The sequence below is a fragment of the Kogia breviceps genome, chromosome 19, assembly GCF_026419965.1.
Source record: "Kogia breviceps isolate mKogBre1 chromosome 19, mKogBre1 haplotype 1, whole genome shotgun sequence".
Classification (NCBI taxonomy): Eukaryota; Metazoa; Chordata; class Mammalia; order Artiodactyla; family Physeteridae; genus Kogia; species Kogia breviceps.
The window spans coordinates 4,449,331-4,737,688 of NC_081328.1; the positions used below are offsets into that span (position 1 = coordinate 4,449,331).

Here is a 288,358-nt window from a genome sequence, read left to right on the forward strand (position 1 = left end):
GTGGCCTCTCCCTTTGAGGAGCACAAGCTCCGGACGCGCAGGCTCAGCGGCCATGGCTCACGGGCCCAGCCGCTCCGCAGCATGTGGGATCTTCCCGGACCGGGGCACGAACCCGCGTCCCCTGCATCGGCAGGCGGACTCTCAACCACTGCGCCACCAGGGAAGCCCTCTCTTAACTTTTTGATAATAACCATTCTGACGAGTGTGAGGTGATATCCCATTGTGGTTTTATTTTCATTTCCCTAATGATTAGTGATATTGAGCACCTGTCCATGTACCTGATGGGCATTTGTATGTCTTCTTTGGGAAGATATCTATTCAGACACTCATTTTAAAATCGTATTATTTGGCTTTTTGCTATGAAGTTGTATGAGTTCCTTATGTATGTTGGATATTAACTCCTTATCAGATGATTTGCACATATATTCTCTCATTCCGTAGGCTGCCTTTTCATTTTGTTGGTCAAATATTTATTTTGAATATTTATGGGGATGGCAGTATCATCATCGTTTCGGGGCTTAAGCCCATGAAAGGTGTAAAGTCACAGAAATGCAGTTTTCCTGATCCTTTTGGGGAAGGTTACGTCAAGTGCAAAATATGCTTTTTATGCAGTTGGGAGGTAATCTTCCACAGAACCAGTTTCATATTTGAGTGAAACTTCCAAGTAAAGGATCATCCCCACTTAAGGAAGCTCCCTGTATTTCTAGTGGTTTAATTGAGATCTCTCAGGGACAAATCCTCATTTGCTTTGTAAGGGGATAGTAGGTCTTTTTCTGGTTTTCAAAAGGCCTGTATTGGGCCATCTACCCCAGGACGTCCCTGGTCAACATTTCTTTAACCACCGTAGCTTATTTAAATATATTTTATGGGCTTCCCTGGTGGCGCAGTGGTTGAGAATCCGCCTGCGGATGCAGGAGACACGGGTTCGTGCCCTGGTCCGGGAAGATCCCACATGCCGCGGAGCAACTAAGCCCGTGAGCCATGGCCGCGGAGCCTGTGCTCCGCAACGGGAGAGGCCACAACAGTGAGAGGCCCGCATACTACAAAAAAAAATATATATATATATATATATATATATTTTATGCGGGTTGAAACATTTTATTTCCTTTTCAATTTTACTACCATTTATTGAGCGGCTGTTCCGTGGCAGTGCCACTCAAAGAGCTGTCAGTAGGCGATTTACAAAAAATGGGCAGAAGACCTAAATAGACATTTCTCCAAAGAAGACATGCAGATGGCCAAAAAGCACATGAAAAGCTGCTCAACGTCACTAATTATTAGAGAAATGCAAATCAAAACTACGAGGTATCACCTCACACTGGACAGAATGGGCATCATCAGAAAATCTGCAAACAACAAATGCTGGAGAGGGTGTGGAGAAAAGGGAACCCTCTTGCACTGTTGGTGGGAATGTAAATTGATAACAGCCACTATGGAGGTTCCTTAAACTAAAAAACAGAATTACCATACGACCCAGCAGTCCCACTACTGGGCATATACCCAGAGAAAACCATAATTCAAAAAGACACATGCACCACAATGTTCATTGCAGCACTATTTACAATAGCCAGGTCATGGAAGCAACCTAAATGCCCATCGAAAGATGAGTGGATAAAGAAGATGTGGTACATATATACAATGGAATATTACTCAGCCATAAAAAGTAACAAAATTGGGTTATTGTAGAGACGTGGATGGACCTAGAGACTGTCATACAGAGTGAAGTAAGTCAGAAAGAGAAAAACAAATATATTAACACATATATTTGGAATCTAGAAAAATGATACAAATGAACACATTTGCAAGTCAAAAACAGAGACACAGATGTACAGAACAAACGTATGGACACCAAGGGGGGAAGGGGGGATGGGCTGAATTGGGAGATTGGGATTGACACATATACACTAATTTATATAAAATAGATAAGTAATGAGAACCTGCTGTACAGCACAGGGAACTCCACTTTGCTGTCCAGCAGAAACTAACACTGTAAAACAACTATACCCCAATTTAAAAAAAAATTAAAGGAGGATGTTCAGCTTATAAATCATTAAAATAATTTTGATAATAAAAAATATATTATTAGGTGATTTAATTCTAAAAAACCTTATGAAGTGAATACTGTGACTATCCGCACTTGACAGATAAGGAAACCAAGCTCAGAGAGGTCAAGATCACTCAACTAATAAGAGACCCAGGACTCCCTTGTTCCAGAGCTGCTTCTCTTAACCCCTATTCTTGCTTTTCTTTCCACAAGCCAGTAAAAACATCTGAAACGTGTATTCACGCGAATTACAATGGAAATAAAATTAGCAACACTTCTGTGGTAAAGCTCTAGTTTATCTCCTCACATTTAATCCTAAAAACAACCACAAAGGGGTAACTTGTCTAAGGGGACACCTCGGAGTCGGTGGGTACGGGTCGATCACCCCTCAACCAACTCCACTCCGAGGACCTGGTCTCCGGCTGGCATTGCCTTTTCCGGTCCTGCGCTCCCAGAAGTCCCGCCCAGGCGAGGGAAGATTTCCGGAAAGAATTGACGCGGGGAAGCCGGAAAGAGACCAGGGGCGGAGCCTTCAGGGCGCTCTAGCATTCCTCCTCTCTATGGCCACCGCCAATCGACCCGTCCGGAGCGGCGAGGCTCTTCCCTATTGGACGCGCGGCCTCGCGTAGGCGGGCGGCCCGGCTGGCGGCGCGCTGACTGGCTGGGGCGCCACGCGGGCGGAGGGGCGGGGCTTGGGGCACGCGGACCTTGGCCGCCGGTTGCGCCCAGGAGCGGGCGCATGTGGGCTCTCCGCTCGCTGCTAGGGCTGCGGTGCGCGGCCCGGCGCGCCATGTCGCAGGGGCCGACTCGCCGGCCGCGGCCGCCCAAGGACCCGCTGCGGCACCTGCGCACGCGGGAGAAGCGTGGCCCGTCGTGGGGGCCCGGGGGCCCGAACACCGTGTACCTGCAGGTGGTGGCGGCCGGCGGCCGGGATGCAGGCGCTGCGCTCTACGTCTTCTCCGAGTTCAACCGGTCAGTGCGCCGCGCCGGGGTCCGGCCGGCCCAGCGGGTCCCCTGGCCAAGCCCCGCCCCGCAGGCCGCAGTGCTGAGCGCCCAGAGCATCGGGGCCCCTTCCTGGGCTTGGTACCCCGCCCATTTCCCCCTTTCCCAGGGTGGATGCGAGAGCCTAGATCCCTTACATCCCCGTCCGTGTGGCTCCGGGAGGCCCCGCTGACCTGTAGACAGACTTGGGTATAAGCGTTCCTTTCCCAAGCGTCAGCCCTGAGCCCCCTCCCGTGCACCCCAGGACCAGGGCCCCCTAGTCCGTGTTGGGGGTGGGCAGGTCTGCGGAGGAGGTGAGAGGGAAAGGACGCATCTCGCCCCAGTTCGAGCCTACTCAGGCCCCAGATCCCTCCCTGCCTCTGCTGAGGAGGGTTCAAACCCCAGCGTCCCAACAGCAGAAATGCGGTTGGTAGCACAGCATGTGTTTTTAGTTGTTTTCCCCTGTGGTGTACAACAAAGCATATAAACGGTGGCAGAGGTTTTACAGAACCGAATCTAATGACTCTCTGGTGTAATGTTCGTCCTCTAGGTATCTCTTCAACTGCGGGGAAGGCATCCAGCGACTCATGCAGGAGCACAAGTGAGCCAGCCATTTTCCTGCGGGATGGGGAATGACTCTGCGGCTTTGAGGCAGGAGGGAATGTTACAGCAGGAGAATGGGTCCCTGGTCCTTCTGTTTTGTCCTGCTCCAGCGCTTTCTTTTTCTTAGGCTGAAGGTGTCTCGTTTGGACAACATATTCCTGACCCGAATGCACTGGTCTAATGTTGGAGGGCTGTGTGGTGAGTATATTCTTTCCCAGGTCAGGGGCTGGGGGCAGGTGTCTGGGATTTTAACCTGCCTGGCCCTTTTTTTGCCCGACTTCGGAGTCCGGGGGCTCTGGAATTCTCTTTATGCCGGCCCCCTCAGCTGCAGCAGGGAGAATCAAAAGCTGACTCAGAAGAGTAGGTTTTAACGTAGACGCTGCCTGCAGGTGTTAACCATCTACTTCATTTACTGAGTTGCTGGACTGGAGGTATGGGACAAACTGGAGAGTGTGGTGATGGTGATTATAGTCAATATATCAATATTCACCATTGAGACCGTCCACTCGCTACACACAGATGCCCAGTGTCCAGAGTACCCCCTTGTTTATGCCCATCAATTAGAAGGGTCGAGATTGTTTTGCCGCCAGATTCTGTAAGGTTCGTGGAGCGGGTAGGAGGGAGTGGAGGCTGAACCAGTCTCATTCCCAGCGCTGAGACTCAGGTGAGGCCAGGAAGCACCCAGGGTGCAGAATCTGTGGCCTGCCTCTGACTTGGCATGATTTTGCACCCGAGGTGCCTCACCCTAGTGTCAAGTCCTGCCTGTTCTAGAGGCATTTGAGTGATGGTCGGTGTCTCTCGTAGGTGTAGCCAGTGTCACTTCTGCTCTGCACGTGCACAACAAGCAGAAAACTAGCAACCTGAGCAAGGAGTGCGCCTCCTGGCCGCAACTGCGGGTCAGGGTGATGAGAGATCTGATTTTATTCCTCCCTTTTAGGAATGATTCTTACCTTAAAGGAAACCGGGGTTCCTAAGTGTGTCCTCTCTGGACCTCCACAACTGGTGAGTCTCTCCTGACTCAGCTGTCAAAGCTAAGCCCTCCATTTCAATGTGAGTAACAAGGGTTTCCAATTTTACCAATCAGCCTTCTGCCCTCCACAGTTAATTGACAGCGGCATAAACACTTTGCCTTTCGAGTTAAAGACACCTGAGTCCGTAAACCTTATTAACTCTATGACTTGATTGAGTTACTTCCTTTCTGGAGCCTCAGTGTCTTCATCTGTGAAATGGTTTGCAGTTGTTAAGGATTAAACGAGGTAACACGCAGAACACTCATTCTTTATCAGGTGTTGCACGCCATATGGACACAACAGATGTCGGCTTTTATCCTTATGTATTAAACTTCAGACGTCTTCGTCCCTTCCCAGCCAGCTTAGGACACTGTCGAGAGGTTGTGTACACACTGTTAGCATAAGGGTTCACTTCCTAGGTGCTAGGGTAAAAGGCCAGCCCTGCAAAGCCTGTCCCCAGAATAATGCTGCATGGCCGTCCCTCTGTCTTCTTCTCGTTGGTCTGTCCCTACACCTTCTACTGCCATTGCTTCCCATGTCCAATCCCGCCCCCCCCCCCCCCCCCCCCGTGACCGTCCAGCGCCGCGGCCAGAGGGACCCCTCCCAAGCGGAACCGCAGGCGGGTCACTTCATCCTAAAACCCTTCAAGGGTCTTCATTGTAAACAGCCCAAACACCTTCACGTGGCCCACAGGTCCTGCCGGCCCCAGCATCTGTGCCCTGGTCACCAGGCGGGGGCTGCGGGCCGGCTTTTAGCTCTTCACGGAAGCCCCTTCCTGTCTCGGGCCTTCATCCACGCACCAGTTCCCCTCTTGCCCCGCCTGTGTCCTTCCTTCAGGGATCACCTCAAAGGGCGTTTGCTCAGGAGCTGCCCCTGACGCTGCAGATGGGTCGGATCCCAGCTCCCCGCGTTTTTCGTATCTGCAGGTCCCTCAGCACCACGGCTGCTGGTTGTCATTTGTATTGTTTTTGTCTCCTCCCCTGGATTCTAAGTTCCGTGAGGGCAGGGACCCCATCTTTTCACTGCTGACCCCTTGGCATCTAACATATGGTGGACACTCAGTAAATACTTGTGTGAAGGAAGTTCAAAATACTGAACTGGGTTTTATGTCGGTACCTTTGATGCCTCTCGTGTACTTGAACGTTGCTGTGTCCTCTATCTGTGCAGCCATAACTGCTCACTTCCTTATTTTTCTTTCTTAGGAAAAGTATCTGGAAGCTATCAAAATATTTTCTGGTCCACTGAAAGGAATAGACCTGGGTATGTCCTTGATTATGACTCATTGCCATTTCTGCCTCATGTGTCCCCATCTCTCAAATCAGAATCCATAAAAGCTGACGAAATTACACCTTAAAATCAAATGCTTCCTCTACGCGAGATGAATTTTTGAAATATTGCTTGCTGCACTTTCTGTGCCCTCACTTCCCGCTCCTCCCCAAACGCGGGCAGGGGAGGCAGGAGAGAGTGAATGTGTGCCGCTGCGTGCGGGTCTCCGGGTCTCCCTTGGGGCCCCGGGGCTCCGCCCCGGCCCTACAGGTGGTTCTCGTCATCGAATGGCCTTGGGCCCCCTGTAGGGAGAAGGGCTGTGAGCAGCTGACTGGGCCCGGAGGCGCGTGGCCGCTCGATGGGAGGAGGCCTGGCCGATGTGCCGGCAGAGCCCGGTGCGTCTCTGGCTTGTTCTTCTGTAGAAACACGAGTATTTTCTTTCAGAGTGTGTCCCGGGTCTCCGAGTTGACAGGCTCGGCTCTGGCCTCGCGATGCTGAGCGTTTGCCTGTGTCTCTCGCGTTTAAGTCTCGCTCGGCTCTGTGTTTATTTTAGCGGGTTATCGCCTGTGGTCGTCGTGTGGCTGACCTGAATATTAGTGGCTGATGAGAATAGGTTTTCGCCGTTTTCCTAAACGCTTTCGTTTGCTCGGACGTTCTGGCTTTAGCGCAGACTCCCGCCAGAATTCCAGAGCAGGTTGGTGCCTGCGGGCAGCGATGCGGACTTGGTCCTCACGCGTCGTGCGCTGCCGCAGTCACCGTCCTGTGGTCTTCTCCCCGCAGCGGTGCGCCCCCACTCCGCGCCGGAATACCAGGACGAGACCATGACGGTCTTCCAGATCCCCATCCACAGTGAGTGTGACGCCGCGATTCCTGGGAGTGGAGCACGTGGGTCCGGGGTCAGGAAGGCAGGTGGCAACAGAAACTGCCCGATCGCTGGCCTGTGTACCCGGGTCTGTGTTCTGAGCATGATTAGGAAGTTTAGCCGAGGAGTTCCTGCCCTTGAGGAGCTTATGACCTTGAGGACAGACGCGTTGACCTCGTATGTAACGATCGTGATTGCACTCTGGGGTGTCAGGTAATCGGGCTCTGCCCTCAGATGTGCCCGTTGATTCCCGGGGGTCATTGCCACGGGTGTGGGTGCCCTCCTGGGATGCAAGGATTTGGAGAGGTGGGCACAGGCGAGCCTTGTTTATGAGCAGCAGCGGCAGCCCGGCGGGAGTGCGGGTGGGGGTCAGAAGGGCTCGAGGTGCGGTCCTGACGTGGAGACGGGCAGTCTGCACGTGAGTCACTGCCGCGTCCGTGCCGCCCTGGGGTCTGGTTCACGCTCTGTGTCGGTCTCCCGACTGTGAGCGACGTGCAGGGCCGGCCCCTCGACCGTCACCTGGTCTGAGCTTGCCGCGTGCAGAGGGGGGCAGACGAGCGCCCACCCCCGCCGGAGGATCGAGGGGCCCGCGCCGGCCCGGCCCGGCTCACTCTCCCCGCGTGTCCTCCCCCGGCCGCGCCCCCAGCCTGGTGGGCCCCCGCCCGGTTCCCGCTCCAGCACGTGGCCCCGCCCCCTCCGACAGGTGCGAGGGATCAGTGCTGAGCCCGCCCGGCGAGCCCGGAAGAGCAGGCAGCTCAGAGAGCCGGGTGGGGCGGGGGTCGCTGAGACCAGCAGCCGTGTGCCCGCCTCCTGGGGCAGGGATTTCTTCCGTGCGCCGCACCGCGGCCTGTGGGATCTTAGTTCCCCAACCAGGAATCGAACCCGGGGCCCCTGTAGTGAAAGCATGCAGCCCTAACCGCTGGACAGCCAGGGAAGTGTTTTTTGACCTTGAGACTGACCTGACTGCCCAGTTAATGGCGCTGCTCGTGGCGGCGGGGAACCTTGGGCCAGGGTCTGCACGGAGCGCGGTGGCGGTGCACAAACCAGCTGAGTGCGCGGGTGCTTTCTGCTCAGCACGCACTCTCGAGTCCGCGCTGCAGTCGGGCTGGGCCCCGGGCCGGAACCTCAAGAGGAGCAGGAGGGGCCTGCAGCCCAGAGCCAGGCGGGGAGGTGGCCAGTAGGGGACAGGTGGGCGTAGTGGGCGACCTGGCTGTGAGCTGGCCCTCGGCGTGTGCCACTTGCTTGTTTCCCTTCCCGACCAGGTGAACAGGAGAATGGGAAGCACCAGCCAGCGCAGAGTCCAGAGGGGCTGAGTCCAGAGCCGTCTCCCGACTCGGGACCAGCGGAAGGGGAGCAGCACCCGGCGGATGCGGATGGTAATGGCGCTTGGACAGCAGGCGCTGCTGGGGGTGGGGGTCTGTCCTAATCCGCCGGCCCCCTCCGCCCTACGTTCGAATCTTTGTCATAAGAAAGGTCAGCGTGCAAAACAGATGCTTTTTCTTACCGCGTTAGGATTCAGCTGTGGGGCAGGTGAGAGGTTGTCTTTAAAAGCGGCCACACGAAGCTGTGGGGGCCAATCCGCAGCCCTGGGGAGCCCTAAGCTTTGGCTTCAGTTTAACCAGACGAAGAGCAGGACCTGGCAAGTGATTGATTGGGAGGCTTTGTGTTTCTCCTTTTTTTTTGGTATAAAGTTACATTGTTTATTTCATCATACAGTACAGATCATTAAGTCTTTACAGTTCGTTACAGTCTTTGGATTTTTTTCTTTGAGTTCCTATTTCACTGTAGCAAGTGAGTGTCATCCCTCAATCAAAATCACTTCTTTATATGTGCGCCCATCATACCTGCAGAACCCCCCCCCCCCCCCCCCCCCCCGCCACGAAGAAGGTGTTACAGCACAGTGTCGGCAGAGCAGAGAAGGCACGGTGAACTTTTTGTCTCTCGTTAAGGCAGCAGTAACGCAAGTTAATTTTTCCTGAGTGCAAAACCTAACAGCTAAGCAGACAAAACAGTCATATCAACGAGTGGATTTGCACCTTTTCTTCCAGAATGACAGCCTACTGGGAAACTGGATTAAAATTCCAGGATGAGACGAATCAAACGAATTGGGCTGCTCGAGGATGCTGTTGTCCAGGGCTGGGCAGGGTTGATACGTTCCTGTCTCTGCCCCGAGGCCGTGTCTGTCTGAGGACTGACAAGGGGCTGACCTGACCCTCTGTGCTGTCCCTTTTGGGTGGCTCGGGTGAGGGCTGACACCCACGTCATTTCTGCAGGCCTTGTAGCTTTTGTGTTATTTCCAATATTTTTACACTTATTTGTAAAGCACGTTACAACTTATTTTTCCCCCTCATCTCCACTTCTAAGTAAAATGTGTCTTTTTTTTTTTTTTTTCCCTGTGGTACGCGGACCTCTCACCGCTGTGGCCTCTCCCGCTGCGGAGCACAGGCTCCAGACGTGCAGGCGCAGTGGCCATGGCTCACGGGCCCAGCCGCTCCGCGGCACGTGGGATCTTCCCGGACCGGGGCACAAACCCGCGTCCCCTGCATCGGCAGGCGGACTCTCAACCACTGCGCCACCAGGGGAGCGCTGTGTCATTTTTTAAAACATTTCACTTGCCATTTTCTAGTTGTCATTTTGCATTTTTGTTTACTCAGGTCTCAACACGAGTAGGAGAAAGAAAAGATCTGCTTGAGAAAAAATACCAGTGTATCTTTGACCCTTGTATCCGAACAGTTCCATCCATTTAAGTTTGTGTGAAGTCAGATTAGGTATCCGATGATCCCTGATCTGTGGCACCTGGAGACATTGCTATTTACCTTGTGTGGTCGGATTTGTTTCTCCTCAGGTGTTGGCCAGAAAATGCATGGCAGGGACCCCTCCTTGGTCGTAGCTTTTGTCTGTAAGGTAAGCACCTTGCTGGTCCCTCCACATGAACATGTGTCTGGTGGCCTAAGGGTTTCCGGTAATTTAAAGGTAGCAGCTCCTACCGTCACTTGTGTTCAGAGGAAACAGTTGCCCTGGTTCCCAGTAAACCACCGATGCTAGTATGTGCTTTCAGATTCTCTTCCAGCCAGAGTCAGTCTATAGAGATGTGTTTCATATTTGGCTGTGAGCCTCCCTCTTGAACTTCAGAAATAATTGATAAATTTCTGAAGTTAAAGACTATTTTTTTTTTTTTAGGAATTTTTTTGTTTGTTTGAAGTGTAGTTGATTTACAGTGTTGTGTTAATTACTGCTGTACAGCAAAGTGACTGTTGTTATACACATATATACATTTTTTTTTTGTATTCTTTTCTACTATGGTTTATCACAGGATATTGAAGACAGTTCCCTGTGCTATGCAGTAGGACCTTGCTGTGTATCCATTCTATATATAGTAGTTTGCATCTGCTAATCCCAACCTCCCACGCCATCCCCCCCCCTCCCCTCTCCCCCGTGGCAACCACAAGTCTGTTGTCTACGTCTCTGAGTCTGTTTCATAGATAAGTTCATTTGTGTCATATTTTAGATTCCATCTATTAGTGGTAGCGTATGGTATTTGTCTTTCTCTTTCTGACTTACTTCACTTAGTATGATAATCTCTAGTTGGCATCCAAGTTACTACAAATGGCATTATTTCATTTTTTTTTTTAATGGCTGAGGAGTATTCCATTGTATGTATGTACCACATCTTTATTCATTCCTCTGTTGATGGACATTTAGGTGGTTTCTATGTGTTGGCTGTTGTGAATAGTGCTGCTATGATCATAGGGGTGCATGTATCTTTTTGAATTAGACTTTTTTCTGGATATATGCCCAGCAGTGGCATTGCTGGATTGTATGGTCATTCTATTTTTGGTTTTCTGAGGAACCTCCATACTGTTCTCCACAGTGGCTGCACCAATTTACATTCCCACCAACAGTGTAGGAGGGTTCCCTTTTCTCCACACCCTCTCCAACATTTATTTGTAGACTTTTGAATGATGGCCACTCTGACCGGTGTGAGGTGGTAGCTCATTGTAGTTTTAATTTGCATTTCTCTAATCATTAGCGATGTTGAGTGTCTTTTCCTGTGCCTATTGGCCATCTGTATGTCTTCTTTGGGGAAATATCTGTTTAGGTCTTCTGCCCATTTTTGGATTGGGTTGTTTGTTTTTTCTGGTGTTGAGTTGTATGAGTGGTTTGTATATTTTGGAAATTAGCCCTTGTTAGTTGCATTGTTTGCAAATATTTTCTTCCATCCTGCAGGTTGTCTTTTCATTTTGTTTATGGTTTCCTTTGCTGTGCAAAAGCTTGTAAGTTTGATCAAGTCCCATTTGTTTGTTTTTACTTCTGTTGCCTTGGGAGACTGACCAAGAAAACATTGGTAGGGTTTATGTCAGAGAATGTTTTGACTATGTTCTCTTCTAGGAGTTTTATGGTGTCATGTCTTATGTTTAATTCTTTACGCCATTTTGAGTTTACTTTTGTGTGTGGTGAGAAGGTGTGTTCTAACTTCATTGATTTACATGTGGCTGTCCAACTTTGCCAACACCACTTGCTGAAGAGACTGTTTTTCCTGTTGTATATTCTTGCCACCTTTGTGGAAGATTAATTGGCGGTAGGTGTGTGGGTTTATTTCTGGGCTGTCTGTTTGGGTCCATTGATCCATTTGTCTGTTTTTGTGGCAGTGCCATGCTGTTACGCTTGCTGTAGCTTTGTAGTATTGTCTGAAGTCTGGGGGCAGGTTATGTTTCCTGCTTTGTTTTTTGGTGGTACGCTGGCCTCTCACTGCTGTGGCCTCTCCCGTTGCAGAGCACAGGCCCAGCGGCCACGGCTCACGGGCCCAGCCGCTCCGCGGCATGTGGGATCTTCCCGGACCGGGGCACGAACCCGTGTCCCCTGCATCGGCAGGCGGACTCTCAACCGCTGCGCCACCAGGGAAGCCCTCCTGCTTTGTTCTTTTTCTTCAGGATTGCTTTGGCAATTCTGGATCTTTTGTGGTTCCATATGAATTTTAGTATTGGTCTACTTCTTTGAAAAATGTCATGGGTAATTTGATAGGTATCACATTAAATCTGTAGATTGCTTTGGGTAGTATGGCCATTTTAACAATATTAATTCCTCCTATTCAAGAGCGTGGCATATCTTTCCATTTCTTTAAATCATCTTCAACTTCGTTTACTAATGTTTTATAGTTCTCAGCATATATCTTTCACCTCCTTGGCAAGGTTTATTCCTAAGTATTTTATTCTTTGGGTTGTGATTTTAAAAGGTATTATTTTTTTACATTCCTTTTCTGATATTTCATTGTTGATGTAAAGAAATGCAACTGATTTCTGTATGTTCATCTTGTATCCTGCTACCTTGCTGAATTGGTTTTATCAGTTCTGGTAGTTTCTGTGTATAGTCTTTAGGGTTTTCTATATATAATCTCATATTATTTGTAAATAATGACAGTTTTGCCTCTTCCCTTCCAATTTGGATACCTTTAATTTCTTCTTCTTCTCTGATTACTGTGGCTAGGACTTCCAGTACTATATTGAATAGAAGAGGTGAGAGTGGGACATCCTTGTTCCAGATTTTAGCAGGAAGGCTTTCAGCTTTTCACCGTTTGAGTATTATGTTGGCTGTGGGTTTGTCATAAATAGCTTTTATTATCTTGAGACATGGTCCCTCTATACGTACTTTGATAAGAGTTTTTATCATGAATGGATGTTGAATTTTGTCGAATGCTTTTTCTGTATCTGTTGAGATGATCATGTGTTTTTTGTCTTTTGTTGACGTGGTGTATCACATTGATTTGAGTATGTTGAACCATCCTTGTGAACTTGGGATGAATCCCACTTGGTCGTGGTGTGTGATCTTTTTTGTGTATTGTTGGGTTCAGTTTGCTAATATTTTGTTGAATTTTTGCATCTATATTCATCAAAGACATTGGCCTGTAATTTTCTTTTTTGGTGTTGTCTTTGTCTGGTTTTGGTATCAAGGTGATGATGGCTTCATAGAATGTCTTGGGGAGTGTTCCCTCCTCTTCAATTTTTTGGAAAAGTTTGAGGATTAAAGAACTACTTTTTCACAAAAAGCTTTGTTTCCCTTCAAATGAATCAGGCCTTTATTGAGGCTCCTTCACCTCTTTTAGTTTATATCATCTTACTACAGTTGTTACACTGCTGATGTACTAATTTTTGTTTTTTTTTTTGGTGGTATGCGGGCCTCTCACTGTTGTGGCCTCTCCCTTTGCAGAGCACAGGCTCTGGACGCGCAGGCTCAGCGGCCACGGCTCACGGGCCCAGCCGCTCCGCGGCACGTGGGATCTTCCCAGACCGGGGCACGAACCCGTGTCCCCTGCATCCGCAGGCGGATTCTCAACCACTGCGCCACCAGGGAAGCCCTGTACTAATTTTTTTATTGGAGTATAGTTGCTTTACAATATTGTGTTTCTACTGTACAGCAAAGTGAATCAACTGTATGTATACATATATCCCGTTTTTTTGGATTTCCTTCTGAGTTACATCACCACAGAATTGAGTAGAGTTCCCTGAGCTATACAATAGGTTCTCATTAGTTATCTATTTTATACATAGTATCAATAGTGTATACATGTCAATCTCAATCTCCCAATTCACCCCCCCCCCACTTGGTAGCCATACATTTCTTCTCTACATCTGTGTGTCTATTTCTGCTTTGTAAATAAAATTGTGGACACCAACTTTTTCAGATTCCACATGTATGCTTTAATATATGATATTTGTTTGTCTCTTTCTGACTTACTTCACTCTGTTTGACAGTTTTCCAGATCCATCCATATCTCTACAGATGACCCAATTTTGTTCCTTTTTATGGCTGAGTAATATTCCATTGTATATATGCACCACATCTTCTTTATCCATTCATCTGTTGATGGACACGTAAGTTGCTTCCATGACCTGGCTATTGTAATTAGGGCTGCAATGAACACTGTGGTACCTGACTCTTTTTGAATTATGGTTTTCTCTGGGTATATGCCCAGAAGTGGGATTGCTGGGTCATATGGTAGTTCTGTCTTTAGTTTTTTAAGGAACCTCCATACTGTTCTCCATAGTGTATTTTACATTCCCACCAACAGTGCAGGAGGGTTCCCTTTTCTCCACACCCTCTCCAGCCTTCATCATTTGTCAACTGTTTGACAGTGGCCATTCTGACCAGTGTAAGGTGATAAACCTTGTTGTTTTGGTTTGCATTTCGCTAATATTTCGCGATGTTGGACATCTTTTCATGTGGTTTTTTTTTTGGTAAACGGGGTAAGTAAAATGCACCTCTTGAAATTGGCTTCTCAAGTGTCTGCCCTCTTCTGAATTCTTTTGCGATGCCCTACCTGGGGCATTTCTGGAGGACAGGTGTCTTTCCTTGACAGCCCCACAGGCCTTGTGAGTATTCAGTGCCCATCAGCACGGGTTTCAAAGTTGTTGTTACAGGAAAGAGCCACAAGGCGGCAGCACTTCTTCATGCCCCACTCTTGTTTTTTCTTTTAATTTTTATTTCATATTGGAGTAGAGTTGATTTCCAAGGTTGTGTTTGTTTTAGGCGTACAGCAACTTGATTTCGTTATACACTGACATATTCTCGGTTTCTCTTCCCAATATAAGTTCTTACAGTGTGTTCAGTAGCGTTCCCTGTGCTACTCAGTAGGTCCTTTTTGAACATGGACTGAATATAACCAACCTCCTAAATTATCCCCCCATCTTTCCTTTACAATAACCATAAGTTTGTTTTCTTAGTCTGAGTCTGTTTCTCTTTTGTAACTTAGTTGGAGTGTATGAATGTATAGACTGCACCTGTAATTGATATAATATTTGTCTTTCTGTCTCTGACTTACTTCACTGAGTATGATAATCTCTCAGTCCATCCTTGTTGCTGGAAATGGCATTAGTTCGTTCTTTTTTTTATGGCTGAGTGGTATTCCAGTGCATATATGTACCACATACGCTTCAGGTATCTGTCGTTGGATGATTCGGGTGCTTCTACGTGTTGGCTACTGTAAATAGTGCTGCCCTGAAAACAGGGGTGCTCGTGTCCTTTCGAATTAGGATTTTCTCCAGATCTAAGCCCGGGACTGGGATTGCTGGATCATATGCTAACTCTACGTTTAGTTTTTTAAGGAACCTCCATACTGTTCTCCATAGCGGCTGTACCAATTTATATCCCCACCAACGGTGTAGGAGGGTTCCCTTTTCCCCATGCCCTCTCCAGCATTTATTCTTTGTAGACTTTTTTTTTTTTGACTATGACACCATTCTGACCCGTGTGAGGTGATATCTCATTGTAATTTTGATTTGCTTTAATACTGAGTGATGTTGAGTATCTTTCCATGTGCTTTTTTTTAATGCAGTGTGTGCGTAATTTACTTCTTGAAATTGGCCTGCTGAAAGTCAGCCCTGTTTTGAATTCTTTTCCGATGATTTACCCCAGGGCATTTCTTGAGGGCAGGTGTCATTCACAGCCCCGCAGGCCTTGTGAAGATCAAGTGCCCCTCAGCACTGGTTTTAAAGTTGTTGTTACGGGAAACGGCCACAAGGGGGCAGCATTTCTCCGCGACCGGCTCTGGGTCCCCGGCAACCAGAGCCCGAGGCAAAGTGCTGTTCCTGGGTTGCCAGTTAGAGGGGACCGGGCCAGAAGAAACGCCCCAGGCTTGTGTCCCGTGACTTCTTGCCCTGCCCCCTCACGGCCCGGCCCGCCTTCAGCCAGTCCCCACTCGGGCGTCACCGCTCTCCCGAGGGTGCTGTCTTCTGTGGGTAGGTGGGGCGACCCTAGGGAGGTGTGGAGCCCAGGGGACTCTCGGAGCTCTTCCAGCCCATGGGCTCCCCCATCCTTTGGGCGCACCCTGCTTGGCTGCACTGTAGGAGGGCCCGCCTGGGTCTGGAGAGAGTGCGGGGCCCATTTGCTGGCATGGCCTCCCGGGCTCCCTTAGCCCTTGACGGTCCAGCCTTGGGCCCCAAGCCTGCTCGGGCTCCAGGGATGTGACACCAGCTCAGGGCACCAAGGCCCGAGGGGCACAGATTTGACATTTCCTTTTTCTCTTTTTTTCGATTTTAAATTTTATTTTTTATTGGAGCGTAGCTGATTTACAGTGTTGCGGGTTTTGTTATCGCTGCTGTTTTTTCCTCCGTGTGCAGGAACTTGATTTCCTTACACGTAGACCTATGTGTGTGCTTTTTTGGGTTCTCTTCCCATATCGGTTATTCCAGCGTGTTGAGTAGGGTTCCTTGTGCTGGAGCCTGGGTCCTTGTTGATTACTTTATAAATAGTAGTGTGTATATGTTGACCTCACCCTGCTCATGTCTCCCTGCCCACCACCTTTCCCTTTCGGTAACCACAGGTTTCTCTTCTAAGTCCGTGGGGTTGTGTCTGTTTTGTAACGTTCACGTGTATCCACTTTTAGATTCCACCCGTGAGTGGCGTCATGACACTTGTCTTTCCCTGTCTCACGACCTTCACTTAGTACGATCACCTCTGCCTCCTTCCCTGTGGCTGGAAACGGCATTATTTCATTTTTTTTCTTTTTTAATGGCTGAGTAATACTCCATTATGTCTATGGACCCCGTGGGTTTTTTTGTTTTTTAAATTACAGCAGAATTATTTCTGAGGATTTGGGGATTGCTTTTTAAAATTAATTTTTTTGTTTTATTTTGTTTGTGTGTGTGTGTGTGTGTGTGTGTGTGTGGTACGCAGGCCTCTCACTGCTGTGGTCTCTCCCATTGCGGAGCGCAGGCTCCGGACGCGCAGGCTCAGCGGCCGTGGCTCACGGGCCCAGCCGCTCCGCGGCATGTGGGATCCTCCCGGACCAGGGCACAAGCCCGTGTCCCCTGCATCGGCAGGCGGACTTTCAACCACTGCGCCACCAAGGAAGCCCTAAATTAATTTTTTTTTTTTTTTTTGTGGTATGCGGGCCTCTCACTGTTGTGGCCTCTCCCGTTGCGGAGCACAGGCTCCGGACGCACAGGCCCAGCGGCCATGGCTCACGGGCTTAGCCGCTCCGCGGCATGTGGGATCCTCCCGGACCGGGGCACGGACCCGTGTCTCCTGCATCGGCAGGCGGACTCTCAACCACTACGCCACCAGGGAAGCCCCCTAAATTAATTTTTATTGGAGTATGTTTGCTTTCCAATGTGTGTCAGCCTCCAGTGCACAACGAAGTGAATCAGCCATACACGTACAGATATCCCCTCCTTTTTGGACTTCCCTTCCATTTAGGTTACCACAGTGCATTACGTAGAGTTCCCTGTGCTATATGGTATGTTCCCAAGAGGTGTCTATTTTATAAGTAGTATCAATGATGTGTATATGTCAATCCAGGTCTCCCAATTCCTCCCACCCCACCCGCTTTCCCCTTAATATCCATACATTTGTTCTCTACATCTGTGTCTCTATTTTGGCTTTGCAGATAAGATAACCTATACCTTTTTTCTAGATTCCACATATATGCGTTATTATACAACATTTGCTTTTCTCTTTCAGCCTTATTTCACTGTGTATGCCATTCTGTAGGTCTATCCACATCCCTACAAATTACCCAATTTCATTCCTTTTTATGGCTGAGTAATGTTCCATTGTATATATGTACCACATCTTCTTTATCCATTCCTCTCTTGTGGACATTTAGGTTGCTACCATGTCTTAGCTATTGTAAATAGAGCTGCTATGAGCATTGGGGTGCATGTATTTTTTTGAATTATGGTTTTCTCTGGGTATATGCCCAGTAATGGGTAGTCTATTTTTAGTTTTTTAAGGAAACTCCATGCTGTTTTCCATCGTGGCTGAATCAATTTGCCTTCCCACCAATAGTGTATTGAAGGTTCCCTTTTCTCCACACCCTCTCCAGCATTTATTGTTTGTAGATGTTTTGATGATGGCCATTCTAACCGGTATAAGGTGATACCTCACTGTAGTTTTGATTTGCATTATTCTGATAATTAGTGACGTTGAGCAGCTTTTCCCGTGCTCATTGGCCATCTGTATGTCTTCTTTGGAGAAATGTCTATTTAGGTCTTCTGCCCATTTTTTGATTGGGTTGTTTGTTTTTTTGATATTGAGCTGTTTGAGCTGCTTGTGTATTTTGGAGATGAATCCTTTGTCACTTTGTCTGCAAATATTTTCTCCCATCCTGAGTGTTGTCCCTTCGTGTTGTTGATGGTTTCCTTTGCTGTGCAAAAGCTTTTAAGTGTCATTAGGTTCCATTTGTTTATTTTTGTTTTAATTTTCTTTAGGGGATGGGTCGAAAAAGATGTCGTGATTTATGTCAAAGAGCCTTCTGTCTGTGTCTTTGTCTAAGAGTTTTACAGTGTCTGGCCCTATATTTAGGTCTTTAATCCATTTTGAGTTCATTTTTGTGTATGGTGTTAGGGAGTGTTCCAATTTCATTCTTTTACATGTAACAGTCCAGTTTTCCCAGCACCACTTATTGAAGAGGCTGTCTTTTCTCCATTGTATATATATTTTTTTAATTTTTAAAAATTTATTTATGTTTGGCTGGGTTGGGTCTTCATTCCTGCTCCCGGGCTTTCTCTAGTTGTGGCGAGTAGGGGCTATTCCTTGTCACGGTCCACAGGCTTCTCATTGTGGTGGCTTCTCTTGCTGCGGAGCACAGGCTCTAGGCATGCAGGCTTCAGTAGTTGCAGCTCGCGGGCTCTAGAGCACAGGCTCGGTAGTTGTGGCACATGGGCTTAGTTGCTCCGCGGCATGTGGGATCTTCCCAGACCCGGGTTCAAACCTGTGTCCCCTGCATTGGCAGGTGGATTCTTAACCACTGCGCCACCAGGGAAGCCCTGTCCATTGTATGTTTTTGCCTGATTCATCATAGATAAGGTGACCGTATATGCGTGGGTTTATCTCTGGGCTTTCTATCCTGTTCCATTGATCTATATATATAAATATATATATCTGTTTTTGTGCCAGTACCATACTGTCTTGATTACTGTGGCGTTGTAGTATAGTCTGAAGTCAGGGAGGCTGATTCCTACAGTTCTGTTTTTCTTTCTGAAGATTGCTTTGGCTATTGGCGGTCTTTTGTGTTTCCATACAAATTGTAAAATTTTTTGTTCTAGTTCTGTGAAAAATGCCATTGGTAGTTTGATAGGGACTGCATTGAATCTGTAGATCGCTTTGGGTAGTAGAGTCATTTTCACAATATTGATTCTTCCAAGCACATGGTATATCTCTATTTGTTTGTGTCATCTTTGATTTCTTTCATCAGTATCTTAAGGTTTTCTGCATACAGATGTTTCGCCTCCTTAGGTAGGTTTATTCCTAGGTATTTTATTCGTTTTGTTACAGTGGTAAGTGGGATTGTTTCCTTAGTTTCTCTTTCTGGTCTTTTGTTGTTAGTGTGTAGGATTGCAAGAGATTTATTTCTGTGTATTAATTTGTATCCTGCAACTTTACTAAATTCATTGATTAGCTTTAGTAGTTTGCTGGTGGCCTCTTTAGGATTTTCTATGTATAGTATGTCACTTGCAAACAGTGACAGTTTTACTTCTTCTCTGCCAGTTTGGATTCCTTTTCTTTCTTTTTCTTCTCTGAATGACGTGGCTGGGACTTGCAGCGCTATGTTGAATACTAATGATGAGAGTGGGCACCCTTGTCTTGTTCCTGATTTTAGAGGAAATCGTTGCAGTTTTTTCACCACTGAGAGTAATGTGTGCTGTGGGTTTGTCACATACGGCCTTTATTATGTTGAGGTAGGTTCCCTCTCTGCCCACCGTTTGGAGAGTTTTTATTATACATGGGTGTTGAATTTTGTTGAAAGCTTTTTCTGCATCTATTGAGATGATCGTATGGTTTTTATCCTTCAATTTGTTAATATGGTGTATTACATTGATTGATTTGCATCCCTGGGATAAATCCCACTTGATTGTGGTGTATGATCTTTTTTGTGTGTTGTTGGATTCAGTTTGCTAATACTTTGTTGAGAATTTTTGCATCTATATTCATCAAAGATACTGGCCTGTCATTTTCTTTTTTGGTGTTGTCTTTGTCTGGTTTTGGTATCGGGTGATGGTGGCTTCATAGAATGTCTTGGGGAGTGTTCCCTCCTCTTTGATTTTTTGGAAGAGTTTGAGAAGGATCAAAAGACTACTTTTTCACAAAAAGGTTCATTTCCCTTCAAATGAATCAGGCCTTTATTTAGGCTCTTTCAATTCTGTTTTAGTTTATATCATCTTACTATAGTCATTAAGCTGCTGACATTGGACTAATTTTTTTTCTCTCTCATTTTATAACAACAAAGTTTAATAGTCCAGAAGAGTCACATGACCTTGGTGGGTTGACACTGGACTAATTTTAATATTGGCTAGCATTCACAGAGGCCTAGATTGGTAAACTGAAGTTGGTCAAATTCTATGAAAATGTTATTACAGTCAAGTGTTTTTCAGATCTAATTGCCTACTTTCAGTAGGACTTTGCATTAAAATTTTATTATACTAGAACCTGCAGCAAACAGTGGTCTGATCTCTGGTAAGACTGCATAGCTTTTTTGTGAGCTTTGATTTTTTTTTTTTTTTAAGCAATATATTTGATTTAAAGTCGACTTGGTAAAGTTGATTTTTTTTTTTTTTTTTTTTTTTTTGGTAAAGTTGATTTTATAAAATACATTTGTAATTTTCATCCGTTTGTAAAAACTTTTAACACCAGCAAGTGAACACAGTTATGAAAGGTTAGTAGTAATATTAGTTGTTAGTTGTAAGATTGTTGCCAGTATGACTTCCATCATCTTACTTAGATAGTAAAAAGTAATATCTATATCTATAAAAATAGATTATATCTATTTTACTTAGATATAAAAAGTACTTAACTTTTATAAAAGTTAAGTACTGTTGCCCGTAGGCTTGTTACTTCTGTGTGTCTGAATTTTTAGGCAGCAGAATGATTTTTTAGAGCCGTTTACGTGGTAATCTTTTGAGTGGCGTTGCATCCGTCCTTCCTGAACAGGTCCTGTCGAGCATGGTGTGTTCTGTGTGATCAGGGCGCTGTTTGGGGGCGGCTCTCCTGGGAGCCAGGTCGCCACAGGCTGTGTCCTGGCCTCTGGCTCCTCCTCCCATCTGTTGCTGTTGCCCCCCCTGTGTCAACTTGCAGCCCCTTTCCCCTTTCCTGAAAATTGGCTGCTTCTCGGCTAAGGCTTCAGAAGGCGGTAAAGCAAAGCTAGTTCAAGTTCTGGGAGGTGGGAGAAATAGCTCTGGGTGTGAGGGTCTGAGAAGCTCTTGTCCGATAGGAGCCTGGGCTTAGGGCAGCCATCTGCTGCCCGGGGGCCTGTGAGCTGGCGTTCGGTTTTCAGACGGGAGCAGCTTTCTCCGCGGGTTGAATTAAGCTTGTAGCGGAGGCACGGGTTTGGGCGGCCTTGGGCCTGACGTTCCTGTGAAACATCGGAAACGTTTTGCTTCCATCCGGTTCCATCTGGGTCTGTGGCCACCACAGTGCTTGTTAATGTCGTCACCTGAAGGTGTCATTTGAGTTCTGTCATCTTTGTATTATGTGCTCACATTAAGCTGTCATCATTCCTCTAGGATAATGTTTTCCAAGATAGAAAATCCTAGAGTCCTAACAAGGCTTTTGGATCCAAACTGGAGACTTGGCCCTAAGAGTAGTTTCCTACATTGAGGAAGTTAAAAGGAAATGCAAATAGCTTCTAAAGATCTAAGGAAGAAAATGAAATTCAAATATAAGTCAACCCTGAAAGATTTATTAACATTTTATGCCATTTCTGACTTTTTCCTGTTACTAGGTATGAAATATGTGGATTTCTAAAATATTGGGACGTGAGTTTTTCAGTACAGAACGATCGTGAGGTTTGGTGTTAGGAGTATTGGTTTCCCTTTTAACATAATAAGAGAATACTGGGAACTTTTTATTGTAACTTTGTATAAAAGCAACAGCACAGTTTTGCCGAATACGTGAAAAGTAGAGGAGAAAAACCATCCACGCGCTCTACCCTGTCCTTGTCACTGGAATGCCGTGTCACGTGGTGGTTACGTGATCATTTCTGCTAGAACGTGTTCTGGTGACGCTCCTTTGGCTGTTACTTGAGCCATGCAGGATGATACAAGCAAGTGTTTCCCCCTCCAGGTACTTGGAGCACGCGTCTTATTTGATATGGAAATGGATTGCATTTTATTAGATGTGTAAGGAGTTAATGGGAAATAGAACACCTTGGTTTTAAACCATTCAGCTTTGAGTGCTAAACTCAACTGATTTCAAAACGAATGATGAAAACCAAGCTTCTTCATCAGTCACTGGAATTACATGGAGATCTCTTCCTTACAGCTCCACATGAAGAAGGGAAACTTCTTAGTACTCAAAGCGAAGGAGCTGGGCCTCCCAGTGTGAGTGGCGGGGACAGCCGGGGGGCCTCGCCGGGCGCGCTGAGCTCCCAGAGCCCCGCCCTCACCGCGGCCTCGCCTCTCGTTTCAGCGGAACAGCTGCCATTGCACCCATCATTGCTGCTGTCAAGGACGGGAAGAGCATCACGTTCGAAGGAAGAGAGGTGAGGTGCCCTGTTGCTGCGGTCTCAGCAGTGGCGGGCAGGGGCCGGGGCGCTGGACAGAGTCACCGCCTGGGTCAGGCCCTGCACACATCACTTTGGAGAGCACTGAGCAGCCTGGATTTCAGCACTTAGCTGAGCGATAAAATAGGGTCTCTTGTCTAGGCCTGTCCTGCACATCAGCGCTGGCCATGTCGGGCCGTTTCTGGAGGTTGTCTCTTTAGGATTTGGGGGTCTCCTTATAGGATGGATGCTTTCCCTTGTACTTGAGCTCAGGGTGGACCCCATAAGGGTGGAATGCGGATGCGTGGCCTCAGGGAATGATGTTGTCACAAGATGTGAGGACGTCAGGACCACACGACCTGAGAGAACCGTGCGTGCCATGCCGGGCCGTCTGGCCGCTTCAGGTGTGACATGCCCTCTGCCAGCCGGTGGCCGCCTGCCTGCATGTCAGCGGAGAGGGCGAGAAGGGTGCAGCTGGTGGTCTTATGTCGGCTCTTCTCTGGAGGGTGATGCAGCGTTAGCAGGTGACTCCAGGGTGTGTCCTGGGAGCACATCCTGACCTCAGCGACTTCACAGATTTTGCCTGAAGAGATCTGCACCGCCCCAGACCCCAGGGTCGCTTTTGTTGTGGTAGAATGTCCAGATGAAGGATTCATTCAGCCCCTCTGTGAGAATGCCACCTTCAGGAGGTAAGGAGGGGCCTCCGGGCGGAGCGGTGAGAGCCACCACTGCTCGGGAAGGCCGGCCTGGCACTGGCCTGTGGCTGCCCCGGCCGAGGCCTGGGCCACCACGGCTCCGCGCAGCGCCCTCCCCGGCTGCCCGGCCCCGGATCCGTGTGTCGTGAGTTTGCACCACTTGACCCAGCAGAGCCCCCTGCTTCCTTCCTCCCAGTTTCCAAGGAAGAGCCGAAGCCCCCGTGGCCCTGGTGGTCCACATGACCCCGGAGCACGTGCTCCTGGACAGCAGATACCAGCAGTGGATGGAGAGGTAGGAGCCCCGGCGCGCGCCAGCCGCGGTTCCACCGCCTCCCCTGCCCCCCGCCTGAGCTCTCCCTGGGGTTCCCGCCTTTCCTGGATCCTGGGGGCGTCCCCACGTGCCTGGGGCTGGTTTCCTCAGCTCTGAACAAATCCTGCCCCTGGACCATCCCGTGCGTGTTTCCTAAAGAAGAGTCTTGCAAGGATAAAGCCGCAGCTTCAGTTTATTGAACGTCTGCCACACGTCAGGCGGTGTGTTTAACACACTGCATTTCCCTCTCCCGATCTTGCCGACAACCCACATTCAGTGACGGGGAGGACGGGTCCCACTCTCCTGGTTTCGGTGGCCGAGGCCGGCGCCGGGCGGAAGGACTTGCTGGGGTTGGACCTGGGCGCGTGGTGACACGCGGTGACACCGCCCTCCCCCGCTGGCCCCGGCAGTCCCTCCTCGGCGCCCGGGTCCTCTGCCCCCCGGGGTCTGAGTGCCGGCACCCATTCCCGTTTTCCTCTCCCCCCACCCCCCCGCCCGTGCTCCCTGTGTTTCCAAGTCCCCAGCGCCGTGCCTGCTGCTGCTTTTCCTGGCGCTCTTCCCCACGCCCAGGGCCTCTGACTTTGCAGAGACGCCGGGCTCGGAGGAGGAAGAGCAGGGCTGTGTCTGGCCACGTAGGGTGACCTCGGTGGACAGGTCGCTCACCCCCTTGCACGCTCCCGGTGCCTGGCCGCCCCGCCCCGTGGGTGGGAGTCTTCCCAGGAGGCCCCCGTGCTGACTGTGCGCATCTGCCCTAGGTTCGGGCCTGACACCCAGCACCTGGTTCTGAACGAGCGGTGCGAGTCGGTCCACAACCTCCGCAGCCACAAGATCCAGACGCAGCTCGGCCTCATCCACCCCGGCATCTTCCCCCCGCTCGCCAGCCTCCGCCCCCAGGTAGCAGCCCGGCTTGGCCCGTCACCCCGCCCCCCAGGCAGCTGCCCCCCGCAGACCACGGCTCCCTCTCTTGCAGGAAGGAGGGCTCGCCCCCCGCTTGCCCCTGGTCCGCGGCCAGTGTCTCCTCAAGTACCAGCTCCGGCCCCGGCGCGAGTGGCAGAGGTCGGTGCCGTCTCAGCGGGCGGGGCGCGGGGCGCGTCAGGCTCGCTCTGGGGGGGCCGGGGGTCAGTGGTGCAGGCTGCTCGGCCGCGTGGGCCCCGCGTCGGACCCGGGAAGAGCCACAGACGATGGGGGGCGGACTGTGGCCGCTGATCTGGGGAGGCGAGGGCTGACGGCCATCCTTTCCCGGAAGCTGCCTCTGCCGGCAGCCGGGTGTGGGCGTCGTTTTGGAACGTGGAAAATGAGCGAGCGCAGGATGAACAAAGTCAGCCCCGATCCCATCACCTGACACGGCGATGGTTAACATTTTGTGTTCATCTTTGAGTACGTGGGGATGTGTTAAAATACACGTCTACACCGTGGGTTTAGGGCCTGAGGCGCTGCCAAGGACGCTGTCGCCGGTATTCCAGATACGGGTGTTGGTGCGTTGGAGGCATTTCCAGCTTTTTGCTGTTGTAACGAAACAAGTGCTTTATATAAAAGTCCTTGAGGAGAACCGTGTTCCCTTAGAGCGACGCTGAGAGGGGGATAGGCAGGTCGGGGGCGGCAGTGCCCGCGGCACCTGGTCAACGGCACTGCCGCATTCACGCCAGCCAGTCCCTGGAGAGGCGCCTCCTGCCCTGTGTCTTTAACTGTTACAGCCTCACCCTTGAATAACTGGAAGCGCCCTGTGCACGCCGTGGTGTCTGTGTCCGGGCAGAGCCCATTCTGGGCCACTGCTGGACACTGGGCACGGTCGCGGTAATAGTTGGGGCCCTGAGGGGCTCCCTTCCCTCCCCTCCCCCCGCCGCGGGGGGTGCGCGACGCTAGCGGGTGTAGCGAGCAGAGGTTGGGAGGCTGCGTAGAGTGCCCGCACCGGTCCGCCCGCGAATGTCAGGAGTGCCAGGGCTGCCCCGTCCTGCTTTGAGCTGAGAGGTTTTGGGCGGCCTGAGCTGGGAGAAGGTCTGCCGGGCAGGAGAGCGGAGCGGCCCCAGGCACTTAGATTTGAAAGCACTTTCTGCAGGAGGTCCCCAGGGATTGAGCTGGATGGGCAGGGTGCTTGCCTGGGGCCACACGCTCCCCTGATGCCCCGAGATGCCTCCTTCCTGCAGGGATGCCATCGTGACCTGCGACCCTGAGGAATTCATTGCCGAGGCCCTGGAGCTGCCCAATTTCCAGGAGAGCGTGCAGGATTACAGGAAGACGGTGCAGGACGGCCCGGCCCCGGCAGGTGAGCCAGCCCGGGACCAGCCCCCATGTCTCCTGGCCTCTGCCCTCCTGCAGCTGTTCGCACAGCACTGAGTGCAGGGTCAGCGTGGCCCCGTGTACCTGCTGAAGCCATTGTTTCTCTGGTCTCCGCTGAAGACCACCAGCGCCGGCCCCCGCCCGGACCGGTTAGGTTGGAGGCCAGGTGACGGTGCCCAGGCTCTCCTGGCGAGGCCCACGCTGAGCTGAGCGCAGCGGCTCTGGGGCCTCCTGTGAGGCCCTGGGCAGGGCTGGCAGTCTAGTCCTGGCTTTGCCGGGAAGGATCCAGGGAAGGTTCCCGGCACGGCACTCACCTTGCTGGGCTCTCGCCGCCCTGACAGAAGAGCAGTCGGGGGAACTCCGCGACCTCTGTCCAGGGCTTGGTTTTCCCAGTGTCGTGTTCAGCTCACGATTGAGGCGGAGAGGCAAGGCTGGCCGGAGGGCGGGTTCAGGTTGAACGCAGCTGGCGCCAGGCCGGTATTGCGGGAAGATGACCTCCTGGCTGCACGTGCCGTGGGCTCGAGATGGGTTTCTGGTTTGCACGTTAAAGGTCCATTTAGATCACACGTAAACGTGCACCCGGGGCCCATCTTCAGAATCTAGGCGGCTCTGCCTCTTCTCCGGGGAGCTGGCCCCCCTCAGAGCCCCTGCGAAGTGCAGCAGGGCCTGTGCCGGGGGGCCCCAGCCCCGGGAGATAAATGCTGACTTGTAGCATGAAAAGGTGGCCCTAGCTGTTTAACACTTAGAGCAACTTTGCTGAAGAAAGGCCCGTGGAATTCCTTCGCTCCGCGCCCCAGGCCCGTGTGTAAGGAGGTCAGAGCACCGGCCCCTCCTGGGGAGCTGGACGTAACTCCAGTGCCAGCTCACTTCTGACCCGAAGAAGTGAGCAGCTTGCCGTGTGTCTTTCCACAGAGGCCAGAGGCCGGTATCCGGAAGTGGTCTTCCTCGGAACGGGGTCCGCGATCCCCATGAAGCTCCGGAACGTCAGCTCCACTCTCATCAACATCAGGTACTAATCCTCGCGCGGGAGGCGCCCGGGGTTTTCTCAGCAGGTCCTGCTCCACCCGCCGGGCTAACCTGGAGGTGCAAGCCTGTACGTCCCTGGAGGCCGTCTTGGCTGGGGGCCCGGGGGGTGGGGTGGGGGGTCAGGCGGTTTTCGGCCTCCGTAGCTAGCTGAACTGGAGGGAGTCACCGAAGTTGGCCACCCGTTACGTCTTCAGATAAAAACCGCTGACGTGTATGCTGTCACTCTGCCGAGAGGCGGCCTCGCTAAGCTTCCACGTCCCTCCTGTGAACCAGTGACTGGCCACCTCCCGCACCCCTGTCATCGGTGCACCTGCCCCGGGCTGCTGACGGCCGACGGCGGGGCGGACCCAGGCCAGGACTCGCGTCCACCTCTGTGTCGCAGGGCCCCTCACTGGTGCCGCTGGGGTGCGGAGCGGCTTTGGGGCTCTTGCGTCTGCTTTGTGAGTCTCCTGGATTTGCCTGGTGGTGTGTTGGTCGGCAGGGAGGTGGACCAGCGCCGTCTCTGGGAAGCCAGCCTCGTTTTTAAGTTTTGCTTTGTCATCCGGGTGCTGGTGGTGGATGGCTAACAGCCGAATAACGTGTTAAACGTACTTGGCAGTTGTAAGGGGCACCCCGACAGCAGAAGCGCACGGGTCTGCGACGTGTTTCTCTTGTGACGGAGGAGCTGGCGGGAAGCGGCCCCGGCGTTGGTGCGGCCGCTGTCCCCGGGCCGCGCCAGCTAAAGCAGCGCCTCCGGCTCTCCTGGCGGCCACAGCAGCTGCCGCCGCGTTCCTTCTAAGTAGAGTCTTGTGGATTTCATGCCCTCACCCTCTCCTTCCGCAGAAACTCTTGGCTGCCCAGCATCTGTGTAGCTCTAGGTACGCTCCGTACACTATAGAGTGTCGCGACGGTGTTTCATGTCACGAGGACGGACGTGTGCGACCACCATCCCCTTGACAGCAGCTCCCGCGGGAGGAGCCGAGCTGTCCAGGGAGACGGGCACTCAGCCTTGTCCTGCCCTCCTCCCTGAGGGCAAACCATCTCCCGTAGCTCCGACGCATCCCTGCTGCTGGACTGCGGGGAGGGCACCTTCGGGCAGCTGTGCCGCCACTACGGGGACGAAGTAGACCGGCTCCTGGGCACCCTCGCCGCCGTGTTCGTGTCCCACCTGCACGCGGACCACCACACGGTGAGCGGGCCGCCTCCCTCTTCCTGGCCGCGCACCTCCGCCCGGGCCTGGGCTCGTCCGCAAGCCGGGCGCCACGTGCGTCTCCCCTCGCCACGCGGCCTTTCGGAGCTGCCCTCGCCCGGAGGCGGGCGGCCGGGGGCAGCGGGGTGGTGGCCGCCATTGCGCCGGGCACCCAGGGCCCCCAATGCGGGAAGGAGGGCGGGTGTGGACCTGGCTGATCCGTGACTCCTCCTTCCCAGGGCTTGTTGAACATCTTGCTGCAGAGGGAGCGGGCTCTGGTGAGTGGCGCAGGACTGGACTCCGCCCTTTTGCCTTTCTTTGAAATGGGCGTGCGCGCAGATGCGCACGCACAGCCATACCTCGGGCCGCAGCACGCCGCTTTCCCTGCAACGCGCGCCGTGCGCTCGGCGCTCTGATCTCCCTGTTCCAGGTGTCGCTGGGGAAGCCGTGCCACCCGCTGCTCGTAGTGGCCCCCACCCAGCTCCGGGCCTGGCTCCAGCAGTATCACAACCAGTGCCAGCCGCTGCTGCACCACGTCAGGTGAGTGCCCGGCCCGGGCCCTGGACGGTGAGCGCACGAGGCAGGCTCAGATCGTGGGGAGACGGTTCCCACCTCTAAACGCTCCTCTGCCTCGACACGGTTCTCCTCGGCCCCCCTCACTTCTGTTCCTGATCCTAGATCTTTGCCAGCACTTCGCCCAGAAACGGTTCCGGGGCCGAGCGCCCTTGCTCCGTGCCTCAATGACAGAATTAAATTGTTTCTTTATCATAGCGATTTGGGGGTCCTCTCCAGTCAGTGACTTGAACTTCAGATTAAATGTTTTTTTTTTAAATCTTCTCACAGTATTATTCCTGCCAAATGCCTTCAGAAAGGAGCTGAGGTCTCCAACCCCAAAGTGGAAAGGTTGATCAGTTTGCTGCTGGAAACCTGTGGCTTGGAGGAGGTTAGGGGAGGGCCTGGGCGCGGGAGGGCAGGTTCGGGGACAGGGGCGTGTGACGTGGCGAGGAGGGGGCGAGGCGTTAGCTGGGCCACGAGCCCATCACCGGCTTCCTCAGTTTCAGACCTGCCTGGTCCGGCACTGCAAGCACGCCTTCGGTTGTGCGCTGGTCCACACGTCCGGCTGGAAGGTGGTCTATTCTGGGGACACCATGCCCTGTGAGGCTCTGGTCCAGATGGGTGAGTAGGGGCAGCCGCCTCTGGCACCCCCGACGATTCTGGCCTCCTCCCAGGGCCCGGGGGCGAGTGCTGTGGGCACCCCAGGCGGAGCGGTGTTCTCAGAGCACCCGTGCTTACGCTCTAGGGAAGGACGCCACTCTCCTGATCCACGAGGCCACCTTGGAAGATGGGCTGGAAGAGGAAGCCGCGGAAAAGACACACAGGTAGCGGAGCCCCCCGAGCCTGCGCCAGCAGCCCCTCCTGCTCCTCGCTGCCGATGCCGGGCTGCTCTGCTTCCCTCCAGGGGCCCTGGGGGCTTCTGACCCCAGGCAGTTGTCTCCCGAGACTCTGCCTTTACTTCTGCAGCGCCCTCCAGGCAAGGTTCTGGGGGAGGTGCGGCTCGGGAAAGAACTGGAAATAACGCTGAGTAAGTGGGAGGCCGGGGGCGGACCTTGCGCTATTTAAGGGAAGAGCGCGTTGGCCCAGGTCGGCAGCCCCTGCTTTTCTCAGAGGTGCTCACTGGCGGGGGGTCTGAGCGCACAGAGCCTGGGCTTCCCTGGTGCCGAGGGGCAGACCGGCTCCGGGAGGGGGCTTGCTGTTGGCAGCAGGAAGCCCCGTCCCCGGGTGCCCGAGCGGGCGGAGTCTGGGGGGCGGGTCTGCGTGGCGCGCCCCCTGCAGCCTCGTGTCGCCCCGTCTCCGCAGCACCACCTCCCAGGCCATCGGCGTGGGGATGCGGATGAACGCGGGGTTTGTCATGCTGAACCACTTCAGCCAGCGCTACGCCAAGATCCCGCTCTTCAGCCCCGACTTCAACGAGAAAGTCGGCATCGCCTTCGACCACATGAAGGTCTGGGACCGGCGGGGCGGGGCGGGGCCCAGACGCCCTCCATCCACGCGCAAATGGCCAGGCTCGGGCCACTGCCCAGCACGACCGGCACGGGGCCTTCCGGACACAGTCCCTTGAGAGCCTCTTGGAGGCCCAGTCGGTCCCCAGAGTGACATCATTTGAGCTTCTGCACAAACCTGGGAGGCGGTGTTCTCCTCTTGAGCGGTCAAGCTGGGCCTGTCCCCACCACTGGGCATTGGGGTGCCTGGGTTCTGCCCGCTGGGCCTGACATGAGGGCTGCGTCTGCTGACGGGTGTGGCCGGTGCCTGGGAGCCGTGACAGCCTCACCCCGGCCTCTGTTTCGTCTCGCTTCGTAGGTCAGCCTGGGGGACCTCCCGACCGTGCCCAAGCTGCTGACGCCGCTGAAGGCCCTGTTCGCCGGGGAGCTGGAGGAGATGGAGGGGCGCAGGGAGCGGCGCGAGCTGCGGCAGGTGCGGGCAGCGCTGCTCGCCGGGGGCGACGCGGAGCCCCCGCGGAAACGGGCCCCCGCCGCGCAGCCCGCAAGCCCGCAGAGCAAGAAGGTCAGGGTCCAGTAGCGACACGGGGCCTGCGGAGCCGCTGCGCGGAGGAGGAGTAGGCCGACGTCGGCTCCGTGCACGCCGCGTCTTCGGTCTGTCACGTGGAGTCAGGGCGCACCCCCTCTGCCGCGGCCCCAGGAGCGCGGGGCTGTGGACGCGAAGCCTCCAGGAAAAGCGTCTCCGAGGACGGAACACGGTGAAGGACACGTTTGGAACCCGAGTGCTTTATCCCTGTGCCGCCGGAAACAGCCTGATCGTGGTGAGGCCCTTTGGGACCTGGCCCCAAGGAGTCACCACGCCTCAGCAGCCTGTTTTTTTGGCGGAAGTCAAGTTGTGCAGACTCACAGCCGTGGTCGGCCGGGCCCGGCCGTGCAGGGGCTCCGGGGAAATGCAAGCCTTCCCGTTGTTCCCGGCTTGCCCCGTGACGAGAACCACTCACCGCCCTACAGAGTGCTGAAAAATACCGCGTGGGGTGCCCTCCTGGCTGAACAACACTGAGGTTAGTGTTTGTTTGAAAAGTGAGAATTTTCAAAGAAAGATGCCTCTAGTATTTGCATATTCTTCCCTCCCGGGAGACTAGAGAAGGAGCTTTAAGGTTTCAGGTGCTAGGAGAGGCAGACCAAGGACTGGCCGTGACCTCGGGGTCCCTCCCGAGGCAGCACCTGGCATCACCTCCCGTGGCCCCTTGAGCTTGTTATTAAAACAAGATAGGCCACGCTCAGGGATAATAAATCTATTTTAATAACATTACCATTGACGACTATTTGTACATGTATTTAAAGGTAACTAACTTTCAACCCCCCGGGCCTCATGACAAATTGGGTACTGAACTGCCCTGCTAGCAAGCGAGCAAAGCCGTTAACGTCAAAAGTTTGCAACTCCCACTGTCGGAGGAGGGTTATTTTACACTTTTTGTTGGGAAAAATAACTAAGCATTTAAGTTTCTCATTGTACACCTGTACATGGGTTTGGATTGAATGGCTCAAATTAAACAAATATAGATTTCATATATACAAATATTATATCCTGTATAGGTATGTCTATTTTAAAAGGATAAAACTGTAAGGTAGGGCTTTGCATGCATGACCCGAATCTATTTCTCACTCCCTTCATCCCAGCTGTGACCAGGCTCCCCGGGTCTCCTGCCCGAGGGCAGGTGGGGCTTCGTGGGGAGGGTGAGCAAAGCTCTCCACGCCGCAGGCCTGGGGTCTCCGTGGGCTGGTTTCCCCTTCCTGTCTGAGCTTTGGGTAACAGGATTATTGCTATTCGCTTGGGACCTCCAGAAAGAGGCGACCCCACATCTTCGTGCCCTGGCTGCCCCAGTGCTCCTGGGCGGCTGCTCTTAGCGACACCTAGTGTTGGCAGGGGGGAAGGGGGGGTGGCCTGGGGAGCTACCTTTGGGAGCTTCAGTCCACGGCGTGGAGAAGTAAAACTGTCAGATGTCATCTTTAGCCATTTCCTGTAAAGCCCACGGATGGCGGTTCGCCCTGGCCGGCCCTCCCCTGCAAAGCAGCAGGCCGGCCAGGGCCCCGGGCTGCTCGGCTCCTGTGAGTGAGCCCCCCACCCCATCCCCGCTCTGTACCATCAGGCTGGCGACAGGCAGCCAGGGCGGACCGGCCGCTGGGCCCTCCACGCCCCACCCCGCGGGTCTGAGACACAGGCCCTTGGGTGGACGGGGCCGTCGCTTGGCGTGGAGGCTGAAAGGGGGTCAAAATAGGCACAAAGTCGAAAGGCAAAGATCAAACAGAAGGCCAGAGTCGCCACCCGGAGGGAACGCACAAAAGCCGCGCGCCGGCACCTGCCACACGGGTGTCCGCCACGCTCCAACCTCGCGGCAGCCGTGACGGCGCGGAGCCGCAGGAACCCGCTCAGAGGGCCGTGCTCTCCGACTCCTCCGCGTCCCTCTTCTCGGCCACCGAGTGCTGTCGCATGTGCTCCCGGGGGCCGAGGCGCAGCGCCGAGCCCAGCTCCACGTGGAGGGAAGGGACGTCGAAGTGGACCAGATCTGGAAGGCGGCAGAGAGAGGCGCTGAGGGGCGGCCCGCCCGCGAGGCGCGGCTGGCAGGCAGGACGGCGCGAGGAGCGGGAGGGGTTCGGTCACGGAAGGGCCAGCGCGTCTGGGGGCCGCCGCGGCATCCACCGCATTGCAGGGGCGGGGCAGGGCCGGCCTGCTTTGCCTGTGGACCCAGACGTCCCGATCCTGCCCGTGGGCCAGCTTGCCAATGAGCTTGACTCCACAAAAAAAGGATGATTGTGGCCGGGTCTCGGTGACACCTTCCGGGGAATTTCAGGACTGCCCTTAGTTCCCCAAAGTCTGCGGGGCTGGGGTGACAGGCTGGGGACACAGCCTTCCCCCAAGTGCGTGAATGAGTGGGGGGGGACCTCGCTCAAGACCACGAATGGTACCCTTGGCGGGGGGGTGGAGACAGGGTGGGGTCCCCCTCAGGACCCCCAGAAGTAAGGGGAGCAAACTACTCCCTGACTGTGGGCACCCCGCCACCCCGGCACTAGGGAAACCACTCACCTCCAGTTACACCCCTACTGGGGGCACTGAAGGGTCACTTCCCGGGAGGCGCTCAGGAGGAAGGTCCCTGAGGCAACAGGCATCTGTCCGGACCTCAGCTGGCAGCTCAGTGCAGGCCAGACCACGGGGCTGCGGGGCCTGGAGGGGTGGCTGCCCCCAGGCGGGCACCAGACAGCTGCTCCCCGACTCCTTCGGGGCCGCAGGGGCTAAGGGGACCCTGGCATCCTTGGCTCAGGCCTGTTCCTCCCTCCCAGGGCTGCTCGGCCTCTGGCCTCCACACAGCCGCGCTGTCCCCGGGCAGAGGACCGAGGACATGCAGCTGGACGGGGGGCAGCCCTGGGCCAGACGGCGGGGGGCAGCCCGTGTTTCTGTAAAGCAAACATTCCGCCCAAGGAGGACCACCGCAAGTGGACAGACAGACGTTCAGACACTGTCCTCAAAGACACACAAACACGGAAGCTCTGGAACAAAGGTCCTTCTCTCTCCACCCACCCCCCAGAAGGTCTCCCTGCCTGACCGAGCAGAGCGCGGGGGTCGGCCGGTGCCTCAGCACGGGCCTGGACTGTAGGGCGGCACAAGCCCTAGGGCTTGGGTTTTGGATTCAGAGTTCCGTCCCCGTCGTCAGGGGGGCGTAACCCCGGGCGGTTTCCTACCCTGCCTGGGCCTCAGCACTCGCTGAGGGGATACCGGCGGGAAGGTGCCTGTAGGCGAAGCAGGTGAAGGACGTGCAGCCCCGAGGCGAGCTGCCCAGCTGCCATCCTGGCCGCTCCCTGGGACACCTGAGCCAGAAGGCAACTCGAGTAGCCTAAGCTTGGGGCGGGGAGCAGGCCCGCTGGCCGCCGGGAAAGGGGAGGCCTGTCTCTGTGTCAGAGGCCCCAGAAGGGCCTGTCCTGGGGCCCGTGTGGGCACCGGACGCCCTGGAGGTGTGTCTGTCAGGGGTCTGCAGTCCTCAGCTCAGCAGCTTCCCTGGGGGAACTGGGGGGGGGGACCCTCCCCTGCTTTGCTCTGGCTGGCCCTTTCTGACTGAGGCCAAGACACTTGCTGCCTCCGGCTTCCTTGCTGTTCTTGCCTGCGTTTTCCTTTTGAGCATCTACTCCTTACGGGAGGAGGAGACCAGGCAGAAACTGGTAACAAAGGCTCTCAGAGTACTTCACTGAGTTGGACAGAAAGGCCCCAGCTGGCTCTACACACTGGGGAAAAACTGAGCTCAGGATAAATTCTAGAACGAACACTACAGACTCTTCAGGATTTGCCAACCGTCCTAGCCGGAGCTCAGGCTCCAGGCCCCGCGGTGGAGGATGCGGCCATGGCAGCGGGCGGGTCCTCTCCCCGGGCCCTTCCCTGAACCAGGGGTGGGTGCACATGCATCTCCCCGACATAGGGCATCTGTCTGTAGCAGGTCAGCCAGTGACACAAGGACACACGGGGTTGTCACCCCCTCAATCTAACCCAAAACGGGCAGGGGAAGCAGCTGGGATTAGGTGACTCTGGCCAGAGAAGGGGAGGGAGGCCTGTTTCTCCCCCATCTCCTCCTCAGGAAAGGAGGAGGCCAGTGAGCCCCAAGGCCGTGGAGGCTGCCGTGCAGGTCGGGGCGCATGCAGAGCGCGGGGCTGCGGCCTGGCTGCGAGCGGAGGGGCGAGGCCGGGGCCGCTTACCCTGGAATCCCCCTCACGTATCCACAGCTGCGTCCCCCGTGTCACACAGCTGCGAGGACACAGCGACAGGATTCGGAGAAAGGAATAAATACGATGAGACGAACGGAACACGGACCACGCCCAGCATCACGGTCAGACGGACCACAGTAAACCATCACCGACCACGCGGCTCAGACCCCCGCCCGCCCTGCGGGACGACGGGCCAGGATGCCGCCGCCACCGCCGCTGGAGGACATCGGGACAGGACAGACGGGGCACGAGATGACTGCTAAAGGGCGGCAGCTGAGCCGGGCAGGAGGGAAGGGGACCGTCACAGCGCCCCAGGGCAGCGGCCTGGGCCCCTCCCGTCCATCAAGGGCCCCTCTAGAACCACCAGCGGGAAGTGGTGCTCGCTGGTTCGAACTTTTCCTAGCTCTTTATAAGCTCAGGGTGGATGGCGCAGCTGGACCTGCCCCGCTCATCACAGCACGGATAAAGCGGCCGCGTCACCGGCCCGCCGCTCCGCTCAGCGCGCACCTCTGCCCCACCGCGCACGCGCGCCGGGGGGCCCTTCCCGCGCAGCGAGGCGCTCAGCCGGCGGGCTCCGCTCCGCCCGACCGCGGGGAGGACGGCCCGCCTGGCGAGGGGCGTGGCGGCGAAAGCACCACCCGTTACGAGTCCCAGGGCCAAACTTCTCGCGTGTGTGTGTGTGTGTGTGTGTGTGTGTGTGTGGTGGGTGTGTATGTGGTTTGTGTGTGTGTGGTGGGTGTGTATGTGGTTTGTGTGTGTATGTGGTTTGTATGTGGTTTCTATGTGGTGTGTGTGGTGTATGTGGGGTGTGATGTGCATGTGTGTGTGTGGTGGGTGTGTATGTGGTGTTTGTGTGTGTATGTGTGTTACGCTTACACACTTTCCTGGAGGAAAATAGCTCGGCTTTGACTTTAAATTTAAAGTAAAACTAAATTTAGCCCTCGTGGGCTTCTCCAACCAGAGGGCAGCATCTTTTCTGAAACTGACCCCTTTCTAAATACGTATTGCTAGAAAAACAGCTTTCTAACGACAGTTTTCTGTGGCGGAGAGGGAAAAATCAGCCTCTGCTCCGCCGTCACAGTCCGGCCCCTCCCGCAGCGGCCCCTCCAGGGATGCAGCGCGCTCAGCCCCCAGATGAAGAGCAGGCTCAGGGCCCTGGGCTGGCGGGTGTTCAACTGGGGGAAATCCCCCAGGGAGCCCCCTCCCCGCAGGACAGCCGGCCACCGGCGCTTTCCACGGCCCCACGGGGGCCTCCGAGGAGACCAGCCCAGATGCCACGCGCGGGGCACGCAGGGTCCGCCCCCTGCAGAGTCCCCGGAGGCGGCTCTGCACGGCCGGCGCCCTAAAGCTCACGGCGACGCTGCACGCGCGGCGCTTACCTGTGGACATGCTCTCCCCGGGGGACACAGCGTCCAGCGCGGGATGCTCCGCGGGCTGCGGGCTGGGGGCTGCGAGGCTGGCGGCGGGCGGCTCGGGCGGCGGGAGCGTGGGCCTCTGCCGGGGCTTCGGGGTGGGCCGCGACTTGCCGAGAGCGCCCACCAAGCCGGAGGGGGAGGCCAGCGGGGGCGCTGCGGCTGCCGGGGAGAGCTGGCCCGAGGCCAGGGAGTACCCCGGGGGGCAGCTCAGTCCGTAGGGTGAGGGGGTGCTGGGGGGCGTGGGGGATAGGCTGAGTGGGGACGGCTGGCCGGCAGGCGGCTCGGGCAGGGGCCCCGGCTGGCCAAAGGGGACCTTGGGCGGAATGGGTGCCAGCTTCTTGGAAACTGAAAGAGAAAGCACAGAACACGGGGTTCAGTGACACCCCCCATCCCTGTGGCTGTCAGCCAGCCCCCGCCCCCCTCGCCTCCACCCCCAGCTCCTGCCACGCTGGCAGCAGCCAACACCATTTCTTAAAATTCACCTAGAACTGCATATCTGCCCATCTGTTCACTAATCTCTCCTCCTCTCCCCCAGATTCCTGCTATGATCAGCAGCCCCCCACCCCCGGCCACGGCCAAACGGGAGAACACATTTCCCATGCCCAGGCCGTGGCTGAGTTCCCAGGGCCCTCCCATCACTTCAAAGTGGTGCACCTATCGGGGGGCCCCCGGGGAGGGAGGGGTCTGGGACGCAGTGTCCAGGACGGGCGGCTAGAGATCGGCCGGCGGCAGCGGGCGCTGGACAGAGCAACCGTCCTCGGGGCGGGACGCTCTGCTTCTGGCTGAACCCGCCCAGTGGCTCTGGGATCCCCTAACGGTAACCTATGAGCAAGTCCTCTGGCCACAGAGGCCCAGAGCCTCCGTGGCGCTGCCTGTCTTTCCCTGTGCTTCCCCTCAGTCCTGTGGACTTGCCTCAGAGGTGTTTTCCCTTCCAGAGCCCCGGGCGTAGCCATGCACAGACCTGCATTGTTTGTTCTAAGTGCATCACTGCCCCACCCCCTCGGCACTGCCTGCATCCCCCTCTTTTTATTTACTTAGTCATATGCTAAACAATGACAAACACATTACACCTTTAAACGGAAAGGAGCTGGCAAGGATGACAGACTTTGATATTTAGAAGATCCCTTGGTGGACGGACGTCTCGAGAAAGCGATCGCTCATCTCTCAGGTTGGGGGCTGCCTGTGGGTAGCACTTACTCTCGAGGAAACTGACTTTTTAAGCCCTCCAGGAGGCATCGTGCTTCCCCCTACTCCCCCCCACCCCACGGAACAGAATCTATTCCAACGATGCCGTGTGCACCTCCCTGGCTCCTTGGTTCGCGGTGCGGAAAAGTAAGGGTCCCGCTCTCCTGAGTCCCATCAACTTGGGTTCAAATTCCTATCCCTTCTCACCTGCTGCAAGCTGGGGGATTTTATTTAAACCTCTTGTATGGGGCTTCCCTGGGGGCTCAGTGGTTGAGAATCTGTTTGCCAATTCAGGGGACACGGGTTCGAGCCCTGGTCCGGGAAGATCCCGCATGTGGCCCGTGCGCCACAACCACTGAGCCTGCGCTCTAGAGCCCACGAGCCACAACTACTGAGTCTGCGTTCCACAACTACTGAAGCCCGCACGCCTAGAGCCCGTGCTCCACAACAAGAGAACCCACCGCAAGGAGAAGCCCGCGCACCACAACGAAGAGTAGCCCCCGCTCGCCGCAACTAGAGAAAGCCCGTGCGCAGCAGAGAAGACCCAACGCAGCCACGATAAATTTTTTAAAATAAATAAATAAAATAAACCTTTTGTATGCACTGGAAAGAATCACATTTGCTCCACAGTACTGTAATAATTACATGGGATCATGTATGTCAAGCAGCACACAGTCATGACGTAAAACCACTTTTCAGCCCTACTGGCTGATGCAGGCATTAGGTGCTTCTCATCCAGTGGAGACTCTGGGGGTCAGTGCTTGAACGCGTCTTCCCCCGAGGGAGCCGGAAGACGGAGGATGCAGTGGCATCACCGTGACGCCTGTGGCGACATTTACCGCCCCAGGTAGGGACAGGCCTAGGTCATGATGTAAGACGGTAGGCACGTCGCCAAAAGACTGAGGGGGTACAAGACAACACTTAGTGTGCCATTTGTGGGTAATGGCGCGCCTTTCAAATGATGGTTCTGAGCTGCTGAATATCCCCTGGGAAACCCCTGCCTGGGCCCAATGGGCTGTGAAGAACGAGAGGGCCAATGTCCCACTGGCTTTGGGAAGCCGCGTGGCCTGGAACAGGAGCCCCGAGCCCACTGGACAGAAGAACCGCTTAGCCATCACCCTGCCCTGCGTGGCTGGGGGAGGGTTACAAGCCGTGTAAACTGAAGACAGCCAGAGAATTCTATCAGGACCGCAAGGGAAACGTGTTGCCGCTGGATAAAGCCCTGGCGTGCTCAAATTCCTCCACTGCCACTTTGGCCAACCTGTGTTGCCAGGTGCCCTCACATGACCCTCGGTGTCCTGAGCTCACCACAGGTGGTCCAGCGGCAACACCCTTGTACCACGGTTCCACGTTCACCCGTCTGTAGAGGCTACGTCGGCTGCTCTGTTAGAGCCTCGGGGCTCTCTACACATAGCAGAGGCTCAACAAACATTTGTAGGGCGTGTAAGGGATGAGTGGGGATGAGGAGGACGGAAGGGCTGGGTGAGGGCAGGCTCGGATGATGGGCTCACACAGCAGCCCGCAGCCAGGATGGCCGGGAGGGGCCCTGTCTGAGGATAAGGAGAACCAGCCTGGTCCCACGTCCCGGAGCTAAAGGCACACCTAGAAGCCAGACAGGCCTGAACTGAGAACAAAGCAGACAACGTGCTGTTTTAAGCACCTTACAGACTTCGTGATGACAGAAGGTGAAAAAAAAAGGTGGTTCTCATTAACACACGTTCCATGCAGCCCCCATTTATGAAATATCACCACGGAGCACGCCTCGGCTTTGGGGAATCATTTCAGGGAGAATAACGGGGCCTTTTGCAGTGGGTTTCATGGCAGAAATCTGGGGTGGGCAGCTCACGGGCCAGTGGACAGATGCTCAGGCCTCCACTAAAAAAATATCAAAGGGCAGGCCTCCTGCAGAAACAGTCTCAGTTCCGCCCCTGTGTCCCCTTCTACAAATAATCCAGGGGTAGGCAGCCGGGCTGGACCCCAGCTGGGGCAGGGGGCTCCTGCGAAGACTCCAACACTGCACGTTAAATGGTGGCGGGAAGCCTGGCAGAGTCGACGAAGACACGTGCCACCCTGGGCGACGATTCTGCAGAAAAAGGTCCTGGTGGACGGGAAGCGGTGCCCCGTGTCTGCCCCCCCACACCCGCGAGCCCGCTGTTCAAATGAGTAAACCGAGGAATAACGACGCAACGGCCCCTCTTGGGCTTGGCTAACTTCCCCAAGCTCTCACGCGCAGTAGCTCTTCATGAAACCAGTTTCTACGTCTCCGTGAGGATGGAGGGAAATGCTTCCAGGCGGTGTGACAGCTCTCTGGCCCGAACCCCCCAGGCCCCCCCGAGCCCGGCGGCAGTGACGTACCTTTCCGGAGGGTGTGAGGACTCTGGTCTGCGGGCAGCTGGCTGGGGCTGGCGCCCGGCTGCATCCCGGGCTGCACCCCTGCACTGGGCGTCCCCTGGCTGGAACCTGGACTTCCTTTCTGCCCAGATCCTGGAGAAAGTTCCTTGCTTTTAGAAGTGCTGAAACACAAGCACACGGGACAAAAGAAAGCCCCTGAACTCAGGTAACTTCAGCATCAGCACTGTGAACTGAATACGTGTTCCTCTAGGCAGGTGCGGTCCTCTCAGCCCTTCTGAAACCCTTCAGAGATGCCCACGGAGGCGACCGTCCTCTCTTGGGGCTCTGAGGGCCTGGGTTCCACCCTCATCCCCGTGTGGCACCCGTGGCCAGCTCCCTCTCCTGGCCTCTGCCCTCCCTCCAGCAGGAGACCGTCCCAGCAAATCTCCTATTTGTCCATTTCCTCTGCCGGCCGTCAGCCGCTGCTCCCTGCTGAACTCCCTCTCCGCTCCCACATCCCTCAAACGAAACTGAAGCCCACGAGTCCACGGCCAGAGCTGGCGACCCCTCGTCCTCTCCAGTGGAGCCATCAGCAACCACGCCATCCAGGGTCACTACCCACCCCCAACTCTGACTGTCACTCCCCCATTTCTCAGGGAAAATACCTTCCACGCGCTAAAAAAAACCCAACAAAACCCTGCAATCCCTTCACTTAGGGGGTTGGTATTTGTGTGTGTATATATGTGTGTGTGTGTGTGTGTGTGTATGTGCATGTGTGTGTGTGCGTACGCATACATGCAAAGACTGGGTTGAGAGGTTTGGCTTCCCAGAGTCTCCAAAGTTTTTCCAGCGGTGGCCATGGAGGAATACTGCACACCCTACCAGAAAGCACAGTGCCTCCGAGTGAAGGAGCTTTCCTGCTTCTCTGAACTGCTGCTTTAGGACAGACAGAAACGAACGGCAAAGCAGTCTCCTGTGCGAGCCCCACTCCTAGAATCTCCTCTGACCACGTCCCGTCCCAAGAAGGGCCAGGGATGGCCTCCTTCCCCTGCGCCCCTGGGTATCAAGGACCACATGCCGTGAACGTGTGCCTTGACGGCTCAGATTGCATTTTTCATCTTTGGAGCGACAAGGGCTGCCCTGCGTAACCGTTCGTGGAACTAGCGCTGGAGTGGGCATGCTCCCCGTCTTTTTTCTTCCTCTGCGAGAATGACATGCAGTCACACCACAGGCTGCAAAGGTCACCAGGCCCAGCGTGACCACAGCACCTCCTTTCTTCACCTGATTTGCACCCATTTGAGCAGTAAAATGGTCCCTATGCGTCTAAAGGTAGAGGAGAGGAAGGGAGAAACACTGAAATTCTAAATCTCAAAATAGGGAAGCTGTAATAGCAGAGGAGGGGGACCCAGGGAGCTGGGGACTCAGATTCCTCGCCTGGCCTTAGCTGCAACCTTACACGTGTGCCTGGGGTGCTGTTCCTGGAAAGCCTGGGCTCCACCTCATAATCCAGGGGTCCGTGAATGACTTACCTGCTGCAGAAGCCAAACCAGGATGCTTAGAAAAGGGGGAAACGACCAACGCCAAGAGGCTCTGAGTGGACGCAGCCCACCCAGACCGGTCCCCCCCCAGCGTGCACCGCAGGCCAGACTGACCCAGGCCGGGGGGTGGGTGGGGGGAGGACGACAGCGCCCTGCTTACCTGACCCGCTCCGCCCCGGGCTGCAGGCTGAGGCCGGATGGAGAGAGCGCGGGCACCGCGGGGCCGTCGGGGGGCTGCTCCGCGAGGGGCGACGGCAAGGGCGGGGTGAGCTCCGCGGACGGGGCTGGGGGCTGCATGGTGGGCGGGGCGCAGGACGCCTTCCGGCCGGCCGAGGAGCCTCTTCGAGCCACCCACGACGTGTCCATGACCCTCACGCCCATGCTGGCCGGGGACAGCGAGACCCAGGCTCAGCCGCGCGCGCCGGGCGCCGGGCGCCCCTCCCCCACCAAGCGCCCCGCAGCGCAGCCCGAGCACCTCCTGGACCAGGAAAGCGAGGCAGCTGCCAGCCGTGCTCCGCGGACAGCAGTGCTTGAGCGTCCGGCAGCTCCGGGCGGGGCTCCCACCAGCGGCCCGGGCGCCGCCGGCCTTAGGACCGACGCCCGCCCAACAAGCTCCCCAGAATCCAAGCTTCCCTCAGAGCAGACAGCGGCCTCACGGGCGGGGGCACCCACTCCTCCCAGGTGGGGTGGAGGCGGGCGGGGCGGCACCTCGGACCACAACAGGGCACCGGCCAGTAGGGGGACCGCTAGACATCCATCTCTCTTCTTTTGGTCCCTTGGGGGTAGAGAGCGCGGGCAGACTCGGGATTCCTGTGCCAGCCCCAGGCTGCTGGCTGAGCTACAACCTCCGCGGGGCCCACACGGCGGGGAAGGGCTGATCACGCCCCTGTCCCCACCCCGACTCCACTGTAACGAGGGGAAGACAGCTCTGAGTCAATCGGCCAAAGCAGCCAGCCACACGCATTCACCCCCTTGCAGAGCTCCCTAAGGCATAGCTCGCTTCGTGGTCAGAGACTGAGCGTGACCTCGTAGCTACCCAGCGATACCGTACCTTTGGATTTTCCTAAGGCTGCAGGGACAGAAACATACAGATATTAGTGTCGAGAAAACTGCGCCCTCCTTGGGACACACAGCTCGTCCCTGTCAAGGTCTGTCTTGTCTCTTGTGTCTGTCAAGGCTGAGCCTGGGCCTCTTACTGTGCCATGAAATCGTTTCACTTGAGCTGGTCGCTCTCGCTAAAGTGACTTTTCTGTTTGTACGGCTGAAAACCGTCCTACCAAGCTTGCAGGCGAATAAAGAGAGACGCCGAAGAGCTGACAGCGGTCAGGAATAAGGGAGGAAAAACATCCGTGGAAGCAGCAGTCCGCTGTCTTCTCAGTTAAAGATTTAGAAGGTGGTCTGGGAGGTAACTGCTTCCACGGTACGCAGTCGAGGCCTCCATCGACTAAGGCCAGAGCCGCTGCTTCCAGGGTGAAGGGAGCCACGCGCCTCGGCGCAGGGAGAGCACCAGCCGGCGCCCGCCTCCCGCGCGTATGCGCACAGGGGGTCGTCTCCACGCTGCTCAGCAGCAAAGAGCTATCACACCCTGACTCTCTAGCCACCTCACAGAAGGGCAGCAAGAGTCAAAGAAAAGGTCCACGTTTGGGGATCGGTTGCAGCGGGTGGGATGCGGGTCCTTTAAGGAAATGGGCGGGGACGGACCCTCCGGGAGGCGCACAGAGGAGAAGATGCTACAGCCGAGCACACAGGGGACGGCTTCTGACACATTTTCCCCTGGGGGCGGGGACCCAGAGACCCCTTCCTGTCGAGTGTCACTGTTAGTATTTCTCATCTGCAAGGCACCTTGGGGGCGGTCAGTCCCTCTCCAGGACCCACCTTGCAAGTCATCTGGCCTCTGAGGACCCTCCACCAATAAACAAGCACCTTCTGTACGAGATCCAATCACCACCCCTGGAGGCCACTCAAAACTCTGGGACGGGGTCCAATTGCGTCCCCCGGTATTTAAAGCGGGCTGCAGGGGAGTATCAAACTATGCCCCTTGGGCTTCCAAGTTTATCGGGCTGAAAGAGAGCAAAAAGCTTAATATTCCACCTGGGGAAGCAAACTGATACCACTTAGTTGCAATGTTGGCGGGGAGGGCGGGATTTCCTCCCCCCCCACCCCCCGGGGTGAGATCAACAGAAGCCCTGGAGGATGGAGGTCTCACGCTGTGCTCTCTTCCTGACCCTATTCTCTCTCACTTAGAAAGACGCATGGGCTCCGGAATCAGGGCTGGTGGGGGACACCTTCTATTTCCAAACACACCTTCCAGCACTGCGGACCCCAGACACCAGGCTCCCTGGGATCTTCTCCTGGTTTACCCAGGGGCGGACACGGCTCGGGGGGAGGACCGACGAGACCCGCTATATATCATGGGCAAAGCATCAGCAACCAAGAGTCGAGAGGTGAAACGCACAGCCCTGCTTTTATAAAGAGACAGCTGTGCCATTATCACCACTCTCCCAGCTGAAGTGACTCTCATATGGGAAGCGGCGTCCTCTGTGTCCAGGAAACACACATCAAAGGTTCACTGATAGTTTCAAAAGGCAATAAAAATCTTTCTTTTTTCAAGTCTGTGTATAGACAGACATACGCTTTCATTTCACTTGGGTAAATATCTAGGGATAGAATGGCTGGATCACATGGTGGTTAATGTTTAACTTTTGCAGAAACTGCCAGACTGTTTTCCAGAGCGGTTGTTCTCTTTTACACTCCCGCCAGTATTCTGTGAGCGTTCTAATTCCTTCATATAAAAGGCAATAAAAATCTTCACAGAGCGAATCGATCACAGTGGCAACAGCAATACTCTCAGAGGCCTCAAAGCATCCTACCTGCAGAAGCAGATGAAGATTTGCTTGCAAGATTGGTAGACTTAAGTGTCCGAGCGTCTAGCTAGAACTCCACCCAGAGACACAAATTACAAAATTGCTTGGCACGCTGCTGAGAGAGGGGAGCTTTTCAGAGGTGGAAGAATACAACCAGGTTACGTAAGCAGGTCTCAAGTTTCAGCTCATTGTTTTATCACAGAAAGAAGCAACAGTCACCAGAATCAAAGAACTGCGTGTTATTTAAAAATAACCGGGGCTTCCCTGGCGGCGCAGTGGTTGAGAGCCCGCCTGCCAATGCAGGGGACGCGGGTTCGAGCCCCGGTCCGGGAAGATCCCACATGCCGCGGAGCAGCTAAGCCCGTGCGCCACAACTAGTGAGCCCACGAGCCACAACCAGTGAGCCCACGAGCCTAGAGCCCGTGCTCTGCAACAAAGAGAAGCCACCGCGGTGAGAAGCCCGCGCCCCGCAACGGAGAGTAGCCCCCGCTCGCCACAACTAGAGAAAGCCCGCGCTCAGCAACGAAGACCCAGCACAGCCTAAATAAATAAATAAATAAATAATAAAATAAAATAAAAATGACCAAGTTCAATCAATCAGAAACAACCAACTCCCTGAGAAGTCACTGCACAGATACCCACATCTCGTATGGATGTCAAAGATTTCCCATGGCCACTGCTTCCAGTGAAAAACGAGAGGAACTTGGTTTTCGGATCCCTTTATGGCTGAACCAAGGGAGAAGTGAGAAACCAGAGGCCAGGAAGAACCTCCGAGAAGCAAAGGGTTTGGAAATCAATAAGCAGAAGACAGGGGCACGTGGCAGAGTCCAGGAGGGGACCTGGGAAGAGCCTCCCTTCTGGACTTCCTGGGTCTTCTAAAGAGGGAGCAAGGTGATGGGAGGCGAGGGCCTGCAGCGTCTGGGAAGCCGACCCCGAGACACGTGGCTCCCGTTCCTCCTTTAAGGTAAGGTGACAAGGGGCAGCGAATTCAGGCTTCTCACACCCGCTCACCGTCAGGATTTACGCAGGGCAGGGCAGCTGGCAAATCCTCACCTTGGCAAGGCGGCCCCGCTGAAGTCTACTTTACCCTGCCTGACTCCTCCCAATCTACAGGGACCTCGTGTTTGCAGGGAACTTAGCCTAAGCTACACTTCGTATTTTCCATGAGAGGCTGTATCAGGCAACAGGTCTCCCTGACTCAGGAAACGGAGTGGCATTCCTGTTCTAAAGTCTGTAACCTGGCAGAGGCCACACGGGGAAAAGATAAGATCTAGGACCTTAAAAGTTAGGAGACGAAGGCCTGCCCCAGGGGGGGAAAAAAACCCTGAAAGTTGGAGAACCCAGCATAAGAACAGGTGTCTACAGAGAGAACACATGTATTACTACTGAGAACAGAGGTCTGCTGTGGACCATTCCAGGTGATGAGCTGTCAGGGGTTAGTGGCTGTTTTTTGTTTTTCTTTTGGCCTCCGTAGGGTAGACATCTGTCATGCTGTTATCTTATTCATTTTGGGCTGTGCTATGCGGCACGTGGGATCCTAGTTCCCCGACCAGGGATCGAACCCGCGCCCCCTGCAGTGGAAGTGCGGAGTCCTAACCACTGGACCGCCAGGGAAGTCCCCTGTCACGCTGTTTTTGAATCCTTCAGGAACAGTCCTAACCAGAGATGTCAGCCAACGTATGGCTTTGAGGTATTCAAGTCTACAGAGATCGGAAAGGTTTAGATTTTTGTTCTAGAGATCAGTTACACTTGGGAAAGACCCACCAAGAGAAAGGAGGAAAGAAAACCTGGTATCTCCCCAAAAACCCACAGAAGCTTTGGGAGTTCCCGCACCGTTTAAGGTGAACTTGGAGGTCGAGCAGCAGTGTTAGGGCGGAGGGGGGCCAAGGTGAATGATGAACATGAAGGATCCTAAAAATCCTGGCTGAGCCTTGTCTGCAGTCCCCCAGGAAGGCCAAAATCCGGTATTTCCAGCTCCTCTAGGGATAACTCCTCTCCGAAATGCATAACAACAAAGTTTCTTCACCTCCCCAGTACAAATAAAACCTGGAGTCACCTGGCAACATTTCACAGACCTGGTCTCAGCATCCACAGATGTGTAAATCCTGGAAATGTGGAAGCAGAGGCCGGGCCTGGGCCAAGAATGCACCTCCCAAAGGCCCAGCTGACCAATCCAACCCCCAAACATGAGTCAGAGTTTCCCCTGGTACCCAGAACTTTCTAGGTAAGCTTGTTTTTACCCCAGGTTCGGGCTCTCTCTGAAGTACAATTCCCGCACCCCCCATACACGACATAACCCCTTTCAGGGTGGCTGTCTTTTGGAGGCTCTCCGTCCTTCCACTAGGCCTGCAGAGGACCTCAATATCCACAACTGCAAAAAAACAAGTCCCTTGGAACACGGGTTCTGACTGTCTCATGACAACAGGCTTTATGATCTAATAAATTAGGGAAACGATGCCACAGCCCCTCGTGAAGACTCACGGCACGTCACAGCGTGTAAAAGACCCTAAAAGTCATACACTCAAGAAAGGGGTTTCGACGTGTTGAATCCTGTGTTTCGGGAACACATGAGACCCCAGATTTCCCTCTCCTCGCCCCCTGCCCCAACATAACCTAGCATCAGTGGAACTAGTGTTCCACAGAGCACTGTTCATTTCGCTCCCGAACTTCTCAAGTACACGTGCTTGTTCCAAATTACAGAAGGTCCAGGCTAAGGCCCGGGGGCAGGGGTGCTGGTGAGACAAGACCCCCACATAGCAGTTTCAAGCACAGGCTGAGGATGAGTCACGCACGAAACTGAGCTCTGAGGGAGGCCGCCAGCCTTGGTGTAAATATCCGCGCCGATTCGGGGCTGCTGTCGGCTGGCCCTGCTGGAGGCCCCTACGGATCAGAGCGCGAGCGGACTGGCTATGGGCACATCAGGTTTCAGGGCTGGATAAGAGCAGCTGCACCGAGCTGCACGGGCGCAGAACATTGGTCTCCTTTTTTTTTTTTTTTTTTTAAAGCTTGTTCTGATTATCTTTAGTTGCATAACAAACCACCCTCGAAATTTAGTAGCTTATTGATCCGGGCCACAAATCCACAATTTTGGGAGAGTTTGGCAGGGAGAGCTTGACTAGTCCGCACAGCACCAGCTGAGGTGGTTTGCCTTGCGTAGTTCGAGCCTCTGAATACCCCTAAAACCCCTCTGGCGGTAAGGCCCCGGCAGCATCTGTAAAGCTGCCTGCAGCCCCCGGGGATGCAGTGGGATGTGGGATGGCGGTCTGTCCACGGAAATCCCAAGGACCTTGGCGCTTCATACTCAGAAGACCGTACTGTAGGGGCCAGTGGACGCTGAACGCCCTGAGATCCCACAGTGGTAACTTTCTCATAGAGGGCATCTGGATGGCTTTTCGGAGGCGACTGGGGATCCGACGAGGTCTGGCAGGGCGCGGCCCACCTCCGATGCAGAAGCACTTGGGACCGAAGGACCAGAACCGCCCCTTGAGGGCATCCCCCCCGCCCCGCAAGAGACACTTCACACAGGAACTGAGGCGCTTAAAACTGAGTTTTAAGAACAAATTGCAATGCATTTGCCAGCTCTCTCGCTCTCTCTCTGCATCTCTGTCTCTCTCCCCCACGAGGCAAAGATCAGATTCTAAGTATGCTCTTTTTTTTTTAAAATAGGTTGGTGACATCTCCCCCTACTCCCTTTAACTTCTTAGACTTTCCAGCTTTTCTTTCCCCACCAGACAGAATACAATGAACAACAGAGCAGAGCAGAGCAACACCCTGCACCCGCCTCTCCCGGGAAGGGTCTCTGGTGGGGAAGGGGACAAGCAGGGGGTCGTTGCGAGCACTCCCCATCAGCACAGGACACAGGGGTGGGTCTCCAAGGTCGACTCCCACTCAGAAGAGAAGAGGGGCGGAAAGTAAGACGCACGTACCTCCACAGTTCTGGGTTTCTCAACCTTTCCTCTGGAGGACACATTAGCCGATGACTCAAGCCCACGTATGTGGGTGCCAGGGCTGAGCTGACACCTCCCATGAATCAGCTGTGCTCGTTGGGAAACCTGTTTATGCCCGTTTGACGTCTTATGGGGATCCCATCGTGCAGTTACAGATTATGTGAGCTGATTTAATATGGGCGCGAGCGGGTCACTCCTATGCGAATCAAGCTGGGCGCATTTACGAGTCTCACAACAACTGCATCAAAGTAGGTGTAGGTGTCAATCATCAAAGACGGGAAAACGACTCTTAGAAATTTACAAGGATTTTACACTCAGATTGCTTCAATGTTTAGGTTTTCAATCTGTTTTAAAGAGACTGAAACTGGGAATGTTAAACTACACGCTGCAGCTGTTACTGACGCAAGAATGGTGCTGAGGGGTGCAGACGAGCAGACCCATCATCAGAATAAAACCGCTGAAGATTTGAGAATTGATGCACGTTTGTAAATTTTGAGTCAAAATAAAGTGTTTAGTATCTTTTCTTTTTTTTCAGTTTCCCCTTTTGACCCACTTTTTTTTTCTTTGGATGAGAACTAGTCAATACTGATCACAACTGTCAGCTCGGAAGGCTGCACTTACTTCCGGCCGAAGGGTGGGAAGCTAGCCCAGCGCCCCGCATAGCACAGACGGAAGCATCGAGAATGAACTGACGTGCTAACAGACACAACCCACTTAAACTGCTGCTGGTAAGTGCGGCCCTCCTGTCGTCCCATCCGAATCAACCCCTCCATCCCACAACCCCCAACACTGAGAAAGGGGTGTAGCTCATACCCATCCTTTTTGTAAAACTCCAGCATCATGTTATCCGTGGCAACGCTGAGGGGCCGGCGGGCCTGCTCGGGCTGGCGCCGCTCGGCAGGGTCCATGTCTGGGGACGGCATTGAGCTGTAGTTGGCGTTGTGGTTCACGTGCACCGGACTCCCGTAATTGCCCGTGATGTTGAACTCTATCTCTGCGGGGAAGACAGAATGGGTGCACATGGTCTGTGGGTCGGCCATACCCTCCCTGGGCAGGAGGGAGATAGCAGAGATGGCCACTTCTTTATGTGTCACCCCTGAAAATCTTGTCCCATGGTTCAGTGTTAGATCATCTATTGATATTAATTCATCTTAATATAATTCATCCTATTACCAGGTGGACACATGTGCTCACCTAGCGTGTCATACGATGGGCATTTAATAAAGCATTTTTCGTTTGTGACTCACAAACAAATTTAGCCAAATAGGAACAGATGGGTACTTTCTTTTTGAAAAAGGCAAAATAATCTATCTCAAACCTTATGTTTAAAAGTGAAATGCCAGAGCGGTCTAAATCATATCAGGAAAAAGAGCAATGCCCACTCTCAACACTGTTATTTGACACTACTGAAGAAGTGCTAGCCAATGGAATTAGTCAAGAAAAGAAAATAACAGGCAATATTATTATCTGTAGGAGACGATGATGTCTTTCTGAAAAACCAAAGAGAAAAAGAAATTTTAAAGGATTAGAAAGAGATCTCACTAAGATTGTGGGCTATCAAATGGATTCTAGTCTCATCCTTTCCTGGTCACAGCCTATTTATGTGCAATGACAATGAATGAGCACAGAACTTACAGAATTATGCCTTTAACTCCTACCTCCTGTACTTCTTTATCCTGATTTCCTATCCTTACCCGACTGTGTCATCAACTGAACTCTAACTTCAGAGCTGTCACGGTCAAAACACATGAAAGCCAAAGGATATTCAAACTTCTTTAATGTTACTTCTGATGAACAGAGCAGAGGCTTATTAATATTATATCCCCACATGAGTTAATAGTTTGTTGTTGCACAGCCGAAAGTATACCCTTAATATTTACTAAACGTAAGGCACAGTACTTTTCTAAAAAGCAAACACTGAACTTGATGTAACAAACTGCTGTCTGTCTCTTCAAAGCTGTCACCACTGCGAGTCATTCCCTTATCCAGTGGTGCTTCTACGCTAAGAACATTTATGAAACTCCATCTTAGGGAGCTGTCTTGAGAGCTTCATTTTGAACGAGGTACAAAAAAGAATCTTGTTGCCTCTGAGCCCCATCTTTACATGCCGAGGGCAACTCCAAGGACACAGCCTAGCGCAACGAATGGATGGCACCCAGGTGGTCCCTAAGCCCGGAATGAAAGTTCATGTTCATCTCCAAGCCACTCTCTCACTCACTTTGCCCCAGCTTACCCTTCCCCCTCCCCGTGTCCTCAAGTCCATTCTCTAGTACTACCAAGTGTAAAATAGAGAGCTAGTGGGAAGCAGCCGCATAGCACAGGGAGATCAGCTCGGTGCTGTGTGACCACCTAGAGGGGTGGGATAGGGAGGGAGACGCAAGTGGGAGGAGATGTGGGACCATATGTGTATGTACAACTGATTCACTTTGTTGTACAGCAGAAACTAACACACCCTTGTAAAGCAATTATACTCCAATAAAGATGTTAAAAAATATATATATGGAAAGGAGGCATGACTATTGCCAAAAAAAAAAAAAAAAAAAAGTTCATGTTCACCTCAAATCCAGGTTCATCCTCTGCATCTACAGAGCATAACATCTCACTCTTTTTTATTTTCTGCTTCAGCATTTCATGATTGACAGATTTAAAGAAACTACGGTGTAGATGTTAGACCAATAAAATCTGAGGGCATGGTTAGCACAGCACCTTCAGGCCAGAATTTCCCTTGACCGGGGATGACAGTATGAAGCTGCCATGACTTGACCCCGTTCCTGAGTGGTGTATGTGTGTGCGTGTGCGCGTGTGCGTGTGCGCACGTGTGCTTGTGTGCAGGAGGATTAAAAACAAACCAAATATACACACACCTTTGGCCAGTGGTACTCAAAGGTTTCAGAGGTTCGGAAGTCACAGCGACACTCGCATTTTCCACAGAAGCCCACTCCCACACCCGGACGCTGCCACGTACCCCCGGGGAAGAACCAGTCTGCGTGCTGGATGATGGGCTCAACGATAGCGACGATCTGCAGCGAGACCGTGGTCATCATTTCCGTGATGTTCCTGTGAGCGCAGGACAGAGCAGGGCAGGGCGAGGTGAGTGGCCAAGGCAGGGACGGGGCCCTGGACCAGAAGTCTGAGAGCAAAAGCATCCTCTCAGGACGGACACCTCACCTTTCTGAACCTCTCTCCCCCTCTACGGAATGCAGAGACCCCAGAAGTCCTCCTTACGGGAGACGGGCAAGTAACATACTCAAAGTCGCCAAGTATGAGGCACCTTTCGGTGTGAGGTAGGATTCCCATAACTGCCAGATTCATCCTTTTCCCAGCTCTGTTCTCCCTTTTGAGACGGCCCTCTGTCCCTCAGGTGCTGGGATGTGTGCTGTTCACAGGGGGCCAGGGAGGCCTGGAAGAGCTTGCCGTGCCTGGTGCTGGCTCAGATGAGCTCAGAGAGGACCCTGACTGCAGGCCTAGCTCTGAGACTCCCAATGGGAAAGATCTGAAGGATGCCGGGTCTCCTCCTGAGTCTAAAGAAGGAGCAGGCCAACACAGACATATGACCTGACACATACTCGAGGCTGGTGGTTATCCGGGGCCCTGGCCATCCGGCCCAGGCCCCAGCAGCACCCTGCCCCCAACGCGACCCACACGCCCCTTCCTCCCTGGACTCACCCTTCCGCTTGTGGCCACAGCAAGTTGGGTCCTAACACGATTGCCATGTTACTGGGAGTCATCTTGTTGACGTCTTGATATTCTGAGAGCTTGGATAAAAACTTGATCAAGTATCTGCAAGGAAGTGAGAAGGGCCAGGTTTAACAAGGGCTCAAAACCAGCCGTGGTCCCCCAGCACCAGGTGGAAACTTCTCTTACTGATAACAAGATTCATACACCCTAAAATATAATCGAGACGTGTCACGCGTCACGACACGAGACTGCTCCCAAGACAGACGGACTCAGCTCTCACTCGGCTAGCTGTCAACATGTGCTTCGATTAACCCTGGCCAGGAAAATTCTCCATCTTTCCCTCTCACCCACTGCACGATGACTGAAAGTCCTTCCTTCTTTTCAAACCTCTGTCACCTGCCATCCTCCCCGTGTGCACAGGTGAGAAGCAGTGTGTAGGTGTCACTGGTGGGGACATTTACACGCTAGGGGTGGCGTCCCCTGGGGTTAACCTCAGTGGGGCTCTGAGAGCCAATGAAGAAAAAGTTAAACCTAGACTTAGCACGTGGCCCAGCAATTCCACTCCTAGAGAAAGACGTCCACACGCAAATGTGGACACAAATGTTCTCAGCAGCATTATTCATCACAGCCAAAAAGGGGAGACCACCCACATGTCCATCGAGGGGTGAGCAGATGAATCAGACGCAGTCCATCCAGACAACAGAATACTGTTCAGTCCTAAGAAGGAAGGAAATACTGACACATGCTACCACGCGCATAAAGCTCAGAAGCAGACTCAGAGAAAGTGAAAGAAGCCACCCTCGGAGACCCCGCGTTGAATGGTTCCATCTCTAGGAAGTGCCTGGCGCAGGCCAACAGACCCACAATGTAGATGAGTGTCTGCCAAGGACCGGCTGGGCAGAAACAGGGAATGACTGCTGCTGGGCACAGAGTTTCTCTCTGGGGTGATGAAAACGTTCTAAAATTAGACAGTGGTGATAGCTGCACAGCTCTACAGATTTACAAAAAGCCACTCGATGGCACACTTTAAAAGGGTACAAGGGTATATGAATTGTATCTCAATAAAGCTATTATTTTTAAAAAAAATCAGTAAGCGAGCTGTGCACAAATGAAGCACAAAAAGAGCTCTCAGAGACCACACCAGACCTGCCAGGCTGCACAGAGGCCCCGGACTCAGGTACACAGGCGGCGGGTCCAGCCCCATTCTGCCTGGGCGACAGTGAAGTAGCTCCTTCAGGAACTGCTGACCTGCCTCCTGCCCGTGGAGCAGCAAGACCACAGAGGCCCCTAAAGCTGCCGGGGGCCTCCTCTACCCACAGCCTCGCCCGCCACGCCACACCCTCCAAGAGGCCACACATGCCTGGGCCAGGACGTGGGACCTGAGCTGAGTCAATCCATGGGCGGGCCGGTGGCCTAGCAACACCTGAAGAGTCATACCGATCTGATTCCTGCTCTTGGGATTTTGTTTTTCAATTTTATATATATAAACTGACCAATTTAAGCATTTTGTTTGTTTGTTTGCTTTTGCGGTACGCGGGCCTCTCACTGTTGTGGCCTCTCCCGTTGCGGAGCACAGGCTCCGGACGCACAGGCGCAGCGGCCACGGCTCACGGGCCCAGCCGCTCCGCGGCACGTGGGATCTTCCCGGACCGCGGCACGAACCCGTGTCCCCTGCACCGGCAGGCGGATGCTCAACTACTGCGCCACCAGGGAAGCCCTAAGTATTTTAAAATGCATAATTCAGTAGCGTTTAATACTTTCACACTGGGATGCAACCATCACCACTATCCATCTCCAGCATTTTTCATCACCCCAAACTAAAACTCTGCACGCATTAAATGACAGACCCCCTCAAAGCCCCTGGCTTCTACTTTCTGTCTCTATGCATTGACCACTCTATGGGCCTCTTATGAGTAGAACTGTTTGGTATCTGTCCTTTTGTGTTTGGCTTCCCTCAGCGCAAAGCCTTCAAGGTTCATCCACGCCGTAGCAAGCATCAGAATGTCTTTCCTTCTGCAGGCTGAACACTGCGCTGCACGGGTACTTTGTTTACGCGTTTATCCGTCGCTGGACATTTGCGCTGTTCCCACCTCCTGGCTACTGTGAATCACGCTGCCACTAACATAGGTGTACAAAATCAAGTCCCTACTTTCAAAATTTTGGGGGGAATACATCCAGAAGTGGAATTGCTGGGCCGTACAGTAATTCTACGTTCAAGTCATGAAAAGTCGCCCCTGGGATTTTTAACGGGAAAACAGAAATAATCAGGCAGGTGGCAGCAGCGGAGGCTGAAAATCTGCATCTACGGAAGTGCCCAGGAGAGGGGGAGGACCGGGGCCAATGCTGGCACAGACAGGGTGCTGGGGAAGCAGACAGTGGGAAGGGGCAGAAGCCCGGGAGGGAAAAGATCTGCAGGGGCGGCAGGAAGTGAAATCCTGGTGGTAGCCAGAAAAGTAAGAGACAGACTCGTGGAAAATTGCTGGTGAAAGGTGGAAACCGCGGAATACCCTCCCAGCCTCTCCTTCCTGCAGCCTAGCTCCGGGACACACCTGCCAAGTCCAGCTCAGGGTCTGGTCAGCTTCTCCGCAGTGTCCACGGGCACCCACCTTTACAATAAACCCCCGATATCTGGAATAACAGCCTGCATTCATGTCTGCTCCTTGCAAATCAAAGAACTTAACTGCACTAGCCAACAGCTGGTCTGGTAGCCTGGAAAGTCTCACGGCCCCTTTTAGTCTGTTTCCTCATGTGCAAAATGGTGATTCACAGCCTCCCAGGGCTGCTTGAGGTTGAAAAGAGACCCTGCGTGTTAACCACACTTTGCACACCATATATAACACCATGCCTGCCAGTGACCATGCCTTCTGGCCCGGAAACACGTGTCTGAGGCTTAAATAACCTTGACCCAGTGTCTCCAGGGTCCACTCACCGGATGTTGTTGTAATTGGCCTTGGGCAATTTTTCACAAGCATTCCACAGAGCCTGGAGCCTCTTGTCCTGCTCCTGGATGCTGGGAAATTAACAGGAAAGGCCATTGGTTGAACACCAATCGATGAAGCCCCACCAGGGTTCATATTCACCAGCCACCGAAATATTTGAGAAAAAGGAACCAGCCGTGGTTAGTGATCGTATCAGTGAACTATTACCATTCAAATGCTTGGTTCTTATTATTTCCCCCCCTAAGGTCTCTTTCTGTCTTGCCTGGGCTATTTGAACAAAACTTCCCCTACACAGGTCACACGGCCCAGGTGAACGGGTGCTGGGGCAGCAGGTAAGGGAGGAGGGCAGAGGCCAGACACCTGCTCTGGAGTGGGCGGGGCTGTGGTGTCATCAGGAGGGCGGTTCTGTCACAGCAACAGGACACCAGAAACAGGTCAACCCCACTTTCACAGCACGGTGGCGGCTGACTGGCCTGCTCCTCGGGTATTAGTTAATGCACATGAAGTGTCTGTCGTCCGGCACATAACAGATGCTCAATAAACACCTTCGGAACAAGTACATTACGTGAACTCATACAGACATAAGGACATCTGACCCTTGAAGACATAACTCAGAGATGGATAATTTCCAGGACCAAAGGATTCTCTACTCTACAAAAAGATTTGCTCTAAGGGTTTCTTTATTGATAAACCCTGTAAGGATTAAAAGAAATTACTTACAGGACTACATTTTTTAATTTACTCTTCATGAAAACCTACATCAAGGCTGACACGGTTAGGAAGGCCTTACGTTCAAAGAACCTTTTCTCGAGAAAAACTAAAAAGCAAACGCCAACCGGGAGGCCCAGCTCTGACCCCTTGACCCGGAGCCCAAGGCAGGTCAGTGGCTATCGCTGGGGCCCCAGAAGTCCTCCCCCCCATCCTGACCCAGGCAAGGAAATCTCCCTTTTTCCACAACCCTCAACCCTTGAAAGGACAGATACAGCCAAGACCTTCCCTTCAATAAAAATCAGCAGCCACGTACCGAGGGGCTCCCGTGTGTCAGGCAGTGTCCCAAGGGCTGGGAGGCAGGATGCAATCAGAGGAGACCGTTGCCCCCCCGGCCCTGCCCCACCAGCCCAGCTCACAATCTAACCAGCTACACAAACCCAGCCTCGAACCCGCACATCAGCTCTCCGCAGAGAAGGAACGCCGGGGATAGGGGACGGGTCCTGACTGCCAGCTGCTTGACAGCCGGGTGCCAGGAAGGCGGGCCCAAAGGGTCAGAAGGAGCCCACCGGGCAAAGGTTTCGGGGGAACCGTCGCATGGGAGGGGACGGCCAGCACGAAGAGGGACAAGTCCTGGCGGCGGCGGGAGCCTCGGGCCTTCCTGCCGCCTCTGGCAGGCACGGCTCAGCCTCCGGGCCGCTCGGCGCGGGTCCCGCTTGCAAACGCTCAGCACACGTGGCCAGCAAAGTCCCAGAGGCCACCTGGCCCGGCAGGTCCCTCACTGCCGCTTCCGGCCAGCCCCCAGCCCGACTCCTGGGTGGCCCAGCCCGTGGCAGGGCGTCCCTGAAGGCCAGTCCCCCCTTAGGGTGCGTGGGGCTCTTTGGTGAGATTCAGCTTCACCACAGGGTCAATGGTTAACAGCCCTGTAGCCCTGGGAGCTTTGAAACAAAGAGGATTAAACCAGAACCTCTGAAAAGGAAGTCCAGGCACTGAAGCTGGGTATCTTTGAAAGCTTCGCAGGAGGCTGATACACACGGAGGGTTAAAGGTGGCTGTCCTGGACACAGTCACCTCCGCTAGACACTGTGGCCTCGGTGGCCGCCACCACCAAGCCCAGAATCTTCACGCAACATGCCTCTCCTCCAGGGGCAGAAAGAAGCCTTTGCTTCCCCTCGGTTCAAAGGGCTGAGCTCTTCGAGGCATCCGCTCACCCCTGTTTCCTAATGGAGACCAGCTTTGTGAGTCACCGGGAACGGTCGCCCTCTCCTCCCAAAGCACCCGGCTGCCCTCGCCGCCTCCCGCTGGGTGTTATCAAGACCACCCACTCGCTGAGTAAACAAAAGGGGCCGCGTCCATCCAACGACACGTGCTCACGCACCATCACCCCCAGGGCCCCCGTGTCACTCTAGAGAGGCGTGGGGTGCCGTTAAGCACGTGGGTCCCGGAGCCGGACTCCTTGGAATCAAACCCTCATCCTGTCATTTATGAGACGGCAAGGAACCGGCCACGAACACCTGCTCTGTGACTCGACTTCCTCATCTGTAAAATAGGGAAAACGGCACAACCCCTTTCATAGGGTTGCCGTGAAAATCAGATGAGTTAAAAACAGATAATGAGCTTAGAACCATGACAAGCCTCTAATAAACACTCAACGAATGGCATCACCTGTGATTATCAGTATCATCGCGGGCTCTAAAACTCACTTTCCACCGTGAGATGTAGGAATAGCAGGCAGTCAGCCAGCCTTTGAAAATGCATCACCTCTATTCTACCTTGGATAAAAAAACCCAGAGGTGTGCACGGTAACCGGAGCGAGCTTCTTCTAACTCTGCACACGCCAGCCTGGCTTCACTTCCAGGTCAGCTGGGTTCTCTTGCAGCCCCAGTTCTTACAGAAGCACATACACACTCCAGCATCCTTTTGGAGCAGCTCAGCTGGCTGCTTTTCACTACTAAATCCCATGACTAGAGACCCCCAGAAATCATCCTTTCATGGGCACCGAGCTCAGTCCTCTCATGAAATGTTCCTCTCCCTCCTGTATCTTTTTCTCCTGGACCATCTCCACCCTCATCTCTCCCAGCCTCTCTCTGGTGCCCATTCTCCTGTGTCCTCCCCTAGACATGTCCATTTACGCAGTAAAAACCGATTCCTCCAAACAGTAGCATGTACTAAAGTCAGCTCTTACTTAGGGCCAAAGAAAATACATAATACAATCCTAATCACGAATCAAGTGAGGAAGGAAGCCAGGAGTCCCACGCTTCGGAGCTACACAGGTGACATGGCTGGGGCGTCACCTGCTGGGCACCAGCCCCCCGATCTCCACACCCCCATCTTCCCGATGCACGACCAGGGTCTGGGCCTCGTTCCTGCCACCTCCCTGCCGAGGCCCCCCCTCCAGGCTCACCTTCAGGAAAGCGGGATGGTGTCCACTGCCCGGACGTTGTATTTTGATGTTAGTTATTCGTTAGTAATTGTTAATAATTTTTACCTATTACAGATGAGGGTAAAGACCCCTGTCACCACTCCCTTGTCCTGCTTTTCTCTCCAGAAGGAATCACCGCCACCCACCAGCGTAAGCCTTTCCAGAACCTTCTTTCATGCAGTTACACATTTACAGAGGCACTCCTAAAACTGTATCGTTTTGAGTGTTTTTTGTATTTCTTCTTTTTAAAATACCAGACTATCCTGTAGGTCCCTTGTTAACTTTAGTTCACTCAAAATTAAATCTTCGTATCTTTACACGCGAGCAGGAATAGCTCAACCCATTTTTCAAAGTGCTGCCGGGCGTGTGAGCGTGTAGCTAGACCGTATTTTATTCAGTCATCCCCTTCTGTTATTCAAGGTGACCGTGCGATCGACACCCTGGTACACGCCTCTCCGGGCACACGTACGAGCCTCTCCCCGCGACACATACCAAGAAAGGGATCTGCTGGATCCCAGGCGGCATGCTTTCACAATTTCAATGAAGACTTCCAGATACACCACAACCCAGAAGGCGCCCCGAAACGTGCTGTACTCACTTGGAAGCCTGAATCCACTCATCGTAGAGCTCAAAAGTCATCAGAGGTTCTGGCAGCTCCCGGAGGTAAGATTTCAAAGCTCCTGGACGTGAACACCATACGGTCCGTGAGCCACTGGGGCACGGCAGAGACACATGCTACCAGCCAGCGTCACCGTGGGGGCCACGGCTGGGGATGGCGCCCCCACCCATGTGACCAGGTCACAGAGTGGCTGCCGCGTGACCGGATCCGAGGCTCCGGCGCGGCCGTGGGCCCCGGGCTGGTGATCACACTGGCCTCCTCCCTCATGTTTCCCACCCTTGCCCCTTCCCCTGGCAGGTGGGGGCTGGGAAGGCCTCCTTTCAAGGGCCACAGCCATCGGGGCTCAAGCGGGGTCCTGAGTGGACATGCCCGGAGCATGCTGGGAAGCCCGTGGCTCGAGTGGCCCTGACACGTGGTCACACACCCTCCACGCCCGCCCCTTCCCCCGGAGCCCCTCCCGTTGGGAGGCCCACCTGCAATGGCGTGGGGATCTGCTGAGCACTCCTGCACATCCACCACGCAGCAGTCCAGGGCAGCCTTGAGCTTCTTTAGCTTGGAGGCAGACGGGGCGACTCGGAAGAGGCCCTGCCGACAGGACACAGGGTCACAGGACAGCCTGAACCTCAGAGGCACAAAAGCAAAACGGACAGGCAGGGATTTCCCTGGTGGCCCAGGGGTTAGGAATCCGCCTGCCAATGCACGGGGACACGGGTTCGAGCCCTGGTCCGGGAGGATCCCACATGCCGCGGAGCAACTAAGCCCGTGCGCCACAACGACCGAGCCTGTGCTCTAGAGCCCGCGAGCCGCGACTACTGAAGCCCGCGCACCTAGAGCCCGTGCTCCGCAACAGAGAGAAGCCACCACAACGAGAAGCCCGCACATCACAACCAGCAGCAGCTCCCGCTCGACGCAAGTAGAAAAAGCCCACACACGGCAACAAAGACCCGAAGCCGTCAACTAAAAAATAAATAAATAAATAAATTTAATTAATTAATTAAAAAAAACCTGACAGGCAGTCTACCCACCCCGTTCCTCCACGATCAACTAGGTGCACCCTTCCCATCACCATTTGTCAATACTGGAGGAGCAGGAGCCAAGCCTCGCCCCCAGCTGTGTCCCCAGCGCCCACTACGGAGTGACTCAGCGTTCTGGTTCAGTACGTATTTGTTGGATAAATGAACCCTGGGCACTTTGACTTCCCGTTCTTGTGTATTTAAGATGCATTTTGGAAAAACAAAAACACTGATTTGAAAAGATACATGCACCCCCCATGTCCACAGCAGCGTTATTTACAATTGCCAAGATAGGGAAGCAGATGAAGTGTCCATCAAGAGATGGACGGATAAAGACGATGTGGTGTCTATATACCACGGAATATTACTCAGCTGTAAAAAGGAATGAAACTGTGTCATTTGCAGCAACACAGATGGACTTGGAGGATATTATGCTAAGTGAAATAAGTCAGACAGAGAAAGACAAATACTGTATAATATCACTTATATGTGAGATCTAAAAAATACAACAAACTAGTGAAGATTATAAAAAAGAAGCAGACTCAACACATACAGAGAACAAACGAGTAGTTACCAATGGGGAGGGGCAATATAGGGGTAGAGGATTGAGAGGTACAAACTATTAGGTATAAAATAAGCTACAGGGACACACTGTACAACACAGGGCAGACAGCCCATATTTTATAAAGAGTCTCAATGGAGTATAACCTTTAAAAATTGTGAATCACTATATTATATACATGTAATTTATATAATATTGTACGGCAACTATACTTCAATTTTTAAAAAAGGATATATTTTGGAGAAAACTTTGACAGAGACCTGATCAGAGTTGGAGGTCTAGGAGGTGGATGCATGCGCAAAGGTCTACAGTGTGTGTGTGCACCTGTGTCTCTGTGTGTGTCTGTGTCTGTGTCTTTGTGTGTGTGTGTCTTTGTGTCTGTGTCTTTGTGTGTGTGTCTGTGTCTTTGCATGTATGTGTGTCTGTGTCTTTGTGTGCCTGTGTGTCCATTTGTGTCTGTGTCTTTGTGTGTGTCTCTGTGTCTGTCTTTGTATGTCCGTGTCTTTGTGTGTGTATATCTTTGTGTCTGCGTATCTCAGGAGGCACAGGGCTACACCTGGAGGAACTCATCAAGGCCATGCCCTCAGGGAATGGGCAGACTGGGGGTGGTTAGGAGGGAGCAACGCCTCCGCCTCGTGCAGCCCCTTCGTGTTTTATTCTTAAAGTTACTTTCGAGTCATTGTCAGCCTCTTCCACGTGAACCGCTGCAAAAGTGAGCTACTGCCGTATAAAGGGAGAAGGAAGCCAGGGGCGTGTGGAAGGAGAGATGCGAGCAGGTCAGAGTTTGAGGGGAGCCTCAAGTCACAGGGAAGGTAGACGCAGGTGGAAGACCCGTTGGTTTGTTTCACCTGCTCAGCTCCTTGAACTCTATGATGCAGCCCAGACACCGAAACACTGGCAGGATCCCCCTTGCTCCTTTAACTGTTTATGGCCACTCAGATTTCCAAGTTCCTTCAGAAGAAAACATGCCTCATCCGGAACACTGAGTTTTCTGCCTGCTAAGACTGCTAGCCCCCTTCTCAGGAGAGGGTACGTCAGATAAATCGATGACCAAAGCTCTATGGCACCCCCGTGAGGAAGCCTCACGAGCACGTTTGGACCAGTGCCTACGTCAGGCTGCTACAGCCCCAAAGCAGGCTGCACATGCATTGAAGGAGCGGGCGAGACCCTCGTCAAGCCACGCCACGGCCCTGGCGGGGAGAGCCACCACACCCGGCGACGGACGGGGTCAAAGCGGAGCGGGCAGAGCTTTCAAAGAGAAGCTTTTAGATTTCTGACCGTGTCACTGAGACGCCTGCTTCATGCAGTGACAGACACCGGGGGTGCAGGGGTGGGAGGGCTGTTAAAATAGCTTGTGGGTCCAGTTTGGGGGGCGTGAGAGGAAAATCTGCATGGAAATGTTGAAGACATGGCAGAAAACTCAGGAGTGGAGCCCCACAGGAGGACAAGAACCCCGAGTCCTCCCTAAGGGCAGGCGAAGCTCTCAGAGAGGGTGACGGCACTGCAGCAAAGATGAGAGTGGGCAGAGGGCGGGGCCGGGCGGGGCGGATTCCCCCTGACGCTGCCAGCAGGGGCGGGGCGGGGGGGGCGCGCGGGCAGGAGTCCAGGGAAGAGCTGGTTCCAAGGACGACTATTTTAGCGACTTCACAGGCAGTGATGGCCAAGGTGGCTGGACTAAGTCATGGGAAGTAGCAGCGGGGATCCCTGGGGACCACTGACAGCAGCTTCAGCCCAGTCGTGGGGGCAGAAGGGACCAAAAAAAGAAGAGTGAGTGAGTGGTGGTGAGGAAGCAGGAGCAACAGACGATGAGAGCTACTTTAAGAAACGGAGTAGCCCAAGCCACTACGGAGAACAGGATGGAGGTTCCTTAAAAGACTCAGAATAGAGTTGCCATATGATCCAGCAATGCCAGTCCTGGGCATATATCCAGAGGAAACTCTAACTAGCAAAGATACATGACCCCCTATGTTCACAGCAGCACTATTCACGACAGCCAGGACATGGAAGCAACCTAAGTGTCCATCAACAGATGAATGGATAAGAAGATGTGGTCTATATATACAATGGAATATTACTCAGCCATAAAAAAAGAATGAAATAATGACATTCGCAGCAACGTGGATGGACCTAGAGATGATCATTCTAAGCGAAGTAAGTCAGACAGAGAAAGACAACTATCATAGGATGTCACTTACAGGTGGAATCTAAAAAAATGATACAAATGAACTTATTTACAAAACAGAAACAGACTCACAGACAAAGAAAACAAACTTATGGTTACCAAAGGGGAACGGGGGTGGGGGAGGGATAAATTAGGAGTTTGGGATTAGCAGATGCAAACTACAGTACATAAAAGAGATAAACAACAAGGTCTACCGTATAGCACAGGGGACTATATTCAATATCCTGCAGTACATCATAATGGAAAATAATATGAAAAATATATACGTGTAACTGAATCACTTTGCTGTACACATGAAACTAACACAACGTGGTATAAATCAGTGATACTTCAATAAAAAATAAGTAAAATAAAAAATTTTTAAAAAGAAATTGGGTAGCATAAAACACAAAACCAAAGTGCAAGGCAAGGAATACGAGGCCGTGGTTGGATTGAGAGATTCTTCTAGGCTCGGGGCAACCTGAGCCTACTTGTTATTCAAGGAGAAGGGCTGAACCAAAGCTGGAGGGTGGGGCGGGCAATGCAAGTGAGAGAGAGGCCTGGTGAGAGGCGGAAAGGTCCGGAAAGAGCAGGTGGGAGAGTTGGGAGACAACACGGGAGAAGTCAGAGGACCTGATCTCCCAGACCTTGTTCACACCGATTAGGCATGTGAAGGCAGCAATGCATTCTTTTCGCTTTTTTATAGAATAATATTGTGCAGTTACGTTTAGAAACATTCCTTATCTTTCAGAGACACACACACTGAAGTCCTGCAGATGCAACGACAGAAAGTCTGGGATAGGCTTCAAAACGCCCAGGCAGGGGCTGGGGTGGAAGGTGAAGGTAGAGACGGACCTGACTGATCGTAAGCCAGGCGATGAGGTGCAGTATCTTCTCTTCTGTCTTTCAGTTTTTCCATAATTAAAAACAAACGATGGGGAAAGAATAAGCCAAGTTCACCTCCCTCCGTGAAACCATCCCTCAGGGGCTGAAAAGACCTTACCATCTTTTCATTGGTAATAGACGTGAAAATGCCGGGCACTTAAAATGGGGTCAAAAAACCCATTTATTCCCACCCATTCCAAATAGCTGAATCTAAAACACGCCTGGCTTATAGGGGGCGGCAGACATACAGCTTCATCGTTCGTCAGCGTCCTCCCCTTCTGCCCCCTCCCTCTCTGCACCCCCGGACCTAGCGATACTTAGAGTGCTTATTGACTGTTTTGAATGAATCAGGTTCATGTGACAGATGCTAGACTCCTCGCCCCTCATAAGTTCATAAGCCCCCATCTCACTCTTTTATACTCTGCTCAGTAATAAATGCCCTAAATAAATACTGATTGGCTGATCAGATTAAATGAAGATGGAGTAACGATTTTTAAATTGCCTGTATAAGAAGCCAAAGATCAGGTCTATCTTCCAGGAAAACATTTACACAACAAGAAAAACAAAAGTCACCAATGTCTCTTTACATGTGGCTCATATGAAATGCTTTCTAATGTCTGTATCAATCATATTCTCAGGATCTCTATAAAAAGGTTATGATCAAAAATGTTAAAAGGTCTATTTTTTCAGTTAGAGAAAGAGGAGGCAGAGGATCAGAGGGGGAAGGAGCTGGAGGAGGAGGAGGGGGAGGAGGGGGAGGAGGAGGAGGAGGAGGAGGACAGGGAGGAGGGGAGGAGGAGGGGAGGAGAGGAGGAGGACAGGGAGGAGGGGGAGGAGGAGGGGAGGAGAGGAGGAGGAGGACAGGGAGGAGGGGGGAGGAGGGGGGAGGGGGAGAAGGAGAGGAGGAGGAGGAGGACAGGGAGGAGGAGAGGAGAGGAGGACAGGGAGGAGGGGGAGGAGGAGAGGAGGGGAGGAGGAGGACAGGGAGGAGGGGGAGGAGGAGGGGAGGAGAGGGAGGAGGGGGGGGAGGAGGGGGTGGAGAATGCCCCAATCACGTTAAAAATGCAGAAAAAGGGGCCAGGGCGGGGCTGTAAGATCCTCAGGGCCAGTGGCATCATGTCCCGCAATCCTCCACTGTCCCGAGAGCGAAGGCTCATGGGAGAAAGCCGGACCGGTTTGAGGAGGGGCAGCTGTACCGCGTCTTCACGGGTTTGGGTTTGTGGGGCTGGGCGAGGACGGTAACAGAGGAGGAGACCCCAGAGGCTCCACCTCGCGGACGAGGAGACCCGCTCAAGGCAGAGCTCGGCTGTGCCCGGACCCACCTCCTCCTGCATGCCACACTCCAGCAGCATCGTCACGCATGCCTCGATGGGGAAGGCAATCTCCCGGCCGCTGATCAGGAGGTGCTCTTCCAGGGGCTTCCCGAAGGAAGGTTTCTCCACCCAGGCCTCTGTCGGGGGGAAGCAGAGCAAGAGAGGGGTCAGTGAAAGGGGTCAGTGGAGGCCACCCACGTGGGCATCTTCCCCTCCTCTGCTCACACTGATTCTCCTAAGTCTACCGAAGACACGGGGCCCAGCGGAGTCTCCATTCTTGTGGTTTTGGGGGATGGTGGGGGGAGCGGGTAGAACGGATGGCCAGCCCACGTGAGCAGAGCTGGTGGGCCTCCTGTCACCCGCGCACCTCCACGCACACCCGGCTCATCCCCGTGGGGCGGTGTGTGTGAGCGTGCTTGGCTTCGCCGCCGCTGGGGCAAGGCCCCTGCTGGGGGAGGTCCTGGGGCTCATCTAAACGGGGCCCCGCCCGGGAAGCAGCAGGTGACCCAAGCACAGGGCACCAGGCGTCTCTGGGAAGCAGGTCCCCAGCCTCCCTGGCCCAGGCAGGGTCTGCACTCACCCTGCTGTGCTTTTATCTGAGGCAGCACGGCCTGCAGGAGCGTCAGTGACTTCCTGTGGTACTCGGCCTGCACTTCTATGAGCTGAGGAAACACAAGGGCGAGCATCACCCTTTGCTGAAGGGTGGGGGGCACCGGCTGCCGCGCCACGGGGGTGCCCTGCACGGTGCCCCGCTCTCTCCTCCGTCCACCCGCGATGATGGGCACGTGTCTCCTCAGCCTCTGTGGCAGGGGAGTGACCACACATGGAAGTCTGGAAAGCAGGGGAATCGGGGAGGAAGACGGGACACCCCAGAGCTGAGCCTGCCCTCACCGTCGCCCCACCTAGCGAGCACCCCGCCCCCAGTTCTCCCGGCAAAAGGCCGACCGAAGAGGTGCAACAAGGAAAGACTATACATGGAGAACACCTTCAGAAATCCGTGTGCCAATGAGATGGCGCTAAATGCCATGAGCCTCTCTATGTATCTTGATTTCTGCCAAAACACTTCAAGATATAACTGGTCGGAAAACATGTGCTTGCTCCACGATCCTCTTCAAGTATCTTGGGAGGTAAAATTGCTTTGGTTATCGTGATGCAGGCCAAAGTCCTTCAAGATGTTCTACTTTGCCCATCTCGCTACTAAAAAAGCTGCTGAAATGGTGATAAGAGCAGAGGAAAACCTGTGAACAATAGTCACTTCATTTATTTTCTGAAGCTCTTCCTCCTCCTCCTCCAAAAAAAAAAAAAATGGCGCATGTGTGAGGGAAAAGGTGGGAGTCACTCTGCTGAGAAGTCTGGTGTGAAGAGTAGCTACTGTTATCCCCAAGCAAAACGAAAAGGGAATTAAAAAAAAATCACAATGTTGCAATAAATGGTATCCACATGGCAACTAGGTAAGCTAATAATGCCTGGAATGTCAACAGTGTCATTCGTTTTAGAAACTCTAAAATGAAATATTATCTTTGCAAATAAAACTGATGGGATATACTTGAAAATTACTGCGCGCGGGCTTTCTCTAGTTGCGGCGAGCGGGGGCTACTCCTCGTTGCGGTGCGCGGGCTTCTCATTGCGGTGGCTTCTCTTGTCGCGGAGCACGGGCTCTAGGCCTGGGGGCTTCAGTAGTTGCGGCTCGCGGGCTCTAGAGCGCAGGCTCAGTAGTTGCGGCTCAAGGGCTTAGTTGTTCCGCGGCATGTGGGATCTTCCCGGACCAGGGCTTGAACCAGTGTCCCCTGCATTAGCAGGCGATTCTTTTTTTTTTTTTTTTTTTTATTTTATTTTATTTTTTTTAACATCTTTATTGGAGTATAACTGTTTTACAATAGCGTGTTAGTTTTTCCTTTACAACAAAGTGAATCAGTTATACATATACATATGTTAGCAGGCGATTCTTAACCACTGCGCCACCAGGGAAGCCCAATCCCACTATTTAAAAATAAACTTTCCAAGTTGGAAGAAATGCCTATCAGCTCTCTCTCAGGGCAGAAGAAACTCGCCTTCTCTGCCCCTGGCGCCCATGCAGGGCGAGTGCTGACCGCCCACAGCTCCGTCTCACGCTTATCAACACATTTAAACTTCTCAGAATTCCTCCTCCTCTTTCTTCCCTTTACCTTCCTTCCTTTTCTGTTACTTCCTTGATGCTTTGAGTTTCATTCCCAACTTTAAAAGCAAGTGAGCTTAACTGGATTTTTCATTTGTATTTTTTCTTCTCGAGTTTCGTTTTGTTTTGTTTTGTTTTTCCAGCTGCTTTGTATTTTCCCTGGTAAATAGCCAGGGTCCTAATTATTTGGGCCCGATCATTCAAGTATGGATGACTCAGACCCTGTTTCTCTACTCTCTAAATCTGCTCTCATGGAAGAAAGACAGGCAAACAGGCTGTATCAATCCTCCTTTAGCTACTTGCCACCGTCTTGGGCAAAAATCTAGATTAAAAAACAAATACGCTCCAGGTGGGGTTTTCTTCTTCTTCTTCTTCTTCTTCTTCTTCTTCCCAAGTTCCTTACTGATGATAGATTCAGGTTTCTCAACCTTGGCTCTGCTGACATTTGGGGGCTGGATTATCCTCTGTTGTGAGAGTCGTCCTGTGCCTTGCAGGATATTTAGCAACAAATTTGACCTCCACCTCCTGGATGCCTGTAACGCCTCCCCCTCAATGGTGACAGCCAAAATGTCTCCAGACATGGCCAAACCTCTGCTGCAAGAGGAGACGGAGTCACCGCTGGTTGGGAACCACTGCCACAGATCACTGAGTTGCAGTGATCTTCATGGATGAAGCTGAATTTTATTCTTGGGCTTTTGGAGAAATCCATACAAGGAGAACTAGAAGGCAGGATTTACTCACAGGTAGAACAGTCAAAGCCCCATCTATTCTCAGGACATGCTCGATCTAGGGGTCCTCAGTTCGAGGCCGGCGTTCCTCCCTGTCCGCACCGGGATGCCTGTAAACGGACTTCAAGCGGCCTCACCTCTCTGGACCCTTACCATTTGAAAGTAGTTTGCATAGTCAAGTTCTTTGGCCACAAAACTGTACATGTCAGCCGACAGCTGGTCCTGTAGGGGGTAAAACACAAGACAGAGAGTGGGTCATGCAGGAGTCTAAGCATCACGGAAGAAAGAGCCTTAACCGTGGTTGATCTCATTTTTCGTAATACTTGACAGATTACAAACTTTGCCCGTGGACATTCCCACGTTTCCCAACCACGGCTCTAGAGGATGAATAAGCGGGAAAAGAACACCTGTGCCAGTGTTTTCCCAGGGCGTTTATTTAACACGTGGGCTACGTCAAGAGTTAGGAAAGCTGGTATGGGGGAGTGACGTGCAAATTACTTCTTCCCTACATCTCTGTGGCAGGCGCCCCATCTGAGGCAGCCCCGCCAGGTACAAACTGTGCTTCTGCTTTCCTCGTCTTGCCTTGTTTCTTCCCTTTGATGATGCTACCTGCCTTGCTCTCCTTCATTCTCAATTCTGATTGGTTGATCGCCAGCATATGGGAAAGGAACAGAAACACACCAAGTCGTGGGAAGCTGGGTAAGACAGGTGGGCAGGGGAAGGACTGCTGATTCCAAACTTGGCAAAACCTGGACTCATCCAACATCACACACAAATCTCATAGTGTGAACAGTCCTCCACCACGGAGCTTCCCATGAGACCGAGAACAATGGCTGAATGCTGCGTCCGGTTCTGGAAAGTGTTCGCTCTAAGGAGGACAGTTGTCTGTTTCACAGAAACACTCCCTGCAAGGTGCGATAAAAGTGCATCTTGAGCGGATGTAGACTCTGTCAATAACCGTATCTTTGGACATGTCACATCTCTAAACTTGTGTGTGCAAGTCATGTGATCTCTGACATCCCTCCCTGTTTGGTAGCCTTGAGGTAGATCTTCAGAAGAGATGCTTAGTTAAGGAGAAAAGAGTCTATAATGTTCAAGTTGAAGAAACATGAAAATATCACCCCAATGCTTATAGCAGCACTATTTCCAATTGCCAAGATACAGAAGCAACCTAAGTGTCCATTGATAGACCAATGGATAAAGAAGATGTGGTGTATATACAATGGAATACTACCCAGCCATAAAAAAAGAATGAAATCTGGCCATTTGTAACAATGGACAGACCTAGAGGGCATTATGCTAAGTGAAATAAGTCAGACAGAGAAAGACAAACACTGCATGATCTCATAGGTGGAATCTAAAAAACAGAACGAAACAAAAACAGACTCACAGATAGAGAACAAACAGTAGTTGCCAGAAGGGAAGGGGTTGGGGGGGGTGGGAAAAATAGGTGAGGGGGATTCAGAGGTGCAAACTTCCAGTTACATAATAAATAAGCCATGGGATGTAACATACAGCACAAGGAAGACGGTCAATAACATTGCAACAACTTTGTTCGGGGACAGATGGTTACTGGACTTATGGTGGTGATCATTTCATAATGCATGCAAATGTCACATCATCATGTAACACACCTGAAACGAACATGACATTGTATGTCAACTATATCTCAGTAAAAAGGAAGAAAAAAACAAACAGCCCAAGAAAGCTGACCCAGATGCTGAAGGAATTAGAGCAGGCAAACTGCATGATTCAGGAAGGGCCTTCTACCCCAACTGCAATAACCTCAGCAGCTTCTGCAGCTGCCGATTAAGCTGTGCTCAGTGAGCACGGGGATGGGGGGAGTGATCTGCTTCCTTTTCCAGTATCCTCGACAGGCAAACATCCTTAACGCATTCTTGTACACAGGACACTAGAACCAAGATCCCAATTTCGGATGGGGAGCTACCAAGAGTTCAAGGTAACTTTCCCAAAGAATGAAAGGGGCTCTAGGACCACCCACCTCAGCTCCCTCCCACAAGAGCATCCCTTACCATGAATGCCTAACCTGTCAAAGGTGCAAGAGCAAGTGGTTTTGTTGGAACTCAACCTTGTCTGCCATCCCCCCAGCAGCCTGGGTCTGGAAACTTCCATCGCCAGCCCGACTGGCCTAAGGGAGATATTTCAAGTCGGGGAAAGACAAAGAGTGGAGTGATAAAAATGGCTCGGCAGACAGAGGAAAGGAAGGGAGCCTCGGAAGGGACTAAATGCCATATCAAATCACCTTCAACGACTCAGCAGATGATCTTAGAAAAGCCGGGCCAACTGTGTGTGCCCTCAGGAACACGACAGGATTTTCTAAAGGTACAATAACATTACCGCCTTAGGAAGTTAACAATATAGACTCCAAGTAAGCAACACAAGTCAGAAATAAAAGTGGAAACTCGAAATCAAATTTCTATTCATCTAAATAAATAAAATAAATATTGGGACTTCCCTGGCGGTCCAATGGTTAAGACTCTGCGCTTCCAATGCAGGGGGCCCGGGTTCGATCCCTGGTGGGGGAACTGAGAATCCACCTGCTGTGCGGCGCGGCCAAGAAATAAAAATAAATAAATATTAATCTAAATTATTTATAATTATTAATGAATGTTATTAATTTATTTATTCATAAATATCAATAGAATAATATTTTTAAAAATAAATTCCCCGGGCTTCCCTGGTGGCGCAGTGGTTGAGAGTCCGCCTGCCGAGTCAGGGGACACGGGTTCGTGCCCCGGTCCGGGAAGATCCCACGTGCCGCGGAGCGGCTGGGCCCGTGAGCCATGGCCACTGAGCCTGCGCTTCCGGAGCCTGTGCTCCGCAACGGGAGAGGCCACAACAGTGAGAGGCCCGCGTACCGGAAAAAAAAAAAAAAAAAAAAAAAAAAAAAAAAAATTCCCATTAATCTAAATCATTAGTGAACTTTCTTTATAAAGGGAAAAAAACCTTCCATTAATAATCACCAGAATTTTATGTATTTAAAAAATCATTTGTTTTCTGATTTTGCAACGGATCCATACTCAAAAAAATACGAAGTAAAAAAACAAATTCGCCTGTAATCCCACCACGCAGAGATAACCGTGCAGAGATAACCACTATAAATACTGACATTTGCCCATTTTGTACTTATTTTAATCGGTCATATGATTGCCTGGTTTACAAAAAATGGGATCAGACTAGACTGCTTGGTAGCACATTACCCCCCCCCCCCCCCGAGAAACATGCTTTCTATTGGTCGCGACATTTACTGCATCGAAGGACTCTGTTTCTGTTGCTGGTTACTGTGTTTCTAATTTATCACTATTATAACAACACTTGAAAAAGCATCTGTTTATACAGTTTTCCACCCATCTCTTGATTATTTCTTTGGATAAACTCTGCAGTGATTGTATAATTCCTTAAAGTTAACTTAAAAAATATTAGAAATATAATTATGAGTTGGGAAATTAGACCTTATGCATTATACTGCTGAAAGATCAGAAAGATCAGCATTTATACGAGGAGGAGTAATCCATGAGTTTTGTTTGTTTTCTATAATAACCATTTAATTCTGTTTAATCACAATCAAATTTACAGAGGAAAATTAAATAATGTTTTTGTTTGTTTGTTTGTTTTGCGGTACGCGGGCCTCTCACTGTCGCGGCCTCTCCCGTTGCGGAGCACAGGCTCCGGATGCGCAGGCGCAGCGGCCACGGCTCACGGGCCCAGCCGCTCCGCGGCACGTGGGATCTTCCCGGACCGGGGCACGAACCCGTGTCCCCCGCATCGGCAGGCGGACTCTCAACCACTGTGCCACCAGGGAAGCCCTAAATAATGTTTTTAACTTATATTTTTTGATCAAGAGCTTAACTTTCTTCTACCTTTATTACCTATTTGTGTCATCCATTGTCAATTCCTTGTGACCTTGAGGACCTATTTTCCTACCAGACTTTTCATCTGTATCTTATTTGTAAGATTTCTAAGAGTTTTTTAGATTGATGAGACCATCAGTTTTATCAAATACTTCTAATATCTTCCCCAATTTCCTGTTTGAAACTAACTTTTTTTTTTTTTGGTACTGCATTTTTTTAGGGCTTCTGTAAATAGTAGTATGTATGAAATTTTTCTCTTTACAACTTCCTCCTTTGGTAATCTGCTTGGTGCTTCTCAACCAACAATATAAATATCTCTCTATATATATCAGTAGAGAATATGACATTTAAATTTTTAATAAATTGGGAATTTATTTTGGTACTTGTATCAGATACAGATTTCTTTTTTCAAAGAACTAACCAAATGTCTGAGAATTATTCGTGAATAGATTGTCCCTATGGATTAGAAATCTCACAGATGAAACTTCTCATATACTTGGATTTTGGATTTTCTTCTGGCTGGGAGGCCTTTCTTTTTTTTTTTCCACTGATGTATTTATTTTTTAGATAGTACCTATTTTAACTATGTAATTCTATAATAAATTTTAGGAGATAATAATTCAAAGCTCCAATAATTCTCCCACCATAACTTTAGAAACCTTTTACTACCCTTTGAAACATTTATTGCAATTTACCACAATCAAAATACTACACTTGTAATCAAAATAATTTGGGGAAATTCAATTTGTATAGTATTACCTCTCCTCATCTAAAAATACCTCTCAGTTTTATAAAGCCTTCTTTGATTTCCTTAGTAATAGTTTATAATTACCCTATATTACAAAATGTCATGGTAGGATTTTAGATATTTCTGTTGTTAAAAAAAATCCCCAAGATATTTGTAAGTTACCGGTCTCTTAAGTACTTTTTCTTGGTAAAAAGTGAAACCTTGATTTTTACTGTTGACTTCCGGTTTCCTATTTGGCACGTGGAAGCTCAGTCGTAACAAACGTAAAGAGCTGCAAAAAACTAAAAAATCAACAACTCTTTTTCGATCCATCAGAGAAGTGAGGTGAGTAGAGGGAAAACCACTGCCCCCAAACCAGAGAGGTAGACAGGTGAATACGAGAATCACAACTTACTGGGGAAGAAATCCCGGAGCAGAAACCTCCGTAGCTTCAGGAAACCCTGAACTGTAATTGACAAACCGCAGGAGGCTCAGGGCGGAGAAGTCTGACAATTAAAAACTCCAGGGGATGGGGGAGCCCTCACACCTTTGCTGAGTTAAGTTCTCCCAGTGGACATCAGAGAAAAACCCTCTTTGGCTTTTGCCAAGGGGAAGAGGAAAAGTACCATTTTGAAATGTACTAGAGCATTCTACTCTTAATAAGACCTACCCTTAGAAGAAACTTTTTTTTTTTTTTTTTTTGGCCGCACCTTGCAGCTTGTGGGATCTTAGCTCCCCAACCAGGGGTTGAACCCGGTTCAACCCCATCTCCCTGTTCACCCAAATCACAGGGCTACAGAATGCTTCCCCGGCTCCCACACCTGACTTCTACATCACTAAAGGCCTACTTACCTCCGTTCCCTTTACCCAGTACACATTGTGTCCACCTTTTGATAAAACTTGCAAGGCACACTAAAAGGCAAAAACACAGTTTGGAGAAACTGAACAAGCATCGGAACCAGAGTCAGATGTGTCAAGAACGTTGGGAGTTATTAGGCTAGGAGTTTTTTAAAATATGATTAACGTGCTAAGGGCTTTAACGGAAAAAGTAGGCAGCACACAAGAACAGATGGATCGTGTAAGTAGAGACACGGAAGTTCTAAGAAGGAATAAAAAAAGAAACGCTGCACCTGCCCACATGCCCCAGGTACCAGCAGGTTCCGTCTTATGGAACCCACCTTGACTTGGTTTTCCTGGATCTAAAGTTCTCTGGGTCTAAAGACAAATATCGTATATTAACACATATATGTGGAATCTAAAAAAAAAATGATACAGATGATCTTATTCGCAAAGCAGAAATAGAGACACAGATGTAGAGAACAAGAGTTCTGATACCAAGGGGGAGGGGACAGTGGGATGAACTGGGAGACGGGGATTGACATATATACACGATCGATACTATGTATAAAATAGAAAACTAATGAAAACCTACTGTAAAGCACAGGGAACTCTACTCAATGCTCTGCATTGACCTAAATGGGAAGGAAATCCAAAAAAGCTATACGCATCTATGTATATGTATAGCTGATTTGCTTTGCTGTACAGCAGAAACTAACACAACACTGTAAAGCAACTACACTCTGATAAAAATTTAAAAAAAAAAAAAAAAAAAAAAGCTCTCTGGGTCTAAAGATCTGGGGAGCTCTGCTTGGGTCTCACTGTGCCTAAACACAGGGAAACCAGAGTGCCACCTTGCTCATCTTCAGCCCACAAACTTTGCTTTTGCTGGGCTGCCACAGTGTAGGAAATCCAGCTGAGAGAATGCAAAACCATGAAGATAGAAGGGGAAATGACCCAGTTAGGGCAACCCAGAAAGGGAAGGGAGGAGGACCACAGTGGATGTTTAGAACAGCTGGCAGCCAATGAAGAAGAAGTAAAAGAGTAGTCAGAAGACAACTTTAAAGAAAACGTCAGTGCCTGCTCTCAAGGGGATCTGCTCAGCACACAAATAAAGCTGCTGAGAGCACAATGCGTGGTTTTATCCACTGGATACGATCATTCTGCAGTTCATATAGTGAAACAGAGGCCACAGACCAGCCAGGATAGCTGTGAAAGAGAGTGGGAGTTATTTTACTGAATACCATAATCGCTATGAAGTCATTAGAAGAGACGTTGCACAGTATTATCCCAGGAACAGACAAGCAAGTGAATGGAATACAGAGCCCAGAAATAAATCTGAGGAATCAGATGATAGGATTTCACTTCAGGGGGAGGTGGCTTATCTAATAAATGAATTACCTCTTCATACGGGGGGGAAAAAACCGAATCTCTCCTGCACACCACATACAAAAATAAATTTCAGGTATATTAACGTGCACAAAACAGGTGTATAAGATGCATTAAAGACATTAAAACAAAATTAAAGAAGAAAAATTTCTTAACCTTGAGGTGGAAGGTGCCTGATGGACCACTGGGGTCTTCTCCCATACAAAGGAAGTACAGGTACATGATCAAGTTCTTAATGTTAGACATCCATATAAACAAAAATCAAAAGACAATGGCAGACTGGAAAAAGTATCCGCAGCACAGCACATAGAAGAAAGTTTAATATCTCTAATTATACAGAGAACGTACACAAATTGCTATTAAAAACAACAGAGGGCTTCCCTGGTGGAGCAGTGGTTGGGAGTCCGCCTGCCGATGCAGGGGACGCGGGTTCGTGCCCCGGTCCGGGAGGATCCCACGTGCCGCGGAGCGGCTGGGCCCGTGAGCCGTGGCCGCTGAGCCTGCGCGTCCGGAGCCTGTGCTGCGCAACGGGAGGGGCCACAGCAGTGAGCGGCCCGCGTACCGCAAAAAAAAAACAAAAAAACAAAAAACAAACAAACAACACAAAAAAACAATAGAAATACTGGTCCGACTGCCAATACGAACAGACAATTTGACAAACTAAGAAAGTCTAGAAATACAGGAAGAATGTCCAATAAATACACAAAGATATACTTAGGACCGCTAACACCCTGGGAAAGTAAAATTACAATAACATAGAGATAGCTTTCTTCCCCTCACTAGATGGGCAAAAACTGAAAACAGGAAAAACATACATTACAGAGAAAGATAAAGTGAAATGTCCAATTCTGTATATTAGTGGTGGGAATATGAATCGCAGTTTCCTTTTAAGAGAGGTAAACTGGAGCTTCCCTGGTGGCGCAGTGGTTAAGAATCCACCTGCCAACGCAGGGGACACGGGTTCGAGCCCCGGTCCGGGAAGATCCCACATGCCGCGGAGCAACTAAGCCCGTGCGCCACAACTACTCAGCCTGCGCTCTAGAGCCCGCGAGCCACAACTACTGAAACCTGCATGCCCAGAGCCCATGCTCCGCAACAAGAGAAGCCACGGCAATGAGAAGCCCGCACACCACAAGGAAGAGTAGCCCCTGCTCGCCGCAACTAGAGAAAGCCTGCGTGCAGCAACGAAGACCCAATGCAGCCAAAGATAAATAAATAAAATAAATTTTTTAAAAAAGAGAGAGAGAAGTAAACTCAATATCTATTAAACCTTTCAAGTATACGTAGTCTTTACCTAAAAATATCACTTTTCGGGATCTATCCTATAGGGGAAAAAAGTTACCAGTGTATAAGAATATACATAAAACGATGTTGATTATATCATTTTTGTTGATGGCAAAAAACAAAGAAACAAAACACATTAGTTTGAATATCTATCACTAGGAAAAATAGCTAAATATATCATGGTAGATACCTCCCTACTAAGGAATATTGTGCACACTATCAAGACTAAGTTGGATCTACAGCTACTATAACCTGGAGAAACGTCCAGGATGTACTGTTAATTGAGAAAAGTAATAGACCAATACAAACAACATGACTGTTTTATAAACACACACATACACACAAACACAAAACAAGTACCTAGAAAAATGCTATATATGAGAGCATATTTGTATGATTATAAAAAAGAAAAAAGGGTGGGAGGCTATGTAACAGGTCCTAACACTTACTTCCTTATCCGTATAACTTTTATGGCCTGGCCACTTGGCACGTCACAGAGCACATTGTTCACAACAAATCTCAATAAATATTGTTGAGAAAGGCAAACTGGTCACCTCCTTTGCAAACGGAGAGGTTGGCTGGTTGGTTGCTGGGTAGAAAGGGAAAGAATTATTGGTGTTTTCTTAATATACTTTCAAATTTTTTCCACTGGTTTTGGTGAACATGCAATATTTTTGTAATCTCTGAAAAGGAATTTGAATATATTTTTTGGTAAAAACAGCCTATGTAAGAAGCTACCCAAGACTGAGTGAAGCTATTAAACTTTTACTCTGATGCGTTCAGATATTTGCATTCAGCAGCTCCCCTCACCACTTTTTTTTTTTTTCCTCCATTTCTGGCCACTCCGTGAAGCTTGTGGGATCCCAGTTCCCCAACCAGGGATTGAACTCAGGCCACAGCAGTGAAAGCCTGGAATCCTAAAGACTAGGCTACCAGGGAACTCCCCAGCAGCCCCTCTTAACATCATCCTGCTGTGTCTAGTGAAGAAGGAATTTTGTAAGAAACAAGATTTAACTGAAGGACATGAACCCATGGTGAATGGGTAGAGAAGACACAGAATAAAAGGGAAATCAACATGAGAGAAGAGTGATTCTTCACGAATAGCACCGGCTAGATTTCTGCCATAGACACAGGAATTCAAATGAGAAACCAGCTTTACTCACAATGAGTCTTGGGTCTGAAGTATTGGTCTAATTTTGCTTGGCTCTATAGAACTGGAGGCTGAGAGATAACAAATTCTTTTGAGATATTTTTGATGTTTCTAACTCCAGAGAGAAACTCTATCTGACTCTGAATGTCACCTGAATGCAAGGTCTGAATCACCTGTACAGGGTGGTCATAACAGCAGAAGCCGATGGACAAGGTAAGACTTGATAAAGCCACAAAGAACAAAGATGTATGCATGCAAAGTGGCCGCCCTCCTGTAAAACTGTATGTTAGGAAGACAACAGATACCAGCATAATTCCAGAAATGTGGTATTTTTGTTCCTTAGATCCAAACCCAAACTGGCATATCTGCACGTATACAGATGTACATATACACAGAGCATCAAGAATGGGTACTGCTGACAAAGCCCCATAAAACATTTGTTGGGAAAGTAGATGAGAAACATTTGAACATGGGTGATGGGTGATGAGGGACGCCTATCACTCCCGAGGGCAGAGGCACACTTTGCAGAACGAGGTCCTCCTCTCCTGACAAGTGGAAGGTTTTCTTTGCTGCAAGTGTCTCCTTGGCTAGCATTTCAACTTCATAGATACATGTATGTCTCCCGCGAAGCAAAGGGCTGATAAAGTGACTCAGGAAGCAGTAAAAGGAAAACAAGAAAATAATGTAATATCAACAGGGAGTCAAGGCTCATCTATTGTCTAAACTCTCAACTGTTCTGGGTGGCCTAGAATCTATGCTTTGGGGCTCAGATGACTTACAAAATCTTCGTGGAGAAACCGAGGCCATTTCCTCTTTGCCTACCACGCAGGAATATCAGTGATCACCCACTGCTGTCCCCCCCGCCTCCAGGTCACCATGAAAGCCCCAACTCTTAGGGCTCATGCAGGACTCTTTGGAGGTGTCAGCAGGCAAGCTTGGGGACACTGATTCAACCAGAGGCTCACTATTAGGGCTTTCATAGACCTCCAGCCAACAAAAAGGGACCCCCTTGGGGCTTCCCCATCTTTCTCAGTGGAGAGGACCAAAGAGCTGGGTACCCTGCAAATCTCCACTCTGTTGGCAGACTCCTCCATCTCCTCCCTGAGGGCATCCGCTTTGGCACCTGCAGGTTGTAAGCTGCTGGACAAGCCCGAAGACTTGGAAGTCTGCTGCCACCTGACGGGAAAGAGGAGACAAAGAGGAAAGGTGTGAGACAGGTGGAGAAAGCCCTGGGGACACTGTGGGAAGCAGAGAAATAGCTGGTTACGAGTGTCACTCAGGGAACGACACAGCCTCTCTCCAAAGGAGAGATAATGAGAAGGTGCCCAGTACCAGACCAGGAGAAAGGGGGCTCCAATGTCCAAGTGGCAGGACTGAAGGAGGCTGAAGACAGCAGCCACTTCAGACGGAGCAAGGATTCCCCAATTTGCCATCCTCCTCCTTTTACTGTCTTTTGAACACCCAGGCCAAGTGACTTCACCACTGCTGCCTCTGAAGCACGGTCCACACCATTCCTACTAGCTTGCTGCCTATCCTGCGGGCTGCGAGTTTCGACACATTCACCTACTTGGCTGAAGCCAATCATGGGGGCTAAGTGAGAGGCCAAGTGGGTAAGATTAAACCAAATGTGGAAGCAAAAGTCTCCACTGGTAAGCACTAAGCAACCTCTGATCAACGCTGCGGCACCTCATTTGTATTTTCTTAAACATTTATCTCTCTGCAGAGAATACTGGCCTTCTGAGGGAGCCCCTTGGGAAGCACAAACATTTCTGGTTGCTAAGTCACGATCAAGGAATTACCAAAAGCAGGCCCTGAAAGAAGGTTCTAATTATGCTAAAATGCTAGTAGCTATAGCAGGGAACAGCGGGCCTCTCCCCCTGAGGCTGTAAACTCAACAGCCTATAGGGCTCAGCAAGTAGGAAAAATAAGTCAAATGGGTCATTATCTTAAAATCTGGTCCACCCAATCCTTTACTTCTTACTTGTGACAGGGACATGAGATACAAAGCTGTTCCTCAGCTCTAAGAAAAACAATCCCATAAGCAGGAGGACAAAGGCTGCCAATGCCTGGCTGCCGTCTTGGGAAGTCAGGAGGAACAGGGAGGGGATGGGGACCTGGCGGGGGTTCACTGGAGGGTGGGTGATCAGGGCTGATGGGGCCCAGGCAGGAGGGGTGTGGCCCAGAGGTGGCTGGATGTTTCAACCGACAAGCTGCGAACTGTCACGTGAGCTCATCACATGAAACGTGACAACAGATTAAATAGCAACCCTCTAAAACCATGCAGGCCAGCAGCGTACGGACCAAACCAAAGAGCCCTGCGGGCTCCATCTGGCTCTTGAACTGTCCATCCGATGTAGAGGCAAAAAGTGCAATTTCACCCTCATTTTGAGAATCAAGAATTGAATCACTAAGTGTCTTCTCTGTACAATTCTTCTTTCCTCTTGTGTTATGTGCAGGAAAAAAATCAGAGAGTGGGTTATTATAATACCAAAAAAGGGGACATTAGTTCTCTTTGCTATTAGCAAAAAGTAGCAAAATGAAGGATTCTCTGTCACTTAAAAAGCGCACCCATGTGAAAAATCACTTAAAAAAGGCTTTAGGGCATTAAGCTGGCTTGAAGCGCCAGAGATGGACACACGTGTCCTGAGAAAGATTCCTCCTCCAAGATAAGAATTCAAGGCAAATTAGAAAGGATATATTCTATTCCAAAATGTTAAAAAAAAAAAAAAAAAATCTAAGCTAACAGATAAGGATTAGTAAAAATTCCTGGGCAATTCTTTCTTATAATGGTTTGCCCTACAGAAATATTTAATTAATACCTCCCAGGCTTAGTCAAATAAAATATGAAATGTCATGGCTGTCATTTAGATCTCAGATAATTAATACACTTCCATGGTTGATTATGGTGGATTATGGAGCTACAACCACCATCCCATTCATGCTACCTGAAGGAAAATAAAACTAACCAATATATAAGTGTAAAAAATAAACCAAGTGGCCACAAACACTAAGCTGATTTTCAGGGTCTTATAGATCTGGATTAGATTTGTTTTTTAAAAAAAATCCAAATTACGTTTAATATATATATATTAAAATGAAGACATTCTTCAAAGTTATCTCTTCTTCCCTATCCCCCTTTATTCCCCTCCACCCCCAATTCTGTCCTGGTAGTTTAAAAACATACACCTATCCCCTCCATTTATAAGGAATTTTGCTTGTGATGGATAAGAAATCTACTCTGATATTACACAAGAGTGATAAAATGCCCCCCAAATGGTCCCTTTGTGGAGACTGAATAGCAAAATATCAAGGGAAACTTGGAAACATTTGTATAGGTAGCAACTAATTGGGAAAAGTGCCACTAATCATGAATTTCGACAAACAATAAACGCTGGAGAGGGTGCGGAGACAAGGGAACCCTTGCACGCTATTGGTGGGAATGTAAATTGGTGTAACCACTATGGAGAACAGTATGGAGGTTCCTTAAAACACTTAAAATAGAGCTGCCACATGACCCAGCAATCCCCCTCCCGGGCATAGATCCAGAGAACCATAGTCTGAAAGGACACATGCGCCCCAGTGTTCACGGCAGCACTATTTACAATAGCCAAGACGTGGAAGCCACCTAAATGCCCATCGACAGAGGAACGGACAAAGCAGATGTGGTACATATATATATATAATGGAATACTACTCAGCCATAAAAAAGAATGAAATAATGCCACCTGCAGCAACATGGATGGACCTAGAGATTATCCTACTAAGTGAAGTAAGTCTGACAGAGAAAGACAGATATCATGTGATGTCACTCATATGTGGAATCTAATTTTTAAAAAAGATACAAATGAACTTATTTACAAAAAGGAAACAGACTTACAGGTATCAAAAACAAATTTATGGTTACCAAAGGGGAAACATGGTGGGGAGGGACAAATCAGGAGCTTGAGATGAAAACACACACTACTATATATAAGATAGATAAGCAGCAAAGACCTGCTGTATAGCACAGGGGACTCTGCCCAATATTCTGTGATAGGGGTTTCCCCGGTGGCGCAGTGGTTGGGGGTCCGCCTGCTGATGCAGGGGACACGGGTTCGTGCCCCGGTCCGGGAGGATCCCACGTGCCGCGGAGCGGCTGGGCCCGTGAGCCACGGCCGCTGAGTCTGCGCGTCCGGAGCCTGTGCTCCGCAGCGGGAGAGGCCACAACAGTGAGAGGCCCGCGTACCGCAAAAAAAAAAAAAAAAAAAAAAAAAAATTCTGTGATAACCTATATGAAAAAAGAATCTAAAAAACAATGAATATATGTGTATGTATAACTGAATCTCTTTGTTGTACACCTGAAACTAACACAACATTGGAAATCAAGTATACGCCAATAAAATTAAAATATTTTTAAAAATCATGAATTTCGAGGAAGGATGATCTTCTCATTCAGAAGCTCTTACAAGTAAACTCAACAATTGTTCTGGTCTGTTAAGAGAAGAAATAAGGCTTCTTGTCCAAGAAGAGTTTGAAGTTTGAAGAGAAGAAAGTTCATTTCTTCCCACTAGGGTAGCTGAGGTGACCCCATCATTCTCTGGGAAAGATGCCATCAGTCTACGACTTGGGGATGGTGAAGACAGAATACAAGCTTTAGGGAAAGGTTAATGGAAAGGAAAAGGCCAGAAATAAGGGTAAGATGTTTCAGAGACCAGGAGAAGGGTATAGAAGGCAAACTCAAGATCAGTTCAGGGCGACAGGAAGTCCGGAAGAAGTTTTGGAAGGAAACAGGAAAGTTGCTTTAGTGGGACATTTATTGTTTCATCTGCCCAGTCTTCTCCGCTCCTCTGCCTTTGGCATCCTCCACTTTTTGAGGTCCAGGCTCAGAAGGGGGGTGCCACAAGGAATAGACCCTCAGGTCTGCAGACTGACCAAAGGGGGAAGTGGGGTGGCCTAGAGGTGGGGGCAGTGAGAACCCAACTGCTCCTCCAAGAGTAGCTGGTGACGTTTGCATTTCAGTAGCACAGTATCTGGTCTTACGCTCACTGCTTCATCTTGGGAAACAGTGCTCATGCTGACTCAGGGGAACGGTTAGAGGAAAAGGCAAGAAGTTGGGGTGAGCTGGCTTCGGAAACAACCAAAGTTGTCAAGGGTCTAAGTTGAAGGTTAGAAGCATGAAAATTTGGAGGGGGTAGTAGATTATTTCCTTACCAAATCCCAATCCACAAGAGAGGATGAGCTGAAGACATGAAGAAGTTTGTTAAATCATGGAACAGAGGTCCCTGATGACACTTCTCTGTGGTTTCAGAATCTACACACCACTTGGTGTCACCATGAAAAACCTCAGACAAAACTAGCTTGACCACGGCTGTCACCGGGGAGAAACTCTCTCTCCCCTAAGGGGGCTGAATGAAAATACGTAAGTGGACAAGGCAATGACAAGCTTTGATGCTAACATCCAGCCCTCTGAGCAGAAGCTCTGGGCTGGGAACGCAGGTGTTCCTTAGAGAAGCAGAGGAGAGATCTCAGAGCTAAAACCCAGGTCCTCACAGAAGGAAATGACTCTGCAAACACAGGAGCCCAGTGTCGACCGTCACCGGGACGGTGGGACAAGCGGCATACCCGCCATCATCTTGTGCGACTCTGGGGTGTGGGACTTGAACACTGTGGCCACAGGACGCATTGTACATGGTGCACGGACACTGTAGGAAGTCATACCACACCGATATGCCGGATGCAACCTTCTCTCGGTTCCTCCAAGGGCCCTAGGGGGAGGGCCTCAGATCTGGGTCAGAGTAACTTCAACCACTTTCTAATTCCTCCTCCCCTTCCCTTTCCAGCAACTGCAGACAAGCTTCAGGACCACAGCCCTCCACAGGCAACAGGACCTAAAATGTAACAGCACGGGGACTGCTGTCATCCTGTCCACTTGTACATTTACCTGAGACTTGTAGCTAAGGGCACTGCCTTTCACTTTATGGTAGCGCTGTTAAGATTTCTCTTTTGAATAGACTCATTTTGAAAAAATGTATCGACATTTCACAAGGTGTGCTGGCACGGATGTCAAAGATCATTCAGGTGGACTGAAGTTTGGGAAACACTAAGTGAATTAAAGAAACGCTGACGGATACACACTACCATATGCACGGTGGATAAACAACATGGACCTACTGTAGAGCACAGGGAACTATGTTCAGTATCTTGTAATGAACTATAATGGAAAAGGATCTGAAAAAGACAGATAGATAGTTAGATATAAATGCATAATTGAATTAGTTTGCTGTACACCCCAAACACTGTAAATCAACCATACTGCAATAAAAAAAATAATAAGAAGAAAGAAACTGTTTCTCTGCTAATCTAGCCTGATTTATTTCTGGTCTTGGGGGACTGTGCTATACTTTCTGTTAATCCAAATGCAGGATTCTGGTGCCTCAACTAGTGATAGTAGCAGCTTCCTTTTGGAAAGCTCTTGGGAAGTGCTGTGACAAACAGAATCTCATCTGACACTCCAAACAACCTCCCAGGTCGGCCCACAAATACTGCAAATGTTGCTACTGTCTGTGCACAGGTGAGGAGACTACTATTCTGGAAGGTTCAGTGACTTGACCAAGGTCGCAGGTCTAGAGAAGAGGCAACCTGGATCTTGGACCTCACCACTCACTCCTGGTTTCGGACTCGTTATCCTATAGCTCACAGCCAAAGTCCTTCCAGTCTTGTCTTTGTTTCTTTTTCTCAAGAAAGTTAAAATAAGATGCGGACATTCTTAAACTTGACCTACCGAGGACCAAACGTGGAACCAAAATGTTCCTTCCGTGTTATTATTCACGAGTCTGCACTGTTTCAACATGCACACGTACGCACACATGCCGTTGTAAGAAATAAAAAGGCATTTACACACAACCATGACTTATGACGGCCACAGTCAAAGCCACTGCAGGGCCACGGCACGCCCGATGGAATGGGAATTTCCTGGTAGATTCTGGGGAGCAGGGGAAGAACAGCACTGTCGGAACTGCACTTCTCCCATAATGGCCTCAGGGTTACAGAATGGCTGCAGAAGAGACAGTCACACCATCGACCGCAGGAAAAGGAGACCAGGTCCCCAGAATCAGAAATACTCCTCTCGTGGTAAACAGGACGACACATCACGCTACCTGCCTCTCTGATCTCTGCCCCTGCCACTCCCCACTTTGTCCCTTCCACCTCTGCCATGCTGATCTTCATTCTGTGTCCTGAATACATCAACCTCATTCCCATCGCAGGACCTTTGCACCTGCTGTTCCTGCTGTCATGGGCAGTTCTGCACCAGATCTTTGCGTGGTTGCCTCCTTCTTACGAGATCAAGTGTCATCTCCTCAGAAAAGCCTTCTCTCATTCACCCTATCTAATGCTGCAGCCCGCTTCTCCACATCTCCTGCCAAAATTACACTCTGCTCTCTTCTTGATAGGACTTATGCCTTCTGAAACAGCCTCACGTGTGTGTTCTCTTGCCTTGATCTAACTCCCAAACCAGGCTGTAGCCTCCATGAGAGCATGGTCCCAGGACCTCCAGAGCCTGACACACGGTGGGTATAAGAAACGCTCGATGAATGAAAATGCTCACACACAAAACCCTACCCCTCAAACATGATCAGAGCTCCTTCATAGAAGCAGAAATGAAAGCAAAGAAATTGCACCACACCTCGTTCGTGAAGAGTCCATGTCCAGCACCAGCTTTGCTAAATGTTTCCTCTGTTTTTGGATATTTGGAATTTCCACCTGTGGGTACACGAGAAAAAAAACACAGTTGATTTGAAGCCCAAGACAGATTCTTTTTAAAAAAATTTTTTTAAATTGTAGTTGATTTAAAATGTTTCAGGTGTACAGCAAACTGATTCAGTTATATATATATATATATATTCTTTTTCAGGTTCTTTTCCATTAATAGGTTATTACGAGATATTGAAATATAGTTCCCTGTGCTGTGCAGCAGGTCCTTCTTGGTTATCTATCTTATATATGGTAGTGTGTACCTGCTAATTCTCAACTCCTAATTTATCCCTCCCTTCCCTTTCCTCTTGGGTAACCATAAGTTTGTTTTCTATGTCTGTGACAAAAGACAGATTCTTCAAGAATTAATGATATCTTCCCAACAAGTTTGCTCGAGGTCTCCCAATCCTCATTTTCAGAGGAAATTCTTGGTCCCCTTGCCTGAGCTAAACTCTGCCCTTTCTTCACTGGAATCTGTCAGGTCCCGAGTCAACCCAGACCATCTCAGAGGCCCTGGGTCTCCCTGCTCACTTCTGTCCCCCTCTCCTGTTCTCACCCAGCCGGCAAAAACAGCTCTCTGCTTGTGTAAGGGCCAGACACGGGAAGAAAGGCAGGTAGATCTCACACACAGACCTAATTCAACACAGACAGCAGGAGGAGGAGAACTGGCCTCAGGAGGCCTGAGATGCTATGGGGAATGCAATTAGGAGATATTCCTATAGAAGTGAATTTGTTTTTTCCAAAGTAAATAATGAATAAACATCGCCACGGCTTCACTGAGTGATAAGTTCTCCCACGGTGGCGGTGTGTGGATGCTCTTTTATTTCTAAAGGTGACTTAAGTGAATATTCCAGTGTGGGGTGTTGCTTGCAGGCCCAGCAAAAGTGGGGCAGGATGTGAGAATTTAAAAGGAAAAAATGTGAGGACGGTCCAGTGTTGCACGAGGCGCTCCGTATTCACTCTTCGAGGCATAGATGAGTAGGGCACTGACTTCCAGTAGGAAGACAGACAATTGTCCCCAGGCACCTGGGTCAGCACGGAGCCCGGACGCAAGGCGAGTCTCAGCACCCAGCTCAGACCTGCCCCCCTTGAGTTCGCCTGCGGCTTCGGCTGGGACCCCAGGGCACCTTTATAAAGAGCAAGAGGGCCTCTCAGGAACGGTCTAGGCTGTACCAGGATGGCGTCTGAGAAGTCGAGGGCTGGTCCATATCAAAGCACCGTATCTAGAACGTTCTCCTTGAATACTTCTAAGCACTTCGGTAATTATTCACCCATTCATCTGGCCCAGAAATTGCACCAGGGGATGGGGAGGTGCTGGGAGTGGTCTAGAAAGGAAACCAGACACGGTCCAGGGCAAGGCTGCCTGACACGGTAGGTAGCCTTGAGCCACCCGTGGCTATGCCATTTCAAATACGAGGGAACGTGGACTTCCCTGGCAGTCCCGTGGTTAAGACTCCACACTTCCACTGCAGGGGGGTGCGGGTTCAATCCCCAGTGGGGGAACCAAGATCCCACATGCCGCTGGGCGCAGCCAAAAATAAATACATAAATAAATTCAAGGGAACACAAATTAAACAGAATTAAAAAGGTAGTTCCTTCGTTGCACTCAACACATTTCAAGAGCTCTGTAGTCACGGGCGGTTAGTGGCCACCAAACAGTGCAGACGTGGGACATCTCCATCACTACGGCACCGTGGAGGCTTGTACGGTCAATTAAAGGGTACTGGGAGGAGGTCCAGGCTTCAGGACAAATGACATCCCCCAATGATCTTCTTTCTTGATAAAATTTCACTTGGTTGAAGCTGGCAAAACTGTCACATAGGCATTAAGGCTTCTTTTTAAGAAAACAGTTTTCTTTAGTGTCCTTTAAAGTAGAAAGAGAAGGGCCCTATGTAAACAGAAACAGTGAGGGGGCCTTAGAGAGTCTCTTGGACATGGGTCCCCAGCCCTTGTGAGTAGGGGCTGCTGTTCATTTTTTTTTTAAGTTTTTAATTGAAGTCTAGTTGATTTACAGTGTTGTGTGAGTTTCTGCTGTACAGCAAAGTGATTCAGTTATACATATACATACATTCTTTACTTTTTATATTCTTTTCCAGTATGGTTTATCACAGGATACTGAATATAGTTCCCTGTGCTGTAGAGTAGGACCCTGTTGTTTACCCATGCTATATGTAATAGTTTGCATCTGCTGATCCCAAACTCCCGATCCATCCCTCCCCCTCCCCCTCGGCAACCGCAAGTCTGTTCTCTATGTCTGGGAGTCTGTTCCTGTTTTGTAGCTATGTTCATTTGTGTCCTATTTCAGATTCCACTGCTCATTTCACCGAAGACTTGAGATGGGTGGAGGGCAGGGGTGGAGATGGGGCGGAGACCCTGCTGGAGACGCGGTGATGCCGCCGGCCTCGCGGCTTCACCCATGGGGATGCCGGCAGAGGAGAGGGTGGGTGGGAGAAGGGGGCAGCCCGCAGCTCAAAGGGCTACCGGGCTGGGGAACCCCGGGCAGTCGGGTAGGAACGATCCCCGGTGAAACACTGTGCCACAGAGTGGGGTGAGGGGTAGAAACAGCCGTGAGGCCGAGGCAGAGGGACCCCAGAGCCCACCGCTCCGCCCCCCGCCCCACCCCCTCCCCGCTCACGCGGGCCCAGCCTCACTCCTGCCTCGGACCTCGGCCAGCAGGAACAGCGGCTCGATCACATCTCTCTCGACTTGCAATTCAAAATGAATCAGCTCCTGGGCCAGCTTGTCCTCTGCCTCGCCACAGAGTTTCAGCATCTTCCTGTGACAGAAGGGAATAAAAACCGTCCTGAGCACCCTGTAGAGAAAGATGTGACCCATCACCCCCCCGCCCCGGCCAGGTAAACACTCACGAGACGGTGTTAATAAAGCAGTTGACTGCTGTGCCGTCCCACTGACCAACTGGCTGCATGTGGTTTCATTTCTCACGCTGTCTACTTTCTAAAGGACGCTGAGTACCTACTGCATGCCTGGGCTACAAGGGGATTTGTGGGGAAAGTAAGAGAGACGTGGAGAGAACAGATTCACACATGCCCAATCCACAGGCCTAGAAAGAGCCAGATGCTTCTCCCTCCTGAGACCACTGGAGAAAACAGCTAAAGTCGGTGTGCCAACAAACCAACATACCTTCAAACACATACCAAAACCTCAATGTCAGTAGGCTCTAACAGAAAGAAAACTCCTTCTCCCAAGCCATGAAAACTTATTTAATATAGGGTGAGCAGACGATTTTCCAATGAAAAACTGGAATGGAAAACCATGTAAAAGTGTATTAATAATGAGCGAATTACATAAGACCTGAATGAGGAGAAAGTTATGTCACATTCCTAGATGGGAGAATACAATATTTCAAAGATGTTCATTTCCCCTGAAGGGCATACAAGCAGCCCTCCCGTTTCACGGTACCATGTTACCTGAAACTCATGTAAAAAGTTTTTACAAATTAACAAAAGTATGGAAAGAGGTAATACTATTCTAAAGTTAGAATGTACTTTTCCTGTCCATATATATATTTTAAAATTAATTAATGAATTAATTTTAATTTTTGGCTGCGTTGGGTCTTCGTTGCTGCGCGCGGGCTTTCTCTAGTTGCGGCGAGCGGGGGCTACTCTTCGTTGTAGTGCACTGGTTTCTCATTGTGGTGGCTTCTCTTGTTTCAGAGCACGGGCTCTAGGCACGCAGGCTTCAGTAGTTGTGGCACGTGGGCTCGGTAGTTGTGGCTCACAGGCTCTAGAGTGCAGGCTCAGTAGTTGTGGCGCACGGGTTTAGTTGCTCCGCGGCATGTGGGATCTTCCCGGACCAGGGCTCAATCCCGTGTCCCCTGCATTGGCAGGCGGATTCTTAACCACTGTGCTACCAGGGAAGTCCCCCTGTCCATACTTTTACACTTTTATTACATGTGTATGTGTTCACATGCAAATACATAATAACAGCCGCTTCAGCCAGCTAAACTGCTTGCTTTTTACATTCATCATTAGGTTTCATCTAATTCTGCATGTATATCAAGATGGATAAGCCCCAAACATAATGATGAATGTAAAAAGCAAGTAATAGAAGAATAGGTTCAGTGTCAAAGCATGGACGTAAATGTTTTTAACTGGGTCATTTAGGGTCCCTCATCCATGAAGTGTCTATTCGTAGTTTTTGGTGATTTTTGTATTACGATCTTTTTATTTGTAGGAGTTCTTTATATACTTACAGGTATGTGTGTGGGTGTAGAGTAGATTTAAATTCTTTTTCAGATCTGCTGCAAATGTCAATTCCCAGGTTGTGGGTTTACCTCTGTATCTTTTTTTTTTTTTTTTTTTTTTTGTGGTACGCAGTCCTCTCACTGTTGTGGCCTCTCCCGTTGCGGAGCACAGGCTCCGGACGCGCAGGCTCAGCGGCCACGGCTCACGGGCCCAGCCGCTCCGCGGCACGTGGGATCCTCCCGGACCGGGGCACGAACCCGCGTCCCCTGCATCGGCAGGCGGCCTCTCAACCACCGCGCCACCAGGGAAGCCCTATCTCTGTATCTTTTTAATGGTGTCTTTTCTCTGATTTTTCTGGTTCTTAGCTCCCTATTTCAACTGCTGCTTCTTTTTAGAATTGTTATGCATTCACCACTGACTCTCAACCATGGGAAATGAGAATTAGCTCTATTTACATTCCCCCTTCCTCCATTTATTTCTATCACTAGATATTCAGGATTGACACCACCTTTTGACTCCGTCTGATATTTGCAGCAAAGCTGGCCTGTGGACTGATGACTGGTCCTTCCTGCACATTGATTTGTTCTCTTGGGAGTTAATCACGGCCTTACTTCGGCTTGTTTAGTTTTCTGTGTACCTGACTGCACCCCAAATCCTCTGCCACTCCCCTTATTTGTCTCCTAAGCTACTGAACCACCCCTATGTGAATTCGTATTTCAGCTCCTTGAATCAGTCTCTCCCAGACCCGTGTCCACCTGCACTGAGCTTTCCTTCTCTCTCCAGGCACGGCGGTCTTCCTGAAATCTCCCTTCACCATTTGCTGGATTTTCTCTCTCTCTCCCTGTCCTGGGCTGGAGATCCTGTTTCCTACTCCCCGACCCCTTCCTGTCTCGGTCACTGCCTCACTGTGGACCCACCATGCTTCGGCTTTCTGAGAAGGTGTGTGGGAAGTCCATTTTTTGAGACCCTGCGTGTCACAACTTCTCTTTACCTTCAGGTTGAATGAAAGTTAGACAGGAGACTATATGCTACGCTTCATATTCCCCCAGAATTTTGAAGGCATTGTTCAATAATCTTCTAGCTTTGGGCTTCCCAGATGGCTCAGGGGTTGAGAACCCACCTGCCAATGCAGGGGACATGGGTTCGATCCCTGGTCCGGCAAGATCCCACCTGCTGTGGAGCAACTAAGCCCGTGCGCCACAACTACTGGAGCCTGCGCGTCTAGAGCCCATGCTCCGCAACAAGAGAAGCCACCGCAATGAGAAGCCCGCGCACCGCAAGGAAGAGTAGCCCGCGCTCGCCACAACTAGAGAAAGCCTGTGAGCAGCAACGAAGACCCAACACAGCCAATCAATCAATCAATCAATTTATTTAAAAAATAATAATAATCTTCTGGCTTCCACTATTGCTTTTGGTAAGGCCAGAAGAATTCAGATTCCTGACCCCTCATATATGACAATGTTTTCTCGAGCAGGTGTAGAATCTTCAATTTGTCACTAGTACTCACTACTGGTGAGTCCTGGCATAGGTTTAATTTTTCCTATTGTATTAGGAGATCGGTGGGCCCTTTCAATATAGAAACTCACATCCTTCACTTCTGGAAAAAATCTTTGGATTATTTTTTACACTATAATTATGATTTCTTCCTCTCCTCTTCTTGCAGTTCCTGTTATTCAGGCCTAAGACTTCCTGGGTTGGCCCTCTATTCTTCTAACTTCTCTATTTTCCATGTTCTTGTCTTTTGCTCTCTTTTCTGGATGATTTCAACTTTATCTTCCAAACCTTCTACTGAGAAGGTCATATTTTTCACTTCTATGAGTTTGCTTTTGATCGCTGAATATTTCTTTCTTGTATTTCTTAATTAACGTCCTGTTTTTTATTTCACGGACACATCATCTTCTCGTATCTCTCGAAAATCTAAGTACCTTACCGACTATGCCCGGTGCCCCCAGTCGCAGGATGCTGTGTTTTACCCGCCCCAGAGATAAAGCTCCAGACTTTTGCTGGGCTTGGGGGCAAGGGGCTGAGGGTCTCCCAGCGGTGTGGATAAGAGCTGGGTCTGAGTGATCCAAACAGCACCTGACTAGCTTTCAACCCCCATTTGTAATTTTCGTCACCCCCCCCCCCCCACGAACGACCCACTGTTCCTGAGATCCCTGGGGCTGCCAATTCCTCCGCCTGGTCAGCATTTCATGGTATAAACATCTCAGCTCTCTGCACACCCTACTTCTGGCTTGGGAGTCAGCTTTCTGAGACTTGCTAAGTCAGGTCCCAGTCAATCATATGCTTTACAGCTCACAAAACCCTCTTGTCTTCTCTCCTGTTTTTTCCTGCCTTTGTGGGTTTATGTCTTTTCAGAAAAAAACAAAAAAAACTGGATTATAGTCCGTTTTGGAAGGGAACAAAAATTAGATGTGTGTGTTCACTCTGGCATCTCTACCTGGTGTCCTCCATCCTTTACTTTCAACCTTGCTGTGTCACTACGTTTCAGGCAAGTCTCGCAGAAAGAACACGGTGATACAGCGGGATGCCACGTTCACCCACCTGAGGGTCTGTATATTATAAACAGTCGACTTTATTCCATTTGCTCTGTAAGATTTACAGGTATAGAGGCAGTAATTGCTATGACCGTCATTTTTCTGTTTTCTATTTGTTACGCTTTTCTTTGCTGACCTTTTTTTCTCTTTTAGTCCGTTCTGTGGGCTTTTTTTTTCTGTTTTGTTTATTCCTCTCTCCATCCTCCACCTAATTTTGAAGTTACACGTTCTATTGCTTTTCTTCTTGTGGTCGTTCTTACCTTTCTAACACTTCACTTTAAATTTAAATGTAATATCTTTATCCTCCTTTTATACAAGAGCTTGAAACACTGATGCCCTTTCCAAAGCTCCCTATTATTATTTTCCAGTATTTTAGTTTTTCTTTGCTTTAACTGCCCCCCGCCCCCTAGATTATTATTATATTGCTATTTCTTAATTCAGTGTTTATTTATACTTCTTTACACTGAAGGGTAGCAGGATACACCTCCCGGAAGTATGCCACTCTGGCATAAGGATTAGTTTGAACTGAAGGCAATGGAGAAGAAGCAGACGCAAAAAAAGCTCTCCACCCTTCCCCCTATTTGCCTAAAAGCAGGACATGAATTTGTAAAGGTGTTCCCCCTCCCCTCTCTACCAGGAAAGATAGATGTTAATCACCAGAGATAATTCTACACCCTTATCAGCCCAGAGACGGCACCAGTGGACTCTACATTACAAACCTTACCAACTAACCCTTATCTTCTACTAGTCTCTCATACACTTACCTTCCTACAATTCGTTGCCATAGAAACTAACAATTTTTTTTTCCTCTGTCTTGTTTGTCACTTCTCTAAAAATCACTGTTCTTTGGTTTAAAATGCTATATAAGCCCAAGTTCCAACCACCCCTTTGAGTTACTCATCACCGAGTTCTGCCATGTGTATGCACTGCACGTTAATCAAATGTGTATGCTATTCTCTTATTAATCTGTCTTTTGTCAATTTAATTTGCAGGGCCCTGTGAAGGAACCTAAGATGGGAAGAGAGAAAAAGTCCCTTACACCATATTCACTTTTTTTTTTTTTTTTTTTTTACAGCCACACTGCACAGCTTGCGGGATCTTAGTTCCCCCACCAGGGACTGAACCCGGGCCCTCAGAGTAAAAGCGCTGACTCCTAACCAATGGACCGCCAGGGAATTCCCACACTACTTTTTTTTTTCACACTTTTTTTTTTAAGATTTTTTTTTTTTTTTTTTTTAATGTGGACCATGTTTAAAGTCTTTATTGAATCTGTTACAATATTGCTTCTGTTTTATGTTTTGGTCTCTTGGCCGTGAGGCATGTGGGATCTTAGCTCCCTGACCAGGGATCGAACCCACGCCCCCTGCACTGGAAGGTGGAGTCTTAACCACTGGACCACCAGGGAAGTCCTACTACTTTTTTTTTTTTTTTTAATGCTATCATGTTACCTGCATTTCATTCTTTTCTTCTGGACATAATCTACTCACACATCCTTAACTAGTTTTTCAGTGAGAACATGCAAGTAGTAACTTCTCTAAATCTGTGCCTGAAAATATGTTTATTTTCCCCTTATTCCTGAATAAAGATTTAGTCTATCACTGAACCTAGATATCTTATATTTTCACTCACTACTTGAAGATACTCCTCCATTATTTTCCGGCATTTACTGTGGCTCCTGAATAGTCTGTTATCAGTCTAATTGCTGTTTTATACACAATTATCTCTTTCTCTGGTTGACTTTAAATTTCTTTTTTATTAATAGTGTGTAGTTTTATGACGATGTGTCCAGGGATGGATTTCTTTTGGTTGATCTCAATCAGGACTTTTGGTGCTTCTTAAATCTAAAGACTCATGTTTGTATTCAAATCTAGAAAAGGAAAATTCAACCATAAACTTCCCCTTCTATTTTCTTCTTCAGGAGCGACTGCTACACATAATGCTGGATCTTTACATCCTGCCACCTGAGCCTCTCCATTTAATGCTGCCTGTATCCTTACCTCTTGTACTTTATTCTGTAAATTCGAAACTCCAGATCTCTTTAAGTTCACCAGTTTCCCTATCTGTGTGCAACTTCCGGTTTCTCTCAAGTCAGTTTTTAAATTATAATATATATAATTTGAATTCTTACAAGTTCTATTTGGTTTTTCTTTGATTCTGCCTCTTCTTTTTTCACCCCATTGGGTTTTGTCTTTATTAAATTTTTAAATTTCATTTTAAACATAATTACTGTCCATTTCCTTTCAGGTTGTCCATTATTTTTAGTTTTTAGCATCTGACTCTCCCACCGACTATGCCTGCTGACCATCTCTCATGATGATTCTATATTTAGTTTCTTTTTATTGTGAGCTCGAAATCAGCAAGCGTTGTTCTTCTGGGAATCCTATAAGTTCTGACATCTGACGCGAGAGATTTCATATTTGCTTCTGCTGGAGCCCAAGGGATTTCAAGTGTCCTTCAACAGCCTTCCCCGCCCCCCACCGGCATGCGGGATGCAGGATCTCAGTTCCCCTACCGGGGAAGGAACCCGTGTCCCCTGCGGTGGAAGTGCAGAGTCCTGACCACTGGACCACCGGGGAAGTCCCAACAGTTTCATGTTAATTTCTCCCCGCGGGAGCTGCCGCCTGCACAGACACTGTGACTCCTGGACCTGGAGGCTCAATTGATCACTGGCGACCTTTCCTTCTTCCCCGTCCAGTCTCCAGCCAGACCACAGGTGTCCTCACTATCTCCGTGAGGCCCGTTAGTCCCCTTGTAAGGATGGGGACTCGCCTAGATTTAGCACCAGCCCATACATGGAACTGCCTTACCCAAGAAGCGTGTCCTCTCCCAGGACAGCTGATCCTTCTGCTAGACACTGAGCCAGCGTGGCCAAAGGCAACTTTTTCTGAAAAGGAAGAAAACGTGGTAATGTAAACTACTTCAACAGTCACCCACTGACACTAAAATAGCAAGAAGTCAAATACCTGCCTAGATATTACATTAGCTAAGAAACAAAACTGACTTTAAAATATGAATAAAACCTAAAAATTCAGAGGATACAATGGTGGGTTAGCCTCAGAGATGTCAAAATTCAGAAAATTAAAACGATTAAATTTGCTAAGTTGGAAAATAAGGCTAAGGTCTACATGCTGCATTTTTAATTTAATTTAATTTAATTTTAATTTTGCTTCATTTCATTTCATTTTTTTGGCTGTGCTGTGCAGCTTGCGGGAATTTAGTTCCCCAGCCAGGGATTGAACCTGGACCATGGCAGTGAAAGCGTGAAGTCCTAACCAGTGGACTGTCAGGGAATTCCCTACATGCTGCATTTTAAAATAAAGTAGAATAGCAGCAGGCAAAAAAGAGAAGATTTCAAACTTATGCTAAAGATTTGAGCCATGCCTTAATTTCTAAAAATCATCTCTCTCAAGAAGTATATTAGCCCCATTCTATAAATAAGGCAGCTTATGGTCAAGGGAGAGAAAAATGTTCACAAAGAATTACAATGCAAACAAAATGATCATCAAAACAAGGCATACTCCAAAGAAGATATAAAATGGCCAATAAGCACATGAAAATATGCTTAACATCATTAGTCATTAAGGAAACCCAAATCAAAGCTGCAATGAGATACCACCTCACACCCACTAGGATGGCTATCATAATATTAATAATATATCTTTTTAATACAAAAAATCAATATTGGTGAGCATGTGGAGATATTGGAACCTTCATGCTTTGCCAGCAGTGATGTAAAATGGTCCAGCACTGCAGAAAAGTTTGGCAGCATTTCAAGAAGTTAAACAAATTACCATATGGCCCAGCGATTCCACTCTTGGGTATGTACTCAAAATAATTGGAAACAGATGGCTGAACAAAAACATGTGCATGGTGCCAAGAGCAGCGTAATTCACAATAGCCAAAAGGCGGAAACAGCAAGAACGTCCATCAACAGATGAGTGAATAAAAACACAACGTGGTCTATCCAGGCAACGGAATATTATGCAGCCGTAAAAAGGGAATGAACTCCTGACACAGATTACAACATGGGTGAACCTCGAAGGCATCACAGTAAGTGAGATAAGCCAGGCACAAATGGGCACATAAAGTACAGTTCTATTTATATAAGATATCCAGAATAAACAAATCCATAGGGACAGAAGGTAGGTTCCTGGTTGCCAAGAGCTGGGGGGAGGGGGGAAGGGGAATGACTGATTGCTCGATATTGTGACTGTACCAAACGTCACTGAATTGCACTCTTTAAAATAGCTAAAGCGGTAAGCTTTATGTTATGCGGGAAGAGAGGGAGGGCGGGCTCTTAAGTGTCAACAAAGCCCTCTCTTTCCTGAGCTGAAACCACCCAGCACACATGGAGAACAACCAGGTAAGAACAGCTAGGTATCTGGGACTTCCCTGTCGGTCCAGTGGTTAAGACTCCACGCTTCTACTCCAGGGGACACGGGTTCGAGCCCTGGTCCCACATGCTGCACAGCGGGGCCAAAAAATTTTTTAAAAAGAGCAGCTAGCTACATCCTCGGGTCTTCCAGTTCACGCTGCCCCCACAGACAGCTCTTCAAACAGAAAGTGATGGAGCCCCTCCCAGCCCAGAATCTCCTGTCTTAGCACCCAGAGACCCTCGGCTGTAACTCGCTTACTCCACAGCATGAGTGGGGTGCCTACCTGGGTACCCCACCCATGGTGACCGAGACCAGACACTGTTCTCCTGGAACTTACATCCCAGGGCAGGGAGACAGACACTTTGAAGGAGACCCTTTCGAGAGCTGGAAGTGCCATGGGAACAGCAGAGAGCAGGATGACGGGTGGCTGTGGGGAGGGGGCGGTGAGGAGAAAAGACTGCCCCCACCCCCCGAGGGGGGAACATTTAAGAAGCAACCTGAAGGGAGAGGAAGTCAGCCATGCCTCCAGATGACCTGGCAAAGAACATTCCGGGCAGAGGAACTGCAGGTGCAAAGGCCCGGAGGTGGGCTACCTAGCCAGCTCAGCCGGCTCAGCCTCCCCAGCCGACCAGCGCGGCTGGAGCAGAGTGTGTGACGGGGGAGAGGTTGGGGGAGAGGTTGGGGGAGGGGGCGGAGGCGGGAGGGGGCGGGGCCTCGTCAGGCAGAGGCAGGCACTGGGGTTTCATTCTAGGGGCACTTGGGGACCACTGAGGGCTTGTTTAAGAACAACATGATCGGATTAAAACACCTCAATCCTGAGACAGGCAACTGGATGACTTGAGAGCGGTGCCAAGCTGGAGGTGGAGCTCTAGGAATCTGGTCTGAACATTCCCAGGAGGCCCATGGGCTCTAGGTGTCTCCGGGGAAGGTCACAGGAGGTAGACCAACACTCAAGAGTGGCATGGGAGTTCCTAGGGTTCCTGGGGTTAGTCCAGGTGGAGGGGGAGCCCAGGACACCAGGTGACCTCAACGGGTCTAAGATATAACCCCCCTCCCCGCCCTTAGACACGTCCACTTCACAGAGGTCAGATCCCTTTCACTCGAGGAATAATCTTGCTACCCCATCGTTCCACACAAAATGGGACATTGTTCTTGGTGAAAACGAGACCAGGCAACTAAGTACTAATACATCCAAACTTAAACACTGCTTTCTAGTTCTCCTACAAAGCTATTAGGTCCGGGTTTCCAGAGACTCAATTAAAGGCAGAAGAACAGTATCTTCGGAGAGCGTGTGCTCCCATCCTCACCTTTCAAAAAAAAAGGTACTCAAAGCATATTTTAGAAAAATGTATAAAATGGTTAAAAAAGAAAAGGAGTTGTGCAGGTATAACATTTGTTACGCCCAGAGAAAAAGGATGGATTAAGGTATTAGAGTTCGTGACCGGGGGTAATTTTTTGTCCCCCCGGGACGTTTGGCAAAGTCTGGAGATGTATGTGATTGTCACGATGTGGCGAACATCCCTGGTATCTAGTGGGTAGAGGCCAGGGGGGCTGCTACGCATCCTACAGTGCATGAGAAAGCCCCCTGAAACAAAGAATTATCCAGTCCAAAACATCAAGAGTGCTGAGGTTTGGGTTTAAAGAAAGCTGTTCAATCTGCAGTTCCTAAAATACCTGAATAACCAATCACTGAAAACGCCCCCCCCCACCCCGGGAATGTCTGATAGTACAGCCACACGAGACCGTTTCGTTTATGCTGAGGACCCAGAGACCCATGACCCACCTGCCTTTCGGGCAGGACTGAAGCCTTTCTGAGTCCTTCTTCAGAATTTGACAAGGAAGCAAGGCAAGGGAGGATCTTGCCTACAGCAGATGACAGGCAAATTCTAATGGCCTGGAAGTTGACATCCTTTGGAGAAATATATCTACCAGCCAGTGGAGTCTTTCCAAACGAAAGAGATCAGCCCCACGAGTCCTGTCAGTGAGTGGAGCAGAAAACCATGCTTGGGTTGCCTATCAGGCTGAAGGTCAAGAACAAGAACAGCACTGAGGACCACGAAGCCATCGGTCTTGGAGGCAGGTGGCGAGGGGACAGCCAGGCGTCTGGTTTCCAGATTCACACAGGAAAAACCAGCTGGAAATGGTATGACTGGAGGGGCCCTTCTCCTAAGCAGGGGGCCAACTTTATCTTCTAGTCATTTCCAGCCACTCAACATCCCCACTGATGATTTTGAGATGCTTTTAGGTGGAAAAGAGAGCCACTCTAAGTGACGAAGGACCACAGAACGAGAAACTTATTCCTGTTTCAACTGCACGTTAATTCCTAAGATTTTAACATGGAGAATAAGCTTTCTCTCTTTCTCTATCTCAAATGAATTCATTTTTGAAAAGCGAATGGTACAAAACTCTCAAGAGGTGCTGGAGGGTTTACAGCAGAAAGTCTTCTCCCATCCTTAACCCTCAGCCACTGGGTTCCCCTCTCCAGAAATCGTATCCTTCCATAAATAGTCTAAGGAGATCCAATTGTATATGTGAGTGTGTGTCCATTTTTTAAAAAAATATTTATTTATTTATTTGGCTGCGCTGGGTCTTATTTGCAGCACACGGGATCTTCAGTTGCGGCATGTGGGATCTCGTTCCCCGACCAGGGATGGAACCTGAGCCCTCTGCATTGGGAGCTCGGAGTTTTAACCACCGGACCACCAGGGAAGCCCCATGTGTCCATTTTTGATGGACACATTTTCCCTCACAACTGTTAACACATGATATAACCCCCTCTACACTTTGCTTTCCTTTTCATGCAGAGGTATCATTCACGTAATTTCCTATCAAGACATAGAGAGCTGCCTCATCCTTTCCTTTTTTTAAATGGCTACACAGATCATTGAATGAAGATGACAACATCCTGTAGTGATGGTGTAAGGGGATAGGCCACAAGCTAGGGCCTGTGCTTGTGGCCCAGGTGAGGCTCCTAAGAAAGCATTCACTGCAGGGGAGACAGAGGGTGATGTGAGCACTTCGATTCCAAGGGCACAGGTGTTAATGGGGTAACACCTCAATTAGTGGTGAGTCTTTGCTTGTGTAGATGCTTTAAGAGTCAAGAAATTAAGAAAAGGAAAAGAAAAGAAAAAAAAGAAAGAATCAAGCGATTAGAAAGAAGCTCTACCAAAAGAAAAACAGGAATGAAGAAGTGGATTAAGGTGACATACTTTCATGTCAAAAGGGATAGTGGGGGCTTCCCTGGTGGCGTAGTGGTTGGGAGTCCGCCTGCCGATGCAGGGGACGTGGGTTCGTGCCCCGGTCCAGGAAGATCCCACGTGCCGCGGAGCGGCTGGGCCCGTGAGCCGTGGCCGCTGAGCCTGCGTGTCCGGAGCCTGTGCTCCGCAACGGGAGAGGCCACGACAGTGAGAGGCCCGCGTACCAAAAAAAAAAAAAAAAAAAAAAAAAAATCAACAACTTTCCTATATGTCAGCAATATCGTTAGAAAATAAAATGAGTTAGGAGGGCTTCCCTGGTGGCGCAGTGGTTGAGGGTCCACCCGCCGACGCAGGGGACGCGGGTTCGTGCCCCGGTCCGGGAAGATCCCACGTGCCGCGGGGCGGCTGGGCCCGTGAGCCGTGGCCGCTGCGCCTGCGCGTCCGGAGCCTGTGCTCCGCAACGGGAGAGGCCGCAGCAGTGAGAGTCCCGCGTACCGGAAAAAAAATAAAGGGGGGAGGGGATAGTGAAAATCTATAATCAAAGGCGGGCGAATAGAAGAAGTTAATGGACTGCAACTCACTACAGACTACAAATTATTTCTATTTCTAAAGAAATGCTCTGAGACAAAGGAAAAGCTGAGGGCTCGGCGGACGCAGGGTACTGTGCTGATTTATTTAACCTAATGCTACCCGCGACTGCGATATTATCTGCTCTCTCCTCCACACTCTGCTAAACCCCCACTTGACGTAGAAGGATACTGAATCTCTGAAGGATTCAATTGCCCACACGTCCAGAAAAGCTGCCAAGATGTGCTTCTCTTGCAGACGAGGGTCTAGGCTGAGAGAATCACCCACTATTCCAGGGACCATTAGCGCCCAGGTAAAGAGACCTTCCTTATTAGCAAGCTTCACCCGGACCAGTGGTTTTCCGGGTCAAAGAGAAGCTATTAAAATACACTTTTCCCTGATTCTAGTGTGCCGAGAGATCCTTAAGAGTTGAGGGGAGGGGAGACAGAACGTTCCAGGGTTTGGAAGTAGTCGATCTGACTTGTCTGAGATGAGTGTTCTCTCTAAAATTATCTTAGGCATCAGCAGCAGTTTGTAGGATGACTCAGAGACAAAAAGTCTTATTCTAATATCCACTGTGTTTCCTAAACATACACACACGCACACACGCCCCTCCATCTCCGAAAACTGCTGTCTACTGTCCGCTAATCCAGGCAGACTTGCTCCACGGGGCTCAGCAGTTGTCAGTGGTGATTTTGGACTAACGCCCGGGCCCTAATAACAGCAGCAGTTTCTATTTCTTTACTATGTATTCATGTCAAGCACTGTGCTAGGCATTTACATGCATTACCTCACTAACCCTCAAACCCTACTGGGTAGGAATTCATTGTTATTACTATTTTCCAAGGGAAGAAACCAAAGCATATAGAGGTAACTGACTTGCCCACTGTCAGGCAAAATTAGGAAGCAGCAGAGCTGGGCTTCCACCTTGCAGAGTCAGACCCCAGCACTCAGACTCAGAGCCATCAGGCTGAATTGCTTCTGTAAAGAATAGGAACGAGTCAAACTGGCACGGTGTACTAGGCAGGTTCTGTGCCTAAAATAGGCGTGGGCCATCCAGTCGTGACACGTCTATTTTTAGCGCTGCCTACGTGTGGCAGGTCCCGTTCTAGGCATTGAGAACGCAGCCGTGACGGGAAGACGAGATCCCTGCTCCTGCGTAGCTCACATGTTGGTGGCGGGGGACAGACACAGGAACAAATGAACGAGCAGGATGATTTCAGAGGACAACACGTGCTATGAAGAACATGAAATAGGGGGACGTGACTGGGGGAGGGAGGGGGCACACACATCAGGTGGTAAGGGAAGCTGCATCGCGACGGTGACATCTGAACTGAGGATCAAACAGTAAGAAGTTGCTGGTGGGACTATTCACAACAGCGAAGACATGGAAACAACCTAAGTGTCCATCCACAGACGCATGGATAAAGAAGGTCTGGTGTGTACACGTACACACACACACACACACACACACACACACACACACACACACTGGAATACTACGCAGCCATAAAAAAGAAGGAAATCACGCCATTCCCAGCAACACGGATGGACCTAGAGATTGTCATACTAAGTGAAGTAAGTCAGACAGAGAAAGACAAATACCATATGATACCACTTATATGTGGAATCCAAAATATGACACAAATGAACTTATCTATGAAACAGAAACAGACTCATACAGAGAACAGACTTGTGGTTGCCAAGGGGGAGGGATGGAGTGGGAGTTTGGGGTCAGCAGATACAAACTATTATATACAGGATGGATAGACGACAAGGTCCTAAGGTAGAGCACAGGGAGCTATATTCAATATCCTGGGATAAACCATAATGGAAAAGAATATGAAGAAGAATATATATACGTGTATAACTAAATCACTCTGCTGTACAGCAGAAATCAATACATCATAAGTCAACTATACTTGAATAAAATTAAAATAAAATAAAAGGAAGTTGCTGGCCTGAAATGCTGCGTAACAACGTTCCACGTGGAGGGTAGATCCCCCATGAAGGCTCCGCGTGGATATGAACAAGGCAAGCTCAATCACAGGTCAGTGCGGTTGGAGGATGATGCTGGGGACAGAGGCGGACGGTGGGCGGGGCCGAGAGCCGAGTTCAGAGAGGCAGGCGGAAGATATACCATTTTAGGGACCAAGGGCCAAGCTAAGAAGCTGGGATTTTGTGCTACCCTGGGAACCCTTTGGTGGGACTGAAGCACCTGATTTCATGTTAAACACTCACTCAGGCAGCTGTAGAGACCAGATGATGAAGGGGCTGGGGGGGTCGGGGTGGAGAGCAGAGCCCCCGATGGGAACACTGCTGTGTTCAGGCAACAGATGACTGTTGCGTGTGGGCCGGGCCGATGAACGTCAAAGCAGATGGAGATCCTTTGGAGGACTTACTGAAATGCACGTGGGGAAAGAATGAAAAGTAAGGATGAAGGATGATGCCTGGGGTGTAGATCTCAGCAAGTGGGTGGATTAACAGTACCATCCCTTCTCTGCTAGGTCCTCCTCCTGTTAGAGCTTCAAATGCTGTAGTTCCTGGGGGGGTCTTGATTCAAGGCCCCTTGTCTTCTCACCTGTATTTTCTCCCTGGGTGATCTATCTCATCAACTCCCATGGATTCACCAAATCCTCAAGCCAGGGACCTGGAAACCCCTCTCCCTTCCTCATACCTCCACATCCATTCAATTGCCCAGTTCTGGTACCCTACGTCCAACATGCATCACATCTCCGACCTCTCTCCATCTTCAATGACCCCATCGCGTCCCACCTTGACTGCGCCCCTACCTGCCTAACTGGTTCCTGACTTCCACCAGAGCCCCACCCCATTTACCCATTCATCACACAACCACCAACAAATCTCATCATGCTACTTCTGATTAACACACTGGCCTCCCACGGATCTCGGGGTGAAAGACCGGGTCCCCCGCCATCCCGTCTCACACCCTCTCCTTGTCATTCCCTAACCTCTAGTCACTCGGGCCACGTTCATGTTGCTCAAAAACGCCAGACGCCTCCCCGTCTCTGGAAAATCCACACATCGTGCACCCCAACCTAAAAGCACTTGTATCAGTGTCACTGCTGCCACCTTTAAGCTTGTCCTTAAAGGTCACTTTGAATTTCTTTTCAGTTTGGTCATTTATACAGTCAGATGAGAATAAGGAAAGACCGCTCAGCTCAAGAAATCATGGGCAGGGACTTCCCTGGCGGTCCAGTGGTTAAGACTTCGCCTTCCAATGCAGGGGGTTTGGTCCCTGGTCGGGGAGCTAGGATCCCACGTGCCTCGCGGCCAAAAACACCAAAACGTAAAACAGAAGCAACAGTGTAACGTATTCAATGAAGACTTTAAAAACGGTCCGCATCAGAAAAATCTTAAACAGAAAAAGAAATCTTGGACAAAATCAAGCACCTGTCATCTGTGCAGTGAAATCACTGATCTGCACATGCCTGAGCTTATTTCCACTGCTGACTTCTTCCAGCTCCACTGAATAGCTGTCCAGTTCATATGGTGATCACTGCACCAGGGTGGCCCGCGCCTCCTGACATCCTGATGCTCCCCGCGTGGCCCACGCGCCCCCCTCCTCTAGGGAAGTGTGAGTAACCGACTGCCTTTTCAGTACCAGTCAGCCTGACCTGTCGGCCTTGCCATATCCCAAATTTGCTATTGATTCATGATATTTGAGAAAACCTGGAGAGCCAAAAGCCTCCTCTGTAATTCGCAAGATCCTCAATCCAATTAAAAGCTTATAAATCTGGGTAACTTGACCTTATCCTCTAGAAATAACGCTAGGAGTAATCAGCCTACCAACACCAAAGGTCAGTTTCAAGACTCTGATGCCAACAGACAGATGCTACTCTTGATACCAAAATATACATTCCTGTCGACCAGTTATTTTATTTTATCTTTGGCCGAGAGACATGTGGGATCTTAGTTCCCTGACCAGGGACCAAAGCTGTGCTCCCTGCAGCGGAAGCGTGGTGTCTTAACCACTGGACCGCCAGGGAAGTCCCCTGACCGCTTGTTTTAAAAACAGTGCTTTCTGGAACAAAAGGACGGAAGTGGGTCGCAGGCAGGCCTGTCTACAGGCCCCACACACGGACCAGCTTCTGGAGTCGCACATACGTGTTTGTTTGACGAAAGGGTTTCATGCCGAAAGCAGTACTGCAAACTCTGCCTTTAGACTGTCAGGCTCGCCTTGCTGAAAGTCCTGATACACACAGAATTATTTCCACGGACACTTTCCAAAGCTGTAAACATTTTATTTCTACCACACGTGAGTGATTTCCTGCTGGGAATATTAAGAAAGAAGAAACCAGGGCTGGGCAGAGAAAATGGAACGACTGATAGGGCAAGAAGAGCCGTTCTGGTCCTGCAGCGTGAGATGGTGGAAGTATCAGGGCACATATGCCATGATAACTAACACAAGTGAGGCCAAGAGAACCTGGGCGGCTCGGGGCGACCACCAGGAGGAGAAGTCAACCAGAACTCCAGGTCAGAGAAAATCAGACAGACACCAAACACGTCGATCATAAACTCAAGGAGGAAAGAAACCCCCTAGACTGCATCGCCCCTGTAACAAAGCTGAGTGAACAGCTAAGAATAGCTTCTCATCTCTGGTGGACTTGAGGGGGGTGGAGGGGTCAAGGGGAAGTGAATCTTCACGACTGTTCACCCCAAGGACTCTGCTCATTCGACGGAGTCACACGATGCAATGCCTTTAGTACTAATGCCCTTCTAGACAAAGACCCTGGAGCCCTTTCATGTGGCAGCTTCTCTTTAGTGCTTCATTACAGCAAAAACAATTTTCATAAGAGCCTTTATAGGCCACCTGTAACCTCCAAAACCACGGCGTAGTTTTCTTCCATATGCTCTTAAGATACTATGGAGGCAAACGGAAGTGATGAGCAAAACAGCAGGGGTAAGAGAAAGGTGACGGCCTCCCTAACGGTGGGATCTCAGCACGCGCCCCTGCTCTCCTCAGGCGTTGCCCCTGTCTGGGGAGGACAAGGACGGGAACCGAATCTTGCCTGGTGAGGGTAGGGGATGCATCAGGCAGGTTAAAGGGCACGGAGAGGTGGGAGGCACTGCCACACCCCAAGACAATTCTCAGATACCGCCTGGTCCATCAGCAGGCAAGTTTCACATCCCCCAGAGCTGGGAGGGCACTTACCGAGCGCTTGTCCGCCTCCGCCCCTTGCTGGCCCTGCAGGCATGCCGTGAGCTTCTTGTGTGTGCTGTGGGAGACCTGCTTCACCAGCTCCAGCCGCTTCTCCACCTGCGGACAGAGCAGTGGGTGGGGCTCCTGGGTGAGGGGAGGTCAGAGGTGGGGTCACGGGTCTGGACAATCAAGGGACAAGACGGACCCATGTTTCTGCAGAGACAACATCCAATGCAGGAGAAAAGGAGGGGGTCACAGACTCAGGGACTCTCTGCTAACCGTGCAATCAAATGCCTTCAGATGTCTCCTGAAAAACCTCACCCAGACTGGTGTTCACAATGCAAGGGGCTATCATAAAGGATAAAAGCTGTGTCTCTAAATAGACCGGATGAGGAGAGGTGGAGCAGCTTGAACAGCATTGGGAAGGGCTCGGCTGTAAAAAGGGAATATGTCTTTGGCATCTATGAGCTACAGGTCAGCGATAACCTTACCTGAAGAAGGTCTTCGCTCAGAACTTCAGTCTTCTCTGCCCTAAAGAGAAAATGGAGACACATATTGGTTAAAAAAACAACAACAAAAAAAACTAGGAATATAGTCTCATAATTACTCTCCACTCTCTCCCCACTTACAGAGAGATTAGAAAAACAGAGACATTTATAGCAGCTATTTTAAAAACATTTTATTGAAGTATAGTTGATTTACAATGTTGTGTTAATTCCTGCTGTACAGCAAAGTGACTCAGTTATACATATATATTCAATATATTCTTTTTCATCTTCTTTTCCATTATGGTTTATCCCAGGATATTGAACATAGTTCCCTGTGCTATAAAGTAGGACCTTGTTCTTTATCCATCCTATATACACAAGTTTGCATCAACAACAGCTATTTCTAACAAGAGAAAATACAGACAGTACTGGAATTTACTAGGAACCTCATGACACCACCATTCCAGCAAAAACATGGTAAACAAGATGGTCTGAGGAGTCTCCTGCTACAGCATGGAAACTGGATGAAGCACAACAAACACATTTCTTCTGTCTCCAGATTTTTCTTTTCCAAGTAATAGAATTAAGTAGGTTCCCCCACCCATCCCCCTTGGTCTCCCCCAAACAAACAAGCAAAAGTAGCTTGAAAATCTGAGCAGAGATCGATCAACAGCAAACATGGAGACAGCATTGAGTCCTGGTAACAAATGCAAATGCCACCACTGAGATCTGGTCACCAGTGTGAGCCACCCTACCCCACCCAGAAAGTGGGGAGCTGGAACCAGGGGTTAACACATTCAGGGAAAGAACTTGGATGCCGGCTGGAGTGTCCCAACCTGTTAGCAACCCCTGTCTCACATCACAGGAGAATGCAAATCTTCTTGGAGCAAAGCGCAAAGAGATACACTAAAAAACACAACAGATAAATCAAAATATAAACTAACCCACAGAGAGGAAAGAAAAAGGACACAAGGGACTTCCCTGGGTGGCACAGTGGTTAAGAATCCACCTGCCAATGCAGGGGACGGGTTCGATCCCTGGTCTGGGAAGATCCCACATGCCGTGGAGCAACTAAGCCCGTGTGCCACAACCACTGAGCCTACGCTCTAGAGCCGGAGAGCCACAACTACTGAGCTAGCAACAGAGAAGCCACTGCAATGAGAAGCCTGTGCACCACAACAAAGAGTAGCCTCCGCTCACCGCAATTAGAGAAAAGCCCGCGCAGCAACAAAGACCCAATGCAGCCAAAAATAAATAAATAAATTTAATTAATTAATTTTTTAAAAGAACACAAAGCAATAAAAAAACAAAGAACAAACAAAAAATTAAATGGAAGACTTAAGCCTTAACAGTCATAATTATATTAAATGTAAATGGCCTAAATATGCCAATTAAAAGATAGATTGACAGAGTGAATTGAAAACACACAATCTATGAGAATCTCACTTCAAATATGACATAGGCGGGCTGAAGGTAAAAGGGTAGGAAAAGATATCACACAAACATTTACCAAAAGAAAGCAAAAGTGGCTATATTAATGTTAGGTAAAGTAGATTCAGAATAAAGGAAATGACCAGAAACATAGAGGAGCATAATATAATGATAAAAGGATCAATCCACCAAGAAGATGTAGCAATCTTAAATGTGTATGCACTAAACAAAGCTGCAAAAATATGTGAAGCAAAAACTGACAGAACTGCAAGGAAAAACAGACAAATCCACATAAAGACTTCAATATCCCCTCTCTCAACAACTGACAGACCAGCTAGATAAAAAACACATCAGCAAGGATAAGTAAGAATACAACAATTCAATTAACCCACAGAATTTAACTGACATTTACAGAACACTCCAACCAACATCAGCAGTATACACATTCTTTCCCAGTACATATACCAAGATGGGCAACGTCTGGGTCCATAAAATAATTAATTTGATGTTGTTGTAGTTGGTGGTTTTTTGCCGCAATGCGCGGCTTGCAGGATCTCAGTTCCCCAACCAGGGATCAAACTCGTGCCCCCTGCAGTGGAAACGCAGAGTCCTAACCACTGGACTGCCAGGGAATTCCCTAAAATGACTAATTTGAAAGAACTGAAATCATATACAGTGTATTCTCTTATCACTAACAGAAAGATAAGAAGAAAACATCCAAACACGCGGACACCAAACAGCATGCTTCTATTTATTTATTTATTTATTTATTTATTTATTTTATTTTTGGCTGTGCCGGGTCTTAGTTGCGGCACGCAGGATCTTCGTTGAGGCACGCGGAATCTTTTGTTGTGGCTCTCGGGCTTCTCTCTAGTTGTGGCACACAGGTTTTCTCTCCTCTAGTTGAGGCGCGCAAGCTCAGTAGTTGTGGTGCGCATGGGCTTTGTTGCCACACAGCATGTGGGATCTCAGTTCCCTGACCAGGGACCGAACCCACATCCCCTGCATTGTCAGGCAGATTCTTTACCACTGGACAACCAGGAAAGTGCCAAATGCTTCTAAATAATCCATGAACAGAGGAACTCTCAAGGGAAAAAAAATGAACTGAACAAAAATGAAAATGCAATATATCAAAATGGTGGACACAGCCAAAGCAGTGCTGGGAAGAAATATTATAGCACTAAAACCATATATTAGAAAAGAGAAACATTTTCAAATGAGAATCTTAGCTTCTGTTGTGGCAACCTATAAAAAGAAGACCAAGAATAAGCCCAAAGCAAGCAGAAGGAAAGCAAGCACAAAAGGGCATAATAAATTTAAAACAAAAATAATAACGGAGAAAAGTAATGAGACAAAGAGCTGATTCTTTGAGAAGATAAATACAATTGATAAAACCTCTAGCACAATTGAAAAGAAGGAAAAAGAGAAGACAAATTACCAAGAATAGGAAAGAGGAAGTATCACTACACAATCCTGTAGATTTCAAAAGAACATCTTTGAACAACTAATACACATATGTACATTTGACAATTTACATGAAATGGACTACTGTACTTAAAAACCATAAATTAAAATACACTCAATATGAAACAAATAATTGGAATAGCCCTGTAACTGTTAAGAAATTGAACCTGTACTATTAAAAGTCTCAAAAAAAATATTCAGACCCAGAAGGCGTCACAAGAGAATTCTACCAAATGTTTAAAGAAGAATTAGCCCCAATTCTACATAATCTCTTCCGGAATACAGAAGAGGAGGAAACACTTCCCAATTCATTTTATGAAGCTAGCATTCCTTTGATACCAAAACCAGACAAAGAACAGTAACAAAGAAAGCTAACTATAGACCAATATTCCTCATGATATAGATGCAAAAATCCTTAACAAAATATTACCAAATATAATTCAACAACTTATAAAAAGAATTTTTCACCATGACCAAGTTAGGTTTAGTCCAGGGATACTATTCCAGGGTTTTTTTAATCAATCAATGTAATTTACCATATTAATAGATCAAAGAAAACTACATGATCATATTAATCGACGTAGAAAGAGCATTTGACAAAATTCAACACCCATTCTTGGTAAAAACTCTCAGAACACACAGAAGAGACAGAAGAGAACTTCCTCAAATTGATAAATAACATCTGCAAAAAACAAACCCTGTAATTAACATTATGCGTAATGGTGAAAGACTAGATGCTTTCCCCCCTAAGACTGGGATCAAGGCAAGTATGTCTGTACTCAACAATCATTCAACATAGTGCTGGAAGTTTGAATCAGTTCAATAAGGCAAGAAAAGGAAATAAAAAACATAGATACGAAAGGAACAAATAAAAACGTCCCTATTTCCAGATGACATGCTTGTCTATGTAGAAAATGCCAAGGAATCTACAAAGAAAAAAAATTCCTAGAGCTAATAAATGAGTTCAGCAAGGTTGCAGGACATAAGGTAAACATACAAAAATAAATTTTATTTCTATACACTAGTAATGAATACATTAATACTGAGACTAAAAATAAAATACTATTAACAACTGCTTTAAAAAATAAAATACTTAGGTATCAATTTATAAATATATGCAAAGAATGTGTCTGTTGAAAACCACAAAATAATAAAAGAAATCAAAGATCTAAATAAAGGGAGAAATACTGTGTCTGTGGATTGGAAAACTCAACCTAATAAAGATGTCAATACTCAGAAAATTAGTCATGATTAAATGCAATCCCAATCAAAATTTCAACAGGATTTGTTGTAGATACAAACTGATTCTAAAATTGATATGAAACTGCAAAGGAAGTAGAAAACCTAAAACAATTTTTAGAAAGAATAAATTTGTAGTACTCACTACCCAGTTTTAAGACTTACTATAACACTAAGTAATCAAAAGAATATGGTAGTGAGGGCTTCCCTGGTGGTGCAGTGGTTGAGAGTCCGCCTGCCGATACAGGGGACGTGGGTTCGTGCCCCGGTCCGGGAAGATCCCACGTGCCGCGGAGCGGCTGGGCCCGTGAGCCATGGCCGCTGAGCCTGCGCGTCCGGAGCCTGTGCTCCGCAACGGGAGAGGCCACAACGGTGAGAGGCCCGCGTACCACAAAAAAAATAAATAAATTTTTAAAAAAGAATATGGTACTGAAAGAGCAGAAAAACAGATCGGTGGGATAGAATAAGGAAAATGGACCTAGACAGATGTAGGCAACTGATTTCCGACAAAGATGCAAAGGAGGAAGAAGAGTCTTTCTAACAAATTGTGCTGGTACATTTGGATATTCATATGCAAAACTATGAACTTTGACCCATGCTTCACATGAGGTACAAAAATTCACTCATAATGGTTCACGGACCTAAATACAAAACATGAGACTATACAACTTTTGAAGAGAAAAGTTGAGAAAATATCTTTGACCTTAGGTGAGGCGATGAGTTCTTAGAAATAACATCAAAAGGATGATCCACAAAACAAACAAAAAAAGGGATACATTAGACTTCATCTTAATTAAAAGCTTCGGGGCTTCTCTGGTGGCACAGTGGTTAAGAATCCGCCTGCCAATGCAGGGGACACGGGTTTGAGCCCTGGTCCGGGAAGATCCCACATGCCGCGGAGCAACTAAGCCTGTGCACCACAACTACTGAGCCTGTGCTCTAGAGCTTGCGAGCCACAACTGCTGAGCTCGCGTGCCACAACTAGTGAAGCCTGTGCGCCTAGAGCCTGTGCTCCACAACAAGAGAAGCCACCGCCATGAGAAGCCTGTGCACCGCAACGAAGACTAAGTAGCCCCCGCTCGCCGCAACTAGAGAAAGCCCGCACGCAGCAACGAAGACCCAATGCAGCCAAAAATAAAAAATAAAAAATAAATAAAATTTTAAAAAATAAAATAAAATAAAAATGACTGACCCGAGGAAGGAGGCGGGCTAACAGGTGACGCTAATTTTAGGAAGCCTGGTATTTGGGGCCTCATCTTTGTAAATGAAAGAGCATTGTTCCCTATCAAGACAATGAACACTACTATTTTCAGAAGATGAGTCATTCTACAGGATGATAGGCACCCTGTAGGTGACATCTGGGTACAAGTTATGTCTTTTCATTTTATTTTTTACACCAACAGACGAAAGCAAAACAGAGCCTTGGCAAATGGATCTAAAAATTGTGCACTGTTCTCCTGACGGGCTTTAGAAGAACAATCACTGCCGCCCACAAAAATCTTGATTGTCACCGGTGTCACACATTAGCTTGTCAGGTCACGGCAGCATTTCCCAGAATGTGTTCCATGAAAAAATAGACTCGTTAGACACCCTGAAGCAAAAGGTTCTGTGGACAAATAAGTTAGGAAACACTGAAGGCTATATTCTCCATTAACAGAGTTTCATTAAAATATTAAACGCTCTGAGAAGTCCTGCAGGGAATGTAAATGGCTTCATTTTGGCTAACCCGTCATCTCCCAAATCTATAAAAATATATCTCACATAACACCAGTTAACGACTACACCCTGAGTGCTGAATATAGTTTAGAAACATGAAGATGAAGGTACTATTCCCTACAGGACATCTTGGAGACCTTCCCTGACATGCTACCTTGGAGTTCGTTTAGAAACATGAAGATGAAGGTACTATTCCCTACAGGACATCTTGGAGACCTTCCCTGACATGCTACCTTGGTTAGACTGAGCGCCAAACAATGAGGACTTTCAGCTATCCTTACGTTCAGAAGTCACGGAAGGAGACGGTGAGGCTGCCTTTAACGCAGAGATAGTCTCATTACAAAACATTTCAGACGGCAAGTCACCAAGTTACAACACCCAAGGAGTTGTCGAATGCTCTCAGTTTGTCTATCACTAGCATTTCCAGCACCTGTTGCTCTCTTTCTATCTGCAGAGTCTCGGGCTGGGTCCCAGGGAACAGCCGCGAGATCCTTCTAACCGATGTCCCCGTCTCCAGCATCTTTCCATTCATCACTCACACCGCCTTTAGATACTCTTCCTAAAACGGCCCTTTTACCTAATACCAAAGAGGTGCTCTGCTAAGTGCTTTACAAGCTTTATGCCACTGTTTAAAAATGTACCTGAGATTTGTTTCAGTCAGGTAGGTAAGACATGCAGACGTGGAAGTGTCATGAAGAAACTCACACTTACAGGTTCCTAGAAGCAGGCGGCACGCCATGCAGGGACACACACAGGGACACGGCAGGGCGGGAGGCAGAGAGCGCTAGGGGACAGTGGGCAACGGTCTTTACTGTGGTTTCCACAAGAAGGATGGGTGGACAGAGCAAGCAAGCTGAGCAGGTTTGGTGGGCTCTGGGCTATGGGGGGAGGGCCCTAATCACTCCAGTACTTGGCCCTGGAGTGATTTAGGGGCAGGAGGATACTGTCCAGACTACAGGAGCCAATACACCCAAAATATAGTCCTGGAGCTACGTCAGCGTCACTTTCAAACTTATTAGAAATGTAAATTCTCCAGCCCCAACCAGACCTACTGAGTCAGAAATTCTGGGAGGGAGCTCCAAAATCTATTTTAAGATGCCCTCCAGGTGACTCCAATGCATGTTAAGAAACACTGGTGTATGGAATAAAATCTAAAAACCTCTGCTTTGGAAACTCCTACTGGTCAACAAATTTCTCTCTTCAAGGTCCTCCAAACGGTCCCCACTGTTCTATGCCCTGGCATCTCCCACTCTTCATTCTGGCCCCTTCCAAGAGGAGGAAGCTGTCAAGCTGCAACAACCAGACCAGCAGCAGAATTTATCAGCAATAATTGAGGCTAGACTATAACGGAGCAATCCCAAAGTTCTGAGTGAAAATTCATTTCAATCCAAGAAAAAAATTATGGTAACTTACCAGTCAAGTATAGAAGCAAAATAAGATCATTTTTAGAAATAGAAAAGGATGTTACCTCTCTTTCTGAGAAAACCCCTTGAGGATGCACTCCAGAAAAAATAAGGATAAAACTTTAATCCACTGAGAAATGACAGAAATAAACCTGAGACCAGCCAACAGGAAATCCCAGGATGTCAGACCCACAGGAGGCTCAGAGAGCAATAAATACAAATTGGAACTCAGTGGCCTCTAAGATGAAGAGAGCAAACAAAATAATAGATGAAATGAGTAAGTTGGAAGGTATGAAGGCATATGATTCTCCCAATAGAAAAAAACAAGATAATTCCAAAGAAATTCCAGGAAAAGTGCCCAAGAAAGATAGGATTCAAATATGAATCAAAAAACAAACAAACAAATATGAATCAAAGTAAAGTGATGCATGATTGAATCATCTGTAGAATGTAAGAAAAGAGTATTTATTTATTTAACCTTGACACTAGGCAAAGTCTCCTTTATCTGGGCAGATATCTTTATGTTGGAACCACAGAGCATGAAATATTATTGACATATTACTTGGCTCTGCAATGAACAACATTTAAGTAGCTATAAAAGAAGTACTTAGTTGACTGTTGAACTTTTAGAATCAACCCATGAACAAAACACAGAAGACATAATTATGATGATTACAGGAGAGGATGAATGTAAATTTTATCAATCTTCAAGATGTGAAAAAGAGAAAGAGGAAGGAAAAATGGGAAAGAAAGAGGGAGAAGCAAACAGTTGAGAAAGAGAGGTGAATAATGCTCACTAAAGCCAGCCAAGAGGAACTGTACCATCTATGGTACCTGCAGAGAGGTTTAAACATAAAAAGTAAAATGCTCTTTGTTACAACAATTGAAAAAATAGGTGTGGAGGGGAAGGCAAGTGGTATAATAGAATCAAAACCCCGTCTCCCCAACAGGAAGTAAATTGTGTGTTTGTGGGTATATGAGAGAGAACCAACAGGACAAGCATATTATTTAAAGACGGAGACCTAAATTACAGAGGAATTGAATACACAAGTCATTAACTGTAATTGTCTCCAGAGAGCAGGGCTGGGAGTGGAATCAGGGTAAGACGGCTGATACCTGTTCATTATAAGTCCTTCTCTACAACTTGATTTTTTAAAAAACCACGTCCACCTATTATTTTGATTATTAAGGCACAAGGTTGCCGAAGGCATGGAAAAGAGGGGTGCCCACCACAGCTGTCGGAAGCATGAAATGGTACGATCTTTCTTGAAGGCCATTCGGCAAATATATTTTAAAAGCCTGAATATATAGAAAACCTTTCTCAAAGTAACTTAAATGGAGGAACTCGTCCTGAAGAAATAACTGAGGATGTAGATGAAGATTTAACTGTAAGAAAGGTCATCAGAGCATTGCCCTATGGAGGTCTACGTTTATACTTAATCTTTTGTTTCCGGCCCTTCAGTATATGGATATGTTGGAAAAAATCCAAAGATCTTCCCTCAAATCCAAAGGGATTGTTTAAATGGATGGACTTTCATATAAGTATTAAAAATGCTGGCATATATTTGACATGTAAAGGTATTGCTAAATTAAGCGAGGAGGAACAAGCTATAAAGCAGTACGCACAGTAAAAAACATACATATATGGAGCCTCAGAAGCAAAAAAAATATGCTAAGGTATGGGTCAAAGTGTTGTCAGCCCTCTGTTCTTCCCTTGTGTTGAACGTTCTAATTCTTCATTCGATACAAGAGACGGTGTAAGTATTATAAAATGTATTGCAAAGGTGTTTACCAGGGGCTGGTGGGGAATTACTGTTTCATGGGTACAGTTTCAGCTTTGCAAGGTGAGGAATTCTATGGCTGGATGGTGGTGATGGTAGCACACAAATGTGAATGTGATTAATTTCACTGAATTGCATACATAGGAATGGTTAAGATGGTAAATTTATGTTGTATTTTTACTACATTTAAAAAACAAAAGTAAACTTAAAAAATATTTAAGGCAGTGAAAATATGTTGTGTGATACTATAATGATGGATATGTTTATATATACATTTGTCCAAATCCACAGAATGGACAGCGCCAAGAGGGAACCCAAGGTAAGCTATGAACTTTGGGTGATTGTGATGTGTCAGTGTAGGTTCATCCTTGGTAACAAATGTAACATTCTGGTGAGTGATGTTGATAATGAGGGAGGATATCCATGTGTAGCAGGGAGGGGGTTTATGGGAAATCTCTGCACCTTTCTCTCAATTCTGTTGTAAACCTAAAAGTGCTCTAAAAACAAAGTCTTTAAAAAACAAAATAATTGTATTACAAAATAATGTAAACTGGAATATTTTATGTCACATGTGATAAATTTATGAACACAGCAAGTTATAAACACCATATTTTAATATTGCAAAGGTTAACCAAATGCGTACATTTCTAAGAGGAGTTTTAAAGATATTGCAAAGATTTTAGATTCTCTCCCATGTTACTTTTTCCCTAGTCCCCAAACAGAAATGTTCCTGCTGGTTCCAAAATATCCAGGCTTTTTTTTTTTTTTTTTTTTTTTTTTTTTTTTTTTTTTTTTTTCCGGTACGCGGGCCTCTCACTGTTGTGGCCTCTCCCGTTGCGGAGCACAGGCTCCGGACGCGCAGGCGCAGCGGCCATGGCTCACGGGCCCAGCTGCTCCGCGGCACGTGGGATCCTCCCGGACCGGGGCACGAACCCGCGACCCCTGCATCGGCAGGCGGACTCTCAATCACTGCGCCACCAGGGAAGCCCCAGGCATTATTTTTTAATCTCTAATAAAAACGCTACCAATTCCTCATTGCTCTCTTTGAGTCTTTCCAACAGTATCAATCGTTTCCAAGGATGTTTTCGAGCCCCACGGTTAATTAGTACTTCCCTCTCGAAAATAAGATGTTTAAATCTCAAATGTCTTGATACTTACTGTACTAAATCTTTAAATATGTATTTCTCGTGCCCTCCAAATAATTTTATGCTGGTTTAAGGTAAGAATATATACTTTAAAAATAATGCACAGATGTGCATAAGACTATACATAATATATTAATATGATTATTCATATTTAAATTAGTAATGTTAATAATATATATTATAATATATAATATATAATAATGTTATATAATATTCCTGTAATACATAATATTCTTATGCATTTTTATGTATTATTTTAAATGTCTTTTTTATTTTTAATTTCTCACAATTTTTCGAACATGGACCAGGGTTGTGAAGAATGGGCTTTCCGCATGATTTTGGAAGTGATTTTAGGATGCACATACAGTGGTCTCGGTGATATCTGATCTCTGGAGCTGTTATGGGCTAAATTATGTTCCCCCCCCAAATTCCTATGTGGAAGTCCTAACCTCCCTTACCCTAGAATGTGACCGTATTTAGAGACAGGGCCTTTAGAGAGGTGATGAAGTTAAAATGAGGTCATTAGGGTGGGTCCTTATCCAGTATGATTGGGGACCTCATAAGAAGAGGAGATCAAGACCAGACACACAAAGAGACGACCACGTGAGGACACAGGGAGAAGACAGCCATCTGAAAGCCAAAGAGAGAGGCCTCAGAAGGAACCAACCCCGTGGACACCTTGATCTCAGACTTCCAGCCTCTGAAATTGTGAGAAAATAAATTTCCATTGTTAAGCCCCCCGGCTTGTCAGAGACCAGGGTCTGACCAGCAGAACAGGACCTGATGTGTTTCCTGAAAGTGAAGGGATAAAACGGCTCAGGATGAGCAGATTCCAAGCCATCCTTGGGAGCAATTTTCATGGAATCTGTCACTGCAGAAGGGTTCTCTGGGGTGGAGTTTAAGTGTGATTCTCTCTGAAGTTAAGGCCTGGACTCCATGACTTGCCGAGGTCCTTTTCTGGTCTATGGTTTGGGCACAGTTTTAAGAATACACCTGTGATCCCAGACCAATGGAAAGTGGCTTGGAAGTCCAGGTCTGTGAGGGGCAAGTCTGTGACACTGAAAATGACAGAAGACCCTGGTGCCCAGCCCCAGTGTGACGTGCAGATTTTACCCGGGGAGGCTGGCCCCAGGGTCCAGCAGGCAGGATTCTGGACACAGCTCACTGTGGCGAGAGGACCAGGACCACGAACATGATACTTGCTACTAGCCTGCCGACCTTGGCAGTTCTGGCAGGACAGGGCTCAGAGAGACCAACAAAACGTTCTCTTGCTAAGATAGGTGCTATTCCAGAAGTGTCCCCATCCAGACTAAACACCGATGTCAGGGCTTCTGGCCAGGCACCCCCTCTCCACCATGTCTCAGTTCTGTCTTAGAACTGTCACACCTGTCATACTCCCTAGTGGGCGAGAGGAACACATTTTAGACCCCGTCTCCACAATCTTTCTCAAGCGCGGCTCAATTCACCTCCAAGCCACACTGTGAAGGCTCCCAGGTAGGGATGCAGCCCTAAACGAAGCCAGGCAGACCGCAGTCCAGGCTGATGCTGTGGGCTGCAGAAGCGAGGGGGGGTTCACATGATGCTCTCAAGGTTAGGGTTTTGGGGGAAAACTTTTCCAAGCAAAGTAGTCCAAACTTCAGTTTGTCTGGCATCAAAAATATCAAGGCGGGCTTCCCTGCTGGCGCAGTGGTTGAGAGTCCGCCTGCCGATGCGGGGGGACGCGGGTTCGTGTCCCGGTCCGGGAAGATCCCACGTGCCGCGGAGCAGCTGGGCCCGTGAGCCGTGGCCGCTGGGCCTGCGCGTCCGGAGCCTGTGCTCCGCAGCGGGAGGGGCCGCAGCAGTGAGAGGTCCGCGTACCGCAGGAAAAAAAAAAAAAAAATTAAGGTAAACAATGAAATGCAGATGTTAAAAATCAGCTTTCTCCCCGTGGTAGGGCAAGGACCCAGGAGAGGAGAGGAGAACCCTGATTTGATTTATAAAGGAACTTCCTTCCCCTGAAATCATAACTGAACCTAATCTCCTCTACACATCAGTAGAAGATAATTATTTGGCCCCACTAAGCTGTTTCTCCCCTGATCCACGAGAAGAAACACTTAGAACATGTTTACTTTGCCAATGACCTTCTCCACCGCCAACTCTCATCCCCACTCCTGAGTTCGGTCCCAGTTTGACCTGAGGCTATTATTAGCTTTTTCCTTTAGAGCTTGTCTGTTTTGTTGCGATAATCACTACTTAGCCTACACAAAAGATTCCTGGCAAAAATCATCTCATCTGTTTAGGCTAAACTACCTACTGGTCGCAGGATTCACTGCTCACCACTCTTCTCTGTCCTCTTCTAGTTTCTGGAGCGCCCCATCAGATCGGCCATTTTGCCAGTTTTCTCCTGCTAAATTATACAAATAAGTAAATAAATGAATAACCTCTAAGGCCTCCATGCCCTTAAAAAGTGATGTTACATGAGTAAGAAACAGATGTTACAGGAGTATAACTCCAAAGCCTTTATGTGTTAACTTTACAAATTGGGTAACTGGGTTTGATATAAGATTTTTGATCATAACCTTTTTGTCCATAAGTCTATGGATATTGTTTAATGGTCTTCTTCTTTCTGGAGCTGCTGATAAGAAGTCTGATATTAGCCTAGTTCTTCTGGTTCTGCCTGTCCAGATGTGCAAAATCTCTCTTTATCTGTAAAATTCGAGAATTTCGCCAGGAAACGTCTATACACATAGCTTGAAACATTCATCCACCCTGCCTGACTTGTCAACTCAGAGAACTTTCCTTCTACTTTTACTTAACAGTTGCTCTTCTGTCTGGTTCCTTTTCTCCTCCGGGTTCATGTTAAGTCTCTAGAATCTGACCTCCAAGTTTCTTATCTTTTCCCTCATGTTTTTCACCTCTAAATGCCTTTGCTCTGTGGCCTGAGAAATCGGTTTCTCTTGATCTTCTAGAATAGAGTCATTATATTCTTAGCAGTGACTATTTTTTACACACATCTGGAAAACAGTTCCTTATAATGTGGAAACGTTTTCAGTTCCATGAAGTCTGTTATTTATCTATTTTATTTACTACACTGGTATTTTCTTGAGAGTTCACTGCATTTTGTTAAAGTCCTCTTCCATCTGTTTCTTCAGCTCTACCTCGACAGGAGCTATTTCTTCTAGTTTCGAGTTTGCGCTCCTAACTTCCTGTTACCATGACCTTGGAAGTGAGCTGTGATGGTTCCCCTCCTACTCACAGGTACGTGTCCCTCAGCCCCTGCACACGTTGGGCTACTGGTGTTGAGTCGGTAGGACAAAAGCAGATGGGGGGAGATACAGCTCCCTGCAGGCTGGTGTTGGAAGGGTTAGAAGGAGGTACCACAATGGTACTGGATGGCAATGCTCATCGTTTCCGAATCACAAAGTTAAGAAGTAATTCAGCCTCCCAAGTCAGTCCTCGCTGAACCTTTTGCGGTCAAAAGCATCAAATAGGAAACTCAAATCAAAACTACAATGAAGTACCACCTCACACAAGTCAGAAGGGCCATCATTAAAAAGTCTACAAACAACAAATGCTGGAGAGGGTGTGGAGAAAAGGGAACACTCCTACACTGTCGGTGGGAATGTAAGTTGGTGCAGCCACTATGGAGAACAGTAAGGAGGTTCCTCAGAAAATTAAAAATAGAATGACCATACAATCCAGCAATGCCACTGCTGGGCATATATCCAGACAAAACTATAATTCAAAAGGAAACATACACCCCTATGTTCATAGTAGCACTATTCACAATAGCCAAGACATGGAAACAACCTAAATGTCCACCAACAGGTGAATGGATAAAGAAGATGTGGTACATATATACAATGGAATACTACTCAGGCATAAAAAAGAATTAAATAAGGCCATTTGCAGCACCAGGAATGCAACCCGAGATGATCATACTAAGCGAAATAAGTCAGACAGAAAGACAAATACCATATGATAACACTTATATGTGGAATCTAAAATATGACACAAATAAACCTAACTATGAAACAGAATCATGGACATAGAGGACAGACTGGTGGCTGCCAAGGGGAAGGGAGGCTGGGGGATGGATGGAGTGGGAGGTTGGGGTGAGCACATGCCAACTAGTATATACGGGATGGATAGACAACAAGGCCCTACTGTAGAGCACAGGGAACCATATTCAATATCCTACGATAAACCATCATGGAAAAGAACATGTTAAAATGTATATATACGTAAACTGAATCATTTGGTTGTACAGCAGTAATTAACACAACATTGTAAACCAACTATACCTCAACTAAAAAAAATTTTTTTTTAAGTATCAAATAGCTCCTGCAAGACAAACAAGTGCTTACACCAAGGATTGAGAAGGGATCAGCCTACACCACTCTGGCCTCTCAATTCACAGCAGTTCCCCCGACTCCCCCCAAAAAACCACCCAGATGCACACACAAAAAATTGAGGCCAGCACTGTCTCTCATCTCTGGATATCCTAGGTAAATTCTTGGCTTCAGACTCAGCCTCTGAAGCTTTGCCACTGTAGCAGGAAGTGGTTTTCAAAACGGCAGGATTTCCAGTCCTACGTGCCCTGCCAGGGCACTTCCACTGCTCCATCAGGAGGTGAAGTTTATTTCCATCCTCTTGAACCTGGGAGGGTTGCACAGAAATAACCTCCCAGGCTAGGTCATAAGGATGCTCCGTCCGAAAACCCAGCCACTGTGTTGCGAGAAGCCCACGCCACACAGAGCGGCCATGTGTGGGTACTGGGCCAACAGCTCCAGCTAAGGTCCCAGTTGATGGTCAGCAAAGACCTCCAGACAGGTGAGCAAGCCTTCAGATGACACCGGCCTCAGCCTCTGACCCATCACAGCCAACATCGAGCGCAGGAGAAATGAGCTGTCCCCTCTGAGCCCCGCCCAAGGGCAGATTCATGAGGAAAGCGTCACTGTTACTCAGGCCACTAGTTTCGGGGGTGGTGTGTGTTCCACCACGTTACTAGATATCAGAACGGTCACCATGGTCCAGCATGCTATTCCACACAAGAAATCAAGGACCTGGGCTCAGACCAGCTTCTCCCTAGAATCCTCCAGCATTTATATTTTGATGCAGAATTTCCATCGTTCTCAGCAAGGATTCACGTTATCTCCAGCTTTCTTGGTCTTAGGGATGGCTTTGAGAAGATTCTAGAACCATCCACTTCTTTGGTACTACAATGACTGTCAGTGAGAGGTAAAACGGGAGGAAACTGGCATAAAATAATAATTCTATTTTATGCATGTATAGCAGAGGAAGACATGTAAATGTTATGTCAGTTCTCGGGTTGAGATGCAAATATTTTGAGTTGGCTCAGTGATCGACATTAGATTTTACAAATTTATGGGGAAACTACCCGTACATGACAAGCATGAATTCACTTAACTAGGTCAAGGAGTTTTAGAGACGTGGGGTAACGGCATCCTCGCTCCTCTCTGGGCTGTTGGTCCTCCAGGGAAGCTTCTTAGCCTCTCCAAGTTCCCTCATCTGTCATGCAAGGAAACTGGACTCAGTGATCTTTAAGAAGATTCCTGTGATCTCGGCCATTCTGCGGACATTTAATGAATATTCTTATGTCGATACCAAGAACATGCTGTCCACCCAACGCCATCATTTCACATATGGAAGAACTGAAGACAGCCTGAGAGGTTAGCAAGCAAGTGAGAGATTAAGAGACAAGAGAGCAAGAAACAGAATCCCCACCATCGGAACAATACGCTACCATGAAACTCTGCTCGTGGGTATCGACCCAGATGTTCTCAGTATATAGCTGCACCCTATGCTCCAAAGAGCAGTAACACAGGGACTCATTCATGTCCTGCCCGTGGGATCTCGGCTCCCAACCTCACACGGAGAAGCCACGCAAGGATGCGGCAGAGAAATGTTTGACCACCAACATTATTCCAACTACCCAATCAGAGGACTGGGCCACCTGCCTCCCATGCTTCGCCGGCTCCGCCCACTTCAGCTGAACCGAGCTGCTTCCCCGCGTGGCCCTGAGGGGCCGGCCATGACTCCTGCTTCTAAGGAACTGTGAATAATAAAAAACTTCTTGCTTCCCGGCAATCATTTGCACGTCTATGTGTCTCACTCCACCTCCTCAAAACAAGTCCCAGGTACATTTTCGAGCAGAAGGTAGCTGACGGGACTCCACAAGAACAGGGGAACATCTCAGGAAGTATTGAGAGAGAAGAACAGAGGAGAGTCAGGAGACGATCTTTCAGGTTCTGGCTGCCAGCCCAACATGTGGGCAGTAAAGCAGCCTGGAAAGCTTCCGAGATGATGAGAACAGGTGTCTCCTGGGTCCAAGCAGACCCCCTGGGGTAAGAGCTTCAGGCCAGGAAGAGGAGGGCAGATCCCTTCCTGTAGAACGTATGAAAAGCTCCCGTACACGTCTCCAAGGGCTGAGATAACAAAGTGCCACAGAGGGGCGGCTTCCACCACAGAAGTGTATGGCCAGAAATCTGCATGCAAGGGCCTGGCTGGGGGGTTCCTTCCCAGGGAGAGGGATACTCTCTTCTAGGCTGTGGTTGCCTCGGGCATTCCTCAGCTCGTAGATGATGTTCCTTGTGTGTGGATGTCTATACAAATTTTCCCTTCTTATAAGGACACACACAGGCCCACTGGATTAGGACCCACCCTAATGACCTCATCTTAACTCGATCATCCGTAAAGACTATTTCTATGTAAGATCACCTTTCCAGGTGCTGGGGGTTAGGACTTCAACACCTTCTGGGGGAAACACAGTTCAACCCATAAGAGGTCCGCATCCATTTCATTGGTGTCCTTTTTCTTTAGTTCATCCAATTCACCCCTCTTTGCTACTTTCAAAGTAAAACTCAGAAGGCCAATAAAAGGGTTCAGATCACCAATTCTGATCAACCATTTCCTCTGTGTGTGTGTGTGTGTGTGTGTGTGTGTTGTGTGTGGTCACCATAACACCAATTTTCAGACAGTAGCTGGGTGTCCTACAGTTCAATTCAGTTCTGACACCATCTAACTGAAGACAGTGTCCGATCCCACAGCTTAAGGGCTCAGTCTCACAAGACTGTCCTCCCTCCCTGACACATACATATCAGATGCCAGTCTCAAGTCCTGGTTGTCACCTGGCCTTCTGATTGGCTATAGATCGAAGGTTCCAAAGAACCCCCTCCTTGGGTTCAATTAATTTGCTAGAGTGGCTCACAGAACTCAAACATTTCCCTTACTAGATTACCCGTTTACTATAAAAGGATATAACTCAGGATCAGCCTCTAAACACAGGGTTGGTTTCCCTGACCACCAACCCCCATCCTCAGGTGCCATCCAAAAGTCACCTCATTAACATAACTAAAAAGCTAAAAAGACACCATTAGAGCTCTCACCACTTCGGAAATTCCAAGCGTTGTAAAGGTTCTGTGCCAGAAAGAGGACCAAGACCAAATACATCCTTCTTGTTATAAATCACAACATCACAGGCTGAGAGCTTCAACTATGGAAAAGGGGTCTAGGAGGGTTGCTCTATCTGGCCTGATGCTAGAGCCATGAAAGGAATCCTTGTTCACCTGCAGGATCCCCGCGGAAAGAGTCACACCCCCCGCCAGCGACCCGCTGACTCTCCTCGTCCTCCCTCCTGGGCACCAAAGTGGAGGTGAGTGAGGGGCTCTGGCTGGGGGTACTTCACAGCTCATCACAGCTGCCAGAGGGCAGGGGAGGTCAAGGAAGGGGATGAGATATGGCCGCTGTACACACAGCTCCCCTACTTGGCTGACCCGGGTGATTTTAGAATAGCAGACGTGGTCAGCACTTTCCATTCATACGATTCCTGTGTCCACACACTGTGGGCTAATACACAGCCGCAGGCTTACTACACACTTGGCATAAGTCTTACTCCTGTGCCTCCTTCCAAGCTCGAGCAAATGCTGGCTTCTCAAAATATACAGACGTGAGAACCTATGGGGTCCTGAACACAGGTAACACCCGTGGCTCAACGACAAACAGGGCAAGTGACAGCAACCTTCCAACCCACTAGCACTGACTAAATGCGTCTTCCTTATCAGCAACCCTAGCCTGAAAAGCAGATCTGCCCCCAATCGGACATATTCTTTAGCAACAGCTGATGATATCTGATGAATAAATTTACAAGTCCCTTTTGACATGAGGCAGGATATAAACAAATAAATAACATGAACAGCCAATGCAAGTAAAGCTTGTTAGTAGAGAGAGAATCCCTTCACAGGAAACATGGTCTCGCATGAGTCATTTCCTAGAAAACGCAGCTAGCTCCAAGCCATTCCGCCATTATAGAATATCCTCCAGGACAGTTGCATTGGAAAGCCTATTTTTTTTTTTTTTTTCCTCCGCAAGAATATAAATCCACTCGTACTCAAAGAGCAGACACTCAATGGCAAATACCCGTTTCCCACCTGTCTTAGTCTGTTCAGGTGACTATAACAAAATAGACAGATAGCGTGGCTTACAGAGAACAGAAATTCATTTCTCACGGTTCTGGAGACCGAGAAGTCCACGATCAAGGCACCAGCAGATACGCAGTCTGGAGAGGACCCGCTTTCTGGTTGACAGCCCATGTTTTCTCCCTGTGTCTTCATGTGGTGGAAGGAACAGGGGAGGTTTCTGGGGTCTCTCTTATAAGGGTACTCCCATTCACAAGGGCTCCACCCTCATGACATCATCACCTCCAAATACCCTCACAATGGGGGATTAGGATTGTTAAAAAGAAGCAGGCTAAAAGTGGAGTCACTTGTGCTCAATCCCACGTCAGCAAACCGAGACTCAACACCTAACCACAGTTTTGGCCTCTCGCAGGAAAATGACTTTTAACTAGTGACCAGCACTAGTGAGATTCTGCCTGATAGAACCCCTACCTTCCCCAAAAGGAAGACAACCTTGCCTGAAACAATCCACTCTAGGCTAGAAACTTCCTTTGTCCATCCCCTTTGGCCTATAAAAGTCTTTCACTTTGCACAGCTTCCTTGGCGCTCCTTTCTATGTGCTAAGATGGGATGCTGCCCAATTCATGAATCATTAAGCAGATTAGATCTTCAAATTTACCCAGCTGAATTTTGTTTTTTTAACAGGATTTACTGTATGAATTATATGTGTGGAGGGACACAAATATTCAGTCTCCAGCACCACGTGTGTAAGAGGAGAGGGGGACAATTATTCTATCTTATCTGGGCCGTGGCCAATTTCAACACTTCCTGGTTCCCCAGTGGACACATGGGGCTGTGGATCAGTCACGGCCAGATTTTGGCCGAATTACAGACGGCCTTGAGCTCTGGTTGGAAGGAACACCGTGAGCTGGGGCATTCACTGAACGGCATGTGTCTGGCTTTTTGACAAAACATTCCTTTTTAACTCTCTAATCTGAATATTAATATTTAATCTGTCCTGAACTGTCGGTTCTCCAAATCCTCCTCAAATCATCAGCAGCTCATGAACCCAAGTGGTCTATTTAGGGTCTGATCAGTGCAGAACCTAGTAAAAGGATAAACTTTCCTTTTCAGACGGCGGCTAGATTCACATTTAATTAAGCTCCTGAGTCCCATGTGAGGTGACTTAGTATTTCAAGGTAGTTCATTCCTTATCCTTTCACATGCGGGGGGAGTGATGTCTAAAATACCGCAATGAAGCATCCAATCCTTTGGTGGCTTAAGACGCCATCCTCTATTAGATGTCATTAGTCACTGCCAGCCTCCTCAGGGAGGATTTAACCAGGTCCTCGCCTAAGAGCAAGCTGCCAGAGGAAGCTGCAGCAAGTGGGAAAGAAGGCCTCCTCTAGGACTCAGAAATAGCTTTGCCATTAATTAGCTGCAGAGCAATGAGGTTCAGAGAAGTGAGGCGACTTTTTTTTTTTTTTTTTTTTTCAATAAAGTCTGGCAAGAGGTGGGAGAAGAGTCTTCTTGGAAAAAAGTATCATCATTATACTTCTAGTGACATGTTATTTTCAGAATACGGATTACAGAAAGTAAATCTCAAAGTTGGGGAAGGCACAGAGAAAACGCAGAAAATGCACAGAGAATGCAGTTGTGGGCAGTGCCTTTATTCATTAAAAAGCACCAAAACAAACATTTATTAAGTCCCCACTAAGTACCCCGCAGTATGTTAAAACCTGACATTCATTTAACGTTCCCAATAACCCCCTGAGGTCGGGATTATTAAGAACATCATTTTATTGACGGGGAAATTGAGGTTTAGCAAGTGTACATATGCGCCCAAGGTCACAAAGCTTGGAGAAGCATCTTATGAATATAGCCTGAGCTCAGAGCCCACTTCCGCAACCTTTTAAAAAAGTTTAGAGATCCTGGCAATCCCTAAAATGCCTTCCAGATAAAAACTCCGATTATGGGAGACAGGGAGGAAGGGAAGGCAAAAATAAACGTTGCCTATTTCACAACTGCTTAGGGCTTAGCTTTCGACAGAGTTCTAAATATAGTCTTACTGCTTTTCAAAAAACAGCAGAAAACCATCGCTCGTCAGGCTACCTATAGGGAAGCAGAGACGAAGGACATTCCCCCCCCCCCCCCCCCCCCCCGCCAGGCCCAGCAGGCTTCCGGTTTCCTCTGCCCTAACACCTCTGAAAGCAGGCACCCCAGGGAACAATGCGACAACTCCCATCCCTGCAGCCAGAAATGACTGGGCTGGGGGAGGCCGTGGAGCAAAGAGACAGCTAATTAGATGCTCCTGGGATTTCACAATAAGTGAGGACAGACAGCTGGGGCTGAACCTGTCAGGGCCAGCGGCTCGGATGGGCTGCCTATGAGGAAACTTGCAGGAACAGAACTCGTGAGGGCAGAGAAAGACAGGACAGCCTGGGGGACGTGGCCCCTTGGCTCCCAGGGGCGGCACGTCTCTCGCTGCCGTGACGGCTAGTTATCCTTCAGGGGCAGCGTCACGAGGGTGCTCGCTGCTGGGTGCTTATAATCAACTGCCCTTTCCTTAATGCAGCTTGAGGGTTTCCTGTCTCGTGTTTTGCATTTTGCAATCTAGGGCTTTGCCCCAACACAAACAAGTGGGGCCTCTTCATCCACACACCCCAGCCCAGGCATCCCACTACTCCTTCTGTTATTACATTTTTTTGTGTTTTTTTTTTTTTTGCGGTACGCGGGCTTCTCACCGCTGTGGCCTCTCCCGTTGCGGAGCACAGGCTCCGGACGCGCAGGCGCAGCGGCCACGGCTCACGGGCCCAGCCGCTCCGCGGCACGTGGGATCTTCCCGGACCGGGGCACGAACCCGCATCCCCCGCATCGGCAGGCGGACTCGCAACCACTGCACCGCCAGGGAAGCCCAATTACGTTTCTTTTTTTTTTTTTTTTTTTCCAATTACGCTTCTTTAAGAGCAGCTTTCCCTTAGTGCCAGGGCCCCACTGGACACTTCATCACACAGGGTTGCTCAACCCTTCAACATCGATGGACCACTTAACTGCTGTAGACAAAGAGACCCCCAACTTTAGACAAATCTTAATAAGGAGTCCAAGTATGTGTGGGAACTTAGAAGGCACAAAGTCAGATTGGCCGATTGTCCAATCAACGGTGTGGGAGCAACTGGATATCCACGTGGAAGTGTTCCATTCCTTGGACCACATAGGAAAATACACAGGACGTGTATGACATCGTTCATGGTAAAAAAAAAAAAAAAAAAAAAAAAAAAAAGTAAGACGATGAAAAAAATCAAGATCGTGTATCTAATCTTAAGGCGAGAAAGGCCCTCCCAGGCAGGATTCTAAAGTCAGAAGCCATAATGTCAAAAGATTCTGTGACCAATTTCTTAAACCGCTATGGGAGAAAAGTCGTAATAATAAATGACAAACGACAGCCTAGAAGAAGGCACCTGCAATATACATAACAAGGCACCCACTGCTCTCTGCAAAGGTTTCCAGGGCATTTACAAAGCATAGGGTGAAACATGAAGCCTTCCTCCCATCTACCTGTAGCCTGAATTTTCCCTCCAGAGGAAACCCTGAAACATACCCTTTTTATCCTTATTCTACACACTTAGCGTTCCACACTGTGGATTCAAAATAATCGGGAAAAATAAATTCCAGAAAGTAAACTTGAATTGACCGCACACAGGAAACGATCTACATAGTATTTACGACTATTTACATAGCTTTTACATTGTATTCGGTATTATAATCTACAGATGATTTAAAGTATGTGGGGACTTCCCTGGTGGCGCAGTGGTTGAGAGTCCGCCTGCCGATGCAGGGGACACGGGTTCGTGCCCCGGTCCGGGAAGATCCCACATGCCGCGGAGCAGCTGGGCCCGTGAGCCATGGCCGCTGAGCCTGCGCGTCCGGAGCCTGTGCTCCGCAATGGGAGAGGCCACAACAGTGAGAAGCCCGCGTACCGAAAAAATAAATAAATAAATAAATAAAAAATAAAATAAAATAAAATAAAAATAAAGTATGTGGGAGGGGACTTCCCTGGCAGTCCAGTGGTTAAGACTTCACCTTCCAGTGGAGGGGGTGTGGGTTCGATCCCTGGTCAGGGAGCTAAGATCCCACATGCCTCGCGGCCAAAAAACCAAAACATAAAACAGAAGCAATATTGTAACAAAAATTCAATAAAGACTTCTTAAAAAAATATAAAGTATGTGGGAGGATGTATGTAGGTTATAAGCAAATACTGTGCCATTTCATAAAGGGGACTTGAGCATCCATAGATTTTGGTACATGAAGGGTCGTGGGACCCACTCCCCCTGGAAATCAAGGGACAACTATACATATATACACATGTAAGTTCACAGACACCCTTTTTCTTTTTTACATAATTGGGTTCATATTGTCTGCACTGTGCGTGATTTGATGTTTTCCACGTAACACGTCTTAGAGATCTTTCTACGTATCCACATATACGTCTACCCAACTTCATCAGCTGTGTTAGGTACCACTCACTGTATCAGCATTTATTTAACGCTTCTCCAACCGAGAGATATTTGTTCCCGGTGATTCTGTTATAAATGTGCCCATCGACATCCTGTACATTCATCTTTGTGCGTATGTGTCATAACACTGTCAAATGGGAAAAAGTTTACAAAACTATATACAGTATTACCCTAACTTGGTTTTAAAAACAGCCACACACATATGTACAGAGAAAGCAAATCAGAACAAACATACCACAAGTAGGACTAGTGGACACAACCTGACAACTGGACTGAGTGACATAGTTTGTTTAGACTGCTCTGTAGTCGATCATCTTTCTGTGGCGAACACTACACTTTAATCATCAGAGAAAGTAAGTTTGGGGATGAGTTCCTGGATTCTGAAGGTAAGGCTCTCGATTTCAATCACCGACAATGACTTCAATCACTCAGATGCCTTTCCCCACTTAACTTGTGGGTTTTCAGCTGTGTTCTAGAGGGTGGATGCCACTAAAGAATGGTCTCTGGGTGAGAACAGGATTCTTGTGCGTTTTTACACGTCGTGAACGTGAAGGATAGAAGAGCTCTGATGGATCACCTGGTATTAGTGTACCTGTTACAGGAAGTCGAAACGTGGGAAGCATGGCTGCTTTTACAAGTGGGGACCAGGAGGCTGTGGTTTGGGGGCAAAGTCAGTGATTACAGCTGAGGGTCCTCGGGGAGCCAGAAGGGAGGTCCACGAGCCAGCCTGCGATACCCGGAGATGTCGCCACAAGCAGCCTCAGCACTGGTCTCCCAGGAACCACGCCCCTCACCCCAGAGGAAAATAAGATCATCAGGAAGTAGCTGTATTGGGTAAGCCCGTGGAGTCCTTAAGGGCCATTATGCTAGTCATGTGGACATAATTAAACGAGCAACTGATGGAACAAATATACCGACCTCGGGAGTGAACAATCAGAGCTGCCTTCCAACGCTGGTCCTTCACCTCCAAACTCAACGTCCATCCTCCCACTCACGTTTCTCTATAAACGTCCAGCCTCCCCGGCCCCTCCCGGGCTTTGCAGATGACGAACTGGGCTCACATGCTGGGAGGTACCGACTGCAGCGTGACCGCGACCGGTCACCCCTGAACTTGTAGCCGATAACGCAAGATGGCGGTCATGTCACAGTAAGACATTGTACCTATAGCATCTCAAAAACCAGGTTCCGGTGATGTGGCTTGTCAATGACAGCATATGCACGGGCCATTTTGCTGGCGTGTAACGTGGCTGGGGTCTCGGAGGTCAGGAAGCCCCGCTTTGGGGCTCCTGCAAGCAGGCTGGGCCCTGCTTGGATAAGGCAAAGAGGACCCTGGAGTCCTGAGATGCACAAGCCTGCCTTACCACCCGCCAGCCCCCCAGCCACTGGCTGACTAAATTCCCGTTCAGGGATACCCCGTGCTCTGGGGAGAGACCACTGCAGACCAGACCGCTATCAACACGCGCCAACTTCACCCACATCCCCGCTCACAAGGAGCTAACCCACCTCATTCCCTTGCTTGCTGGGGCTGCGCAATCCATTTACAACCTCCGCCTCTGGTTGGAGACCGCATGGTGCCGGCGCCTGCCTGTCTGCTCACCAACGTGCTGTGCAGCGTTTGTTTCTGAACGCAGCCTCTCATCCTTGCTGCCCTCCACCCTGCCCCCCGGCAGGCCAAGTCAGAGGGCAGCCCTGAGAAGCCCCAAAGGCAGAGGTACAGACCCGACAGAATCAGGGTAAAAGGAACCAGAAGTCAGAGTCGGGGGGACGGCATGTGCTGGGGTCACTGATGGGCTAAGAGGTGGGTGAGAAGCCAGGCAGAGACAGAGGACAAGTCCACCAGGAGAGACAGGCAAGCCGGCAGGATGCTCGGGCAGTTGAGTCGGGAACCTGGAAATGTGCAGGGACCGAGGGCTCCTAACAGGTGCAACGGAGCCACCTGAGAGCGGGAACCCCAGGCGATGCCCTGCTCATCGCGGGGGACCTTCTACACAGTGCATTCGGGGAATTGGAACCGCTGACACGAGGGACTGCAGGGTCCGGGGTAAAGCAATTCCCGGGGCGGGGGGCATCCTGCTCTTGCCCTGGGGCTTCCAGCTCCCTTGTCCCCTGCACCCCCCTTCCTCACATTCACATTTCTGTCCTCTGTAACTGCCAGACGTTTCTCACGAACGGCTCACCTCCACTTTCTTTCCCGTCCTCCCCTCCAGCAGCCTGTGTTTTAACTCCTCCCCCTCCCCTGGGCAGATCCACTGTTTTATCTTAGGCCCTTTGATGCTTAATACACTGCCATGAACATAGGTGGTGCCTCGAAATACCCACTGAATGAAATGACGTGCCCCACACCGAGAATGTCCTTCCCTGTGTGCTACACATTTATTTTTCCCTTAAAAAGGACCCCAAGGGGCTTCCCTGGCGGTCCAGTGGGTAAGACTTCGTGCTTCCCCTGCAGGGGGCGCGGGTTCGATTACTGGTCGGGGAACTAAGATCCGGAATGCCGAGCGGCCAAAAAAAGAGAAAGACCCCAATTTCTGTAATTATAAACGGTGGCAGATGTTAACTATACTTTTAACTATATATTGTGGTGATCATTTCGCAATATATACAAATATCAAATCATTACATTGTACACCTGAAACTCAATGCTATCTGGTAATTACACCTCAATAAAAAATAAAGGAAATCACAATGGAAATTATTAAATATTTAGAACTAAATGATAATTAAAGTATAAGTTATCAGTGTTGTGGGGTGGAGGTAAATTTTCCTTAGAAATATTTGATAATTATTAAATATATAAGAAATATTCCTTAGAGAGCACTGACTACATTTATTTCAAGCAAAATGCCATTAGAAGAAAAGAGATAAATGTTTAACTTGAGGCTAGGAAAGAGAGTAAACCCAAAGGAAAAAAAAAAGGAAAAAATAAAATGCTAAGGACAGAAATGAGTATATAAGAATAGAAAACAGAATTGATCAATAAAACAAAACATGGAATATGCAAGCATCTTCCAAGACAGTTAAGCAGTAGAGGTTTAGCAAATTCAAAACATTTACAGCAAAAAAAAAAAAAAGAGGCAATATGACTACATATACTGTAGAGTTTTTTTTAACTCTTTAGAATGTTAAAACAAACATCGATGTAATGAGATATTTAATCACCAAAACTGCCTGAGAAATGAACCAAAAAACCTCACCTGACCATATCCAATCAATTAAAAAAAAACAGCAGAATGAGACCAAATAGCATAGACAAAATATACATATAAATGCATCATATATAAATGTATATATAAACATATATAAATGTACTACTTATAAATATATACGTATATTAAGAAAAAAAGATAATATAAGCTATAGAGGGAATTAACCAACGCTAATATGGGGTCTTTAAACAGACGTGAAACAGACAAGCCCCGGGGAAAACTAATCAAGAAAAACCAAGCAAAGGCACAAATGACAAATACCGTGAATGAAAAAGAAGCGTTTTTACACCCATGCCACTCTCACTTCGTCCCAGCTGACCCTCTACCAAGTGTAAAACAGACAGCCAGCGGGAAGCAGCCACATAGCACAGGGAGATCAGCTCGGTGCTCTGTGACCGCCTAGAGGGGTGGGATAGGAGGGTGGGAGGGAGGGAGACGCAAGAAGGAGGGGATATGGGGATATATGTGTACGTAGAGCTGATTCACTTTGTTATAAAGCAGAAACTGACACACCATTGTAAAGCAATTATATTCCAATAAAGATGTTTTAAAAAAAAGTTTTTTTTTAAATTTCCAGTAACCTATAAACTGCACAAAGTGACAAAAAAAAAAAAAAAAAAAAAAAAGTCTCTATAAGTAAGGACTTACTGGTGAAATAAATTTAACCAGAATTTAAAACCTATTCTCCACATGATCTCCGCCCCCTAAGATAGAGCAAACAATTCACACGTTTCAGATGATCTTGCAGGCAAAGCTGAACACCCAGTCAGGGAACAGGTTCTTTCCATCGTATCTCCTCAAACTACTGCAGAGAACAGGGGAATCGGGGTCAATGCCTTCTGCACCCTCGACACCGGAATCAAATGCAGACAGCAACAAGGAAACGGATGAGACAAGCTCATTTTTACAACCACGGATTTTCAGCAGGGCGGAGTCCACTCCTAACAGATTGCCTCCCTCTGACTTAGACGGTCCCTATTCCGAGCCAACGAAACGCGGACAAAAGCGTGCGCAGCCTGGTTTCTGGAAAGTTTTCTCCCACAGACTTCGTCTATTTAGAAAGTAACTCCCTTCTTCTGTTCAAAACAGCGGTCCCCCACCTTTTTAGCACCAGGGACCAGTTTCGTGGAAGACAATTTTTCCACGGATGCGAGGACGGTTGAGGCTGCAGCGGGGGGTTGAGGACCCCCGGTTCAGAATGTAAGAAGAGTCACCTGGGCGGGAGAGACGTGGCGAAGAGAGTTCTGGGGTGCAACCTCAGGTCCTCCCTACCTTCTAGCCCTCTCTGTAAGAGATAAGTAAGCTTCCGCCTTTGTCTAGGCTTCTGTTTTGGTTAAAGCTCCGCCTTCTAGGACTTTTCTGTTACACGCACCCCAAGCTGATTCCAAAAGCCAGTTGAGCGGGAGGGACCCGGGAGGTGGGGAAGCTGCCAGCCTTGCCCCCGGAGCTGAGAAAACCCCTGACAGGAGGGAGCTGAGGACTAGAGGGCTTTGCTTCCTGTGATGCTGGCGGAGCTGCTCAAGATCTCCCTGTGTGGATGCTGGAGCACAGAAGCCAGACAGCTGGGAGGGGACCCTACAAATGGACACAGCCAACCCTCTGTTACCCGTGAGCACGGTGGAAATGACTCACAAAACTGACGCACTGGTACAAGTCCGATTCCAGGTCCCACGTGTTGGGGGGGGGGCTCTTTTCACCCCGCCAAGCGACTTTCTGCAATACCGGCCGCTCTTCCTACAGTTCGACTCAACTCGGACACTATCTACCTGGAGATGGCGTCAGATCGCCCAGGTTCGGGGCTCAGTCCCAGGAGACTGCACCGCCTCTCTCCCACCCCCCACTTCAGACGCCAGTGACGAGTCCGGGTTGTCACCTGGGCTTCTCACTGACCTGCTACAGGTCTGAGGTTCCCACGACCCCCTCCTCAGGTCCGATTCATTGGCTGGGGGCGCGGGGGGGGTGTGCTTGCAGAATTCAGAGAAACATTATACAGCTGACCCTTGAACGATGCAGCAGATTGGGTCCAGGATCCGCCCAAGACCAGCATCTGAGGATGCTCAAGTCCCACAGTCGGCCTTCCCACCTGCAGCTCTGCACCCAAGCCTTCAACCAATCACAGGTGCAGATCATGTAATACTAGAGTATTTATTGAAAAATGTCCACATGAAAGTGGACCCGCACAGTTCAAACTCATGCTGTTCAAGGGTCAGCTGAACGTAACGAGATGACTGGTTTAGAGTCTATAACTCGGGAACAGCGGGGTGGAAGCGATGCACAGGGACGGGGATGGGGAAAGGGCCCAGAGCTTCCTCCGTCATCTCTCCAAGGGCACCATCTTCCCAGCACCTCCAAGTGTTCACCACCCCGGAAGCTCTCCAAACCCAATCCTTCTGGGGCTTAGTAGAGGCTTTGTTACATGGTCACGACTAGTTAAGTCACTGGCCGTAGGTAATCCATTCAATCTCCCCCCCCACTCCTCTCCCTGGAGGTCAAGGGGATGGGATTGAAAGTTCTAACCCTCCGGCCAGCCCCACGCTTTGGCGCTTTGCCAAAGTCTTCTCATTTATGTAAGCTCAGGTGTGGTTGAAACAGGTTTGTTCTAAATATCCAGACACCTTTACTGCTCTTATCACTTGGGAAATGCCAAGAGTTTTAGGAGTTCTAACTATATATTTAGGAGCTCTAGGGACAAAGACTAAATATATATATATCTCCTATTACAAATCAAAACTCACAAGTGTTCAAAGCCAAAGTGGGAAGTAAAATCCAGTTCTTCTGATTTCCACCCAGGTCCCAAGCTGTCTGTTATATGCAGGATTCTCAAAGATTAGAAGCTGCTAATAACTTCAGCCAAATGTTCATTCATTCACCAAATGCTTACTGAGCAAAAATGCTATGGACCAGGAACTGGCCTGGGCCCTAGGAACACAAGGATAAGTCCCCATGTCTCCAGGCAGACAGCAGGTGGAGGTGAGGCCGATGGGATTAAGGCAGGTAAATGAGGTGAGACATTCTGGAGCCCCTGGGCCCCCCCTCCACTCCTACCCAGGGTTGAAGCCAGCAAAGGGACGATCCTCAGAGCCCAGGAAAGCCCCTCACATTCTTGGACCCCTGTCCACGGACACGTGGGCTCAGACAATGGTAGTCTTACCCTCCACAAATGCGAAGGCAAAGGATCCTGTACAGGTCAGTGAAACTGAGTAAGGCAATTGCAATTTCTAAAAAATGGAAAACGGTGCTCTACTCCTTGCCTCTGGCTTATTTTAAAAAGTTAGATCCCATCAACGTGTAACACACGCAGTGAAAAGCAACTGGCTACGATAATTTTGTCGGTATGAAAGCCTGACCCGGGCCAGGCTCCTTATCTATCAGCTCTGCATTGGGTCTTCGGCAACTCACTTCAACCATCTAAGCCTTCATCATGTCCTTGACTTTAAAACGGAGCTGGTTGGAACGTGCTCTCTTGAGCTTTCTTGACTCCAAAATTGGATCATTTTATATTTATAGTTGATTTCTCCCTTGACAGGTCATTATATGTCTGTGACATTCCACTTTGGCAATGCTTACCAACTTGCCTCCCAGCAGGCAAAAGTGAATCTGGTACCTTGAACGAAGCATAAGGACAATCTGAATGCTCTCTTATGGGCAATGTTTTCCGGTCTTGAATGAAATGAACATTTCGGTGACAGACAAACTGACTCATCACAGAGTCATACGCTCACACCAACCTATCATGGACAAGCTTGACGTCCTCAATCACACAGCACCAAATGCTGCCTGAAAAAAGGAAGCAAAGGTATACAGGAGAAGATGCTATGTATAGTTTATAACAAGTGCCATCATATTTTTGGACATGGCAGGAATTAATATTTTCAAAAGCCAATAATTAGCAGATATTGTTAAATGTTTATCATCAGACCATTTTAGGGCCTGGGTTTGGGCAATTCTTTTTTTTTTTAACTGAAGTATAGTTGATTTATAATGTGTTTAATTTCTGCTGTACGGTAAAGTGAGTCAGTTATACACATATATATTCTTTTTCATATTCCTTTCCATGATGGTTTATCACAGGTTATTGAATATAGATAGTTTCCTGTGCTCTACAGTAGGACCCTGTTGTTTATTCCTTCTGTATATAATAGTTTGCATCTACTAACCCCCAACTCCCTAACCATCTCTCTCCCTCACCCCCAGCAACCACAGTCTGTTCTCTATGTCTGTGACTTTGTTTCTTAATGATGAGCAAACACAAGGTTCATTGGGGCCAGAAAAGGTGAAAACACAAGGGCCTAAAAACAAACAAAAAAACCCACCAAAATCAGGAGAGACTAAGTTACTTAACAAACATCAGAAGCCAGAGAGATCAGGTTCCAGGTATAGCAACCAGAATTCAAAGCAGAAACAGAAAATCAGATTCATGTGAACAAGCCAAGCCAGGGTTAGAAACAGGACACAGAGCGTCAAGCATCGTGGCACCAAAGCACAGACACAGACCAGTACGTGGTCAGGGTGGGAAGGCAGGCGATGAAGAGACCAGAGAGGAAGGCACAGGGGCAGGGGAACTGCCAGGTCACACAGCTCTGTTCACCCAAACGCTTTTGAAAGGACTCTGTGAAGCGCATGAGACAGACTGAAAAGTCCACGCACAGAAACCTCAGGAAAAGTTCTCTCTGACCTGCAAACCCTAGAAACAACTCATTCTCATGACAACAGAAAAGCTATATTTTTAATGCTCTCTGCAGGGAGACTCTGATTGTTCTTTTATGGGCTAGCATCTGAATGGAGAATGTAGCCAACATTTATCTTGATAAAACAGCATGCATTTTGTGTTCCTTCTAGAAACACAGGATACTGCCCGGTAAGAACTGTCTCTGCCCTCATGGATCTTAGAATCTAGCAGAGATGGTGCAGCTAATCAGGATTTCAGAGGCATCTAAGTGCCCTGATATAGGTTTGACGAACATTCCCAGAAGACCTGTAATCAATTTCCAGAAGTGGCTTCTGACTTTAAGAAAAAAAAGGGGGGACGGGGAGGCTTTGGTAGAATCATAGGAAAAATGTATCAGCAAGAATACTTGAAAGATATTCATGTTTCATACCCAACCAAGAAATTCAATAAGAAGTGAGAAATGAGTGCGTTGATGTTGACAAGGTGACTGAAGCAGCACAGAGCATTTCCATGCGGTGGTGACAAATGGTTTCAAAGGCTAGAAATCGACGCCCCAAAAAAAGGAAGTACAGGAAGCCCCTGGGAAGATGGCCACTTGAAAAATGGCACTTCTACCCTTTGATTCAAAGTTACTATTAATGTAACATTTAACAGAAAGATTTCTAGGCTATGCTTCACCAAAGAACATGAAGAAGAGTTTCCCCATTTTCCATTCTATTCTTACTGCAAATAGCAGGGAACAAGAAGCGGGCTGATATCATCTCACTTTATTCAAGATCACCTTCTGCCCTAAAAAAGAACGAAATCATGCCATTTGTGGGAACATGGATGGACCCAGAGATGATCATATTAAGTAAAGTAAGTCAGACAGAGACAAACGTCATAGAATATCACCTGTAAGTGGAATCTTCAAAAAAAGATACAAATACACTTATTTACAGAATAGAAATAGACTCACAGACATAGAAAACAAAGTTATGGTTACCAAAGGGGAAAGAGGGGGGAGATAAATTAGCAGTTTGGGATTAACATATACACGCTACTATGTATAAAACGGGTAGACAACAAAGACTTACTTATAGAACAGGGAACTATATTCAGCATTTCGTAATAACCCGTAAGGGAAAAGAATCTGAAAAAATATACACACACACATATATATAACTATATATATATACAACTATATATATGTATAATTGAATCACTTTGCTGTACACCTTAAACTAATATGATATTGTAAATCAACTATACTTCAGTAAAAAATAGATAAAAAATAAAAATAACAACATGCTGGGCAAACTGCCTTTGGAACAATGCAACGTCCACATTCTATGGACATCATCCCTCAACGCAGCAATCGTTGTCTAATTCACGTTCGTTTTTCCTAGTGTGTCCAAACGTACTTTGTATCAAATCAGTCTGTACTGTTTCCCTAAGCATTATTGTAAAGAACTTTACGTATCCAATGGGATAAATCAAATCGTGCCGTGGTGTGCTGAGCTAAAGCTGCATAAGAAAGGTGTAGTTCAGGACGGGGTAAAGCCCAGGTAACACAGCAGAAGCCACTTCAACGAGGACTTCACCAACTCGGTATTACTTGGCGGGTAAACCTGCAACCACCTACAAAGACTGCGACAGAGAATTCTCAGCTCCATTCTAGCACCATACAAGTTCTCCCCCCAAGGAGAGAAGACCCTGTGAAATTACTCTGTAGCACAAGCAAAACACCATGATGAATTTCACCCGCACAGCTAAAGGAACTACAGAAACAAACCATGAAAGTGTTCCCCACTTGAAATCATTTGAAGTAGTCTACCGTCGAGCCCTTTCGCTCATTCTATCGCTGTCTCTTTTACTCATATATGTACCTCCAAGAATAGCATTAGGAGAGATGCCACGGCATTTGAAGGTGTCTCCGGTTTGTCAAGGTAACCAGAAACACTGCAAAAAGAATTTTTGTCATATCGTTCTAAATCTACTCTAAGGCCTTGCTCTCTTTTCCCGTCCTCCGGGATGGATTAGTCAAGGTCACATGCTACCCATACTGGCTACACCTGTGGTTCTCAAAGTATGGGCCCAGCGCTGCAGCATTAGCAGCACCTGGAAACTTGCTGGATGCATTTTATTGAGTCCCACTCTAGACCTCTGGAATCAGAAACTCTGGAGGTGGAGACCAGCTTTAACAAGCCCTCCAGGCGATTCTGATGCACGCGTGAGCTGGCGTGCTACGAACCAGGAACCAATCAGTGTTCTCAACCTCAGCAGTGTATCTGAGTCACTTGGGGAGATTTAAAACTCCCAGTGGCCAGGCTGCACCACATACCAATGACATCTCAGGCCTTTGGGGGCGGGAGGTGGGCATCAGTATCTGCAGGTCCGCATATGATTTCATCCACGTTCAGCCAAAGCTGAGCATCGCGTTACCTCAGAGACCCTGCAGAGTTACTTTTATTTCCCTGCAGTGGTTATGCTCTTTCGAACTTCTTTCATTTGTTCACACTACAATCAGACGTTCCTCTGCATCCATGGGGGATCGGTTCCAGGACCCCCGTGTGCACCAGAATCCGCGGAGGCTCAAGCCCCTTATATGAAATGGCCTATTACAGTCAGCCCTTCGCATCTGTAGATCAAAAGGCGATTGGCTGAATTGGCGGGTGCAGAACAGAGGATGCGGACGGCCGGCTGTATTCTGGGTCCCTGGGAGGTTCCTTCTCCAAGGTGTTCACACAGCTGTAAGCGCTCGTAAAATTCGCCAAAGAAAATTTGAAACTTTTTTTTTTAAAAGAAGCCCCCACCCCAAATCATGTGAGCTTCATAGATAAAGTAGCTCTACCTCAACTGTCTCCATGTTACAAATGAAAACATTGCAGCTCGGAGAGGGTAATTAGCATGGCCGAGATCCCATGAGCTTGGGAGTGGCAGTGAAAACAGAGCCCAAGGGGTGCCTGCGAAGACACCACGTTTTGAAGAACCTCAAGTCACCTGCAATCCCATTCCCTGGTTCTGGGCCCTCACTCCCAAGGTGAATTACCTCCCAGCTGTGCTTTCTTTCCTACCCTCAAGCCAGACTGCGGCTGCCTCAGGAGGTGCCTTTGTGCAAACTGGAGAGGGCCCCCCTTCCTCAGGGAAAAACTAGCCAAGGCTGCTCTGTATCTGCACAGTGTGGAGAATTCTGCCTGGAGGGCCTCGGGGACCCGGCTGAACAGCAGCTGCGGGACACCCACCACCCACACGCTTGCAGGGGACCCGCGCCAGGGTCGGAGTCCTGCTCGGGCTCCGGCCAGGTCTGGGCACCGCCAGGCACCAAGGTGATCCCCTCCCCCGACGCCCCTTGGGCAGGTGACACCAGTTGCCTTCACAGTGGCCCCCAAGGGTCCCTAGTCTTCTCCCCGGGGGAAGAGCCCCTCTTTTCTGCCTCCTCGACCCAGATCAGCCACCCAGTACCAGCCGTCACTCACCTTGCCGTGCTCTCCCGGGCCAGACACGGCTTTTGCTCCTATCCTCACGGAAGGGGGAGAGGTGGCCTCGGACACAAGTTGGTACCCCGGGAAACGGGGCGAGGGGTCAAAGAAAGCAACTACAGGACGGTTGAGGTGAAAGCATGGCCAACGAGTGAGCGAGAAAAGCGCCTTCTTGGACCCTGGCTCCCTAGGTCAGCCTCCAGAGATGCAGAAGGTCATTGGTACATTGGTCGTGTACCTAATTTGCCATTCCTTTGAAATCCAAGATGAAGATAAAAACCAAGACGTGGCAGAGCCACTCTGACAGAGCTAAGAACACAGCCCGAAGACGTTCTGGCCACAATAAACGGCCTGCCCAGTATAACCACGTGCACACCACTGGGCTGAAAAGGTGAGGGGCATTTGCACCAGGTTTGCACAAAACAAAGAGGTAGATTAGGAAAGCGGACCCATCTTCCAAGACTGGGATATAGAATACAATATGTTTCCTATTAGTAAACTTCCCGATGACAGAAACAGCTCACTACTGAAAATCTAAATCATAAAAGAATGATTAAGAAATCTAGTGTTAGTGCATACATCCACAGCACGTGACAAGAAGGCAAAATGCATGCTGGTCTTTCACTCAAGAATAAACACTGGGGAGATATACTGGGAACCGGAGTTGGGTATATCTGAAATTTTTACAATTGAGAAAAATCAGTGTTTGAGGGTGAACGCTGGTTGTTATTTCCTGCCCTTTTAAATTAAGTTAGCCTTGATCTGGATCACAGAACAAAACTAACGTATTATTTACCTGTAAGTGTGAGTGCTTGACCTCTGTTTTCTTTTGGGGTTAACCTCTTAACTGTATTTGGAAATAAATATGACCTGTGTGAAGATGAGTTATAATTTGGAAACAGAAGAGGAGCCAGGAGGAAAGTAAAAAATAATATCCTCTCAATTTCAAGTACTGAATTCTTCCTTCTTGAACAAAAAAACACTTTAAGCCTAGGGTCATTGATAAAATACCTCTACTAAGTCTTTGCAGGTTTCCATTCATCTGGTTTGAAAAACTCTAAAATGAAACATAATCCAGCCCAGAATCTACAAATAATTCCAAGCAAGTTGAGACATGGAAATCAGAAGCGTCTAGGACCAAACTTCATCAGTGTAAGTAAAAGCATGTGGTCAACCACTGCACTTCATTTTGTTAAGAACGAGTGTTGTTTGTACTAACTCAAGGAGAAAAAGTGTTTTCCATAAAGGTCACAGGACATGGTAAAGAAGGATTCAAAGGGTGATGAGGAGGAAACCAGATCTGGCTCAAAGACGCAGGAACACGCAAGAACAACTGTCATCAATTTCAAGATAGGAAGATCCCGCTTTTACAAAGGTGAGCCCTTGGCAAGAAACAAGATACACTGGGACAAGACCATGACGCCTGGCGAAGTGTGAACTGACATGCCAACTTTTCAACCACTGAATAAACAGCCTAGCAGGGGATCTTTTCAACCACTGAATAAACAGCCTAGCAGGGGATCTTTTTGCTGCTGTCTCTCCACTAGTAAAATTCTCATAGAACACGATCAAAGAAGGTTTGCTAGGGATGAAATCAGGAACCTGGTGCATATAAAACTAGTTAAAACAGATAAACAATAATGTTCTACTGTACAGCACAGGGGACTATATTCAATATCCTGTGATGGAAAAGAATCTGAAGAAGAATGTATGTATATGTATAACTGAATCACGTTGCTGTACACCTGAAACTAACACATCGTAAAAAATAAAAAAGTTAAAGTTAAAAAATTGGAGTTGGGAAGGAGATGGCTACATTTCCCATTCCCTCCTGGGCCCAAACCACAAACTCAGAAGGAATTTTCCCAGTGAGGCTACCTCACCCCCAATATAGGACTAATTCACTTTACAATAAGGAGAGCTTGAGTCCTATTAAACCTGGAGACCAGCGATTTCCAGCACAGGAAGGACACAATAGTCAACCGCTGATATATTCAAAAGAAAGCTGGCCACTTGGAAAATACAGGAAATTGCTAAAAGAAAAAACAACATCTGAAATATTCAAAACGTTCCCTAACTTTTAGATGTATTTTCTTTCAGACTTTTGATACATATACACAGGTATTTTTAAGAGGACTGTAAACATACAAACACCAATGTGTATCCTACTTTTTTGCTCACTTAATATTTTCCAGGGAAACACATCTTTCCAGGTCTTGAGAAATTCTGTAAACACATCACTTTTAAAGACAGTGATACCTCTAGGAATTACTCTTAAATAAGGCATACAAAAGGATCCTTTTTTTTTTTCTGGCTGTGTTGGGTCTTCGTTGCTGCGCACGGGCTTTCTCTAGTTGCGGCGAGCGGGGGCTACTCTTCGTTGCGGTGCGCGGTCTTCTCATTGCGGTGGCTTCTCTCGTTGCGGAGCATGGGCTCTAGGCGCGTGGGCTTCAGTAGTTGCGGCACGTGGGCTCAGTAATTGTGGCACGCAGGCTCAGCAGTTGTGGCTCGCGGGCTCAGTAGCTATGGCGCACGGGCTTAACTGCTCCGCGATGTGGGATCTTCCCGGACCAGGGCTCGAACGCGTGTCCCCTGCGCTGGCAGGCGGATGCTTCACCACTGCGCCACCGGGGAAGTCCCAAGGATCCATCTGCTTTTTACAAGCTGGTATTTACATATTTATTATGATGAGGAAAGGAACAATAAAGAAATAATTCACGGGTTTACCTATTACAAAAGAGAGATGGAAAGGGAGGAAAACTGACGAAGGAGAGCCAAAAGCAGACAGCCGTGAGGCGATGGAGAAGTGGAAAAGTCTGCGAGTGGGAGAAGGACACCGGGCATCCGCAAGGAGGGATTCTGGATGCGGCAAATTCATCATCTTCAAGTACAAGATTATACACCCGATTACTCACAGCAGCCATCAACAGGGCAGGGCCCACAGAGCACAACGCTATAAAGCACCTCTCTACCCCTCCCCTCGACAGGTGCCCTCAATATATATAATAAGTGATGTATCCAGGTACCACTCATCCTACCAGTGCCAGCATCCCACACATCTCGTATTACCCAGTCACTGTCCGCCTTGCCTAAGTCACTTACATCCGTCAGCTCTGCCATCGGCCCACATCTATAGGACCAGGGACCTGGTTAAAGAAAGAGAGTGACTCGCCTCTCAGTCTGACCCTTGTTCTGACTCTTCTTAGGCCAGTGACCACTGCTTCCTTTGCCAAATCTCTACAAGTCAACTCAGTCATCATTTATCCTAGCATCCTGCTTGGGATTTGAGTCAGACACACCCAGCAACTCTACTTACAAATCAACACTCTTTCCTTAAAGAAAACAGAACAAAACACCCTGGCATGACTTTGTTCAGCTCTGTTGTTCAAGCATGTCTGTCCTGATCCACAAGTTCTTAAAAGATACTGGCCATTCCCACTTCTGGTTTTATACTCAAGAGGACAGAAACCAGGATCTCGAAGAGGTTATTTGCACACCCCTGCTCACAGCAGCATTATTCACAATAGCCAAGTGGTGGAAACAAGCCAAGTGTCCATCCATAGATCAAAAGAGAGACAAAATGTGGTCTATACATAAAATAGTATCCAGCCTTGAAAAGGAAATCCTGTCACACGCTACAACATGGAGGAACTTTGAGGGAATTATGGTACATGAAACGTTAGGCCCGACACCAAAAGGCAAATACTGTATGACTGCATGGATACGAGGTAACTAAAGTAGTTAAGTTCATAGAGACAGAAAGCAAGATGGTGGTTACCATGGGTTGGGGGAGAGGAAAATGGGAGGTGTTGAATGGGAACAGAGTTTCGGTTCTGTAAAATGAAAAAAATCTGCAGATCGCTTGCAAAATAAAATATACTAAACATTATTGAACTATATGCTTAAAAATGGTTAATATGGTAAAGTCTATGTTATGTGGGGTTTATTTTACAATTAAATTTTTTTTCAATTATTTTAAAAATAAATTAACCTGTCAGTGTTTGGCAACTGGACCAGGCCAGGTGGCAACGATAAAAAAAAAAAGAGGTAATGTTCTCTTATAATATCTGAGGCTTGAACCAAATCACTAAAGCTCATTTTACCCTTTTAAATCAGAAGATCACTCTTTTCAGGGGATGGCAGACAAAAAGTAATTGAGAAGTCTAGTTTTCTCCTTTTTATTCACCAACTTATATCATCAAGCCCAAGGAGCTGGCTTATGTTCTCTATACTTTATTATGAAGCCCAGAAACTGATATTTCTTGTTCTTCATCATGTTTGAACGTGACCGAAAATATCCTACACACACACGCACGCACGCACACACCCCTTTCTTTTCTTGTTCTTAAGGGTTTTGGTAAGCCTCTACCAAGAGGTTTATTTTTCCTTCCAGTTTTATTGAGCTATAATTGACATACAGTACTGTACAAGTTTAAGGTGCACAGCATAATGATTTGACATACATACATCATGAAGTGATTACGGTAAGTTTAGTGAACATATTATCTCAGGTACAAAATAAAAGAAAAAAATTTTCCCCTGTGATGAGAACTCTTAGGGTTTAACGCTCTGAACAATTCACATGAAACAGACAGCTGGGGCTTCCCTGGTGGCGCAGTGGTTAAGAATCCGCCTGCCAATGCAGGGGACACGGGTTCGAGCCCGGGTCCGGGAAGATCCCACATGCGGCGGAGCAACTGAGCCCATGCACCACAACTACTGAGCCTGCGCTCTACAGCCCGCAAGCCGCAACTACTGAGCCCGTGTGCTGCAACTACTGAGCCCACGTGCCACAGCTACTGAAGCCCACGCACCTAGAGCCTGCGCTCCCAACAAGGGAAGCCACTGCATTGAGAAGCCCACGCACCACAATGAAGAGTAGCCCCCGCTCGCCGCAACTAGAGAAACCCCATGCGCAGCAACGAAGACCCAACACAGCTCCCCCCCGCCGAAAAACATAATAAAATAAAATAAAATTGAGCTGTGTTAATTATCTTTATCATGTTGGACATTGCATCCCTAGTACGTATGCACCTTATAACTGGAAGTTTGTGTCTTTTGACCATCTTTGTTTAATTCCCCCTCCCCTGCTCCCGCCTCTGGTAACCACAAATCCGATCTCTTTTTCTATGACTTTGGTTTTGGAGTTAAATGACCTACAACACTTTGTTAATTCCTGGTGCACAATAGAGCAATTCGGTATTTCTATACATTACAATATGATCACCACTCATTTCAGCTTTTCCAATTTTTTCATACTGATTGGCACCATTTGGTCATTTACAGGTTAGCTGAAAACCTTCCCCTGGTTTGATAAGTCCTTTCTAAATTAAACTTGTCAAAAGACTAGAGCCTGAAGCCACAAGGGTTTCTATGGGATATTCTCTTTTCTCCGGATCACGCTGAATCAATCTCTCTCTCTCTCTCACACACATACAAGATTATCTGGGATGAAGAAAAATGCATTTAATATTTCAGACCTTTCCAACCCTCTTAGCAAGCCTGGCTTTCAGGCGCCTTAGTAATCAAAAACTTGAAATAATTAAAAGCAATTAAACCTTCAACAATCAGAATAAACTATATTTATAAAACCCAATACACTAAATATTATGATAGGAAAAAACAAAATTATATATCATGTATTTATATGATTATTTTTAAAGGGACACTATAGCATTATAAAAGAAACAAGCAAACAAGAATGTATTTGAAGTTTTCCCAAATTGTCTATTTCCCACTGATTTCACCTGGTTCTCCAACACCCAAATGTTATACCTCTTCTGAGAAAATCATTTTTACTAGAAAACAAATTCCGTGAGGGAAAAGACTATATTCTATCCTCAACACCAATCCAGCGATGGAGACAGCAGACATTTTACTAGTTGGATGAATCAGTGAAATTCACAATCTGGTGCAGAGTTTGTTTCACACAACTAGCTGTCCAATGCTGCAGAATTTCACAGCAGCTCTATCCCTCGCCCAGAGAATGTGAACCTAATCGCTACATTTGGTATGGTTTGTAGGAGCACACTGTCAATTAGACATTTGGAAGAACAGGTGAGGAAGAGATCAAGGTAAGGAAGTGAGTAGCTGAGAGGCGGGAACAAGCAGAGCAGCAGTGGCGAGGGGATGGAACAGCCCCCGGCATTTAGTAAGTGCTTCCGATTTTTAAAAGGAGGTGGGGAGGATGAGAATTCCAAGAAGAGGATGAACAGGACCAGGTGATGATTCAAAGGCCCAGGAGGCCACTGAGAAAGTATGACTTATGTACATCTCAGCCCAGATGGAATCTCAACTGTGACACTTCTTTCTTTTTTTTCTTTTTTTTTTTTTTTTTTTGCGGTACGCGGGCCTCTCACCGCTGTGGCCTCTCCCGTTGCAGAGCACAGGCTCCGGACGCGCAGGCTCGGCGGCCACGGCTCACGGGCCCAGCCGCTCCGCGGCATGTAGGATCCTCCTGGACCAGGGCTCGAACCCGTGTCCCCTGCATCGGCAGGCGGATTCCCAACCACTGCGCCACCAGGGAAGCCCCACTTCTTTCTTAATGCAGGCATCCAGAACATCTGCCCAATGTCCCAGAAACTCAAGATACATATTAGACCCTTATCCTAAAGTTAACTCCCGACAGTCTACCCCTTAAGGACACATATTCCCTTTCTTCCCCCAGCTTCAATCACAGTTCTTAAACAACCTCGTAGCTTTTGTCTTTATAAGCCCCTGATTCTTTCTCTTCCCCGGAATACTCTTTTTTTAATCCAAATCTGTGTCCCCTGAATTGCAATTCTTAAGACCCCAGATAAAGCTCTTGGTTCTCCGAAGCCTTGATACTGATTACTGTTCGACTTTACCGATTAAAATTTGTCCTTATCGCTTTACCTTAGGGAAATTAAGGAATAAATGACAGCAGGAAGTGAACAGGCAGCCCAGGCTCTGACCACTGGGCTCGGTCACCGACTGACTGTGACCTCAAGATGCTTTCCTGAACCTGTAAAAGGAGACACCAGCCCCTACGTCACAAGATTTGCTGAAGCATGAAGTAAGACGTGGCAATGAATGTAGGCCATGTCTGGAATATCAGAAGTGCTGAACAAGTAGTGCCTAAAAAAGCAAACAGAAATAAACCTCTGGAAGGACTCTCATTAAAACTGGACAAGAGGAAAGAAAACCAAAGCCAGGGGAACGTAACACACACTGAAAGAAAAATAACTGCAAAGTCAGAAGATGTGTCCCCAAACGAAATCAACTTTACCCTCACTTCTTTTCTCTGATACATGGGATAATGTCCCTTTAAACAACCCGGCCAAACCTCTTTCCTAAAGCAGGCGTTGCTAAGTGTTGCCAAGGGACACAGGCTAAGCTTGTGTGAAATTAATCATTGTGTGTAAATTAAGCAAAACACCAGATGAGAGCTGTCTGGAATCGGTCCCTATTCAAAGGAAGAAAATATAACAAATTTCATAGATTTTTTTTTCTTGTTTAGCTGCTGGAAAAAAGAATTTACAGGACACCTAATTTGATTCCTCCGTTACACAGGAGGGAAGTCTTAAGCCTCCAGAGGCAAAGTGACTTGCCCAAGTTCCTAAGGCAATCAGTGATGAGACTGGACCTAGAAGGTAATCTAAGCACACCCTGTCACAATTTCTCATAGTAACAGGATAAAAGAAAATGTAACATCGACCCAGGAAATATCCCCAATAAGGACAAGAAATCTGAGTTGCAAGACATTAAGTTCAAAAACAATCTGAAATGTAAAGATTTAAGAATCTGAGAAATCAATCTTCGCCCACCCCCTAAATGAATCAAGAGAGACAGAGAAGAGAGTCTGTGACCAGAGCAGTAAGAATCAGGGAAAGGGAAAGCATCTCTCATCACTAGCACCAGACAGCGTATAAGATGATCTTCTGGACAGAGCATCTCAAGACAGAAAATAAGTGCCTTGGCCAAAGAGAACTCAGCAATCAGAGCAAAAAGAATCATCACTGTCTTAGGCAAAGAAGGAAAACATTCAAATAAATACCTACGCAAAGACTTCCGTCTCCTTGAAATCCCAAAGCCCCAGGGCTCACACAACCAGTACTTCTTTGCTGCCATGTAGTGGCAGGAGGCCTAAACTGCAGGGCAAGTTCTTAATTGAAGGCTGGCATATTTGACTTGATTCATTTATTGTAATATTTACTGAGTGCCAACTATGGTACAGGCACACTTTTAGACACCAAGATAGTCAGTGAACAAACAGACCAAAATCTCTGCCTTTGGGGATCTTACATTACAGTGGAGAGGAGAAAGAAAATAAACATAATATCTGTATGTGTACAGTAAGTAGGTGGCGAGCGCTAAGGGGAAGGATCGTGAATGCTAAGGCACGGGGAGTGCGATTTTAGGTATGTGGTCAAGAGAGGCTCTATCAGGAAAGTGACATTTGGGCAAAGACTGAGTAAAGGTAGGGAAATGCCTTAATTAAGGTGAAAATACGTTTGGTATGATTATTACAGGAAAAGGCCAGTTTGATCAAAGGTGAGTGGGAGCTAAGCAAATGATCACCATCGACAATTAGAGCTTATGGGCTTCCCTGGTGGCGCGGTGGTTAGGAATCCGCCTGCCAATGCAGGGGGCATGGGTTCGATCCCTGGTCCGCGAAGATCCCATATGTCGCGGAGCAACTAAGCCTGTGCGCCACAACTACTGAGCCTGCGCTCTAGAGCCCGTGAACCACAACTATTGAACCCACGTGCCACAACTACCGAAGCCCGTGTGCCTAGAGCCCGTGCTCTGCAACCAGAGAAGCCACCGCAATGAGAAGCCCTCGCACTGCAACGAAGAGTAGCCCCTGCTCGCCGCAACTAGGGAAAGCCCGCGCGCAGCAACGAAGACCCAACACAGCCAAAAATAAATAAATAAAATCAATTTATAAAGATAAAACAAAAGAAAAACAATTAGAGCTTATAATAACACCGAGGCACTATGTTTGAGGCTGAAAATCCAGGTTTGGGAGAGGTGACCCAGAGGGGGTCCTAGACACATATACACGTGGGGAAAAGTAACGGTGCAATGTAGCTTGTGCTAAGGGTCAAAAAAGTGAAACAGACAATAAATGCCACAGAAAGGCAAACCTAGGAGGGCTGCTGGAAGGCTGGGAGCATCAGAGAGGATTTCAGGAGTGATTTGGGGTGTACTGTGGGTTTTAGAGGATAAAGTTCAGATAAGCAGAGGAAAAGAAAGTTGGTCAATCAAGAACAGTGAGAGGAAACTCTCTCAGGTGGAAAGAGGAACGAGGGACCAGCCTGATTAGCTGAGCAGGGTGACAGGTTAGGATGCACAGGTAGTTTGGGCCCCAAGAACCAACAGCTTTCATGCGAGTTCTGCCTTCCAAGGAGCACTTGATACCTGCCTTACAGAAAGTGTTCCAGAAAACAGAAATAAAAGTTGCCCAACTTATTTAATGAGACTAAACTTTGTGAACTGAATTCCTAAGGCACACAAGAACTATAAGAAAAGAGAGTTCCTGCCAATTTCCTATGAATGTGATACAAAAATCCAAAATAAAATACTGGCTAAACAAGTCCAACTGTACATATTAAAAATACATAGGGCTTCCCTGGTGGCGCAGTGGTTGAGAGTCCGCCTGCCGATGCAGGGGACGCGGGTTCGTGCCCCGGTCCGGGAAGATCCCACAATGCCGCGGGGCAGCTGGGCCCGTGAGCCGTGGCCGCTGCGCCTGCGCGTCCGGAGCCTGTGCTCCGCAACGGGAGAGGCCGCAGCAGTGAGAGGCCCGCGTACCGCAAAAACAACACAAAAAACATAATTAAGTAGTGTTTATCCCAGTGATGATTCAACATAAAAATAGTTTATTGATTTCATGTACATTTATATATAGTCAAGGAGAAAACTTATGATTATCTCAATGGATGCAGAAGGAGCATTTAATACAATTCAACTTCTATTTGTGATTTTAAATAAATAAATAAATAAAAATACCTCATTGCAAATGAGGATAAGAAGGACCCTGATTAGCTAGAGCGCCTATCCGTGAAACAAAAACCTAGAACAAAATGATAAACAGGAAACCTGTATGATACTATCAGCGCTATTTAACATGGTCTGGAATTTCTGAAACACTTAGGAAAAGAAAAAATAAGTATAAAAAAAATTTTAAAGCTATCATTATTTGTAGATAATATGATGCTCTATTAGGTTAAACTGTTTGAAATTACAGTTTTTACTGGCAAAAATGGTCAAACATCAGTGATGTCGTATGGTTCCATGTCAGTTTAGCAACTTGGTTCAAAGTAAGGTTAGTAGGTAACCAACTATGAGAACTAATAAGAGACTTCATCAAGGTTGCCGATATAGCATAACTTGCCTCCCCAATCAATCTCATTACAGCAGCAAAATCCAACTATAAAATATAGGATAATAATATATCAATCACAAGAGCATTATGAACCATGAAATTTAAAGAAATCAACCAATACATTCTCTACAGTGAAAAAAATTAAACTCTAATAAATACAGATTATGATGTGATTAAAAGAAAAACAGTAATTAGAAGCACTAGCCTATATGTTCACATTGCATCATGCATCGATCTGAAAAGCGGTGCTATATACAGAACAAAATGAGATCTAGAGTACAATTCATGTAAATAAAATACCCAAAATTACAATACAGATTTTATAAGAACGCTCACAGACGAAAGACAATACATTCAAACTGTTTTTATGGGGAAAGAGGAAAAAAAAAAAAGAAAACATTTTAAAAACAACAGGCTTACACAGACCAGAGGATGTGTGCCATGATCTAAGAAGCTAACTTAACCCTCTGTGCTGAAGGCCCAATAAAGAAAAGGAATAAAGTCTGAATCACATGGTATGTAAGGAGGACTAGTAAACAAGTTTGAAGGTAGTGACTGGGTGTCAACAGCTGGGGAGAAGAGAATGTTCTCAAGATGACACTTCGGAAGGCTCACCTAACACTGGTGGCTACAGTGGGTTGAGGCTGGGAGAAGACAGTGGTATAGGAACACCGGCGATCAATCTATTCGCACGGCAGGGGCCCTTGAGTCCTCTTTGGAAGAAATGGAAACATGAAAGGATCAACTTGGAGGGACCACATCAAGAAAGAATCAGGAGAATCTGGGAACTGAACAGGGATTGTGGGCGTGGAAAAGACAAGGATGACTCCAAGCTTTCTCGTCTTGGTGTCTGGCACCAAGGACGGAAACAGAAAACTCTGGAGACGGAGCCAGGAGGATAAGTTGGATTTTAGAAATAGAAAATTCAGCACAATGTGCTGCTGTAGCCAAAATGGCCAATAAAATGTAAGGGCACTGGGACATTGAAATGAAGTGACCTCCTTAGGTGAAGTCACGGTCCAAGGACACTGGCAACAAAGCTGGCTCTGGTTACTGTACCCCCCAAAACAGGAAAAAGACACAAAGAGGAAGAAAGAAGCCCAGAGAAGAGGAAATCAAATGATTAAGTCAAATGGCTGAGATGGCTTCCTTACCAGACTCCTTCAAAGAGCTGGTAAAGAAACAATCTAAGAGGGATTATAAATGAATTACAAAGAAGCAGATTTGTCAAAAATAAGAGAGATCTGTTGACCCAGAAAAGTGTTTATCAATAATATACTTTAGGACTTCCCTGGTGACGCAGTGGTTAAAAATCCGCCTGCCAGGACAGGAATAAAGATGCAGACGTAGAGAATGGACTTGAGGACACGGGGAGGGGGAAGGGTAAGCTGGGACGAAGTGAGAGAGTGGCATGGACATATATACACTACCAAATGTAAAACAGACAGCTAGTGGGAAGCAGCCACATCACACGGGAGATCAACTCGGTGCTGTGTGACCATCTAGAGGGGTGGGATAGGGAGGGCGGGAGGGAGACGCAAGAGGGAGGGGATATGGGAACATATGTATGTGTATAACTGATCCACTTTGTTATAAAGCAGAAACTAACACACCACTGTAAAGCAATTATACTCCAATAAAGATGTTAAAAGAAAAAAAAAGTCCGCCTGCCAATGCAGAGGACACGGGTTCGAGCCCTGGTCCGGGAAGATCCCACATGCCGCGGAGCAGCTAAGCCCGTGCGCCACAACTACTGAGCCTGCGCTCTGGAGCCCACGAGCCACAACTACTGAGGCCCGCGTGCCACAACTACTGAAACCTGCGTGCCTAGAGCTAGCCTGTGCTCTGCAACGAGAAGCCAGCGCAATGAGAAGCCCGCGCACCACGGCGAGGAGTAGCCCCCGCTCGCTGCAGCTACAGAAAAGCCCGCGTGCGGCAACGAAGACCCACCGCAGCCAAAAATAAATAAATAAATAATTTTTTAAAAATAATAATATACTTTAGAATGAACACAAAGAATGATGCTAAAGAACAGTGCATGCAGCTGCAAGATGCATTACTACCGCTGGCGTTGGCTGCAGGTAGAAAATCTAGAAACCGAATACTCCCAAAGCCACGTAACCAATATGTATTGAGTACCTTCTACCTATCACGCACTGTAATAGACACTGAGGATGCAATGATGGGCTCAAACAGACATGGTCCCTGTGATGGTTAATTTTATGTGGCTCCCTGGCTCGGCTCTAGCACCAAGTCTAGATGTTGCTGTGAAGGTACTGTTTAGATGTGAATAACATTTAAATCAGTGGACTTGAAGCGGAGCAGATGACCCTCTAAGTCCGTTTGGGCAGCTGTAGCAGAACAGCAGGAACTAGGTGGCTTATAAACAACGGAAATTTCTCTCTCAAAGTTCTGGAGGCTGGGAAGTCGAAGGTCAAGGTGTTGGTATAGTCCACGTCTGGTGAGGGCCCACCTCCTGGTTCAGCTGCCTTGTCGCCGTGTCCTCACACGGCAGAAGGGGAGAAGGATCTCTCTGGGGTCTCTTTTTATAAAAGGGCACCTCGTCCCATTTGTGAGGGCTCCACCCTCATGACTTAATCACCTCCCAAAGGCCCCAATTTCAGAGACCACCACATTGGAAAATAGGTTTCAACCAAAGAACTCTGGGAGGACGCAAACATCCAGTCCCCAGCACCCTCCACAGCGCGACTGGACCACCTCCAATCAGTTGAGGGCCTTTACAGAAAACACTGAGGCCCTCCGAGAAAGAATGAACTCTGCCCCCAGACCGTCTTCAGACTCCAGATGGCAACATCGACTTTTCCCTGGTCCTCCAGCCTACCTGCCCGCCCCACAGATTGCAGACGTATCAGGTCCCATAATCACATGAGCCAATTCCTTAAAATAAATCTCTCTCTTGTCTACATATATCCATCCTATTGGTTTTGTTTCTCTGGAGAACTCCGATGAACACAGTTCCTCAGGTCATGAAAAAATAGTGATCAAAAGACTCTATCCGTGAACATATGTTTTAAAACTAAGTTAGCCTACCAAAGGGAAAGACATCCGATTCTATAGGAACATGAAATCAGAGAATCTGACCTGACCTGGGGTCAAGCGCTCTGAGAAATCTTCACCAAAAGGGATACTTCAGCCAAGATTCTGGAAGAAGAGGAGACACGCAGGCAACGGCAGACAGGGTGGTAGAGAGTGACTCAGGCAGAAGACAGAGCAGCGCAGAAGCCAAAGGAGGCAGGCAGGAAGGGAGGTCAGGTAGGTACATCAAGGCCAGACCGCGAAGAACCTTACGCGGCGCTCGTCATCCTCAGAGCAATGGGAAAGCGCTGAAAGGAATCAGTTCGGGGGGTAACATCAGATCTGCCTTGTGAAGACTCAAGCTACTATGTAAGAAACAGAACAGAAGAGAGCCAGAGTGCCTAACTGAACTGGGGGGAAAAGGTGACGCTAGGGTCTGAATGTCTGCGTCCTCCTAAAGTTCATAAGTTGAGACCCGAACTCTCAAAGGGGATGATATTAGGAGGTGGAGCCTTCATGCATGACATCAATGTTCTTATAAAAGAAGCTCCAGAGAGACCCCCTAGCTCCTTCCACTATGTGAGGGCACAGCGAGAAGGTGCCAGCTCTGAACCAGGAGGAGGGCTCCCACCAGAACCAGAACACGATGCTACCTTGATCTTGGACTTCCAGCCTCCATAACTACGAGAAATAAATTTCTATGGTTTGTAAGATCTCCAGTCTCTGGTATTTTGTTACAGTGGTCAGAACAGACTAAGACAGGTTGGGGGGTGGGGGTCAGTGCTTCTAACTCATCCAACTGGGTGGGTGTCAACCGCAGACAGAATAAGGAAGCCTGGGTAGAAGATCTTGATTAGGCCTTGGAAATGGTGAGTTGGAGGCACAGCTGAACATCTAACTGGAGGCCCCCATGGCTTCTTCTCTGGATATTAGCCTCCTAAGAGGTTTCCCTGCTTCCACTCTTGCCCCTCGACTATGTACTGTACAAACAGCAGGAGGAGTCATCTTTTTAAAATGTCATTAAAACCATATTACTTTTCCACAGAAAACTTCCAACTCTTCTCCATGGTGTATTAAGGAGCTGGGGCTCTACCAAAGGCAGCTCCAAGAGGGCTTATGGGCATTCAGACATCTGCACAGAGCGGTCACAGAAGCCAAGGGCATGAAGGAAATCGCATAGGCAGGGACTGTAGAGCGATGCGTGAGGAAATCCATTATTTCCTGCAATGGAGACAGATAAGGAATGACCAGAAAAACAGGAAGAATCCCAGCAGGATACAGTATCACTGAGGCCAAGGGAGAGAAAAAAGCACTTCAAGAAAAGGTGATCAGGGACTTCCCTGGTGGCGCAGTGGTTAAGAATCCGCCTGCCAATGCAGGGGACACGGGTTCGAGCCCTGCTCCGGGAAGATGCCGCGGAGCAGCTAAGCCCGTGCGCCACAACTACTGAGCCTGTGGTCCGCAACAAGAGAAGCCACCGCAATGAGAAGCCCACTCACTGCAGCGAAGAGTAGCCCCCACTCGCCGCAACTAGAGGAAGCCCGCACACAGCAACGAAGACCCAGTACAGCCAAAAATAAACAAACAAATTAAAAAAAAAAAAAAAAAAGAAAAGTTGATCAACCAAGGCTGCTGAAAGGTTCAAGACTCAGAGATGTCCAGTGGATTCAGCAATATGGAGACTGGTACCTTTTTTGGTACCTTGCTGAGTTCAGGCAGAGTGACATGGGTGAGGAATAGGACCAGAAGCCAGGCAGGCGGGAATACGGGGTGAAGAGGAGGCAACGCCACTGGCAGCAGCATGGATGCAACCAGAGAGGATCATGCTGAGTGAAATAAGTGAGAAAGAGAAAGACAAGTACCATGTAATACCACTTATAGGTGGGATCTACAATGTGGCACAAAGGAACCTACCAACAAAACGGAAACAGACTCAGAGACGTAGAGAACAGACTTGTGGTTGCCAAGGGGGCGGGGGGGAAGGGGAGGGATGGACGGGGAGTTTGGGGTCGGCAGATGCAAACTATTACATGTAGGATGGATAAACAACAAGCTCCTACCGTAGAGCCCAGGGAACTCTATCCAATGTCCTGTGACAAACCATAATGGAAAAGAATATGAAAAAATAACATATATATGTGTATAACTGAGTCACTGCTGTACAGCAGAAATTAACACAACGTTGTAAATCAGCTACACTTCAATTAAAAAAAATTACAAAAAAAAAAAGAGGAGGCAAAGAAATGGAGGCTGTGAATAGACACCTTTCCAAAAAGTCTGGCTATAAAAGAGGAGAGGTAACTCAGGGTGTGGGAGTGTCAAGGGAGGTTTTGTTGCCGAGATGGAAAGGACTGAACACCTTCACATCTCGATGGAACGAACTGTTTGAAAAAGTAGTTGAATGTACATGAGAAAGAAGGGAGACCGGATAACATAACAAGGTTCGGGAGGAGATGAGACCCACAGCACAGATGGAAGGATAGAAAGAAGAGAAAAAGGATTCCTCCTCTCTTGGAAAAGGTGAGAAGGAAGAGAGAATATGGGGAGGTGGTCTCTGGACTTCACAGTGGAAAGTTAAGGCCATCCCATCCATCTGGCAGAGCGTCCGTTTTCTACAGGAAGTAGAAGGTGAGGTTAGTCGTGGTGAGGGAAAGGGCTGGCGATGAGGAAGTTTGAGGAAAGTAGGAAAGGGAAGTACTATTGTTTTGGTGAAGGACAGAACAAGCTGATCTGACAAAACGGTAGAATTCAGAGGCAGCAAAGGGGGCCCATTCAAGTTGGATGGTAAAGAATTCATAAGAGTACCAACCCGCCCTGTTGAGTCATTTCCAACGGCAGGGTTTACACCTCAGATACAGGCACAAAGATCACGGGGAGGGACTTCCCTGGTGGCGCAGTGGTTAAGAATCCACCTGCCAGTGCAGGGGACACGGGTCCGAGCCCTGGTCCGGGAAGATCCCACACACCGCGGAGCAACTAAGCCCGTGCACCACAACTACTGAGCCTGCGCTCTAGAGCCCGCGAGCCGCAACTACTGAAGCCCGCGCGCCTAGAGCCCGTGCTCCGCAACAAGAGAAGCCACCGCGGTGAGAAGCCCACGTACCGCAACGAAGAGTAGACCCCGCTCGCCGCAACTAGAGAAAGCCCACGCGCAGCAACGAAGACCCAACGCAGCCAAAAATAAATTAAAAAAAAAAGATCTCATGGAGAAATACTTGAAGAGGGTTCAATGGTTTTCAAGGTGATTAGAAGTATTCAAGGAACCTGAGATTCTTGTGCCCTCCCAAGAGACCGGCTGTTGCTGATCTCCCATGTCAAGAGTGCCAGACAGAACATTACCCTATAATTAGAGAGTCTACACGAAGTTGGTATTTAACCACAGCAGATTTCTGAGTTACGAAACTACGTGGATGAAAGCAGCTAGAAAAGCAGAATCTATCTGTGCAGCGCAGCAGAGAAGGAAAAAGGTCTCCCCGGTACTATCACCATCTTGCTATTTTAAGAAAACGGGATAGATCCAACACTTCTTGTTGGCCTTGCCATCAACTTGTGCAGAACAACTGCCTCTTTCGCACACTTAACATTTAATTACCTAAGTCCAGCCTCAGCGTCAGATATGTGCCTTGGGAAGAGAAAGACGATGGAGTCCCCAGGCAAGGAGGGCAGCCGGGGAACCAAATGTCAGTGTCCAGGGTGTCTTCTTTCTGGCTCTACTGCTGTACACAGGTGTCTCTGTTCAGCTTTCATCACTTCTACTCAGGACCTAAAGTGATGAGACGATTCTACCCTGGTTTGCAAATGACTTGCATTCTAGACTTTGGTTTCTTTCTGAATAATTTCTGAATAATGAACAGTCATGGCTTATTAAATAGAGTATGGCCTTACTGGTACTCCATAGACCTGCTGGCATTGAACTCCCTGAGGCACAGAAGTTTGAACCCAGGTACCTGAAGGGGTGTCACCACTCTCCCTCCCAGGCCAAGGGAGTCAATGACAACCTACTGCACGGTCGGCCAACTACGGCCAGTGGGCAAATCCGGCTTGTCGCCTGTTTTTGTATGGCCCACAATCTAAGAATGACTTTTAAGTCTTAAATTCATTTTTTTTGAAGTATAGTTGATATACAATCTTGTGTAAAGCCTAATGAAATAGTCTCCACCTATTATAACCAGTAACTTTTTTCGTCTTTAGTTGTGGTTTTTAAAATGTGTTACTAGATATTGAGTAGTTACAAAAGAATATTTAAAACATTCAAAAGATGGGTAAAACGCAACCGAAATATAGTCCAGAAACAGACTCACATGTACTATCAACTGATTTATGATGAGGAGAACACTGCAATGTAATGGGGAGAGGATGGGCTTTTTAATAAATGGTGCTGGAGAAACGGGCTATTCATCTAGAAAAAAGATGAAATCGACCCCTATGTTACAACACACTCACATACCTATTTAAGGTGAATTTTAGACCTAAATGTAAAAGGTAAAATGATAAACGTCTAGAAGAAAATATAGAAGAATATTTTCTTCTATAGGGTAGGCAATGATTTCTTCAACAAGGTACAAAAACTACTAACCATAAAAGAAAACTTGGATTTTATCAAAATTAAGAACTTCTGTTCCTCAAAAGACATCGAGAAAGTGAAAAGGCCAACAACTGGCAGAAAGTACTGGTAATAATATAACAAAGGACTTCTCTCCAAAATATATAAAGAACCCCTACAAATCAATAATGAAGATACACAAAATCTAATTTAAGTATGAGCAAAAGATTGCATATACATTTCACAAAAGAAGAGATCTGAATACCCAATCAACTCATGAAAAGGTGTTCAACATCTTTAGTTGTTAAGGGAAAATGCAAATTAAAGCCACACACCCACTGGAGTGACAAAGATCAAAAGGACAGACAATGCCAAGTATTGTCACAAGTATGGAGGAAATAGACTCTTACATAACTGGTGGGAGTGAAAATGACACAAGCACTTTGGAAAACCATTTGACAGTTTCTTATAAAATTGAACAGCAATTACACTCCTGGGTATGTGTCCAAAGGAACAAGCCTATGTTCACAAAAAGACTTGCACAAGAATGTTCAGAGCACATTAAAAAAAAAAAAAAACACCTAAAAACTGGAAAAAGCCCAAATGTCCACTAGTAGGCGAATGGATAAACAAATTGTGTGTATATCTGAATATATTAAATACTAAAGAGGAGGAAAAACGAATAAGCTACTGATACTTATTACAACGTGAATGAATCTCACAAATGATATGTTGAGAGAAGCAGCCGGACACAAAAGAACACATCCAATGGTTCCAGCGCCATTTGTTGAAAAGTCAAGCCTTTCTTCATTGAATCGTCTCTGCATCTTTGTCCAAAATCAACTGACCATATCTGTGTGAGCCCTTTTCTGAACTCTCTATTCCGTTCGGCTGATCTAATTGATGTCTCTGTCATTACCACTCTGTGTTGATCACAGTAGCTTTACAGTAATTATTTAAATGGGTAGTATGATCCCTCCAACAATATTCCTTTTTCAAAAGTGTTTCTGATACTCTAGTTCCTTTGCCTTTCCCTGCAAATTTTAGTGTCAGCTTCTCTGTATCTACAAAAATATCTTGCTGAAATTTCGATTGGAATTGCATTAAACTTACTGATTAATATAAGGAGAATTGACATCATAACTAGATTGAGTCTTGCAATCTTGAATATGATCTGTCTCCCCACTTAGGTATTCTTTATTTCATCATTGTTTTCAAGTTTTCAGCATACTGACCCTGCACATATTTTCTTAGACTTATTCCTGTTTTCTAAAATTTCCAAATATTCACAAGTTATTAAAAATAAAATTGACTTTTTAAAAATTAAACACATATTTTTAAATTTATTTATTTTATTTATTATTTCTTTTTGGCTGTGTTGGGTCTTCGTTGCTGCACGCGGGCTTTCTCTAGTTGCAATTTTTTTATAGATATAAGACAATTCCAGTTATACTGGCTCTTCTTTGGTGAGTTTTGGTAATTTGTGGTTTTCAAGGAATAGGTACATTTGGTCTACGTCGTCCAATTTAGGTGCAGAGTTATTTGTAGTATTTTTTAATCCTTTTAATAATTTGTCAGAGCTGCAGTGATATCGTCTCTTTTATTCCTGATATTATTCATCTGTGTCTTCTCATCTTTTTCCTTAGTTTCGCGAGATCAACTTTATTAATCTTTTCAGAACATCGGGTTTTGGTTTCATGTATCCCCTCTACTGTTTTGCTGTTTTCTATTGCACTGATTCGCATTCACCTCTTGATCACTTCTTTCTGTTTGGTTTGGGTTTATTTTTAATTTTTCTATTTTCTTAAGGTGAGAGCTTAGATTATTGATTTGAGACTGTTCTTTTCTAATGTAAGCATTTACTGCTACTAATGTCCCTCTAAGCTTTAGCTGTATCTTACAAATTTTGATGTTACAGTTTCAGTTTCATTCAAAATATTTTTTAATTTCCCATGAGCTATCCTCTTTGGCCCATGGATAACTTATAAGCATATTGTGTAACGCTGGGATCTTCTAGTTATCTTTCTGTCATTGATTTCCAGTTGAATTCCATTATGGCCAGAGAACATACTTTGCATGATTTCCAAGTTTTAAATTTAAGATTTATTTTATGACCCACGATATGGTCAACCTTGATAAATGTTTCAGGAGCACTTGAAAAGAATATGCATCACCTTGCTGTTGGGGAAAGTGTTCTATAAATGCCAAACAGATTCAGTTAGTTTATACTGTTATTAATTCTTCTATATCCTTGTTGATGTTCTGTCTACTAATTCTATTAATACCAGAGAAGTCCCCACCTATAACTGTGGATTTGTCTACTTCTCTTTTCAATCTATCACTTCTTGCTGCATGTATTTTGAACTTCTGTTCTCACTTAGGATTATTATGTCTTTTTGATTAGTTGAACCTCTTATTATCATGTAATATTGATATCTTTCCTCATCGCTGTAATTTTCCTGGATCTGAAGTTTACTGTATTTGATATGAGTACGTTCACCCTTTTCTTTTTAATGGAGTGAACTTGACAAACTCTTAATAATTCTAATTGCTTATTTGCAGGGTTTTGGGGTTTCTTACAATCATATCTGAAAGTAATGACAGTTTAGAGTCTCTTTCCATTTTTCATACCTTTTTATCACACTCAAGAACTTTTTATGACTTATTCTCCTTAGAATGGCAGGGATGGGCATGTGCCGTTGCTACTCTAATATAATCCCTCATCATATTCTACTCAGATTTAAAGCTTCCTTCTATTTTACTCTAAAGCTTATGCAGCAGTTTTAGCAAAGCATCTCTCTCCCTTGTCCTTGTGGGTTTATAAGCATGAAAACAAAGTACCTCAGTTGCTGCTAGCAGCTATATTGCGACCATGAAAAAAAGCCAGTCTGAGGAAAAGGCCAAGACGCAGATGAAGGCAAAGCCAAGAGAAATGGCGAGAAAGACGGCAGGGGCCCAGATCACAGGGCCCTGGACTCTCCCTACCTTTGGACGCCCTGTCACCTGAAACAGTCTCCTTACTGTGTAAGTCTCTCTGGATTGACATCTGTTACTATAATGAGAAGCATTCTAGGTGATACGAATGATCAACTGTTTTCTTTACTACAGAACTTGAGAGCCTTAAATAGAAATATAGACTGTAAGTTCCTAAGAAGAATCTACACTGTGCCACATTCTTCACAGTCCAAGGATTTTTTTCCCACAGAACAAAACTTGATAAAGAAGGAAAAGGACATTCTTCTGTCCATGTATTCAAAAACATCATATGCCCTGTGTTGCGGGAAGCCAGAGAGAAGAGATTCCAGGCAAGAATACAAATAAGGAGGACACCGCAATAGTCAAGGGTAGGGACATAGATGACAATGAAGGATCAGAGACGAAATAGCAGGTATATTGATAGATAAATTATAATTCAGAGAGAGATCTGTAGGAAATGACTGGCTACGGAGGGGTGAGGAATGACCTCGGAATACCAGGAAACATGCCCTCTAGGTCACTGCTAAGGTCACAGATCCCTGGCAAAGTGACTAAGGTAGAGTCTTTGATGTCATTGATTAGGGTCTGGTGGACTGAACGGCCACCATCCCCCTTCTTGGTCCCTTGGGCAGAAGCCTCTGATTTTCCTTTTGGGAACCGCTTCTCCCCACTTGCAGTCCGTGCGGGCATGCAAGCTAGTCAACTCTCTACCCTCCCAAGGGTTGGCCAGGCCACATGACCCAACCCAAGCCAATCAGACTCTCTTCCGCAATGGAATCCTGAGTGGTCCAATGGCAGAAAACAACTGGGAAGTAACCCTTTTTTTTTTTTTTAACTTTTCAAATTTATTTTTTATTGAAATATAGTTGATTTACAACGTTGCGTTAGTTTCTGGTGCATAGCAAAGTGATTCAGTTATACACATATATAATTTTATATATATGTGTGTGTGTGTATATATATATATATGTTCTTTTTCAGATTATTTTCCCATATACATTATTATAAAATATGGAGTAGAGTTCCCTGTGCTGTACAGTAGCTCCTTGTTGGTTCTCCACTTTATATATCGTAATGTGTATATGTTACACCCAAACTCCTAATTTATCCCTCCCCTCCACTTCCCTTTGGTAACCGTAAGTTTGTTTTATATGTCTGTGAGTCTGTTTCTGTTTGATAAATAAGTTCATTTGCAGGGAAGTAACTCTTTCGAAAGTAGCCTCTGATGGGCTTTCCTGGTGGCGCAGTGGTTGAGAGTCCACCTGCCGATGCAGGGGACACGGGTTCGTGCCCCAGTCCAGAAAGATCCCACATGCTGCAGAGCAGCTGGGCCCGTGAGCCATGGCCGCTGAGCCTGCGCGTTCAGAGCCTGTGCTCCGCAACGGGAGAGGCCACGACAGTGAGAGGCCCGCGTACCGCAAAAAAAAAAAAAAAAAAAAAAAAAAAAAAAAAAAAAAAAAAAAAGAAAGTAGCCTCTGAAGAGCTGTCCTGTCGCCCTGCACCTGGTCACTCCTTTGATTTTCTGAGCCACCCCCATCCTTCCCAAATCTCCATTTTGGCTTAAATTAGCTCTTTCTACTGCTGCAACCAGAGAAGCCTAACAGGTCACAGGGAACCCCTGGTCCTCCGCTCCAAGTCACGCAGACAATTCCGAAATGTGATGTGTCTTGGAAATTAGCCACCCTCAAAGGCTACCAGCCGATCACTTCCTAAGAGCAGACTGTTCTATTCTGTAAAATGAGATCTGACATCATGTCCTTTCCAGAGCATGACAATAAGAAGTTTCCCATGTTTGAAACTAAGGTTCAGGAGAACTTCAAACATATTTCTAATCAGACCTTTCAGGGCCCCAAACTTAAAACATCAGTATGAGAATTTCCTGCTACATTTTACATTTGCCCTCTTTGTTTTGAGTCCTGGAAGAGTTTGTTGGTGGTGGTGGTGTTTTTTAATGTTCATTTTAAAGAATTTGGAAATTTTTAGAAAGTACCAGCAGCAAAAAACCAAATCACTCCTAATCCTACCCAAAGGTAAACACTACATGCTGAACCGTCCGGTCCTTCCAGATTTCCTTCCAGTGTGTTCTATGTACTTTTTTAAAAAAAATAGTGTACCGTCTCAACTATGTATGCACCTCTGTACCCTGTTTCCTTATCTTAAACATTTCTCAAAAGCCCTTAAATTTTTTTGAATGTTAGGAAAACACTAAGGTTGTTACCGCTGCAGAGATGTGCCAGAATCTACTTAATCATCCCACGAACGTCAGACCCTGAAAGTTTTCCACGTTTTCCCCTCCTGCAGAATCATTAAAGTACAACGACAAAGAACACTGGTGTCAGAGCCACCAGATCTGGGAGCAAATCTTAGCAACTGTCCTCTTACCAACTATGCGCCCAGCAGCAGCACGTACTCACCTGCTCAGAGATTTGTGCAGACAGCTGAGGACAGATCGGAACCTACTCTGAAGCGGCGCTGTGAGGATGAAACAGGAATATCTGTCAAGTACATGAAAGTGTCTGTTGGAGGACACACTCAACCAAGAGCAGCTATGAAAACTCAACCAAGAGCAGCAATCCCAACAGTACCCATAAGCAAACAGCTAAAAGCTCTGTCCGCTTTCCATATTCCTTATTTTGTAAAGGTCCCTGTTTGGTTTATTCGTGACGTAGGCGTCTGTAGGGGCTTTTGAAGATACAGAAACTGCTTTTCTTTCAACATAGAACTTGGAAAAAAAAAAAAAAAAGTACTTTCAAAGGGTACTCTTCTTACCCTTTCTGGTCAAACTGCGGTCAGGAAACAAAGTGAAGAATTTTCTATTGGCAGATTTTCATTGTATGCTCTTTGTGGTTGGCTACCTACAAGACACTCGATTACCTTAAATGAATATCACAGTTTTATTTTTATTCATGTCAAGAGAGGTTCATTAGCATTTCCAGAACCACCTAAACTGAAGTAACTGGAAGGACCCTGAGGCTGCTAAGATCCACCCGCGGGAGACAGCGGACCAGGGGGGACATTTGCCTGTACTTGACCTACTTAGGACGCAGCCCAGATACGCTCTGCCCCTTTCTTAGTCGACTTCTGCAAAATGGAGCTACAAAGAACACCCAATGCCTATCCATGTTGCCATGAGCCAATAAAAATAATGCCTATTCCGTGAGCCATGGCCGCTGAGCCTGCGCGTCCGGAGCCTGTGCTCCGCAACGGGAGAGGCCGCGGCAGTGAGAGGCCCGCGTACGAGAAAAAAAAAAAAAAAAAAAAAAGACTGGGAGAGGAGAGAGATACTCCCGGTTATTCAACAGTGGCAGAGGCTCCCTTCCTCCAGTCACATCTAGGGGAGCTTTGCGAGTAGTTCAAGCCAGTGAGATGTAAACAAAGGTGACACGTGTCAATTCCAGGCCAAGGTAGAGCCAGGATGCCACTTCTACATCCTCTCTTCACGTTTAGTAGAGACTGAAAGCCACATATTGAGATTGGGGGGTGGATCACTGAATCATGCATGGAGAACTGTCCTGGAAAGTCCCCTGACTCCCATGACATGTCACATGAGCTTAAAGCAAACTATTGCTACCTTAAGCCACTGAGGTTCCAAAGCTCAGGTGTTACCACTGCAGAGCCTAACATCCTGATATTGAGACAACATGGAAGCCTCGAGGATAGGAAAAGAACAAAATAAACCCAAGTAAATCAGGAGGAAGGAATTTAAAAATTAAAGAAGCAGAATTTACTACAAATAGGGGGGGAAATGCACCAATCAAGAGCTAACAAGAAAGAAATTTTTTAAAAAATAGATTAAACCTAACAGCTGATTAGGTGTGGGGAGAAGGAAACCCTCTAGCAAAGCTAGTCCAGGTGAGAAGAGAGAGAAATGCAAATTAGGCTGACAAAGGAGATACACGTATATACTCAAAAAAGATTCTATTAAATTTTAAAATCATCACAAAATTAATGCTTTTCTGTAAAACAGGTTACTGAAAATGACTCGGGAAAAGATAGAAAACATAAATAGTCCAATGATCACTGAAGAAACTGGGAAAACTGTCAAAGAACTACCTCCAAAAAATGTCCTGGAAAAGTCATTTCAAACCTTCAAAGAACAAGTAATTCCTTACTTCACCACTGCACAGAAAAAGAAAACGGACAGTTCATTTTACAATGTTATCAAAATATGACAAGTTTAGCAGAAGAAAAAAATTCAGATGCTCTCGTATATGAATACTGAATGCCAAAATCCTAAATAAAACAACTAAATCTAGCATTGTATAAGAATAATCAGCAAACCATAGTCAAATAAGATCAACTGCAGGAAGGCAAGGAGAGTTCAATATTAGAAAATCTACTGAGGTTCAAGAATGTAAAATACAAGGTCCTCATGTGTAGGAACTGTAGGAACAATCATTGGTGTATCCCCAGCACAGAAAACAATGCCTGGAACATGGCAAGTGCTCAATAAATATCTGTGGCATAAATTATTGAGTGAATATATTAATAACTTAAGGGAGAAAAACATATGATTCTCTCTAAAGACCATGATAATATACTTAATCAAATTTAACTTTAATGCCAAAGGAAAACTCAAAGTAAAATACATTTATGAGGCATGTAACATGATCAAAAAATAAAATCTCTCAAACCAATTATCACGCATTTCCACAGAGGATAAGAAAAGGACAGGGAAGTCCACGTTTTGCCATTTATTCACCAATATTTTAACACTGTTCTACAAGTCCTAGACAATGCAACTAGACAATAAAATAAAATAAATATAATACTGAAGAGGAAGAAGCAAAATTACTATTTGTAGAAAACATTTATGATTGCTACCTGGAAAATTCAATAGACTCAATTTTTTCTAAGTACTTAAAAGTAATGAGAAAGTTTATGAAGGTGATTGTTTAAGATATACAAAAATCAATAACTTTCCTACATTCCAGCAAGAAAGAGTAAGAACACATAACAAAAGATTCCAAGCATTAAGTCTACAGTAATAACAATGATAGATTACCTAAGGCACAGAAGTAAAATTATGCAGGACGCAAGTAGACAAAAACTAGTTTATACGATCATAAACAGACTTGAATAAACATACCCTATTCCCAGATGGGAAGCATTATCATACTAAATATTGCAAAATTGTCAGTTTTCCTCAACTTAATGCATACATTTTAAAAAATACTAAGGAAGAATAAACCAATGAGCAAAGCCAGAAGAATATAATCAACTTTTTCTTTTTAATAAGAAAGCAATTTGTAAATTAGCTGTGATTAAGGCACAACAAAATCTTTAGGCAAAACTGTTGAGTCCTAACTGCCAAGCCAAGGAGCTGCCCCAGATGAAGCTGAGATGAGGGGCCCAGACCAGCTCCACTGCACCCCCCGCCCAAAGCCTGGGATGCACCGATCCACCCCTGCTCACCTGGGCAGTAGAGCCCACCTTAAATCCCTGCCAACCGGCAGGTCAAGAGAACAAACTAGAATCCTAGAAACAGATACAAGTAGATGAAATCTTTTAGTATATAATAATGATGACATTTCAGTACAGTGGGTATGAGTTACATCATTCAATTTGACATCACGGTAACTGTTCAAAAAAAAAAAAAAAAAAACAACTAAATGTGACACCTACGTGATGTCCCAAACCAAAATTAAAGAATTTGATGAATTAAAGATTTGATGGCAAAATAAAATTATATAAATGGTAATGAAAATGTATAAATATTTGTCATCTTAGGCTGAGAAAAGTGTTCCAAAGCATAACATTTAAAGCACAAACCATAAATTGATAGACTTGAGATCATGAAATATTATAAATGACATAAGACAAAATATAAAAGGCAGAAAAAGCTACAGGGAGATGTGCATGGCATAAGACAAAGCTTGTATATGCTTATTAACAATTACCTAAAAGTCAGTAAGAAAACAGTTATGAACAAGACTTTAAAGAAGTGGGGCAAAGGACTATGCAAGCGACTCAGGAAAGGCCACGAAAATGTCCAGCAGACAAACAAATGCTCAACCTCACTAGAAATCTGAGAGGCGAAAAGAGAAGGTTTGGGTTTTATTCAGGTAATTAACAAAGTTATAATATTAGTTGCTGATAGAGTTGGGGAGAAGAAATTAACAATTCTTTTGAGGATGAAAACAGAATATGTGTGTGTGTGCTCATATATATAAAATGTACATTCACAGTCTTAAAAACTTACATATTCTTTGGCCCAGCAATTCTATTTCTAAGACTTCATCCTAGGAAAGTAAACCCATAGGATATATTTGCTACACGATTACCAAAGGAAATCGACAGACTCTAATGGAATATTATATAGTTGAAAAATTATACTGGAGACACACAATTATTGACATGGGATGATATTCAAGATGAAGGGGGAGGGACTTCCCTGGTGGCGCAGTGGTTAAGAATCCACCTGCCAATGCAGGGGACACAGGCTTGAGCCCTGGTCCGGGAAGATGCCACGTGCCGCGGAGCAACTCAGCCCGTGCGCCACCACTACTGAGACTGCGCTCTAGAGCCCGCGAGCCACAACTACTGAGCGCATGTGCCACAACTACTGAAGTCTGCGCACCTAGAGCCCGTGCTCCGCAACAAAAGAAGCCACCGCAATGAGAAGCCCGCGCACCCCAACGAAGAGGAGCCCCCGCTCGCCGCAACTAGAGAAAGCCCGTGCGCAGCAATGAAGACCCAACACAGCTAAAAATAATTAATTTTTTTAAAAGACAAAGGAGGAAAAATCAGGTTGCAAAACAGTACACACCAAACGGTCTCCAGCTCTTTAAGAATAGATATACACCTATGAAAAAACTTGGAAGACCATATCCAAAATATTCACTTGGTCTCCAGGTAATGAGATTATTGGTGATTTTTTTTTTTTTTTTTGCCTTTTTGCCCACCCATGAGTTTAAAACTTTTCTACAATAAACAAGTATCACTTATGCAACCAAAAAGAAAGTTTAAAAAAAAGTAGATTGAATTCTGTGGGAAAATAAACATTTATCCTAAAAATAAACTCTGAAGTTGGAAAACGAAAGCAAAAACATCTGCTTCCTGGACAGAAAGGATAGTTTAAAATTGCTCGACAGCCACACACTTCCCACCGGCAGTGGGGTGCCAGGTGCCAGCTTGCTGGGACGCCCTGCGCCGAACAGGAGAGCCCTGACTCTCCCCGGCTCCCCCCAGCCTGCCCCCCTGCTTCTCTCCAACCTACAACTAACTCCACACCGAGCTGAAGCCTCAGTGTATTATCGGCTGCTGTTATCAAAATAGCATTTGAAATATATGTTGTCATTATCAATATAGCCTTTGAATCTCTTGATTATCAATAAAAGAGCTCCTTACGTATCCCCTCTAAAAGGAACCACCATAAATTAAATGACTGCTTTGCTCACATGGCTACGGAGTCACTCTTTCTAGAGGAAAAAAAAAAATTGGTCCTTATCACCCATCATGAAAAATGCTAATGACTGACTATTGATACATTTCTTTGCTGGACGCCACTGGGAGGGGAAGTAAGTCATTAACGGCTGTGGCAAGGAATGGCTCCCTCGCAATGACTTGCAGGTCTGGGAGAACAGAATTCTGCAGGAAATCCTGACAGCCGGGAGCAGCCCAGCCGAGGCTGCAAGCTGGCAGGGCGGTACGGCACGGAGCTTAGAAGACGGGAGCAGAGAATATTCCTTCCAGATTCGCTAGCCCGTTCAGCAGTTTGTGAGTACATTCTGTCCTCTGTCCCACAGACACACCACAGCAGGTGGCCAGACATGGGCTTCCATAAAACTGATGAAAAACTTCGCTTTGAGACCTCATAAACGTGCACCCTGAGGGACAAGACTGGGTCTGCCCAGCCCTGCTGGACTAACGCGAGGACAGGGAAATACAGCTGGGAGCCTGCATTGCAATGACCTTTCCAGGATGCCCTGTGGATTGGATCATAGCTCTCAGGAGGCCTGCTGATGGGCGAGGCAGTGTCTCAGAGACACCTTCAAGGAAACGATCCTCACCAGCTTCGGCTGCTGTGGCCCAAGCGAAAAATCTCTGCAGCACCAGTGCTCCTAGAGGCTGCTGCATCCGCAGCATCTCTCTGGGTACCACTGGCGACTGCAGTGACATCCTGAGAGCTGCACAGCAGCGGTGATGCTCAGCCCGGCTCTGCACCAGAAACCAAGCCCAATCGTGGTGGCAGGCTGAGCCGTCTAGGAGGGAAGGCGGGGGCTGTGCAGACCAAACTTGGCCTTCCACTCACCAACTCACTCACAGACGTGAAAACGAAAGCATCCAACCCCACCGGCCCTGCTCCCGCCCCGCCACGCCTCTCTCTCACACTTCCAGAGCTCCTTGCCTACTCTTGGGCTTCCTGAATGTCCCCCGTTTTGCACGAGAGCACAGAGCTCAGTGACGGCCATCACTGGGCAGCGGCCCTGGGAATCTAAGAAGCCCCTTACACTTGGGAAGCCAGCGTTTTTGGAGAACTGAAGGGGCAAGAAGCAGAAAATGACAAGGAACCTCACCGACCATTTCTTGGGCGCTTGGCATAAGCCAGGCTCCCTTTAACTCTTAACAGTCTTCTGAGGCAAGGGCTACTGTGACCCCCACTGTGCAGATTGAAAAGAAAAAAAAACCTCCTCTTCACCGGGTCAAAGTGTCAGTTTTACTTCCATTTTCTCAGTCACTTACCAGGTCTCTAAATCTCAGCTCAGGTAGACCAACCAACCAATTCCACCCAACACAAACCAAACACCACTTGCAAGAAAAATACCCTATGCCTTTCAGGATGCCTCTCACCCCAGCAACCAATAGACTCTCCTGAAGGCAAAAAAAAAAAAAAAAAGGCAACGTAAGTCAGGCATGAACTAGTCCCTCCCTTAAATCTTGCTCTGTCCTTCCAAAGCCCAGCAGTGCGGCCGTGCTCACGCCTCTGTACGCCCCTTTCCACCACAAAATGAAAGAGGCCCGGCGTCGGGAGCCTCTTGCATCTTTGTCTACGATGTAGGGATCTCTTGCCCACTCATGCCTTCGGCTGCCAAAGAATTTCAGAGCACAGACTATACACCAGGCATGAGGACACTTGTCCCTGCCTTCGAGGAACTTAACGTCTAGTGGGAAAGGTAAACAAGACGAGACAAAAACAACGCATGCCTTGCAGACACAGATTCCAAGAGAGAAACAGGGATTCTGTTTACCCTGCACTGCAAGACCCCCTGAACCGGCGCAGAGCCTGGCACACAGCAGGCATCCGATAGGCATTTACTGAATAAAGGAAAGAATGAACGAATGCCACGTGCATACAACCCAGCAGCAGTTATAGCATACGCCCAAAGATACTTTTAGCTACTATTTATGGAGCATGCCCTAGTGCTGGGCACGGTGTTGGGTGCTTTTCGGGGGTGATCTCACGTCCTCATTGCCACAATTACCACGTTATGGTTACCGAGTCCGAGCTCGTGCTGCTTACTGCACGACAGGACAATAATCGCGAGGCGAGGTGATGGGGCAAGGAGTAATGACTTTATTTGGAAAGCCAGCAGCCCAAGAAGATGGTGGACTCGTGCCCCAAAGAACTGTGCTGCCTGAGTTAGAATTCAGGCTTCTTTTATACGAAAAGGGAAGGAGGTAAAGCCAAACATTTCCTGGTTCCCATCAGCCTCCGGAGAGGTGATGTTCATTCCTTTCTCCCTGCGGTCATTCACAGGTGGGCCTGGTCAGGATGTTTCTTGTGAGCTAAACGAAGGTATTTTAGCTAATTGCTCATGAACTGGGAGGCAGGGTTCCCAGAGATGGGCCATTATGTGTAATTTCAGCTCACAGGCCACATCCCTTTAGTGATTGACTTGTAATAGAACACAAAGGTGTTCTACGTTACCACAGTGCAACTCTTGTTATGCCCATTTTGCAGATGAGGAAACTAAGGTGCAGATTTCAGCTCAAGTTCCCGTAGTCAGTAACCAACCAACCAGATCCATCGCACTCGAAAGCCGGTGCCAGCTGGAACCATTAGGCACACGGTGGGCCAGGGATGCTTCCCAGAGGATGCACTGAAGTGAAAGGACAGAGAGGAGAGAGTCCAAAGCAGGAGGAATGTATGCAAAGACGGGAGAAGCAGACCGAGGAGGAGATGAAACTTCTCCCAGTTAAGTGCAGTGTGTTTGAAACTCTTCTCAGTCGCTGGCACCCTCTCCACGGAAAGGTAAGCACTTCAAGAGGAAATACTACTAGCTCCACAGTACGGGTAAGCATGGCAATTCCTATGGTGTTAAAGGGACCGGACCTGACCTCTGGAGGTTTTATATTCAGACCTCCAAACCCTGCGACTTATGGAAGGCGAGCTGGGTGAAGAGCCGTGAGGAAGGGCACCGCTCCAGCCCACCTCTCAGCCTTCCCTCAAAGACAGGAATGTCATCACCTCCAAGACACGCAAGGACAAGAATCCAGTGGCTTGTTAAAGCCACTCCACTAGGTGGTCCACCAACCCCACACCTACATTCCAAGCGTCCAATCCTATTGCTTCCACGGATTCAGGAAATTAAGAAGCAGTGTTAGGATCACGCCTCACTACATCCTCAGTAAGACAAAGTAAAGGCTGCCCTTTTTATTTACCTGCATGGACCCTACGGTAAACTCTTTTAACCTTGTCAGTAAACACGAACTGAGTGCCAACTGCCTACAAGGCACTGTGCTATACACAATGAGCATACAGTGGCGATCTATACATTCGGTGGTGCTGTATTTATTTGTAAGAAGTCAAAAAAAAATGAAAACTAAGAGCATTTCCAAGAGTGATGAGGGCTGTGACAAAAACGGAACAGGTTGACGGGCTGGAGCGTGAAGGAGGGAGGGGGGCCTTTCAAAGGCCTTTGAGCTAAGACTCGGGATGATGAGGAAAAGGCAACATGGGAAAAGCAGAACCTCAGCTGGGCAGGGAAAGTGGGCAACAGCTCGAACAGAGCCCGGAGACGGAAATGAGCTTGGTGTGGCTGGAGCACAGTGGAGGAGGGGCGGGTGGGCGGAACAGGAGGGGTGTGGAAAGACAAGGAGGGGGTCAAGTCGGACAGGGTCTTGTAGACCCCTGGAAAGATCTGGGGCGCTCGGTGCACTGAGACGCCCCTGGAGGCCTTCAAGCAGCAGAGCGGCACAAACGGGTTTGTGCTCTAAAAGGTTCACTCAGAATGTCACCAAAATGGATACAAGCTAGTGATACTCAAGAGTGGGCTGGCCCCCACTTCACCAGGTGCAGGACACCACGGATGCCACCTGACGAAGAGCCAGAATTCACCCACACGCCAGCATCCACCAGAGACTCCATAAACAAGTGGAAAGCACCTCTTAGCGACCAGCTGATTGGACTTCCAAGAACGTGCTTTCAAATTAGTAAGACCATCTGGTACCTATTCTGAAACACAACTTCTTCCCTTTTCCCTCGGTCACTACATCCACGGATGAGGGTGGAAATCAGGTGTTATGCCCAAGGCTCGTAACTCTTACCACTTCAAAACAAGTCCTGAAGAGAGAAAGAGCTGTGTTTCGGGGGCGCCAGGGAGGAAGCGTGAACACCTTGTTACCATTTAGCTTCCAGCACCAAAGTGACACCCCAAGACCAAGTGAGAAGGGCAGTCCAAGTCTACGGTCAGGGCCCTCTTGGTCACGTGGTTGGTCTGGTGCGACGACCTGATGACAGAGGCCAGCCAGCAGAGTGGGGCAGAAGTCAAGTCACTAAACACATGTCAACGCAACCGTCATCTGCTAAACAACCCAGACAGGAAAACACTGTTTCTGCGTCCAACGTATCCAAAGGCAGCCTGCGTGAAGCTATATCGGTGGCAATACCATGCCAGAAATCTGGGCTAATCTGACTCTGCTATTCATAAATTCTCCCCCATGTGAAAGCACATGTGTTTGGGAAAGGAAAACGCATCCAAGTCAATTTTAGACATGGTTACTTGGAAACCATCTGGCGTCCCTGGAAGCCTACGAAGCCACCACATCCCCTGCCCTCAAATGCCCACCGTAATTAGGGCAGTATGCTTACATGGGCATTCAGTGTCCCCAGTTAGGTCCCCACTCCCGCCCTATCAAACGCCAGTTCGGGCTCCATTTCCCACCCAAGAAAGGTACTGGGTTTCTTGGTAATCCCAGTGGAGGGTCCTCGATGTGTTGAGCTCGCACTTGAATTGCACCCAAGGCTGGGTTCTCTGCTTTCCGCTGCCGGTCTTAGTAGGGCACACCTGCATTCCTTGACCACAGCAGCAACAGAAACCCCTCCCCAGGGACATAAGTTCCACGAAAAATCCCCTCTACCTAACCGCCCTGTGTGCAGAGCCTGTCGAGCTTTGTAAGAGACCCACCAGAACCCTTCTGTAACATCAGTAGAGGCTGGCACCCCGTGGAGCATCTTCTGAAGACGCTAGCCCAGATGTAGCCCATTTTCACCGTGATGACAGCCACAGCCGGCTGGGTCTCGCGGCGTCCTAAGGCCTGGTTCTTCCTGACTGTGAGGCCTCGGTCCCCCTCCCCTACCTGGCTGTGGTCTTCTGCTTAACTCATCTTCCAGAGGAGCTGGGCCTCCCTTTCCGCAGCCTCCCTCCCTCCCTGCGCTGAAACCTGTCTCAGAAGCAAGCCGACAGCAGCGCCATTCCACCAGCACCTGCCCTGCCCCCGCTCCCCCCCCACACCCCTACAGATGCTCTCTCCACCATCTAACGCCTCGACAAACCCGGCCAGGAGAGAGGTCCAGAATCTCATACGGTCAGAGCCCCAGGAAACAAACACGGCAGGAGGGGCAGGCTCAGCTCTGCCAAGCCGACCAGGCCTAACACTCCCCCGGACCCCCGAGGAGCCTCGAACTCGGCGCAGGGGAAAGCATCTTCGCAGAGCGACCGCGGTTCGGCGGCCTCCGGCGCCATCAGAGCGAACACCTGTTTCCAGGAAGCTCTGGGGCCAGAGGGAGACGCGAGTCCCGGGGAAAGGCAGGGAGGACGAGGTGAAGGGGCAGCCGGGGACGCAGGTAAAGGATGCGTCACAGTTTGCGCTTGGCAACCGGAGCCCCGGAGCGGCGGGCAGAGCATGAGAAGGGGGCCGGGAAGTTCAGGGAGGAGGGCTTGCGCCCGCGAGCGGCGCCCCGAGGGGGCGAGGGCCGGCAGGGAGCGAAGGGCGGAGGGCGGGAGGCCGGCGCGCCCGCTTCATCACCTGCGCGCCCGGCGGATGCAGGCTCGCAGCGCACCCCGGCCCGCGGCGGCCAGCGGGTGACCTACCTGCCCACCGTCTGGTTGGCCAGCTGGCGCATGCGGTTAAACTGCTTCTTCATCGTGGCCCCGCTGGCGCGCTAGCCCGGGAGCTGGGGAGGACGGAGCAGCCCGGAGCCCGCCGCAGGGTTACATGGCTCCCGCGCGGAGCCTCCCGGGCGACGGTGGCGGCACTGCGGAGCCTCTGGAGCCGTCTGGCCCCGAGCGCGCCTCCCTCCCGGGGGCTCCACCGCCTACTCCTCCTGCCGCCGCGGTGCCGGCTGCCGCATCCTCCTCCTCACGCGCGCCGCGGCGCCTTCATCCCAACGCCCGGGCCGCCCTGGGCGCCGCCGGGTCCGCCCCGGCTGCTTGCCCCCAGCCCAGCTCCGGCGCGGGACCCGGGTCTCCGCAGGCTGGCTGGCCGGCGGCCGGGGGGGCCCCGCTGCGCCTGTGCGGAGGGCGCCGTGCATTCTGGGACTTGTAGTTCCGCGCTCGGCGCCCACCTTTCCTTGGCCCGAAGTTTCCACGTGCGGCGGGGCGCGGAGGTGGGCGGAGGCGGCGTCGCCGGCGGCTTTGCCCTTAGCATGCTAGGAAGGGAAAGGTTTTCCTGCCTTAGAAATAAAGTGGAACCGAGAATACAACGGCACATTAAGAGCATCTGTCTTCCATTGTCTTTTTTGAAATGAAATACAGGTGACGTACAATATCATGTTAGTTTCAGGTGTACTACATAATGATGTGACATTTGCATACATTATGAAACGATCACCACCGTAAGTCTAGAAACCATATGTCCCCACACAAGTTGTTACAATATTACTGACCATATCCCTTATGCTGTACATTACATCCCCGTGCCTTATATAACTGGAGGTTTGAACCTCTTAATCCCCTTCACCTCTTTCGCCCGCAGCCCCTCCACCCTCGTCTCTTCTGGCAACCACCTGTGTGTATTTTAAGTGAACGGGAGGCGTCGCTGCTTTGAATTCCCAAGAGGAGGATTTTTGCCAGCAGGAACACGGCTCATAAAGTTGCACCTGATTAACATTGAGGGCGGGGTTAGGCTTGGGGCACAGGGGTTGATGGTCAGATTTTGAACCAGGCATAGTTTGCATCCCAGAAATTTGATCCTCGCTTTTCACCGAACCTAGTAGGTAACCAGAAGCCAATATAATGATAGTGGCATCGTAATCACGGGCCGAATTTGACCAGGACAACTTTCTTGTGTGGCTTGCATTCCAGCCTCGTTTCCCTTCCACCGCTGGGTCATCAGCTGTGACCCGCCTGCAGCGTCCTACACAGCCTCCTACACACGGGCAGCCCATTGACGTCAGCTGGCTCTTGAAAAGGGCTCGTTGACTTTCTGCAGCCTCTATCCTCAGGAAAACAAAGGTGATTGCAGTTAGGTTTTATCATGATCTACCCAGTAAGAGCAGTGTTGTTGCGTGGTAGGGTCTTTGGATCAAACCGATACGAGTTTATATTAGAATTCCAAATACCAATTATATAACCTTAGGGGAAAATGCACACCCTCCCTAAGCCTCAGTTTTCTCATCTTCTATATAGAGAAATAATACTGCATGAGAAATAGCAAAGTTAGGGAACTATTTGCTAAATTACCAACAATCAAATAACATCTAAATTTCTGTGTAGTACATTTATGTCATCTGCATTTACTACAAATATGATTATTGTGAGTGCAATAGAGAAAAATGCTATTCCTACAAAAGAAGTACTCATGTGATAAATGAAAGAACTTTTTTGAAACGGGATATGTTGCATACGTTGATTACAGTTGCAAGATGTCCCAAATATGGTTCTAAGTATCTTGCTGGCCAGCTGAACAGAAAAAAAGATGGTTTGAGGCATGTCTTGGCTGAATGAACATGAAATCTTTAATTAGTTGTGAATTTAGCCTCAGCTTTTTAGGTCAGCAGCTCTAGCCAATTAATAAGTGAAAGCATTATTTGCTTTCAACCAACTGTGTTATGTCTATAATATCAACTTAATTTTTATACAAACTGGAGTTATTTCCGTTTTGAGATTTTTTTTTAAAAAAAAACAAGGCACAGCACGTTTTCATATGTATAAATAATAGTAAGGCATTAAGGGCACTGGCTGACTTTTAGTAGCACTGTCTCTGGTAACGTCTAGAACCGCACTGTCCAATATAGTAGCCACCAACTACACATGGCTATTGAAATTAAAACTCAGTAAAATTTAAAATGTAGTTCCTCGGGCTTCCCTGGTGGTGCAGTGGTTGAGAGTCTGCCTGCCGATGCGGGGGACACGGGTTCGTGCCCCGGTCTGGGAAGATCCCACATGCTGGGCCCGTGAGCCGTGGCTGCTGAGCCTGCGCGTCCGGAGCCTGTGCTCCGCAACGGGAGAGGCCACAACGGTGAGAGGCCCGCGTACCGCAAAAAAAATAAATAAATAAATAAAAAATAAATAAAATAAAATGTAGTTCCTCAATCACCCTAGCCACATTTTAAGGGCTTCATAGCTCCATGTGGCTAGGGGATGCTATACTGGACAGCACAGAACTCTGGTAGACCACTCCAATATCATGCCAGACCCTGCCTTCAATTCTGAGATATTTCAGTTCAGTTCTGCTTCTCCACAAAAGACAGCCTACCCTGCTAGAGTGTGGTCCAAAAATAGTTTATTAACTGGTGGTTTCTTCACAAATTTCTGTTCTCCTATGAGCTTTTCCTCCATTCAGCCGGGGCCTTTTCTGCTTCCTACCCCAGGGAGGGAATAACAGTGCAGAAAAAAAGAGCAAGAAGCGTCAAGACTACTCTTTTGATCTTTCAAAGCGGGCTTCAGAAACACACGTGAGAGAGCAGGGCTTTCAAAGAAAGGCGTTTGCAGTTTCAAGACTATGGGCTTTGGAATGTTAATAGTCTACGCCATTAATAGCAGAGTTTGAAGAATATCCTATCCTTCCTATTCTAGATAAAGAACCCAAAAGCTGTGGGGTGTTGAAGAAGATGATAGGGGAGTAGGAGGGGAGAGAGGGAGATGAAAAGTAGATGATGAGTGTACAGATTTTATTACTGTTCAAAAATGTCACTGTCTTCCCTATAGTAAGGGATTATACTTCCTCTTTTTTTTTTTTTTTTTTTTTTGCGGTACGCGGGCCTCTCACTGTTGTGGCCTCTCCCGTTGCGGAGCACAGGCTCCAGACGCACAGGCTCAGCGGCCATGGCTCATGGGCCCAGCCGCTCCGCGGCACGTGGGATCCTCCCGGACCGGGGCACGAACCCGTGTTCCCTGCATCTGTAGGCGGATTCTCAACCACTGCGCCACCAGGGAAGCCCCTTCCTCTTCTCTTTGAGGTCAAAACCGATCATGTGATTTTCCTTGGACATAGAATATGCACCAAAATGATTTTTGTCACTTCAGAGCAGAAGTTTTAAGAGTCATTTAGAGATCCTACCCCCTTCTTTTTTCACTCTGCCATGAGACCAGCAATGAGCCAGGTAGGGGCTGCTATGGATCAGTCGTGGTGATCCAACTGGAATAAAAAGCAACACCTTTGTTGGTGTCAGAGGTTTGGGGATTGTTTGCTCCCGCAGCATCACTGAGTCTAAGGTGATTACTACAGAGGGAATCTCTGAGAAAGAGACTTTCCCCTTGCCCTTCCCAGGGTCAAAACTTAAGTTGGGTCCAGGCAGGTTGGATGCAGATATAATCACGCAGCTTTAGGTCATAGAGCAAAGGTCACAGAGAGCCTCCATGTGAGGGCCTGGAGCGCCCAAAACACAGTGCTGTGGTGGCTCCAGAGTTCCCTGCACTGAGCCACATGCCATGAACGTGTGTGTGCCAGGAGGGCTTACAAAGGTACCAGAAAGAGCTGGACGTGATGCTGCTGGCATCAGAGATGATGAGAAGGCAGCAATGGCTGAGGTGTGGAATCAAGAAGCTGCAAAGTACTCTGACATTTAATTTCTACCACCAGAAGAATGGACTGAGTGTTTCAGTTAAGTGCATTTGAAGAAGACAATGAAACGGAGGAGAAGGAGGAAGAGGAGGAGGAGGAGAGAGGAGGGGGAAGAGAAAGAAGAAAGAAAATTCTATTTTATACCTGACTTTGATCTATGGAAGGATACTACTGCCCGCCCCTATGGACCTTAAATGTGGCCACGTGACTCGCTTTGGCCAACAGAACAGGGGTCTCTAACTTGCTTCAGCAATGTGCTAGTGCTATTTATCTGAGGTCCACTTCCTTTGAAATCTGATATTCCATTTGGGAGCCCCGGAATTAGAGTGGTTTTAGCATCTTAATCCTCAGTCCCAGCATTGGCTGGAGCTGCCCTGTCCAACTCAGGAGTCACTAAGGAAAAATGGTTATTTAAATTTAAGTTTAAATTAAGTTCAGTAGAATTAGAAATTTAGTTCCTCAATGACACTAGCCACATTTCAAATACCCCCAAACCACACATAGCTTGGTCTGCCGTATTAGATAGTGTAAAATACAGCCTCAGTGTCATCACTGAAAGTTCTATTGGACGGTACTGGCCTTTAGAACAGAATTCAACATACAGGGTCCAAATACCATAAGCTATCACTTATATGTGAGATCTAAAATATGAGACAAATGAACTTACTTACAAAACCGAAACAGACTCACATAGAAAACAAATTTATGGTTACCAAAGGGTAAAGGGGGTGGGGGAGGGATAAATTAGGAGTTTGGGATTAGCAGATACACACTATTATATATAAAATAGATAATCAACAAGGTCCTAGTGTAGAGCACAGGGAACTATATTCAATATCCTATGATAAACCATACTGGAAAAGAATATGAAAAAGAATATACATATATATATATATATAAAATCACTTTGCTGTACACCAGAAACTAACACAACATTGTAAATCCACTCTAGTTCAATTTTAAAAATTTAAAAAGAAACAAAACACGGTCCACCAGAAGAGAGAAAACAGAACAGGAAGTGACAAGCTCAGTGTAATTATGGCCGGTCATTTTATTTGACCTCTCCAGGTATTCTTCCATCACCTACTATATGGGGGTTTATAGCCCAAGATCTCTAAGCCTGAAGTTTTGGGAAATCAACCCACTGACCAATCTACTTGCTCAATAAATCGCTGTTGGCCTGGATATGCCTAAGTCTTCCAGGATTTAACATGTCCAAAGTTATATTCAGTGTTACGCTATAACTGAAGGATGTTATTATCCTTTTCAGATTCCAATCACCTTTATACCAGCAAGTATAAAACTTACACCATTAAAACTTATCTATTAGTCCAAAGTATCTTTAAACAGGATGATAGATGTTCCCATCTTGGGGCATATCAACTCCAATTTTTCAGCTCTCCTTGGATCTATATCTTTGCCAGAACCTTATCATGGACAGAGTGTATTTCCCTACCTAGTAACTTTGGACTCGGCGACGTGACGGCTTTGGCCAATGGCATGTGGGTGGAAGGGACACGTGCCACCTCCACCAATGCATTAAGAGGCTTTCTTCACCTCTGTCAGTGTCATAAGATGAACTTCCCCGAGGGGACTATCTGTCTGTCACCTTGGGCTCCAGAAGGAACAGTTGTTGAGGCAGGCCTGATACGGACCACAGCTGAAATTAAGGGAGTAATTGATGAACTCATTCTAGGCCTGGCTACTTTAAAAGATAGATAAAATGAATAGAACTCAAGAAAGGGAAAAAGAAGAAAAACCGAAAGGCACCACTTTAGGAATGAGAAAAAGGATTTAATCACAGATGCCAAAAAAAATTATGAGAATACTTTTGCGATTTTATGTCTACTTGTTTCAAAGTAAGCTCTTTTTTCACTAGGAAAATATATATTACTACAGAAGTTTGTAAAATAGGTAGCAATGGGGACTTCCCTGGCAGTCCAGTGGTTAAGACTCTGTGTTCCCAATGCAGGGGGCATAGGTTCGATCGCTGGTCTGGAAACTAAGATCCAGCAAAGCTACACAGCACAGCCAAAAAAAAAAAAAAATAGGTAGCAAGACCCCTATGTTCATAGCAGCACTATTTACAATAGCCAAGACATGGAAACAACCTAAATGTTCATCGACAGATGAAGGGATAAAGAAGATGTGGGGGCTTCCCTGGTGGCTCAGCGGTTGAGAGTCCGCCTGCCGATGCAGAGGACACAGGTTCGTGCCCCGGTCCGAGAAGATCACACATGCCGCGGAGCAGCTGGGCCCGTGAGCCATAGCCACTGAGCCTGTGTGTCCGGAGCCTGTGCTCTGCAATGGGAGAGGCCACAGCAGTGAGTGAGAGGTCCGCGTACCACAAAAAAAAAAAAAATGTGGTACGTATATACAATGGAATACTACTCAGCCATAAAAAAGAATGAAATCATGCCATTTGCAGCAACATGGATGGACCTAGAGATTATCCTACTAAGTGAAGTAAGACAAATACCATATGATATCACTTACGTATGGAATCTAAAATATGACACAAATGAACTTACCTACAAAACAGAAACAGACTCACAGATGTAGAGAACAGACTTGTGGTTGCCAAGGGGGAGAGGGTAGGAGAGGGATGGATTGGGAGTTTGGGGTCAGCAGATGCAAACTATTACATACAGGATGGATAAACAACAAGGTCTTACTGTAGAGCACAGGGAACTATAGTCAATATCCTGTGATAAAAACATAATGGAAAAGAATACAAAAAAGAATATATATATATATATGTATAACAGAATCACTTTGCTGTACACCAGAAACTAACACAACAGTGTAAATCAACTATATTTCAATAAAATAAATTTAAAAAAATAAAAATAGATATAATAGGTAGCAAGAATGAGAAGACCAAGAACACTGAAAAAATTGGAAAAGTTGTTACAAAACAACACTCCCCTAAGTAGTCAGGCTCAGATAATTTCATTTACTTAAACTATAAATTGATTTCAAAGATTCAAGAAACAGATCATTCTTCTGTTATTTAAAGTGTTCCAAAAAATAAAAATAAAAAATAAAGTGTTCCAGAGCACAGAAATAAAGGGAAAGCAACTCAGTTCATTTTATGAAATTGGCCTAACCCTGTAACCAAACCTGACGAATGTAGCACAAACATGAAACAAACACAAAAACAACAAACCAGTATCTTAAGAACAGACATAAAAATTATGAATAAAATTAATCCACTAGTAGAATGGTAATGAATAAAATCTAACACTGTATGTGTTTACATATAAATGCAGGTACATTTCATGGTATTTACTGACGAATGAATAGTGCAGATAAATTAAAAAAATAAAAACCATGCCTATTCTTACTAACCAAGATAACATTATGAACTCATAAATATATTTCAAATAAGGGATCACACTTGTTAGGTCGATACATTCATTCCCATCTTCTGTTACTTTAAATATTTCTGTGATTCACATGGTGACTAAAATTTTGCACATATACTTTCTTAAGATCAAAATTAAAGAATTAGAATTTCTGCATCAAGATACACACCACTGTGTATAAAATAGATAAACAACAAGGACCTACTATATAGCACAGGGAACTATATTCAATATCTTGTAATAACCTATAATGGAAAAGAAACTGAAATCTATATATGTGTGTATATATGTATGTATGTGTATATATACATATATATATATAACTGAATCACTTTGCTGTACACCTGAAAATAACACAACATTGTAAATCAACTAGAGTTCAATTTTAAAAGAGAATTTCTGCATCAGAGCGTGTCACATTTTCAGGCTTATTCTTGTATTGCCAAATTATCCTCTAGATTAAAAAATGGAAACATTTTGCAGGCCCACCTACCGTTCATAAATGTTCTATTTTCCCCACACCCTGACCTATATGGGGTATTACCACTTTTAATAATCCGGCCAGATGAAGAGCTAAGAAATAGCATTATAGTGCTATTTTAATTTGCAGGGTTTTTCTTTTTTATCACATTAAACATTTTTCTCACGTTTCATGGCGATGAGTGTTTCTTCTTCAGTTAATTGCTCACTTCTTCATGTCCTCAGCCTGGTTTTCTCTTATGGCGTTCCATATTTTCCTAGTGATATTAAAAAGCTCTTTTGTTATATTAACTATACTAATGCTATTGTCTCTTATGGCAAATGTTTCCTCTAGTTTGGCCTTCCCCCTTGAAAAATCTCTAATGTTGATTTTTGTCTTCCAGGAATTTTCATGTGGTCAAATCCATCAATCTTTTCCTTTATGTTTTATGCCCTTAGTTTAATGCTTAGAAAGTCTACCCTATCCTCAAAGGGTAGAAATATTCAACTGTATTTTCACCTAAGCTCTTTCATGCGTTAATTCTCTTTATTTAGAATAAATTTTAAATTCAACTTTGAGGATCAAAAAGTTAACTAGTAGTTTTGACCAGTTTTAACCAGTAGTTTTGACTCATTTCTTCCTCCTAAGTCATTCTGAAATAATTCAAATATATATATATGTGTGTGTGTGTATGTATATATATATGAAAAATTCTATTTCACTTGTGGAAATTAGGGAAACTTCCTACTTGCTAGCTTGGCAGAAAATAGTGCCAGTGATATTCTGAGTCAGGGAAGCTGTCCAGCAAAACGTTACTATTGTGTGGTAACCTTTTGGGGGAAATTAAACAGAGACCAACACCATCTCCAATAGACCACTGCCCCCACCACCTCAGCCACCAAATCCTGACTAACCAGACCTCTCTGAGAATGAACAAACGCACACACACACAAAAAGACTGAGTAGTTCAATATAATAGTAAAGATGGGGCTTCCCTGGTGGCGCAGAGGTTGAGAGTCCACCTGCCGATGCGGGGGACGCGGGTTCGTGCCCCGGTCCGGGAAGATCCCACGTGCCGCGGAGCGGCTGGGCCCGTGAGCCGTGGCCGCTGCGCCTGCGCGTCCGGAGCCTGCGCGTCCGGAGCCTGCGCTCTGCAACGGGAGAGGCCGCAACAAACAGTGAGAGGCCCGCGTGCCGCAAAAAAAAAAAAAAAAAAAGGCTTCCCTGGTGGCGCAGCGGTTGAGAGTCCGCCTGCCGATGAGGGGGACGCGGGTTCGTGCCCCGGTCCGGGAAGATCCCACGTGCCGCGGAGCGGCTGGGCCCGTGAGCCATGGCCGCTGCGCCTGCGCGTCCGGAGCCTGAGCTCCGCAACGGGAGAGGCCGCAACGGCGAGAGGCCCGCGTGCCGCAAAAAAAAAAAAAAAAAAAAAAAAAAAAAAAAAAAGTAAAGATGATGATGCCACCGACAGTGATGATAGCAAGTGATGCTGAAGATAATAATACACCATATAGCTATACACCATATAGCTAAGCAATATTGTAAGTATCTCAACACTCATCATCTTGTTCAATCCTGAAAAGAACTCTGGGATGAGGGTTTATTACACCCATCGAATAAATCAAAGCTCAGAGGCTTTCTGTCAATAGTCGTTCAAGTGCCACCACTGGGATGCAAACCCAGGTTTTTCTAGTTCAAATGCCTGTGCTTATATTACAGGTTATTACCTCCATAACACAGGAAGGCAAATCTGAGAATTCAGAGAAATGTCCTCCAGTGAAAAAGTTAAGCAGGAAGTAAGGGAAATATATTTTTTAAAGTCTAATTTGTATTCTTGGTGAGAACAGAGAGAACATTGCTTTAATATGACAGGAGCTGGTTGCCACGAAAAAGAGCCATATTAAACAAGAAAGAGTTCTTGGATAAGAAACATATGACTTCCAAACCAATGAAACTCATCAGAGGCAGGAAATAGCAGATTTGGCACTGCCCGAAGCAAAATTGGTGCATTCCAACATGGGCTGGAAGGAAGCTCCCCAAAATTCGGAGGAAAAAAGTAGGTAATTCAATGAAATGAAAGGAAAAGGAAGAGAGACATGGAATCTTTTTCAGAACATTAAAACATATATATATACATGTAATAGAATTTCCAGAGCAGATGATGAAGAAGAAAATAGCATAAAAGTTCTTGAAAAGATATTCAGCACAGCTGAAGAAAGGCCCACATCAAAATTGAAATCATTCATCAAGTGCCAGGATATATTACTGCAGTGGGTAGAGGTAGGAGCCCTAGATGTATCTTGGTAAAACTTCTGAATTTCAAAGAGAGACACATACTGTACTGTATATTTGAAATTTGCTAAGGGTAAATCTTAAAAGGTCTCATCATAAGAAAAAAAAATTGTAATTTGTGTGGCATAGATGTTCATTAATTGTGGTGATCATTTCACAATATATACAAATATCGAATCATTATGTTGTATACCTGAAACTAATATAACGTTATATATCAATTATACCTCAATCTAAAACGACAACCACCGCCAAGGGGGAGGGGGGTGGGGAGGGATGGAGAGTTGGGGTTAGCAGACGTGAGCTATTATATACGGAACGGATAAACAACAAGGTCCTACTGTAGAGCACAGGGAACTATATTCAGTATCCTGTGATAAACCATGATGGAAAAGAATATATATATATATATACATATATATGTATAACTGAATCACTTTGCTGTACAGCAGAAATTAACACAACATTATAAATCAACTATACTCCAATAAATAAATTAAAACAACCACCACCACCACCACAAAAAAACCAAGCTAGATAGATACAAATGTATATAAGTACAGTTCCGAGAAGATACAAATGTATTTAAGTACGGTTCCGAGAAAAGTTTCTCTCTGAAGAAAAGCCGATTCTCTCAATGTTTTCTATTGGCAACACTCAATGTAATAAAATCTGGAGCCATGTTTACAGAGTTGCAATGGAAACAGGTTGCAACTCAAGTGGGACTCAAAAATCTACATCTGGTCTGACATTCACAAACAAGGGCAAAAGAAAGTCATTTTTAAACATGCAATGCCTGGAAAGGTTTACCAGCCACCCATTCTCTAAAAAAATTATTCTTCCCCAAAGAAATAAAAAATCACAATAAAGAACAAGGGAGATCATTTTCTATAGGAACTTGGGGTAGGGAATGATTCCTTAAACATGACACCCAAAACTCTCGCCTTAAAGGAAATATTGATAAATGGGATTACTTGACAACAAAAGAGTTTGGTTTATCAGATAATACCATTAAGAGGATAAAAAAAAGCACTCCTCAGAGTGGGAGAAGTTACTTGCAAACCATATAATAAGTCAAAGGACTCAACTCCAGGATATAAAAAGAATTCTACGACACAATAGGAAAAAGGCAGAAAACCTAAAAGAAAAATGGACGGGGGATGTGAACGGCCACCTTACCACAGAGACACACCCAAATGGCCAAAGGACATATGAAAAGTTGCTGAACCTCATTAGTCATCCAATATATGCCAATGGATTTTACAAGGGAATACCAAAACACACCCGTAGCCTGGCTACAATTGAAAAAGACTGGCAAAAACCGTGCGTTGGCGAGGATGTAGCTCACCTGAAGCTCATATATTCTGATGGGAGGACAAGCCCCTCAGAAAGCTGTTTTATGTGATCAGCTAAGGCTTAGCAGTTTGCAAAGCCCACGACCCAACAACTTCACATGTTCAACAAAAATGGGTGCACATCTGTACCGAAAGGCATGCGCTAGGGTGTTTGTAGCAGCAACATTCTCAACAGTCAGAAATCGGAAACATCCATCCACAGTAGAGTGGACAAATAAAGGTGATACAGCCGTGTACCCCTCCCATCTTTCTCTTGCGTGTCCTACCTAACTCTCATTCGCTTTTAGGTTACCTCAAATATCTCTCCTCTTGACAATCAATCCTTTGAATTTCTGGCTCTCTGCTTTGGTCCTGTGTGTCTTCTTCGTCACAGGGGCATATGCTTCTTGAAAGGCAAGGTCTGGATTTACTGTCTCCATTTCCTCACCGCCTTTCCCTTGCTCGGTCTACATCCACCCGGCTTCACCACCGCACCCAAGATGCTCTCACCACCTCCTTATTATTAAATCAAACCACACTCTTCGTTCCTTACCTTGCTGAAACAGTAGCACTAGACACGACTGAAGACTCCCTCTTTCTCGACATTTTCTCCCGGCTCCGTGGCTGGGATACCACCTCCTTCCGGTCTTCTTCCGGGTTTTCTAGCCACGCCCCTTCCTCGCCTTCACCAAATATCCTACGTGTTGGTGGTCCAGGACTCTTGAGCTCCAGACCTCTCTCGTGCATGCTTTTGACTTGAGTGTCCTACAGGCAACAGTCGCTCAAAACTCAAATGCACATTTTTTTTTTTCCTATTAAGTCACTCATTCCGGCCTTTTGCCTCTGTGAATGGAATGAACGTACATTGGACAACCACCTACCCCTCCCAGATCCGAATCCTCTCCTTTGCTCGCCACATCCAGTGATCAAGCCCCATACTGTCCATTCTATTTCAAATCTACCTTAATCTCTCCATTCCTACCACCGTTTTCTTAGTCGAGTCACCGTCTGCTTGTTGGCTGGTTTATTACCTCGGTTCTTAGGTTACTACCTTCACTTTAACCCCTAGCCTTACTCCATCATTCCCCATGTACTAAATTCAGCACGTTGATTTTCCCTTGAAGTTCTCATGCCTGTAGAATCAGAAGGGCACCAGTGATTTAGCAAATGAATTCACAATTTACTCGGCTGCCCTTTCCTTATCCTTGTCACTCCAATCCATTTCCACACTATAGCCAGAGTTCTCTTTCTAAAATGTAAATTTAGAAACTTAGGGGACAGATAAATTTGGAATTTGGGATTCACAGATACAGGCTACCATATATAAAAATAGATAAACTACAAGGACCTACTGTATAGCACAGGGAACTATATTCAATATCTTGTAATAATCTATAATGGAAAAGAAATGTGAAAAAGAATAGAGATACATATGTATAACTGAATCACTTTGCTGCAAACCTGAAGCACTGTAAATCAAGTATACTTCAATTAAAAAATTATAGTAAAAATAATAAAACGATAAAAATTAAAACATAAAGTGTAAAGATTAGTATAGCACTTACTTGCTTAAAATGCTTCAATGATACCCTCATGTTTTAAAGATAAGTTCACACTTAGGGCAAATTCTCATTTATCTCCAGGCCTTTACACAGGCTGTTGCCTCTGCTTGGAATGCTTTCTTCCTCTGCTTTGGCCGGTCTAACTCCATAGTTGTTAACTATCTTGGCTTGGTGGTCTCCTCTGGAGAGCCCTTCTTGACCCTCCTCCCCACCCAAGACTTCCTTAAACGCCCTTTCTCTACCACATACCACATGGGAGCAGGGTACGCACTTACCCGCATGTAAGCAACTTAGGCTACATTGTCATTCCTTGTTGTTTCCTCCACTAGGTGACAAACTTCTCATCAACAGGGGTTGTGTAATCTACAGTTTGTGCATCCTTTCCACCTTTTGGTAAAAGCGCCTCAACCTTGCTTTAGAAAAGCTCACCTTCTCCACTGTCAGTCCACGAGATTCAAATGATCCCACGCCGCAGCTCAGGGCTAAACAGGAGATCCAGACCCTATGGATGAATCTGTATCTCACGCTCATGGCCGCAGAGATTGGTTCATGGATGAGACCACTGAGAGACAGCTGTCAGATTTCTGCCGCGATTCTTAGCAATGAGAAACTCGCTTTTTGCTGGAACTGCTAATCTGGCCACCTGTGACCTCCTTGCTTCTATGCGGAGAGAACGCACGAGAAAGTAAGGCCACAGCAGGGAAGGCAGAGCCACGGCCTGGGGCAAGATCAATGCTAGTCTGAACTAGAGCTGAGGACCCCCGTTCCAGGGCTCTTTCATACAATCTCAGCTCCTTCATTTGGTTTATATATGCACCGATGAGAAAATGATGGTCAGGAATAAATTTAGGGGAGAAAAGAAGATAAAAGCTCAGTCTTCCTTGGGGAGTCTCTACAGATTTTATAGATCACCTTGACGCCCAACTTGTTCTATGTTACCATCCGGTCTGCTCAGCTGCGAAACTACTCAGAACGTTGGACTGGCTAACTGATCTGTCCGTGTGTTTTAACAGGATATATGTAACTGCAGACTCTGTTCCTTTTCACCGAAGTCCTCATTTTATTAATATCATCAGCGGTAAGTGCGGGTGAGATGTACAGTGTTTGAGATCAGGGACATCGGAGATAAATAAAGTGTGATCACTGCTTCTGCGAATTTTGAGACGTGTAACCTTAAGCGAGTCACTTAGCCTTCCCAAACTCTGTTCCTTCGATGTAAACTGGGGAAAATCACGGTACCGCTTCATGGGACCATTGTGAGAATTTAGTGACATAACAGCACAACGCCTGGTACATCACATGGTTAAGAAAAAAGCTTCCACCTCTTTCTAAAATAAACATTTTATTTAAAAATATACAAATATTTTTTAAAAAGAACACATGCCAACTTTGGTATTTAGCCATTGCTTCTTTTCTCTTCCTGGCCACCCACATTTCTTTCTAGTTATGTATCGTTGAGCAAAGGAGGCCGACATGAAAACAACTTCACCACACAGGGTCCCTGCAGAGAACGTATGCTGGCTCTTTTGACTTCTTCACAATGTGTCTCTTCGTGTTTCGCCAAGGGAGGATTTCAAGTACCCGACCACACATTGCCCTCTTTGCCCACTGCGGGCGCACTGGAGAGAACTCTGGGGGGGGGGGGCAGCGTGGAGCCCCTTCCTTTGGAAAACATTAGAACAGCCTCCAGGGCTCTCATCGTTATCCTCCCTTTTCCCATAAACCCTCAGGAGCTGTTAAAACATGTACAGGAAACTCACATGGCCAGTGTCCATGAGGCCGAAGGTGATTAAAATAAGCACAAGAGACACAATGAGGAGTTGGTCTTCATCCGTAGAATTCTAGAAGCCCAGAATCCACCAACTCCTACAATCAGGAGGGGACTTATTCATGTGTTATCAAACTCAGTGAATCCTATTACCATTTCCCTGGAAGATGATAGAGAAACTTTTCTCAGACCTCTTCCTGTCTTAAAATCATCTCCTAATATGCAGTCCCAGCCTAGACAGGGTTGCTCTGAGAATGTGGATTCTAGAATCGAACCCAGCTCCTCACCACTGAGCAGCTCTCAGACTTCCAGGACTGTCTTGTTCCAGGGTCTGGACTCTGCGTGTCTAGTAATATCATCTAATAGAGCATTAGCAGTTTCAGCATCTGAACCGCCCTGTTGGTTTCTACTGGATTTATAGGAAAAGGAACACTCCAGACTCTTTTAATCCGAGTTCTCTCACAGCTGATAGCAAACTGTGTGCATCTGTGGACCTCCCCTGTGAGGAGCACAGCCAAGCCCTGAAGGAGGACCAAGCTGCCTTCACAACCCTGCAGCTTTTCTCCTAAAAGATGGAGCCTCCACCGTGGACACCCCCCACCCTTAAGTGTCCCTTTGGTCTGGAGAGCTTGTTCCGAAGATCAAGGCTAGCGGGTGAGGCAAAAAAAAAGTCTCCTTTACCCTTCCCTGATTTTCAAGAGGCTTCTGTATCTGGCAATGAAAACAAACCCTAAAGCTCTCACAGATGTTTTAAGTGGCGCAAGTATGGAAAGATGTTTAAGTGACACATTGAGGCTGTTTGAGAAGAAAAAAAATATGTTAGCATTGGCACAGCTTTTACCTAAAAAGGGGCCCTCCCCTCTACCTTCTGGAAAAACAAAGATCCTTTATCAACATAGGTAAAGCGTTTCTGGTTGGAGGACTGGGAGAGTCCCGGTGTTCTTGCGACTCCCCAATCACTCAAAATCTGAATCATCTGTGCAGAGTCTACGTGGAATTGTATATTTGGGGGTTTGTGTGCTTTGCACAGGTGAGACATCAAGTACTTAGCCGCTGGATGAGTAAATTGGATGTGGGAGTTTTCGGCTAGGCCCAGCATCAGTTTCTAGAAGAGCTGATGGTGTCTGAACATTTTTGGAAAAGGACTGTCTTGAACGCTTGGGGTAGGTTTTTGATTCTTTTTTTTCAGATTGGAAATAAATGTTTCTGAGTGGCAAAGGCCACCAGTTCACAGACCCTTGACTATTTAGGTGAAGACCCTCTTGCTTTCCTCATTTACCAGTGCAATCATTTCATTGGAGAGAATCGTTTCTCATCCAAAATTTTGCGATTTGCTTTGCGTAATGCAGAGTCTTAGTTGAACTGAGAGGTTAGGACCTTCCCTTCCTTTCCTTTCCTTCCTTCTTTCTCCCTTCCTCCTTCCCTTCCTTCTTTCTTCTTTCCTTCAACTTCCTTCCTTTCCTTTCCTTCCTTCTCCCTCCCTCCTTCCCTTCCTTCAACTTCCTTCCTTTCCTTTCCTTTCATTCCTTCTTTCTCCCTCTCTCCCTCCCTCCCTTCTTTCCTTCCTTCAACTTCCTTCCTTCTGTCTCCCCCCACACACACTTTATAGTAGAGTCATCTCAAGAACGCTGTTAGAAGCAGAGCTTCTAATGAGCAGTGGCTTAATGAAAGCATTTGCGCAAAGGAATTTCCTGACTCCATTGGGTACTTGTGAACCTGCTGCACCAGCGTTGGGAAAAGCTGCAAATGTCTGCAGGTCTGCTTCACCGCGGGGGAGTCCCAGGGGCCTTAAGAGAACTACATGTGGCTAGTTTCAAGCTAACCTTGACCATGGCCATCTTCCTAAGTCTCTGTACATCTTTCAGTCATGCTTAATTTGTCACCAGGAAAGGAGACACAACTAAGAGTTTAAAAGGACTTAAAAAAAAAAATCCTCTATAGGAGGCAGGTGAATTAACACAGATGATCTGGGAGCAACTAACTTCATCAACCTTCTCCCAATTATCCTCAGTTTTATCTTGCAAATATCATATCTGATCTACGAAGAGACAGAGTGAATACGGTGGGTGGAGACTGTGGGAGGAGGTTAAAAGCAACAATCCAGGAGTCTGCTCTGGGTTGTGTGTTGGTCTGTAGTAGCGAATTCATCTTTTGTTAACTGTGAGGTGTATATGTCAGTGCCAGATAATACCCTAAAAATATCCCAGTGAAAATGCACAGTCTTACAAAGATGGGGGCCTCCTAACCAAGTCTAGCACTTCAGACAGAAACACCCAAAGGAAAAAATCATTGACACTCAGACCAGAGTCTCAGAGATTGCTGTGCGATTGTTTTCCAAAGGAAGGGGGACAAAAATAACATTAAAAAAAAATCACACAACGTGGCATATGAGGCATGGACGGACCAGCGAGCTTGATCAAGATCCGAATAAAACTTCAACGTCTGAGGAACACACAGATGTGAGGAATGTGTCACGAAGGTTTGCTTCTCCATAGCTTCGTTGTCAAAGTAGAGACTGGCAATTTTCCCCTCTCGATGTTTGGTTCTGATGACGGACATAACAGCAAAAGTGTACCGTGTGGCTCTTTTAAAGCACGATGCAGAGGAAGGAATGTAAAACGATGGTTATCTTCCACCGGTGCTCTCCCATGAGCGATGGTAGTACCCTTTCCAGCAACCAACGGTAGTGCCCTTCTGTCTTTTCACATCACAGCCACTGTCTAGACGAGCTTGTTCACGGTAAGCAGGTGGCTGTGAGTCACTGGGTTGGAGCCATGAGTCATACACAGAGAGGCGACGTGTAATCTGGGTGATTAATCGGGAGCTCGTAGTGAGAAAGGGCAAGACCATTTCACAGCAGATGGAGGCTTAAAGGCTTTTGGTATAGAACTCTAACACTGCCCTGCAGATGCACACACATACACATATGTGTATGTATATGTACATATGTATGTGTATATATGGATACATATATACACACATACCTATAGACACACATACATATACATATGTATATATCTATACACACATGCATGTGTGTGTGTATATATATATTATATATATATTATATATATATAATATATATATAATATATATATATATATATCCCTCTCCTTCCCTCCCCACCCCCCAATAAGATCTGGCAGCTTTCAGAGTAGCAGTCACCAAAAACACTCTGTGTTCACACACGTTTACAAGTTAACAATGGAATGACTTCTAAATCTTTGGTTTTTTTCAAAAAGAGAACTTCTAAAATCACAACATGTTTGGTTATTTTCTCCATAAGTGCACAGTGAACAATTTTTTTTTTTTTTTTTTTTTTTTTTTTTTACAAACGAAGAAAACAGTGCCTTAGTGATTTAAATAAAAAATAAAAACAGCGAGAGCTACTTTCTACAGCATGCAACACTATGAAACGGTGAGCTGGGACCACAGTGCAACTCAGGGAGACTATCCTGCAAGTGAAGTCTTTCAATTCCCAGCAGAAGCACAGGGGGTGATGGGGGGTGCACACGAGACCGCCGTCTTTTCTCCTTCCATCCTTTTCAACGTGCAACTGTGTTTTCTTTCAGAAACCCAGACCTGAAATACTCTCTCCTTGTGACTGTGATTCGTATTTATCTCTACAATATAATGACTTCCGATTTCCCCAGAGCAAAACCCAACTCAGTGATTGCTATTAATCAAACGAGGGTAGAGACAGCTTTATGACCGATGGGCCCAGTCACTGGTTTCTTCCTGAGGACACTCTTTTGACTTCCTTTTGTAGCAAATTACGCATATGGAGAATGAGTTCTCCGGGAGAACCTCGATGTTTTCGCTTTTTAACATATGGCTTTATTAGGGGTATGACAGCGGGTTAGGTGGCAGAAGTTCTCTTCTCCCGATTGTGGGGCGGAAAAGGAAAGATCTCCAAAAGAGGAGCAAGAAAGGACTGATATCTTGAAAGAAAAGTAGAGCGGGAGAAAGGTAAACCTAGGTGGACCACCTCCCACCGATAAGAAAACTAGAAAAGCAGCCTGACTTATATAAATAATCGTCCTGTTATAGTAACCCACGGTATTTATTTCCGTGACACGTGAAACGATGTTCTCTAGTCCTGTCTGCATTATCTCTGATACGGCTTCCCGAGGCTAGAGAGGTCCTTCTGGTCTGCCTACACGGTCCTCTCTTTGACACGAAAGGGGGTGGTGCTGGGGAACTGTCTGTAGCAGAAGGTTGTGCTTTTCTTCTGGCTTTAGGGCTCCCGCCTGTTCCACAACGCTTCTCACCACGGAGACAGTGGGAATGATTCGGCTGCTAGGTTGAGAAGGAGGGAAATTCTAGGTGGGGTTCTTTAGGCCAAAGGTGGGTCGGTTGTGTGTCAGAACTGGGGCCACTGCAACGGGGCAGCTTTGTGGCTGAGGGGCGCTGAGTTCATTTCACTCCCCTGGGAATGGACTGGCCCTGTGCCTCTGTTCTGCCTTAGGAACCTGACACTGGGCCTGACTTCTATTTTGAAAGCCAGGTGACGGACAGACGTCCTCCATCACCTCTGATGGACTGGCTTCCCTGTGCTTCCAAGAGAGCTTACATCTTCTTTCCACAGTATGTGTGATAAATTGATGAGAAAAGCTTACAAAGTGAGATTATGCCCCAACAATGCCTGAGAAAAAGTACAGGCTAGAAAAAAGACTGGTGTTTGAAAAGGCAGTGGAAGAATTTTTTTTTTTTGGAGGGGGGAGGGCATTCTTGGTCTGAAAAAGCACATTTTTGAATGCACTGCTGAAATCATGAACAGCCACTGAAGGCTGGTAAATAGGACATCATCTGTCCGTATAGAAGAGACTCCTGTTTGCTCTTGTTCGTTGTCACAGAAGTCTCCATTGCTTCTTTTTAATCCTCTCCGGCTTCCCCTCCTCCCCCTCCTCCTTCTTTTGGGTAATGCGAGCATTTACGGTTGTGTGCTTTTTTCCCCACGGGGTTCCCAGGGTAGCAGGCTGCATCAGGCATCTACCACTGCTGTAAGTGGAGGTCCATCGGGGAATTCAAATGGAGATCCGTGACATCCAGGAAATCGATGTTGAAGATGCTAGGGCCGCCGGTGCAGAGAGAGCTGAAGCTCGGGGTGGAGCTGGGAGGCGTGACGTCCAGCCACTCCATGCTTTCCCAAGGGGATTCCGTGAAGCTTAAGGGCAGACCACTACTGCCCACGGAGGAGGGTGAATACTGAGTCTGCATGGGGGAGAGGGGGCCCGGCAGGATCTCGTGCGCGTTGAAGAGGTCTTCCGCAGCCTTCCCGGGGAACCCATCCAGCATCCCATCGAAAGGGGGCTCCTCGCTCCCGAATTTCAGAAGGGCGACGTCGCCCACCTTCCCCAGGGGGCTCTGGGAATTTAATAAGACTTCAAGGCGCTCGTTGCTGTCGGCGCCATAGTGATCGAAGGAGAGCTGGCCTCCTGCAGATGCTGGTTCGAAGGAAGCCGGGGGCTTGGGGAGGGCAGCGGTAGGGCTTCGAGAAGACCCAGGTATCTTGGGGACTTTTTGGAGGCATGCATGATCCTCTCTGGCGTCAGCTGGCATCTCTGTTGGCAAAACACAACGGGAATTGTTCAAGCACTTCCGCCCGAGCGTGACACGTGCGTGAAGCTTTGGAATGAATGACGTACGCGTAGACACAGGAGACGGCCATGCTTCTCGGGCCGCTGCTCATCACCCGGTCTGACCCCCAAACCGCTCTGTATATTCTCAGTTCTTCCCTTGGGTCTCTACCCAGACCCTCTCCTGCTGGAAACTCCACTCTGTGATTACTGAGCGCTCACAGCAGGTCCTTTCACCTGCGTCTTCGCTGACACCTGGCTGCCCCCTGAGGACGCGGCATCCTCCGTTACCCCCTCACTGGGGCTTCCTTTGCTGCAGAGCCAGAAGACGCGCCATCGGGTCCTTCCCCATCGCCGCGTTCTGACCGCCACCCCCCCCTCATTCTTACCGACTCCTCAGTGGTTTTGAGGGCCATGCTGCTCTCCTCGCCCCCGCCCCCGCCTCCTCCTCCACCGAAAACGCTACTTCCGGTTCGTTGTTTTTCCCCCACTTCAACTCTTGCCGTCCTCTGCGACTTCAGCATCCCCAGAAGTGACCCGCTGTCCAGCTGGCCTCTCCGGTCCTTGACACTCCATCCATCCAACCCAGGTGGTTCCGCCATTCCCATTCTGCAGGACACAGCCTGGACTTTGTCGTCCCCAAACACTGCATCCTGCATCCCCCTGAAAGCTCGACTTCGATCCATATTGCCAGCTCTCTGTCCACCTCCTCCTGTTCCTCTAGCTCACCTCATAAGGACCCCACGACAACTTCTCAGCCAGCTGGGGTCACCCCAACCTAGCAACTCTGCTATTTTATCACCATCCACCAGCCCCTTCTGGTTTTTACTTCTTGTCCCGTCTATACTCCGGAGCCACCACTGTAATTACTCTCTCATAAATATCCTCAATCCACTTGTTCTTTTCTCCCATCACCGTACGCCCTTGGCAAAAGCCCACATCTGGATGAATCTTATCATCTGTTTTCTCTGAGCCTGCCCTGGATCGGCTGGACGTTCAAGAGAAAAATTACACAATGAAGCTACCCGGTTTCTCTTTAACTTCATGATGTCAAGCCTACAAGTGGCACTTAATACTGCTGCCTAGGGATCCTACTGTGTTTCTCCAGAAAACTCAATTCACTTGTGATCAATTCATCACTGTTCTTCTTTCCTGGAACCTCCCGTGCTCCCCTCTTGCACCCCGACTCTTTGCAGACCTTGACAACATACTTCATTAAAAATATAAGGGTGTCTGATAGGAACCCTCTCATCTTTCCATTACGAAACTTACAACGATACATACACCTGTGCCCATCTTTTCCTTTCTTCCCTCTTGTGACAATGGAAGAATCGCCTGTTTACTTGCTTTTTCCCCATCTCCCCTACCAGACCGCAACCCCCCCTAAAGGTGGAGACTTTGCCTGGTACAGCATTGAGCCTAGTATGATGCCTGGCCACGTTCTCCCTGAAACTTTAAACGTTGTTACCTAAGGGCTCAGATCTGGAGTCTTTTCTTCCTATGCACACGTTCTCCTTACATGATCTTACTCATTTGTGTGGTTTCCAATTGTAGGCACATACTATGTAATTTTTTAAAAAGAAATAAATGAATGACTTAAAAGGAGGCAAAAAGAACACATTGATCATTTTTTACTTTAATGCCGTGTGAACGTGAATAGGTCATGAGTGGGAGATTACCAATTAAATTTCATTTTGAGTAGGTAGCACAAAACTTGCTTATCTGCTTTCTTCTCCTTATAATTAAGAAGAGGGGGACATTGGGATTAGAACAGTAGGGAGAAATGGTGTAGCGGGAGAAAACATTTAGGGAAACACGGACTGAGCTGGAAGATGAAAACTGTTAAAATGTCTGGTGAAAAATTTTTCTGAGGACAACGGGACTCAAGGCAGTGAGGAATCATCTTCTATGCCTCCTATTCACATTATCTCTGCTTCAGATGGGGACAGGAGGCTGAGAGGAAGTGACACTCAACCCTGAGATGACTTTTTGGTCCAGCTTACAATGAGCATCTGACCTTGATCTTAAGGGTTCGCTCCCCAGCGTACATGCAGGTGCAGGGCATCCTGGTGTCTTACCTCCGCTTTCAATGAGGACATCCAGGAGTTCGTCCATCTGCTGACTCTGGGTCATTTGCTATTGCAAAGCAACCAAAGGAGAACAGCGAAGTTAAAAAATGGCAACCCCTTCTGTAGGAAATCATCAGAAGCAGCACAACCGGTTTTTGAACTAGGTTTGGCTAGGGTTTTGTTTTTTTTTTTAATTGTGCTAAAATACACACAACATAAAATTTACCACCTCAACCATTTCAGAGTGTGCAGTTCAAGTGCATTAAGTTCATTCACACTGTTGTGCCCCCGTCACCACTGTCCAGCTCCAGAACTTTTTTCATCTTGCGAAACTGAAACTCTGTCCCCGTTAAACACTAACTCTCCATTGCGTCCTCCCCCAGCCCCCGGCACCCACCGTTCTATTTTCTGTCCGTCTGAATTTGACAACTCTGAGTACCTCGGATAAGTGGATTGAAACAGCATTTTTCCCTTTACAGCTGGATTATTTCACTTAGCATAATGTCTTCAAGGTGCACCCATGCTGTATGTATCACACGTCAGAGTCTCCTTCCTTGTGAATGCTGAATAATGTTCACTGCATGTACAGAATATGTATTTGGTTTATCCATACACCCATCAATGGTTTATCCACTCATCCATTCAAGCAACTTGGGTTGCTTCCACCTTTTGGCCTTTGCGAATAATGTGGCTATGAATATGGGTGTAACTGACTAAAGGTTTTTGAACCACGTGTGATTAAAGCTCAGTATGAATTCTGGACAGGAAAACTACTGAATAAAACAATCTATTACAACAAGAGAAGGGGAAAAGGAGGCAGAATGCTCCCCAGCCCAGAGCGCTTCAGAGTGAATTCAAGTTGTTTGAAAAGTTTCCATCCCAGGAGATGGGCACCTTAACACATAGATAGTATGGCCATTTTTATCACTTTGAAGTGACTTGGGTAGGACACAAAACAAGCCTCCACAAATTTAAGAGGGCAGAAGTTAGTTCAAGCATCTCTTCTGATCACAATGGCATGAAACCAGAAATCAACCACAGAAAAAGAGATGAGAAAAAAATGCTTACATGGAGACTAAACCATATGCTACTAAAAAACCAATGGGTCAACGATGAAATCGAAGAGGACATTTAAAAATACCCAGAGACAAATGACAGTGAAAACACAACCGTACAAAATCTATGGGATGCCGCAAAAGCAGTTCTTAGAGGGAAATTCATAGTGATACATGCCTTCCTCAAAAAAACAAGAAAATTCTCAACTTACCACCTAAAAGAACTGGAAAAAGAACAAACAAAACCTAAAGTCAGCAGAAGGAAGGAAGAATTAAAGAACAATAGGAAAAAATCAATAAAACTAAAGGCTGGTTCTTTGGAAGGGTAAACAGAATTGACAAACCTCTGGCCAGTCTCACCAAGAAGAAAAGAGAGAGAACCCAAATAAACAAAATAAGAAATGAGGTGACTCGGATCTGCCTCCCATTTGGGTGCTGAGGATGTGACCCAAGAATGTGGTTCACATTTCTCTGGCTCCTCGTTGCGATAGCTTGTGGAACCTATCAACATTTGTAGGGACTGCACCTTCCCCTCTGGCTCATCTGAGTTGTGAAGCAGAGTCCGTTTATGGAAGTCCACTTTGCCTGGCCTTTTTTTTTTTTTCTTTTGAAACCAAGAAGGATCCGTTGATGTTTACAGATACCAGGGGACAGGAATGGGGAGAACACAGGCATATATTGATCTCACTCTTCTGAGAGCCGGCCAATAAAATGATCAACTTGGGTGAGGGCACTGCTTAGAGAACGAACCATTTGCATTAAAATGCCTACAAGGTCTGGTAGGTAATGTAAATGAGCCAAACACAGAACAAGAGAGAGAGGGGTAGAGGCTAGAACACATGTTCTGGTCCAAAGAGGCGACGCTACTTTGTTTCAGGCAATGGTTCTCTGGCAGAGATGTGCCTCCAGGGTTGCCAGTTCTCTGATTTTTTTCAGAAATGGGAAAAAGCCTACGTTTTGCATAAAGTTTCCCGATATTTAAAATACTCTCTCATCCAAATGAAATCTAACTGCAGGCTGATTTTGCTCTGCGGGATACCAGGGTGCAGCAACTGATGGAGATGGTATTTTCTGGGTTGAGCACACACGGAGGGCCATCTGATACTTTATCCACGTTCAGACCGTTTGAAATATAAGATCACTCACTGCTGGGGTTTTTTTGTGTTTTTTTTTTTTTTTACTTATTATTTGAAAAATTTCCAAACATAAATGGAAGTGGAGTCTACAACAAACGTCCACGATTACCCAGCTTCTACAATCATTCATATTTTACTAGGATCACTGGATTTTGAAGCTGGGAAGAAACTTAGAAACGACTGGTCCAGCGTACCCATCCCATGTCTGGACAACGTGATAAATGCTGCATCATCTAAAATCCTTACGCAGTAGACATCGTCCCCATTTTACGTAAGAGAAGTTGAATACTTGCCCAAGGGTAGTGGGGGAGGCAGCTGGCACTGAGCCCAGGCATCTGGGCGCCCAGCCAACCTCTTCTCTCTCTGCCTCAGGCAGCATCTGTACACACGCAACACCTCCCCACAACGAGCCTCTAGACATTTTGCTCATTCCAGCAGGGAGGTGACAGACACGCTCAACAACAGAATCTCCACGCGTGAAGCCGCGTCATGTAAAACCACGTCCACTGAATCGGCCGGCTCTACCGCAAAGACCAAATCACGTGCTTACCTGCTTTACTGCATCTTCATAGGATGGAGGCTGGCTTATCTCCGAAACTGCTGAAGTTGACTTAGAAAAAGTTGGGGATGGAAGTGAAAACTTTGGCCCTGACTTATCAGAAGAGTGTAAACCAGCCATCTGGGTGAGTAAAACGCAGAGAAACACAATCAATCCATGCGTCGGAAATGGTACAGCTTCTGTCCTACAAAATACAGGCTAAATTCTGCAAACATTGACTTAAGGGAAAGCAAAAGCTGGGGCTTAAATATATGTTACATATATATCACAGGTACATATTAACAATGCTACACATCACTATGGACTCAAAGCTGGAGGCGTCTCAGGATGGGAACCTCGAAAATTCATTTCCCCCTCTAAGGTACACCCTGTCTGCTGGGAGAAAGCGAGCTGAGAAAAGAAAACAAAGCAAAGGGTCCATCCAATCCGACGCGAAGAGCTCCACCAACCCCAGAATTTCCAGGGTGATTTATATCCCACCCCGTTTCATTCCTAAGTGGATGTATATGCAGACAGTTGCAGGCAGGTGTTACCAGGGTATCTGTTCATGAGCCAGCCTTGGGGACTGTGAGTGCATTGTGTGCAGTGCCCGGGACCTTTCAGGGTCTCTGTCCCCTCAGGATGCCCTGCCCTGGGGCCTGCAGCGCTTTTGTGTCATGGCCGTCTCAAGTTTGTCTCCTTTTTTTTTTTTTTTTTTTTTTGCGGTACGCGGGCCTCTCGCTGCTGTGGCCTCTCCCTTCGCGGGGCACAGGCTCCGGACGCGCAGGCGCAGCGGCCGCGGCTCACGGGCCCAGCCGCTCCGCGGCACGTGGGATCCTCCCGGACCGGGGCACGAACCCGCGTCCCCCGCATCGGCAGGCGGACTCTCAACCACCGCGCCACCAGGGGGAGCCCTGTCTCCTTTTCACCATCTTCCCACTGCTCCCTGAATTCCCCGTGTCCCGCACCTTTTATATCCCCGATTGTCCCACCTGCTGACATGTTATCATCTCTTCCCTTTTGCACCGTGACTCCAACTTTCTGCATCTCTCCAGTCCTTTCCGAGGACCCACTACTTCTTTCTCCACCTTTTTTCCCCATGCGCCCTGACTCCAATCTTCAGCTTCACTGAACCAGGTCTGTTGGCCATGATGTTTCACAAACATACCAAGGCCATCTTAGTCGGCATAATTTCTGGGATGAACCCTGGAAACAGTGCCTTGGAAAACCCTCACTTATATATGTACATCCATTTCTGTCCTTTTCAAGTGGACTTGTTTCTACCCAAAATGTCATTTCTTTCTGCCTTTGACCCTCAACATTTGGAGAAAAGGGGCCACAGAGACAGAAGAGGCAAAGCCAACCCCCCAGTTTAAACCTCTTCCCAGGTACCTACCTTTTGCTGTACCCCTGGGCTTTTGGGACAAGAGTTGCCCCCGGCACCATGACTGCTGTCTGCCTGGACTCCAGAGAAAGAGGGGTGAAGGCTGGAAGGCTGAGGAGAGAAGCTTGAAGGATGGCCCTCATGTGCCCCTGAGTTCTGCAGAAAGGAAGAAGGACAAACTAAATGGCCACCAGCAGCATCTTTGAGGGTAACCTTTGCTGAGACAACTAGTCCCCGCCCTGGTATCTCATCTTTCCAAACCGCCCTGAATTCCATCACCAAAGTCTCAGATCTGGCTTTGGACGTACCATTTCCTGTTCACAAACTTTCCACGGTTTCCACCCATCTACATCGTAGGGTCTCCACGTCTAACCGGGATGAGTCTCCAGGGTGCCCCACAGTCGACTGTGATTTCCCTCTGCGAGCTTAAACTCTACTCATCCCTCCAGGCCCTGCACATATTCCCTCCCTGTGTTTTTTCACATGGAATGATCTCTTCCTGACTCCCCTCCTCCAACTCCACCTCTCAAGTTCAACCCCTTCGCAAAGCCTTCCAGACTTTTCTGGCGCTTCATGATCAAAACCCACTGCCATGCTTTGTGCAGCATTTAATGTCAGAAGTGCCCATCAGTGGTGTCAGCCTATATTGCTCTTTATCTTTTAATTTTTTTAAATCTGGAATCATTCGTGTCTTTACAAAGAGTGCTTTGCAAAGCATCAATGACCGTACAAATGGTAGTTCTTCTTGATAGTATCGCTATACTTCAGTTGAGCATCTTCTGGTCCACAGCTGGATATTTCAAGAGCTATTTTCACCTTTGTTGCCTAGGACATGACCGTGCTCAGTACCTGCTGCCAATGAGGATGAGAATCCGTGTAAGTTTCAGCTCCTCCCAGCGTGCTGACTGAGGACTGAGTATCATTACCGTGAATGTGTTGTTCTGGTGAGTTCATAAAAATGTATTCGCCTTACCTATGGCCTCGCCTCATACTCCCAAGGTAGAAAATATTCAGTGGCAAAAGGGCATGCATTTTAGAATCTGAGAAACCTAGGTTCCTGTGACCCCGGGCAACTGGCCTCACCTCCCTGGGCCTTATTTTCCTCAACAGCAAAGAGTGATAAATTGGAACTCGTAAGGTCGTTGTGACAATTAACGAGATGACTCGTGTACATGCCTCTTACTACCTGGCATACGGCAGGCATCCAACTCATGTTAAGTGTTTCTCCTATTCCCTTTCTAGTAACATGGATTTCAGAACCTTTTGATAACGTAACTGTCTTCCTCAAAGAGACTTTCCTTGTAATTCTTTGTTTTCATGGATAAAAGGAAAGTCCTGGAGGGTCACCTTGGTCTAGTCTTTGAACTGGTCACTATTCTAAGCCATCGCTACTCTTGCTCTGCACCAGACACACTGGTTTCTTTCTGGTCCTCGAACATTCCACACATGCTCCTACCGCAGGGCCCTTGCACTTGCTGTTTCTCCTTCACCTGCAATGCCTTTGCCTCAAGTATTTACAAGGTTTTCTCCTTTACCTCCTTCAAATGTCCCGGGCCCTTCCATTTGAAGCTGTAAACTTCCAAACTCGTAATCTCCCTTCTCTGCCTTATTTTTTTTTTCTGTAAAATGTATCATCTTCTAACGTGTTAAATACTTACTTACACCTTTTGTTTACTATCTGCCTCCCCATGAGAACAGGGATGTTGTTTGGCCAGCTCAGCACTAATCCCCAGAGACTAGAACAGAGCCTGGCACACAGCAGGTCAATATCTGCACTATGCAGACCATTCCATGGCCACGGCGGCTCCCTCTTTGGCCCTCTTGATGAGTTGGTTTGGCCTATGGTAAGGCTTGATACCAAGGGGTCCTGGGAACAGCCCCACGAGCCCAATCCAGCCCCTGGCTTGTTTCTGTAGTTAAAGTTTTACTGGAACACAGCCACGTGCGTTCGTTTACCAGTTGTCTATGGCTGCTTCCGTGATACAGGGGGAGAGCTGAGGGCTGTGACAAAGACCGTACGGCCCACAAAGCCCCAACCATTTACGATCCAGCCCCTTCCAGAACAAGTTCGCCACGCCGGTCTCGGAGGCGACTTCGTTCTACCGTAAAGGCCTGTGCGTCGTGGCGTCTGGCGGCTGCTACTGGGTTTGCGGCACACCCTCCCCGTGAAAAGCTGCAACGTCAGCTCTTCAGCAGCTGCACGTCCACATCCCGCTTCCAGGAGGACGGGTTCGCCAGGCCTGGGGCCAGGAGTTCTTACCTGTGCGGTACGCACCTGGCTGCCGACAGGCGAGGAGCCCCTGTGCTCTTCTCCCTGGGCGCCCGAAGACGCGGGTAGGAAGTAATGGTTGTTCGGCGAGGGGGGCAGGCTGATGTGCTGCGGGCTTTTCACAGCCCCGAGGGGCGAAGGCTGCGGCGAGCACTGCGGGCTGAGGAATGCGGAAGACAGCGCGCCGCTCTGACCCGAGGGCTCCGCGCCGCCTAGAGCGTCCGCGCGCGGCAGGAGCTGCGCCTCTTCGCGGGCCGGCGGCTGGCCCTCCGCGCAGGCGCCCTGTCTTTTCACAGCTATTTGCGGGGACGCGCAAGGGCAGCTGGAGGGGGCGTCCTCCTGCTTGATGGGGGCAGCCGGGAAAGGCGGCGCCTTCTGGTCGGGACAGTAGCTCCTCTTCTGCTTCTGAAGCTGCAGCCTCAGCTCCTCCACCTGTCTCTGTTCTCGCTGGAGTTTCCAGGTGAGCTCGTTGATCACCTTCTGCTTCTCCACCAGCATCTTGTCCTTCTCGGAGTCCAGCCCGTCCAGCTCGGGAGGGACGGCGGCCCCATTCAGGCTGCCCAGGAGGCTCTCCTCGGGGCACACGTGGACCGGGGACGGGTGCAGGCCAAAGGACGGGGAGGCATCGTTGAAGGTGTCCGGCAGGGACCCCGCCACCGACAGGTCAGAGGAGGCGGGCGAGATTGGGGGGCTGGAGCTCGTGCTGCCGAAGTGGTAGAAGCCGTTGGACAAGGCGCCGGTGGACGGGGAGGACTGATAATTGGGCAGCGCGTTGCTGGGTGTCACAGGAAAAGTGACCGTCGTTATGTCACCGAAGCTGGGCACAGGGTTCCCAGAACAGTCCTGGAAGGGCCGAAGCCGATCCACGAGGGCCGTCTTGGTGCCGGACACCGGCAAACCTCGTATTCGAAGCTGTTGTCTTAACTCAGAGACCTAAAGAAACCAGGCCGTCGTTAGTGCTGCTTAATGACAATCGTTTTAAAATGCACTTATTGTTACGGAAGCTTTAAGACGTCACAAGTGGGATTTTATAATGTCCCCTTCCTTGTTCCCGATTTCCTCCCCTACACCAGATATTCATCGGTTTTGCACAATTTTAATGATTTGAAAATATTGGCATACGCCATGTTTCCATGGGTCCAGATTATAGAAATGTCCAGCTCAAATGAACCACGGCGGTTATCTGGTCTACGGCTCTCCAACCCCCATCCTGGTCCTTGTCTCCACTTTACAGGTGAGAAAACTGATACCTGCCTGGGTTTGGACATCAGCCCTCAACCCACAACATCAAAGCAGGCTGACACCCCAGGACCTCTGCATCCTAGCTGAGTACCCAGTCCACCACCTCTTTGCCACCACTGGCAAGAGCATTACAGCACAGCTGGGACCCAGCCCGGGGTTCCTGATCCAGCAGGTCTGAGTTGGGGGCCGAGAATCTGGGTTTCTAGCAAGCTCCCAGAGGATGCACATGCTACTGGTGCCAGGACCAGGCTCTCAGCCTTGCAGTTCTGCATTACCATCGATGTCCTAATTTTACATACTTCTCTCAGTCATATCCTGAGGGGAGTATGTACGGAGATGAGACCATCATTCAAATCCTGGCTCCGCCTCTTCCCAGCTCAGTGACCTTTCTGTAAAATGGGGATGACGGTACCTCCCTTATACATTTTTGTGAGGATTAAAATGGCCTAAAATTTGTACAGGGCTTGGAGCAGTGCCTCACAAATGGTCAGTGCAGTGTGTTTGCTATTATTATTACGTTAATTCACGTGGAATTATTTCAACCCTGCAATTTTATTTTATATATATATAATATAAAATTGCAGGGTTGAAATAATTACATGTGTTCATAAATCACAGATAAGTAAAAATATGATAGACATGATGGAACACTTTAGATCCATTAAAACTGATGCCATTTGTTGATATAGAATAATGAGTAATTATCTATGGTATATGATTAAGTGAGAAACGTTTGAATTGCTTGATTGTATTTCTATAAGAATTCTATAAATATGTGTGTATATATATATATATACTTAAACCTATGCTTGCAAGATGAAAATGTCTAGATAAAAATATGCTAAAATGTTAACAAAGGTTCTCCTTATCTGTATTTCCAAAATAGCCCACATCAGCCTATTACTTTTGTAATTAAAATGGGATACATATTAAATACCTAAATGTCAATAACTCCATAAAACAGCCAGAAATCTATAGGGAAATACTCTTCTGATATTTTGCAGGGAAAGATCTTTTGAGCCTCAAAACAAAGAGAGTAATAATAAACATATTGACCACAAAAATTGAAAACTATAAGTCAAAAATCCTGGAAGAAAATGAAAATGCAAATAGCCATCTCATTAAAAAAATAATTGCAGGGCAAGTAATAAAGTGTTAGTAAGCTCAACGTATCAAAAGGAAAAGATTGACACCCAGTATAAAACTGGGTAATGGACATGATCCAACCCTTCACAAACAAAAGATAAAATTAAAAGAAAAATGGCCAATAACACATATGTAACCGTCATTAGAATTCCAAGAAATGCAAATAAAATAAGTATGTACAGAGCTTTGTATTCATCAAATTGACAAAGAAATGAATAATAACACTGTGTCAGTGAAGTAGCAGAAAAAAATAACTGAATAAAAATGTTAAGAAATAAAGCTTTTTAATACCTTGCTATTCCAAGTGTGGTCTTTGGACCGGCAGCATCAGACAAGCATCTGGCGCTTATGGGAGAAATGCAGAAGCTCAGGCCCCTCCCCACACCTATCAAATCAGAATCTGCATTTCACCACGAGCCCCAGCTGGTTCACTGGGCACATTCAGGCTTGAGAAGTGCTGCCCTAACACACTGCCTCTGGGAACAGATCGGCACAAATGTTCAGGACAGGAATGGGGCCATATGGTGTACAAATTATATATATATTTATTTATTTATTTAATTTTATTTATTTATTTATTTATTTGCGGTACGCGGGCCTCTCACCGCTGGGGCCTCTCCCGTTGCGGAGCACAGGCACCGGACGCGCAGGCGCAGTGGCCGCGGCTCACGGGCCCAGCCGCCCCGCGGCATTGTGGGATCTTCCCGGACCGGGGCACGAACCCGCGTCCCCTGCATCGGCAGGCGGACTCTCGACCACTGCGCCACCAGGGAAGCCCCAAATTATATTTTTAATAGCAAAAATCTGGAAGCAAGTTAAAAGTCCAATAGAGGGATGTCAACGAGGTGGAGAAATGATATGCCAGTATTAAAAAGAAAAATCTTGTTGAATATTAAACGTTATGAAAATGTCCATGATAAATAAAATAAAAAAGCATGCCCGAAGTATACGCTCACATAATTATTTTAAAATAATTATTTAAAAACCAAACATGTTCATACATATTTTAAGTCTAGAAGGATACAGAATCTGTGAGCTAATTGTCTTTTAAAATACTTGGGACTTCCCTGGCGGTCCAGTGGTTAAAACTGCGCCTTCCACTTCAGGGGGCGCGGGTTCGATCCCTGGTCGGGGAACTAAGATTCCATGTGCTGTGCAGCCAAAAAAAAAATAATCTTCACTTTTTTACACACTATCATATTTCAATAGTGAATATATATTACATTAAGAGTTATTTTAAAAGTTATCTCAAAAAGGATTTGAATAACTTACCTTACCACAAGCAATAAAATATGCTCTCGGCCCCCTAGCCTGGCTAGCATTGTTTTACCAGTTTCTTTTAGATTTGCTGGTTTGAAAAAGTGCAAAATGGCAACTCATTACTGTTTTAATTTAGAGTTACTTAAAATTAATGAGTTCTACATTTATTTTTAGAATCTGCTCTGGCACTGAATAATTTAAACAACATTATTAAATAATGCAGCTCATATTCTAAAATAAAATGAATACTTGTTCAGTCCAGTCTGCTATAAATTTCAGAATATTATGCTGTGTAGGCCTGCTTGGAACAAAGATTTGTATAAACCTCTTTCTTACATTCCCTGGTGTTTTATTTTTTAGTTAATTAATTATTTAATTTTTTGGCCGTGCCATGCGGCATGTGCGATTCTAATTCCCCGACCAGGGATTGAACCCGCACTCCCTGCATTTGAAGCACAGAGTCTTAACCACTGGACCACCAGGGAAGTCCCTCCCTGGGGTTTTAGTCGTTGATAAAACTTTAAACCATTTATTACGAAAAATTTCAAACATACACAAAAGTGAATAGAAAAATGTAGTGAACCCACAAACCCATTAACCAGCTTTGACAATTATCAGCCCGCATTTGTTTCATGTATACGCCAATCTTGTTTGATTTATACCCCAAACTACTTCTTCCCCTACATTTCCTGAATTATGTGGAAGCAAATTATATATTTTAATCCGTAAATATTTTGGTATCTTTGTCTAAAAAGTACTTAAAAATATAGATATAAGATCATTATCACACCTAAAAATATGAATAATTATTTCTTAATATCCATCAAATATTTTCCCAATTTTTAAACTTCCCATTTACTTTCTCTCTCCTCCCCCGATCCCCCATGCTCTCTGGCTCTCTGACTCTCCAGTTTGTTCGAAGCAGGATACAAAAACATCCATACACTGTCAAATTACCACTTATAACTTTTCAATGAGAAATCAAACTTTTTTCTCAGTGCTTTTCCCCTTTCACTTCTATGCAGCAAAACATAAGCATTTTTCTGGAAAACATTCCCTTCCCTGCCTTACCTTTCTGATTACTTTTTTTGAGGGTTACCTTCATTAAGTCCTCTTATTTCTTCCTTCCCCTAAATGGGGTTCCATCATTCACCTCCTTTATGCCTCTTCTCTCCTTCCTTTCCGCCTTCTCCATCCTTCCCTCCCACTCCTTCCATTTTGTTCTCCTTCCGTCTCACTCGCGGCTCCACTTCCAACCCTCCCCGTTATGCAAACGATTCCAAGATTTCTGTTCCTATCCCTGACAGCACAGGTGAGCTGAGTGAGGCTGATATGTGTCTAACTGATGGAAACTGGCTAGACTTTTTCTCTTGGCTGTCCTGCTGGTACTTGTCCCCCACTTTTCCAAACTGAATGAACTTGCCAACATACCTTTAAAGCGTCTCCTCAGTCTACCCTCCCACTTTCTGCTACTGCTGTAACTCTACCAAGGTGACCCCTCTCCCCATACACCCAGTAGGCAAGCCCAGTTCAGGTTTCTCCCATCTATCCCCCACCCCCTTTCCATGCTCAAGAATGACAATAGCAAAGGCTTTGACATCAGTCACTTGAGTTCAAGCCCCAGTTTTGTCATGTAGAAGCTCGTTAACTTGCATTTCATTTAACCTCTTTTAAGATCCCGATTCATTATGTTTACATTTAAAACTTATCTTGTAGGGCAAAAATTCAAGCAAGTCTCAAAGTAAACAACACGGATAAACTTTTAGCCAGACTCATCAAGAAAAGGGAGAGGGCTCAAATCAATAAGATTAGAAAACGAAAAAGAAGTCAACAGTGGACAGCACAGAAATACAAAGGATCCTAAGAGACTACGACAAGCAACTCTATGCCAGTAAAATGGGCAACCTGGAAGAAACGGACAAATTCTTAGAAAGGTACAGTCTCCCAAGGCTGAACCAAGAAGAAATAGAAAATATGAACAGACCAATCACAAGCACTAAAATTGAAACTGTGATTTAAAAACTCCCAACAAACAAAAGACCAGGACCAGATGGCCTCACAGGTGAATTCCATCAAACATTTAGAGAAGAGTTAACCCCTCTCCTTCTGAAACTATTCCGAAAAAATGCAGAGGAAGGAACACTCCCAAACTCAATTCTAAAGCGAACCTCTGAAAGATGGCCGACCGATAGTTTATACTCAAAAAATGGTCACCACCACCATCTACTTATACCTCTGCTAATTATTGTAACTATAACCAGCCAATGATGCTGAGCGTGTGCAGGTCAAGGAAACCACCTCTAGGGGCTCTGATCGGTGGCACATCATAACTGAACTATGTTTTCTTGGGGGCCAAGACATCTCCAGTCCTACGTGATCCGAGCTCCCATCCAGAGATAAGACTACTTAAAAAAAAAAATCTTTGTCGAAGACATATGACATAACATTTACCACTGAATAATTTTTAAGTGTACAGGTCAGTGGCATTAAGTACATTCACGATGTGGTGCCAATATCACCACCACCCATCTCCAGAACTTTTTCATCATCTCAGACTGAACCTCTGTACTCATGAAACACTCACCCTTTATTCCCCTCTCCCCTGGGAACCAACATTCTACTTTCCGCCTCCAGGAATCTGAGGACTCCGGGGACCTCACAGAAGTGGATGCCCACAACATTTGGCCCTTTGTGTCTGGTTTACTTTCACTTGGCATAAAGTTTTCCGGGTGAGAGAAGCTACTTTTCTCCCTACGGATCGATGATCTGCGGGCGTGCAGTACCACCGCTGTGGAGAGAGCATCATTTATAAACGTGACATCCTCTTCTAGGTTTATAGCTGCCGCCAAACTGAAACAAACTCGACGAAACCTAAAGCATTTTTATTCCAAGCGTGAGGAATAGAGAAACCTTTGATATCAAAGCCCAAGATACATTTTAGTGGCCAGTGTTGACATTTGGTGGCCACTGAATTTCCTGTAATTTGAAAGAGTCCCAATCCTGCTCTTCCCCCAAAGGAGCTAATGACTGAGGGCTGGGCACGGGAAAGGCTGACCAAGTAGGACTGAGGGCTGGGGAAGGGTCATGAGACCGGCCCAGTGAGGACCATGGGGGCCTTTAGGAATTTAGCGTTTTTGAGAAAAATGCTAAGATCCTCTTGTGGGGGGAGAGTAATCTTGGTGGGGTGGAAACCAGGTAAAGAGGTGCAATCGTTGAGCTGGAGTAGGCATTGGAGGGAGGTGTGCCCATGCACTGGAGAGCCGGAAGGGCCCTGCCTCCATCCTTTTCTGTCCTTTTGTAAATACTGGAAGGACGAATCTGCCGATCCTGAGGACCCCTCTGAAACACACCGGGTTCAACTCAAAGGCCAGCGTCCTTTCAGTGAACTGAGATCCATGAGTGTGACCCAGAGTCAACTGCTAGCACACATAGATCACTTAACAAGCTGTTGCGACACTTCGGGGCAGAAGTTCCCAGAATTGGGCATTTCATAATAGAACAGCACCTTGTCTTCAATTATATCATTGACACAGGGTTCCTAACATTTTTGCCTCGGTAAGTGAGGACTCTTCTCCTTGTTTAATAGCATCCTGATGGAAGAAAAAGAAATAAAACACCAGAAACACTCAACTTCTATCCACTGCTGCCATCATTTCCTGATGGAAAGGACATTTTGACATTCAAAACATTGTGGGGAAATAAATACTTCAAATAAAGATTAGTCAGATATATGGAACACAGTTAGATTCATGAAAGGCTCTTGACGTGGCTCTTGTTTTTCTTATTTCAAGAGACTGGTAAAAGTTCATCGTGAAATTGGCCATTGGAAACTTGTATCAATCTCAAAGCCGCCCTCTGCGCTAAGGGCTGTCATGTATATGATTCTATTTGACTCTTACAATGACTGACTCATGCAAAGGGGGAATTGGAGATGCAGAAACATTAAGAGATCAGCTTAAGGTTGCACAGCCGGTGGAAGAGCTGAGCTGGGAGCTCACAGACTTCTGTTCTATTGGGTGTCCGACCACAGTGGTTAAGAGAAAAAAATATTTGTTAAAAAAAAAAAAAAAAGAAAGAAAATCATGTCAAACCGTATACCTTCAGATCATCTAGGTTGGATGGGAGTGGGCCTGGCTTGAGAGAAGAGACACCAGTTTGTCCAGAAAAACTGTTTTTGGCAGGAGACAAAGGGGTATTGCTCAGCGGTGCTAAAGAAGGGTTTGGATTTCTGACCACCTGCTCATTTGGTTCCCTGAAAAACAAACAAAACAGAGGCACTTAAAATACAATGAAATACAGTCAAATATACATCTGGGGGTGTGATACTGTGCTTTAGAATAGGAAATATATATTTGGTCTTCATCCTGGTTTCTGGCATAGCTCCTAAAACCCTTGGGATTTCCTAAGTCATGAGAGCACAGACCTGTCTTTTGTTATCCTAATGAGGTGACTCTTGGAAGCCACCTAAGGATGGGGGGGGCGGCTGGAGAACCCATCATGTGATGAGAGGGTTGGAACTTTTAGTCCCACACTCGACCTCTGGGGAGGAGAGGGCTGGATGTTGAACTGATTGGCAATGGCCAATGATCTAATCAACCGTGCCTACGTAATGACGTCTCTATAAAAACCCAAAAGGACGGGGTTTGGAGAGCTTCCGGGTTGGGTAGCACGTGGAGATTGGGGGAGACTGGTGCACCCGAAGGGGCCATAGATGCTGTGCCTGCCTCCCATGTACCCTGCCCCAAGCATCTCGCCTATCTGGCTGTGCCCGTGGGGAGTTACGTGCTTTTACAATAAACCGGTTACCTGGTAAGTAAAATGTTTCTCTGAGCTCCGTGAGCTACTCTAGCAAACTAATCGAACCCAAGGAGGGGGTTGTTGGAACCTCCCAGCTGTAGCCGGTCTGTCAGAAGCACAGGTGACAGCTTGGACTCGTGACTGGTGTCCGAAGCGGGAGGGGGCAGTCTTGTGGGACTGAGCCCTCAACCTGCGGGATCTGACACGATCTCCAGGGAGAGAGCATCGGAATCGAGTTGAATTGTAGAACACCCAGCTGGGGTCAGAGAATTGCTTGGTGTGGGGGAAAACTGGGTGACCAGAACCCTTAGGGGGTGGCTTGCATTTAGACTGGATCACAAGCTAATTGCCCAGAAGGATCAGGCATGTAATAATGAATACACGAGCAGTAATAATCAGTACAATGTAATAAATGTAATAATCAATCAGTAGAAGTGGCAGGGTGAGGGAGAACCACTGAGTGGGCCAGATGGCAAGTGGCGAGCACCCCTCAAGCTAGTTTTGGGGAGACTGTGGCCGCGGGAGAGGCCCGTCCATCTGTGATTTAGCAGATGCCCTGTCCTGGGGAGGAAGGAGCGTATGTGCACGAAGCTTGATCGTGTACAGCACGTGCATAATCACCAGATGACCCGAGGCTGCACAGAGACAGGCGGGGGAACCTACATCCCAACTTTAGGGTTGAGGAGGAAGACCCTTTACAAGGTGACCTAACGGTGAGATCACACACTGGGCTCAGGAGTCAATCTTTGAGGCTGTCACCCAGTCACTCAGCCCTGAGCCAATTCCTGAAACGTAATCAGTACTGGACTAGCTCCTAATTCCAATGTTACGCCCTTGGCTGGTTCCTCCCCTCCGTTCTGCCATTAATCTAGCGCTAATACTTTCCCCAAAGAGGCCTCTTATCAGGGGCATTGATGTACCTGCTTCCTCCCGGCCTTCTGTCCCTGAAAGAGTGGGCGTGGTTTCCAAACAGTCAATTTCTAAACACACCCACCGGACCAGGATGCGGTGCAGTGCTCGCTGGGTCCCCAGGGGCTGGCCCGGGGGCCTCAGCCAGAGGAGCCACCACCAGCATCTGTCCCCAGGCGCCAGCCTGGGCTTGCCTGACTTACTTGAGCTGAGCTTGGTGGAGCCCGGGGTAGTTGAAGCAGTGCTGTTGCTGCTGACTGAGGATTTGCAGCTGCAAGAACAGCTGTTGCTGCTGGAGCAGCCGGGCGTAGGCGGAATCCATGGGCGGAGGGGACTTCTCTGCCTTCTGGTCCGGGGGGATGTACTGGTGATATTTGAGCTTCTTCACCTTTGGCTTGGGGTCCTTGGGCTTTTTGTGGCGGTTCTTACTGTCGCTCAAGGACTTGGACTGCAAAGCGGATGGAGAAACGGCATGTGCTTTAGGTGATGGATGGGAATGGCTTGGCATCATGAATATATCTCTAGGAGGTTTCACGGGATGGATGTTCCTGAACCCCCGACACACAACACAGCAAAGGCAGGATGCACAAAGAGATCCTGGACGTTAAGGTACCTAACGGACAAATCCACTGCAAATGCATCGCAAAGGAAGGACATTCCCCTGAGGCGGGGACTCTTGAGTCTTAGAAGTGGCTCCAGGAGAATTTCCTTCCCGGAGGAGAGGGACAGGTAAACTTGTGTTTCATGAGGACACCTTCTTAACCTGAAACCACCTGACGGCCTAACGAAGGAGATATTCTGCTCTTGGGATGGATTCATAAGAAAGCTCTTTCCTCTGTATACATGTAATCACCTTTAGTGAAGCCCTTAGTACGCTGACTTTTTTTTTTTTTTTTTTTTCTTTTTTTTTTTTTGCGGTACGCGGGCCTCTCACTGCTGTGGCCTCTCCCGTTGCGGAGCACAGGCTCCGGACGCGCAGGCGCAGCGGCCACGGCTCACGGGCCCAGCCGCCCCGCGGCACGTGGGATCTTCCCGGACCGGGGCACGAACCCGTGTCCCCTGCATCCGCAGGCGGATTCTCAACCACTGCGCCACCAGGGAAGCCCGAGTACACTGACTTATTAATGACATAAACTCAGATGAAGTTCAGCTTGCCTCTGAAAATCCAGAATGTGCATTTTTGTTACCTCAAACCTAAGATCAATTCCCCTTCCCATCAAACACTGATGTAAGATCAGGAAGTGACATCCTCTGAACTAAAGATTCTTTACTGACTATGGGAAGGATTAGTCAGTCACCCACTGGGACCTTCCCAGAAGTTACCCATCATGGAGCATGATTTGGACCCTTGAAAAAAGTTAAGGGGCTTCCCTGGTGGCGCAGTGGTTGAGAATCCACCTGCCGATGCAGGGGACGCAGGTTCGTGCCCCGGTCTGGGAAGATCCCACGTGCCGCGGAGCGGCTGGGCCCGTGAGCCATGGCCGCTGAGCCTGCGCGTCCGGAGCCTGTGCTCTGCAAAGGGAGAGGCCACAACAGTGAGAGGCCTGCGTACCGCAAAAAAAAAAAAAGAAAAAAGTTAAGGACACAGGCTCGGAAGTGAAGACACAGCTCTGAACATGGTACAATCACCCAACTTCATGACATCTCAGCTACCTCACTTGCAAGTTGGGAAAAACATTCTCTACTTTCGATCTCAGTAATCAATGGAAGGATGGTGAAACATATTGTTGAAATAATAACAAGATTTCCAAGGACAGTGTGATTATATTTATAACCCACTCCCCAAATCCAAAGGCCTCCACAGATTGGAAAGCAACAGATCCACACTGGAATCGGTTAAAAAAAACCACGCACATTTCCAAACCCTGACTTTATTACAGAAGATTGAAAGGAACATGGATATGATGATGGAGGAGTCTTGAGGATCTGGGGACAAGTGGGAGGGAAGGTGTGGTACCAGCCGTGTCCAGAAGAGGGGGCTCCTGAATAGCTGGCGGGCGTGTCGTGACTGGGCAGCTTCCCCGTTTTAACCACAAGAGTTTTCTCTGACTCAGCGCATCCCTCCACGGAAGCCTTTTCTGTGTTCTCTCAGGGAGGCTTCTTCTTGGAGACCAATGAACAGTGAACTCAAGTATTCCCGTGGGCTGGGGGGCTCTCCTCCCCGCTCATTCATTGGTTAGCGCTCCGGGTAATGAATCAGTCTTCTGCACCTGCGAGAGTGTCTGCAGGGCTCGTGCAGTCAGCTCTGCCCTGCTTCGCTCCGGCGCAGCCTCGGCTCCCACTCCTCCCAGAACTTGCTTGTCTCGGGGAGCTGCCTCGGCTCCCACTCCTCCCAGAACTTGCTTGTCTCGGGGAGCTGCAGCCCTGGGTCTAGCGATTAAGCCAGGGGCTATAAGGCATTTTCTCCATCTGTCGTCTTAACACAGGGACGCTGAACATTCTAGAAGGTACGAAAACCGGACCATTTTCTCTGGATAGTGAGAGGCAAAGGCCGCTGAACCCATGGAACTCCGAATCCCTGGAGCTGTACATAGTTTTGACACCAGAGGATACTAAGGCTGGCTGTGGGGTTCCTTTTGTTTTCTTTCTGGAACTGCATGGCCAACGGAAGGGGAGCACAGACATCTTTCTAAAGCAGACCTGGATCCCAAATCCAGTGGTTTAAGACTTGGGCATGAAGGTATAAAGCAAGTTAGCGTAAGGCAAGAGGGAGTGGTGGGGCCTGCGGCTAGAGACGGCACGACTTCCTAAAGGCCTTCTGCCTCGAATCTGCACACACACCGCGCCGGGCGCGCAGCACGCCCCCCCAGCCACCTGCACTCGGTTTGTCCATCGTGCTCAGCAGACTGAAGTCCCAACTCCAGCCTGCAGAGGAGACCATCACAGAGCTGCCTAAACATGCTCCTCTCCAATGGCTTAGCCCCCCTCCTGACTCTCTTCCTTGTCATTTTCTGCCATCTGTGACTGCCTCCTCTGCCTGCTGCCTGGCGTCGGCTCATCCTTCGAGGCTGGCTCAAACCCTGGCTCACCTGGGAAGCCTTTCCTAACCCACGGTGAGGTCTCTCATCTGCATGTCTCACGTGACACTTGAGGCTGCCCCGTAAGGGTCACACTGCAGCAGACCCTGCTGAGGGGGGAGGGAGACGGACATCCAGCCCCAGGTCTGCTTCCGAGGCTACTGGCCCTGATGGTGGGGGGGGGGGGCTGTGGCCACCTGGGGAAGGGGACTCTCCTTCTGTATTGCGGTAAAATACAAGGAACATAAAAATCTCCCTAGTCACCACTTTCAATTCAGGGGCATTGGGCACATCTGCAATGCGGTGCAACCATCACTGCTACCCAGTTACAGAACCTGTTCGTCGCCTCGAAAGGTAACTCCATCCCCATTCAGCAGCCACCCCCCCTCCTCCCCTTCCCTTGGAAACCACGAATGTGCTCACTGTCTCCATGCAGGTGCCCATTCTGGACACTGCATAAAAATGGAATCAGACACCGTGTGGTGCTTTGTGTCTGGCTTCCTTCACGCAGCATGTTTTCAAGGTTCATTCACGTTGTACCAAGAATCAGTGCTTCATTCCCTTTTCTGGCTGAATAATCTTCCGTTGCATGGATATGCCCTGTTTCTCCGTTCTTCACCTGATGCACATTTAAGTTAGTTCCAACTCTTGACTACTGGGAATAGAGCTGCAATGAATATTCCCGCATACATTTTTGTTGGAACAGCTGTTTTCAATTCTTGTGGGTACGTATCTAGGAGTGGAATTGCTGGGTGACATGGTCATTCCGTGTTTAATTTATTGAGGAACCACCAGACTGCACTCCACACAGACGCCCCATTTTACATCTCCATCAGCAATGCGCGAGGGTGCCGATTCCTCCACATCCTCGTCAACACTTATTATTTTCCATTTTTGAAATTTTAGTCATTCTAGTTAGTGTGGAGTGGTGTTCTGTCGTGGTTTGCGGTTGCATTTCCCTGACAACGAATGACATGGAACCCCCTTCTCGTGTGCTTGTTGGACAATTTGTTTATCTTTGGAGAGACGTCTGTTCAAGTCCTTTGGGGCACATTTCTCTTACTTGCTCAAAACCCCATATGGACTCGTGGTGGCTGTGATAGCAGACTCGATTGTAGGCTCCTTGGGGGCAGCAATCGTGTTTTATCCAACCTGACATGCACTCCTTGGAGCCTGCGACGTGAGCACCGCTCTCTCACAGAGGATTTTACAGTTTTCAAAGAGTATTCTTGTGCATCCTCTCGATGGCCTTATGTGACGCTTACGCAGTCGATAGGGCAAAGGTGTTTTTCCCTGGCTGGGTTGCTTCCTCCTTTGAGAAGCCCTCTAGTAGCCTCCTAGCTTAGAGACGATGAGTATCCATCAGCTGAGAACCCACAGGCATTGACCAGTCAGAAGAGCTGTTGGCTTTCACGTCAACAGCCAGTCCTGCTGGACCAGGCGGTTATCACCCCTGCCCACCATTGACACTGACGGTCCTTCCACAGGGCAACTATTATACTCCCTTAGTACCAAGAGGCGGAAGGCTTTGCTCATTCGCATTAGGCAGAATTTAAATACTTTGGTAGAAATACTGATGCAGTTTCTCTTGGCACACAACGTTAGAAATCACTGAATCATCCCCTCCAGCCTCCACCTACGGTGAACAAAATGCATCGATAGCCACTTACTTTCAGCGCTGTTGAGCGGAGTGGACTGTAGTCTGGGTTTAAGCCACTGCAGTTTGGGGGGCTTTACTGGGAACCAGAAACACCCGCCACCCATTTAGAAGATGAAAACCACTTCTGTGCACACGCAGTGGACGGGGCAGTGGGTGGGCACCGTTACTTTAGCACTGATTCTAATTCCGTTTACCACCTCTTCACAAAGTGTTTCTTGAGAATCATCTCAGCATTAAGCGGTGGCTTTAGAGCTGAGAAAACATGCCTCCAAATCAATCAGAAGTTATCTGGGATTAAAACATTATGAAGAAAGTCAAACGACTACCAGGCAGTTAATTGAGGAGAAAGTACTCTGAACTATTAGATATAATCCTGAGGAACTTAAACCAAAACTATGTGATCCAGCTTGTAGTTATGATGTGTCTCTTGTGAGCGTAACCCTCCGCTTTGTCTTTATTTCCACAGGGAGACTGGCTTGAGTGATACAGGGTCTGCTGTAGGCAAGGCCTTCAGGTTTGCTTCCCTTGCATCAAACCCAGCTGCCCTACACCTGTTTTACGCCACATACAAATCCCGTGTGCGCCGCCGTCACTTGTGTCTATCTCTAGGCTGAGCTGACGAAGCCTTTTGAGTCAGGAATAGGCTGGCTGAGCTGTGATCCCAGAGGAGGGCAAACACTGCCCAGCGGGGGTCTTGGTCTGCAGGGAAGACCCCTGCTGGGCAAGAGAATCTTGGTCCATATACACTGACGGCCCATGTCTCAACTCCTGTCTTGCAGATGCTCCCAGGGGACTGAACACGTCCATGGGGCCGTGTGACTCTCCCCCTGCTGACAGACCTAACTCAGCGCTCCCTGCCCCGGAGCTGGCCCTGTGAGCTGAGTGCCCAGACGGGCGTGGAGGCCGGCCCACCGTACCTTGACAGCAGCGTGGACGGGCACGGGGGTGCCCAGGGGGCCGAGCCCCTGCTTCCCCGCGTCTGACTGGTTGCCGGGCTGGCGGGCCGAGTCATTCCTTTCATTTTCTGAGCCAGAAATAAGATCCTAAAAATCCAAAGTTTAGCATTAGTAGGATGCAGGAGTAAAAACCGTGTGACGTGGGCATGTTGCGGTAGAGCCTCCCATTCCACCCCCGAGGTCTGCTGTGTTAATCCTAGCTTCTTATCTCAGGAACATCAGATTCTGTCCTCCAGCGGGAGGAGTCGTGTACATCATTTGTCATCCGGTTGAGGACACTTTTAAGAGAGAAAGCAGGCATGACTAATAACGATTCCAGCAGGCAGGTATAGGACTGACCTGGTCTAGGCAAACTGGGACATCTGGTCACCCTGGGTGGGGGTTCCAGCTACCTGCGGCTACAGGTCTACCTGTTGGAATTGACAGTGGGATTGAAAAAGAGAGGATGCAGGAGGAGTGGGTATAGGAACTTTGGGGGAAAGTAGGACAACAAAAACGTTAGATGAAATGGGGGTTAGCTGATGGAGGGAAAGTGTGTAGGTATGTGTATGTGTGTGTACACATCTGGGTCTCTGTGTATTTGTGTGCATGTGTGTCTCTGTGTATGCCTGTGTAATGTATGTGTGCATATATATATGGATATGTATCCCTTTGCACGTGTCTGTGTGTATACGTGTGTCTGTGTCTGTGTATATGTATGTACATGTGTGTATACGTAAGTGTGTGTGTGTGTGTGTGTGTGTGTGTGTATGTGTGTAGTATCAGGAAAACCTTTATGAGAGGCACGTTCCCATACGCAGAGGACTCTGTGCCCTCTCTCTTTCCCCTACAATCCTATGCCATGACTTTGAAGAAGGGGCAGGGGCTGCTCCACGATCTCCCCGAGCTGCTCAGCCCTTCCCTGATCCCCAGCACCTATCAAAGGTCTGTAGCATCCTTTTCTCTCGGCGCCTGTGCCCTCATCTGTCACATGAGGTTGCCGGATGAACTGACATAAGATGATTTTTGCATTTTGCCTGGCATTGCTCAGTGTTTGTTCCCTTTTTGCCCTGCTCCAAGGGTTAAAAAGAAAAGAATGTGTCTTCTCCCCAAAGCATCTTTAAATCAGAAGCTGAGGAATTTACTGTCAGAGTAATAAGATACGAATGGTCTGATGTACTGTTTGATGTTATCAAAGGAGTTGGGCTGCAAAGACCAGCTGGGGGATGCAGGGCAAGGAAAAATGCTTTGATTATAAACTCTTGCCCAGTAAACGTACGGCTCTTTTGGCTCTGCTTTTTCTGTCTCCCGTCTCCCTCCTGTTCCACATTTCCTCCTGGGCAGCCTTGGCTTTGTTCTGATGGAGTGAAAAAGGGCCTGACAATGACTGGTAACAGCACAGTTTCAGGAAACAGGGTCGTGGTAAATAATTCCTGAAACTGTCCCTGATCCCTGCACGCTTTACAGTGTAAAAATGTTTTCAAATACACTATCCAATACGGTTTAAAAAGTACAAACATCCAGCTATACAATAAGTCCTGGGGGTGTAATATACAGCATGGTGACCATAGTTAACACTACTGTATTGTCTCTCTGAAAGTTGCTGAGAGAGTAGATCTTAAAGACTCTCATCACAAGAAAGAAAATGTGTAACCATGTGTGGAGACGGATGTGAACTAGACTTATCCTGGTGATCATTTCACAATACATACAATGATATATTGTATCTATCGTACATACTGTGAAATACACGTGTATTTCACAATATGTAGGATAGATACAATATCAAGCAGTTATTTTGTACACCTGATATTGTATATATTGTATACATTGTGTATTTCACGATATATATACAATATCGAACAATTATGTTGTACACCTGAAACTAATATAATGGTACATGTCAATTATACCTCAATTAAAAAAATTAGCAGTACACACAGATATAAAATATCTATATAAAATAAAAATGAGATATCTCTATATAATTAAAATATGTAAAATAATATCTGTTAATAAAATACACATCATATATATAAAATATCTGATTTCAAGTCATGGAATAATTCCTGTGAGGCTACGAGGAGTAAACGCTTCCTGGAGGGGAGGGGCTGAGGCCGGCGGGTTCTCTCCAGAGCCAGGATGTGGTGGAAGATTCACATCTCGTTGTCTCACGAGTGCAACCCCTCCCCCTCCGGTGTGGCCCTCACACGCATCTCCTCTGGGGGCTCTGGGGATGCCACCCTGCCAGGCCAAGGAAAGGTCCCAGCAAGCCTGGGTGTGGCTTGTGGAGGGGGAGCTCCGGGTGCTGGTGGGGGGGCCCCTGCATGCTCCTGGGACCACACAGCTACGCAGCCTCACTTCCTTCCCTGTAACATCTAACAGAAAACGCTTGCCAGGTGCCTAGCACTGGCCCTGGTACACAGTGGGCGCTTAATAATGGCAGAAGATGTTGGTACTGCTCTTTATAAATGTGCTTTCAACGGGATGTGCAATATCCACTTCTCACATCTCGACAATCTGTGGATCTGTCCAGAAAAAGGGGAATGCTATGTTTGGGCTGGGGCTGGAAGTGGTCCTGGCTCCAGGGGTCCGGCAGGCAGACGCCCGCTAAGCGGAGAACCGGCTCGGGGCTCCGGCTTTGTAGCCAATCGGCGCCTCCTGCTCCCCGCTCCCCAGGCCCTACAGTGGTAACTCAGTGCCTGGAAAGACCGTAGGCTTTGAAACCGGTCCTGCTGAGGCCCTTTCTCTCCCGGAGACTGTTGGTTGGTCATCTTATCTTGGGGAGCCTCATTTCTACCTTGTCTCTAAAACTGGAGATAAAAGAGATCTCCTGGACAGAGCAGATACTGAAAACGTAAGTCAAAAGGGCATATTTCTGGGGATTGTCTCTCGGTGTTATCTGGAAGCTTTTGCCCTTACACACAGACCCCTGGACCGAATAGGGTAAGAAGCATCAACATGACGTGCCATGAAGAGACATCTCTGGGGTCTCTAAGCAAAACAACCTCAGCACTGCTATTTCAAGACCGGAGAGGTGACAGGCTGAGATGCGGTATGTTTACCTGGGTTTTCCCCCGAGGGCCTGCCGAAGGGGGCTCTGTAGCTTTCACGCCAGGGGGGGATCCTGCTGAGCCCTGGGCGTCTTCACCCCGAGTCTGATCCGGAGAAAGTCCGTCGCTGCTGTCCTCCTCAAAGGCAAACGCATCCGCTGATTTGGAGAAGCTCACCTGGTTACCTGAGGGAGTGAAAGCCAAGAAGAACCGGGTCAGAGGCAATGCTTCGGTGCGCCATCCCTATAAGGAGCACTTACCTACCTCCTTAGATGTTTCCAGGTCAAGGTAGGAGTGGAGATATATTTAAAATGACTTGCTTTCCCCTCTGTTTACTCCAGACGGGGGAACTTGTGTTTATGAAAGTGACACGTTTGACAGGGACAAATGAGTGACATATTAAAGGTCTACCATCATTTATTAAACTTCCTTTTCAGATGGAGCCATTCCTGCACATTTTGTATGTGAGCCCCTATCTTTCTGAAGCTAAATCAGGGAAGAGGAAGGAAAGAATAGGGCCCAGCGGGTGCAGGAGAAGGCCCCTGTCTCCCTGGGGCTTTACGACGCGAGGTGAAATTGAAATGACAGCGGGGCCACTTGCATCGTGTTCAGACGTAAAGTGGGGCAACCGGCACAAAACGTCTCACAAACTTTGCTATTCGGGAGAAGCCGGGGAGCTCCTAAGTTTAAATTCCTAAGTGTCAGAACAGCTAATGTCACCAGAATGTCCCAAAGCCTCACTCAGCGAACGCGTATCTGTTTATAAAAGCCATAAACGTGTCTCAGAAACTGGAGCGTGGTCTTTATTTATTTATTTGTATTATCTGGATTTTTGTCGTTATTCCTCTTATCTTTGTCTCTATTTTGGAAACCCCCAGCGACTCACACGTGCTCAGATTCTTCTCCGGCAGCCCGCGTGGTCTTGGGAGGGAAACCCAGACACTGGCTTGGGGAGTGGGGTTACCAGACCAGGTGGGACTATCGTGACATCCTTATATGTCCCCTATGTGTTTTTTTTTTTAAAATCAATTTGATCATTTATAGTACTGTGATTTTATTTATTTACTTTTGGCTGCGTTGGGTCTTCGTTGCTGCGCGCGGGCTTTCTCTAGTTGCGGCGAGCGGGGGCTACTCTTCGTTGCGGTGCGCGGGCTTCTCATTGCGGTGGCTTCTCTTGTTGCGGAGCACGGGCTCTAGGCACGTGCGCGTCAGTAGTTGTGGCTCGCGGGCTCTAGAGCACAGGCTCAGTAGTTGTGGCGCACGGGTTTAGCCGCTCCGCGGCATGCGGGATCTTCCCGGACCGGGGCTCGAACCCGTGTCCCCTGTATCGGCACGCGGATTCCCAACCACTGCGCCGCCAGGGAAGCCCCTCCCTTATGTTTTTTAATTGCCAAATCTCCTCTGGCTTATTATGCAAATGCACAGCACAAAATGTGCTGAGGCCACACAGCTCTTGTGACCCTCTTGCAGGCACAGCTCTTCGAAAGGAATTTATGTATTATCAGCAAGGTTTCCAGCCCGGTATTCTGCAGTTACACTGACAAGAACTTTTGACTCAGGCTTGGGGCAGATAAGAGAGAGGAGCTCTCACTGCGGAGATTGGCAAGGCAGCAAAGGAGCTGGAAGTAATGGAATGAATGTGGTTTGGAGCTTGTCATCACCACCACTGCTGGCATCTGTCATGGACCCTCACTCAGACACGCAAGTGTCAAATCAGGAGAGAGGCCGGACAAGGACAGGGCAGGTGGGAACTCCAGTCACTGGCCCGCTGGGCAGCCTGCTAACCTGGAAAGGCTTGGGGACCAGCGTTGCTGCTCCTTGGTTTCAAGGATTATTTATAAAGGTCATTATTACTTTTCTGTGATTACAGAAGTAATGTTTACTTATAAAATTTCATACCATATGAAATGTACATAACAAGGTACATAATAATCCCACTTCTGTTAATGATTTATTCCCTCTTCTAGACTTAATTCTATCCATACGGCAAGACACGCACATATTTAAAAAGCATTTCAAACGGACAGGACTGAGTGAAAGATACTGTTCTGAGACTTGCTTTTTTCACCCTACAGTGTATCTTGGAGATCTTTACCTGTGAACGCATAGAGATCTTCCTCAATTTTTTGGTAACAGCTACACAGTATCTCATTGTATGAATGGGAACTTTTGTTTTTCAACTTCTATTTCCCAAGGGGCCCTTATCTTTAACTATAAAAATAAAATAAATAAATAAAAAATAAATAAATAATAAATAATAGAAAAGTACAGAGAATAATATAAAACATGTGAATCACCTGAAATAAATATATGCCAGTATTTTCCTATATTTGCATCAGAAACCGATTCATTTTCTAACAGAAAGGGCTTTCGTCGGGTATTTGACAAATGTCAACTTTTTCTTTGCAATCAGGGGTCGCTCTTCTCTCCCACCTGGTCTCTCCCACCTCCATCCCTCTCTATTGTAAGGTCCAGAGCTAGCTCACACCCTTCCCTTCTTTTCTTACAGCAAATCCCCCGGGGCTCTGCAGAGAAGCCTCGATCTGTCATTTTCACACAATGTGAAGGAATTTATATATGATTTTCCCTTTCTCCAGGGGGTCATGTGCCTGCGATCCTCCCAGGAAGGTCCTTCCAGGAGCCTCCGTGAATACGCTTCCATTGTAAACTCAACCTGTTAATTTCTTTACTTTGGCAAAACCACGTTTTCATTGAAATTTCAAGTCCCACTTCTAGCTGTGGAATTAAAGGCTTTGTCCCTGCTGAAAAGATGACATGTATTATTCAGGGCCAGGTGGGCGCATGGGATTTGGTGGTGGTGGGGGAGTGGGTGTTAAGTCCTCCCCACCTCAGAAGCCACAGCATTTCACTGGGATTTACTTGGCATAGACCGCGAGGCAAGACCAACTCAGAGAGCCCCGCGTGCGACCGTACCAGCCCCTGGGGGCAGCGAGCCTGCCCTGCCCAACAGGACCCTCTGTGGGAGAGCTGTAGCATCTTACACTCCCTCCCTGCTTCCTTCAGTCTGAACAGTACGGATCTTCTCTGTGTGATCTGACACTTCATGTGACAAAGAAGACGCCCCCGCCCCCTGCCACCTCCACCCGCAGCATCGAGGGTCATGTCCCAAAAGTCTGCAAATGAGAGGGAATTAACCAAACTGCAAAACTGTCCAAGCATTCTAACACGCGTGGAAATGTTACAAGAAGGGCGGGGATGGGACAAAGAGAGAAAATTTCTCTCTTAATCCCCCAACTATCCCCCTTCAATAATTTCAAATGATAAAAACAGTGGTTTGCATCAGCAGTTCACTTAGCAGTGGCAGCAGTAACAGAAACAATCAACTTGTGTTAGGCCTTAGAAGGGTCCCGGAAGTCGAGAGAGGACCACATTCTCTCATCTCTGTTTTGCAGACAAGGACATTGCAAGATCCAGGCCCCCCAGTTCTTTAGAGACCGAGCTAAGACACAGGCCCAGCCTTTGTATGCTCGGGGCCTCCAGCAGAGGGGGAGGCAAAATCAATTTCCCTCCCGGGAGGTCAACAGATATATGTTGTTTAGGGATATCACCAGACCCACTGGGTTGGTGGCAGTGGGGAGGCGTAGCGTAGAAATCGGCCAACGTCGATTTTTTTTTCGGCACACACGTACTGAGGACAGCTCCATCCTCCACAACATCTTTTACTTGAGTTTTTGAGATCTCAAGGACTGAACGTGACGTCTTGACTGTGAGAAGAAAGAAGGCAGGCGATGACTTCTCTCTCATTGCCACTGTCTCAGAAAAGGGACTGGGAGGGTTGTGAAGGCCTGTTGTTGTGGCCATAAATCAGTGTGTCCTTTTCACTGTGGCACCTGCCTGGAATGATGTGGAAAAGTCTAGAAGTTCGAGCGTTTGGAATAAAGGAGTTGGTAATGAGGCCCATTCTCCCCAGAAATGGGTGGAACATTCCTCAACTATTTTGTTCACTTCCAGCCTTCCCACTCAGAGAGGAGTAGAGAGAAGCAGAAGTATAATCAGATACAGTATGGGGAAGGTATGGAAACCACGAGAAGGATGCTACCCGTCTATCTGCATGGGACACAACCGGAGAACCTGTCAAGGACTAGACTGCCTGGTGAGTGCTGTTGGTGGCTAGCAGACAAAGGGGATGGAGATGTGCGTTGCCCAGGCAAACTCACTCGCAGACGAGGTGGGATGGAGCTGAGCCTGAAATGACGGTAGACAGGCTGACAGAAAGGAGGAGGGTGCCGGGCGGGAGCTGCGGGGCACGGAAGGGAGGTTACAGGGTGGTGATGAGAAGAGTTGGGGTGGGAAGCATGAAGAAGTAACTCTCCCAGCCACCGGAGTGGATTACTTTAGGATCCAGTTCCTGGAGACACACAGCTTTGAGGAAGGAGTCTACTTTACAAGTGACACCAGTCATTTAAAGAGGCTCCTCTGCTTAAGTCAAGGAAGAAGCCGTGAGTACACGCAACTGTATACACGAAGAAGCCGTGAGTACACGCAACTGTTTACACGAAGCCGTGAGTACACACAACTGTATACACGAAGAAGCCGTGAGTACACGCAACTGCGTACACGAAGAAGCCGTGAGTACACGCAACTGCGTACACGAAGAAGCCGTGAGTACACGCAACTGTGTACACGAAGAAGCCGTGAGTACACGCAACTGCATACACGAAGAAGCCATGAGTACACGCAACTGTGTACACGAAGAAGCCGTGAGTACACGCAACTGTGTACACGAAGAAGCCGTGAGTACACGCAACTGTATACACGAAGAAGCTGTGAGTACACGCAACTGCGTACACGAAGAAGCCGTGAGTACACGCAACCCCATACATGAAGAAGCCATGAATACAAGCAACCACGTACAGGGTAGCTGTTCACCCCTGAATGAACAGACACAGGGTGAAGATCAAGGCCCGCAAAATGGCTCCCATCTAGTTTCTAAAAAGCATGCTGTGCCGGGTCAGAATAAGCCGACAGACACGCTGAGGACCACGCAGAGGCTGTCCACGCGCAAAGAGCCGACCACGGAGGCCCCGGCCAGTCCCCCAGCACCACAGAGGGCTTGGATTTCTGACCGCGGGGCCAGAAGGTGAGTGACAGAGCAGACAGACGAGCCCACGCTAGGCTCAGCCCCTGCTGATGAGAACGATGACAGCAAGAGGCCCCCGAGAGCGTGGCAGTGGCTTCCCGTGGAGCTGAGGTGCGTGGCGTTCACCGTGGGCCAGACAGGTTGGTTTGCTTCTCGGCTCTACCCCTCTGGTGGTGGAGTGACTGTCGATGAAATACTCAACTTCTTAGAGCCTCAGTTTCCCCCCATCTGTCAAACGCGAAACACCGTCACAGTCACCTCTCGGGGTTTTGGGGGATTTAAATAATGCATGTGAAAGCAGTGAGCTTTACATTTTTTATATGCTATTCATGCGGTCCCCGACGCACACAGGTCATTTCTAGCTGCTGTTGTTGTTATGGTTGCTTTTGGTAGCAGTGTCTGCCTGTCTCAAGCTCACCACGATCAAAAATAAAACAAAGACCACCCAAGGGGCAGTTTATCCCGTGGTCAGCTTTGCAAAGGTCAGCCCAACTCCCGGAGCCAGAAACACTGAGAGGTTCATCCCGGGAAAGCAAAGACAGACCTTCCCCAGAGCAGCAGTGTCACAGGAGAGGCTGCGCGCTCCCGCCTCTCCTGCCTGGTTCAAGGCGGGCTCGTTGGAGAGGGACAGAGGTCACCTTGTCTGGCTGCTTCAGGAACAAGCAAAGTGCTCTGGCTCCGGGCTGTGACCCTGGGCCCCTGCTCCAATCCCCCATGACGCGGGAGTGTAGGGGCGCTGGCTGTTGTCCCTGGAGACACGTCAGGCGCTGTGATGACAAGGACCTGCTTCTGGAAGCCCTGACTCACCCCCAGGCTGTGCCCACGGGGCTGTCTCTGGGCGCTGGCCCCTTGGGGATCTCGGCACGGCGACTCGGCGCTTTTCCCCCCCTTTCTTGGAAGTGATTAGACGAATGAGTCAGTTGGACTCTCCTCTGCATAGACATTTAAAATTCCAAGATGAAAGTGCGACCGCTAGAGTCCTGGTTACCTTTCCGCTGGGACCCACACCAGGGGCTGGAGAGCATGGGGTGGGAACGTGAGAACGAATTTCGCTCGCTTATCTGTTCGCAAGCCTGAGCGGTGCTCGCGGGACAGCTATTTTAATTCATGACCAGACTTCCTAGTGTCCTCCTGGAAGAGACCGAAGCCAAATCCACTTCCTAAGGGAGGAGGTGGTCAGTTGACAGTAGCTATAGTTTAAAAGTGGCTCTTGCCTAAAGAGATTTCAGTACGCTGACGATACCATAGTCTGGAGGAGATGGATTGTGTTGTCCAACGAAGGCCGAACCCACTGCCCTTGAAGGGGGATCAGATGCCTTTAGGATGGAAACAGATGAAAGTGGAATTTTGGAGGAACAAGCGTTCTTTTCCCTCAGATCCCAGGCACTTTAGAAATTGGCTTTAAGTTTCTAGATAGAGCCTGATGCTAGGAACACACGAGTTGCGAAAAACAATTCAGCTGCATAAACACTTGTGCTGTATCAGGCTGATTCTCCGGGAACAGATTCTTAGGTGGGCAAAGCTACATTAGCACTGTCTCAGAGCACCCTACGTTCCTCCCTGTCACTGCCCCCCTCAAAGCTGCTGGCTTCCTACTTCTCTTTTCCCACCCCCTTTCCAGAGCCTTCCTCAGAAAAGTATTTATCACTTATGCCTCTGTGTGTTTCTTTCCCCCCGAGGATTATTCACACTTCGGAAATAATTTCTCATTATGGAATGACAGATTTTGTCCACAAGAAAGTTACGCCAAAGCAAATGACGCTATCATCTGCCTTAGGGCCGTGGTTATTGTCTATTCGTCTTAAAAATGCACGATTGGAGAGTGGTCAGACTTCCAGAGTCTCTGAAGAATGACTGGATACTTAGTAAACAAGAATTTTTGTTCTGTTTAGTTATAAAGTCTGAGCCTTGGGCTTATAGGTGAGCAAAGACTAGCGTAGGATCTTTTAGAAAAATGTACACGACACTTGGAAACGGATGACTTCTAGGCCATCCCTGGTGGACAGAAATGTTGCTTTCCTCTGTTGAAGGGTTACGGTAATAAAAAGAACTGCTTTATCTTTGATAATGGCGCTGTATACTCTGAATCACACGTTCAATTAAAAAAAAAAAAAAGAGCTGAAAAGCAGACTCAGGCATTCAGGTGGGAAGGCTGGCTCAGTTCAAGGAAAAGATGAGGACACTTCAGGGGGAGGAGCTTGTCAACTAGAGCAGGATGCCGGGACCCCGCCACTGTTTGAAGAGTGAGGAAAGACAGCTGCGGGTCTCTTTTACCCAAGCAGAAGCCAGCTTCCGTGGTACCTAAGGGATGCTCCTGGCAAGTGAAGAAGACACCCAGATGACCAGAGAGAAGATTAACAAGCTTGGAGTAAGGCTCTCAAAACTGAAGGATGCTAAGTGACCACGACCACGTGTAAAAGCAGAACAAAGCCAGGCTCAACCCCCGTGTATAGTTTCTGTTCTCCTAAGTCATCACTCCCACATAATGTTATACTTGTTGTATTTGGAGTTCTGGCCTGAGAGAGGGTAGCTGTTAGAGGTTTTCTAAGAAGGAGAAACAGGGCAACAGGTGTATGTTCTGAGATGTAGCCACGAGGCGCCCCCAAGCCTCCTTTTGTGTCAGTAAAATCACAAGGCCCCCTCTTCCTCCACATCGCGTCACTCTGGTCACACAAGCCTAGGTTTCCTCCCCCTGGAATCTGTAAAATCCTGCCTGACTCAGAAAATAAACTTGCAGGCTGGGAGACGGATGGCTAGCTGGCACCCCAAAAAGGAGAGGAAAATTTTTTGGGGGGAACGATTTGCTACAGTCATTCAGCTGAGTGCAAGAGGGGGGACATCTGGGAAGGAGAAGAAACATCCCAGGGTAGGGGCTGGTTCCCTGTCTACAGTATCCTTCCCTCCCTGCACCGAGAGGTTTGGGATGGAGAAGAGCTGGTCTTGAATAAAACCGGGAGGGAGGAGGACAGTGAGTATTTCGCTCAGGGCTTGGCAGAAACACAGACGCACAGCTGTAGAGGGAGGTAGAGAGTGTCAACACATCTGGAAAGGCGCAGGCACAGCGGAGGAAAAATGCACAGATGCCAGGAGGAGGATACACAGAAAACCACAGACCTGAGTCACCACTGCACTGAGGGTGGCTGATGTGACCCCAAGAAGTGACAGATAGGTGAGGGGTCAGCAGCATCACCACCACCGGAAGGGCTACCCAGAGCACCGTCTCTACACCTGGTCGCTGAGCAACTCGCCCTGCTGCTATGACACCTCATAGGGTGCCACGGCCTTGCCCACAGAAATCCGCGCACATTGCAAGATTACCGCTAGAGAGGCTGAGGCGTGGACGTTCCTTGGATGAGGTCAACCTGTCTCCTCCACCTCTTTCGCTAGCTATGCCTTCTCTTTATTCTTCACAGTTCCCTGCCTCCGTCTTACATATTCCTACATGAGAGCCTCCTAGCCCTCTTCGCTTCTTAGACATCCTTCACACCCCCAGCTCCCCCTTCATACCCTGTCTACTGGGCACTCCTGAGTCTCTGTACCCTGCACAACTTCTATTTTTACAGCCATCTATCACCTTTTATTAGAATATATAATGATTCATGGGTTTTGTGTATTGTCTGTGCCTCCTGCACTATATAATATAAGCTCTGTTAGAGCAGAAATTTTTGTAGGTTTGTCTAGTGTCTGACACATAGAAGATGCTCCATAAATATTAAATGAAGAACTAAATAAATGAAAGGGCAATCTTATCGAGTCCATCAGTTTAAATTACCATACACACTGAAGTCTCCCAAGTCTACAGCTCTAGACCAATACTTTCTTCTGAAGTCTGCTTTGATAGAACCCACCGCTTATTGAATCCCTGACCCTGGAGTTCCTGTAGACCTACCAGCTGCGACAGTTGAAACGGGAATTCATCACCTCTCCCCAAATCTGCTCCTCCACTCATGGTCCCAATCTTGATACATGGCTGTCATTTACTCAGCTGACCAAGAGGGAAACCTCGACGTCATCTCTGACTCTTCCTTTCGTTCACATTGACATATTCTACTGGTCATCTAATGATGCAACGTCAGTTACCTCTCAGATGCTCTTTTTTTTTGTACCCACAGCACGACTCTTGTTCAGACTCTTAACTAAAAGCTGTTCATCAGATTTGATGTTCCCCCTTCCGAAGTACAGAGATATTGCTGTGAAATCGCTGTTCAGCCAGGGAACACCACCCCTGCCAGCCACGTGTACTGTTTTCACAATGGGATGTGAGTGGAAATGATGTGTTCATTTCCAGGTTGAGGCTTTTTAAATGTGTGGGTGGACCTTTTCATCTTTCCTTTCCTCTTCACTGGCTAGATCCAGAGGATGATGAGACTGTAGGACACAGGTTGGCAAAATTAGGGCCTGTGAGCCTGCTGTTTTTGTAAATAAAGTTTTATTGGAACACAGCCATGGCCATTTGTTTACATATTGCTTATGGCTCCTTTCCCACTACAGCAGCTGAGCTGAGTAGCTGTGACAGCTTAGAGACCTCAGCTTATTCTTTAAGAAAAAGTTTGCCACCCTGGCTCTGGGGGACGGTGGAGCGGCAAGACCAAAGGAGCTTGTGTGCCTGAAGGGTTTGCTATCGAGGAAAACCCTCTCGTCACTGTTTATGAGCAAGAAATAAACGCCTATTGTTAAGCAGCTGAAATTTTGTGGTTTGTTTAGCAGCCTCTGTTATCCCAACTAACAACAAAAGAGGTGTAAAGTCTCAAGTAAAATACTAGCAACTTCTAGGGAAAAAAATCCAAGTAGGATTTATTCCCAGAAACGCAAGGATGATCAGGAAAGACTGCAACACCACATTGCTAGATCAAAGAAAGAAACCCATATGAGCATCTTTTCATGCGTGTTGAAAGCGTTTAAAAAACTCAGCATCCATCTTGCAAGCTATTCTTAGTGGAACAGAATAGAGAAACACTTCCTTAGAATATCTACCTCTAGCACAAGTCAGTGTCATATTTAGAGGGGAATGACCAGAGGAATTCCCACTGAAGACTGAATCAACAGATGTTATCATTGGGCTTCCCTCGTTGCGCAGTGGTTAAGAATCCGCCTGCCGATGCAGGGGACACGGGTTCGAGCCCTGGTCCGGGAAGATCCCACATGCCGCGGAGCAACTAAGCCCGCGAGCCACAACTACTGAAGTCTGCGCGCCTAGAGCCCGTGCTCCACAACAAGAGAAGCCACCGCAATGAGAAGCCTGCACACCACAAGGAAGAGTAGCCCCCGCTCGCCGCAACCAGAGAAAAGCCTGCGCGCAGCAACGAAGACCCAACGCAGCCAAAAATTTAAAAAAAAAAAAAAATGTTATCATCAACATAACAAATATATAACATTATATAATATTGCTTTTGAAGCACGGGCAATGTACCAATAATAATAATTGTCCATTATGTAATATATCAATAATTTTTTAATTATATAATGAAATATTGCATAATGCAAAATAATATAAATTATATGTGCTTTATATAATTCATACATATAATTTTATATGTAAGATATATATCTACATGATATAAATATTTTATATATGATAAAATATATATAATTAGATTTGTATAGTATATTATACTATTATAACATATATCATTTACAAATACAAATATTTAATTTATAAATAAAATACATAAAATTATATTGAATTTACATTATGAATATACCGCATGTAGCTTTTAAAATGATGTTAATTGCGTAATTTATTAATAATTCCAAGATGTTGCTTTTCCACAGCCAGCCAGTGCTCCAAGGCAGAAAGAAAAACCAGAAAGGAGGCACATGTTCATTACTTGTAGATGATGTGACTGCCCAACGCAAACAATTAAAGATAAAATGAGATACTATGGGAACAATTAAGAAAATCTTCAAAGATGCCTAGTTACAAAATAAATGTGCAAAATTAAGAGGTTTCCAATATGTAAGTAATAACTGATGTGAATTTATTTTAGAAAACCTTACCAAGGGAAATAAAAGAAGACTTGTAGAGGTGAAAAGAGACACTATCTTTCTGCCTCAGAAGAATTAATATATTTTAAACCTATGAATTCACCATAAACTAACCTATAAATTCACTGCAATCCCAAACAAAATTCTAATAGGATTGAAGTTGGAATATAATCAACTGATTCTAAATTGCACCCACCATGTACTTGTGAGAGTAGCCAAGAAACGTTAGAAAAATCAGACCAATGCAAAGAAACTTGTGAGGACAGATATTAAGACAAATTATAAAATACACCACTAAAATTGTGGAAAAAAGAAAATTAGGCCTGTCTCTTAAACCATGCACTGAAATAATTTAATATGGAGTAAAGACTGAAATATAAAAATGAAGTATATACATGTTAGAAGACAGTATAGGTGAATAACTCTATTTTTGAGGTAGGAAGTGTTTTCGATAAGCAATAACAAATTCAGAAACCACAAAGTAAAAGAGTAAGAGATTGCACTATACAAAAATTAAAAACTGCTATAGGTAAAATATACTACACACAAAATCAAAAGGCAAAGGACAGAAACGAACAAACAAACAAACAAAGCCAACAATAAAAGGCAAAGGACATGCTGGTAAAAGGATGTGTAATACCTGTGACAGATGGTGGATTAGCTTTTTTTTTTTTTTTTTAATATATATAAATAGCTTTTATAGCGAGGGAAGAAAATGCCCAGTAGAAAAAAGGAATAACCACGAATTGCCAATGACACAAAATCACACGGGAAAAGATCATCTCTCTATAAACCAAAGAAGGCCAATTTAAAATGAGATATTTTGCCTGTCATATAACAATCAAAGATAAATTTGCATGCATGGAATAAATATAATGTTTTAATAAATGATAAGAGATACACGATAGAGATCTTTTCTGTCCTAGATCTCATCAAAGTAAAGACGGGGACGGTGCACTGTTGACGGGCCTAGTCCAAGTTCAAAGGCACAGGATATTTAGTGTGGACGCAGAGAGTAAAGAAGAGAGAAAACCACGGTGGGATATTTAATGGGCAGTGATGAGGATACTCTCTCCCCTAGAGCTGATTCTTCCATATTTACAGGTTCCAAATACAAAATTCATGTGGCCTCTGACTGGTTGGGTGCAAGATTTTAGAATGTGGATAAGTTTAACAACGAACTTAGCATTTAATAAAACATCTTTATGCACAATATTGGACAACGTATCACAACATTTAAATGGGCATTGCTTATCACGTATCAGTAATTCTCAGAGCTTTTGTAGGCTTCATTGGAAGAGTGAAATTTGCCCATGGGAATGCCAGGATTCCCTTTCTTCCTTCTACCGTGGTTTTCCCAGATTCCACCTCAACACCTCTGTGAATGAACTCAGGACCCTCCGGCTGTTTGGATCAACATGGCCTCCACTGTTCCAGAGGTCTACAAAATGGTGTCACACAGCCAATGAGAGAATTAACGCTTGTGTCTCCTCCTTAAGCATCTGTACTTCAACCCTGTGGCACACGCATGTGTGTTGTCAAAGAGTCTTCACGTGCTTAAAGGACTGAACCTCACTCCCAAGAGCCGACGAGTTGGGCTGCCTGGGTATTCATCTTGGAGAAGTGAAGGGACCTGGGGACGCCCCAAGCCACAGCACCTGAACTGGGCTTAGCGTCCAGGTGTTCCCATCCAGGTCCAGCGCACTTTCCACTCCGCCAGTCTGCGCCCCTTTCGAAGAGGAAGGGTGGACAGTGCCATAATTCTAAAGTGATGGGACCTTGCAGGGAAGATGTTCTCAGGTTTAAAGTCAAGTCAGCACCCCAACCTGCTTGACCGGAACCAGACTGGTCTATGTTAACCTGACTTTGGAGGCTGAGCGGGTTTCAGTTTCTTCCTCACTCCCTGGACCTCTGGTTATGGGGAACGCTCTGGAACAGAGACCCATGGATTGGCATGTGTCTGGTGAGAGGTCTTCACCCCCAGGGCTCCAGCATTTCAGAGCCATGGCTGCCCTCAGACCTCAGCACGGAGGAAAGCGTGCCATTCACTTGTGCTACCTACCTTTTATGGCCTCTTTCACAGCAGAATCCACAGGGAGTATGTTCTTCTCCACCAGCTCCAGGGGCCCCGGCCGGAGAGCGATTTTTTCATTGAGGTCATCTGCAAGTCGGGCTCTTTTCAGCTTCATCTGAGCAGTTGGAACGGATCTCTCTGCAGTGGAGCCTAAGGGGTGAAAATCAAAAGGGTCGGCTCTAGAATTTGATGTCATTTTTGTGGGGTTTTATTTTTTTATTTTTTTTTGCTTTTGGAACCCAAACACCCTGACACATTGTACTCCACCATCCATCCTAATAATTTTTCAATGCAATCATCCTCATTTCACATTGGATTAGCAGTGAAGACTAGACACTTCCAAATAAAGGCAAATAGAGAAACACAGAAGAGTTAGAGAAACTTGCTTTGTGAGGATTTTGGGGGGGAAAAATGTGCAATTGGGCGATTCTGTAAGTAAGTAGTCCGCGGGGCCTGTATTGCTTGCTGACACTAAAGTGTAGCATTTGCATGCAAATCCTGTCTACATATTGCCCGGCCCAGGCTGAGCTGGCAGTAAATATTATCTATTATTAAAATTAATTGTAGTAGAGTGACTTCTCAAGAGTTTTAGACTTGTTGAGGTTGTGATACTAACTGATTCAAATGCCCAGGTCCAGTTGTAAAAGAAAAACAATTTGGGGGGAGAATAGTTATTTAATTAAACAGGGATTTTTAAACAATTGAATTGATCCAACAGGCAGTTTCTCATCTTTGGGAGGGTAGGAAAGGTCACCGACAAGCCCTAAATCACCCCTCTATTCCTCTTTGGGTGAGGCCCTGACTTATTTCTGTGCAAGAACATGGAAGAGAATCTTGTGAGCCACAGACAATCTTGCGGGTGCTATAACGCAGGACTGGAAGTTAGGGTCCAACGAGAGTTTGGAGCTTTCCACTCAACTCTGCAAATTTGGAAGTTGAGACCTTTACAGACGTCCCGGTCCTATTGTTCTATTAATATCCATCTACTAACTCAGGCTTAGTGTCTGGCCTCTGCTCTAGAAATCTCCACACAGGGGAGGCCTAGGGATGTCTCTTGGTTTCAACAGGTCAGACTTGCGTAGAAGCTACATCTGCAAAGCACTTGATGCGGGATGGAGAAAACATCAGTATTCCAGACCCCAAAATGGAAGTTTCTAAGCCCAAATCCTCTCCCAACTACCCGTCAGGCCAGTGCAAGGGCTTCTGCTACACCCCCTGCCTCAGGGATCTTTCTGGCCCAACCTGCACAGCCATACAGGATTCATCCTCAGAAAACACTCCTTTCTTTTTTTTTTTTTTTTTTTTTTTTTTTTTTTTTTTTTTTTTTGTGGTACGCGGGCCTCTCACTGTTGTGGCCTCTCCCGTTGCGGAGCACAGGCTCTGGACGCGCAGGCTCAGCGGCCATGGATCACGGGCTCAGCCGCTCCACGGCACGTGGGATCCTCCCGGACCGGGGCACGAACCCGTGTCCCCTGCATTGGCAGGCGGACTCTCAACCACTGCGCCACCAGGGAAGCCCAACACTCCTTTCTTGAATCCCCTCCAAGATGGGCCTCTCCATCCGTCTCTCAGTCCGGTTTCGCAGGCTCGCCACAAACCGAATCCACCCCCTACATGACCCGAGACGGCTGACGCCTAAACGACCACTCCAGCGAGCCTGGTCCTTTCCCTTCTGCCCCCCGCCCCCCGTCTTCCTGAGTTCACCTTTGCACCTTTGCTTACTTTGTCTCCCCACCCTAACGAAGTCTTCCGGACTCCTGTTCTTACAGCTTCCTTCTGCTTCGACTACCCCCAGCAGTTAACAAGCGTTGGTCCCTAATCTTATATCGCTCTTTCCAAAATCAGACCATGAACCCTTGGAGGGCAAGGGTCGTTTTGTATCTAGCAGAGCCTTGGTACTCCAGGGGGCCAATTTCCAATTTCTGTGGGAGGGGGAAAGGTGGGTTTCAGGGGAACCAACAGAGGCTAAACTTGGGGTTTCTGTGGTTCACAGCCTGATACTTTCATTCAAGACCGGACTGACACAACAGAGAATGCTTTCTTGATTATAATATCATACGTACGTATTGTTGCAAGTGTGGAAAACGCTAAAACGTTACGCAAAAGAAGTGAAAGCATCGGGAAACTCCCCACTTAGGGTCAGCTGTTTTTAATAACTGGGCATCTTTCTTAACTACTTATACAGTATTTATTGGTACGTCTGTAGTGTTTCATCATAGAAGCTGACTGTAAATACAATTTATGTATATCTTTTTGCCTCCCTGATTTCGACTGTAAATGTAGTTTTGTTTTCTGGTCTCCTCACTAAACATCATTTTGTAAGCCTTTTCTCATTAAAACATGACTCTTTTAAAGCCTCATTTGTGGGCTTCCCTGGTGGCGCAGTGGTTGAGAATCCGCCTGCCGACGCAGGGGACGCGGGTTCGTGTCCCGGTCCGGGAGGATCCCACGTGCCGCGGAGCGGCTGGGCCCGTGAGCCGTGGCCGCTGAGCCTGCGCGTCCGGAGCCTGTGCTCCGCAACCGGAGAGGCCGCAACAGTGAGAGGCCCGCGTACCGCAAAAAAAAAAAAAAAAAAATAAATAAATAAAGCCTCATTTGTCGTAGCTGCAAGTAATTCAATCACACAGACGGTGCATAATTTATTCAGTCTCTCTACTATTTTTTGACGTTCCATTGATTTCAGTGTGTCACTATTTAAAGTAATTACATGATAAACATCATTGTACATAAATATTTGTATGTCTGATTATTATTTTTTTGATACAATACTAGACATTTATTACTGGTACGAAGGATGGACTTTTTTTTTTTTTTTTTTTCCGGTACGCGGGCCTCTCACTGTTGTGGCCTCTCCCGCTGCGGAGCACAGGCTCCGGACGCGCAGGCGCAGCGGCCATGGCTCACGGGCCCAGCCGCTCCGCGGCATGTGGGATCCTCCGGGACCGGGGCACGAACCCGTGTCCCCTGCATCGGCAGGCGGACTCTCAACCGCTGCGCCACCAGGGAAGCCCGAGGATGGACATTTTAAAGGAAGTTGATATACGTTGGATACTCCCTATGTACTCAGAGAAAATTGGGAGGCGGCACAGCTCAGAATGAATGCCAAGTCTGGTACTTCTTGGCCACTATATGGCTTCCCAATTTGACCGTCTACATGGCCTCAAATGACTAGATGAGAGCTCGAAGCCACCACTTTGGAATGGCAGGGGGCCCTTTCTAAGGGGAGTTAGCAGTTGTGCAGAGACAAAGAACCCTGGAAAATGGCCCACCCTCCATTCCCACTGACGGGCTCCGGTTTATGACTTTGGGCAACCATACCTTGGAGTATGTGCATTTTCACCACGTCTGCGCGGCCGGACCTGTTTCTGACCTTGTGCTTCAGGGTGTCTTCAGCCTGTCAGACACAAACACAGAATGAATTCTGCTATCAGCCTCATACAGTTGAGTCACCTAGTTTTAACTTTAAAAGAGACCCCTTTTCACTCAAAGGGAAAAAGTCTCTTTTTGTTTGTTTTTTGTTTGACAAATGCAACATGCAAATATCTCTGTTCTCCTATGTCTTGATGAAGGAGGGCTCACAAAAACCTCTAATCATTTTAGGATGGAAAAATAAGATAAAGGGGTCAAAAGCTTGGGTCCACCTCAGCGCTCCAAACTGAAAGGCCAGGCAGGTACCTAATTATAAAATATTAATAAAACTGTGATGATACTGCAGATGATACTACACTCTTTTTTTTTGCTTAAAAGAGTCACAAATTAACTAGAGTCAAAGATGAAATGTAACCTCAATCCATCCAGGATAACATGGCAACGCGGGCCCTCCTCCTGTTTTGCCCTTGAGCTCTCTCTCAAGACGTGAAAATGTAAATCCTGCAGACTGAGACCCTCTGTAAGCTGCGAGGACACTCAGAGATGAGTTGTTTACTGAGTCTCATGGCTTTCTTGCTGATGGAGTTGTCTGTAGGGACGGCGCTGGCTGGGGCAGGGCCGCAGCTGGACCTCAGGGCTCTGATTTCTAGTCCTGGGCTTTTATCCCACTATATTGAATCTCTTAATTGGCCCCCGAGAGGAGTCTGGGAATCACTCCAGTTCTGATGAAAGACGATTCTTCTCCAGGCAGCAGGAACCCCAGCCTCTCACGAGCGACTCTGAAGAGTCCCAGAGCTCTGCTCCTTCTGGCCCCTCCCTCACCAGGTGCCAGGCTAAGACATCCCAGGAGAAAGATACCTAATGGCCTTTCCTTCTACATACACTGCTGACGCTTTGCTCAGTAGCACTTTTTGTATCGATACATTCAAGTTGCAGAGATTTGCTCTGAAGGTACAGAATATACACCGATGTCCGCCCCCCCCCCCAAATGCTAAAAGAAAGAGAAATAAACAGAATTCCTTTTGCCTTTAAATAGCTGTGAATAAGCTCTGTATCTGCAGGCCCTACCCTACCACTGAATTGGATTTAAAATAATATTACTGTTGCTGAGAAAAGCCTGTCGTGAAAGAGAGGGCAGTCTGCCGACACACCTCACCTCCCTGTTTCATGTCTCTCTGACCCCCGCCGCATCCTTGCAGGGACACCCCCCCCGACACCAGAAAGATGGGGGGCGTTTTCTGAAGGCTCAAAGACGGCAGCTTCAAAGGCAATACTGTTGAGCCCATTTGCACAGTTTTCAGTTTCTGGGAGGAAGATTCCACATGGTGGGCGGGGAGGGGACCAGCAAATCGGTTGAGTTGGCAGGAGAAATTCTACCCGCTTTCCCCCAAGCTTAGCATGCAGAGATCCAGAGCCTGGAGTCTGAGTTCAGGAAGGTGGGAAGTTTGCAAACAGTTACCTTGCCACTATCCAAACGTTTTCTTTGCTCATGGAATTCAGGTGGGCTTTTCAGGGCTGAAACAGAAAGACACAGACGTGAGCAGAGGGGGGGGCTTGGGGCCGGGAGCGGTGGCGCGGTGCTGGCCCGTGTGCTTGCTGAGCGGTGCACAGTGGAGATGTGGTGGAGACGTGACGGCCTTCATCGGGCCACAAGCAATGGAAGAGGAAAGGCCTGGAGGTCACCAGCTTCCCTGCAGCCGGAGAATCCAGAGGAAGGCGGACGTCAGCCTCAAACAAGAGGTGCAGCAGAGACAGAATACGCGACAGGAGGAGAAGTGGCAGAGACAGGGCATTCCAAGATCCTGAGGAGGGACAGGCCCGGGGGAGGAGACCAGGCAATGCTCTAGCTTTAGGGGAGACTGGGGTGACTACCGCCCTCTTTGACTTCGCTTTGAGTGCCCTTGAGCGCGCAAGTCTGGGTGGAGACTGCGGTCTGTGGAGGAACCTTGTCCCACGCTGCAGAAGGGGACTTGTCCTTTGGGTCAGGGAGTTGGCTGGTGGGGCAGGAACATGCAACCAAATGGCGGTGAGGGAGAAGCACAGAATCAGACTCTGAGGGCTGGAAGGGACCTTGGAGATGGTGAAATACAGCTCCAAGCCTGAGCGAAATGGGGAAACGGGGGCCCACGGAACGGGACCGCCTCGCCCAGGGTCACACAGGGAGGGCTAGGAGCCTAGGTCTTCTGACAACCTAACTTCTTTCAGGGTGTGATGCTCAAAACACTAACAGCCAGTAGACAGGGCACTGGTCCCTCACAGCTCACAGCAGCCGGCAACAACCTGGACCGAACGCCAGCCTCCCTTCTTTCCAAGACCCCTCCTCCTCCTCCTCCTCCCAGCTCCCAGCAACTCCTCAGGACGATGCACTGAACTTTGGACTTTGCAAAGCAGTAGAACATCGTTCAGCAAAAAGTCTACCTTTTTACTGGTTTTCCTGATGCCCTGGAACAACTGGAAGCAGAAGCCATAAAGGATCACCTTTCATCAGAAGTGATGGGGCGGGTCAGAGGTTCGAGAACCGCATCGAATATTCTTCTGGATAGTAGGTCTGGGCACGTGGGCGAATCACGTGGTCCAGATTTCTAATATTTACTCCCACAGATGTCAACCCTCAAGCTGCGGGCAAGAAAATATTCTTCCAAACTTTGGCTGGCATAAAAAAACTGGATTTCTAGCCAGATGGGCACTTGGGGCTCTCTGTGTGTGTGTGTGTGTGTGTGTGAGTGTGTGTGTGTGTGTGTGTGTGTGTGTGTGTGTGTGCACGCGCGCGCCTCATTCAGCCTGAAGGCTATGCCAAATTTGAGCCCAGCTCTCAGATGGGCTTGCTGGACAGCAGGCAGACTCCACGGTGGTCCTGGCAACTGATCGACCACCTTATCCTCTACTGAGGATGCTGCTTGGGAAGCTACCAAGGCCTCTCTAAGTCTTCCTGTCTCACCCCGACATCTGCAACGTTGACCAAAGGAACGCACAGAATAGTCCCAGCCGGCTGCCTTGTGCCAAGGAGAACGGACAAGCATTATTCTCCGCAATCTGACCAGAGACTAAGAGGCTTCCTTTTCTTACAGGAAAAAAAGAAGCAACTGTTGCTTGACTATCGTATTTCCCATTGATCTAACAGCCCCAGTTTCTCTTTGCTGCTTTTCGCTCTTAAAATGAGCCTCTCTGCCAACCCTGTCCTTTTCTATGGCCTCTCTCCCCGCCCCGTCTCCTCACTCAGTGGCTCTGAGGAATCACCTGGAAAAACTGTGCAGGCCTGCCGCGTTGCTCGTGCATTTTCTCTGATTCGGGTCTGGCCCTCATCCTGAGTCAGGAGGCTTGCCGTTCTTTGCACTCGATCACAGTTGCAATGTATGTTGATGGAGTTTTGAAACCATCTCCCACTTCCCCAGGCAACCAGATGCTGCGAATCTGCTTGAGGTCCAGTGGGCCCTGGTGAGTCTGTACAACCTGAACCCATAGGTCTGCACCCCTGTCCGACAGTCTGGTGGGCACCTAAGTAGGTATTATTTATTGGTGTGGCTTAATCTCGTCCGTAATCCAGAAAAGGAATTGATCTCAGTGCGGCCTTGTTAAGTGGTTAAAAAGAGCGACACAGCCTTTGCCTTAGGAAGCAACCCTAAGGGAACAGCATGAATCTATCTTGAGATCGCTCTTACATTCCAAACTCAATGGTCTTAATTGGGCTTAGGATTCAGGGGGCAATTCATCTGGTTCTCTTATCCCTGAGGCTTTTCAATTCTCATTTGCGGAACTTATTAATTCTTCTATGAAACACTGCCTTTCCTGTATCTTAGCTTGCAGAGCTATAAATCATCACTTCTTGGTGTCAACTATTCCCCTGTGAAATGACTGTACAGTCCAGGTCTCCAAGGCCAGGAGCACAAAGGTCTTCTGGGACCCTCTGCCACAGGCTGGGAGAGGCTACGCCCATTTAGCCAGGACTTGGGAAGGAAGGTAAACAATCCACATACGGCGTTTTACCCCACGCTCTTCTTTCCAGGGCTTAAGGGCTGTTACGTGGGGCACCACTCGGCCTGCCACGGGCCCTGTGATCGACACGTGCCTTTTCTGTGATTCCAGAGAATGTGGGTTTTAGCCACCTCCCCTGAGGGCCAGCGAAGGCCATAATGCACCCCCCCCTACCCCAGTTGACTTTTTGGAAAAAAGGACCTCCTTTGCTGCCAGCCCCGGGAGTATCGAATGGCAAAATTTTGTATTTAAGGGACGCTGACATTTAGGATAGAAAAGGAATTTGGATTTCTAAATTAAAAAAAAATAATAATAAGTCAATGTGATCTCAAATTAAAATACGGTTGTCAATTCAGTCAACCCCACATCTAACTCATTCCGCCTAGAGGAAGATGAATCGCTTCTCACAGGGGAATTCATGTTCTTGCCGCGGAGTTTAGTTAGGGGCTGTTCCTATTTCTGTCCCCGCGGCTCCAGCTAATTCGGGTCAGCTGTGTGTATAAACATTTGCTTACTTAGAACTCAGGAAAAGATCCCAAGATAAGAACAGGCCTCCTGCGGTCCCCTGCTGCTAACCTCCTGCTTCCAGCAGGAGCCCAGCAAAAGGAGAGAACAGGCTGCAAGGCCCTGGACAATCCGTCAGGGAGAGGGGCCTGGCTCTCACAGAGGAGGGGCCTGGGGCTGGTAGCAGCTCTGGTGGCAAAGGCAGGGCCTGTCTTCTCCCCCAGGGCCCCTCGCTGCCAGGCTTGCAGGGGAGAACCCAGCTCCACTGGTATACGGATACGGACCAAGAGGCAGCATCGAAGAGTCCGCATCTTGGGTTAACAGACGGAGCGATGGTTCTCAAGGTGTGGCCCCTGCACCAGCACCTTCAGCAGCAGCCGGAAACTTGTTCATAATACCCATTTCTAGGCCTACGGAATCCAGAGCTCGGGTGGGACGTAGAGGGACGGAGGGCTCTGTGCTGGAACACGCCCTCTGGGAGGTCCTGGAGCCCCGGCGTTTACAAGGCCAGTGGGTGCTGATCTAGAGTCCTTGGGAAACTGGAGGTCAAAAAGCGGGGACTGATGTCTCGGACTGATCTCTCAGTATCTCCAAAAGCTGAAGAAAAAGGGTGTGTTTGCCCAGAGCAAGGCTGCTTAGTTCAATGAAGCTGCCACTTCTCACACTCGCTGTCTCGGATCAGAATACTTGGGTTAGAGCTGCTTGTTCTCATCAAGAAGCACTGGCTGGGAAGCCTATAGGCCACTAATTAAAGACAGATATATGGATTCATAATTCACACATGTAGGGTTCTTCGGGAGGAAGGCCAAACTAATTCAAACGCAAGACCTATGGCAGTAGTGGGTATAGTTTAAAAAGTGACTAAAATTTTGGGAGCCTTCCCTTCGGGCTCTGTCCTTGCTTTGCCATCTATTTCTGGTCCAGCCTTGAACCAGTCTGATAGGTTTCCTGTGTTCTCAGTTTCCCACTTACGGAATGGATCTAATAGTGCCTGTCCTCTCTTGGCTCTGCTTTTAAGGACAAGTTGGACCGTGACTATTTGTTTTTTCCCAAACCAATGGGATCCATGCTACGGGTGTGCGACAATGTTTTGGAAATTGCCTTAACTCTTTAGGTTGGCAACAGATTGCCTATTCAGTACCCAAAGGGTAGCCTTAGGGGTCTGCAAAGAGTGCATTTTCCCAACGGAGCTCTGTAACATGTAAGGCCTGGCTTGCCCGGTTGGAGAATTTAATGCATCACACATGAATACTTTGGAATTTCTCAGAAGGGTTCAAAGACAAATTCAAAGGGTGCCTGTCATCCCTGGTTTACCAGTTTCGAAGGAGCAAGGAACTAGAAAAGCGAAGGAAAGAGGGAGGGAAATAAAGAAATGAGGATTTTAGACCCCAATGGGCTTGGCATGAAAATCCAGGGTGCCTTTTTTTTTTTTTTTTTCCTGTCTCTGAATTTGAGATGTTAGAAGGAAGGGGAGATGGACAGACGAGACCCTTGTGCCGTGTCCTGCTCAAACAGCCAACAGTGTGTGGTACATAGGGTGCTGTGGGGAGAAGCCAAGTGAGATGAAGGCACTGAGGAAGGGAAGGAAGACTTCCCCGTCAACGTCTCAAAACTATCAGGAAGCTGCATGTGCTGTGGGTAGAGGAACTGCCCCGTCATTCTTCTGGCTATTCAGGAGAAGGATCACAGAATTCAGGGATTTACCAAGGCTTTGCAGTAAGTATGTGGCTGCTGAGGCTTGGATTAGTCTGCAAAACAAATAAACGCAGCACCATTCACAGACAGCTCATCGTATCTTTCCGTTCATTTGACACCGATCAGACCATGGAACCAGGCTGCCCAGAAACTTCTTTCTGGCCAGCGGTGCTTTCTCTGAGTCTCTGGGGAGAAGTCGCGGCCTCTCTGGGCCCCTGGGCCTCTGTAACCCACTTCAGTTCTCTAATCTCGTTTCCTATATACTCAGTGTCCCCTCCTCTCTCCCCTGGGTTCATATAGATCAGCCCCACTGTAGCAGCAGAAGGAAAGGGAGAGAAAGTCATCTATTTCCTTCAATTCCCCCAGAAACTCACTCCGTGTAGCGGTGGGACACTGTCCGATATTATTAATGCGGATAACTAGCAGGAGAGATTTGGGGAACCTTCTGGACTGCGGGCTCTTTGAAACAGAATTCATGTCTGACTCCTCTGTGTTCCATAAGGCCTTCCTCTCAGCAGATGGTCGAAATATTTACTGAATTGCTCTATGACCATTTTTTTTCTTTTCTTTTTTTCTTTTTTTTTTTTTTTTTGTGCATTGAAAACTCAGAGCTGATCATCTTTCTGCACTAAGGCTTCTGAAATGGTTGGAATAAAACGGTATTTAAGATTCAACCCAGGAGAGGGACGCCCAGAGCAAAGAAGATAGTGGAGAAAATCTGCCTGAGAAATAATGAACGGATCTGAGCCCCATCCATAGGTCTCCAGAGGAGGAGCCTGGCCTCTATCTCAAAGGCAAGAGAAAATAAGAGAACCTTGACGTCCTCTTGCAGCCTCGAGCCTGGCAGGGAGGGGCGGCAAAGCCATCCCTTTGAACTCTGGTTGATGGTGACAAGCAGGAGATTTGAGATCCCCGTTTTGAGCTTCAGAGGTAGGATTTTGGAGAGGAGGCCAAACGAGATATTCTTAAAGTAATATCTCCACGTTGATGCTGAGAGGCTCTTTCACTCAGATTTCACGACTCTTTTTGAAAATGTGAATTCCACCACTGATACTATAAACGTGAAAGCAATCTTAGAAGCCAACCTGGGCCCAGGCCTCTGGCCCGAGAACCCTTCCCCGCTGTTTAAAGTTGTTCAAGGGGCCGTGTGCCGATCTCAGAACTCTGTCTTCCTCGACTAAATTCATGGGAAAATGTCTTTAAGTGCGTTCAAAGCACCGGAAGGGGAAAATCCTCACCCTATAATATATACAAGTAAGATATGAGTACACGCTTGAGAGAGGTGATGAGGGGTGATAACGAAAGAGACTCTGATTCCCTGACTGCTGTGGCCTGTTGCTTACTTTACTCGTCAGCAACTCTGAAACCCGCAGGATGCAAGCCCATGAAGGAGGAAGAAATGAAATTCAACCCATGTGGACCAGTCTCACTAGTCTACTGAAAATCACACAGGGTCCCACTGGAGTCAGTGGGGGAGAAACCGTCTACTTAATCATCAACTCGGTGTGCATTTGAAATGAGACCAGCCATAGAGCAAACTCAGTGGAATTTTCCATTCACTTTTGGTCATGGTGAGACACAGATTACGACGTAGAACCCAAAGCCGTTTCATTAAAACCATGGGCTTTTCCTTGGCATTTTCACATATACATGTTTTTATTTTCCCAAATTCCAACTGAATTTTTCTGGCCCCAAAAATGCTTGACGATAGAAACTTAAGGAAGTGCTTTCACAGTTCCAGTGATTCCTTTTGAATATTCGAGTCAAGAGCCCTATACCAGGATCAGGAGACATGGGTTCTGGCCTCAGCTCTGCCGCACTAGGAGTGGACTGCACTTTTTTTCAGCAGTGGACAATGCCCTCGGGATTTAACCTAATGTACAACTCGTGACGAATTCTGTCCAAGGAGACCAGGTGTTTCCGTTGACCAGCTAAAAACCGCAGAGCCATCCGATAATACCGTAAGGACAATGAACGATTCACTGGGCCATAAGCTTTCCATTTAGGCAATTTATGACAAGTTTGAAAATTCAGGGGGAGCACTGCAATTATTTCCAATGCATGGGTAACGTGAGGCTGTGTTACTAATTTTACTGTGTGTGCATTTAAAGCCTCACCGTTCGGGTTTGTAAGGAGGGCCACACCGGGCCCTGGCTTTGGGATGTTTGAAAAGCCTCTTAGGCCTCTCCAATCTCGGTTTCATGGAGGTTAAAGACAATGAGACTTGGGCTAGGGAAGGGATTTTCCAACTCTGTTTGAAGAGGACCAGCGCTCCTGGGAAGATAATCAGGGTCGTCTAGGAGGGATGAGGGGAGCCGAGTGAATGGGACAGAGGACCCCAACCCTCTTCCGGTCAGTGTATATATATATTTTTTTGTTTGTTTGTTTCATAAATTTAAATTATTTATTTATTTATTTTTGGCTGCGTTGGGTCTTGGTTGCCGCGCGCGGGCTTTCTCTAGTTGCGGCGAGCGGGGGCTACTCTTCGTTGCGTTGCGCGGGCTTCTCATTGCGGTGGGTTCTCTTGTTGCGGAGCACGGGCTCTAGGCGCGCAGGCTTCAGGAGTTGTGGCTCGCGGGCTCAGTAGTTGCGGCTCGCGGGCTCTAGAGCGCAGGCTCGGTAGTTGTGGCTCACGGGCTTAGTTGCTCCGTGGCATGTGGGACCTTCCCGGACCAGGGATCGAACCTGTATCCCCTGCCTTGGCAGGCAGATTCTCAACCACTGTGCCACCAGGCGAGTATATATATATATATATATACACAGACACAATATCTTTAACTATTAAAAAACATTGAAAATCAGAAAATTAGATGATCTCCAATGACTACTGGCTTTGCTTCCCTCCATTCTACCCCCCTTCCTTCCTCCTTTCCTCTTTCCTTCCACTTCAAAAAATTCAAACGATAGAATGAAGACATAAAGAGCCCTCTTGTAGAACATAACTAGTTTCACCCTGACTCATACTATCTGTGTCTCTTGTCACCTCTTCCCCTGAAATCTCGAGTCTCCGTGAAGGACGGTCTTGCTCACTGTGCGCCCCACAGCACCTGGCATACCACCCGGCAGAGGGTCAAGTTCATCATGAAATGTGTTGAGTCTGATTGAGTTGAAAGGACGCTGAGACTGTGGGCTCCTGTTCCCTCCTCTGGAGCGGCTGCTTTTACACACGTGCCCCCGGGGGCGCTGAGTAAACAGACTGCATGTTTCATGTCCGGGTTGATGAGGCTACCATCTCAGCCCCCAGCCTCTCAGCAGGTGCAGAGGCTCGTCTGGGTCTGGCTTCCCCAGAAGCACTAAGTCATCGAGGTCTAGGGGTTGGGCCTGCGGGGTGCACCTGCTGCGGCTCTGGCATTTTTTCCACAGCAGAATCGACACCCTTGGGAAGCCTGGAGAGGAGATGGCTAAAGAGTAAGGAAAACTGACCATGCTTAATCAACCCTTCTCAGTTTGCTGAATTAAAGAGAAATATCATTGCATTACTCTTAGGACTTTCCCCCAGCAATTATCTTAACCATACAGTGGGCTATGGATGCAAAATTTCTGTCAAGCAGTATTTCGTTAATACGTACACTATTTGATTCTGAAAATCCTGGAGAACAAAATATTATATCTTCATTGGACTCGACTCTACAAATGGACGTTCAATTTGCATGACTTACATAAGGGTGTTATGTAAAAATGCACCATCGGGTTCATTCCTACTTTTATTAGGTGTTTCACTGATTCCCTGAAATTTAACCCCAGCAACCTAAAAACAAAAGTTTATTCTCATCCAAAAGCCAGCTGCAAGACCCAGGCTTGGATTATTTAAGCACGTAGGTTAAACTTTAAACCAGCTGTGAACATCTTGAGGGGATGCAAAGGTACCAGGCCTCTCTACTCCAACTGCCTTTCCAGAATTAAGGGAAAGAAACACCCGTGAAGGAACAGATTATCTTAATCCCACTGAAAATGATGTGCTCATCTTATATCTGAGGGCACGTGGTAGAGACTGTGGTCTACTGAGAGGATCCTGGTGGATCTACACTTGTCTACACTCCATTCTTAGTGAATCGTTCTTCTAGACGTGGTTAAGCGAATTCGATTCTACGTGTTTGCAACAGGATTCCGAGAAAGACTGGCCTGCCCACACTTGAGTGCGAATGTATTTATCTGTCTTGAAGTCTGCAGACTCTTGGTCTTTCCTGTGTTTTAGCACCTGCCCTGCCGGGCTGACGGAGATGAAACAGGCCACACAGACTTGTACCTTTGGTTTCTCATCCTAACTGTACATTTTATTGAAGCAGCCTTTCAACTGCAAGGTGATATCTTTCTTCTGCGCTTTAGCAAACCTCTAAAAACGTTGCTCTGCCATAAGGTCACCTGCTGTTTATTTTCCGTAGGGCTTAGCCATGAACAAAGAACTCCACCTGAATTACCAAAGGAAAGGGACTTAAATATTCTTAGTTCTGTTCTGGTTCTGAAGCACGGACAAACACTTAAATTGCTTGCACCTGGGATCACAGGGCCCCAAGGTTACTACCGGCAGGACATTCAATCAAGGGCACATGCTTGCCTGTTGCATGCTTAATCCCGAAGCCACTGTCATGACAAGGACCTGGATTTCTGCAGGAGTCATTACGGATATTGGCTTTTAAATTTCGCTGGGGTGAGAAGTTCGAAAGTGTCACCTAAAGGAGCTTACGTGGTGATTCCATTTATCCAGTACTTTTTCCTGTTGCTATAGCTAACCAAAAGTTAGCTTCAATTGCTAACCTGGCAGGAGATTTCAAACGTATCTTCTAAAAGATACGCTAATCGTTCCTCTTTGACCCGAACGATGGCCAGTAATTCAATGTCATACCATTTACACTAGAATGGCATTGCCCCTCATTATTCTAGAAAGGAAGCACTGGACAATATTCAATTACTTGAGGACTCAAGTACCCAAACAGAAGTGAAACCGAGGAGGTGAGCAAAAGATGACGTGACTGACGCCTCTGGGAAGAAGAGTGATTAGATCCACTTCTAAAAGTGGGAGAGAGGGATGGATGCCCATAGAACTGTGTCTGTCCTGCAAACAAACCGCCACATTGGAATTTTAGGCACAACCTATATGATTAAAGGGAAGCCCTTACAGGTGAGTAGCATTTGGGGCTAAGCCTCCAAGGTCTGGGGTTCCTGCTGACACAGAGTCTGTGAGGATCTGGGGAGACTGATCCATGGAATTAGACTATGACCTCGAAGGTGCTTTCCAGCTCCCAAGCTGCATGGTCCCATGGTACAGATCAGTCAAAAAGAGACGCAGCTACTCACGTGGTATGATGCCTTGGTTAGCCAGCTGTTCTTGGGTCCTTCTCTGTTGAAGCCGTAACTGTAAAACTTAGAAAAGCAAGTGTTAGTTTGTGAGTTGGGCTAAGACTGATTGCAATCACTTCTATTTGCCTTGTACTTTTTTTTTTTTTTTTTTTTTTTGCATCACTCTTCTTGCGTTATTTCTAGAACAGTTCTGAAAGTCTGCGTGAAGGACACTTGCGTGTTTGTTGTAGACGTGGAGAAGGAAGGATGAGAGAAGCTGAGGGGGTTGCAGGGTTTTTGCAGCAAGTGGGTAACAACCAGAGACTAGAAGACTTGTCTCGTCTGTGAAGTGTATGTTACTTTCACAGCACCGTGCTCTGTCTTCCCCTGCTGTACCACCTGGGAAGTGAATGCCATCAAGCACTGCTGGGAACTTGGCCATGATTTCAAAAGAGGAGATGGAGGAAAGGAAGCTTGGCCTCTCCAGTCTCACCTGGGTGCAAATCCCATCTCTAGCCCCTTCCTTTGTGGGTAACTGGGCAGGTTGTTCAACCTCTCTGACCCTCAGAGTGTTTTCATCTGTAACTGGGAACAATGCCTGCCTTACACGATTGTTATATAGCTTGATTAAACTGTGTATGCAGACTTCTTAGCAGGGTGCCTGGCACCTAAGTCATCAATAAATGGTAGTATTATGAGAGTTCGGAATCCACCTGGAAATTCAGAGAAGGGCTATTGGAGTCATGCTTTACTTAGAAAAATTAAAACATTGTAATCTGTCCAAACTATAAATTATAAAACTTTGTTACTATCCCTAGCACAGACTATATAATTATATATATTTATACATGTAAGTATTTATATATATGATATGTATATTATGAGTATAGTATTTATGATTTTCTCATTCTCTTCACCCCTTTCCTCCTAAAAAAGTACCCATCTTTGGACATTTACATTTTCTCAGGGAGATTCTGAGTTCACCATCTTGGTTCCTGGGTTTCAGTTGCTCAGCATAGGAATAGAAAGAGCAGAAATTTTCAAGGAGAGGGATTGGTTTAATCACCTTATAATGAAAAGAGAGACTAAGCATTGCTTTTATGAAGATAAAATTAGAATGGAGAGAAGAGAAGCAAAAATGAAAAGGATATACGGGCTGATGTTCAAGTTAATTTAGTATTTCAGAGTGAGGCTTCAGAGCAAATGCAGTCATAAGATATACTGAGAGAGTGATGGAGAAAGACAATTTTAAAAGGTGTTGCTGTGGGTTTTGAATTGGCTTCTCACCAAACTTCTTTGGGAGAGACCAATGTTGCTGAAATACTTTTAATTACTTTTGGTGGCTAGACTGTGCTTCACTGAATAGCCTCATATGTCCATCTTAGGACTGGACAACAAAGAGGACTAAATTATTTTACTTTGTGGATAAAATGAAAACGACATGAGCGTTTATCATTCAAGCTCTCCTTCAGACCAACCCTCTTACTGATAAAAACCGTAAACTCTGAACATAATGTGAAAAATAACTACGTGAGGATTCTGAATAGTGACAAAATCAGGCAGAATGTAGGGAGGAGTTGAAACTCGGAGAGGTGGCTTACATGTGGGTGAGTTTCTCATTTTGGGGTGGGAGGCTTTGCCTTGAGGGTGGCTTGTAGTCATGAAGTGGCAAGTCATAGGTAGTGAAAACTCCAATAGAAAACCTGCTCATCTTTCTGGCCAGAGGAATCAGGAAAAGGTGCCCAGACAACCAAGGCTGCCCACCAGGGAGTAAGGGGGAAATCAGCAAGGGAGGGAGCTGGAGAAGGAGGAGGTTCCCTAATTCCATGTGTGAATCTCTGCAAGTTTCAGGTTGATCCACTAATGATGTTTCCATGGGGCAGATTCAAAGCAGCACAGCAAAGGTTTAAAATTAAACTGGAATTTGAACATCTGTGCACACAGGCAAGAGAGAGCTTAGAGTGGGACTCTACCTGGGTTAACTGTGTGCTAAAACAGAAACATCAGCATTCTCCTGAGGACCGTAGGAGTCTATGTATAAGACTCACAATGTCCAGGATGCAATGCACAATTACTCTACACACAAAGAATTAGGAAAATGTGACCCACTCTAAATGGAAAAGACAATAATGAGATGCTAACCTTGAGATGACCCAGATGTTGGAATTATCAGACAAGGACTTTAGTTATTTTCCACTATGCTCAATGAAGTAAAAGAAAACATACTTGAAATGAATGTAAAGACAGGAAGTCTCACCAAGAAAACAGAACACATAAAAAGGAATCAAATGGAAATACGAAACTTAACAGTAGAATATCTGAAATAAAAAATTCACCAAAAGGCCTGAAAAAAAGAATGAATATCAGAGTAATTAATTGGTATACTTGAACACAGAGCAAACTGAAGAAGAGAGAGGGAAATGACGGAAAAAGTGGACAGAGCCTCTGGTACCTGTGCCACAATATCAAAAAGTCTAGTATCAGCTAATTAGAGTCCTAGAAAGAGAGCAGAAAAATAAATAATTGCCAAAACTCCCTAAATTCGGTGAAAAACAGAAATTTACAGATTCAGAAAGTTCAACAAACCCCAAACCAGATGCAGTCACAGAAAACCACACTTAGATACATCACAATCCAATGGCTGAAAACAAAAGAGAAGGAGAAAATCTTGAAAGTAGCCAGGAAAAACAACACATTACATAAAGGGAAACATTGATTTAAATAACCACAGACTTCTCAGCAGAAATCATCGAGTCCAGAAAATAAAACAAAATGAAAACAAAACATGAAACTGTCAACCCAGAATAGAAAATATCCTCTAGGAATGAAGGTGAAATAAAGATATGTTCAGGTAAAAGGGAAACAGGATAATTTGTTGCCAGCAGACTTTACTACAATAAGGAAGTAAATTCCTTATTACTTACTACTATGCTTAAGGAAATTCTTCAGGCTGAAGGGGAATGATATCAGAAGGAAACCTGGATATTCAAGAATGATGAAAGCATATCAGAAATGGTAACTAGCTGGGTAAATTTTAAAGATTCTTTTTCTTCTTAAGTTTAAGAAATATATATGTCATATATGTGTATGTGTGTGTGTGTGTGTGTATAAAACTGTTTAGAGAAAAGTCATATCATTGTCTAGTGATGTTCTTAAGGCATGCAGATGTAATACAGGTAACAATTATAACATAAAGGGCCCTTTGTGACAGCAAGGTTTGTATACTTTACATGCAGTGGTATAATATTAACTATAGGTAGACTGTGAAAGGTTAATTATGTATATTCTCATCCTTAGAGCAACTAATAAAAATGCCAAGAGGTATAATTTAAAAGAATAAATAGATTAAAATGGAATGTTAAAAAATATTCAAATAATCCAAAACAAGGCAAGAAATGCGGAAAATAGAAACAAAAAGTAGAGGGACAAACAGAAAATGAGTAATAAAGTGGTAATCAATAATTACATTAAATATTAATGGGTTAAACACTCAAAAGGCAGGTTAACAGGAGGGATTTTTAAAAAGCAATATTCAATTATATGCTGTCTACAAGAGACACACTTTATACATAAAGACTCAGATTGGTTAAAAACAAATAGATGGAAAAAAGATACACCACACAAACAGTAATCATAAGAAGGTGGAATAGCTATATCAGTTAATATATACTTTAAGTCAAAGAGTATTAACAGAGATAAAGAAGTGACATTTCATAATTATAAAAAAGACAATTCATCAGGAAGACCTAGCAATTACAAATGGACAGGCATCTAATAAGAGCTGCAAATTACATGAAGCAAAAATTGACAGAATTAAAGGGATAGACAATTTCAAAATCATGGTAGATTTTAAAGATCCCTCTCAACATTTGGTAGAACTAGATAAAAAATTACTAAAGACATAGAGGATGTGAACAACAATATCAACCACCTTGATTTAATTTATATTTATAGAGCTCTACACCCTACACTCTACAGAATAAACATTCTTCTCAAGTGCACATAGTACATTCATCAAGATATACTAGACCATAAAACAAGTTTCAGTAAACTTTAAAAAAATTGAACTCATATAAAGTATTTCTCTGATCACATTGGAATTAATTAGAAATGGGAAACAATGTGCTACTTAGGAAAATACTAGGTGATAACTTCTAAATAATTCATAGGTCAAAAAATAAATCACAAGGGAAATTACAGATATTTTGAACTGAATGATAATGAATATACAACATATTACAATTTATGGGATGCAGATAAAGCAATGCTTACAGGGAAACTTAGAGTCTTAAGTGCTTCTGTTAGATTAGGAGAAAGATTTAAATAATCAATGACCTAAGTTTCTACCTTAGTGAGCTAAAAGACAAGTATACTCAAAGTAAGTAGAAGGAAGAGAAATAAAGATCAGGGAAGAAATCTTCAAAACAGAAAGCAGACAAGTACCAGAGAAAATTAACAAAGCCAAAGGCTGGTTCTTTGCCAAGACAGCAAAACTGACAAAGCCTTCACTAGACTGACAAAAAAAAAAGAGAGAGAAAGGATAAATTTTACCAATATCAGGAATTACCACCCTAGACACTCGACATTAGAAAGGATAATAGGAAAATATAATTAACAAATTTGTGCCAATAAACTTGACAATTTAGATAAAATTTCTTGAAAACTACAACTTACCAAAATGGATACAAGAAGAACCATAAATCTGAATATGCTATATTTAATAAATAAATTACACTGATTACCAAAAAATTCCCCCCTCAAAAAAACCTCCAAGCCCAGATTGTTTTACTAGTAAATTCTATCAAAATATTGTGATTGGAATAAGTGATTTTGCAAGTTCTCCGTCAAATAACTTCCATATTCTATATATTACACCAAATGTAAGTAAGAATCCTCGATTATTTTGTATTTATCATAGATCTTAATCCAATAAAGGAAAACGTTTAGAGACATATCCCATTACTAGTGTCAACCATTTTGAAGCCTGCTTCAGTTCTCTAGATATAAAGCTATTTTGACTTAGATTGACTGCATTAAAGTAATAGAAGTGAATGAAAGAGAAAAATACGAAAACACTTTAGAACAAAAAAAATTGGAAGAATTTGGTGATATGAAGAAAGAGAGAAATATATATATATATCCCCACATGTGAAATCTGACGTATGGGTTTGAGGCTAGATTATAACTTTAATTTATTCCAAATAGTTGGCAAACTACATATATCTCTGCCATCTATTAAAGAATTTTCCTTTGCTCACTGATTTGTAATGTTGCTTTCATCATTTATTAGAGTTCTAATATAAGCCATGATCTGTTTCTAGGTGCTAAGTTCTAATTTATACTAATTTACACTTCTTATCCTTTTCTCTCCTCTTAGCAGCAAAAGTAGTAAATGTTTTCTGTTTCAAGATGGCAGACAGAGTACACAACTGACTGCTATAAATAACAGAAATGATAGTTTAAAAAATCTATACCTTCACAGGGAAAGAAAAAGGGGATTCCTCAGTGGACTGGAACTGTACGTAATCTCTGAGACATAAAATGAATATGGAATTGATTGGATTGGAAAACTCATCCCAAGACATACACAAGTGAGTGACTGAAAGCCATGCCAAGAATCCTCCTTGCCTTGGAGCAGAAGGGAGTCTAAGGCTCAGTGTAACAGGGTTGTTAACTGGGGTACCAAAGCTAGAGGTCTGCCCCTACCATGTCCTGTACCCCTCCATACACTGGATCGGGTATGGCTTATGTGGGATGAAACTGTCTCCAGGTGGGAGCAGTAAACAAGTCATCTTGGGAGACACAGTGGTGGGCTTCAGACTGTGAAGCAACGTGTCTTTTCCCCACAGACTGTGCTCACCTGTGCATCAGACAGTCTAACAGGTATCCACAGGGCATACGTGAGGGTACAATCAAGAATCACCTAACCTGGGAGGAATGTCAGCACCATGAAAGATAGGCTCCAAACTTCAACAAAACGGTGTGAACAAACGGAGCAGGTATTTCTCAGAGACAGGCAAGATAATTTTCATTAATTAAAAATAAAATAACAAAATAACCACTTCATACCCATTAGGATGGCTACTGTTTAAAAAAATGGGAATTAACAAGTGTTGATGAGGATGTGACGAAATTGCACTGCTGCTGAGAACGTAGAGTAGTTTAGCTACTATAGAAACCAGTATGGTGGCTCCTCAAAAAAATTAAAACAGAACTACCATGTGATCCAGCAATTCCACTTCTGAGTATATGTCCAAAAGAAGTGAAAGCAGAGACTAGAAGAGATACTTGTACACCCACGTTCATAGCAGAATTATTCACCGTAACCAAAAGGTGGAAATAACCCAAGTGTCCACCAGTGAATGAATGGACAAAGAAAAAATGTTGTGTAGACATTACAGTAGGATATTGTTCAGCCTTAACAAGGAAAGAGATTCTGACACATGCTACAATGTTGATGAACCTTGAGGACATTATGCTGAGTAAAATAAACTAGTCACTAAAGGACAAATACTGCATGATTCCACTGATAGGAAGTCCCTAGAGCAGTCAAATTCTTAGAGACAGAGAAAACAATGGTGATTGCCAGGGGAGGAGGGGACCAAGCCACGGGGAGTTATTGTTTTAATGAGTATTGAGTTTCAGTTTTGCAAGATGATAAAGATCTGAAGATGGATGGTGATGATGTTGTAAAACCATGTGACTGTATTTAATACCACTGACTGTACACTTAAAAATGATTAAAATGTAAATTTTATGTTTTACTACAATCCAAAAAATGAAATTAAAAAATAAACCAAAGGTCAAAGTAGAACTTAGTTCATTAAAATAAACACACTCAAGTGGATGGCTGAATGAATACAGTTAAAAATAAATCAGTAAACTGGATGTTTGAGCCATTCTCTTAGAATGTAACATAGAGGGATAAAGGGTGGGTAGCAAAAGCAATATGAGCTCAATTTAGAAACACTGCAAGATACAGAAAGGCTTCCAGGAAAAAAAAATACTCATCCCTGAACTAGAGATAACTATTATTAATATTTGATTCATGTACTTGAGGTCTTTTTTCCTATATGTTTATGTGGGATCATATAGTAAGTTTTCCTTCATTAGCTCTCTTTTTAGTAATGAATCACAAATATATTCCTCTGCCATTGAATACCCTTCAAGAGACAATTTTATAAGCTGCATAGTATTTCATTTTCTGATTATTCCCTAAGTGATTGAACGAAATGCCTGTTACTGAATACTTAGTTTGTTTCCCATATCTTACCATGTAAAACAGAAGCAGACATTTTTTGTAGTTAATTTGGGGCCACGTCCTCAAGATATTACTTTGGGATACACTCTTAGAAGTGGAATTGTTTGCAGGCTTTTGGTCCATAAAGCAAATAGCTCTCTTGAGGTGTGATTCTGATGTCCTTCTCACTAGCTAAGTAAAGCATGGAGGGGTTGTCCAGCACCCTTGGCTTTGCTGCTCTTATCACTCGGAAGCGGCCATAATCCTTCTCTCCATTGAAGCTGGTGGCCTGGTTACCAGTTCAGTGCCCCAAGCCTACAGGGAGAGGCCAGACGGTCAAGGGCAGGATGATCTTGGCAGTGGCATTTGTCCCTGGGAGGCTTCTTCTCCAGGTTTGACAAAGCTCCGATGCTATAGAGGTGGAGACTGAATGACCACATCCCTTTCCATGCCTGCTTCCTGCTGCATGTGGGAGACCCCTGATATCAGGGCAGAAACCGTACCACTACTGGCCTTTCCCTCTGGGCACAGCTGTCCGCAGCTATTGTCTGGCCTCCACCCCTGACTGCCTCTCTGTGCTTTACTGACTAGCACTGCCCTCCCTGCTTTCAGCCTGCTGTGACCATTTGTGTCCCCAGAGCTCTTGGCAAATCTCCACTGCTCCACTGTAGCTAAAAATACTCTGAGCAAAGGGTTGCTTTTCAGCCCAAACCTTCCTCCACTCCCAGTTCCAACTACCTACAAATTACGGGTATCCATGGAGCCTCCTCTTCACTTCCCTTGAGGCCATATGGTTATCTCTGGGAGGTGAAAGGGAGCGAGTTCTTGGTGTCTTTTCCATGTCATCCCAATATGTTCCCTTACGGTTCTGGCATTTGGGTGTCAGCCTATCTTAGCTTTCAGAAACAAAGCAAATTGTTTTTTTTCTCTATTTTTGGGTTCGTTTGGGCATCGTTGCCAGAATTAAGAGTCACATGCTTGCACTCAGGTTGCTTCTTTTTTAAAAAAATTAAATTTCTTTATTAAAAAAATCAAAATCATTACAATGTTATATTTAAGGACTAAAAGAGACAGCAAAAACCAATGTGATATTTCCCCCCAAATGTTAAAATGAAAACGTGATAATTATTGTGACCAATTACACAATAATTGTTAGGCAATATTTATATCATTCTAGAAATTTCCATAACTTGCCTAGGAACCAATAAGAAGATTTGAGAAAATATTAAGGTTAAAGCAAAAAGGAATCCTCAGTACATGCTGTTCTTTCCCACACAATATTTACATTAGTGATTTTTATCTAATCATAAAAATATCAGCTCTACTATATTACATTCTCTTCAGGACTGACAATTAGTCCAATTTGGTTTTCTTGGTACAAACGCAGGTATTGATTCTAAACAAGTTGCTTCTTTATTCATAAGTTCTGGGCTCTCAATTCTGATTTTCTCATCTGTCTGGGGCTTTTCTTGCCCCAGTACCATACTATTTGAATTATTCTAGATTTATGAAAGATTTTCATGCCCGATACGGAGGATCTTACATCACCCTTCTTTTATAAATGTGTCTTGACTACTCTAGCCTGCTTTTCCCCCACAACGAATTTCAGGATGTGAGTAGCAAGCTCCATCATCACCCCAAGAACCTACCTCCCCAGAAGCAGAAGGAATATGTTCCTTTAATATTCTGTAATCACAAGTGTGAACCCTATCCAGGTAGGGAAGCATCATCCTGTTTAAGATTATGAAAGAATATATAGAAACCTCTGGATCAAGTATAGTTCGGGACCAGGACTAGGTTCCCTGCATGCAGCTGGGGCTGAGACTGGATACCCAACCCAAGAACAGGAGCTAGAAGTACTATTCGCAATAGCCAAGACATGGAAACAACCTAAATGTCCATCGACAGGTGAATGGATAAAGATGTGGTGTATATACAGACAATGGAATATTATTCAGCCATAAAAAAGAATGAAATAATGCCATTTGCAGCAACATGGATGGACTTAGAGAGTATCATACTAAGTGAAGTAAGTCAGAAAGAGAAAGACAAATACCATATGATATCACTTATATGTGGGATCTAAAATATGACACAAATGAATCCATCTACAAAAGAGAGATAGACTGCCAGACAGAGAAGAGACTTGTGGTTGCCAAGGGGGAGGTGGGTAGGGCACAGAAGGATTGGGGGTTTGGGATGAGCAGGTGCAAACTAGTATATATAGAATGAATTAACAACAAAGTCCTCCTGTAGAGCACAGGGAACTAGATTCAATATCCTGTGATAAACCATCATGGAAAAGAATCTGAAAAAGAACGTATATATAGATGTCTAACTGAATCACTTGCCCGTACAGCAGAAATAAACACAACATTGTAAATCAACTATACCTCAATAAAGTAAATTTTTTTTAAAAAAGGATGGGAGCTAGAATATCTCTCCAACACCACTGGGTTGCAACCAGAACATGTCAGTTGCCTGTGCCCAGCAGAGGAAGCAGGGCCAGTCAGGATGGGAAGGACCGGGTACAACTGTGCACGTGTCTTAAGAGTTTCAGGTTAAAGAGGAGGGAAATATCGGGATTGATGGACACCGTGACATTTCTCTTGTCACAGAGACAACCACCTCTGCTACATGCCCAGACAGACCTTTCCTGATGCAAAAGGGAAGCAATATGACGGAGCAAGGGTGGGGATGGAAAACAGAGACTCAACTTTGATTCCGCCAAGCCACGTGACCTTGAGTAAGTCACTCTGTCGACGAGTCCTCGCCTCCTCTGCATATAGCAACAGTGTCAATAACAAATCAGAATAACCAATTTCACAGGATCATTGGGATGGAGTTAACGAGTTTAACCACTTTCTAAACTATACAAGGCTGTCAAATACCTTTCTGTTTTATTCTGCTAATAGCTGCTTCAGGAGAAAGCCCAACTGCTGGGTTCTGGTTACAGGATCTGAAGAGAGGGAGTTTTAACTTGTAGTGGAAGCACTAAAGTATAAGTTTTAAAAAGTCACTGCTGCCTTTACATGCTGGCCAAGTTCAGGGCTAGCAGTTGCTGGGGGCAGGTGATGCAAATTGTAAAGGAGGGATTTGTAGGAAGAAGGGACCAGAGATACAGAGGTTATACAGTACGGAGAGTGAAGTGGGAAAGGCGGAGGGCAGGAAAAGGAGTGAATAGTAGAAGCTGAATCAGTAACTCAGCACAGATCAATTCTTCCATCTTCCTGTTCACTATTTCTCCCTGTCTCTCTGGCATTGGTAGAACTGAAAAGTGCCAGTCTCGCGGACAGAAGTTTTTATATAAATCAGCTCATTGAAACCTCCCATTAATCCTGTAGTTGTATGAATTCTGATACCTATGCTATAACTCATAAGGGCCAGAGGGTGTAAACAGCTCATCCAAGGCCACAAACTTCTGAGGCAAGGACAGCGAACTTCAAACCCATGACTCTGGACTTTAAAGTTTTGCCTCATGGGTACAAATTCCAAATGGAACCATTTGGAATGTAAAATGGCAACTTCTGCCATGTTAAACCTTACGTTTTAATGTATCTCTTCCATTGGAAGGGTTCCTTTCAAAGGAAGAATCAGGAGCCACTAGAACACGAGGCACGTTTTATGCTCCCTGCCTCTTCGGTAACCCAACGTAAGGGACCCTCAGCTCAGCATTACTGTCCGTAGTGTTTCCATAGCAACAGTCACGTAGAGTACCATTCTCACCAACACAGGTGATGGGCTCAGTGGAGTCTCCAGTTAGGATGAGGCTCCTGAATGATCCCAGACTCTGACGGCATCACACCGAGTTGTTGCCATGGTTTTGGTGAGAAGGATTGCTTTTCTGAGGATTGCAAAACACTTTATGTTCCAACCCCACGCTTGCTCATTCCTGACAGAGTGGAAAATGCGTCTCCTTGGCTGAAATGTTCCTCTTGAGTCCAGCCCAAAGATGACATTTTTAGGAAAGTTTGAGAAGAATCCTGGGTCTGTTACTGAGTCACGATAGAGTAGAAATGGATCTTTTCTATTTAAAGAGTTTTGTGCTACTGTTTGAAAATGTCACATTGCTAGGGAACAGTAGAAATGGAAAACTTTCCATTTGCCATCAACAAAGAAAGATCATTTACTGAATGTGAAACAGAGGAGTTGAAGAGAAGTTCTGTTACCTGTCTGACCAAAATAGAAGGAGGCTGATGGGAATCTGATTTAATAATATCGGTCTGAATAAGCCTGGTGCCCTAAAAAGGGATCACTTATCTGGAATACAGCACACGTAATTCTAGAACCCCCTCTGCTCCTACGTAGTTGTTACTTTAGACTGGTCCCAGAATCTGTCTGGATCTCAGTTTAATATAAAGCAACAGAAGAGATTAGATCAGCTTAGATCAGGATTTTCCCAATTTATCTCATAGCAAGAGTCACCTGGGACTTGGAAAAAAACATTTCTTTGGGATCTTTCCTTGGAGACTACAGTCCGATAGTTTGGGTGTATATTGGAAGTATATTTTAACAAACATTCCAGGAAATTCTGAGGGAAAAAGTAGGTTTGAGAAATAGAAATAAGCAAATATATTATGCGAAGAAATGAGACCATGTTTATATACTGCTTTGTGCCTTGCTGTTTCACTGGTAATATATTGTCACTTTTTGTGGAGGTGTGTACATGTAGACTCTCATTTTTAATAGCCACACAGTGTTTTGTCATGTTTTACTATCTGTTTAACAAAACCCCTTTTATTGTACATTTAATTTTTTTTTTTTTCCAGAAACGATGTATCACTTTGTATTCCTACTGGGACTTGTGGGGGGTTCGCATTTCACTACACCCTTATTAACAGTGCTATTAAAGAGGAGAAAAGCTTTGCTAATTTGATAAGTAATGATGGTATCCGTTATTCTTTCTAATTAGTCAGACACATTTTCATAGATTTGTTGATTATTAGTATCTTTTCTTTTGTGAGTGGCCTGATGATATTCTTTGCAAAGTTTTCCATTGGGATTATATTTTCTTACAGGTCTGGGAGAGCTATTTATATCTGAAGCACATTAAACATAGTCATATATGTTGTAAATTTTCCCTGATCTTTTGTCTCCAATCAATTTTGTTTGTGATGATTTTTGGCATTTAACATTTCCATATGCAATCCTTTTTAAAAACTCTTTTATGATTTGTATCTTTGGTGTATACTTAGAAAAATCTCCTTCATCTCCAGATTATATATTGACTTAAATATTCTTATACTTTTATGGTTTTGGTTTTTGTATCTGACTTTGCAATGCACCTGGAATTAATTTTAGTATATAGTATTTAAAAAGGCTTTCATTATTTTTTCAAATTGTTAACTATTCTAACGTAATTAATTTCTAATTAAATGGATTTTAGATATAGATTCTGTCATATAATACTTATATATATTACTTCTATACCTCTGAATCCTTTTCTACCCTTTCTTTATTTTCTGACCTCGATACTTTGCTTTATTGGCAGGCTGGGTTTATCCTTGACTTAAATATACATTTTGTACGGTGTGGGAGTCGAATCTGAAATACCCTCAGCCCTCCAGTTACACAATCCTTGTTTAGATGATCAAAACCAAGCCCTCAGAATGGTTTCTAAGTAATTACAAGGTTTCAAGGGACCAAACGGTAGAAAGTAGCTTCTACACCAGCAAGAGAGGTGACATATCAAGTTAAGACAGTACCATGTATTCATGGAAATGTTTATATACGACAGGTAGGAAAAGTTTAATCCGATGAAATCTGAGTCTGAATCAGTTCTGAATGTACTGAGGATTTTAGGGGAAAAGGGAGCAGACAAAAGAAGAGAAAGCAAGGATGGGATAAAGGTAAAAAGAGGAAGTAACAGAAAGAAAGACAGTAGGAAAAAGGTTTCATTTTTTTTCACTGTAAGAAGAACATTTGTGTGTGTATGAATATTCCAGTGAAGGCTATTAGTTCATATGTATGTATTGGAAAATAAAAGATGAGTTAAATCAAGGGTGAGTTTCTGCTCCAGGAAGGAAACCAGAGATGGGCCTAGTGTCTTGGTACAACTATGGATTTGTAAGGCTTCCACCCAGATCGTGAGCTGCCTCCCTGGGCCCAGTGTGGAGGTGATTCTAATTCTGAATGAGGCGGAGGGAGAGGGGAAGGATGGAAGGAAGGGAGGGAGGGAGGGAGGGAGGGAAAAGAAAGAGAAAAAAAGAGAAAAGGAAAAAAACCCTGCCTTTATACTTACACACTGTAAGAATTACAGAAAGAATCTGGCTCTTCGCTCCATGTCTTAGATAATTTGGAAGCAGCAAAATGGGGGCCAGAATTCTTCATGGGAGCCATCTATACCGATCCAATAAGCGGGGTTATCACCCATTCATACTTGAGTTTCGGCTGTGCTGGCAAAGCTGGCAGGTCCAAGTGAAACCCAGGTATCTTCCCTCTGACCACTGATGGTGGACAGCAGCTGCCTTTTCCCCTAAACAATAACACTAGGTGTCTTGGTGTTTCCCAACTCTTGGGCAGTTGTGAATTCCCGTTTATTACTTTCTATCTAGAATACGACACGGGCCCGTGAAGTTGAATCCTACAAAGACGTTGCTGGGATCTGTGCGCTGAGCTTCTATTTGGTCCAGCTAAGTCAACCATCACTGCATCATCCTTACCCATCACACCTCCCGTGTTGCCATGGAGACACTGCCTTCCTAAGGCCATCGTATTATTCATATTTGATTGACTTTCTGTTCTACCCTCCCTCTACTCAACTGTTTCCTTTTTTCCCTACCGAATCCTGCATTTTTCCTAAAGACATTTCTCTCAGCCTCGCTTCGCCTGCGGTCTCTATGCAGCTCACCTGCCATCACCTCTGCGGCCTCTAAGAACGGTCACGTTTTCTGAAGCGGTGGTCCCCAGCCTTTTCGGCACCGGGGCCCGGTTTCGTGGAAGACACTTTTTCCAAGGACGGAGGGAGAGGGGCGGCTCAGGTGGTAATGCCAGCGACGGGGAGCGACGGGGAGAAGGAGACGAAGCTTCCGCTCTCTCGCCCACTCACTGCTCCCCGCCTACCGTGCGGCCCGGTTCCTAATAGGCCGCGCAGCGGTACCAGTCTCCGGGCCGGGTATTGGGGACCCCTGTGCTAAATGAACCCCAGAATGCACGGTCTAACAGGATACTGTTTCTGAATTATAAATTAACTTGCATTTAAACGTAACCAAAGTCATAAACTAATTTCCTAAGTCATTTTTGTGGGAGGGAATGAATGAAAAAACACCTCAAAGAAGGTAAATGACGAACAGAGGACACACATATTCATCATCTAGAGGATCATCTTTCTGCTAAGATAAAGAAATCCCATAAATTCCAGTCCAACAGTGGCTCTGATTTGACTACAAAGTCAGGTGAAAATCAATCCCCCGATTTTGCTGAGCGAACCCAAAGGTCTTCTTCCAACAACACTTCAAAATAATAATACAAAAAGGTCATCTCTTTGGGCTCCAGCCTCCTTACCCATGAAGGACAGGACAGATTAAGTTAGAATTAGGTGCTCTCAAACTTTAAAAAACCGGAAACCTTTTTTTTTTTTTTTTTTTTTCCAAGCTGGAATCCTACATGGAAGGAAAAACAAAACAAAACAAAACAACAAAAAAATAGTACCGGGGAGCACAGTAAAAGCAAAACCTCTCAGGAAATGTCAGAGCTCTGTGGAGTAGAGTTTGAAAAATCACTGGGTTGGGTTGTCCCTAAATCCCTTCCAACTTAAATGTTATTCTTGTGATTTCAATCTAAAAAATCTCAAACCTCCAAGGAGACATTGCTTAGGAACAGATGGAGTGATTTTTCTTCAGGAACGAGGGTCTGAGCGGTGGATAACGGCGCCGCCATTGCATCCATAGAACCCTGTTCCTCCCGCCCAACTTGGTCCTTTGAACCCTCCTCGCGGGGGAGTAAAGCCTCGCGAGAGGCGGGAAAGCTTCCGATTCCGAGGACCGCGCCGAGGTTCCCTAGCAACAGCAGCGGAGGGAAGCCTCTCCCATCAGCAGCTGGTGGTGGGCTCGCACTGCTTCTTTAGCACCGTATTTACAATGCGCTCTTGGCTCCTGGTAGAATCCTCTGTACCCTGCCTAGCAGCCAGCATCCCTTGGCAACCACAAGAGCAATCATTCCGTCAGACCGGTAACGCTGCTTGTATTCTCACTGCTCTATACGTTGTTTCGTGTCCTGCATATATAATGTGCCCTCTGTCTAAATGTGAATCCTGGGCTTCCCTGGTGGCGCAGTGGTTGAGAGTCCGCCCGCCGATGCAGGGGACGCGGGTTCGTGCCCCGGTCCGGGAAGATCCCACGTGCCGCGGAGCGGCTGGGCCCGTGAGCCATGGCCGCTGAGCCTGCGCGTCCGGAGCCTGTGCTCCGCGATAGGAGAGGCCGCGACAGTGAGAGGCCCGCGTACCGCCAAAAAATAAATAAATAAATGTGAGTCCTTTTTATCATCTGAATATTGGATGACAGATGCCAAAGTCCAGAATCTCAGAGAAAACCAAAGTGAATTGTATTAAAAAAAAAGAATAACCTTCATCTACAGTGAATTTCTGCTTTGCACACAGGCAAAATACTTATGAGAAGTGGTCACCCGGAGCTCTGCCTGCTGAAATACAACAGCGGATGTCCCCTGCCAGTCACACGCGAGTTCAGGGGACCAGGCCCTGCTCCTCCCATGAAACAGCTGTGTAACCTCGGTCAAACATACGTCACCTCTGCAGGCCCCGGCTTCCTACTAAGAGTGTGAACATTTCATGACCTTGGCTCCATCTTTGACCAGGGTCTTTCTTTGCATGTCTCCAAATTCAAGCCTCTGAGATGTTTCTTAATCTCAAGAGTTTTCCCCATGAGATGATGATACGTCTTGCAATAGTTCTTAGCGTTATGTTCGAAATGCAGGAAAAAGACTGCAAGATAGCCGAGCAGTATACCATCGAGGGGTCCAAGAAGTGAGATGTGAAATGCAGGGTCTTAAAGTGAACCTCCAGAGGCAAATGTGACCCAAAACAGCTATTATTTTTACAAACGCCCCAGAATTTTTAGGACGCCCCCCCATGAATCTACCAATTCAATCTCTCAAAAAGTATTTAACAGTCCCTTGCTATTGGCCGAGGCATCTCCAGACACTGAGGGTGATACAGAGTAATTTAAGGCATGACTAATCTAGTGAAGAAGAGAAGATGCCCACACATGAGTTAGATAAATAAAGGGTCAGGCAACACGTGATGAAAGAATGCATAGTCACAGAAGGGTACCGAGGATAAAAGAATGGAAACTTTACATTTGCAAGGGAGAATCTTATAGGAAAGATGGGTGATAAAGGGAATTCCTGATCAAGGGAAAAGCATGCCTAAAAATTGGAATGTGGAATCAATATGGTACCTCCTGGCCAGAGCCAGCTTCATGAGCATATATGACCTGTGCCATGAGTATCCCACGCTCAGAAGGGCCCTGTGCTTAGTTTAACGCTGTGCTGTCACCACCTGAAACTGTGATCATTTTGAACAAAGGACCCCACATTACAATGCTGCGTCGGGCCCTCACCAGATACGTAGTGCGCCCCAGAACACCAACTTTTCAAGGAGAGGGACTCGTATCGCGGGGCGGTAAGAGATAATACTGGAAAAGGAAGTGGGGATTCATGGACAGAGGGCCTTGAAACCTACGCTGAAGGGTTCAGACTTTATCCTGTAGAAAGACGGCAGTACTGGCACTTTTTTTAAAAAAAATTAATTTATTTATTTTTGGCTGCGTTGTGTCTTCACTGCTGCGCGCGGGCTTTCTCTAGTTGCGGCGAGCGGGGACTACTCTTCATTGCGGTGTGTGGGCCTCTCATTGTGGTGGCTTCCCTTGTTGTGGAGCACGGGCTCTAGGCGCGCGGCTTCAGTAGTTGTGGCACGTGGGCTCAGTAGTTGTGGCTCACAGGCTCTAGAACTCAGGCTCAGTAGTTGTGGCTCATGGGCTGAGTTGCTCTGCGGCATGCGGGGTCTTCCCAGACCGGGGATTGAACCCGTGTCCCCTGCATTGGCAGGCGGATTCTTAACCACTGCACCACCGGGGAAGTCCAGTACTGGTGCTTTTTGAGCACAGAGTTATATGGTAACATTGAGATTTGGGGATAAATAATCTCGTGTTAAACACGAATGGCGGAGATGGGGCTGGCGTGAAGGCTCTTATCAGGCTCCGTGGGTAGAGCAAGAAAGGTCACTTGGACATGGTGAAAATGGAGAGGAGAGGAAAGATTTGAGAAACAAGTGGAAAAGAAGAATCACTATGTCTTGATAATAAATTAAAGATGGAGAGAGAGAGAGAGAGAGAGAGAGAGAGAGAGTCAGAGACAGGTGAATCAAATTTACATGACAATTTCTTTCATCAGACTTTGGCAAAGAAGAAATAAAACCACGACTAAAGCACTGTTACTATAATTATTGGTAGCAAAATTGGTAGAGCTGTCAGGAGCTTTGAGGCCACGCTTTCATCTGGGAACTTGGCAGTAAGGTGAGTGAGTTAACATCATTCATCCTGGGCTTCCCTGGTGGTGCAGTGGTTGAGGGTCCGCCTGCCGATGCAGGGGACGCGAGTTCGTGCCCCGGTCCGGGAGGATCCCACGTGCCGCGGAGCGGCTGGGCCCGTGAGCCACGGCCGCTGAGCCTGCGCGTCCGGAGCCTGTGCTCCGCGACGGGAGAGGCCACAGCGGTGAGAGGCCCACGTACCGCAAAAAAAAAAATCATTCATCCTTCATTTCATTCTTTCAATAGTTATTGATCTGTTACTAAATATCTAGATACCGTTTTAGACATTAAAGATCCAGCTGCAAATAAAGCGGTCACGGACTCTGCCTATGAAAAGTTTACAGCCTAGGAGGGAAAAGACATTAAACAAATCATTACAATTGTGGGTACATTATGAAAGGGAAGCTTCACATCGTTTGGGACTTTGAGAGGCTTTTCTGATCTTTTCTCCCAGGAAACTTAGGCAAATAAATAAATGGAGTTGTTAAGCCCATGGCACTTCATTTGCTTCCTTTCAGCTCTACTCAACTACAGCCCATTTTGTGTGTGTGCGTCCGCGCGCGCGCATGGGTAATTTCCATTTCCGAAAGACTTGGCTCCCCTGGTGAGAAAGGGGGAGATACTGACAATAAAGTCCCTGGCAGAGTGAGGAATAAAGAAGAAAATAAGAAGCAAGTCGTACCTGCCTTTCATTCTCTTCTGAATGGTTTTCCACTGAACTTACAAGGAAAAGCCTTTCTGATCTGCTGTGGAGGTGGGTTTTGTGTAGCTGAGATGTTTCCACAGGGTGGCCTCTCTTCCTGATCTCAGTTTTCCCCCAAGGATGGGCATTTCCCCCCAGCCAGACTGGGCTCTTCCCTAGGAATTCTGGAAATCGGACTGGGCAAGAGCGATCTACTTGGGAGCTGTCGCGAGTGGCCATTTTCAACCACGTGGACTGGGAAAATGGTGAAGCTGACTAAAAGGGATGGGGAGAGCCAGGGAGAGTGGCCTGAAGGTGTTCCAATCCCCAATTCCAGCTCATTCTCCTCCAAGTATCAACCACATTCCTGTTGCCGAGTTCCAAGAGACGGCCCGGGGTGCTTATAATAAGTGCTCTCTTTTTGTTGAAGCTTGTTCAAGATTTAATTCTCTACTGGTTGCAAACCAAGAAGCTCCCTACTGAGTCGCATTGAAGAGGGGCAGCCGGTGGTGATGGAAAGCGACCAGCACAAGCAAGCAAAGCTTCGAGTTCTATTTTAAAATCCTGGTCCACTAGTCAAAACTCCTAGGGGTGCAGACCTAGGGTCTGTCGAGGTGGCAAAACATACACCCCAGAGCATGATGCCGGCAGACCCAGGAAGCCAAGTTAAGCATGTCATGGGAAGCGTCCTGGATGCCTGTCGATGTTGCGTCCTCTCTAGCCGATGCCAGGTAAAGACCACAAGCCCTGGGCACGACAGAGCAATAGTCGGCTGAAAGCTCTCCCCTCAGAAGGGGCAGTCGTTATCGGTCCATAATTTTGGCCTTGAACTTCTTTTCGTTGAGCTCTACCCTGAGTTTGGCTGGATCAGCCTTCATGTACGACCCCCGACTTTGACATCACTGCCTTCAAGGACACCGTCAGGCACAGGGCAGTGGAGGATTTCCTGGCAAGTAACAAGCAGGACCACCACTGGAGGTTTCAGGGATGCTCAGAGCTGGAAGCTGATGTTGTCGGACCCAGATCGTAGAAATAACCGCCCTCTTCTTGCCCAACGGGTGGCCCACTCACAGAATTCTTTCCTTTCCCTGGCATCTTCCGACTCTGGGACAAACCCCTTCCCGGGAGCAGGCTGCGTCACTCGTGGGTCCGATGTTTTCTTCCTTTGGGGTGCACGGGCATCAACCCGCCTAGTACAGAGGAGACGGGGCGGGGGGGGGAGGTGAGAACTGAGAGACTGTGGCCTTTTAGGCCGGGTTGTCTACACTCTTCCTGCCCCAAGCCTGGCCGTGTTTCCCAAACAAGGCTGAAAGCCAGGGATTATTTTTGTGTGTCCTGCTGACACGTGAGCACGCCCTGCTCCTTTGCCTTCAGAGTCCAGGTACCAAGAGTAACTGTTCCCTCGACCGGCCGCTGCCCTGTGTGCAGCTAAGTGGTCACCGTGACCAGGAAGGACAGAGGCTGACTGTGTACCCATCCGTTGCTGGGGGCATCCAGAGCAGAGGCAGAGAAAATGACGCTTAGGGGACCGACGTGCCCTTTGTGGTGTGATGGAGAAGGGGAGCCTGGGCTGCCGGACTGGCGTTGGTGGTCTTCACAGAGGAGCAGACACGCGTGCAGGGGAGGGGCTGGGGCCAGGTACCACTGTTCTTTCTTGACCTCACGAGACGTCCCGACCCTGCTTCCTTCGAGGAGACTGAGGCACACGAGTTCAGGCCAGCTTCCGGCGTCGGGCACGTGTTGGGTGAAAACCAGGGGGCATATTCACATCCAGAGAGCACCGGCTGGGAACGAGCACGCGGTTATTTCAACGATCAAGCCTGACGCACGGTCTCAGGTTTGAGAACGATGTCTGTTCACTCCAAGCCTCCTCCCTCGGCACCACACTCTCAGTTTGTCAGAACCCTTGAAGACTAATTCATGCCTCAAAAGGAATTCTCTCTCACGCAGCCAGCTGCCAGGTTTGCGAGCTGACGGCTTTTATGTCACAACATCTCAAGACTCTCCAGGCAGCAGGAACGCAGGCCTCGAGTGGATGTGCCGTGGGGCTGACGATGTCACCAAGGGGACAGAAGGCGCGATTTGCCTGCTCTCGGGGAGGACGGGATGGGAGAGCCAGCTCCGGCCGGCCTACATGCCCGTGAGAAGCAGTACAGAGCAGCAGTGACAGACGTAGGCTCTGAAGCCAGGGGTGCGTATGTTCAAGTCCTGGCTTTTCCATTTACTAGTCGTGGAGTCTTGTGAAATGCCCTTCGGGGCTGGGTCCTCCAATTTCTCCACCTGTGAATGTGGGGGGACGGAGGGGGACCCAAGGTACCGCCCCACAGGACTGTTGCATGGGAGGCACTAAAGAGCAGTACCCAGCAGACGGTGGGCGCCCAATCATTCTTGGGGTGCTCTACCGGGACTGCGGTGCGTCGCCCCAGAGCTACTACCCCTGTGTGTGGGGGGGACCAGCCGGCGTCAGGCCACGCTGTCACCAGAACTGCCCGCTGAGCCCTGACCGCTCGGCTGCAGGGAAATTGTTTCCTCCATCACAAACAGGTCCCTGAAGCGTGGAGCAGAAACTCGGCAACTGACATAAACAATTTCAAACAATCATTTCAGAAGACAGATGGCTCTATGTGGGCATCAAGATTCCTCCGGAGGCTTTCCCCACTTGTTTATGTGTCCATGGCCTAGAGCCATGAGTGAACTAGGTGGGCAGTGTGCCATCCCGGGGTGGGGGTGGGGGGCAGGGGGGGCCTGAGGGACCAGAACCTGCTGTTTGACCTGCTTTCCTTGAAAGCTGGTGCTGGGGCGGTGGGTGGTCCTGGAGGAAAGGGACTCTGATTTTCGCCTCCCAGGGTCCACCATTCGTTGGGAGGGGTCATCACGAGATCCAGGTTCAGCCCCGCTCCGCCATGTTTCTGCGTGTGAATTTCAGTGGGTCACGAACCCTTTCTGAACCTCGTTTTCCCGTCCCTCTAAGGAAGGTATCATTAGACCCATTTCACAGGCTCACTTCCGTGATCAAACTAAGACTCCGCGAGCTGGGAGAAATGACTACACAGACATTCAAGAGGTGAACGCAGGCACCCAGAGGAGGACCGGTGAGAAAGGCGAACTCGAACTTGGAACCAAGGGTGTGCTTTACGAGGGCAAGGAACAGGAATTCTCTCCAAATTAAGGGGAAGTTTTTCATTCCACGTCGCCGTAGTCCTGGAATAGAGACTGAAGTTCTTTTGGGATCCTAAGCGAAGCCTGTGGTATACTGTGCTAGCACTGAAAGCACATATTGACTCTTCTGATTATAAAACATATTTCCATCTCGTTAGCTCTTCTTTGAAAGTACCACATATAACGTGCACGTTATATTACATTTCAATGTCTTCAAACATTCTCCCTTTGTTGAGCATGTCGAGTTTTCCCTTCAATTTTTCTGTAGCATGTGTAACACTACAAAGAATATAGATCTTTGAGCCGTCATATGAAGTATATAGTATATACATAATATACGACAGACCTATATGTATATATTATATACTCACACCATTATATAATCATGATATATATAATAGTGATTGATATAAATATATATAATATATAATAGTGTGAGTATATATATGTATGTACACATATACTGTACCTTTAAAGTTTGAGAGAATAGTAAATGTAGGTATATTAAAATTTTTTTTAAGTGTTAGAAAATAATCTTGGCTCTACTGTTTTTACAAGGTTTTGAAACAACCAAACGTAACATTTAAGAACACTTTCTGTCTCTGGGACATTCCATGGTGCTGGGTTCTAGTCTATGTGCTAAGACCAGAACCTTCTGCAGAGACTGGATTTCCACTAAAGCCAAAGGCTGCTTTGCCATTTCTATGCCTATTCTGTTCTCCTCTCCCAGCTAATACTGTGTCGAACTTGCTGAACTTCACCTCTCCCTCTAACCTAGCCCTCTGAACGTTGAAGCCAGTGCAGACGGCTGCTACGTGCCAAGAACGCGCTCGGCAGAGGGACCATTTATTTTGCTGGGAGCCAAGGCCAGGCATCGGCCCATCTTTGTACCATCGATGTCCTCCCAGGCTGCATGTTCCTCAGAGGATCACACCGAGAACGTGGTGCTGGGAGCCCAGAACTGTGGTTCTAAATCTAATGAGTAACCTTGGGCAGATTTCTTAATGTCCCAAACTCTAAATCTCCTCCACTGCACGACCAGTTCTGTAATCTCACAGAGTTGTTATGAAAAGATAAGCATATCAACTTGAGAGTTTAATGCACCATAAAAATCAAAGCTATTCTAATTTAGCAGAGCGCTGTCTGATCCTCAAACACTGTTGCCTCTGGAGAGAGCGCTTCGCCTTGGTTTCGGTTTTAGACAGAACAATATTTTCGACTATAAGGGTGTAGGATTGGGGCTCTCAGTGGAGCCCGAAGAACAGCCATGGGCCACGTTAATCCTTACAGCCAACTGGTAACCTTGCAAAAGGTCCCAGACAGGGCCTGGGGCTCTCGTCGGAAACACACAAAGACTGAGCTGGACGACAGCTTCCCCTGTCTGGAGAATGAAAATGATAGTAACGCCTTTCTCAAAATTTCCTTTGAAAGGGAAGGAAGAAGTGATGGTACGTATATAAATCACTTTAGAGAATACAGTGTAAATTCTATAATGACAATGAGTATCTGCAACATTCTCAAACAGCACCTGGGGTAAAAAGAAACGAGAACAAGTAGCAGCAAATCTCACGAGGTAACCATAAGGTTGTTGTAAATTTAGAAACAATGTGATTTTTTTTCTTTTTTTTTTTTTTTTTGCGGTACGCGGGCCTCTCACTGCTGTGGCCTCTCCCGTTGCGGAGCACAGGCTCCGGACGCGCAGGCGCAGCGGCCACGGCTCACGGGCCCAGCCGCTCCGCGGCACGTGGGATCCTCCCGGACCGGGGCACGAACCCGCGTCCCCTGCATCGGCACCCGGACTCTCAACCACTGCGCCACCCGGGAAGCCCCTGAAGTAATTTTAAATATTGCAGATTAACCTCCTCTAGCATATTGATATAAATAATGATAGAATCGCGAATATTCATCCGTGAATAAAACCGTTCCCAATGACGGAATACACAAGTCCATCCCTGCACTAGGTCACATACCTTTTTTGTCACTTCACTAAAGCCTCACAAAATTTCCACACGACAGGCACTTTTGTTCCCACCTTCACAGACGGAAGAGTGGAGAGCTTGAAGGATATGCTCAAGTTCATACGACCAGGAAAGGTGGAGCCAGAATTTGACCCCAGGTCAGCGAGACTGAAGGCCTTGTATCACGATATACACGTTAGAATTTTCCAACGCGAATTAATCGGAGGGGTTGCCAATGTTCAGTCTCAGCTGCGGACCAAGTTTTCTCGGTTATAGTCTGAATGTGAATGTGCTCTTGGATTGGTGGGAATTTATAACCGCCTAAACCTCCCAGGTGTTCAGCCAGCCTGTTTCAGCTGTTCCTCAGTTCAGGAATGTTTCATCTCCTACGACTGCATGGCTTAAAACTGAATACGCAAGCAATGTCCACTGCTAATTCCTGTATTACCAAAGTCATTCCTGCTTACTATAGGAGACACAGGAGACACTGAATAGATCATCAAAATAAGGAAAATAGGAATCTAAGAAAGAGTATAAGAAAAATTAAAAATTACTCATTTTCTCACCACCCAGAGATAATCACTGAGAATGGATCATTCTAGGCTCTGTTCTATGCTTGAATGCTTTTGGTATATTTGTGGTGTGTTTCGATCCCTAACTTGCTGAGCTTAAAATATTTCAGCTATCAGAGTATTTTGTTTTTAAAGGGAACACTTGTACACTGTTGGTGGGAATGTAAGTCGGTGCGGCCACTGTGGAAAACAGTACGGAGGTTCCTCAAAAAACTAAAAATAGAACTACCATATGACCCAACGATTTCTCTCCTAGGCATATATCTGAAAAAAGCAAAACCACTAATTTGAAAAGACGCATGCACCCCAATGTTCACAGCAGCATTATTTACAATTGCCAAGATACAGAAGCAACTGAGTGTCCATCAACAGATGGAGGAAGAGGAGTAGATAAAGAAGCCGTGGTTCATTTATACAATGGAATATCACTCAGCCCTAAGAAAGAATGAGATTTTGCCATTTGCTGCAACATAGATGGACTTGGAGGGAATTACGCTAAATGAAGTAAGTCGGTCAGAAAAAGACAAATACTGTATGATACCACTGATATGTGTAATCTAAAAAATACAACAAACTAGTGAATGTAACAAAAAGGAAGCAGACTCACCGAACAAACTTGTGGTTACCAGTGGGAGGGGGGAGGGGTAATAAAGGGGTAGAGGGGTGGAGGTACAAACTGCTGGGTATAAAACAGGCTCAAGGATATATTGCACAACATGGGGAATACAGCCAATATTTTGTAGTAACTGTAAATGGAAAGTAACTTTTAAAAGTTGTATAAAAAATTTAAAAATACAAAAACGTTGTCTTTTTTTCCCCTGCCTTTTGATCAAGAAATGAGCATGATATTTAGAATTTACTGACATTTCTCTGTGTGTTTGGGGAGAGTGCTAAATTTAAAACTGCCTTCTAATATTTTATGTCATGTCACTTATTTATTGTATAACTGAAAGTTTGTGCCCTTTTACCAACCTCTCCCTATTTCCCCCACCTCCCAGCCCCTGGCAACCACCACTTGACTCTGTTATTTGATATTTCTTACATGTTTAGTGTCTTAGGGCAAGTCTGTTCTTGTTGTTGTTGGCTTTCAAAAATCTCTTGAAATTTTTTAATCAGATAAACTGAGATTAAAATACTCAAGTTTCATTAAAAGTCCTGGGATTTGGGAGAGATGGCATGTATAATTTACAGGTTCATTAGTATTGGAATCAAGTAGCTTAGTAAATGGCTATTTAGAAAATCACGGACAATAACGGCAATTGGGTATAAACCTGAAGTTGTAGTCCAGAACTCCACTGGAACGTAGAATTAAATCCACTGGGCCAAGTGCGTGTGTGGGGGATGGGCAGTGGAGGGGGAGGGTGGGAGAAGCGAGGTTTAGCTTGTGATAGAGACGGTCATCATGGCACAGATGGGATCAGACCTAGTCTCTGCCATTTACCAGTTATGTTACTCCGACTAAGTTGCTTAACATCTTGAGCCTCAGTTTCCTCATCTATAAAACGGAATAAGCATACCTGTCTCATGGCATTTTTTTTTTTTTTTTTTTTGCGGTACGCGGGCCTCTCACTGTTGTGGACTCTCCCGTTGCGGCGCGCAGGCTCAGTGGCCATGGCTCATGGGCCCCGCCGCTCCATGGCATGTGGGATCCTCCCGGACCGGGGCACGAACCCGTGTCCCCTGCATCGGCAGGCGGACTCTCAACCACTGCGCCACCAGGGAAGCCTTCATGGCATTTTTTGTAAGGATTAAATGAGATACTGAACATGTCATAGATAACATGTCCTCAGTAACTCCTCGTCCTCTTCTCTTCTCCTTTGATGAAGCATCAATCTTATTTGGTAACACGGTCACATCTGGTCCCCAAATAGCAGATCACACAGAGGTAGCCAAAGGTTTCCAAAGGTATCAGGTCCTTGTGGCTCCTTTCCCTTTTCATTCTTGACTGAAAAGGTGTGAAAAGCTCCCTGAATACCAGTCCGCACTGGATGAGTATCCAAGATGACTCTGAGTTAGTTCTATCACAGGGTCAAATGTTCACTGCCGTGTGGGAAAAGGACTAAGGTTAAGCTTGGTGCATTGCCATAGCGGATCATAAAGATTCCTATCCATGATTCCCACACTTGGATATTTCCTGTAAAGGATGAGCATCCTATAAAACAATCCAGAGGAAGAAAAAGTCTATGTTCATGAAGATTTTCATAGTACTGTTATTTATAACAAAAATTATAACTGGCTTAATATTCCAATACAAGTGGAATTATTATGTACTCACTTGGTGGAGTAGGACACAGTCTTTAAAACAAGAATTATGCTACTATGGAGCAGCTTGAACAACTGCTTATGATATCACGCTGACTGATAAAAAGGCTGAGTTTAATTTAGGCATACGCTCTGACCATAGCTTTGTAAAGTTCTTTTCGCATCTGCACAAGGGCAGGGAGGGAACACAAAACAGTAAAGACATTTGAAGTACTGAGGAAATGATTGTTCAATGAATGTTGAATAGCATTTCCTTGGAGTTAGCGTGTTTTGAAGCCCCACGGCCCTGTCTGGAGCTTGAGTATCAGAAAGTCCCGTGTGGAACTTTCCCTCAGACCAAGAAGCCAGCCCAGTCAGTCCTGAGGACAATGAAGTCGGAATGATTGCCTGAAAGGAGAGTGTTTCCTGGGGGCAGGAAGGTCAAAACAGCTTATGGGGTATTTTCCAGTCATTATCTGTGAAATGGGGATATTCCTAGGGGCTATTGGACTAGATTTTATGAGAAAGAACTGATGACTTTGCACCACTTAAGAGTCCAAGGGGAAAGAGATGCAGATTGAAGGATGGATAACTTGTTTGAGTGGCAGTTCAAACTGAGATGTTAGGCAGAGGACGTGCTAAGCATTTGAGAGGCTGTGTGTTCACTGATCATCGCTGCACATACCAGGTGGTGGTTAAGGTTCTACACGGGGGAACCCAATAAATACGTTTCACAATATCACAGTGGCTTAATCCACTGTGTCTACTGCTAGAATTCTACCGCTTTCTCTAATGATCTAAGGTGGCTGAATACGGCAAATGCCAACTGGTGTGACTGGAATGGGACAGAACTACTCTAGTGGTATCTATAGAGAAATAGGAGAATGTATCTTCCTTCAACCAACAGGAGAAAAGAATGAAATTATTCTTCCTTCAGTGGTGTCTGAGGGCACTTTGCTGTGCTCTGTAAAAATCGAAAGCCAGGAATCAGCCTTATTTATTCCGAATTTCTGGCAATAAATGACACATCATAAAAAATTTGGAGACCCTTGTATTTTCCTCTAAGAATGATAATGCAAATGTACTTAGTTTAGTAAAGCTTGACTTACCAGCTGCTCTGGATGATATCAGAATAGAAATTAGTGCAAATTACTGACTTAAACAAACACTGTCTGCTTAATAGAGTTGAAAAAAAACTCAATACTAAAATCATAAGGCTGCAAAAAACTATTATTTGGCTAATGGGTGGTTTTGTTTGGTTTTTTAAATCCTATTTATGTCTATCAAAACCACTACTCCATGCTTCTCTCTTGTGCAATTCTTGCCACCAGGTCAAGTAATCCCGTCCCACGTGGGGAATGGAGACGTCTTTCTGCAGAAGAAAGCCTTGATAATTCTACACAACTCTTTCCCTCACAAATGGCAGGGATCATTTTACCAGTATGGAGAGAGATGCCCAGTGAGCTGCACTGACTTTCCCAAGATCATGGAGTCAGAGAGTGGACGTGATGGGCTCCCCCTACAGTTCTGTCCACAGGAGAGCGGGCGTGAGACCGGAAAGACTGATACCTGGGAAAATACATCGGCCAGCTTCACTTTCCTGATCTGGGCAGAGATTCAAGATAGCTCATCACCATCTGCTAGAGGCCCAGTGAGTTCGTGCTAGTAAGATGGAAATAAAGGAGATGAAAGACCTTCATGTTCCAACATCTCCTATTCGGGTCTGGCTTTTTTGGGGGGTCTGTAAACTCCTCAGAGTGCTGGCTTGAGCACTGCAGGTACTTCTGTTATTCTCCAATTCAACCCAATGAGATCAGAATCCATTCAATTTGGTTCAGTCCTATTTGACAGACTCTTAACTGTGTCTGTCATATACTGTAGCAGATAAAAGACGAATGCCACTCTTTACGGTCTGAAAAAACTTATGTTTTCAATTTTTTTCAAAGACCCCAGACACACATAATTGGATTCATCATCGGCCCATGAATGACCATTATTTAATTCATTTGCTGAATAATCAATGTGCATGTCACCCCTGCTCAACCTAAGACCACCACCAATAACCTTTTTTTTTTTTTTTTTTTTTGCGGTACGCGGGCCTCTCCCGTTGCGGAGCACAGGCTCCGGACGCGCAGGCGCAGTGGCCGCGGCTCACGGGCCCAGCCGCTCCGCGGCATGTGGGATCCTCCCGGACCGGGGCACGAACCCGCGTCCCCTGCATCGGCAGGCGGCCTCTCAACCACTGCGCCACCAGGGAAGCCAATAACCTACTCAGGCTCCATGCCTAGCTCTTACCCCTGCCTCTCCTACTGCAGAGGTAACTACTTTTCTGAATTCTATATTTATATTCACTCATTTTTCTTTTCGTTCTAGTCTTAAGCACCACTACGTCAATATGCCTAAAATATATGTAAAAACATAGACTGGGTACTTTTGTTTCTGAATAGTCTTTGGGGGGGGGGAAATAAAACGTATCTATTCAAGGCATTGTTAATGGTGCCTTATCTATGCCAATAGAGCAGTGAAAACGAACAAACAGACAAAAACTCCTGCCCTCATGGACAAATAACCAAATGATCAAGTAAAATGTTTAGTGTCCTCCATAGTGATCGGAGCTATGGATAATAATAAGGCAGCTTAGGTTAAGGTGGGGGGGTTTGGGGCTCTTGCTACAGTAATTAAGATGCTGAGGACGGCCACCACCCGGTATATGAGGTGAATGCAGTGGTTTGAAGTAGATGGGCTGGTCCCTGAACGTTCCACTAGCTTAAAATTCCCATTTAGGACTTAAAACACACTCATCTTTTAAAATCCCGGTGACTGTGTTCTCATGTGGACTTCTAGAAGGCTTGCAGGAACCACGCACAGGGTATTAGAGGGTCAGCTCTAACATCCCACGTGAGGACATGGGATGGGTCTTTGCTGCTTCCCAATCGAACCCCCAGCTCCTAACACAGTCTCCATTACAAGGGAAACGTGGAAGAAATATTCCTGCGTGTTTGTTGAATGAATGAATAAATACGTAACTCTCGTATAGCATTTTTTTCAGCACCTTTCAGGTTGCCTGTGAGCTCCTTGGGGACATGGGTTATAATCCTCTGATGGCTATTCCCGGGGTGGGGCATGGGTGCCAACAAATAACAGAGGTTTGAGCAGTGAAAGGGGGGACCCAGCACGGGAGGAAGCAGCCAGGAAGGAAAAGCAACAGAGCGCTCGCCCGGCTGGGTGCGGAGGGCTTGCCAGCTTCCTAGATGCAGAGGTGAACCCCATTGGAGACGTCACTGTCGGAAACTGTCAGTTTTTCTGTCCAGAAAGAATTCTCCACAATGTTTGTCCAGCTAAAACTTGCCCTCTGAGATGCTGTGTGAACAAAGGTGAAGCATGTCTTGGAATCCCTGCCTTTCAGAAGCTCATAATAGACATGAGAAATAGTAAAGGCTTCAGAAATCCTGCAATTAAAAATCCAATTTAACTTCTCACTATACTTGGCTTACCTCTCTTTTGAAAATTTCCTGCTGAAAAACTTTAACATACTGTGGAGTTAGTCTTCTGTGGACCTCCCTGGGGAAAACACAGGTATTATGGCTGAATAATCTATATTAAAGGAAAAGTGCTACAGAACAAAGTCTGTAGGAGAGAGGCACGTGGAGGGGTTATAGTCAGGAATGCCTTATTGCAAGCTGCTGTCACAGGCAGAATAATGTCCCCTCCTCAAAGATGTCTACATCCTAATTCCTGGAACCAATGAATATGTTACCTTACATGGTCCTATGGACTGAATTGTGTCCTCCACACACCAGATTCCCATGTTGAAGCTCTAACTCCCCTATGGGGATAGTATTTGGAGATGCGGGCCTTCGGAAATGATTAGGTTTAAATGAGGTCTGGATGGTGGAGCCTTCACGATGAGATTAGTATCCTTGTGAGAAGAGATCAGAGAGCTCACTGTCTGTCTGTCTCTCTTTCTCTGTGCCACGTGAGGACACAGAGAGAAGGTGGCCGTCCGCAAGCCAGGAAGAGAGCTCTCACCAGAACCTTTCCATGATGGCACCCTGAACTTGGACTTCCAGCCCCCAGAACTGTGAGAAAATAAATTTCTGTTGTTTTGCTACCCAGCCTATGGTATTTTGTTATAGTAGCCCATGCTGACTAGAACGCATGGCACAGGGGAATTAAGGCTGCTAATCAATTGGCCTTTTAAAATAGGGGGATTATCCTGTATATTTTATGTTTATTAGCTTATAGTTAGCTCTGAGTGCAGGGGTAAAATCTCACTAATTTTTGAATTCCCGGTATCTGTCATAGCACCTGGCATATAGTAGGCTCTGCCTTTGTGGTTACAGGAAAATGTTGTAACCATGGGCAAGTGAGAGATATTTTGATAGCACATTAAGTAAACAAGTAGTAAATTTCTGTATCACTGAAATAATTTTATTTCAAAATTCATCTTTGTTTCAACATTAGAATATATACCAATATTCTACTGGTCATTTCAGTAGCAAAATGGAATTTGGGAATAGATATTTGTGCTCCAGTAAACGTCACATCCAAAAGTTGTCAAGGAAATTTAGAAAAGAAGACTGAACATATGAAGCAATTGAAACGATTGTCTTAGAATAATCATATCTTAGAATAATCTTAGAATAATCTTAGAATAATAATGGGTTAATTATAAAGATGGTAGGTGTGAATTACTCATTTATCCACATGAGAAAAATTTATTGAGCATCTACTCTATGTCCCATTCCCTGAGGATATGACAGTTAAAAAATGTCACAGTAACACTTTTATGAAGTTTATAGTCTTCAAAAGTTTACAGAAGTACTCAGGGCCATTCATTTGGGAAAATATCAAATCTTAGGGCTGGAAGCAACTGCAGAGATGAACCAGTCAAATTCTCTGTTTTGTAGATGACAAAAATGAGATCTGGGGGCTTCCCTGGTGGCGCAGTGGTTGAGAGTCCGCCTGCCGATGCAGGGGACGCGGGTTCGTGCCCCGGTCCGGGAAGATCCCATGTGCCACGGAGCGGCCGGGCCCGTGAGCCGTGGCCGCTGAGCCTGCGCGTCTGGAGCCTGTGCTCCGCAACGGGAGAGGCCACAGCAGTGAGAGGCCCGCGTACAGCAAAAAAAAAAAAAAAAAAAAAGATCTGAAAAGGTCAATTAAATTAGGTAAATATATATATAGTTTAATAGCCTAGTTACCACAGAAAATGCAGAGTTCCTAGTTCAGGTGAAAGTATGCTCCCAATATAGGCTAAAAAATTAATCACTGTTTATCTTAAATTCAAATTTAATTAGGCATCCTGTATTTTTATTTGTGAAATCTGACAACCCTAAGTTTTCAGGGGATGGAGGTAAGGTCATGGCAGGAACCAGAGTCTGCCATTGTGTGAGCTGTTTGGGAAGAAGAGAAAAAGAGAAAAAAGCAAAAGAAACACAATAGTTCTTTAGGAGGCAAACCCACTAATGGAGCTCTCTCTCTCCTTTTGATCCTCTGTGTGTGTGTGTGTGTGTGTGTGTGTGTAGGCACGTATGGGTACTTGTGTGTTATTGACACAAGAATTATGGTATTGAGGAAAATTACTGACAGTGATACTGATTACAGATAGTGATTACAGATACTGACATAACACCAGTGAAAAGATGAAAAACAATAAAAATGTGGCTAGTTTAAAAGCAACACTAATTGACTGCATTTAAGTCAACTGCTCTGATTTATACCCAACTGGCACACAGTCCCAAATCACAATTTTGCTTATTCCCAACCTTTGCATTTTCAGAGAACCATAAGATGTTTCTAAAGGGTCTGAAAAATCACCTAGTCTGACCTTGACATTTACAGATGAAGTAACCAAGACTCAGAGAGAAGAAGTGACAAACCCAGGACCACTCTAAGAATTTAAATAACAGCACAATATTTTTTGAGGGCTTACTAAGTGCCAGGCATTTTCCTAAATGCTCTACTTGTAGTATCACATTTAATCATCACAACAATCCTATAATCATTCTCATCATTCAAACGAAGCAAACTGAGGCAGATAAAGTTATGTAATTTAGCTAAGGTTCAAGGTTATACAGCCGATAAGGAGAAGCACCTGCTAAAAACCCGGAGAGTTTGGCACTTCAGACCTGCACATTCAATTGTGAAACCCTGCAGCCTCTCCGGTAAGATGAGTTTATATCACTAAACACTTTGGCCCATGTACACTTTCATGTTTATTGCTCCAGTAGCACTGCTTTGCAGTTAATAACAAGGTCACTGGAATACAGCTTATAGAAAGTCAGTTGGAAGCTGTTACCATACATGTCAGTTTCAGAGTCAAAACAGTTAGTTACCTGTTCCCTTACAAACCAGCCCTACACACAGGCCCCGTGGTATGATCAATTTCGTTTTCTTTTTTTTTTTTTTTGGAAACTTTTTAAATGAAATACACCAGAGCCTACTATCAAAGCAAACATTAGCCCTGAGATAGAGTTTTATGAGTTCACATTTTGAGTAGTTTGTGAAAGAAAAGAAGAAGAGGAAAAAAAGAAAACAAGAGAGAAAGAGAGAGAGAGAGAGAGAGAGAAATCAAAACAGAGAAGAGGCCTTCCTTATTCATTGTTAGCCATAAAATAAATGGAGGACTCTTAGGAAGAGGCCCTCTTGTTCGCATGCTGCCAGCCCGATTTCTGTGCTCCTGCGGCTATGGCTGTAATTATCTCCAGGAAGAAATATCCCCGTCCTCAACATTACATTTACTTAGTTTTACATTCAACTTGTCTTCTCTATCTTTCAGGAGATTATCAACCCCTTGAATTCAGAGGACCAAACCACTTTGTCCATTTCCAGACCCCGTTTCCCTGTTTATCAAAGGTAGAGGATTAAGTCTGCCTATGTCTGCTTCGATAGCATGTCTTCCCAAAGCAATCCTTCCTGTGACACAGAAGCCTGTCCCAGTTTAAAAAAAAAAAAAAAAAAAAAAATGAGGCTGCCAACGGAATTCTCGGAAGCTCCAGGGTCTAGGTCTGCAGGGTCCACCTGGGAGACACCAGGACTCCGCCGACCCACCAAAGCAGGCATTAGGAGCACTGTCTCCCTTGCCTCTGCACCGCAGCTGAAGGAAGCATTCGTTTGCTAAGTCTGTTTCGCAATTCTACTATCAAGTATATCACCAAGTCCATCTAGAGACAAACCAGCTCCTCCCCTGCCCCTGCAGGAAAATGGCAAGGGTGCCTTTGGAATGAGCGTAGCTTCTTGCAAAACAAATCCACATCCTCTCTTCTTCAGAAAGGTGGCAGTGTTGCCCTGCGGTTTTGACCAAATTGCAAAGCGGTGGCCATGTCTCTAGTGGATTAACAGACCAACCGCCGCACCGCACCACGGCAAGGACAGGATGGATTAATCCACTACAGAACCTAGTCCCTGGCAGACCTGCCCCGGATCTTCGGGGCGCTGAGTCCTGTAGCTGCCTCCGTTCTCAAGTGTTCATCTCGCTTGGACGGTACAGAGCCACAGAAAATCTCCAGTGGATCCCAAAGACGTCTAAAAGCCACGAGCAGCTAAGCAAGTCCCACAGGACCCTCCTTTCCAGCGTCCACTCTTCTCATTTTTTGGTAACATCCGTCCAAGTGAAATGCTGCGTGGTCCCACTTAGAAGGGCTACGGAAAACTTAGCAAACTATGCCAGCGTCCTTCTAACACCTGTTATGGGAAATGTTCACATCACAGTTTATATAAAGTAACCCATCTTCTAGGCGGAAGTTGTACCATTTACTGAGCAGTTTGTTACCACTTTTATAAAACCGATATTCTACACAGAGCTATTGAGAAAGAACCAAAGAAGTCTCCCCGTCTCGGTGTGGAGACCCACACACATCAACACCTTCCAGGGGCGAGTTACCACCCTACGTGTGAGGCAGTCAAAGGCCCGTCTCCTCTCCACTCACCTTCACTCAGCGTCCTCTGAGAAGTTCCTCTATCGCCACTAACACAGAAATTTGGGGGAAAAGTCTCCATTTATAAACATCAGATGGTTTGGGAAAAAATATTTGTGGCACTGGACTTCTTTTTTTCCTACAGTGATGTCATTTTAAATACTTGGTGTGCTCCAAATTTGCTATTTTTACTTCCCCCAAGTGACTTTTTTTGGGAAATACATTTGTTTGGATTAGCTCCATTTGAAGTTGACTCCTGTATCTCATACAACAGCATCAGGTTCATCGTCTCAGCAATTCTGACTGATACTGTGCAGCTCTCCAACTTGAGATCCCCTATTTGCTCATTTTCAAGGTTACTCCTGTTGGATGGACCCCTCCAGAATTTCTACTCGCCAATATAGAGACAAAAGTAAAAGGACTGGCCTTTTCACAAACAAAAACCACACTCTGTGACTCAAAAAGCATTTACAACAGAAGACATTAAAGGCCCCCCAAGCCACATAAGATTCCTCACTTGCCAAATGTGCTTTTGGGGAACAGAGTTGAAGTAGCCAAGGCGCTGGCTTTGGAACATTTATTGGAAAGCAGTGTGGAGTTGAGACGCGCAGAAGAGGAAAAGTTGAAGAAGGAACGCCAAGTGCCTTAGCCCTACCTGATCTGAACTTGCTCCTAATCAGCAATGAGTGCTCAGACCCCAGGAGTGTCATGTTGAGTCTCAGCGAGCCGCTGGTCCCTTGGCCAGATGGCCCCTGACTTCCACCAGGAACGGGCTCCCGGGAGCCCAGCTGACCGCGGTTAACAACCCAGAATGCATCCAGCTCTCCGCGAGCTCCCCCGGGTAGGAGTACAGTGGCAGCCAGTGACCGAAACCAGTGTCCCCAGAAAAGTGGCGGCCTCGCCGCGCGGGGCTACTCCGCTCCCAGCTGGCGGGACCCTGCGCCTCCTCGGGGTCTGGCGGGGCCCCGCGGCATCCCAGGCGTGCGCGGCTGATGTCATAGGCTGCCCGCGCTCCTCGAGCATCCCCACCACGCCTTTATGAAGGTCCCCAGTTTGCTATCTGATCCTTTTTTACTACTGACAGGAGCTCAGCCAATCAGGAGTGGCAAGCGGGGCCCGGGACGCGGAGCAGCCGGAGGAGTCCCGGGAGCCGGTCTGAACTCTTGGCTGCGGGCGGCGCGGGGGCGGGCGGCAGGGATGCGGAGGGCGCGCGCGGGGGGCGGAGCCGGGAGCCGGGAGCCGCGGGGAGGGGAGGGGCGCCGCGCAGCGTCTGGCGCGCAGGTGGGCGGGCCAGGTGGGAGGGTGGGGAGCCCGGGGGGGAGGGGGCCTCCCTCCCTGCAGCCTGCCAGCCGGGCGGCGGGCGGCGGGCGGCGGGCGGCGGGCGTGGCCCACCCCGGGAGGGCACTTGCGCGCCCGCGCTGCCGGGGCGCACCGCGCTTGGCAGGCAGGCTGGACCCCCTGGCAAATAACCGAGGCTTCCAACGCACCAGGGTGCGCACGTCCTCTCTCCGTCTGCGCAGGCAGAGACGGAGCATACAGGTCGCGGTCCCCGTGTACCAAACCTGGATACACGTCCACGGAGAAAACGAAACGCCTTTCGTTCTTCTGGGATACGCTCTTTCTGGACAAACCTGACTCGGGCTGTCTGCAGGTGCGGCCGGGACACAGTGCTCTCCCTCCTGGGGGAGATACACGAGTTGGAAGCCCTTTGGGGGCGCTCAGTAGAGTGGGACTCAAGGAGGGAGGGTCTAAGACCTGCTCTCGAGAAGCTTGCTTAATCGTTGGCAGCACAGAAAAGAACACGGAACTATATACACACAGAGTGTTGGGCTGAATTGATTTGCAACCTTCTGTGCACGTGGGCGTCGAAGTATCGTCTACTACGTGCACGCCTGCTTATGTCTGACAGCGCCAAACCCTTCAAAGATCCGCGGGTGACAGATGAAGACCTGATAAGACCACAGCTCCTGGGGCAGCTTCTAATGCTCTGAGTTTGGGCCTTGCCCAAATTCTCGGATCCTTGAGTTCACCCTTTGGAACTGACCTGTCGTTGGTATAAATGAGGTCTTCTGGACTAGACCATTTAATTCCTGATATGTCAGAAAGGCGGGGCAATCCCATCCTTGTTTCTCTTGGGGATAGAGTCCTGTCCCCAGAGGCCTGTTTACGGAGGATAAGATGTGCACGAGTATCTCAGTCATTATGAAACACACTCATACACAAGGCATCTCTTTCCTAGTCCCGCTGGAGTAAATTATCACAACTTGAGTGGTTTCAAGTGACAAGAATTTATTATCTTGCAGTTCTGGAGGTCAGAAGTCCTAAGCGGGTCTCACTGGGCTGACATCACAGTATTATCAGGACTGCTTTCCCTTGTGGAAGAGTTAGGGGAGAATAGTTTCCTTGCCCTTTCCAGCTTCTAGAGGGCGCCCATGTTTTTTGTCTCTGGCTTCTTCCTTCACGTTCAAAGCCAGCATCATGGGTCAAGTTCTTCTCACGTGACATGGCCCTGCCCTTTCGTCTCTGCCTCCCTCCTCATTTTAAGGACCTTGTGATGATACTGGGCCCACCTGCTGGATAAACCCCGTTGTAAGGTCAGCTGATTATCAACCTTCATTCTACCTGCATCTTTAACCCTTCTTTGCCATGTGATGTAACATACAGGTTCCTGGGGTTTAAGATGTGAACATAGGGGGTAGGGGCATTCTGGTATCTGTGACACAGAGTGACCCCTTTTCCCACCAGCACGTTCTTGTCCTCAGCTGAACGCCAGGCTCCTGATCTTCAATGAAAAGAGGTCAAGTGGAGGGAGGTTTGGGAATAGAGATGCCCAGGAGCCTGAAAGAACCCTGGCCAGCTTTCAGATACATGTGGCAGGGAGGTACTTGACAGGGAGGAGACCAGTGGGAGAAGGAATATTGCTAAATTATCTGAGCAGAGAAAAAACTATTCTGAGCCACATTAAAAAAAAAAAGCCAAACAGATTATTATCCTGAGGGCTGTGGAGCGATACATGGCAACTTGGCGGAGAATTCTTCTTGCAGTGAAAGTCGGGATAAGGGTCTGCCTGACCCAGATGAGTTGGACAGGAGTGGATGTTTTCCCTCTGCAGGCCCGAGAGCGTGTGTGTGTGTGTGTGTGCGCGTGCGCGTGTGCGTGTGTGGGGTTTCTTTTTTGAGTAAGTTTGGGAAATGCTGGTAACCGTAGCCTTCCTCAAGTTTCCCATCGGAGCGTGGAGCTGCTGACGTCAGCCCTCTGGGATTTATACCCCCTATGGTGTGGAATATCTATGGATATAAATATGCTCATATAGAAGCTCATCCTTCCCCCCTCTATGCAAGCATTTTTTGTGAAAAAAAAAATTTGGTGGAATTTAAAGAGGATATTCCCGAGGGAAACAGATGTCCCAAGCTGCTGTGCTCTGGGAGCAGCGGGCTAACGCAGCATCGGCAGGCCCCCAGGCTCTGTCCTGCAATTTGATCACATTGGCAGCACTTCCCCAATTTGATCACATTGGCAGCACTTCTCGGGGGCCTTGCTATCCCCGAGGCCTAGAGTGAGCCTGGCATGCGATGTGATGTAAGGGAGAGACGTGAGCTGCTGGGAAGCTCTCCATTTGAATCTAAGCTACCCCTGTGACCTCAAGTAAGTGACTGAAGTCTTCTGAGATGCTGAGCATCTTCATGTAAGATGGAGTTAGAAATGCTCACTTGCCAGAAGTGCTGGGGCACTGAAACAAAATAATGCATCTGGAAGAATAATCATTACCCAGAACAACTCTTCCTGCGTGTTTTAGGTCCTTCTCTCTACCCTCCCCGCTTCTGCATCCATTCTTGATGATGCCAGGTAATGCCAAATCCTTTTCCCTGGTTGTGGCTTTCCTTTCCTTGCCCTCAGGTACCTAAGGCTGTGTAAGAACTTACCACGGATCTAGCAGCTTGCAACAGCCCACACGTTTCTTCTTTTTCCAATTTACTTATTTATTTATTCATTTTTGGCTGTGTTGGGTCTTCGTTGCTGCGTGCGGGCTTTCTCTAGTTGTGGCGAGCGGAGGCTCCTCTTTGTTGTGGTGCATGGGCTTCTCATTGCTGTGGCTTCTCATTGCGGAGCAGCACGGGCTCTAGGCACGCAGCCTTCCGTAGTTGTGGCTCGCGGGCTCTAGAGCGCCAGGCCCAGTAGTTGTGGCGCGCGGGCTTAGTTGCTCCGCGGCACGTGGGATCTTCCCGGACCAGGGCTCGAACCCGTGTCCCCTGCATCGGCAGGCGGATTCTTAACCACTGAGCCACCAGGGAAGCCCTCACACGTTTCTTGTCTCCAGTTTCCATGGGTCAGGATTCAGGGGCTGGCTCTGCTGGCCCACTGCTCAGGACCTCACAGGCTGCAATCCAGGTGTTGGCTGGGGCTGTGGTCTCATCAGAGGCTCAGCGTCCTTTTCTAAACTCACTGGTTGTTGGTAGAATCCAGTTCCTTGCAGCTCTAGAACTCACCGTGGCTTGCTTCTTCAAGGCCAGCAGGAGAATCTCACTCTCAGGGAAGATTCTTTTATTTATTTATTTTTATTTATTTATTTATTTTTTTAGCGGTATGCGGGCCCCTCACTGTTGTGGCCTCTGCCGTTGCGGAGCACAGGCTCCGGACGCGCAGGCGCAGCGGCCGCGGCTCACGGGCCCAGCCGCCCCGCGGCATTGTGGGATCTTCCCGGACCGGGGCACGAACCCGCGTCCCCTGCATCGGCAGGCGGATTCTCAACCACTGCGCCACCAGGGAAGCCCGGGAAGATTCTTTTAAAGGCCTCACTTGATTAGGCCAGACATCCAGGATAAACTCCCTTTTGATTTACTCAAAGTCATATTAATAATTAGGAACCTTAATTATACCTGTAAAACCTCTTTACTTTGACCATAGAACAGAATCTAATCACGGCAGTGTCATCTGTCACATCACCCACCCCTCCCACCTACAGACGAATGGATAAAGAAGATGTGGTCTGTATATACAATGGAATCTTATTCAACCATAAAAAAGAATGATAAATGCCATTTGCAGCTACAAATGGCAACTAGAGATGATCATACTAAGCGAACTAAGTCAGAACGAGAAAGACAAATGCCGTATGATATCACTTACGTGTGGAATCTAAAACATGACCCAGATAAACATATCTGTGACACAGAAACAGGCTCACAGACATGGAAAACAAACTTATGGTTACTAAAGGGGAAAGGGGGTGGGGGAGGGACGGACTGGGAGGCTGGGGTCAGCGGATGCAAACTCGTGTATATAGGATGGATAAACAACAAGGGCCTACTGCACAGTACAAGGGACTATATTAATATCCTGGGATAAACCATAATGGAAAAAAATTTTTAAAATAAAAAATGAGGGCTAAATTAGAAATGTGGTGGGTAGTGTAGCGCGAGTGTCATCTCTGACTGACAGCTGACTAGAGCATGAAGACTCAGTTCTCTCTCGTGGGACCCTGAAGTCAACGGACTGGAAATGGCACCTCAGAAATGCCTCCTAGTTACGTCCTGGTTTCCTCTTCCCACCTGGAACTCTCGAGAATTCTCAGCTCCTCCTGGCACCCATAGCACCAGCGCAAGTCCCTTAAGTGTAAGCTCCACTGCCTTCACAGGAAATCCATCTCTGGGGCCAGTGGAACACGCGTGCAAGCTCAGGGAGATTCATGCAGTCCCGCTTGGGGACCCCTGCGATGAAATCTGTGCTCTCATCTTCCAGGGGCTCCATCTAGATCCTGGGATGGAGGGGTGAAATCTGGACTACCCGTTACCTACTTAAGGAGTACGGCCTCCGCCTATCAATTTCAGTGTCAATTTCCTGTCAATTTCAGCCTATCAGTCTCAATTCCAGAAATGATTCTAAAGCACAGACCTTGTTCTAGCACTGGAAGGGTTATAAAGATAAAGCAGATATGGTCCTGGACCTCCAGGGGACAAGAATAGGGTGGCAGGGCCTCCACAAACTCCCAATAAACCAGACATGCAATGTCATTATTACACTAGTAATGTAATGAGATCTCAGATGGAACTCGTGTGAGCCACCCTATTAATACAGCCTGTTGTCTTTCAGGAACGTGAGTACAAAAGGACTTTTGCCTGACTTAAACAAAGACTTTAAGTTAAACAAATGTAAAGAAAGTACTTTCAGTGGAAAGTATCTGTCGCGGCTCCTTCGTCTTCCCCTGCTTGCCAGCGATACCTCTCACTTTTCCCTTCTTCTCTCTTTCACTTCTCTATCCTGGCTCCTGCCCAGGAAAAGGGAATCCAATTTGAT

General features: G+C 47.2%; 3 protein-coding genes and 1 long non-coding RNA gene across 16 annotated transcripts; 2 read left to right on the top strand and 2 right to left on the bottom strand.

Moving 5' to 3' along the window:
* Positions 1 to 2,753: 2,753 nt before the first annotated feature.
* ELAC2 (elaC ribonuclease Z 2) lies at positions 2,754 to 31,023 on the top strand. 2 transcript variants are annotated; one of them, XM_067021848.1, is made up of 24 exons: positions 2,754 to 3,016; positions 3,576 to 3,626; positions 3,756 to 3,826; positions 4,566 to 4,630; positions 5,841 to 5,898; positions 6,685 to 6,753; positions 8,029 to 8,142; positions 9,612 to 9,670; positions 22,019 to 22,077; positions 22,166 to 22,238; positions 22,815 to 22,927; positions 23,130 to 23,225; positions 23,999 to 24,137; positions 24,214 to 24,299; positions 25,388 to 25,506; positions 26,433 to 26,529; positions 27,576 to 27,714; positions 27,954 to 27,992; positions 28,145 to 28,254; positions 28,558 to 28,657; positions 28,770 to 28,890; positions 29,015 to 29,093; positions 29,572 to 29,716; positions 30,073 to 31,023. In XM_067021848.1, exons 1-24 carry the CDS (start codon positions 2,784 to 2,786, stop codon positions 30,289 to 30,291), a joined length of 2,454 nt encoding a protein of 817 aa, XP_066877949.1. In that variant the 5' UTR covers positions 2,754 to 2,783; the 3' UTR covers positions 30,292 to 31,023. The 2 variants fall into 2 exon arrangements, with proteins under 2 accessions (XP_066877949.1, XP_058904499.1); XM_059048516.2 differs by having other exon boundaries at positions 8,029 to 8,135; positions 9,611 to 9,670.
* On the bottom strand, positions 30,992 to 173,313 carry ARHGAP44 (Rho GTPase activating protein 44). Of its 3 annotated transcripts, XM_067021850.1 has the most exons (22): positions 173,034 to 173,313; positions 104,450 to 104,489; positions 103,971 to 104,075; positions 93,462 to 93,538; positions 86,577 to 86,688; positions 83,845 to 83,921; positions 77,240 to 77,357; positions 67,076 to 67,144; positions 64,620 to 64,701; positions 64,049 to 64,176; positions 58,579 to 58,690; positions 58,085 to 58,166; positions 54,348 to 54,428; positions 51,407 to 51,520; positions 50,706 to 50,797; positions 48,554 to 48,734; positions 41,981 to 41,998; positions 41,090 to 41,311; positions 39,416 to 39,573; positions 35,840 to 36,220; positions 34,452 to 34,500; positions 30,992 to 32,278 (listed from the first exon to the last, which is right to left on the bottom strand). In XM_067021850.1, the coding sequence occupies exons 1-21, from the start codon at positions 173,084 to 173,086 to the stop codon at positions 34,493 to 34,495; spliced, it is 2,310 nt and encodes a 769-aa protein (XP_066877951.1). In that variant the 5' UTR covers positions 173,087 to 173,313; the 3' UTR covers positions 30,992 to 32,278; positions 34,452 to 34,492. The 3 variants fall into 3 exon arrangements, with proteins under 3 accessions (XP_066877951.1, XP_058904508.1, XP_066877950.1); XM_059048525.2 differs by lacking the exon at positions 34,452 to 34,500; XM_067021849.1 differs by lacking the exons at positions 34,452 to 34,500; positions 41,981 to 41,998.
* Positions 173,314 to 189,294: 15,981 nt separating this feature from the next.
* MYOCD (myocardin) lies at positions 189,295 to 283,221 on the bottom strand. 9 transcript variants are annotated; one of them, XM_067021505.1, is made up of 15 exons: positions 282,720 to 283,204; positions 247,772 to 247,837; positions 242,486 to 242,529; positions 237,765 to 237,820; positions 236,255 to 236,330; positions 232,925 to 233,086; positions 219,789 to 219,961; positions 216,706 to 216,831; positions 211,315 to 211,559; positions 209,504 to 209,657; positions 201,764 to 202,690; positions 199,501 to 199,644; positions 198,117 to 198,245; positions 195,385 to 195,442; positions 191,046 to 193,291 (listed from the first exon to the last, which is right to left on the bottom strand). In XM_067021505.1, exons 5-15 carry the CDS (start codon positions 236,268 to 236,270, stop codon positions 192,720 to 192,722), a joined length of 2,706 nt encoding a protein of 901 aa, XP_066877606.1. In that variant the 5' UTR covers positions 236,271 to 236,330; positions 237,765 to 237,820; positions 242,486 to 242,529; positions 247,772 to 247,837; positions 282,720 to 283,204; the 3' UTR covers positions 191,046 to 192,719. The 9 variants fall into 9 exon arrangements, with proteins under 9 accessions (XP_066877607.1, XP_066877606.1, XP_066877603.1 ...); XM_067021502.1 differs by having other exon boundaries at positions 201,749 to 202,690; XM_067021503.1 differs by lacking the exon at positions 282,720 to 283,204 and adding an exon at positions 282,077 to 282,121 and having other exon boundaries at positions 201,749 to 202,690.
* LOC136793189 (uncharacterized) lies at positions 272,078 to 280,114 on the top strand. 2 transcript variants are annotated; one of them, XR_010838150.1, is made up of 4 exons: positions 272,078 to 272,411; positions 275,480 to 275,799; positions 278,137 to 278,229; positions 279,928 to 280,114. It is a non-coding gene; the product is annotated as an uncharacterized lncRNA (long non-coding RNA). The 2 variants fall into 2 exon arrangements; XR_010838149.1 differs by lacking the exon at positions 279,928 to 280,114 and having other exon boundaries at positions 278,137 to 278,254.
* Positions 283,222 to 288,358: the final 5,137 nt, after the last annotated feature.

Coding starts and splice junctions, on each gene's coding strand:
- MYOCD (XM_067021500.1), bottom strand. CDS start 282,146: ATGGAGACTTTTCCCCCAAATTTCTGTGTTAGTGGCGATAGAGGAACT. Junction 209,658..211,314: donor CTCCACCAAGCTCAGCTCAA/GTAAGTCAGGCA, acceptor TTTGTTTTTCAG/GGAACCAAATGAGCAGGTGG. Junction 202,691..209,503: donor CCAACCTAGATGATCTGAAG/GTATACGGTTTG, acceptor TGGTTTCTTTAG/GTCTCTGAGTTAAGACAACA.
- ELAC2 (XM_067021848.1), top strand. CDS start 2,784: ATGTGGGCTCTCCGCTCGCTGCTAGGGCTGCGGTGCGCGGCCCGGCGC. Junction 3,827..4,565: donor TAATGTTGGAGGGCTGTGTG/GTGAGTATATTC, acceptor CCTCCCTTTTAG/GAATGATTCTTACCTTAAAG. Junction 5,899..6,684: donor ACTGAAAGGAATAGACCTGG/GTATGTCCTTGA, acceptor TTCTCCCCGCAG/CGGTGCGCCCCCACTCCGCG.
- ARHGAP44 (XM_059048525.2), bottom strand. CDS start 173,086: ATGAAGAAGCAGTTTAACCGCATGCGCCAGCTGGCCAACCAGACGGTG. Junction 51,521..54,347: donor GCCAATTACAACAACATCCG/GTGAGTGGACCC, acceptor ACTTCCTTGCAG/ATACTTGATCAAGTTTTTAT. Junction 48,735..50,705: donor AGACTGGTTCTTCCCCGGGG/GTACGTGGCAGC, acceptor TCTTCCCCGCAG/AGATAGAGTTCAACATCACG.